General features: G+C 52.5%; 1 protein-coding gene across 4 annotated transcripts; it reads right to left on the bottom strand.

The window, feature by feature from the left end:
- Positions 1–999: 999 nt before the first annotated feature.
- Positions 1,000–178,294, bottom strand: SYT7 (synaptotagmin 7). 4 transcript variants are annotated; one of them, XM_050956176.1, is made up of 13 exons: positions 178,146–178,294; positions 87,703–87,806; positions 74,366–74,445; positions 67,712–67,843; positions 66,402–66,617; positions 59,194–59,559; positions 51,490–51,612; positions 39,935–40,070; positions 17,356–17,626; positions 15,685–15,854; positions 14,775–14,889; positions 14,100–14,299; positions 1,000–2,535 (listed from the first exon to the last, which is right to left on the bottom strand). In XM_050956176.1, the coding sequence occupies exons 1-13, from the start codon at positions 178,174–178,176 to the stop codon at positions 2,431–2,433; spliced, it is 2,049 nt and encodes a 682-aa protein (XP_050812133.1). In that variant the 5' UTR covers positions 178,177–178,294; the 3' UTR covers positions 1,000–2,430. The 4 variants fall into 4 exon arrangements, with proteins under 4 accessions (XP_050812133.1, XP_050812134.1, XP_050812135.1 ...); XM_050956177.1 differs by lacking the exon at positions 67,712–67,843 and having other exon boundaries at positions 1,919–2,535; positions 178,146–178,293; XM_050956178.1 differs by lacking the exons at positions 66,402–66,617; positions 67,712–67,843 and having other exon boundaries at positions 1,941–2,535; positions 178,146–178,291.
- Between the last annotated feature and the right edge of the window lie 85,846 nt (positions 178,295–264,140).

Consider the following 264,140-nt stretch of genomic DNA (forward strand, 5'->3'; position numbering starts at 1 on the left):
GGCTTAGGCCTGACGGGAATAGCGAGGAACAGTCCCTTCAAAGGGGCCGGGGAGGGACCGGGGCAGGTCAGAGTCCTGGGGCTGAGTGACATGCTGGGCAGCAGGCAGGGCCATAGGGGGAGTGCTGGCCAAGGGGTGCTCTTGGCTAGGCCAGTGCCAGCCGCTCCCTGCAGGTGGCGGTGTAGGCAGTGGTGTAGCAGCAGCACTGGCGCGCTCAGAGCTATGCCAGTCTGGCCCCCTGCTTGTGGGGAATGATGGGTGGGAGGTGGGGGGTGGGATGTGTCCGCAGCATTCCCCTGCCCCAACACCCAGGGCTCTGGCGTTCTTGGACACCTAGCAGGCTCCTCAAGGACTGATGGGTGACATTAGTTATTTTGTGCCCATTTGTGGGCGATGTGCAGCCCCTTTGCCCCAGTGTCACGCTGCCAGGAAATGAGCAGCAATGCCCAGAACTGTGGGGGTGGGGAAACAGAGCACCCCTGGGGCCCAGTCAGCCACTGCAGCGGACATGGCCCAGTGAGGCACCCGGAATGGGCTCAAATGGACCACCATGAAATAGCCGCCTGCTACCTCAGCCCACCCAGGAGAGCCCATCATGGGGCTGCATCACTACTGGATTGAGGAGAAGGGTGGGGGCATATCCAGCCCCACAGCAAGTGGGAGACCTTCACAGACAGCACCTTTGAGACCTAGGTCAGGTTGGGGGATGGGGTGCTGAAAAGGTGGGCTGTGTATGGGGAGGGTCTGGGGTCAGGTTGGGGGCTGGGTGCTGGAGGGATGGCCTGTGTATGGGGAGGGTATGGAGTGTCTGGGGTTAGGTTGGGGGATGGGTGCTGGAGGGGTGGGCTGTGTATGGGGAGGGTGTGGGGTGTCTCGGGTGAGGTTGGGGGTTGGGTGCTGGAGGAGTGGGCTGTGTATGGGGAGGGTGTGGAGTGTCTGGGGTCAGGTTGGGGGATGGGTGCTGAAGGGGTGGGCTGTGTATGGGGAGGGTGTGGGAAGTCTCGGGTGAGGTTGGGGGTTGGGTGCTGGAGGGGTGGGCTGTGTATTGGGAGGGTGTGGGGTGTCTGGGGTCAGGTTGGGGGATGGGTGCTAGAGGGGTGGGCTGTGTATGGGGAGGGTGTGGAGTGTCTGGGGTCAGGTTGGGGGATGGGTGCTGGAGGGGTGGGCTGTGTATGGGGAGGATGTGGGGTGTCTGGGGTCAGGTTGGGGGTTGGGTGCTGGAGGGGTGGGCTGTGTATTGGGAGGGTGTGGGGTGTCTGGGGTCAGGTTGGGGGATGGGTGCTGGAGGGGTGGGCTGTTTCGGGGTCCATATGCCTGGGAGTGTAGCAGTGTTTCAGAGCTGGTTTGGGAAACTCTCAGTTTGAGCAGGACGAGGCCCTCACCAGCCAGAGTGCGGTGACTACAATCAAGCTCTCATTAGCCCTAAAGCCGAGCCCAGTTTGGCTACCGATCCATCTGTTATGGCTTCCAATCCCATATGCTACAGAGTGGTCATGAGAGAAGACCCTGCCTGGTGGGCAGCTCCTTCCGCCTCTCTCCCTATCAAGCATGGACTGGCCCCACTCCCCATGTGGCATCAATTGCTTCAAACCCCATGCACCAGCCAATTAAAAAAAACCACATCCCGCACTGGGACCATCACTGTCTTGTGGGATCAGGGGTTGCTCCCAGGCAGGGCAGAGAGAGAGAGAGAGAGCGAGCGAGACGTGAGCAGCCCGCACGCAAACACGTGACACTTACAACACGCTTATACACACACACAGCAAACGCACAGGAGGCTGTTGGAGTGGCGCGGATTCCCCCAGCCCTGGCCGGGATGGGATTCTAGCTGCTATTACTTATATTATTCTTATTACTCTTACAAGTTTTATTGAATTAAAAATAAATGACCTCAAGGAGACAGAGGGCGTGTCCCCCTTGCCGGCCCCCCTCCTAGGCCCACGTGCCCCCTAGGAGATGCTGGCTTCCTCATGGGAGCACTCCCAACAGGCCTTGGGATGGAAGAACTCATAGGAAGTCTTGTGTGGCGGAGGTGTCTCCTCCTCTCATCACCTCACGGAGCCAGTTGCGCCAACACCACTTCCCCGCCCTCCAGGGCCAAAACAAACCAGCACCAAGGCTCCTTCCCACCTAGAGGGCTGGCATCTCTCTCTCGGCGTAACGAGTCAGGAGGAAAGGTTAAAGCAGGAAGTTGGGCACTAAAGGTGCTCCCGTTGGTGCTGGGTGCCCCGTGGACACAGCGGACGGCCAATGCTGCTTCCCAGAGTTTGGAAATGTCGCCAACTTCAGACCCTCAGCGCCTTGTCAGCCCCAAGCTTGTCACCTAGGGGGACCCCAGGTGCCTCTGTTGTGCATAAAGTAGTGAGAGCATGGCCAAGAAACATCTGCTTGGAGCGGTGAAAGCCAGATAGAATTCTCAGCTGCTGCCGCTCAGGCCTTCAACTGGTGCCACTGTGCCACGGCCTGCCGGGGATGGGCAATCATATCCTTCCAGTGCTTCACCTCACCGGGGCCACTCTTCCACGACAGGTAAATCTACAGGGAGAAAAACCCAAGAGTCACTCACTCCCCCTCCTTCTGTGCCTGGACCACAGCTCAGCTCTATACCACCCCCTGCCAACACTGCGGCTAGGGTCACCTTCCTCCCTGCTGCACTGACCCTTTTGGCCTCCCTTTAGCTTACTGGATTCCTGCTCAGAGACTTTAAAGGCCAGAAAGGAGCATCATGATCATCTAGTCTGACCTGCTGCACATTGCAGGCCACAGAACATCACGCACCCACTCCTGCAATAAACCCTGAACCTCTGGCTGAGTTACTGATGTCCTCAAATTTTGATTTAAAGACTTCAAGTTACAGAGACTCCACCATTTACACTAGTAATGTCCTGCTCTGGCTCCTCGTCCATACCCTTGTGGTCCTGCCCATGCCCGTATGTCTCCTCTCATTGTCCTCCTCCCTGTATGTTCCTTCTTATTCTAGTGCTGTCCTTCCTCTTTCCACACTAAATCCTATAGCCCCCACGCCTGGACCTGCCTCCCAATTCTTGTCCCCCAAGCAAGCCCCTGCCCTTGTGGGAGCTTGCAAAAGAGGCATGACCAGGCCAGTGAGGTGGTTGGCTGGTGTGTCTGGAGGAGAAGAGGACCAGCTGGCTACGCAGGCCCACTGGTGAACGGGAAGAGTTGCAGCTGCTGGGGAGGTGCCCTTGAAATGCTCTGGCTATCTGGAGATGACCCACGCTCTGAAGCTGACAGATATTCAGCAGGACGTGAGGCTGTGACACTAACACGACACCTCTACATTGCTAACCACTGGCAACACCGTTCAGAGAAAAGCACCAACGACCCGCTCATTCCTCAATTCCTGCAATCGGGCACAGGGCAGAGAAACTTTGCAATTAGGCACTAGGGTCCTCTTTGGGGCATGCATCTCTAGCCACTAAATTTCATCCTTCCCCCTCCTTGGGCCTCCCATCCACAGCCTTGTTCCACGGACCTCTTGTGATAACATTGGCTGATATCCTGCATCCCTCCTCTGCCAAGCAAATTTGATGGAGGTGTCAGAATTAGCTACAAGGCAATGCAAGTGAGTGAAAATCCCTCTGCACAGGCTGGGTTATTTTTATCTGCCGATTTTCTATACAGCCACGTTGAAAATGTGCGTGTCAACCCTCCTGCATGCTGACAGCTGAGACATGCACTAATGGAGCCTTGTGATTGTCACTCAAAGTAACAGATTTCATAGCTTGACTTAAGGTATGGTATATACTGGTAATTATTCAATCAGAAGTTATTATCATGTTGCCAGCAGCAGAGCTGTGGTTGAAGTTGTGGAGGGCAATCTATTCTCAATCTCGGGCTGCAGTTGCCTAGAACATACTTGACAATTTTCCTTTGCAAGTTTTTTTCAAGTTCTTTGCTCTGTTGCTTGGAACTTTCTCAATAAATTTCCTTTAGTAATGAAATGTCTCTCTCGCTCTTGCCCTGCCTACTGTACCGCACTTGATCTACCTACCTACCTTCTGACACAGACATGCCCAGGCACGTATATTACATCTGTGTCCAACCATCCTTCAGATATTTCAACCAAGGGGGCTTGTGGACTCTAAAAGCTAAGAACAAGCTAATTATCATGGCTATTGCAGGATGTTTGTACATAGGGTGGCCACTCATTCATTTCCTGGATACTGGATACTTCTGGGAATGGCATGGGCCTGATCCCGCTGGCGTGACCTCACACCAGCTGGTGTGAGGGTGCATGTGAGGTCACACCAGTGGGGCAGGAGTGGCGCACTCTTCAAAATGGTGTCCTCTGTCTGATAATGGACAAAGCCTTGTCTGGTTTTGTCTCAGTACCGGAAGTGGGACAAACCACCCAAAAAGAGAACTGTCTGGTTCAAAACTGGACAGCTGTCCTCCTATCTGTATGGGAAACAATTGTAGAGTTACATCACTTGTAGAATATTGGGTTCCAAATCTATGGGAGTTGAAACTTGTTGCCTGAGGCAGGATGAGTCTCCAGAGTGGACTCGATCAACACTGGGAACAACAGACATCCATCCACCCAGCCCAGCTCTGGGTTTGCAGCCTGTAGCAGATGCAGGCTTGAGCACTGATAAAGACAAAAGAACGCCAAGGAAAGACTGTGACTAGGGAACCATCAGGACTGAGCTGATGTTAATGATCCCCTCCACCCCTCGCTTTGTTCTCCAACATCTCTGGCTGGCTCTTGCAGAGGATGGGCCCTGGCAATCAGTTGCCAGGATACCAAGTGTTGGCCATTGTCTGAGCCCAGGCAGCCACACCTGCCCTCTGGGGGTCTCTGTAATGATTACACACCCTTGTCCCACCACCTAGAAGTAGACACTTGAGTAACACCTAGGGGAAACTGAGGCACACCAGAGTATTCAGAACATTAAGAACATTCCCACTTCATCCCAGATGGCCAAAAATTAGTGAAATTGGAAAAAGAATGAGAGCGCCAGAGGTGGATGGAGGAGAAAGGCTGCAAGAGAGAGAAGGCAGCCCAGGAAGCCGCCCATTGGAGACTGATGGAACTAGAAGACTGAAAGCATGAACACAGGTGAGCAGGAGCTCAGAGTGCTGGAATTACAAAATAAGAGCCCTCAATCCAGAGGTAGTGCCCAGCCCCCAGGGATCAACCAGCTATGATAAGCGATGCCCAAGCTGCAGGGACAGGCAATGCATAGATTACCTTTGAGAGGATACGCAGAGTACACCAGATTCCTGGTGCACGAAAATGACCATCTTGGTTCTCAAACTCTCTGCTAAAGCCTTACATGTGTTTAATTATACAGATCTGTGGGAGGCTCTGGTTTATGAGCGGTCCAAGGAAACTACTGAAAACGTTTCAAATCCCCGAGGTATATCGCCTACAGTTTAGAAACCTCAGCAAACATGATCAGATGATTCACAGGAAGGAACTATGTTTATAAAGTGTGTCATTACTGAACAAGTGGATAAGGGGTGAAGGGGCAGAGGATTGTGAAAAGCTGGTTGACACATTTACCCGTGAGCAGTTCTTTGATGCCTGCAGCACTGATGAAGGAAGGGCTGCAGTGTGGGATAAAACCCCAATGACTGTAAAAGACGCAGCTGAGCTATAGATGCAAGACCATTTGTGGAGCGCACACCACAGAGGGATGGACAACATCCCGGCATAAAGGAGGGTCCCTGATTTGTCTCAAGGAAGAAGGCAGGAGATGGTCCCCTCCTGGCAACACCAATAACAGGTTCCCAGCCCAGTGGGATGGTCCCAGAAGCTGTTATCTGTTTGAGTCTACTGAATGCATGAGGAAGCAATGCACTTCCTATGTGGAATCCAGACGCCAACCCTGAACTGGCCAGGTTAAGGAACCCCCACTCTGGAGCCCCCCAGGGTCCATGAGAGGGTCCCAGTCAATTTTGTCCAGATTGACCTACTGGAAGTGGACAAAGATGCCAAGGTAAACAGCAGAATGTGCTGAGACTGGAGGGACATGGGGGTCCATGACCCATTTGTCAAAGAGAATATGATTAAGGAGTCTGATGTGCTCCCAGGGGAGAGGGTAAAGCCCCTGGCCCTGGGAGAATCCAAAACCATGGGGCCTTTGGCTCACACTGAGCTCGAGGGGGAAGGTTTAAAAGGTACTTTAAGGCGGGGTTCTCCAGAATATACCTGTGGATGTGCAAGTGGGGAATGATGATATTTCACTGCCTAGGGCTGTTAATATTGTGACCTGCAGCAAGAGGGAATGTCCCCCACCGGATCCCAGACATTCACCCTGCAGAGGGGGAGGCAGCTGAAGGGGGAGGTGAGACCTCCATACCCTTAGCAGCAGAGAGCAGTGAGATGTCCACAGGGGAGGGGGACGAGGGATCAGCCCCCTGTCATAAGGCAGCCCTCAGTATAACCAAGGCCAGGAGGAGTTTGCTGCAAGACAGAATGCACGGCTTCCACAGCGGCAGTAGATTGGTGTACATTACAGGTGTCTGGAAGACCAGGGACTGGGCACGTGAGTGTAACAAGGTCATACAATTGTAGAGTTGAAGGCCAGAAGGTCCCACCAGGGCATCCAGTCTGATCTCCTCCATTCCACAAGCCTCTAATGCCACCCAGCACCTGCACGCTACACCCAGCAGATGGGGTGTGCTAACTGCTAGCCTGCAGAGGGGAAGAATAGCAGGCTTGTGGAGCCTGGAACAGAGCACTTGAGTTGCCTGTAGAGTTGGGAGACTTTCCTCTGGTGGGCACAGAAAAAGCTCTCTTATGCTGAATGCAGGTGGTAGTGATTCACCCCAGCCACCTGGGGTAACCCCCAGAAGTGTCAATCTACCTACCTACCGTGTGTGATCTATCTAATTTAATCTGTCTATCTACGTGCCTGTCACTGTAGCAAAGTCTGGGAAGCTTTTCTGAAAAGTTTGTGCACAATTAGTTCATCTATTTTTGAATTAGAAGAGAGGAGAAATCCCTCCCTTATCCTCCCTTTAAACAATCCTGGGTCAGACACTCAGCTGGTGTACATCAGTGTAGCCTGTGCTGAGCTCACCAAGGTGATGCTGATTTACACCAGCAGGGAATCCGGCCCCCTGTCTCTCAAGGATGGCAATGGTTAGAAAAACGGCTGAAAATAGCTTGTGTGAACTCAAGAGACCTTGCTCCCCAAGGCCCTGGAGAGCCTGCCTAGCTACAGGACAAAAAGTCAAAATCTCAAAAAAGTTTGTGAACTCAAAAATCATTTTTTCCCCCATTTCAGGTCAATCAAAACACCAGGTTTCCATTCTGACCTCCCCCCGACTTTTTAAAAACCTTTCTTTCAGTCTAGTATCAGAGGGGTAGCCGTGTTAGTCAGGATCTGTAAAAGCAGCAAAGAATCCTGTGGCACCTTATAGACTAACAGACGTTTTGGAGCATGAGCTTTCGTGGGTGAATACCCACTTCATCAGATGCATGTCTTTCAGTCTAGTTAGCTTACATTTCAAAAGGCGTTTCACACCACAACGCTGGAATTTGTTGTTTTGAAAATGTTGACATGAACCATTTCAACCATTTCAAAACTTTTCCCTTTGACATTTTTCCAGCTGGGAGAGGCATTGGCCCCAATCCTGATTTGTGAACAGCTTCAATTTCAACATATTGGCATTTTTGTGATGAAAAACTGAGTCACGGAAAAATCCCATCCTGCTCTTGTTCTGGCCTCCTGGTGTTTCTGGTTTGAGTATCATAACCAAACCTGATCCTGCCTGATTTTACAGGAAAGAGGCACCTGTCCCATAAAAGAGTGTCTATACTGAAGCTGGGAAGTGCAGTTCCCAGCTCAAGGAGTCATACCTACGCTAGTGCTGATCGACTAGCATGCTAAAAATAGACATGTAGTCACAGCAAGTACAAGTGGTGGGAAGGGCTAGCTGCCCCAGTAGGATCCTGTCTGAGATGCTAGGTATATACTTGCTGCGGCTAGCCCCGCCCACAGCTTGCACCTCCATGCTGATGATCTGTTTTTGGCATCCTAGCTCCATCAGAGCTAGAGCGGGCATATTTACTTGAGTAGGAATTACACTCCAGCTCAAACTGTGGACATACCCACAGACACGAAGCAGCCCTGCAGGGGGCTGGGAGAGTCTTGGGTGATTGGAGGCTAGTTGTTCAAATGGCTCCTAAGTCACATAGGTGCTTTGGAAAATCCTACCCATGATGACGCTGTATTTGCAACGTAGCTGAGTTAATGTTGCTGCAAACCTTGGAGCAGAATCCAGCCTTGGTTATGCATGTGTATCCTCACTGATGGTTGCCGGGTTGCATCGGTACAAAGGGGGACAGAGTTTGGGCTATCTACTTGTATCATTATCACGGTAGCACCTAGAGGCTCCGATCAAGCTGTGCTAGGTACTGCACACACACTTAATGAGAGGCAGCCCCTGCCCCACTGAGCTTACACCCTAAATAGACAAAGGATGGGAGAAGGGAAGGATCCTTCCCCCCGCCCCCTCAGACACATGGAGAACTAAGGGCCAGAGAGGTGAGGCCCAAGCCAACCCAGTCGTCCTCTCACTTTGTGGCCTGACTGTGCTTAAATTCTCAGCTTCTTAATGCCACCTTCACATTCCACTTTTAATGTAATAGACGTGTTTGTTTTATTGCAGCCTGGCATGAGGGAATAATTGACTCCCTGCAGCATGCAGTAATAATAATGAGATTACCATGTCAATGTATCATCATTACCCTAATGGGGGAAGAGTTATAGATACTTAGTGTAAATCAGATTTACAACAGTTTATTTTTTTAAGTACCGCCTGTAATTTTGTCTTTACAAATAAGGGGCCAGCTCCCCAACTGGTGTAAACTGGCTGTACCTCCATTGGAATCAATGGGTTAGCTCCTTCCCCAACTGGCATAAATCAGCATCATTCCACTTGAGTCAATGGGCCAGATCCCCAGCTGGTATAAATTGGCCATAGCTTCACTGAAGTCCATGGAGCTCATCTGATTTACAGCTGCTGAGGGTCTAACTCAAGGTTGTTAACTAGTTCTTTAGTTAGGACTCAGGGTGACTCAGCCTTGGAGTACATGTGCAGTGAGTCTTTGATGTAAGATCAGAAGGTGCTATATCCAAAGTATATATCCCATCTTACTGGGCCCGATCTTGCCTCCATTACTCACACAAGCAGCCCCATTAAAGCCAATGGAAGTAGTCTCCTGAGTAAAAGTCACGGGATCATTCCCCACAGCACGGGATATTTTTCCTCCATAGGACAGCTTCGTTGTAGGTGGAGATTACACTCTACCTAGAACTGCAGTGCACTGAGCCTTTCATTTTATCTCCCTATAAATAGAGTTTCATTAGATTCAAGTTCACCCTAAAGCAGGTTCTGCTGTACACTGGAGAGACAAGTGTAGCAGAAAAGCTTAGTCAGAGAGATCCATTAGACACAGTGGATGGCTCATTTCCTTGGTATCTCGGTTATTGGCTGGATTAGCAACTCTTGGATCATGTCAAGTTGGAAGCTAATACAAGGAGCTGAGACAGTGGCCGGACTGGTTGCAGAGTTTAGTGCCAGTTCCAAACCTTCCCAGAATTCAGGTGCCTTTTGGGACCTGGGGTTTCTCTTCCAGGATTGGCTGCAGTTCTTTGGGTGGCTCCCCCCATGCGTATCCAACAAATGACTAGTGTTCGTATTCCGTGGCCATTCCAGGGCCAGGAAGACATGTTGGAAGGTCACATGGCTTTTGGGATGGGCTTTCATCAGCATAGGGTGATGGGAGCAATAGGAGGCTGTGGGAAAGGTGAGGAGACTGAGACATTGAGGTGTGGCTGCTGCAGGCAAAGTTGTTTCGGCTTGTTTTTTTATTGACTGATGAACCTTTGTTTATGTTAATAGAGTTACCTGGAGGGATGGGGGGCTCAGTGGATGGGTACCAGGCTATGGGGATTTTTGCCTCCAGGGCACTGGTTTGAATTTAGGTAGGTAGGTTCCCATCTGACATCTGTTTGGTGGCTTGAGTGGGATGAATTCAGTGGTCTTGGTCCACTTCCCAGTGGATATCTATCTACATTGTGAAACCGATACCCTTTTGATGACAGTCTCAAAAGAGGCTGAGGCTTGAAGGGGGCAAGGACCATGAACTCCCACCCTTCCATAAAGGTGATCTTCCCAGGTCAGAGATGAGGGACAGCACTGTTTTTGTCAACTGTTCCATATCAAGTGGCATGACAAGGTCAGCAATGAGGCTATTCATAGCTGAACCCAGAAACTTCTTCCCATCAGCCCAGGTTTGGGTTCAGTAGTTTTCTGAGTACAGACGTATCATCAGGAGGGAAGCTCAATGAATTATGAAGTGTGTGTATCAAGGAATGCTGCTACACAGCTGGCAAGCCCGTGGATACCAAACACTTCAGTGGTGCAACAGGACTGCCGATGATGGACACGGACTAAATATCCAGCTTGACTGCCTTAAGGACCTAGCTAGAGATCAGTCTGGGCGGTGCCCAATCTGCAAGGAAGCGACATTCCTTTGGGATTTGCCTTGATGATGATGATAGTGATGGGGCTTGCTCATGCTGTGCATGCTGGGGATTAACAGAAGATGCCCCATGCCAGGGCTGTCAATCTAGCATCTTTCACCAGCACTAACCTCACATGAACATTTAAATAGTTAACTGGGAGGGAAAGGGAAGGTGGTCAGCCTCTTCTTGCTCAGGGAGAAGACTTTAGACAGACCATTTGACCTGAGTGCCCCTATGTGGTCACTTAATACTAGCGGTTGGCTTCTCAATTGCCTTGGCTTGCCCACAGGCTTTCGGGCCATCTTCACAGTTGGAGCTCTGCAGTGCGATATCTGGGCTCCGTGCTGCTAGCTGAAGGTTGATTCCTTGCCCAGCAGTGTTTCTTCTGGAGCATCGGGGAGTGGTGAGACTCGCTGTCCTCATTAGAGGCAGCTGTTCTTGAGTCAGTGTACAGGAAGTGGTGTCTCTTCTGCCAGTGAAATCCTAACTGCACAGGGAAGGACAGATTGGTGTCTAACAAGACACTTGTGGCCAAGATTCTGGACTCAGTAGTGGTAACAGAGCTGGAGGAACATCCAGACAGTCATGTTCAGTAATGAAATAGCTGCCCAGATTCAGTCGAGGACACAGCACCAAGAATCCCCTTGCTACTGTCAGGGAGGATTTACTCACTGCTTTGCAAACACAGAGCTGTCCTTGTTGGTGGTGTTAGATCTATGGGCAGATGTTGATACTGTGGATAGTTGATGCTACTGCCTCACCTAGATGATTAGTGGAACAAGGCTGGGAATGCACAGGACTGCTACCAGTCATGTTTTAGGGAGCTGTCTCAATTGGTGTTGTATCTCTGGGTGGATACTCACCAGACTGTACTGGGATAATGTGCCGTGTTCTCCACGTCTGTGGGTTGTCTCCAATGCTCTTCAGATACAGCTTCTTGGAAGGATATGTATCATCTATGGTCTGGGATTTCACTGCTATGCTGATAATACCCAGCTCTCTCTCTAGATACTTACTGATATTTGCCTCTCAAGACTCCGTGAGGAACATGCTATGAAATCCATGACTAGATAACGTGAAGGTGGCTAAGACTATACCCTGGCACAGCTGAAATAATGCAGACTGAGTCAGGCTGGAGATATGAGGAGAGCATATCCCCCTGGGCTGCTTGGCCTTCAATGGGCTGAATGAAGTTCACACACTGAATGGCTCCCTATCCCCACGTGCCCTGAAGATGGTCCTGGCCATGTTATAGCGATTCCCTGACTTATACGTAGTTTCTCACAGTAAATTGATTCCCCGATCCCTGTAGGCTTCACCTGATTCCAGGCTCTTCACAGTCCAGAATTCTCTAGGTGGCAATGGAGGCATTGGGCGCTTTCTGGCTTGAGCACCATGAGCTTGACACTCCAGACAGGGTATTGTTGGTGAGTTTTCTTCCCCTACAGCACCATCATTTCCACATTATGTCCTCTGTGTGATGGACTCCTCTGTGTGCTGAGAGATGAGTTCACGAATCTCTTATTTCTGTTTAAGGCACTTCCGGACTTCCCCGTTATAATCCCAAGACATGGTTTGCATTAACGTCCCTTCTTACAAATGGACAGTTGCCCTCTCTCCTTGCCTGGGGCTACGTTGCTTTGGTGGCACCAGTTCCAATGGTCTGGTAGAATTCCCTTTTCTTTGTCTCAAGCTAGTGCAGGGCAGAGGGGCTCTGAGTCGCCATGTTGCTGGGGCACAATATTTGGGGTGCTTGCAGTGAACTCTGCAGAGAGCTTTTGGGATTCCCCAATTGGCTCTGTTGGCTGAGGTGTTGTGCAACACCTTGATGTCTGTGGAAGGTGCAATATGGATCCCCAGACTCCAGAAATGCCTTGCACAGCCACCTAAAAGACCTGGGTGTTGGAAAGAAGCCCAGGAGATCAAATGATTGTTGCTTGTATTAGCAGCTGGCTGATGAACAGGGAGCAGAGAGTAACTGTTAAAGGGGAGAACTCTGAGCGGGGAGCAGTATCGAGGGAGGGAACCTCAGGAGTCAGTGCTAGGACTCCCATCACTTAATATTCTCCTTACAGGCTAGGGGAAGGTGAAATTCACCAGCTTTGCCTTTGCTGCCCAAATCAGCCATAGCAAATGCAGGGGACGGGGAAGCCAGCAGCAAAGGGAGATCAGTGCTGCGGGTGCCTGAGGTTCAGTACAGCCATATGAGGCCATCCGCCTTGGCAGAGGAAAAAGTGGCACAGAGACAAATGTGGGAAGAGACCAGCTATCTACAGAGCAAGGAGGCTGGGAAAGACGCAGGGAGGAACAGCAGCTGAGTGTGAGCTTGTAGAGCGGCCCCATTGTGAGAGTAGTCAGTGCTTATCTAGGATTGGGCGGATTGGGATCGTGTGACATTAAAGATAGGGAGGAAATAGCGCCGTCACTTGTTTGTCCCGGCTCTTCCTGCTAACACAGTCCAGCTGGGTCAAAGCCCTGAGGGGCACAATTGCCACTGCAAGCCTAATTTGAGCAGGCTATTACTACACTGGTGTGGGGTCAGAGTCAGGCAGCTGTATGTGTATGTGGAGGGGAGGGGGAATTGATGTACAACCAACGATTTGCACACACAGTCCTGATTAACTGCGCATACAGACTAGGCACGCAACTGCATATGCATTTTCATATGTACGCAATGGAGCACCTGGAATATCACGTCCTTCGGGACTGAGTCCCACTGCTGGCGCGTGTCCGGCTACTATCTTCTATAGCTCCTCATCTGTATCACAACAGCCAAGCCATTAGCCTCCCCTGCCCCTACCGTCCATGCAGCTCTTCTTACACCTCCCCGGACAGTTCCAGCCCCTTCCACGACCTAGCGGCTTTGTACTGAGGGGTGACTGAATGCGCTTGGCAAGAGCTAACTCGGGAGCAGTCGGGGGACAAAGCCCTCTCTGTGAAGCATTAGCATCCCAGTGTGGCCCAGCAGGTGTTAACAGTGTGCCCCAGGCTCCTGCGAGCCCTCTTTGCTTTGGCTGTGTCTCCCCTCCGATCTGAGTCCTTAGTGAAAACACTGGCCAGTGCTGGAGCCAGAACAGACCCCCGCAGGACCCCACCTGACACAGCCTCCTAATGTTGACAATGCCCATTATCTATACCTGTGACGTGTGCGGATCAGCTGCCATTATGGTCTCTGCTAGTGGTATGTGCCAGTGGCCTAAGCCCTTACTGCATATCCACGGCCTACGTGCATGTGTGTCACCTATGCATACAGCCTAGGGCAGTGCTGTGAGCCTGTGGCCTATGGCAACGGTGTGAGCCTGTGACCTGAGGCAATGCTGTGAGACTGTGGCCTAAGACAATGCTGTGTGCTGGAACAGGCATTTTAAATGGAAGCATTTCAAGGTTTAAAGCCCTCTCCCTGTCCCAGAGATGGGAATACAAAATATGCATAGTGTGCCCCTCTGAGCGCTGCGCTGGGACACTAGTGAAGGTCCAGCCTTGGCCTCCCATAGCCCCTCCTCTCTGTGCTGACAGAACCCACTTTCCCGCCATCCCTGTTACCTGCAGGCCCAGGAGACCTGTGGCCCTGGGACTGTCTGGCGGGGGACTCACCTTGCCAATGACGTCGTTCCGGCTCAGCCTGTCCTTGTCCATGACGGTGATGATGATGGTCGTCTCTCGCAGCTTCTCGGTGGGGATGTCGAAGATGAAGGACTCGTTGAAGACTGGGTTCAGGCACCGCTTCATTACCACTGTCTTCTTCTTCTCCACCCTCTTGTCCTTGTACATCAGCCACACCTTGACGTAAGGGTCTGCCACAGAGAGGAGAGAGCACAGTGCTCTTAGGCCAGGGCAGGGCTCCTCCTCTTTCTGTTCCTTAACTTGGCCTGTCCTCAGGTTTCCTGCCTCTCATGCCAGGGCCCTCTCTTTCAGCTGGTAGCCTACAGCCTACTGCTCAGTGCAGGAGAGAGGGGTCTGTGGGGTAGCTCCCCTTTTTGCTGCAGAATGTACTGGGGAGCTGAGACAGGTCAGGGGGACTCTTGAGTTCCTCCCAGTGTGGGACAGAAGAGACTCAGAGCTGACCGTTCCCTGTGGAAGACAAAGGAGGACTCTCTCCCTGCTGTGGGACAGAGGTACTCTGGACAAGTTCCTCCCTGAGGAGAGACAGAGGGGACCTAAGGTGAGAAAGAATAGATTGCAGTTACCCTGCATCTTAGTACGCTGGGGCTAATGGCCCCTTCCAGGACCCCTAGCTCGGTAAAGAAGAAGGGCCCTGATTGCCAGTACCTGATGTCCCCCCAATGTCCATGGCTTTCAGATTCCGTGCTTTGATGATATTCACAATGATGGAGTTACCAGAAGGGTTGTAGCAAAGGGACAGGAGGAGTTCTCCCCGACTTCCCTGCAGAGAGGAGAGGTTGTTATAGACTGGGAGAACTCCCCAGGACACCAGCTAGCCTAGCTCAACCAGAGCACCTCGGCAGCCTCGTCCCCACAGAAACCACCTTCAAATGTATTTATGGCTGTAACATGCTTTGCTTCTCCCCCACATCCGAAGAAGCTGGCTATCTAGGGGTGGGACGGAATCTGTAGCATGGCTTCAGCTAGCACCATTATTGGAAACAAATTCACATCCACATGGATCAATGAAAGTATCCCACAGCTGGTGCCAGCCCATGTGTTTGCAGTTGGCTCTAAGCATGGACGAGAACTCTTTTCTGTTAGCAGAGTGTCTCCTACAGGATGCATGAGGCCTTAAACCCCTTCTCAGCTGACAGTGGGTAAGACCCATAGGCCTTTGGATTCTGGATAAAGAGCGGATGCAGTCCCCAGGGCTGCCAATACTGCCCCTTTACCGGTACCAGATTCATGGGACGATCATAGATTCATAGATTTTAAGGTCAGAAGGAACCACTCTGCTCATTGAGTCTGACCTCCAGCATAGCACAGGCCAGAGACATGGCTCTCATCCTGGCCTCCAGGAGTGTTGCTGGGATAGTGGTAGATCCCTCTGGGAATCTCACAGAGGTGAGGGTTCGGGGATGTCTTCTCTGGGACCCTTTCTGCGGCAGCTCCAGGATGTCCCCTGGGAGCACTAGACTATTCTAGTCACTGAGGTCAGCTAATAGTTACGTACACTAAGCCAGGGCATTAGAATGCTGGCTAAGCCTCTCTGAACACAAAGCAAAGGCCTTACGCTCCCATCGCTGCAGGGTTTCAGCTCCTTCCAGAATGTCTGCATCTGGGTCAGGTCCAACTTGTTGAGTGGAATGGACACCTCTCCGATGGGGTCATTGCGACTGAAGCGGTCATAGTCCAGAACCTGGAGATACAGCACCCGCTGTACCACCTTCTCATATGGGAAACCTGCCAAGGAGACCAGAGCAGGAGGTGGCTACCCAGGAATGTGGCAACATGGCCAAGTCTTGCAGAGCCATTCGAGATCCATACAGATATGTAAACCCAGGTGGCATTCACACAAAAGAGACCATCACTGGCATGCGTCTCTCTAGCCAGTTCTGGCTGGTATATGTTGCTGGGATCAAACAGTGAGTGGAGAAGGGGCACTGGGTAGAAGGAGACACACTTTTCAGTAATTTTATGGCCTCTACTAATATCTGTGGTTACGAGTAATCATCCCTCATGCTTCATGCCACCAGCTGGCCACTGCTAGGGTCAGGAAGGAATCCCATCTTTCACGAACATCATTTCACAATTGCATCATAACTGTCTGTGGAGGTGTTTGTATCTTTCTGTGAGTGATCAGGTATTGACTGTTCACCTGAGGCTGGACCCTGATTGATGATGTGATCTGATACGGCAAGAGGCCAGATCCCAACGGTGTGATCTTATAGGGCAGGAGACAGGACGGTTTGATATGGTTTAGCAGAAGTGGAGACAGTGGACCAGGCAGGCCAGAGATGTGGCACACAAGGTGGGACACAGGACTAGTGTGACCAGTGGTTCAGTATGGGGAGGCAGGAGAGGGGATCACGGAGCTGATTGTCCATTGGGGGGCTGTGGGGGGTAGGTCACAGAATTCCACGCTGGAAGGACCAGGAGGCAGGACATTTGGCCAGACAGGGCAGTGGCTCAAGTTGGTGAGGTAGGAAAGGCTGTACTGTTGCTGACTGACCACGCTCTGATCCAGCATAGTGGGGAGAACAGCCGTGAGGAGAGATCAGCCTAGCAGGAGCTCACTTTGGGCTCCAGTCTGGCAAACCCTGCTTCCTACAGGGACTCGGACTCACCTTCTGTCTCTCTAGGTGTTCATATAGCCAGAGCCGTCCCTAACTATTCTGGGGCCCTATGCAGCCCCCCTGTGGGGTGTGTATGTGGGGTCCCAGGCCTCCATGGGGGGAGGGGGGCTGGCCTCAGGCCTCCGCATGGAGGGGGAGGGGCTGTCTTGGGGAACAGTGGGGAACCACCCCCCAGTACTCACCGGTGGCATGACTGAGGCTGGGCCGCTGCACTTCTTGCCACCAGTGAGTGCAGGCCCAGCTCTGCTCGCATTCCTCAGGGGAGTGGGGGTGGGGCTGGGGTGGAGCAGGGGCGGGGACCATGGGGAAGAGATGGAGCAGGGGCTGGAGCAGCATGCAGCTGCACAGGGCACCCAGAAATTTGGTGCCCCAAATTGCCGGGTGCCCTACACAGCTGCGTACTTTTTATATGGGTAAGGACAGCTCTGCATATGGCCCTCATCACCACAGTATCTGAGCGCTGGGAGGCACAAAGTGCTAACCCCATGCTAAAGCCGGGGCCCAGAGGCAGTGGAGAGGCGGTGACTTCCCAGGGTTAGCCAGGGGTCAGTGACTGAGCTAGGACTCGCTCCTGACCCATGCCCTGTCTGCCAGCCTCTGCCACCTACCTTCAAAGAGGAAGGTCTCGTTCCAGTGCGGATTCAAGTTCTTCCTCTTCACTTTGGTCTCCAGCTTGTTCTTTTTATCAGGCAGCAGGTAGATCTTGACGAAAGGGTCACTGGTGCCACTGAAGTCCTTGGCTGGCAGCTCCTGAGCCTTCATGATCTTGACAGTCAGGGTGGATTCCTGGAAGTTGTAGCCGACGCTGAATTGGATTCGGCCGAGGTTCTCCCTGCTGGAGCTGTCGTGTCCCTCGTCATCCTCAGAGCCTGGGGAGAGCTGAGAGGGGACAGAAAATGGAGAGTCAGCCTGGAGAGCTCAGCATGGGCTAAGCACCATCGCCAGGGAGAGACTCAGAGATCTATCTATCTACCTGTCACATCACCAGGGTATCTATGATTTATGTTCAGTCTTTGAGCACCTCCTCCTGTAGCTGTCCTTACCCCGCCCCCTCTGTCCCTCTCCCTCCCCAAGATGGGACCAGAGGGGGAGACTGGGCTGATTTCTCCCCATCAGGCAGTTCAGGCTCTGCAGACCCAAGAGGCATCTCTAGTCGGGGCAGAGCGTAAATCTGCAGTGAGGAAGGGGGGTTGAAGGCTCCTGGGGAGGGGAGATCACAACAGTGGGAGGGTAGCTCAGTCACTGGGTGGATGAGGCTGGTTTCCATCTGCCTCTGAGGAATGTTACGGTATTGCTTAAATAGCCTAGGCCAATCCTGCAGCCCTGATGTGAGTGTAACGCAAAACACAGCATGGGCTGGGTGCCCTTCTGGGGCTGTTCCCCATAAAGAGGTTTCTTAGGTGGTAGCTGCTGTTTCCACATGGCAGAGCTAGTCCTTTAGCTCAACCAGTAGAAGCTCATGCTTTTAGACCAGGTTCAATCAGCTGCTGCCCCAGCCAAGGGGAGAGTGAGAGGTGCAGTCGGTGAGAGGGAAGCATGCAGGGTCAAGCTCTCGGAGGCAAGGCTCTGCTGATTATCAACCTGCTTCCTGATCATCAGCAAAACTCCCTGGGCTTCAGTGGGGCCAGGTTCTGGTTTGGGAGTAGAGAAGGTGTCTATGGTCAGAAAGGGAGGTGAGTTTCTTCTGGAGCCCCCTGTGTGTCTGGACAGCTCTGCAAAGCTGGGCTAGCATTTCATGCCAGCGTCCAGCTCAGTGCCCTCCAAGAACAATGGACAAAATCCCACCCTTGCCTGAGAGAGGGCAAGTGCTGCCATGCAGGGCTGAGGCACAAGAGCTGGCTGAGATGGCCCCCTGCTGGGAGGTGCAGCCTGGAGACTGGTAGACCACACCCCCTGGAATGTGAGGCCAGCCCCCAGCTGGCACGGGAGCCCTGGGGATGCTATGCACAGGTCCCATCACGCTGCTTGCACCAGAGAAGGCGCTTCTGACAGCCAACTAGCTGCATAGCCTGTCTCCCTTGCTGTCACCACCCGATTGCCACTCTCAGCTTGGAAACCAGCACAGGCGTGTCAGCTGAAGCTGGGGAAGAACTAGCACAGAGCTGTGGGCAGGCAGGGCCTGCTGTGGACAGGTGCTGCAGCAACACAGGAAATGAGTCTCTTCAGGCCGCTAGTGGGTCTGAACCCAGGACTGTCTGTACAAAAAGCACAGGCTTCTACCATTTGAGCTGAAGGACTGGGCCTGCCAGCCACCTGGAGCAGCATATTTATAAGCTCTGTGATTTAGCCACCAGAGCACTTGGTTTCTCTGCTTCTTGTCAGTGACGTGTGGAGCCAACTCACTAGCCAGCAATTTACCCTGCTTGGCCTCAGCCCCCGGCTTGCCTGCCCTGGCAGTCAGCACTGCCTGTTTCTTCTCATGGGCCTCTCCAAAATGCCCTTGCTTCTCCGGTACCAATTGCTAGCAGGAACGGAGCTCACAGGCCACCACAACCCAGCTCAGCTCCCTCTGCTTGTCTCATCTAGGCTCTTTATGAGCATTTCCACTGATGGGACCTCCCCAACCTCAGTCCATTGTCAGAGCATCAGCAGGCACCTCATCTAAATGTGCTCTTCCCATGCTTAGGGCCCTTGCTTCTTGTTAAACTCCAATCATTCCCAGCTTCCTTTCTCTTATCTCTGCTCTGCTGCTGGCACAGAGGCCTATGCCACCCTGCTCCCTGCATTTCTTTAAGGCACGTATGCATAGCTCCTGTGACGGTCTCTTAGATGGGAGGCCTTCCAACTCTCCCAGCTCCCACGCTCTCCTTTGTACTCCCTGTTTTACTGCTCATAATAAGGAATCAGCTATTAATAATGACTATCTCAGTTGCACCACGGCTTCCCCCTGGTGGTGTGCAGGGGAATTATCACCACTCTGCTTTCACACAATACTGTATCACTCTCCAGATCTCTCCATATTCCATGACAAAAAGCTTCCTTATGTTGGAGTTAAGGTTGAAAATACACATCAATCATTTCCAGGGAAATGGTCTTAAAAGGATGTTGTGTTTTAAACAAAACAAAACAAATCCCTAGAATGCCAGGAAAATCAAAATCCAAACATCTGAAAGGTTGAAAATGTCAACAATCAACAAAACAGACTTTACATTGGCCTGTCCCTCCACACCCAGGGCATGTGCTGTACAAAACACATCTATTTTGCTGAGGACTTTAATACACATGCCGGCACAGGCTAGGAACATCTTTGATCCTGAGTGGCCCAGATTGTGGTTTGGATGATAGGGTTGTGGAGGGGAGCGACTTTCCTTGCATCTCTGCTTGTTACCCAGAGCTGGGGACTGGGCCGGCAGGAGTCAGCCGTTGCTGCGTACATGGAAAGGGTCTTCCTTCTATTTCCTGACCAGAGCAGCCAGTACATGGGGTGTTGTAATTTGCGGCTGGTCCGGGCCTGCAGTTAATCACTATCCTGCAGAGCAAGGGGGAAGCAGGGGAGGGACTGTAACACAGAGGGGTGTCTCTGAACTGTGATGCCCCCTGAGCATAGACACCAACTCTGTGAGTGCTCTGGGGCTCAAGCACCCATGGAAAAAAAACAGTGGGTGTTCAGCACCCACGAGCCACAGCTGTTCTGCAGCACCACCGACCAGCTGTTTGGCAGCTGTGGAGAGGAGCTTGGGGGAGAGTGGAGAGCAGCGAGCAATGGGCAGGTGGGGCCTCGGAGGAGGGGAGCAGAATGGGGGGCCTCAGGGCGAAGCAGGGGTGGAGCACCTACAGGGAAAAATAAAAGTCAGTGCCTCTGCCCCTGGAGCTTCTCAAGAGGTGGCGCAGTTGATACACGACCCCTTGCGTAGGGTGGTGCCTAGAGGCACAATGTAACCCTATAGTTGCCTGCTTGCATATGAGGGTTCAAAAAAAGAACTAGATAAGTCCATGGAGAAAAGGTACATCAATGGCTATTAGCCAGGGTGGTCAGGGACGCTACCCCATGCTCTGGGTGTCCTTATGTCACGGAGTGTGGGGGAGTCCGGCCCTGCACCCCTCTTCCTGGGACCCACAGTGACTCTCAGCCAGTCAGTAAAACAGAAGGTTTATTGGACAACAGGAACACAGGTTACAGCAGAGCTTGCAGGCACAGTCAGGACCCCTCCACCGAGTCCTTCTGGGCTTTCAGGGTGCTTGGATCCCAGCTAGGATACCCTGAATTCCGCCCATCCAGCCCCAAGCCCAAACTCCAACTGCTTCCCTCCTGCCACTCCCTTCCTTTGTCCCCTTCCCGGGCAAAGGTGTTGACCTTTCCCCTCCCTTACCTAGCTCAGGTTACAGGCTCTGGCATCGTCCATCTCCTAAAGTCCTCCCCTGCTCTCCCACTCCCCACACAGACAGTCCCTACTGCATCACATCTCTCCCCCCTTCGAGACTGAACTGAGCGGGGTCACTCTGCCCAGTGACCTGGGGAAGTTCAGGGTCCCCTCTCCGGGACAACGCATCCGCTGTCAGGTTGGCACTTCCCTTCACATGGACCACGTCCATGTCATAGTCCTGCAGGAGCAGGCTCCACCTCAGGAGCTTGGCGTTGGCTCCTTTCATCTGGTGCAGCCAGGTCAGGGGAGAGTGGTCGGTGTACACGGTGAAGTGTCGCCCAAAGAGATATGGCTCTAGCTTCTTAAGGGCCCACACCATGGCCAGGCATTCCTTCTCGATGGCCGCGTAGCTTTGTTCCCGGGGTAGCAGCTTCTTACTCAGGTACACGATGGGGTGTCTCTCCCCCTTTTCATCCTCCTGCATTAACACCGCCCCCAGTCCCGTGTCTGAGGCATCGGTGAACACCATAAAGGGTTTGTCAAAATCTGGGTTTGCCAGAACTGGGTCGCTAACCAGAGCCTCCTTCAGCGCCCGGAAAGCCTCCTGGCACTGCTCAGTCCAGATCACCTTGTCTGGCTTCCCCTTTTTGCACAGTTCAGTGATGGGGCCGGCTATGGCACTGAAGTGAGGCACGAACCTTCGATAGTACCCCGCCATCCCAATAAAGGCCTGGACCTGCTTTTTGGTTTGGGGAGCAGGCCAGTCTCTGATCACCTCCACCTTGGCTGGTTCCGGCTTCAGGCAGCCGCTCCCCACCCGATGGCCCAGGTAAGATACTTCAGCCATCCCCACCTTGCACTTCTCAGCCTTTACTGTTAACCCAGCCTTTCGGAGTCGGTCCAGGACTTGTTTAACCTGGGACACGTGGTCCTCCCAGGTCTGGCTGAAGACGCAGATGTCGTCAATATACGCCACGGCAAAACTCTCCATCCCCCTCAGTAGCTGATCCACCAGGCGCTGGAAGGTGGCCGGCGCTCCCTTGAGGCCGAAGGGCAGGGTCAAAAACTCATAGAGCCCCAGAGGGGTGATAAAGGCCGATTTCAGCCTGGCATCTGCGTCCAGCGGCACTTGCCAGTAGCCTTTGGTAAGATCCATAGTGGTGAGGTACCGTGCACCTCCCAGCTTGTCTAGGAGCTCGTCAGGCCTGGGCATAGGGTAGGCATCAGATACGGTGATGGCATTGAGCTTTCGATAGTCCACACAGAACCGGATTGACCCATCCTTCTTGGGAACCAGCACTACTGGCGAGGCCCAAGGGCTGGAAGACGGCTGGATCACCCCCAAAGCCAGCATGTCCCTGACCTCTCTTTCAAGATCCTGGGCAGTTTTACCAGTGACCCGAAAAGGGGAGCATCTTATAGGGGGGTGTGACCCGGTCTCCACCCGGTGGACAGTCAAATTAGTGCGTCCAGGCTGGTTGGAAAACAGCTGTCTGTACAGATGCAGCACCCCTCTGATCTCAGCGTGCTGGCCCGGGGTCAGCTGATCAGAGAGGGGAATCGCCTCCAGGGGGGAACCAGTTTTTGTCCCAGGGAATAGATCCACTAAGGGGTCATCTCCCTGCCCCTCCCAATGTCCACACACGGCCAACACCACATTCCCCCTGTCATAGTATGGTTTCATCATGTTCACATGGTACACCCGACGGTGATGTGCCCGGTTTGACAGCTCCACCACATAGTTTACCTCATTCAGTTGCTTGATAACCTTGAAGGGCCCTTCCCAGGCGGCCTGGAGTTTGTTTCTCCTCACGGGGATGAGAACCATCACCTGATCCCCGGTGGCGAAGGCACGGGCTCGGGCTGTGCGGTCATACCAGACCTTCTGCCTCCTCTGGGCTCGGGCCAGATTCTCCCTGGCCAGGCCCATGAGCTCGGCCAGTCTTTCCCGGAAGGTCAGGACATACTCCACCACTGACTCTCCCTCGGGAGAGGCCTTCCCCTCCCATTCGTCCCTCATCAGGTCTAGGGGCCCCCTCACCCGCCTTCCATACAACAGTTCGAAAGGTGAAAACCCAGTAGATTCCTGGGGTACCTCCCTGTACGCAAACAGCAGGTGAGGTAAGTACTTGTCCCAATCTTGCGGATGCTGGTTCATAAATGTTTTTAGCATCATCTTCAGCGTCCCGTTGAACCTTTCTACCAGCCCGTTGGACTGGGGGTGATACGCTGAGGCCCAGTTGTGCTGGACCCCACATTTCTGCCATAAGGACCGGAGCAGGGCCGACATGAAGTTGGACCCCTGGTCCGTTAAGACCTCCTTGGGGAACCCCACCCGGCTGAAAATTGTCAGCAGCGCATCTGCCACTGTGTCTGCTTCGATAGAGGACAAGGCCACCGCCTCGGGGTAGCGAGTGGCAAAATCCACCACCACCAGGATGTATTTCTTCCCTGACCGGGTCGTCTTGCTGAGAGGTCCCACTATGTCCATGGCCACCTTCTGGAAAGGTTCTTCTATGATGGGTAAAGGCCTCAAAGCTGCTTTCCCCTTGTCCCGGGCCTTCCCCACCCTCTGGCAGGGATCACAGGATTGGCAGTACTGTCGGACATGGGTAAAGACCCCAGGCCAGTAAAAGTTCTGTAGCAGCCTCTGCCTGGTGCGCCGGATTCCCTGGTGCCCTGCGAGAGGGATGTCATGGGCCAGGTACAACAGCTTGTGACGGAACTTCTGGGGAACCACCAACTGCCTCCTGATCCCCCATGACTCTACTTCCCCTGGGGGAGCCCATTCTCGGTACAGGAACCCCTTCTCCCACAGGAACCTCTCCTTGCAACCTCTCCTCATGGTCTGTACCGCACTAAGGTCAGCCCGGTCCCGGTGCTTCCGCAAGGAGGGATCTTTCTGCAACTCGGCCTGGAACTCAGCAGCTGGGACAGGAATGGGGACCGGCTCTCCCTTGCTGGCTGGGTCTGAGGCCGCAGCCTCTCTGCACCGTGCCCCTGGGCGTTCCCCGCTCCCTGAGTTAGGGTCCTGCACCTCAGGTCGAGTACCTTCCCCGTTTTCGGGGTGCAGTGCCATTTGCCGACTCTGACTACGAGTCACGACCAGGGCACTCTGGGTGTTAGTAGGCCAGTCCTCAAGGTCCCCTCCCATTAACACGTCAGTGGGCAAATATTGGTGTACCCCCACATCCTTGGGGCCCTCCTTGGCCCCCCATTTCAGGTGTACCCTTGCCACGGGTACCTTGAATGGGGTCCCGCCCACGCCCATCAGGGTCAGGTAGGTGTCGGGCACCATCTGATCTGAGGCCACCACCTCGGGCCGGGCCAGCGTCACCTCTGCGCCCGTGTCCCAGTACCCAGTGACCTTCCTCCCATCCACTTCCAGGGAAACAATGCACTCTTTCCGGAGGGGCAGCCCCGCGCCCACCCGGTAAACCAAAAACCCGGAACCGGGAGCATCCATAGGTGGTATGTTGCCAACCCCCCTTTCCTGGGAATGTAGCCCCTCCTCCGATTGGGTTTTTACCCAGTCCACCCTCTGCGGGTTGGGTCTGCTTGGTCTGTCCCTGAGCTTGGGGCACTGGGCCCGTATGTGACCTCGTTGGCCACAGCGATAGCAGCCCATATCTCGTGGGTCCCCTTGAGTGGGTCGGAGGGACCTGCCGCTGGATGTTCCCCTTTTGGGGGGGTTCTCCATAGGCCCCCTTTGGGAGGTCCCATGTTGACTCTCTCTCTGCGTTGAGGCAGGCCTGCTCCTTCGAGACTCCTCCCTGCCATCCCCTGCCCGACTGTCCACAAATTGGTCGGCCAGCTGGCCTGCATGCTGCGGGTTCTCCGGCTTCTGGTCCATCAACCACAGCCTCAGGTCGGACGGGCACTGCTCGTACAGGTGCTCCAGTATGAATAGGTCAAGCAGGTCCTCTTTAGTTTGGGCCCCAGCTGTCCACTTGCGGGCATACCCCTGCTGGCCGGGGGTGTCACGGTGCCCTCGGTATACACTGGGCTCCTCCCCGCCCTTCCTCTACGCCTAGGAAGGGGGGGTCTCGGGAAGCCCTTGTCCGCCGGCTGACCACTCCCAGCGGGGACAGACACTGGTGCCTGCGCTGCATCTGCTCGGCTGCTTCCCTCAGCGACAGGGCTCCGTTCATTCATGCGGTCTCCCTCCTCCAGCTGGGCAATCAGCTGGTCCTTGGTGCGTCTCCCTGGGTGCAGCCCCCTCTGCTTGCACAGCTCCACCAGGTCACACTTGCGCCGCTTGGCCTACATCTTCCTGCTGGCCACTCACAGGCCGGGGTGCTCGCCGCTCCCCACGGTTTCCAGGGGACCCCTAGTGCACCAGCCCTTCTTGAGGTCACCACCTCTCTGCCAGGGTCGAGCTGCAGACTCCTCCGCCCCTGGGACCGCTCGCTGCAATCCCCCGGGGGACCCTGTTACTGCAAAGTCCTTCTCACTGGGCACACACTCCCAGGGGTTAACCACCCCTTTGTTTTACTGCTCCCCAGTCACTTACTGCAGGAAGCGCCGTCCACGGGGTGCAGTATCTCCCGCCGCTGCCACCAGTTGTCACGGAGTGTGGGGGAGTCCGGCCCTGCACCCCTCTTCCTGGGACCCACAGTGACTCTCAGCCAGTCAGTAAAACAGAAGGTTTATTGGACAACAGGAACACAGGTTACAGCAGAGCTTGCAGGCACAGTCAGGACCCCTCCACCGAGTCCTTCTGGGCTTTCAGGGTGCTTGGATCCCAGCTAGGATACCCTGAATTCCGCCCATCCAGCCCCAAGCCCAAACTCCAACTGCTTCCCTCCTGCCACTCCCTTCCTTTGTCCCCTTCCCGGGCAAAGGTGTTGACCTTTCCCCTCCCTTACCTAGCTCAGGTTACAGGCTCTGGCATCGTCCATCTCCTAAAGTCCTCCCCTGCTCTCCCACTCCCCACACAGACAGTCCCTACTGCATCACACCTTACATTGGCACAGACTCTGTGAGTGCTCCACCCACCGGCAGCCCCCCTATCAGCTCCCCCCCACCCCCTCAGTGCCTCCCACCTGCCGGCAGGCCCTGCAGATCAGCATCTCCCGCTCCTGCCCCATGCCTCCCACCCGCCACAGTCAGCTGTTTCATGGTATTCAGGAGGCTCTGAGAGGGAGGGGGGAGGAGCGAGGACATGGCCTGCTCGGGGAAGGGGGCAGAACTGGGTGGGAAGAGATGGGGAGGGGGTGGAGTCTTGGGGGAAGGGGTGGAGTGGGGGCCTGGGGCAGAACTGGGGGTTGAGCACCTCCCGGCACTTTGGAAAATTGGCGCCTGTGTGTCCTTAGGCCTCTGACTGCCAGAAGCTGGGACTGGATGACATGGGATGGATCACTCGATAATTACCCTGTTCTGTTCATTCCCTCTGTAGCATCTGGCACTGGCCACTCTCAGAAGACAGGATACTGAGCTAGATGGGCCATCGGTCTGACACAGTCTGGCCGTTCTTATGTTCAAGTTCAAAGCATTTGCTAACCCTTATGCCCAATCTCAGCCAGTAGTGCTCTGGCATGAGGCCTTGGAACTGGAAACTCTTTAATAAGGACTTTAGGCAGGGTGAGTTTTACATTCTGAAATGCTGTGTGTGTTCAGAGTTTCCCTAAGCCCTTGATGAATGGTACGGTGGCTTCAGGAGATACAGATCCACAGTACTTACAAGATGCTAAATGTCTCTGCTGACTCCGATGGCAAGGTCAACACTTTCCAATTACAAATCTCCTGCCCCTCAGCACCTGGCCTCAAATCATATAAGTTCTTCTAAGGATTTTAAAGAAATTCTAGTTTGGTGGGCTCCAAACAGATATAACAAAGGGCCGAGCGCTCTTAAGCTGGGGGACTACAGTTTTAATGTTGGTTTCCTGAATGGTCCTAACCAGAGTATGCCAAAAAATGAATTTCTATCCCATTGAAAGTTCTGGGATTTTGAAATTTGGTTTCACCCCCAATTGGGACAAAGAATCAAAATCTTGGATTTTTGGCAAAACAAAATATTTTATCCCCTTTCAGTCTTGTCAAAACACATGATTTCAACTAGGTCGCGTTTCATTTTGACTAACAGAATGGAATTAATACAATATAAATGTAGAAATCTTTCGAAATCATCCATCTTTTTCAGGTTTCAAAAAATAAAATGAAATGAAAATTTCAATTAAAAATGAAACAAACATGTTATTTTTGTTTTGAAATGTCCTGTTGAAAAATTTAGACTAAAATAATATTTTCCTGCAAAAAATGTTTTCAGTTCATCCCTGGCAAGAAAAGTTTTGGTCAGAACATTTCGGCCAGCTATACATGTGGGTTTTAGATGCTTGGGTCTCCTGCCCCCCTCCCCCAACAGACACCCCGGTTTTGCTGCCCTCGCCCACCTGACCCTTCTCCACTGCCTCACACATAGAAGCACTGCAGTAGTCCAGCTTAAAACACTTGTGAACGGTGCATCTAATGACTCATCCCACCAGCCTCTCCTGGCTTAGCCAAAGTCCTCACTGAGGCCAACACAGACTAAAGCAAACAAGGAGTTTCCAGACTGAGCTCTCTTTGGCTGAGTCCACGCTCACAGAGCTGCTTCTAACTGAAGCCATAGGAGAGATCTGGTTTAAGCACAGTCGATTCAGTGTGTCCATGCTGGAGACCTGTTACAGTTTCCGCCATACCCACACTGCCCTCTAGGTATCTATCCCACAGTTCCCAGAAGCAGAGGCTTTTGGAAGATGTTGCAAGGCCAACGGTGCCATGAGGGACAGTCGTGGGAGGACTGTTTGAACCATGTGGGTTGTTACGCCAGCGACCTCTGTTCATGCTGCCATTATCATGCTGCAGACTGAGACATTTCTTAGCCTGTCCCATCCTAGTGCTCCATGGCAGGAATGGGCACTGTTTAGGACACTTTTGGGCGTTGATGGGAGGTATTTCACAAGTGAGGGGCTCAGGCTGCGCTCTGGTCAGCCCCAAAGCCCTCCCCAAGAAATGAGGAAGACGGTTGTTCTTAAACCCTCACATCTCCCAGACGCCTTGTGCATTTTGTGTCCAATGTCCCACAGCTTTCTACGTGAGCCTCGGAGCAACAGCCGGATACTGAGGAAGGAGAAGTTCAGGCTGAGATGTTAGAAGCAAGATTCTTAATGGGTACGGTAGAAACCACAGCAGGAACAGACCCACTAAATCACCTGCTGGCCAGGGCAGGAGCTTCCCTTCAGGGCATCTAATAGTGCTTTGCACTGGTTTCTAAAGGACTATCCGGTTTCTAGACAATTCAAGTGATAAGGCTTTCACCCCTACCCCGGGACCAGTATGGGGCAGCCTGGCCTGGTGGTCAGCATGGTGCTTAGGAACCAGAGGCCAAATGGCAGGTCGGAAGGCAGGAGCCAGGTGTCAGAAACGAAAATCGAAGCCAGGAGGGACAGGAAACAGAAGCTGAAGCCAAAGGCCAGTGTTGAGTCAGAAACCAAAGAGCCATAGCCTATGGTTGGAGCTGGAGCAGTCAGAAACCAGGGCAAGGGGGGCCAGGAACTGGAAGGAGGCTGAGGGCAGGAGCTGGGAACAGGACAGGGTTGGAGTCCGGAATTGGGGAGGAGGCTGGCACGGCAGGTAGAAGACGGCAGGGTCTGTAGCAGCAGCAAGCCAGGAGCCACCTTTTTGCACAGACAACTTTCTCTGTCTCTTTCTGGCTTAAATAGTGTACGTGACCCAATCAGGGACTTCAGAACTCCTCCAATCACATCTCTGGGGGCGATACCTTTAATGGAGCATATGCCTTTCAGGCTCCCAGTTCTCCAGTCACTAGCAGAGCTGTTGAGTGGTGCTGTGGAGGTGGCTGCAGCCTGAAGGCCTGGACTTAGGACCCGCGGATCCTCCCACTGACAGGCCTCATTGTTAGGAAGTATGAGCAACCATGTGGCTGACCAGGGAGGAGGTGGAGGTGCTGTGGCTATGCAGATGCAGGATGGAGAAGTCATTAGTGGGGATGAACCAGGGGGTAGGGGTAGGTGAGCTAGCCGGTCTGTAGTAGCCCTGTCTGGATTGCTCTGACTCCTGTCCTGGCTGGACTGGATGAACTGAGAGGCCTTGTGGGTGCTGGTGGCTCTGCACTTCTCCGTTAATGACAAAAGCCCCTTCTTGCCTCTGGCTTCTCTGGATCCACTGGGAGCCTGAGTCATTCAGACAGAGTAGATGGCTTGGTGCTGTGGCTTGCGGCCCAGGGACTGTTGGGAGGGCTGGCCGGGGCTTCTCTTGAGGAATGGGGAAAGAAATAAGAGATGTAGACATATAAGAAGGGCGGCACATGCCTCTGCTCCATTATGGGTAGTGACGCTGCCAGCTGCAAGCCACTCCATCAAAGGCAGCCTGGAGGAAGCTGGAGCCATTGGCCCAAAGCAGATGTGGAGGGCTTGCCTGGGAAGTCTCCGGGGACCGGGCAGAGGGAGGACTGCATTGGCACATAGCTGACAGATGTGCGTGCTCTTCATGCCATACTGTGCACCGAGGAGAAACCTTCCCGGCGTCTTGTCAGCAAGGGGAAATGTGGAGCACAGTCGGAGCACTGCCACCAGAAACAGGCATTGCAGGCCTCTTCAAGACCAGTACCTCTCCTTCCTCCAGAGCTCTCAGCTCAGCTAGTCACCTCAGCGAGAGGTAGAGGAGCTGCCAGTGAGAGGAGCACCAAGAAAATCTCAGGCCCTGGCTCTGACTGAAGCAGGTCAGGGGCAGCTCTGGTTAATTCATCAGCACGATGCCATGCATGGAGACCCCAGGCCCCGTCTCCTCAAGTGCTGATGCTGAGGTCCCTCCTCTGCATGTGGCCCTCATGTCTCTGTGGGTGTGCACATGGCCTTGGGACAGGGTATCCATGTCTAGTCACAGGCATGGGCTCCCAGATATCAGAGAACAAATCCCTTCATCCTACAGGCTTTGAGGGGTTTTAGGGGCTGGCCATTCACTCCTGGCTGGCTCTCCTGGATACACAGCGTGGAAGCAGGGGCACATCCACATCCGCGATGAAGGAGCAATCTCCTCTGGGCTTGCCAGGGCCTAGCTGAGCTCCTCAACCCAGAGCCCCCTGTGCTTGTTGCACTCTCTGGCAATCCTGTCTGTCCCCAGCAGAGATGCCTCTGCAGGGCATTGGGGAGCGGAACTCTTCCCACTACATTTAGACAACTAGATAATATCTTATGGATTCCTGGGTCTGTGGCTTCATTGCTGTCCAGGCAGCTGTCAGAGGGGATCAGTCTCTCTTTCTGTCACTGGCGTCTCCTCAGACGGCTCCTGGCTCTGCTCCGCGCACTCATTTCCCTAGGGTCGGGAGCTCCAGTTAGCCAAATTCTTCCTGACAGCCTGCCTGTCACATCACTGCAGCTATCTCCCCAGAACCAATCCAACGACCCAGGCTGCGTCTTGTCACGAGCAGCCCCGGGATATTTTGGCCTCCTCGACCCAACACAATGGAGACACTGGGCCCTGGCAGAGGACGGGACCCTCACGCACACAGTGGCTAATGGCGGGGGCGTATGGTGTGAGACAGAAGAGGGCTCAGCGGGGAGAGAAGTAATATACCCAGCTATCTGTGCAGGGGCGGCTCCAGGCACCAGCATGCCAAGCGCGTGCCTGGGGCGGCAAGCCATGGGGGGCGCGCTGCCGGTCGCCGCGAGGGCAGGCAGGTTGCCTTCGGTGGCATGCCTGTGGAGGGTCCGCTGTTCCCGCGGCTTCGGCGGACCTCCCAAAGCCTGCCTGCTGTGCTTGGGCGGCAAAATACCTAGAGCCGCCCCTGTATCTATGGGGAGGGATTTCCATGCAGTACCATATATCAGGGAGGTGGGAAGAGACACCTAAAGGCCCAAAACCAAGCTGGGATGATGCTCTTCAACATCCCTAAATAAAGGCTCAAGAGCAAATGATGGGGTGGTGGGAGAAGATAATGGCTGGTGCTAGTGGAGTTCCTCATATGTGAGAACTGTTGAGAGAAGGCAGAAGGGCCAGGCATCTCCTGTGCTCCACTCTCAGTCCCCACATGCTCCAAACATGAGACCTCCTGACATCCGCCAGGTCCTTGCGATGCAGCATTTGCCATGCACTTCTTGACAGCCCCATTCACTGTCTGTGTGACTCAGCTCCACATTTGTGGTTTCACTCAGTCATGTCAGCCCAGGGGGGCATACGCTGCATCCCCAGACACTCACCCGCTAGGACTGGATCTCAGCCCCTTCACTGCTGCCCTCCGCCGGTGCTCCTGTGGTACCATCGGCTGGGGCCGGTGTTCCTGCAGGGCAATGGCACTGCGTTTCAGCAGGGGCTTCAGGCAGCACAGGAGCTATCGAGGAGCCAGTCAGTTCAGATTTGTCACAGACTGATGCTGCCTTAGGAAGCTGTCCAACCATCTCCTCCATTGGATGACCCGTGCCCCCTCCGCCACCCACACCAGTGCTTAGAGAGCTGTTGGATGGATGGACACTCCCTGCCTCCAGTGCATTAGGGACCCACTAGTCCGCCGCTCCCTGCACCACACACTAGTGCATTAGAGAGACAAGGGTACACCCGCATTGCAACCAGAGTGTGATTGCAGCTCAAGCACACATACCCGAGCAAGGTTTAATCTAGGTAGCCTAGGTGCCAGAGCAGTGGAGCTGCAGAAGCATGTGCTTCAACCCGGGCTAGCCCTGTGTGTAATTACCCAGGGGTCTGGGCAGGCTGGTACTGCTACTGCTGCTTCACTGCTCCAAAACTCACGCTAGCTAGATCACCACTGCCCTGGTTAGGTCTACATGGGCCCCAACCAAGTGTAGACATACCCTCAGAAGCAGAGCTGGTCAAAACACAGCTCGTGGAACAGCTTTCCCTCAGAAAACATTGAGTCAGTGAAACCAAACACGGGGAGATTATCAAAGCTTTTCACTTTGATGGCATCATTTCAAATGTTACATTGTAATATTAAAGTCCTCGTGAAACCACTTTTCCATAAGTTCTTTCGGTGTGTCTCACATGAAAGATCTCTGACTCTTCGTTCTGTGGTGAATTCTGTCGCTCCGAGGTGAGAGGAAGGGAAATCTTGAGATGTCAGATGGAGCAGAAGTTCCCTTTCCTGACCAGCTCTGCTCAGAAGCAAAGAACACTGGACATGTCCCATTTCTTGCCACCTCCCAAGTATCACACTTTTCCAGGAGCCAGCGGGAGCTGGGCAGTGAGGCTGCTCTAGCTTTTTTGGGCATCACTCATGAGCACACTCAAAATACACCTCTGAGGACACATCATCAGATCCCTTGGGATACCTGGTTAGGTCATGGTGTTGGTCCCTCCCTGAGTCACTCAGAGGGCAGCTTGCCGGGTTGCTTGGAGACCTCCCAGGGTTGTTTGGAGGACACAGTGTCAGGTCATTAGCTCATGTTCCACCATCAGCCTTGGCAGCTAGTTGTGCAGGATAAGGAATCTAGCACAGACTCATTCAGGGGTCCCAGCAGCAGTTACCCTGATCTCCCTGAGATAAATCCACAGGGCCCCCTCTCTTTTTGCCCTTCCTCAAGCCAACCACTGAGGAGGGCACAGAAATACATACATCTAGCAGCAGGGAGGAGGAGAAACCCAGGCATTGCCTTGCAGGGTTTTGCTGCCCTGCCTATATGGAAGAATTGACCCTGAGCCTGCCCTTAAAAGTTATTGAGCCAAATTCTCAGCTGGTGCATATCAACGCCGATGGACACCAGCTGAGAATCTGTCCCCTCGCCTCCTGCATCCTTGGGACAAAGCAGGGATTTAAGTGGCAAAACAATTTTGTTTCCTTGTCCTTCTGCTGTTCTCTCTCTCTGCAATCATGTTATGTAGCTGGGTAATGTGTTTGGGGAAGGATAGAGCTTGTGTCAGATGCGGCACTGGATTGTTAGCTCCTGCCGGGGTAATTACATTCCGTCTCCCCCGCACGTGTCCCTTTCAGTGGTAGAGGGACACAACAGTCTAGGGGAACCTGAGGAACGTGAATTTCGAGTGGAGGAGGAGAGTGTTTAAAGAGGGGGGTAGGAGCAAGGGGCGACACTGACAAGCAATGATAGTCTCCTAATAGCAAGGGGTTAGGCTGTGGAAGAGTCTCCCCAAAGGCAGTGGTGGAAGCAGGGAATGAACATGTGCTGTCCAGGGAGGGGCAGGGGAAGGTGTATTTGAGCCAGGTCCTCACAAGCCTTGTTCATCTCTCATTTGTACAAAGCTTCCCACCAGTGGTGCCCTGTCTATGCCAGCATGGACTCCAGCGCTGTGAGCTTCCCCTCAGCGGTGCCCTGTCTATCCCAAAACGGACTCCAGCGCTTTGAGCTTCCCCTCAGCAGTGCCCTGTCTATCCCAGCATGGACTCCAGCACTGTGAGCTTCCCCTCAGCAGTGCCCTGTCTATCCCAGCACGGACTCCAGCACTGTGAGCTTCCCCTCAGTTGTGCCCTATCTATCCCAGCACGGACTCCAGCGCTGTGAGCTTCCCCTCAGCGGTACCCTGTCTATCCCAGCACGGACTCCAGCGCTGTGAGCTTCCCCTCAGCGGTGTCCTGTCTATCCCAGCACGGACGCCAGCGCTGTGAGCTTCCCCTCAGCGGTGCCCTGTCTATCCCAGCACGGACTCCAGCGCTGTGAGCTTCCCCTCAGCGGTGCCCTGTCTATGCCAGCACGGACTCCAGCGCTGTGAGCTTCCCCTCAGCGGTGCCCTGTCTATCCCAAAACGGACTCCAGCGCTGTGAGCTTCCCCTCAGCGGTGCCCTATGTCAGCACGGACTCCAGCGCTGTGAGCTTCACCCCCAGTACTGCCCTGTCTATTCCTGTGTGGTGCCAGCCATGTGAGCTTCCTCAAAGCAGTGCCTTTGTCAATGATGGCTCAGATCAGGCTCTTCTAGGTCTCTGGGAATCTGTTTGTTGTGGGTCTGGAAGGCCAAGTGGTGCTATGGTAACAGTGTCTTGCTCATGACCTGGAATGGACAAGGGGACCTCCAGAGCCAGGATGTGAGTCTCCACAGCTTGAGCTAAAGAGCCAAACTCCTCCCCTGTGTGGGCCAGGCACTGAGCAGTGGGCTTTAGGTAGGCAATGCTGCTGAGTGGGCCGGGCCCCCTGAGGAACAGCCTGAGGAAGGGTGCTGGAGAGCTGAGAGAGCAGGGTGCCACCATCCTAGAGAGCAGCTTCCCTCTTCATTACAGGACTGGCAGGCTCAGCCACCCAGAGGGATTCCTCCCCTCAGTCCAGAACGGCAAGGTCGGGGAGCAGTGAATGGAAGGGAGAGGGGCTGGCAGAGTAAGAGCCAGGGCCAGAGGGTCAGAGGGGTTAGTGAGCTGCCTGCTGGGGGAAAGGAGACTGCCTGAGAGGGAAGGGGAGGCAGACAGTAGAAGGGGAGGGGCAGCAGGGCAAGAGGAGATGGGGAGTGAAGGGAGAGGGGAGGGAGAAGAAGAGTGGAGGAGGAAGGGTAAGGGAAGGGGCAGGGTGAATAAGGAAGGGGGAGGGGGAAGGGAGGAAGAGGGGAGCAGGATGAGTAGAGGAGGGAAGTGGAGGAGAGGGCAGGAGGGCATGGAAGGGTGGGGAAGTAGGGGAGAGGAGTAGCCAGAGGAATAGAGGAGGGGAGGGGCATGGAGCTGGAGGAGTAGGGGAGTGGAGGGAAGGGGCAGAGGGCTGGAGGAGTAGGGGAGGGGCAGGAGGGCATGGAGGGGAGGGGCAGAGGGCTGGAGGGGGAGGGCAGGAAGCCACGGAGGGGAGGGGAGGGGCAGGGGCTGGAGGAGTATGGGAGGGGAGGGGCAGGAGGGCATAGAGGAGAGGGGAAGAGGGCTGGAGGGGGGGGAGGGCAGGAGGTCATGGAGGGAAGGGGCGGGGGCTGGAGGAGTAGGAGAGTGGAAGGGAAGAGGAGGTGGTCAAAGAGGGAAGGGGCAGAGGGCTGAAGGAGCAGGGGAGGGGGGGCAGGAGGGTGTGGAGGGGAGGGGAAGGGGGATAGAGGAGTAGGGGAGAGGAGGGGCAGGAGAGTGTGGAGGGGAGGGGCAGAGGCTGGAGGAGTAGGGGAGTGGAAGGGAGGGGCAGGAGGGCAAAGAGGGGAGGGGCAGGAGGAGTAGGGGAGGGGAGGGGCAGGAGGGCATGGAGAAGAGGGCTGGAGCAGGGGAGGTCAGGAGGTGTGGTGGGGAGAGGCAGGGGGCTGGAGTAGGGGAGTGGAGGGAGGCACAGGAGGAGTAGGGCGTGTGCAGTGAAGTGAGGCAGGGGAGGGCAGGGCATAGGGAGCACAGGAGGAGAGAGGCCACTGGTTGCTAAAGCAGGACGCATTGTCCAAGATGTCTCTGTGCCCAGGCAGAGGGCCCTGCCCTGTACCATGCACCAGGGGCTGGCCTGAGCATGGGGCCAGGGTAGAGGGTGGGAGATGCAGGCTGCCACTCAGGGCTCTGCCATAACCTGTGAGGTTTGGGTAGCTCGGTGGCAGCCTATGGCCTGGCTGTGCGTCTTCCTATGGGGCAAGTGTGCTTGGTGGTGGCCCAGCAGTTCATTAGCTCCGGCCTCGGACTCCACCAGTGTGTTTAACACGAGTGAGCCACTTCCTGCAGGGGGAGACACCAGGGGACCAAGTAGGGGCTCCTTGCTGGGCCCAGAGGCCTCCTCCAGGACTGGTGCACCCAGGCAGGCTGGTACTTAGGCAGCCAGAGTGTACGAGAGTGGGCGGGGCCACAGGTAAGGCACGTGTGACCCTGGGGGTATGTGTCCAGGCCAGGAGGCTCTGGGTGTGAATGTCCCTGCACTGGGTGTATATGCATTAGCCTGGCTCGGGGTGGAGGGGGGCTGTATGACTGGCTAGAGCATGGCTCTGTGCTGTGTGTATCTCTCTGGCTTTGTGTTGTGCGCATTGCTGCATGTTTGTGTGCTATGGCCATTTGTGTGTCTCTGCTGCATGTAGAGGTAATGCCCCCACACCCTGCGGGGTTCGGTCCCCACCACAGGGTCCCCAGCCCTTAGAGGGGAAGCATATCCATTTCCTAGACCACATGCTCTCTTCCCTGCCCTGCAGCCAGGCTCCTCCCCCTGCCCGAGCCTGCCATGGAAGCTGAGCTGCCAGTCCCGGAGCCTCGGGTGGGGTGGCTGGACTGGACTGCATGACCGAGGGCCCCGGCAGTGGCACTGGCCTGCGGGAGGTGCCCTCCCTAGTCCCTCCCACGTCCCTGGCTGCCTGCTGGAGCCTCTCCCCTGGCAGTAGGAGGCAACGTCCCATTCCCCACGGTGGGCCCAGCTACGTGACCCAGTCGAACAGAGTGCTCCATCTGCTTACAACTCAGCAGGGATATTTTAAAGGGCACATATAGCCCAGAGAAGGGTGCTGGATTAACCCCTGGCTCTGAGCTGGGCAGCTCCGGCCTCACTCCACGTACACACGGGACCTAGAGAAGGAGCAGGGTCTCAGCCCCACGGGTGGTGCGTTGATCCAGGAGAGTGGACGCTCCCAGCTCCTCCTCTCCCACTGCCTGGTCCAGGCCCAGGTGCTAGGGTCTCCTGGGCAGAGTGAAGGGCGCAGTTCTGGCTGCCTGGGCTCCCAATCCCTAGCCATGCAGCTGGGGGTGGGGAGCAGCCAGTCTGTCCTTAACCTTTCTCTGCAGGGGTGTGCTCGTCCCGTATCCCCTGGATGGGGCGTCCCAGCCCCCGGGGCATGTCACTCTCATGCTGCAGTGCAGAGGGGCGTGGGGATTGCTTTCTGTCTCACCCCTCTTATTTCTGCCCTGCACCCCAGTTCAGGGAGAGGTTGCTTGGTTACTGACACTGCTCTTCTCAGCTATGCCACAAGGGGGCACCACATGATGCCATAATGTCCATCAAGAGAAGCAGAGGCCATTCTTCTAGCCCTGGATATTGCAGTGAGACAAGACAGTTTGTGAGTTTGGGATGGCACTGGGGTGTGATGGGGGTAATGCTTCTGCCCTGCTGCCCCATCACTACAGCCCTGATCCTGAGCCATGTGATGCCCGTAGCCAAGCTCCCATTGGCATGAATGGTGCAGAATCAGGGCCCAGTGAGGATCACCCCCAAGGGCAGGTCCTGGGTTTGGGCCCATCTCTCTTTAGCCCCCAGCAAGAGGGTCACACAGGGGGAAAGAGCTAGCTGTGTATGAATTCCCCCCTGAGCAAGCTCCTAAAGCAGGTGTCCTGTCTGACCCCCCAGCCCCAGCCTCTCCCCAGGCTGCCCACCAGTGTTTCCTCTAATTTTTTCCATCCATGTGCGGAAGGAATTTTGTTATATGCACCATAGGGAGGTAATGTGTGGATGTGCGCCACCAGTAGAAACCAAAAACTAGCTATAATATATATTTTTTAAAAGTTACCATAGGGATAATTACTCCAGCCAGGACAGCTTAGGCATTTTAGAACTCGCTACTCAAAAAATTAAAGAATAAAAGAGAAATAAAATGATGACATGCACAGACCAGTCAAAACACTAAAACAACACACTCTGAAAGAAGTATCAAGTTACAACAACAACAATAATACAAGTATGTGTTAGGGGGTGAGTGTGAAAACTGTGTGTGTGTGTGTGTGAGAGAGAGAGAGAGAGAGAGACATGCTGTGTATATGTGACAGAGACACAGTGTGTGTGTGTGTGTGTGTGTGTGTGCGTGTGCCAGAGAAACACACAGTGTGTGTGTGACAAAGAGAGACACACCCTACCCCTTTAAGTAAGCTGCCCTTTAAGTAGCTCAGCAGTCTGAAGCCTGCTTGTTCAGACACAGCAACAGCTGCCAGCAAGCTCCCTCCGGAGCCCTGTCGTATCCCCCCCCAACTCTGTGGAGATGGGGTACAGTGGGGGGGGGAGAAGGGGACACCCTGACATCAGCACCCCTTTCCCCCGCCCCACTCTGCACAGCAAGCAAGAGGCTCCCGGGAGCAGCTGGCCAGGGGCTCCAAGGCAGAGGGTAGGAGCAGCGAGGCAGTAGGGGCACTTGATAGCCTGCTGGGCGGTCACCTGGCTGCACAGTTTAGAGGGAACTTCCCCACTGAACATCCCTGCTCCAGATTCTTTCCCTCCACAAATGGTTGGTATCTTCCCAAGAGGCATTATTTGCTGCTTGCATGTCTAAGGTCAGCACCTTTGTCTCTCTTCTCTGTCCGCATGGTTTGCTTGCAACTCCTCTAATCTCAAGGTTGCAAACTTTAGTGAGTTTCTTGGCATATTTCTCAAAGCCCCAGTTCCTGGAATTAGGGGCTTCTATGAGACTCTCATCTTTCATTTAAAAAAACAAAGCAAGTTTCCTGCCCTCCTGGCAGCACAGAAAAGATTGAAACTATGGCCCCTTGAATACTCCAAAGCCAGACAAGAAATGAAAAGAACCCCAAATACAGTATTTTTGAAATCTTGTGATTTCTTTAGCCAATCTCATGATTTGGGGGGATGATCTTTGAATGCATAGGCTGAATCGTGTGATTTTTGAATGCATGGGAAGGGCAATCCTGACACTGAGTGTTCTCAGCATGTCATTAGCTCCATCAATAGTGATGGCAAATAAAACCCCTCCCTAATAAATAGACATATCATCCTCCATCCAGAGTGGTGCCTCCCCCTTGGCTGGGCACCCTCTTCCCTTCTTGCCTGCTCTAGTGCAAAGCTCCCCCTGGCCTCCCTGAGATGCTTGAGAATCCTGGGCTTGGTGTCTCTCTCTTTCCCGTCCTGCCTCACTAAGGATTCAGCACAGAGCTCTGGAGAAGGTTTATTTACTCATTTCATCTACGCTGGGCATAGGCTGACCAGACAACAAGTGTGAAAAACCAGGACAGAGGGTGGGGGATAATAGGAACCTTTATAAGAAAAAGCTCCAAATATCGGGACTGTCCCTATAAAATCGGGACATCTGGTCACCCTAGCTGGGCAGGTGCCAGAACACACTCAGCCACTTCAGCTGCATCCCGGCCTCCGGTCAGCAAGGAGCCGAGTGAGAGCTTCACAGTTGCTGATCCAGCACACTGCCCAACTCTGTGACAAGGGGGTGCCCCTGGGGGCCATCTGGGGTTTTCTCAGCCCTCACAAAGGAACAGAGAGCTGTCCGCGAGATGAATGAGCCAGGCCAGCCCTGTCTCAGGTGCCTCTGCCACTATTGTGCATGTGGCAAGCTTCGTGCTGCCTGCTCCCTGAATGAAGGGCTTGTCAGGGCTGACTCCAGGGAAATGGATACACAGGGTTTGGGGAACAAAGTCTGGCTGAACCCCCACTTAGCCATGTCCCAGCACTGGCCCAGAAGGGAACGGTAGCTTGGCACATCCCAGTGGAGATCCCCCAACCAAGTGTGAGCCTGGAATGACCTACCCGTCACCCCAAAGAACCAGGAGCCTAGAACATCTCAGCAATGACCCTTGGATGAAGCATGAGTCTAGAACAATCTGCCCATTACCCACAAAGAAAATGTGAGTCTAGAACATTTCCATGATCCCTGAATGAAGCAGGAATATGGAACAACCTGCTCTTTGCCCCCAAAGAGAGTGCCAGTCTAGAACATGTTGGGAACAGCCCAGAACAAAGCAGGAGCCTAGAACAACCTGCCTATCACCCCTGTAGGGTTTGGTAGCCTTCAATGTCTTGGCAACAGTCCCTGAAACATGGGCCTAGAACAGCCTGGCAAACCCTGAGCCTTAAAGTTCCCAGAGTGCTCTTTGCAGTGTCACCCACTGAGCCCTGCAGCCAAGGGCACAACTGGACCCACAGTGATTGGTTTTCAGTGGAGATGTAGCCAGGCTGCAGAAATGGGGTAGCAGTGCCGGCTGTGGGGGAGCTCCTAGCTACTCCAGTCCCAGCAGGGGGCACTATAGGGAGTGGAGCAAGAGTATTGGGCATAGGGCAGTTCAGATAGAATCAGGGGTATCTCCAAGTGAGAGGCACAGAGGTTCTGGCCTGCACTCACCATTAGCATCTCACTGGTCAGGGAGTTCACCAGGTCCGAGACGGATGAGCGAGGCTCTGTTTTGCGGTCAGACTCATCATGCTGGGTCTGCCCGGGCATAGGGGCTGTGTTCACCATCTTCCCTCCAGATGGCAACCTTGGGAGAGAGGAGCAGTATGTAAGAGAAGGGGGCAGAGTGCCACGTCCGAGCTGTGGGTCAGGCCGCGCCAATGCAGCCTCAGCTGCTCTCCATCACGGCTGTATCCTGATGCCAAGATCCCCCTCAGCATCCCCTGAGACATTCCTGTGTATCCCTCACACCCCTGGGTGACTCCTCACCCACTTGGCTCTGAGAGAGTTCTCCTCATAACTCTCACACATTTGACTCATAACCATGGATCCAGGCATGCCCCTTAGATGGGCATCTGCCCATCTCATTCACTATTGCCTTCAGCCTGGTGCTGATCCCATTTGTCCTGGCCTCCGTCTTGCTCTGGCCCTACAGATAGAGGCCTTCATGTCTCCCCAGCCTCCAGTAATTCCCACCACTTGGATGCGGACCTGGGCACTCCAGGCTCTCCTGTCTTGTACTGGAAGAGATGGGGGAGTGGAGGCAGAGCCTAAGCTATTGCTTCTGCATCTTTCCACTGACACTCTCCCCTGCCTCTCATACCCATTAATCTCTGTGAACACACACGCTCCCTCTCACAAAGAGGCAGCTGCCTTTGTTTGCTTTCTCCGCCAGGCAGGCACTGGCCTGACAGATGAATTGTCTGCCAGCTCCGGCACATGCAGAGCACCTGGGGGAATCCGAGTGCCAGGTGCTACAGAACGTCAGCTCTGCAAGCCAGCGGCAATGGGACAAACTCCCCCAGTGCTCGCAGGCCAGCAACATGGCAGCCTTGCTGCAGCTGTGAGTCCATGCCAGCCCAGTCCTGGCAGCCCCACTATGGCCTGTAACCCACAGCCAGGTCCTGGCAGCCCCACTATGGCCTGTGACCCACAGCCAGGCTGTGGCAGCCCCACGCCCCCCCATGTGACATCCCATTGCAGTTCCTGGTGTGTTGGCGGTTCTCATTTATGGTGCTGGGGGAAGCTGCCTGGCTATGCCTCCTTTGCTCAGCACCCTGCCATGTGAGCTGCAGTAGCCTTGCCAGGACTCACCACCCCACTAGGAAAGTGACTGTAGGGTCTCCCACATGCAGATAGGCCTTGCTCAGTGTCTGTCAGCAGGGCCTCGCCCTCCTGTCCATGGCTCCCCTGCCCATGCCTGGGAAGGGTCTGATCCCAGTAGGTGCTGACTCCAGGAGCCTCTCTGTAAAGATGCTAGATCAGGGGTGACCAACCTGAGCCTTAGGAGGAGCCAGAATTTACCAATGAACATTGCCAAAGAGCCACAGTAATATGTCAGCAGCCCCCCATCCGCTACCCGCCTCCAGCCTCCAGCTCACCGGCAGCCCCAGCCCCTCCCTCCCCACGCCTTCTGCCCACCACAATCAGCTGTTTTGCAATGCACAGGAGGCTCTGGTGGGGAAAAGCGAGGGCATGGCAGGCTTGGCGGAAGGGGCAGGAGCCTTGGGGGAAGGGGCGGTGTGGTGGCAGGACCTGGGGCAGAGCAGCGGGTTGAGCAGTGATCACCCCACAGCACATTGGAAAGTTAGCATCTGTAGCTCCAGCCTCGGAGTCAGCGCCTATGCGAGGAGCCGCATATTAACCTCTGAAGAGACGCATGCCACCCCTCTGCTAGATTGCCAATATCTCCCCTACCCTACCTCTCCCGCTGGCTGCCCCCATTCCCATCTCTCCCTCTTTCTGCCTCTAGAAGCTGGACAAAGCACACAAGCTGGAGGCTCGTTCCTCCCTCCCAGGAGCTGTGGGTTCACTGGTCCTTCTTGTCCCTAATTGTGAGCTGGGCAGAACCATATAGCACAGGGAGCAGGGCTGGGTCAGCCCGGACATCTTCCCCAGACATCCAGGAAGCCAGATCCACCCCTGATACACTAGCAGGGATGAACCCATCCTGTAAAGACACTAAGGAGCAGCCTTCACTGGCTCCTCCATTTTCCTGACCATGGTGATGGTGCCGTCTCTCCGGCCCGGGACAGCCAGGACCCCAGTGGCCTGGTGTTCATTCACATACACACATGGGAGGTCCTGGCTATGCTTGTCCTGGCCTAGCAATTCAATGGCCTCTCTGTGACAGCAGCTGGATCGCTAGGTGCAGTGAACAGCAGTGCTGGGGAGTTTGACAGCAGCAGTCCCAGCGCAGATGCTGCAAGAGGAGATGATGCACATAGGATTGGGAGTAAGGAGAGATCCAAGGGATGAGGGCACAGGAGCAGAACACTGGAAAAGGCACAGAGGAGAGACGCACAAGCCCACATGCTGCTCAGTGTACATGGAAATAGAACAGCAATGGAGAGACAGGCAAACAGGGAGACACAGGCATACAGTGAGACGCACACGGGAGAAAAATGTAGACACACCAACATGCAGGGAAATACACACAGAGACACACATACACACAGACCCACATGCAGAGACACAAAACAAACGCATAAAAACTCCTCAAAGAAACACACAGAATCAGACACAGATACCTATTGACACACTCACAGACTGAGTGACACACACCTAAATCTTCTAGACAGTGGCATCCACACACAGTCTCTCTGACACACCTAGATCCAGGCACACTGATACGCTCACAGATAGATACACAGATCTAGACAAAGAGACACATACAGTGACACACATATACCTAGAGCCACTGACACACACAAAGATCCAGATGCACCAATACACTTGTAGACAGCATAAGACAGATCTAGATACACTGATCCACTCACAGGCAGACTGACACACACAGAGATCCAGACACGCCAATACACTCACAGACAGAATGACACACACACTGATAAAGAAAGAGACTGAAATAGCTGGAAAGGTAAAGTCAGGTTAAAAACAAAGAGAGAGAGAAAGTGTGTGATTGATAGCTGGAGGTGTGAACAATTGAGAGGTATTCTGTCAACCCCAGCGCATCGACGCAGCTGCAAAGCTATCTGGGAAATGGTTAGCACCTGCGGAGCTCACAGGACAGCAAGAGAGAGAGAGAGAGAGAGAGAGAGAGACAAGGGAAGAGCAGCAACTTCCACCACAGGGCCTGGCCTGCCTCCTGAGGGGAGGGAAAATGGGAAGAAAGAGTGAGGGGAGAGAAGGAGACACAGAGAGAAATTAGTAAACGAAAAGCAACCACCACACCGACAGTACTAGGCACTGGACTGGTGCCACCAGGGCTGACAGGGGGACAGGGCTGAGCAGCAGCAGCAGCAGCAGCAGCAGCAGGGCTGGAAGGAAGAAGCAGAGAGAAGGGAAAGGAGGACACATTACAATGTGATACACCACATGACCACTGTGAACAGAAGTGCTGGGATGGGGGGTAATGGGAGAGAGAGAGAGAAAGAGAAACAGGGCCTTCCGTGGACCCCAAGCCTCAGGAGACCTTAGCACCACACCGCCCCCCACAAGCTACATCCCCCTATATCCCACTGAGACTGGAGGGGCAGGGGAGCTTGTGGGGGGAGCAATAGATGGGCTGGGAGGATGTAGAGGAACAGGGAGGAAGGGAGAGTGTGAGGGGGAACAGGAAATAAAAGTGGGGGGAACAGGGAGAGAGGTGAGAGTGTGGGGGGAGCAGGAGCCTATCATTGTCATCAATTCCAAGGCCAGAAGAGACCAGTGTGATCACATAACTGCCCTAAAATAATTCCTAGAGCAGAGCTTTTAGAAAAACATCCAATCTTGCTTTAAAAATTGTCAGTGCTGGAGAATCCACTATGACCCCGGGTAAATTGTTCCAATGGTTAATTACCCTCACAGTTAAATATATACGCCTTAGTTCCAGTCTCAATTTGTCTAGCTTCAACTTCCAGCCATTGGATCATGTTATACCTTTCTCTGCTAGACTGGAGAGCCCATTATTAAACATTTGTTCCCCATATAGATATAGACCGTGATCAAATCACCCTTTACTCTTCTCTTTGTTAAGCTAAATAGACCTTACAGTGCTTGAGTATAGCACTATAAGGCACAGTTTCTAATCTTTTATTCATTCTCGTAGCTCTTCTCTGAACCCTCTCTAATTTATCAACATCCTTCTTGAATTGTGGCCACTAGAACTGGACACAGCATTCCAGCAGCAGCCACACCAGTGCCAAAAGTAGAGGTCAAATAACTTCTCTGCTCCTACTCAAGATTCCCCTGTTTATGCATACAAGGATTACATAAGCCCTTCTGGGCACAGCATTGGACTGGGAGCTCATGTTCAGCTGATTATCCACCATGACCCAAAATCTTTTTCAGAGTCACTGCTTCCCAGGATAGAGTCCAACAACCTGTAAGGGTGGCCTATGTCCTTTGTTCCTGGCTGTACACATTTACATTACACAGTAAAATGTGAATTGTTTGCTTGTTACTTACAATTACATTTTGAGACCTATCAGTGAGCCAGCTTTTAATCCATTGAATATATGCCATGTTAATTTCATATCATTCTAGTTTTTTAATGTCATGTGGTACCAAATCAAATGCCTTATAGAACTCTTAAGTCTATAACATCAACATTATTACCTTTATCAATCCAACTTGTAATCTCATCAAAAAAAAGATCGCAAGTTAGTTTGACAGGCTATATTTTCCATCAACCTGTGTTCACTGGAATTAATTATTAATTATCCCCCTTTAGTTCTTTATTAATCTAGTCCTGTATCAGCCGCTCCATTATCTTACTCAGGATCGATGTCAGGCTAATGGGGTATGAGGAGAACAGGAGTTAGGAGGACATGGAGGGGGGGCACGGAGGGGGGGGAATGGGGTAACTAGGAAGATGCAGAGGAAACAGGCTGGGAGATGAGGCCCAAGAGGCTGAGAATGGCAGGCGGTGCCTGGGCCTATCAGAGAGGGAATATGGAGAGGCAGTGAGGGGAAGGGAAGGAGTGGGTGATGAGCTCACTCATTGCAGAGAAAGAGGAGGAGGTTGCAGAGCACGGACAATTTGATCACCTCCCCAAGAAATCCAGCTCCCGAGGGACCCCCCATCCCCGCACTGCACAGGGGAGGTGAGACTGGTCCTGTCTGGTCAAGGTTCCAGGATGGCTAGACAGAGCCCATCTACCTCTCCCCAAAATCCCCTCTTGCAGCTCTTTGTTTTCATGAATGACAGGGTCTCTGTAAGGACAGGCTGATTCTTCCTAATAGAGACAGTGCCCTATTCCAGCTGGACCTAACAGCGCAACCTTCCCCCCTCGCACACAATTCCAGGAGCATGCCCGCTGCTTGCTAACTCCTACTGCAAAGCCAAGAGCAAATGCCTGTGGCTAGAGGAGCCTGCAGCAAAGGCCTAGGGCCACCAGAATGTGGTCAGTGTGGGTGTGTGTCTCAGAAGTGAGTCCCCTTTTCTAAGTATGGACACCCCAAATTCACTGGCCCTTGTGGCTTAGCAGCACTGAGAACTGGCCACTGAGGACGATCTGGGCAATTGAGTCGGGCACTGACTGGACCTCGTCATCTGTGATGAGATGTTGAGCTTTCAGGGTAGGCTGCTTAGGGTCAGGGCAAATCCTTGTTTTGAATAATGGGCACAAGGTCTCTGCTGGAGTTGTCCTTCTCCACCCCTCTTGTCTCAGGCTGGATGACTGCAAGCACCATCCCATGGACCAAGCTGTTGTGCACCAAGTGGAAGTCAAGTCCAGCAAAGACTTCCATTAAAGGCAATAGTTTAAGACCAGGAGCAAGATCTGCTACAGTGCTGAGGAGAACCTAAATACAACCACAGGCCTGGTCAGGGTAAGAGAGGAATTTTCTGTGGCGTTTAAACACACATCCACCAGTGGATCCTTCTGGGGCAAGAGAGGGACTGTCCCTGGGGTTACACACATACAAACACACATAGACTCATAGACTCTAGAACTGGAAGGGACCTCGAGAGGTCATCGAGTCCAGTCCCCTGCCCTCATGGCAGGACCAAATACTGTCTAGACCATCCCTAATAGACATTTATCTAACCTACTCTTAAATATCTCCAGAGATGGAGATTCCACAACCTCCCTAGGCAATTTATTCCAGTGTTTAACTACCCTGACAGTTAGGAACTTTTTCCTAATGTCCAACATAAATCTCCCTTGCTGCAGTTTAAGCCCATTGCTTCTTGTTCTATCATTGGAAGCTAAGGTGAACAAGTTTTCTCCCTCCTCCTGATGACACCCTTTTAGATACCTGAAAAGTGCTATCATGTCCACTCTCAGTCTTCTCTTTTCCAAACTAAACAAACCCAATTCCTTCAGCCTTCCTTCATAGGTCATGTTCTCAAGACCTTTAATCATTCTCGTTGCTCTTCTCTGGACCCTCTCCAGTTTCTCCACATCTTTCTTGAAATGCAGTGCCCAGAACTGGACACAATACTCCAGTTGAGGCCTAACCAGTGCAGAGTAAAGCAGAAGAATGACTTCTCGTGTCTTGTTTACAACACACCTGTTAATGCATCCCAGAATCACATTTGCTTTTTTTGCAACAGTATCACACTGTTGACTCATATTAAGCTTGTGGTCCACTATGACCCCTAGATCTCTTTCTGCCATGCTCCTTCCTAGACACTCTCCTCCCATTCTGTATGTGTGAAACTGATTGTTCCTTCCTAAGTGGAGCACTTTGCATTTATCTTTATTGAACTTCATCCTGTTTACCTCAGACCATTTCTCCAATTTGTCCAGATCGTTTTGAATTTTGACCCTGTCCTCCAAAGCAGTTGCAATCCCTCCCAGTTTGGTATCGTCCGCAAACTTAATAAGCGTACTTTCTATACCAACATCTAAATCGTTGATGAAGATATTGAACAGAGCCGGTCCCAAAACAGACCCCTGCGGAACCCCACTTGTTATACCTTTCCAGCAGGATTAGGAGCCATTAATAACTACTCTCTGAGTACGGTTATCCAGCCAGTTATGCACCCACCTTATAGTAGCCCCATCTAAATTGTACTTTTCTAGTTTATCTATAAGAATATCATGTGAGACCGTATCAAATGCCTTACTAAAGTCTAGGTATATCACATCCACCGCTTCTCCCTTATCCACAAGGCTCGTTATCCTATCAAAGAATGCTATCAGATTAGTTTGACACGATTTGTTCTTTACAAATCCATGTTGGCTATTCCCTATCACCTTACCACCTTCCAAGTGTTTGCAGAGGATTTCTTTAATTATCTGCTCCATTATCTTCCCTGGCACAGAAGTTAAACTAACTGGTCTGTAGTTTCCTGGGTTGTTTTTATTTCCCTTTTTATAGATGGGCACTATATTTGCCCCCTTCCAGTCTTCTGGAATCTCCCCCGTCTCCCATGATTTCCCAAAGATAATAGCTAGAGGCTCAGATACCTCCTCTATTAACTCCTTGAGTATTCTAGGATGCATTTCATCAGGCCCTGGTGACTTGCAGGCATCTAACTTTTCTAAGTGATTTTTTACTTGCTCTTTTTTTATTTTATCTTCTAAACCTACCCTCTTCCCGTAAGCATTCACTATATTAGACATTCCTTCAGACTTCTCAGTGAAGACCGAAACAAAGAAGTCATTAAGCATCTCTGCCATTTCCAAGTCTCCCGTTACTGTTTCCCCCTCCTCACTGAGCAGTGGACCTACCCTGTCCTTGGTCTTCCTCTTGCTTCTAATGTATTGATAAAAAGTCTTCTTGTTTCCCTTTATTCCCATAGCTAGTTTGAGCTCATTTTGTGCCTTTGCCTTTCTAATCTTGCCTCTGCATTCCTGTGTTATTTGCCTATATTCGTCCTTTGTAATCTGACCTAGTTTCCATTTTTTATATGATGCCTTTTTATTTTGTAGGTCACGCAAGATCTCGTGGTTAAGCCAACGTGGTCTTTTGCCACATTTTCTATCTTTCCTAACCATCGGAATAGCTTGCTTTTGGGCCCTTAATAGCGTCCCTTTGAAAAACTGCCAACTCTCCTCAGTTGTTTTTCCCCTCAGTCTTGATTCCCATGGGACCTTACCTATCAGCTCTCTGAGCTTACCAAAATCTGCCTTCCTGAAATCCATTGTCTCTATTTTGCTGTACTCCCTTCTACTCTTCCTTAGAATTGCAAACTCTATTATTTCATGATCACTTTCACCCAAGCTTCCTTCTACTTTCAAATTCTCATACACACTCCTTCCTGGGATGAGGGGAATTGTCCCCATGTTTGTTCACTGCAGTTTCTCCCATGTATGCCTCCCCACTGGCCCATCTCTGTCTGCTGGGGAAGACGAGGTATGTGTGGGCAACGTTTCCTTAAATTAATCCATAAACAGATTCATGAGGCCTCAGGTTGTGGAGAAGGGACTTGCCTCCCTAGCACTACAAGGGGTGCTCTCACCAAGTCAGAAGGAGAACGCGGGGTGGGAGGGAGGGCAGGCTATTCTCCTAAGACCAAGGTGGAAGGTACAGAATGGTATCAGCAGGGGGGCGCTCTCTCCAGATTGGAGCATGCTGAGCGCCCAGTGGGGGATCAGCCCCTAGGTCAGTGTGCACAGAATGCACACGTGCCAGCAGGGGATGCTCTCTCTGGGCTGTGGTGATCTGGGCGGGACATGCTCAGCCCACCCCCGCTAACAGCATCAGATAGGGACAGACTGTGCAATTAGATGATCATATTGGAAGTGCTAAAATATGTAGTGAAATATAACCTCAGCGAGGTATAAATAGTGTGCGGGTGAGAACGGTGCCAGCTAATTAACACACTGATCATGTGGAACCGGCTCCTTCCTTCTTCACACCTCCTCGCAGCTAGAGATGGAATTTAACACGCACTTGGAGCTGCTCGAGGCCTCTGCCTCCAGTCAGCCAGGTCCCCTCCCCTCCTAATCCCAGCAGGGGAATGAGATGGCACAAAACCACACAGGAGACGGGGTGGGGGCTCGTGGCTCTCACATCACTCCCCTCCCTCTCCCCCCGCGAGGACAGCAGGTAGCTAGCAGGGGAAGCAGTCCCTGCTGGGGAGCAGCAGAAAGGCAAAAGAATGCTGGCAGATTTCCTGGCCATGTGGCTTAGGCAATGGAAAGATCAGGGTATAACGTTCTGAGGGGTGTCTCCCCCCAGTTTCCTGACCAGGACTTTGGAACAGCCCCAAAAAGCATGACTCAACCCCCAGACTCAATGCTGAGCCTTGTGCCTCCCAGAGCAGGACTCAAGGAGTTTAGGCAGGGCTGTGCGGATGCCCCTGCAGCACAGGCATGATCCATAAAACTCACAGGGTATATTTACGCTGCAGTATGCATAGACACAGTGGAGCTAGCTGTGATCTAGCCAGCTGGGCTACCAATAGCAGTGAAGCCGCAGCAGCATGGGCTGGCCACCTGAAGGCCAGCCAGTGTGGGTACGTACTCAGGCGGCTAGCCAGTGCTGCAGTCCATGCTGCTGCAGCTTCGCTGCTATGCGCAACGAGCTAGCTAGAGCAGAGTTAGCGCGATTATGTCTACACAAGCGATAATCAGTCCCTGATGACAGTGTAAACATAGCTATGGTATGAAAGCTCCACACAGACCTAAGGCCTGTTTCCCATCCTTCCCTGGGGTGAATCTGGAGTGACTCCAGAATAGGTCAGGGGCTGCATTGGTAAAGAGTGAGAAGAGACTCAGCCTCCTGGAGCTCACTGCCCTGACACACTCAGTCACCCCACCATTGACTCATGGCTGCCAAGGTGGTTGCACATCTGCCCACATGGGATATTTCTTGCACTGATGTGAGGGGAGATGGGGCAGTGCCCCCGCACCTCAGAAGCTGAGCCTTGGGGGGCGGGGGGAACCAGGAGGGAGTCAGGGCTCACCTGGAGGAGGCTGGAGTGAAAGAGGTTGTAAGGAGAGAGCCTGGAGCGTTACTGGAGATTGGAGAGTGCTTGGAGCAGCCTGAGGAAAGGGGTGATAGGAAAGTGGGAGCCTGGAGTCTCCCAGGCTCCCCACAATCTGCCCTCTATTTTGTCCCATTGCAGCCCTGGCCCCCTCCTCCCTGGGGTCTCCATACTGCCCAGGAGCCAGCTGTGGGCCCAGGAGAGGAGAGGCTGCCAGAAGCCAGGGAGTGGCAGTCAGGAGCAGTGAAAGCAGCTGCTTGCCACCGGTCCCTGCAGCTGGCAGCAAGAGGAAGGGAAACCTTAGCCCCAGAGCTACTAGAAAATATCCTGCCATCCCTGTAGCCAGAAAGAAACCCTGGGATCCTGGGAAACAAAGTATCAGAGGGGTAGCCGTGTTAGTCTGGATCTGTAAAAGCAGCAAAGAATCCTGTGGCACCTTATAGACTAACAGACGTATTGGAGCATGAGCTTTCATGGGTGAATACCCACTTCATTGGATGCATGTGACGATGAAGTGGGTATTCACCCACGAAAGCTCATGCTCCATATGTCTGTTAGTCTATAAGGTGCCACAGGACTCTTTGCTGGGAAACAAAGGTACTTCTCAGATCACAGCTCAGCAGCCAGGACGGTGGCCCAGGGGCATGTGCTACCATAGGAGGTGTATTTGGCAACAGACAATGGGGTGGCTGTCACCTCTCTGGGTGTAATGTGCAAATACCAGTGACTGTGTCAGGTCTCTCGGGAGAATGGCATGAGAGCAGTAGATTCCTTCTTCACCGACTCTTCCCTCCCCTCCCTGCACTTCATTGTCTACCCCTGCCCCAGGCCAGCCAACACTGCGGAGTTACGTTAAATGCATGGGATGGAATGTTGACCCCACTGAAGTCAATGGCAAAATTCCCCTTAACTTATGGGGCTGGGATTCCAATCACGGAGGTCTTGGTTCTCCAGGATGTGGTGTACAGGGGATTGAATGAAGCCAGGAACTTCCTGGCAGGAGGTCATTCTCCAGCTCTTTGCTGAAGCACACAGCACCTCTGAGTGACCACAACCAATACCGCCTGATAATGCACCAAGGAACTGAGACTGGGGGACTTGCCATGTCCTTGACTAACGAGCCCAGTGGACCACAAATTGCCCTGAGGTCCTCCTCTCGTCCCTCTCCATTCTATCGGTCTTGTTCCCCTCTCTCTCCTAGATCTTTTCAACTCCTCTCCTTTCATGTCTTCGCTTCCCATCTTCCTTAGCTAAGCAGTGTGAGGATGCTAAAGGCGGGAATCGGTGTGGCCATCACCCTGCTCCCTGACACCCATCAGAAGAGAGAGGAGGGGATGACACATGGAGGTGAATGGAGCAGGGGAGGTGGCAGAAGGGAAGGGAAGAAGGAGGATGAGGACAATTCATTTCTGCCTGAGGGAGGTGTGATTCCCAAACCCCAGCGCTTCCCCAACAGGGATGCAAACACCATGACTAGGTACTAGGGAAAGACAAGGGAGCCTTCCACATGACTTTGAAACAGCACTGTGCCCAGCACCTGAGCTGCTTGGCGTTCCCTGCCTCCTGCTGTGCCAACCTTCCACTCTCACTGGCAGTGGGAGCTGCCACCAGCCTCCTCCGACCCTCGGTGGGGCCCTCTCTTCTCCTCCTGCTGCTGAAGCACCCTCTCCCTTACTCATACCTCTTGTCCCCCTGAGAGTTCTGCGCCTGCTGGTTCCCAGCGGTTTGCAGATCGGGAATATTGGCAAAGTCGTCCTGTTCCGAGAGTCCCAGAACCAGGGATAACACCACCATCCGGCCTTCCCTGCCCAGGTGGGAGCCGGCCGCAGAGAGGACGAGAGCAGGAAGCAGAAAGGGAAGAGAGAGAGAGAAGAACAAAGCATGAGAACCAAAACCGAGAGGAAAACAGCACCTTAGAGACAGAGTGTGAGGCAACTCAAGGCTGGGATAGATACCCACAGTACAGAGCCACAGGCTCCCCAGTTGGAGATAACATGGAATACAGAGTATATTGTTGGACAGAGAATCTCCATAAGGTGGCAAATGCACTTGGCACTTCTTTCTGGCCATGGAGACCAGGCCTAATTCAACCAACCATGGTGCCACTTTTCAGTAGGAAAGAGGAGCTTGCGTTATTCATGGGGAATACACCACGGGTGGACACTTGAGAATCAGCTCCAGAAAAGATTGTCAATCTAATGCACGGCGTCTCAGATCTCTCTCTAGTGTGGATTGCATCTTAACAGAGAGGCATCCCTCAAGGGCAGTTCCCCTCCCATTGGTGATGGCCTCTCCTCCAGGAGTTGTGATTGTGCAGGGGATGAAGGTTAGCAGAGAAGACAAGATGGAAGTGAAGGCAGGTGAACAGGGGCTGAAGGTTGGTGTGGAAGACAAGAGAGACTGGGTAACATGGCAAGGATGGGCATTAAACTAGGATTGCTATGGGTATGGGACGTGTCCTGGTTCTGAAAGAGAGGAGTAACGGTGTGCAGCGCACAGTGATCCTTGGTGGTTTGATAGCTGGGGCTTGTTGACAACCAAAGTTCAGCTGGTCTGCGGATAAAGGTGAGTTGGTATTTTACTGTTGCACTAGCAACCACTGCATAACTTGCCAAAATGCATCCTGGCCAACTCCAGAAAATCTCCCAGCAACTTCAGGAAGAGTTTCACCTGGATTTGGACCTTCCTCCAAAGCATCACGTATTGGCTGTAGCAGAGGGAGGATACCATGCTAAACAGCCCAATGGTTTGATCCAGGATGGCAAAGCCTATGGTTATATGCTTTCCAAAGCACATTCATTTCAGGTGATAGCTTTCTGTAAAATTACCCCATCCCGGGATGATATTTCTCTCTCACACTTCTCAGCCCAAACGAGAAGATTTATGTAATGAAAAGTTTGGGAAAATTCCCCTTGTCTGTATTTGAAATTATCCTCATCTAACTGTAATCTAATCTAATCTATTTCTGGCAGGTGTGTATTGGAGAGATGGTAGTGAGGAATGGATCCACAGCTCTGCATTGGAGAGCTGCCATGGGGGACAGTGGTATGCAGGGTGTTTGGATACAGGCATGTTGGTTCTAGCAGGGGAGGTCACAGAAATGTAGATTACTGAAGGCAGCTGGCTTTACTGCAGCTGGGTGAGCTGGTGCTGGAGATGGATGGAGTTGGAATAAGGTGGCTATTGAGCTGGTACTTGAGAATGATTATAGTAGGCTGCTGTCAAATCAGGGTGGGTATGGAGATTACCCACGATGCAAGCTGATCTGGATGCTTGGGATAGAAATTGGCCTGGTAGCGTTGGTAGGTTGGATCAGAGGGTGGGGATACTGGAGGTTCTTAGTCATATGCAGATTGCCATGGGAAGCAGTGAGTAGTAGGAGCTAGAATTGAAGAAGTGTTCGTACCGAACGAGGGAACCTCTGCACAGCTGATGTTAAAGGGCAGGTTTTCTCTGAGGGGAAAGGGCCTAGCTTAGCACATTGGGCCCAAGCCATCTCTGCTTTAGCTCTGCGGGGGGTCAAAGGCATTTCCCAGGGCTGGACTGATCTGTTGTTTCCCCAGCTCAAGCCATGTGGGCTAAGTGAATAGAGTGCCGGTCTCTCAGAAGCACGGACCTTTGGAATGAGTGTCAGCTCCAATTTAAACCTCACCCCTGCTGGGAGGCACAAGGGCTTTTCAATTCTGAGTGAGCAGGACTTTCTGACCTTTGTTGCTGGGCAGCGGTTCTGTGCGCCCCAGGCTCGTATGTGTTGTGGAGACAACGAATAGCGTCATGACCCCGGTTCAAGAGCAGTGCCTTTGCCGCTGAAGTGTGATGCAGCCACTCTAACACATACGTGCCACGACTTATTATGGCTGACGAGAGCATCTTGCAGATGCTTTCGCATCTCTGAACTCACTGCTCTCGGCTGGCTTAAAAAGGTACTTGGGCACTCTGGTCAGGGGCGCTGTGTAATTGGATTTGAAGCTGCTGCGTGGCTTGTGTCTGAGATCAGATGATCATTGTGCGAGGCAGGAAAGGCCAGGCATGGGAGCAGGAGAGGTCAGGACAAACAGCATGACACTCGGGAAGGAGCCAGGGTAGAAACAGCCTCCTCTTGCTCCTCGCAGTTCTAAATGCATCTGTGTTACAGATCAAGAGAGATGGTTCGCTATTCATCGGCGAGGGAGCATTGTGCTGCGATTAAGGCACGGAGTAGGAGTCAGGCCATCTGAAGTTCCAGGGTGGCCTTGGGCAAGTGCAACCCATGCGAGTTAGGCACCTAAACACCTTTGAGGATCTGGGACTCAGCTTCTGGGCACCTCAGTTTCCCACTCAAAAGGGGGCTCATCATACATTTCTGTCTCACACTGCAGCTGGGAGGACGATCTCATTCAGGTACAATGACCCAAACTAGGTGCCCTACACACCTGAATCCACCTTTAGGCCCCTCACTAAGCGGCCTGATTTTCAGACATGTCGACCACCTGTAAATCCCACCAGTTTTCAAGAGCAGCTGGCACCTCTGAGAATCAGGCTTTTTTGGCGCCTAGTTTTAGGAACCCACTTTTGATGACATTGTCCTGCTTGAATAAGGCTGGGCTTTTCAGAAAACCTAAAGATCCGAAAGCTGGTGGCTTAATTCCCTTCATTGCCTTTGACAACTCTGGCCCTTAATCCTTCCAGCAGCAAAGCGGGACAGAAATCCTTCCAGCATCCTGCTTCACAGAGCGGGACGTTGAGGCATGGAACAGTGCAGCCGTGTGCCCAAGGTCACACTGGGTATGTCTACACTGGAGCTGTAGGTGTAAATGCTGGCTTGCGGAGACCTACCCGCACTAGCCTTTGCGTGCTAAAAATAGAGTGTAGCTGTGGTGGGAGGGACTAGCCACCCAAGTGTGTGCCTAGCATCTCATCTGGGCTTGTACTTGTGGCAGGTAGCTCCTCCCACCACTATGCTTCCATTTTTAGTGCACTAGCTTGATCAGAGCTAGCAAGGACATGTCTCCTCGAGCGGCAACTGTCACCTCTTGCTCCATATTAAGTGTGAGTCAGTAGCAGACCTGGGGTTAGAACCCAGTCTGCCTGACTCCTGTGAACCCCTAGACTATGCTTGCTCACTGACTGATGCCATAGGTCTCCCCTCTGATCAGTGGAGGCCTGGTATCTGTAGAGCACTTTGAGAACGTGGGTTGGAAGATGCTAAGTGCATGGAGTTATTATTATTAATGTCCTGGGAGCACACCCTTCCTTGCCGAAATAGGGAGAAGAGAGAGTCTATGCAGGAACCTCTCCAAGGCTGGGACAATGTCCATTTGGTCCCCAGGGCAGTGTCAACTAGTTTGGACTAAAAGGAGCCCAGATACTCCTCCATCTCCATTTAGAACATTTCCCTCTCCAACTGCCCTCTGTCCCCCAGATTCAGTCTGACACTATCTGCTGGGATCAAGCCCAGGCAGGACTCTTTAAAGGGAACGTTTTGAAACTCTGGGGGAAGTTGAACTTCCAGATGAGGGAGGGACCATGGCCCAGGGATCACTGCTGTTACCCTACAGTCCCAGTCCTGCAAGGGGGGAGTGGGGTGCCCTAAGTGGCCTAAATTCCCCTCTCAAAGTCATTAGGCACTGAGGGTGTTCAGCTCCTGGCAGGACTGAGCCCCACATTGCTGGATTGTGTTCTAGCGCTACCACAGGTTATGGGGTGGGATGCTGGAATCACTGGGTGAGGTTCTCTGCCCTGTGCTATGCAGGAGATCAGATTAGATTATTAGAATGGGCTTAAAGTCTATCCAGCTGTGCAAAAGATGGCACACTGAGGTGCTGTGACTAGCCAGGGAGCCTACATCAGCCAAAGCAATGAGGACTAGAAAGAGTGAATGGGGTCTGATCCTGTTGGAGCTGCTGCCATCAGAAGCATGGGTGATTTTGCGTTGGCAGAGGCCTAGTGCCATCTGACTCCACTCCTAGGTAAAGCACTTCTTGGAAGTCAGGACCAGCCAACAGCATGGCAGCAGCTGTGGGGCAGGGCCCTGCAAAGATGCTTGTCTGTTATGGGAGGATTAGGAGACACCAAGTACAGAAAACAGTGGCAAAAAATACCCCTGGGCCCTGGTCCTGTTGTCTCACTCCCTGAGTGTCACTGCTGTGTTTTGTTTCTTAATGGAACTAGAAAGGTTTCCTTAGGTGAATGGGAGGCAGCTCAGATGGGGGAGAGAACTGAGAAAGGGTGAGACAAAGGCCAGACAGAGTGGGAAAGGCTATGGAAGGTCACATGGGGCCAGACCAAGTGGGAGGGGCTACGAATGGTTGCAGGGGATGAGACAGAGCTCAGACAGAGCTAGGGAATATCTGGATGGGCTTTTTCTACTGCATGATTTGTATCTCAGAACTGCACTGCAATTGACAGGAGAAAGGACGAGAGAGAGAGAGAAATTGGCTCCAGACATACACAAGAGAGAAAAGAAGGGGAGAGAGAATACATAGGTGCTAGAACTAAGGGTGCTGCCGCACCCTCTGGCACCATCATATCCAGGTTTACAGTTTTGTTCAATGGCTCTCAGCAACACTGCTATACAAATTGTTCCAGGCCAGCCCCTGTGAGAGGGAGTGAGGATCCCCCAGACCAAAATGGAGAGAAGAAGAAAGAGAAAGACCTTGACCAGATACCAACTAGGGCATGCACTCATCTCTGCATCTAGAGACAGGGAATGCAGGCTAGCCCGGTGTGGAATGTAGATTTGATCAGTGAGTCTGGGATGGCTGCATTGCACGTGGTGAGACAGGCACATCATCCCAACCAAGTTCCAGCTGAGCCTTTGAGTCTCCTACAGATACTGGACATTTTAGGAAAGCTTTAGAGATTTTTTAAGCTGTTTTATTGGGACTATATTTTGTATTCCTCCACCTGTCATGAGCCTGACTGCTCAGGGCTCAGAGAAAGCCATGAAAGAACCCAAACTAGCATGCATGTACCTGAACATGCCACAGATTTAAAGTCTGTTATTCTGGGCCCTTTGAGGGCTAGAAGTGCTGGGTCCCATTGGGAAGCAGTTGGAGATCGCCCCTTCCTGAAGGTATAAAGCCGGGGCTCTCCTAGTCTGGATCACATCTTCCTAGAGATTTACCAAGCTTCCATCCTCTCCCATTCCTGATCACACCAACCAGCTTCCCTCATGGGCAACTCATCCCCATGTCAACCACAGCAACTGCTTACATGGAAAAGCAATACTAGGCAGATATTTCTGTGCTCTGCATATCTACAGAATAGCCCACTCAGCTCCAGCCTACTGGTTATGCGGGGTGGGGGGGGGCACTGGCATGCCTGCCTTGCTATTTAAAGGCTCAGCTCCCTCTCTAGAAGAGCGAGCGTTTTCACCCACTTGAGATCCCAGGATGCTTTGCACGGATGACGCAGCCTCGTTAGTGTAGCCTCCTGTGGGCCTCCAGAGGTTAATAAATGCATGTGCATTAAAATGAGGAGGAGCGGGAGTTTGATGGTAAACAAGATGAAAAACAAAGTTAATGGTTTTTTGGAAGTAATGGAACTAAATGGCTGTGCTCCTTGAAGGGCAAAAGCAACAGAACTGCTCAGCTCATTCTCTTTCTGTGGGTACTTTTTTCAACCAATTAAGGCTGGAATAAGCAAATGAAGCTGTGCAAACAGAGAGGTCTATAATCCTCTGGAGGGCTAATGAGATTCATCTATAAATCAGGAAGCAGGCAAATGGAGCCTGCTATGAAAATCTTTAAGGCTAAGGCCAGGAGGCAAAAGGGCCTTGGTGCTGAGCAGGATGTGAACAGCCACGGAATTGGCTGAATTAATAGCAAATTAACCCCAAGGATTCTGATCACCATCATTGGTGTAGTGAGTCTGCATCTTCCATCCAAGGATCTGAAAGAGCTTTACATATGAATTACACCTGACGCGCCGTGCCCTCCATTAGGCAGGATGGATTCCCTGCCATGAGTGAAAGCCTCAACAGGCGTCAGTCAGCGTGGTTCCTTACCCATCGAAGTAGTTACCTGGCATCTGAGCACCTCCCACTCACTAATGGCTTTTAGTCTCAGAACACTGCTCTGAGGTCAGGAAGCATTATCCCATTTCACAGATGGGGAACTGAGGCACAGGGCAGAGTAAGTGCACAGCCCAGGTCTCTTGAAGCCCAGTCCAGAGTTCTAACCACCAGACCATCCTTCCCATCCACCACTGAGTCAAGGGAGCAATGCTGACTTACAGCAACTGGGGATCTGGCCCATTCACGCCAATGGCATTACATCAGTTTACGCCAGCTGAAGATCTGGCCCAACGTGTAATACACTCTATGGTTCCCACTGTATATGGGCCCCACTGGCTAAAGAGTGAATGGAAGAGCAGGGCGCTTGGGAGAGTATTGGCAGGGGAGGGGCACATGCTCAGAAGATAAGTGAGATTGTCATAAGCAGAGATATAGTGACAGCGAGGGACTCGGCTTAGTCCATGGCATTGGGAATGTAAAAGCCATCACTGATAGGAGACGCATTTACAACTGATGAGAGATCGCCCGCCTCCAGCTGCTCTGACACAGCTGCATTTAGGGATCACGGCTGTGAAGGATCTGTGGGCTAACATTCCCATGGATAAGCACAGACAATTGCCTCCTTCATGGTGGGAATGTCAGTTTCCAAGCAGTACACAGAGAGTCCAGCCCATGGCGGGAAGAGAATTCCTGTCCCTGAGCTGACAGGCTCTCGCCTCTGCTGAAGGCAAGACCATGTACTGTCTGCAGCTGCACCTGGGGATGGATCCAGGACCACACGGGCACTTTCTCCCGGGTCTGATCCAGGATTTTGGTTCAGCCCATTCTATAGACAGTGAGGCAGCTGCGGAGCGAGGAGTCAGACCTGCAGTTCCCCAAGTTTGTGGGGTTTGGAACCAGGATTCAGCAGCTCTGCTAAGACGGACTCGACAGGCCTGTTCTCCTGCTTTGGTAGAAGGAAGTGGATGGAACTTACTGGTTCCCTGAGGCAGGAGGGCTGGGCCCCAAAAGTTCCTCTCCAGCCAAATTCACAGAATGCTTTAGTCTGAGATTTTACTGGATATGTGGGGTAAAACAACTGGATTTGATGGGAGCAGAGAGGGAGGGAGGGAGAGAACTTTTCCCCAGACATATTTGGAGGGAAAGGAAGGAGAGAGAGCCCCTCTCTTTCTCAGTGTCTCATGGATTGGGGACAGAGATCCTCACAGGGTAACAGCTGCCTCTGCCACATGCAAATAAGGATTAGAGCAGTGAGAGGGCTGGTGGCACAGCCCACGAGAGAGGAAAATTCAGTGGCCGGCACGGCATTGGGTGCCTGCCACGGGCTAGCAAAGAAGGAGCAGATGAAACAAATGAGAGAGAGAGAGAGAGAAGAGAAAGAGAACTTACAGGAAGGACTTCACGTCCAAGCCTCGGTTGCGAATCTGCCCCACCACGTGGTCCCAGCTCCCGGGGTTGGAGCGGCTTCGGCCACCAGCCGTCCGGTGTTTGGAGCCAGCAGAGACCCCTTGCCGCGACTGGCCGCTCCGGCCCCGGGGGTTGCCGCCGCTGGAAGAGGAGCTGGTGTGAGACTGTAGGTGCCCCAGGCTCTGGCTGGTGGTGGGCTGGCTGTGGTTGCTTTTCTGGTGCTGGCTAAGTGGCTGCTGGAGGCTCTGCTGGCGCATCAGCGTGCGGGGACGCTGGCATTTCAGGTCTCCTGCTGAGGTGGGGATATACTCAAGGGTAGTGGCTGTGGACATGGTGGAGTCCTCGAAACTTAGGGAGAGGGAGGGCAAAGGAGAGGAAAGAAAGGAGAAGAAGGTGAAGGGGCAAAATTGGAGGAAGCAAAAGAAGAGAGTTAGAGAGAAGATGCCCCAGCGTGGTGCGCTCTCTGCTGGGGGCCTTCGGAACCAGCAAGCCGCCCCTCTAGGTCTTGGCCCTGTCTCTGCTTTCCCAGAGGCGCAAGCTTTCTGCCCCGTGTCCATCTCACTTGCCTGTCCGCCCCACTCCATGTCTCCTAGACTCTGTCCGATCCTTGAGGGCTTGGCGTGTCCGTGCCCGTGAGCCAACGCTGGGGATACTGCTGTCCCCGTTCCTTTTCCACTCAGCTCACAGGAAGCCTGCGCCTTCTCAGCACACCGGCCGACCTCCTTTCTGAACTAATTAGGCTGCTGCGTGAAGGCGAACCCCCCAGTGTCTGCGCTGCTTCCCATCATGTGGGAAACGCCCCTCTCCCCATTGGCTGCAGCTGGGCAGCCACTCAGTCTCTCAAAGGGACTGTGAGGTTGGGGGCTCTCCAAAGTCCTGGAACTGGGCTCCTCAGCAAAATTCAGGCCAAGCCGGTGTGAAAAAGGCGCATTCCCAGCCACTCAGGTTCCAAGGTCAAGCACCACAGAAGCCACTCAAGTGTACTGTGCACATTCCCTTGGGCACACCAGCAACGTCAGGCCTGGCGCATGCGTGGGGCAATGACTTCCCAGTATTCTCTCTCCTGACTGGCTGCCCCTTCCTCTGCCCCCACCACAAACATGCCGGTGATGGTGTAGTGCCAATTGGGAGGCAGTCCAAAGCCCAGCCATGAAGTGAAAGCCCCTGGACTCAAGCTTTCCTTTGCCCTGCAGAGAGGGGGAAGATGCCTGCTTGTCTCTTGCATCTGTGTTTTTTAGCTTTCAGGATGGCTCTGCATTTAAGGGCTAGATGCTCAGCCGGGGTAAATCAGGGCTGCATCACTGACTCCAAAGGGACAACGGCCAGGTCACGATCTGGCCTTTGCAGTGTTTGAACCCTGGTGGAAAGGGCGGGTGGCACTGCTGAAAAATACAGCCAGCTGCCCACATGGGGACAGGGGCTCATCTGGGCATGAGATACGGAGCGCATGAGCTGACCCAGGATAGAGCACATGGCAAGATAATGCAATGGTTCAACTAGCTCAGGGGTCGGCAACCTTTCAGAATTGCTGTGCCGAGTCTTCATTTATTCACTCTGATTTAAGGTTTCGTGTGCCAGTAATACATTTTAACGTTTTTAGAAGGTCTCTTTCTATAAGTCTATAATACATAACTAAACTCTTGTTGTATGTAAAGTAAATAAGGCTTTTAAAATGTTTAAGAAGATTCATTTAAAATTAAATTAAAATGCAGAGCCCCCGGACTGGTGGCCAGAACCTGGGCAGTGTGAGTGCCACTGAAAATCAGCTTGCGTGCAGCCTTCGGCACCCGTGCCATAGGTTGCCTACCCCTGAACTAGCTAACCATGCAGCCAGACCCATGGGTGATCACACGGCTAAACATGCAGCCAGGCACATGGCAGCGCACCCAGATAAACACACAGTCACATACATGGCAGAGCACCCTGATAAACACAGCCAGATACATGGCAGAGCACCCAGATAAACACACAGTCAGATATATGGTAGAGCACCCAGATAAATACAGCCAGATACATGGCAGAGTACCCAGATAAACACACAGTCAGATACACGGTAGAACACCCAGATAAACACAGCCAGATACATGGTAGCGCACCCAGATAAACACACAGTCACATACATGGCAGAGCACCCTTATAAGCACAGCCAGATACATGGCAGAGCACCCAGATAAACACACAGTCAGATACATGGTAGAGCACCCAGATAAACACAGCCAGATACATGGCAGAATACCCAGATAAACACACAGTCAGATACATGGCAGAGCACCCAGATAAACACACAGTCAGATACATGGTAGAGCACCCAGATAAACACAGCCAGATACATGGCAGAGCACCCAGATAAACACACAGTCAGATACATGGCAGAGCACCCAGATAAACACACAGTCAGATACATGGTAGAGCATACAGATAAACACAGCTAGATACATGGCAGAGCACCCAGATAAACACACAGTCAGATACATGGTAGAGCATACAGATAAACGCAGCTAGATACATGGCAGAGCACCCAGATAAACACACAGTCAGATACATGGTAGAGCATACAGATAAACACAGCTAGATACATGGCAGAGCACCCAGATAAACACACAGTCAGATACATGGTAGAGCATACAGATAAACACAGCCAGATACATGGCAGAGCACCCAGATAAACACACAGTCAGATACATGGTAGAGCATACAGATAAACACTGCCAGATACATGGCAGAGCACCCAGATAAACACACAGTCAGATACATGGTAGAGCATACAGATAAACACAGCTAGATACATGGCAGAGCACCCAGATAAACACACAGTCAGATACATGGTAGAGCATACAGATAAACGCAGCTAGATACATGGCAGAGCACCCAGATAAACACACAGCCAGATACATGGCAGAGCACCCAGATAAACACACAGCCAGATACATGGTAGAGCACTAAGATAAACACAGCCAGATACATGGCAGAGCACCCAGACAAATACACAGCCAGATACATGGCAGAATACCCAGATAAACACACAGTCAGATACAGGGTAGAGCAACCAGATAAACACACAGCCAGATAGAGCGTAGAGCACAGCCAGACAAAACTGAGCATGCAAAGTAGCACATAGCTGAGCACACGATGGAACACGTGGCTAGCGCCCCAACTGGGAATGCAATGGAGCACCTGGCTGAAGACATGATAGAGCCCACAGCTGAGCACACAGTTCCTGGATATTTGACAAAGCCCATTGCTGAGCACACAGCTGTCACATGAGAGCATGCACCTGGAGCACATGGCTGGGCGCAAGGCAGAGCACATGGCCGTGCACGCATACAGAGCACCCAGTTAGACACTCAGCTGGACAGTCAATGAAGCAGGTAGCTAAACGTGATTGAACAGAGGAGCATGTGGCCAGGACCCAACTAACCTCTTTGTCCCCCAGCTCTGCTGCTGCCATGAGGACATGCCTTCGGCTGAGACGTCCCTGTAGCAGCCGGCTGGCGTGAGGCCAGGGTATTCACCGTTCACCCTGATGGTCATTTCAAACCTAAGACCCTGCATGGTTCCCAAGAGTACAAAGGAAGAACAGCCCAGCCACGGTGGCAGCAGATGCCACCTCCGTGGCACATACCAGACGGGCCCCAGGGGAATAGCTTTCACCGTGGCAGCAGCAGGAAAACCTTGACTACTTTCTATGTAGGTTTGGGCTGTAATTATGGCTGAAACACAATGGTGAAGCTGCGCCTTCGTGCATCACGCAGAGAGCAGAAAGGAGAGAGGGAGAGAAAAAAGAAAGATTGAGAAAGAGAGAGATCAAGAAAGAATAAAAGGAAAGAGAAAAAGTGAAGTCCTGAATAAGCAGAGTCTGCCTCAAAGACCCAGGTGCCCTGGAGAGGTATGTCACCCAGCTGGCATTGCTCTGGCTTGGTGTATATTTTTGGGTTCCTTGGCAAACGTGATTCGGAAGGAGCAATGCCATCTGGGTGACGAGTCCCCAAGGGCAGCCCCTCTGCTGCCTGGTATGAAGCAGAGATGGGCCTTTCCCAGCCGCTGCCTTCGCTTCCATGCTCGGCGACCTCATTTCAGTTTTCTATCAAATCCTAAATTAGTCCAATTTACAATCTCTCAATCACAGGAAACTAAAATTGGCTAGTCTAGGCCCTGAGCCAGCAGAATATATAAATTTCTATCAGCAGTAACTGACGCATGGGAGCTGCTTCTGATGCAGAGGGGACAGTACGAACCTGGCATCAAGCACACCTGGCACTCTGGCATCTGCTAGTACCTACTCCTGCCCCCACGATATTGCTGTTCCTACGGCTCAAGTGAGTGAAGGTCAACCTCCTCCAGACACACAATGCAATGGAGAGTCCCATCACAGGTGTCAGCTACAGGAGCGGCTGTGTTACTCCCCAGCAAAAGGAACTTCATTAAAATACAGCCAGGCCTGTGAAGCAGATCAATTTCCTCTGCTAGAAACCTTCTTAAAACTGGGCACATTGTATTTAAAAAAGCAGTAAAGACAAAGTCAAGAGGAAATTCATGACAATGCAAAGGCATTACAGTCTAGAAATTCAGAGCTAAATTTTCTCAAACACCCTAACTCTGCCCCATTTCCCACTCTTAAATGCACTAACCACATGTCATAGATTGGTGCCTGTGCCAAGCGCTTCAAGTCATTTTCAAAAGTTTGTCAAATCTATCTAGCTAGCTAGTTACACCCCGCTATCTATCTATCTATCTATCTATCCATCCATCCTTATGCACACTCATCCATCCATCCCACCTTCGATCCATATATCCATTCTTCCATCTATCCATTCATCCATCACTACTCCCACCCCCATGATAGTTGAACACCTGAGCAAGTCCTCTCTGGAACAGGTAATGTGTCTGGGGACCATATATAGAAAGTGTGATGTGAGTGTTGTCCTGTCTTGCTCCAGTGAGCATTTGTGGGAAGGAGAGATCTTTACTCTGTATCAGATGGATGGGAGGCAGGTGCTCTGCTTGACACAGTCCACGAGCGTGGATTTGAGGAGGGATTGTAGTTGGGTATGTTGTTTCAATGAAGCGATAATGCAGTTTGCATATCTTAAGACAGAAAGGGGTCTCTATAATAGGGGCATGTAGCTCATATAGGAAATGTAGGGAAAGGGCCATTGGAAAAATGTCTAAGGGATACAGAAGGTTGTTCAGGGACAGAGTTAAGGTTATTTATGGAACCTTAACTCTGAATTTCCACAGTTTCTTTCTTTTTTCTCTTTTTTTGTAAATTGAATCTTAACTTACAATTTCCTGGCTTTCAAATTATTCTTTATAACAATAAGACTTTAACAAAATTTTAAATGACAAATTTGAATATGTTATTAAAACCTTACTGGCATCTTAACAAAGCATTTTGTCTTGGAATTTCCTTAGTTTTTTTTTAAATGAATATATTTCAACACAATTATATGTGAAAACACACCATACATCAATATATGTTCTTCTACTTTGCTGTATTTCTAGTTAGGGTGCAGAATTATACGTGATATTTAGTGAATTACAGCACAGCATAGTATCTGAGTTAAATACTGCATCACTGGAGTCTGTATCTTCCTGGATCTCGGGCAGTTTAACCAACAGAGATTAGAAATTTAAGGCCAGATCCTCAATCTGGTGCAAATACTGTAGCTTCATGTAAGTGAATAGAGCTACGCCAATTTACAGCAGCCGAGAATCTGGTCCAAAACCTTTAACCCAAACTGAGTTACGAGTGTCCTAAAGAAACTCTGTTTTTTTCTAACTCTGATAAACCTCAAACTTTTCCCCAAGTTCCCCTCTGACATCAGACTAAGGGAGCAAAATTTTGGGGCCCAAAAATTTAGTTTATTGCAAAAGTTAGGCCAAATCTGGACATAGAATGGACTCCAAGAAGTCAGTACTGCCATTAGCCCCGTCCATGGGGGTGGGACTAAGAATGCTCCTGCCTCCAAGGGTAGGAATGGGATGGCCCAAGAGTGGGGCAATCTACCAGCTGTTTCACTACACAAACCAATGACTCCATATTGGAGTGTTCATCCATTGGAGCAATCCACTAGTAAATTACCAGAGCATCATCTTTGCCTTGGCCCTTTCTGTAGGTCCTCACATCCAGGCTGGGTCTACACATTCTCCTGCACACCACCTCTAAGATCCGGCCTTCCTTTTCCATCCATACCTCTAATAGTTTCATCCAAGCGCACCCCGTCTTGACCAACCTCCTCCTCTCTGGCCTTGACAAAAGCAGCCCTGCCCCACTTATCTCCTGTTAAAAACATCATCATAAAGATCATTTTCCTGGCTCGTAGCTTTGACGTTCTCACCCCTCTCCTTCCACCGCTCTGCTGGCTTCTCCTCCACCACATCAAAGACAAATGACTTCTCACTTTCAAGGTCCTCTCCGGCCAAGCCCCATCCTACCCAATGTCTCTCCAATGTCGCCAAGAGGTCGGATCCCCTTCCGCTTTGCCAGGGCCTCCATCATCCACTTGTTAAATGTTCAGACAGGCTCCTTCATGCTCTCTCCCTCACGCACGGCAGAAGCTCCCCATGGACATCCACAAAGACACCTCGGTGTCCTCCTTCAAACTCTCCTGTCTAGACCCACCTGTGGTCTCTAGCCTTCTACTTTGATTGTAAACTCTTTGGGGCAGAGACTGTCTTTTCCTGTTTGCACAGCGCCTAGCACAATCACAGAAATAGAGGTCTGGAAAGGACCTCAAGAAGTCATCCAGTCCATCCCCCTGACCTAAGGCAGGACCACGTGTACCTAGACAAGTGCTGACAGGTGGTTGTCAAACCTGCTCTCCAATGACAGGTACACCACACTGGGGCCTTGGGTTCTGACTGGGGTCCCCCAGATGCTACCGCAATGGAGATAATGACAATGCTTTGCCAAGGATCAAGGGAATTCTCATCACACACGGGGTTAAATCCCCATCAGGTGAAGACGTGTTTCCTGCCATCTCAGACATTCCAGACTGCCCTGTCTGATCCCACTGGGGTGGGGTAATCCCCTCACACGACCCCACGTTCTCCTGGACCTTCTGCCTGACCCCAGCGTGGGGGATAAGCCACTCAAACAGCAGGATATTCACCCAACCCCATGCTCTACTGGACCCCATGCTGCAGTGCCTCATGGGGCCGGGCTGGGCCTGTGAAGCACTCTCACTCACTTGGATAGGCTGAGCTTCCCTGCTGCTAGGTGGCTCTGCACCGTGTGCCATCGGCCTCTCCCCGCCTTCCCATTGCTGGGCTCGCTGTGGGCAGACAGGCTGCTCTTCATGCCGTCCTCTCGGAGCTGCTGCTTCTCCCCCAGGCGTCCTTCTCGCTCCCCCGCCAACCCCGAAGCAGAAGAGGCGGCCAACTTAGCACCCGACAGCAGAGAGCCACTGGGGTGGGCCAGATCCACCAGGATGGGCGCGAGGGGGGGTGGCGGGGAGGAGACCACACGTGGGGGGAGAAAGAGAGAGAGAGAGAAAGAGAGAGACAGACAGACAAGAGACAGACAGAGAGAGAAAGAGAGACATCAGCACTGCAAAAGAAAGGGCTGAGGGGGAGCCTTTGGCAACAGGGAGAGGAGAGAAAAAACAACAGGCGGCCCCGGCTCGGTGGTGAGTGTGTGATGGCAGCAAAGTTACGTTATCCCATAGACAACGAGGGGTTAAACGATGGAGAAAACTGTTAGGAGAGGCACCAGTACAGGCAGAGGGAGAGAAAAGCCATGTTAGTGAGAGCTTACCAGCATCAGAGTCACCACCACACAGTGCAAATGCAGAGTACACGCTGAGGGGGGACCCAAACGCGCAACCCCATCCTGTGCTGCAGACAAGGGGGGCCGCGGGGATGGGGGAGGGAGAGCAGAAGGGACCTGGGGCAGCGGGAGGGGGGCGCTAGTCTCTCTCAGCGAGTCACCTAGGGCAGTGGTTCCCAATCCATTGGGGCAGCTGTTCCAGTCTAGCAGGCAAAGGGCCTGGGCTGAACTTTGGCCAAGTCAATGGCAAGCTTCTCACTGGCTGGCGTGAGCTTTGTATCAGGTCCTGAGGCCACCGCTGTGCCAGCCTGTGCCCACCACTGCTTCCCATTCAGTGGGCTGTGCTCTATCCCACCCTGGAGCTTGGGTCGAGCCTCAAAAGGGGGCAGCCCAATGCAGCGGTGCCTTGTGAAGGGCCACTGAAGTCCCTGGCAATGCTCTCTCTGACTTGGATTTGAGCCTAAGAGAGTGAGGGGCTGAGCCCAGGGAACTGGCCTGGCGTACCAGTACTGGCGCCCGTGCCAGTGGTTGGGAACCACTGAGATGGAGGGGGAAGGCAGGAGGGGTTGCTCGTCTCCATGGCTGTCTGCCCATGGGGGTGGAGTGTGTCGGGAGAAGAGGTGGAGCAAAGAGGAAGAGAAGGAAGGTGAAGGAGAGGAGAGGGTGGGAGGGTGGGTGGTGGGTTGCGCATATACTCACTACACATGATCAACCAGGTAACGAGAGACTCACTTGAGGGAAAGTCGTGGATCACCGTATGGGGCGTAAGGTGAAATGTTTAGTATAAACTCCTTGGGAGGGTAGGAGCTCCATTTCTGCTGCACTGTGTTGTCATTGTTATTCCAAAAGTCTCTGTCTAGATCACTACATCGGCCGGAGAAGAGGGGAGAAAGAAAAGGGAAATACAAGAGAGAGAATCTGAATTCCTGCGAGGGGAGGAAGGAGAAAAAAAATCAACCCCCTCCCCCTCAAAACCAGAAAGAAGCCAGGTTAGAAAGGAGAGCAGCTCCGTCTCCTCCTGTGAAAGAAAAGCCACAGCGGTAGCAGCATCGGCCTGCCACACACATACACACCCACGCACACACGGAGGCAGGATGGACTGGGGACAAACGGAGGAAGAGCATCAGAAAGACGGGAGCAGGTGCCTCCAGAAGCTGGTAGGAGAAAGAGAGAGAGATGGAGTGCAGGTTAAAGGAGAGTCCGCTGGACACAGCAACCTGGTAATGTCTCGCCAGGCTCCCTGCTCTGTTCCTGGGAACAGCTTCAAGGCAGTTCTCGCCACATCCCAATTATCCTGCCCCCTGGATGATGGCAGAACTGATGGCTCCAGGCATTCAGAAATCAGGAGGCACGCCCTCAAAAACATGAGATTGGCCTAAAAATGAGGCAGTTTGGAAGTATTAGGGAGTCATGCTCTCAAGCTTTCTTGGCAACCATTACTGGGCTGGAAATGCACTGTAGGTGTTACCACAGAAGCTGAGATTCTCACAGACTCACGAGTCCAAGAGCTGGGGTCATCAGGAAAACACCCAGTTGCTCGAGACTTACAATATAATCGCTAGAGCTGGCAATGGGGCAGTACAAAACGTAGCCCCCCAGCATTGAGACAGCGGCAGAATCCACTACAGTCTTGGAGAATGACTGACATCTTTCAAGAAACTGGAGGTCAGCATGGTGTGGGGAATGTCATCTTCAGACAAAGGGGCAATGAGCTGGCAGGACTCAACACCCAGGTCCCAAGGCATGGGAAGATGTGGGATTTGGGGAATGGAAAGATTCTAAGAACATTTGATAAAGTTGGGAGTCAAGCTAGGGTGATGGTCCATCAGGATCTCCCCAGACTGGCCTCTGAGAGACACTGAGCCAGGATCATAGTCAGATTTGCTCAGCCATCACTTCGAGATTTGCTAGAAACCCCAGCTGGAGAGAGGAGAGGGACCTGGGGAGCAATTCAAGAGACACACAGGACAAGTATTTGAAACTAGCCACTAAAAACCTGAGAGGGATGGCAAATCCACCAAGGGGTTCTTATTACCGTCTGTCTTCCACCTAGATAGGCATTGTCCATCACCAGGACTCATCTTAATACAGCAGAGGTGGAGAACCAAAGCTAATAGCACCCTGCTCCAGAGGTAGTGCCCCTCTCTAATCCAGAGCTACTGACACTGCTCCAGATGTGCAATTCCTCCCTGAAGGATCCAGGACAGATGAAACCCTGCTCCAGATGTGAGACCTCTCCCTGCAGGATCCACAGCTGACACCCTGCTCCAGATGTGTAATCCCTCCCTGCAGGATCCAGAACTAATGCCACTCTGCTCCAGATGTGAGACCCTCCTCTCCTAGAAAACCTGTACCAAGGGTAACCCTCTTGTCCCATCCTGCGGGACAAGGTCAGTCCCCACTTGGCGGTGCAGCGGGAGCCAGGGAGTGTGATTCAGCAGGGCGTGCACTGCGACTGCCTGGCTGTACATCTCCTCAGACTCTAAATAGGTCACTTCATGCCACGGACAGATCAGAGACAAGCCTTATCTACCCATCGCCTCCTGACTTCAGAAAGCCACCAATGGCTTCCTGGTGCTCGACCTGGAGTATGTGGGATCCGACAAGCAGCACCTTTGAAGTCAAGTGGTACTGCGGCAAATTCATCAGAGACTTCAAAGGTCCCCAGCAGGCTGCATGCCTGCACTCAGCCCCAGCTCCCCTCATTAATTCCTCCAGTCCTCCTGCGGTTCTGGCATGAAACGGCCTCTCCAAACACAGAGAGCGAGATGAAAGGCCGAGGAGAGGGGGTCGTGTGGGCCCCGGGGGCCACTGCCTTTAGCCTCCGACCACAAGGCTCGCTCACAACCCAGTGGAGGGAAGGGGGAAAGGGAGAAAGAAAGTGGAGGGGAGGCAGGGAAGGGAAAAGAGAGGGGTGGGGAGAGAAAGAGAGAAGAGAGGGTGGAGGAGAGTGGGAGAGACAAAGGGTTTCTGATTTGCAGCTTTCTCCCTCAGTCAGGGCCAGCTAGTTGGGCATCGGAGGCTGAGCTGTCTGGAGAGTCTCTTGTCACCAGTGCAGGGAGACCCTCGAGGCTTCTGGGAAGTGGCAGCTTTCAAGTCCCGAGAAGAGAGAGCAAAGAGTCTCGACTGGGCGGCGTACCCCTTGGGGAGTAGGCAGACCCTTCCAGAGAGAGAGAGTGGACTGTCTGAGGAGGATGGTGTGATGGAGTAGGGGCTGTCTGTGTGGGGAATGGGAGAGCAGGGGAGGACTTTAGGGGATGGATGATACCGGAGCCTGTAATCTGAGCTAGGTAAGGGAGGGGAAAGGTCAACACCTTTGACCAGGAAGGGGAAAAAAGGAAGGAAGTGGCAGGAGGGAAGCAGTTTTGAGTTTGGGCTTGGGGCTGTGTGGGCGGAATTCAGGGTATCCTAGCTAGAATCCAAGCACCCTGAAAGCCCAAAAGGACTCGATGGAGGGGTCCTGACTGTGCCTGCAAGCTCTGCTGTAACCTGTGTTCCTGTTGTCCAAGAAACCTTCTGTTTTACTGGCTGGCTGAGAGTCACTGTGGGTCCCAGGAAGAGGGGTGCAGGACTGGACTCCCCACACTCCATGACAGATGGGGTGAGTGTCTGCGGTGTAGGATGGCAGGTCTCAGGCTAGCTCTTTGTCCCCTGAGTGACTCCTCTCCTCAGGGGGCAGCCTGCACACCACTCCTCTGCGACTCATCACGGACCTCACCTCTCATTACTTCACTCATCAGCGGGGTCAGGGACATCAACCAGGTCTGGAGCACGCATTGGGGCCACCACGTGGGCACTGCATGAAGGGGCATGTTGCCCAAGGTCCCCTGGCCCACATGAGGACAGGCGCTGCCACCCTTGGACCTATGCTAGGGAAGATCCCATACACCCAAAGACCCTGGCGCACATACTTGATCCACCAGCCAGAGTGCCACAATAACTGCACCACTGGCAGGCCCATGGAGGGGCAGCTCTGGTCACAGCAGGTGAGAAGAGAGCTTGGCATGACGTAAGCTCTGCAAGGCACCACATAGGCTTGGTGGCAGGAGGAAGCAGCCACAGGCCCACTGGAAGTGGCCGCTCCTCAGGAAGGCAGTTGAAAGGCGACAGGCTCAGCCTGGAGGAGCAATAGACATGACGATGTCCCTGGCCAGGTTGAAGTGCATCAGTCATCCACCCATCCCTCTTCACAGGGCTGCCCCCTCCCCGGCGAGCTGCCCTCCCCCGAGTCGCACAATCCATGCCGAAGGGAATGCCAGGTTTCCAGGGCGGGTGAGGGGGGAGGAACAGGCAGAGGGCTGACCAATATCACCATCCTGGCGCGGGTGGGTAGGAACCACCTGGGGCCCAGTCATAATCACAGGGCCCAGTTCCTCTGAGGGCTCATCTTACTGCCCCGGTGGGCATTGCTCCATTGCATGATGTTACAGCACCCCAGGCCCATCACTAGCCCTTCACACCATTTCTCCACCCAAGTGAACACCTCCTACGAGCCCTCCTGCAGCACAGCCCAGTCATGCATTACAGCCCTTGGCCCCATGTCCTTTGCAGAGCGGGTGTGGGACTGCCCCATTGGCATCTCTGTCTTTGGATGCTGCCTTGGCCTCTGAACAAAGAGAAGCACCGAGAAAAGTCCTGGCTTTGGCCGATATTCCACCAGAGCGCACCATGGGAGTGCATGAGAATGGGGTGAGACATCCTGGAGACAGCCGAGTGAACAGCAGGGCCCTCGCTTGTTGTGAGACAGAGAGAACCTGAGGTGTCCCCTACCCCTGTAGGGCAGAGGAGACTCTGAGGCATCTCCCCTCCCTCTGTGGGGCAGAGGGGACCCTGAGACGTCTCCCCTCCCTCAGTGGGGCAGAGGGGACCCTGAGACATCTCCCTTCCCTCTGTGGGGCAGAGGGGACCTTGAGGCACCTCTCCCTCCCTCTATGGGGCAGAGGGGACCCTGAGATGTCTTCCTTCCCTCTATGGGGCAGAGGGGATCCTGAGACGTCTCCCTTCCCTCTATGGGGCAGAGAGGACCCTGAGACGTCTCCCCTCCCTCTGTGGGGCAGAGGGGACCCTGAGATGTCTCCCTTCCCTCTGTGGGGCAGAGGGGACCCTGAGACGTCTCCCTTTCCTCTGTGGGGCAGAGGGGACCCTGAGACATTTCCCTTCCCTCTGTGGGGCAGAGGGGACCCTGAGGCACCTACCCTTCCCTCTGTGGGGCAGAGGGGACCCTGAGGCACTTCCCCCTCCCTCTATGGGGCAGAGGGGACCCTGAGACATCTCCCCTCCCTCTGTGGGGCAGAGGGGACTCTGAGGCACCTCTCCCTCCCATATGGGGCAGAGGGGACTTCTGGGTGCTGAGATGTGAATAGAGGAGAATAAATCTCATTGTGGTTGTTTCAAGCCAAGCAGGCTTCTGCAGAAGGATGTGTCCAGCGGGGCTGGGATGGGGTAGGCATGTGAGCCCAGATTCAGTTGGTTACCTCAATGGCTGTCAATGTGGAGAGCAGCTAGGATCTCTGCCCCTCCATATGCCCTGGCTGCCCTTTGGGGAACATGGGCCATGCAGGAAGAAGGAAGAATCAGGGGAACTAGCTGTTGCAGGACCTGGTCTTTTATAGCAGACCCTGGCTGGCAATCAGCAGCCCCTCCAGGCATGATGCAGCATGATGGCCTAACAGCCTCACCAAGCCCTGCCACCATGGCTACAAGCCTGGCATGAGGGACCTGAGGCCCTGGCTTTGCCCACCCTGAGGAAACAGCTCTGAGCACTCACAGCCCTGGGGACAGTCCCCTGGGCTCCCAGGAGGTGGTTGCCTGCTGCCTGAAGGGGGCAGGGAGACATGAAGCCTGATCTGGCTTTGGTAGGCTCTGTTCTCACTCAAGGCTGGGGAACAGGGGCAGCACTAGAGTGTTTAGATGGGAGGGGGGGTGTTGGGGCAAGGGAGCACAGTTGTGGGTCGTGACTGGGTGCAAGTGGGGCAGTCTGGGGTTGGTGTCTGATCGGTGTGGGGGGCTGTGTGTGTCAGGGAGGTGTCTGAGCTAGGGGAGGAGATGGGGGTGTTTGGGGGGCAGGCAGCTGTGTGCCTTTGAAGAGGTGTGTGTGCTGGGAATGACGGGTGAGAGAGTTTGCGAGTGCAGTGGTGGGCGAGTTTGTTTGGGAGCACAAGGGTGTATTTGGGGGTGAGGCTAAAAAGCATTTTGGGGTGCAGAAGTGTGTGGAGTCTGATCATGGGAGTATTTGAGGGTGCAGGAGTGTGGGGGGAGGTGGAATGGGATAGTCTGGGGGCATAGGAGTGTGGGCAATACTCTGGGGAGTGTTGGGGTGCAGAGGCATGGGGCTGTTTGAAGGCATCACGGTGTGGGAATGTTCAGAGTTTCTGAGTCTATGGATGTGTTTGTGGACATTGAGGGAACATGGGGATGTGAGGGTGTTAGTGGTGTGTTAAGGCTGTGTGGGAGCAGGGTGAATGGGGAACAGTCTGTGGGGATGTGCGGGTATTGGTGGGGTGTGGAGGCTGTGGGGGGTGAGGTGTATGGGGCACAATGTGGGGGGATGTTTGGGTGTTGGTGGATTGTCTTGGCTGTGTGGGGGCAGGGTGTATGGGGGCACAATGTGTCGGGATGTGTAGGTGTTGGTGGATTGTCATGGCTGTGTGGGGGCAGGGTGTGGGGAAGTGTGGGTGTTGGTGGGGTGTGGAAGCTGTGTGGGGGTGGGGTGTATGAGGCACAGCGTGTGGGAAAGTGCGGGTGTTGGTGGTGTGTTAAGGCTAGGGGGGACAAGATGAATGGAGCTCAGTGTGTGGGGATGTGCAGGTGTTGAATTGTCAGGACTGTGTGTGGGCAGGTTGTATGGAGCATAGACTGTGGAGATATGTGGGTGCTGGTGGGGTGTTAAAGCTCTGTGGGGGCAGGGTATATGGGGCACAGTGTGTGGGGATGTGCAGGTGTTGGTGGATTGTCGTGGCTGTGTGGAGGCAGTGTGTACAGGGGCAAAGTGTGTAGGGATATGTGGGTGTTGGTGGACTGTCATGGCTCTGTGGGCACAAGCTGAATGGGGCTCAGTATGTGGGCATGTGTGAATGTTAGTGGGGTGCTAAGGCTGTGTGGGGGCAGGGTGAATGGGGCGCAGGTTCTGGGGATGTGTGGGTATAGGTGGAGTGTTGAGGCTGTGTGGGGGCAGGGTGAATGGGGCAGTGTGTCGCGATGTGTGAGTTGTTGGTGGATTGTCATGGTTGTGTGGGGGCAGGGTGTACATGGCGCAGTGTGTGGGGATGTGTTGGTGTTTGGGGTTCAGGAGTTCTCAGCTCCTGGGAAGCTGCCTGGAGCAGACGACACTCCCCAGGGCAACACCTGAGGCTTTCATCCCTTCCAGCGCTGTCCCATGGCACCTACTTGATGGTTTTCTTTTCACTGCGCCCTCGGCTGGAATCCGGGGTCCCCACCGTCTCCAGGGAATTTTTATAACGTTTACCCTGTGGGAAAAGAAGGGAGATAGGTTAGGGAGTAGGAGCCAAGAAGTTTCAGACTGAATTTTTGGACACAGGCTCACTTGTGCTAAAACCTGTGAATTGTCTGGGATTTGTTAATTTTTCTCAGGCCAGTCTGCCCACTGCAAGCCCCAGGTACACGAGGTAATCAAACTCACAGTTTTCATTTGCTGCAGATCAGTTTTCTCCCTATCCATCTGGCTCTGATAGTGATTATGATTGTCATAAACAGATAAGAAAAGTTAATAGCACAGAAGTACTTTATATCTCTTTGACTGTAAAGGGTTAACAAGTTCAGTGAGCCTGGCTGTCACCTGACCAGAGGACCAATCAGGAGACAGGATACTTTCAAATCTTGAGGGAGGGAAGTTTTTGTGCTGTGCTGTTAGTTTTGGTTGTTGTTCACTCCGGGGGCTCAGAGGGACCAGACGTGCAACCAGGTTTCTCTCCAACTTCTCCAATACAGGCTCTTATAGTTCAGACTAGTGAGTACTAGGTAGATAAAGCGAGTTAGGCTTCTGGTTGTTTTCTTTATTTGCGAACGTGTATTTGGTTGGAAGAAGTTCAAATGTGTATTTGGCTGGAAGGAGTTCAAATTGGTATTTTGCTGAAAAGATTTTAATTTGTAATTGTATACTTAGGCTGGGAGGGTGTTCCCAGTGTCCATAGCTGAAAGACCCTGTACCTATTCCATTTCTTTTAAATTTACAAAGATAATTTTTACTGTTTTTTTTCTTTCTTTAATTAAAAGCTTTTCTTGTTTAAGAACCTAATTGTTTTTTTTATTCTGGTGAGACCCCAGGGGACTGGGTCTGGATTCACCAGGGAATTGGTGGGGAGAAAGGAGGGAAGAGTGAGAGAGAGGCTGATTTCTCTCTGTGCCAGGATTACTTTCTCTCAGGAAGAGTCTGGGAGGGGGAAAGAGAAGGAGGGAGGAAGGTGAATTTTCCTCTCTGTTTTGTGATTCAAGGAGTTTGAATCACAGTGATCTTCCAGGGTAACCCAGAGAGGGGAAGGCTGGGAGAGGCAACGGTGGGGGAAAGGGTTTACTTTCCTTGTGTTGAGATCCAGAGGGTCTGGGTCTTGGGGGTCCCCGGGCAAGGTTTTGTGGGGACCAGAGTGTACCAGGCACTGGAATTCCTGGTTGGTGGCAGCGCTACAGGTTCTAAGCTGGTAATTGAGCTTAGAGGAATTCATGCTGGTACCCCATCTTTTGGACGCTAAGGTTCAGGTTGGGGAATTATACCATGACAATGATATAAACACTTTGCTGGCTAATGTGATGGTAGCCACATGAGTTTCTTAAGGTCCCATATGGAATCTGTGGCAGAGCCAATAATTGAATCCAGGGCCCCTGCATCCTAGTCAAGTCCCCTAAACACAAAGCAATCCTCTCCCCCACTGACAGATAGCTATTTTAAAACAGTCGTCTAATCAGGGAGACGAAACAAGACCATGTGACTTAAGTGCCCAGACTCCTCCACCCCACTCTGAATAATGTCTATTTAATGTGACTAACTCTTGAACCAACAGGTTGCCCATGAGGCCAACCAGAGCTTTCCCTGGTGCCATCTCTATCAGCCCACTGTCAGCAGGATGAGGGGAATGTGCAGTTGAAGATGGGTGCTGGATTTTGGGGGACGATCGTTGGATGAGGCCATGATTAAGTCTCATGTCACAAATTGTCAGGTGTGTTGTGATCTAGTTTTTGCTTCTTTGTGGCTTCCAGTTTGTTATTCACTTCAGCTGCCCACCTGGTTTTGCTTGGAAAAATCCTGAAATTCGTCAAACTCTCAATGTTTCCAGTGTGTTTCCCTAGACATCTGAAACAGGCAGAGAGCATCATGGGAAAGGCATGCCCCAGAATGCTCCTTGCTTGGCCATCACAATGGAGCTCTTCCAAGGAGTTAGTTTGGATGACCTGTGGCCCCCTACTGCTTCCGCTTAATGAACGCAAGAGAGAGAGCCAGTCTCCAAACCCGGCCTTCCTCCCTGCTGCCCGATCACATCCGCAGCAGGGGAGGAACAGCAATTTTAGGATTAATTGAACTTTAATTAATTAAGTTCACAGTAAAAAAAAATACCCATGTCACAAGATAATGAAATGTGCGTTTGTTCCTAATTGGGGCTTGATAATAAGGCCACTTGGTAGTGATTTCCGATGGCAGGTTCAACATGCTGTGCGATTCCAGGGCAGACAAGAGCACAATTAGCTCTGATTAGCAAACAATTAGTGGATGACACCATCCCACACAGGTGCAGGTAAAGGGGCCCCCCCTCACAGCTCTGTGGGGAACCCACCTAAGAAAAGTGAGAGGCTGCCAGGGGCTTTTTAAAGTCTCAGCTGCATGAAATATGCTGGGGGTGGGGGGAAGAGGACAAGAAAGCAGCAAAGTTAGGGGGTGCTCTGGATCCAACAGGAGCTCTGGATTGAGGGGTGGGAGAAAACAGGACAGCACTGGGGAAGGGGAGGGGAAGGGAGCTGTCTCCAGGCACACAGATAGAGCAGGATGGGGCAGGAGAGAATTTGGATCTAGGTCAAGGTGGGGATGAACAGCAGAAGAGAATACTGGATCTGGATCAGGGCGGGATGACAGAGAGCGGCACAGCAGCAGATGTGCATGTGAGGGAATCTGGGTCTGGACTGAGGACGGGGGTGACAGTGGGATAAGGCTGGTATGTTTGTGGGTGGGGGGGGGTCAGCAATTTGGATCTGGAAAGGACTGGACTGAGGGGACAATAGAGAGTTGGAGAATGACCAGTCTGATCAGGGTAGGGGAAGGGATTCCGTGGCCAGGGAGAGGTAGGCTAGCCATGTGAAATGTGGAGTCAGACTGACTGCTCTCTCCCACAGACTGACTGCTCTCTTTCACCCCACCCACACTGTCCCTATGAGCTCTCCAGGCAGCCACACACAAGAATGGCTCACTGCGGTTAGTTGGGGGTAATCTGCCCACAAATTAAGAAAAAGCCTGGGGAGGATCACAAACGGCCTGTTAATCACCATGAGAAATGCAGCCCACAGGAAAAAGGGGCTCATTTACAGAGCCAAGGCAGTGCAGCTACTCCATGGCTAGATTGAGATTTGCTTTTTCCATCCTAAGCCTCAGCCCCTCATCTCCCTCTGTGCCCCTCAGAAACACCTCCAGTCTGCTTCCACTTTCTCCTGTGTGGTCTCCTGGAAGAGGAGAGATTTCTGGCGGTCACTCAGACAGCCACAAGGGGTGCAAATGGAGATGTTTTCCTCCTGACGTGCTTTTGGGAAGGTACGTCCCCAGAAATGACTTGGCCTAGAAACTCCAAGTGCCCTCCACAAGAGCACGTCCTCGAACATGCCCCAGAAGGCCAGGTGGTTAACTTCGGAGCCAGTCACCACAAACGTCTGAACTTTGGAGAACTTTGCCAGGACCCAGTTGAGTTGATAACTTTTGCCAACATCAGGCTGAATTCAGCATCTCCAGAGCTCTATAGCTGCTGGCAGAGCATAAGATCCAGCAGGTGGGCTCCTGTCTTTGCTAGCAGCACAACTCAGAGACTTTGTCACTTTCATCAGCGAACCAGCTTCGGTTTAAGCTGCTCCCTAGCCAGCCACACTCCCTCAGCCCAGCCACTGCAGTTCAGCAAGGCTGCAGACACCCCCAGCCCAGCTCATGAGATCTCTGAGCTCCATTGTCCAAAAGGTCTGGGTTAGAGGAGGTTACAGACATGGCCAGAGCTGCCTGCAGCACGTGGAAACTCTGTCCTGGGAACCTCTCGTGTTCCAGGCACCTATAAGCTCTGTTGTTAAATGATGCAGGTTCCAGAACAGCACAGACTCCGCCAAGAGCAGGCTGCAGTGTCCGCAGGCTCCATTAGTGGAACTGCTCAGGTGTGAAGCAGGTAGGGGCTCTGCCAGCACGGTCTCCAGTGAACCCCATTCGTCAAAATGTTCCCATCCAAGGAGGTTTCAAGCTCAAGCCAGTGGAGTAGTTCTTTCCAGTGCAATGCTGAATACCAAGTACAGTGCCAGCTTGACACCACATTTAGGACTGTAGCAGAATATAGGGGCAGATCCCAGTCTGTGCCCCTGGCATGGTGTAAAGGGGAACAGAGCCATCAAGGAGCCTAATGACCATTCCAGCAGGATTAGAAGTGGGCACTTCAAGAGGTGTCTGGCTGTTGTTCATACTAGCTGGAGTGAAGCATGAGTTAGAGGCAAGTGATTTAGGGTGGACGGTACAAGGGATAACTGGTTGCCTTGGTTACAAAGGGATGGGTCTTTGGGGGAGGTCAAAGGACATGCAACTCACAGTGCAACTTCCCCCGAATTCAATGGGAGCTGGATCTGCTTCCAGCTGAATCTGGCCTACATGCCAAACTAGGACAGATGTGCACACTTCCTGAGCTGAGTGAGACACATGACATTGCTGCTGATGGGCGGGCTGAGAGGAGCTCTGTTATCTGACATGCCGGGACAGCCATTGCAGGCTGGCTTCCCTTTCCTCAGTACGCATCTAGCCACCTCTCTATCTTAACCCACTTTGTCCTTCACGATTTCCTCGCCCTGATCCCCCCTTTGCCCATCGCATCTGCTTTTAGATAAGACAGTGGGGACTAGGTGAGGAAACTGTTTAGCTGGGGACAATCATTAGTGGGCACCTCAGAGGCAAGGATATCGGGAAACTGAGTCAGAGTGGGATAATTGCATGGCCGTGGTGCCTTGTCAAGGGCAAAAAACTCCCGTCCACAGACACTGATGAGCAGGACGCTGGTGCAGACCAGCGTGGGAATGAGATCAACTTGAACTGCTGGCCAGCAGCTTCTGCACTGTCAGTGCTCCCAGTCAGAGAGCCCCCTGCTGGGCCCAGGGAAGGCTGCAGCTCACCAGCTGTGACTCCAGCTGGTTGGATCTTATGCATAAAGCACAGGATGGGGACGCAGAAGATCTGGATTAAATTCTTTACACTGTGTGACTGTGGGGCAGGTCACTTCATCTCCCATGGGAGTTAGAAGCCTAAACAGCTTTGAGAGTCTAGGCCTCAGTGCCCCACCTGTAAAAGGGGATTGTGGCGCTGTAAGCTTTTCAGGCCAGGCGCTGACTCTGACTCTGTGTCTGTGCAGTGCCTGGAAATGGGCCAGCAAGCTTGGTGGGGGGCCTCTAAGAGCTACTAGCACAGAGATAATAACAAATCCCAGAGCCTACTTGTTATCTCCCCAACCCCAGGTACATCACTGAGCTGAGCCAACCATTGCCCCAGGGCCAGGCTATGAGGTGTCTCCCCTTTGTCCAGTTCCCTGCCTCTTTCTTCTATGCCCTCCTCCTCCTTCTCAGCCCTTCAGTCATTTCAGGCCACGGCCCGGGCTATGAAAGACCTGGATCCTTGTACTGGAGGTGAAGCTGTGTCACTCCTCTCCGCCCTCCTCCTGCATTCTCCAAACTCTCTCTGTTCTCCGAGCCTTTCCTACTCTACCTCTCCCAGGTCAGCAGCATCAGGCCAGCCACGTGCTGAGGTAAGGGGGTTGGGGGAGAAGCGCACTCCTGCAATGCTTCAGTACAGGCTGGTCTGTGCAGCAGCAGCTTCACCCCTGCAGGAGCCAGGTGCTCACCTGTCAGTGCTGGCGAGTCACGTAGCTGGCTATGTTGGGAAACTAGTTGGGCAAGCCTGCTCCCTGTGCCAGGGAGACGGGGCCATACCCTCAGCTGGTGCGAACGTGTGCAGATCCAACAACTGCCATGCACCTGCTCGGGCTCTGGCTCATTGTGCTGTGGAGACACGGTGCCTGGCTGGCCAACCCCTGGCTCCCTCGGCCAAAGGGGTGACTGCTCCATCTGCCAAGGTCTCAGGGCAGCTGGGCATTGTGGAGTGGAGTGAGTGTCTCTGAGGGCAGGAGCCTGGGTCCCCAGGAACACAGGCTCAGCCACCCTAACGCCTCACCTCGGGGCAGCCTCGTGCAATGGCTCCCATTACCGGAGTGCACACCCAAACGCTGCAGATGGGGGACTGACTGGCGGGGGAGAGGGAGCTCACACTTCAGGCTCTCCCAAAGGGCATGCTCTGCTGCGACATCCAGCATCTCTCTGCACAGGGGACAGGAGGGATTGGGGTGCAGGAAACTGAAAGAGGACTCTGTGGGCAGGCTGCTGGATAGGGACAGAAGACAACCAGACAGGCAAGTCACACAAACCCTTGTGCCCAGCTGCAACAAGCCCAAAGGAGGAGTCAGCAACCTAATCAGTCATGAGGTGGAAGAGAGGTGGAGAGTTCTTTGCCAGGAGTGCAATGGAGACGCTCTGTGACAGCCGATTTCTGCCACTGCTCCCTGGCACCTGCCCCACCAAAGTCACAGGGCAAGATGGGAACTTGATTTCCCAAATTCGGCCAGCAGGATGGAAGAAGGGCTCTTCCCCCACCCACCCTGGGCCTCCTTCCTCCACTTCATCCCAACACTTTCCTCTGGGGCATGAAGGAGCCTGAAGGCACGCTGAATCAGAAGGGCAACCACATGCTAGCTGTCCTACCCTGGGATGTCTGCCAGGTGTGCTTGGACTGGCTCAGCAGCCCAGCTGCAGAGTACTGCCAGGCCAGCGTGACTCAGAGCAGCCACAGCGAACAATGGAAGACCTGGCACAAACCACTGGAGGACACAGCAACACTGGAGAACTGGCTGTGGTGGGAGCTCATGGGTACTTCAGGCCCAGCCTCTCCCAGCAGGGGGCATGGTAAGGGGTGCTGGCTGTGGGGGAGCTCACAGCTATTGCTGTGCTAGCCTCTCCCAGCTGGGGGAGCAGCAGGAAATGGAATAGGAGTCATACCAGAGGTTCCTAAATTGCGATCTGGGGAGCACTTGTGCATGGGCCATCAGGTAAAGCTGCTGCTCCTCGTCGTCCTTATTCAGTTGCATTAAATAAAGATAGAAACACATTCGTTTCCTCGGGTCCCTGCTCCATGGCGGGGGGGCTGGTGTTGCCCAGGGCTGTTGCACCTGGGAGGGCAGGTGTCCCTGAGACAAGCTCAGGATGAAAATATGGGCCATGCTATGAACCAGGAGGGTGATCCCCTGGCCTGGATGCTGTGATTAGAGTAGCCAGACAGCCAATGGCCAGGAGGCCCTCACAGCATCTCTGGTTCCAGCCTCCCTGACAAGCCAGCACTACAGGAGTGAATGAGCCGGCAGCTGGCTGAGGACAGGCTGGGCATGTTTCAGCTGCGTTTGGGGAGGAGGTGAGAGGCTTTCACCTTCTTGCTTTTGCTTCTAAATTTAGCCCGCTGGAAGAGCGGACTCACTTGTTAGCAGTCTGTGCTGCTTGCGCTCCCCGGCGCGTGCATACTGATGGACTGCGGCGGCTGTGACCTTCCCTCCTCATCAGCTGCTGCTCCTGGTCCCCATGGGAGACTCCTGACAGGTGGCACATGGCCGCAGTGTCTGCATTAACTCTCATTAGCCCCGGAGAAGGTAGTGGACTTGCCAGAGCTCTTTCCCTTTAGCCAGACAGGACTCGGAGTAGGCGAAGCAGGGGGAGGAGAGCCAGTGGTCAGGTGCTGCTGCTGCTGCTGCTATAACACAGAGATACTTCTGAGCTGGCCCAGCTCTTCCTCCATCTCCCTTGGATTGGATGGAGGGGAGGCACTGCCCTATTTGCTGCTGGCCAGGCAATGCTCTCTCAGCATAGCGGCTGGATGCCTGGGTGAGGGAGGAGGCCAGATGGCTGGCAGATGGCGGTAACTGTGGTTTAGGAGAGACAGGTAGATACATGGGCGGTTGGGGAGTGCCAGGAGACTCTCTTCACCATGGCATGGATCTTTGGCCTACCAAGGGGACCTGTTAGAGACTGTGGCTCTGTGACCTTGGGAGAGGATTCCTCCCTCTGTCCTCAGTGCCCAGCCCAGCTACTCTAGCTTGGCACTGGTTGGGCATGGATTTGGTCCTGCAGCGCTTACGCAGGCAGAACTCTATTACCTTCCAGGGCACTGGCCTGGGTACTGGGAACAGGATGCTTCTGAGGGAGGGAGGGTGTTGGGGGTGGGAACAGCGGCAGAGTCTTCAGGACGAGGAAGTCACCCTTCACTGTAGGCAGCTGATCACTCCACAGCTCCCCAACCCCACTGAGCCAGTCACCTAGCTCCCTATCCCTTCTCGTTACCCTAAGGCAGCCTGAAGAGCTGGCCCCAGGCAGCGGCCAGGGCCGTCCTTCCCCTCCCAGCGAGTCCTTGTTTCTCTTGTGCGGCTGGCTGAAGTGTTTTTGAACCTGGCCCCAGGCCCAGTTACCACTGAACAGGGAGCTCTTCAATTCATCTCACTTCCTCCCAGGCTGCCTGGTTTATTAATTTGGCTCCCGGCCGCAGGGCTTTACTTATTAATGTGGCAGTATCGCCGCTTAACTCTCTTGTTTGTGAATGTAAACATCCTCGGCCCTCCTCGACATTCCACACGCCAGCTTCCCCCGGCCATTAATCACGGGAAGCCAAACAGCCTGGATCCGGGCGGTGGGGTGACGGAGCCAGAGAGTTGGCAGATAGAAGCTGGGGTGGAGCTGCGCTGATACCTGCTGGAGGGCTGGGGACGGAGAGCTGCCTGTGTGTGTGAAGGTGCAGCAGGGAGATGATCCTAGGAACGTTCCTCTGGAAAGACAGATGCTGTCTCCTTTTAATGCCAGTTTTAAAAAGAAGGTGCTATGGCTTTTTAATTGCTCCTGGTGCCCTGCCTCTCCCTCTCAGGCCCAGGCAGGCGGAAAGGGGAAGTGACATTATTTCTAGCGTGGTGTTTGTTTGGAGAGTGAAAAAAACCTCAAAATAGCCGCCTTCGGAGCACTTGACCCATTTTCAAATCTCAGCCGTGCACAGAGAGGCTTCATGGCAGAAGGAAACAAAAGAGAATGTGCTACTGAATCCTGGACAGGCAGGCACTGTGGGGAATTGGGGTGGGTGGGGGCCGCAGGGCACTCTGGGAAATCTGGCCAGGCAGGGGCCACAGAGCATTGTGGGGAACTGTGGTGGGTGGGGGCCGCAGGGTAGTGGGGGCCTGCAGGTCCATTCATTAGGGAATAACGCAGCAATGCTGCGCAGCCTGCCTCCCCCTGTGCTGCTTATGCCAATGCAGAGCCAGAGCGGAGCAGGAGAGGGGCCAGCTCATTACCATGCATCACCAATATATATATTTATTTCGAAAACTTCCCTTTATGCTGTACAAACATTTTCACCCAAACATTTAATTATCACATCTTCGAAGGAGCAAAATAAAAGCTGCAGCCGCCACCACAGAGCCTCACTCAGCAAATGCCTCTCACGGCTGCACTGCTGTCACTGTGGGATGGGACTCCAGTGGCCCCGGACACCAGTTTGCCCACACATCCAGGGGTGGCACCTCTACTAACTCTCCCCTGTGAACTCCAACTGACTGCTCTTCTACCTGTTACTAACACCCCAAGTGGCTCCCCTTACCCCTCCCACTGTGCACCCCAAATTACCTCCTTTATGCCTCTCACTCCATACCTCAATGTGTCTCCATAGACATCTCATTGTGCACCCCTAATTAAACTCCTCTGCCCTGTACCCCAATTCCTCCTCTTATGCCTCATGCTGGGCCCTCAGCATCCGCCCCCCATTCAAATCATGTGCAGTGTTCTTTATACAGAAGAGGGAGCATCTTACCCCCCACTCTCATACCCCAGTTTGTTCCTGATTCCCAACATCCCAATTCGATTTATTTGGTTGTGGTTGATTTTCATAACAAGCAACTTTCTTTCTGCTGGGGAATGTGAGGGCTGCTGTTAGGAAAGTTACATTTTGTCACTCTGCTATTTAATTAACAATCTGAATGAATTAATAAGTTAAGGATCTTGCTGAGATTCCAAATTAATGAAACAACTGCTACCCCAATCAGAGGTGAATGGAAGAGCTGCTACTTCTCAGACAGGCAAGTGCATTCTTAGAAATGGTAAGGCGGAAAATCAAGCCTTGATCATTTCCAATTTCAAGAGGCATAAAGAGCAGCATCAGTGTGTGTCTAAATGAAACATCTTATTCCCTGAGATTAAGCTTTGTTAGACCAGAACTAAGTCTGAAAATAAAGTGCCCTGTAAAATAATATTAGGGGAAAGTTACAGGTGTTTTAAAAACTCTCCAAACTCAGGAACTGCATGGTTAAATTTCTGACAGTCACCTTAACTCTGCCCCAGGATCCCTACCCATCCTCCATCAGGGGAAGGCATACCTCAGTGGTTTGATCATTGGCCTGCTAAACCCAGGGTTGTGAGCTCAATCCTTGAGGAGGCCACTTAGGGATCTAGGGCAAAATCAGTACTTGGCCCTGCTAGTGAAGGCAGGAGGCTGGATTCAATGACCTTAAGGGTCCCTTCTGGTCCTAGGAGATAGGATATCTCCATTTAAAAAGAAAGGGAAAAAAAGCTGTCACATAGAATAAATTATCCAAACAGTGCTTCCTTCATGGTACAGGGGAAGGGGGCTCTGTGAGGTAATAGGTGAGTGCTAGGGTGAACTCAAGGCAGAGCCTTAAATTCTTCAGACCTGAGCCCTGATTCCATCAGCAGGCAGCACATGGCCAGCTGCTGATGCCATATGCCAGATTTTGCAGGACTCAGGAGGTGGCTGGGCATGACACCCCCTGCCCCGGGGGTATATGTGTGGGGAAAGGCATATGCTGGTTGAGGTGTGAGGAGGCTACAAAGCCAGGAATACCCGTCTCCTCCATGGGGAGAGGGGCAGAGGTACAGGCCCAGCTCAGATGGATGAGGCACCTGGGGATCTACAGCCAGCCTGGGGGAGGGCAGGCCTGGAATGTAGGGGGCAGCTGGAGACTCTGACCCCTCCAGGAAGGTGGGGAAACCACATGGGCCTCTCCTAGGGTTGCCAAATTTCTAGTCGCACAAAACCAAACACCCTAGCCCCAGCACTGTCCTGAGGCCCCACCCCTGCTCACTACATTCCCTCTCTCTTGGTGGCTTGCTCTCCCTCATTTTCACTGGGCTGGGGCAGGGGGTGTGGGCTCCAGGATGGGGCCAGAAATGAGGGGTTCAGAGTACAGGAGAGGACTCTGGGCTGCAGCATGGAGTTAGGGTGCAGGGTGGGTGAGGGCTCTGGGGTCTGGGGTCTGGGGTGGGGCCAGGGGTGAAGTGTTTGGGGTGCAGGAGGGGGGTCCAAATTTTGAGGGGGCTCAGGGCTGGGGTGTGGGCTTACCTTGGGTGGCTCCTGGTCAGCGGTGCAGCAGGGGTGCTGCGCACACCCAGGAAGTGGCCAGCAGGTCTGGATCCTTGGTGGGAGGCTCCATGCATTGCTCTCGCTCGCAGGCAGTGTCGCCCCTCCCCAGCTCCCATTGACCATGGTTCCTGGTCAATGGGAGTGCAGAGCTGGTGCTCACGCAGCATGTAGAGCCCTGTGGCCCCCCAGCCTAGGAGACGGACCTGCTGGTTGCTTCTGGGGCACAGTGCGGTGCCAGCCAGGACAGGTAGGGACTAGCCTGCCTTAGTGCTGCAGCATCACTGACTGGACTTTTAACAGCCCAGTTGGAGGTGCTGATCGGAGCCACCAGGGTCCCTTTTTGACCAGGTGTTCCAATCAAAAATCAGACACCTGGTCACCTTAACCTCTCCAGCCAGTGCAGGATGCGGCAGGTGTGAACAAAGCCTGTTTGCACTAAAGTGTAAGGCTGGGCTCTGCTGATCATAGAATATCAGGGCTGGAAGGGACCTCAGGAGGTCATCTAGTCCAACCCCCTGCTCAAAGCAGGACCAAATCCCAAACAGATTTTTACCCCACTTCCCTAAATAGCCCCCTCAAGGATTGAATTCACAACCCTGGGTTTAGCAGGCTAATGCTCAAGCCACTGAGATATCACTGCCCACCAGTATCTGGCCAATGTCTTCTGGTCAGCTGTGTGCCTGGACTCCCCATGCATGCTGGCCTTGTGCAGGCCATTAGTGTGGCGTGGGGCTCAGAGAAGCCTGACCTCCAGGCTCAGCCCTTTCCTTTCATCTCGATTGCTTTCTCTGTCTTCAAAGGAAAACCCAGCGGGGCAAAGTGGGGCCTGAGAGGGGGCCCAGGGCTGGACCCTGCTCAGCGCTGTGACCCTTCTGGCCTCTTCCAGGCAGGGGGACTGTAGATTTCCCTGCCGCTGGCCTATTCAGAGAGAGAGAGAGACAGTGTGTGTGTGTGTGTGTGTGTGTGAGAGAGAGAGAGAGAGAGAGAGAGTGTGTGTGAGAGAGAGAGAGAGAACATGATCACTCCCACCACTGGGAACATGTCTATACCAGCTGAGGCAGGGGACTACACTGTCACGTTTGAGAGCACACCATTGCACGGGCCAGGAAAGCATTCCTGCCCTGACTCCTCCATGCAGTCTGGGAAGGACTGGCCTTCCTCTGAAGAATTCAGGTACTGCTGGGAGAAGGATCTTGCTAGACCCATGGCTTGATCCAGGATGGGAAGAAGGACAGAGAGAGAGAAACGTAAAGAAAGGAAACTGCCAGGTGCTGTACGTGGTCGAGCCAGCCAACCATGTCAGCGACAGCACTGCACGGCACCTGGGCTTCTAACAGCGAGATCCCTCCCTTACTGACTGCTCTGAGTTTGGGGGTGCCCCATGTTCTGCAGGGAGCAGGGTCTGTCTGCTCTGAGTTTGGGGGTGCCTCACACTCTGTGGGGGGAGACGGATGACAGAGGGCCTGCTGGCTGTGCTATATTCTAGGCTGTGGTTCAGAGGTGAAGGAAGCTGCAGCAGCTGAGGTTGAGGGGGGAGCCACGTTGCCCTTTGGTCAGCATGAGTGGAGGGGGGGAGTCTCCGGGGTGCGAGGGTGGTGGTTCCACCCTTGTGCTCTGGTGAGGGGCTGGGTTGGGGTCCTCTCATTACAGGTGAGGCATTGCTGTGGACTGTGGAGTCTCTGCTCTGGGCCGTGACACTCCTCATTCAGGAGACGCTCCCCCAAACTCCCTCTCTGCTTTAAACCAGCGGCTCTCCCAGACCCTAGTCCTCTCTGGCCGAGCACTGGCCCTGGATGGCTGCTCCTCTCTTGGCTGCCCTGGTTTCCCTTCCCTGCGTCTCATGCTGCTCTTGTTCCCCACAGTCGTGGATGATGATGCTTCAGCACGGATTGCCCATGCCATGTCCCACGTGGTGTAATTAAATCCCTGCTGTTACCTGCCAGCCGGCAGCCCCACCCCCTGCCTGGGGCAGCCTCACCCTCCAGATGTTCCTAACCCAAACAACCCTCGGGCAGAAAGGCCCCCCATACCGAGTCATGGCACTTACCAGTTTGCGCTGGCACCACTGGCAGATCCCGCACAGGACGATGGTGACGCTAAGGCTGACGGTGATGATGGCTGACACCAGGAGGACATCGCGGGAGGGCACTCCTGGCAAGAGGAAACCACAGGGTCAGGCCCCTGGGCGAGGGGGAGAGCGGGCAGAACAGGGCTGGCAAGGGAGGGACACAAAGCTCCCACTGGCCTGGTCTGTCCTGAGCTGACTTCCCGGCACAGTCCCTGCAGGATGGTCCCAGGCACAGATGCTGGGGAAAGCTCAGCCTTCGGGGAGAAGGACAGGCAGCACAGGCAGAGCACTGAGGATGGCAGTGGCCATGTGGTTGGTCAGACAGAGTCTGGACAGGTCACCAGCCACACATGGTAGCACATGGACCCACTCCCACCTTGCAGCACTTGAACTCTGGCACCATGACTCATGTCCCAGTATGGTGCCCATTCCACTCTGACACCTGATGGTAATGTAGTCCCTCAAGGCCACCCCGCTGTGGCCTCAGAGGATGAGGTGTTACACCGAACACCTACCCAGGCATGCATCCAGACGCATAAGATGCCCGACAGCGAGATCCCCCCACCCTCACCCAGACGGAGGGAGCAGCGTGGGACAACCATCAGCGAGAGCCACCCAGACACGATGCTACACGGGATGCCCAGCAAAGAGAGTTGGTCCATTCCAACCAAGACAGAATGCAGTCTGTATATCAGAGCCATTGGCTCACAATTAGTTAGTGTATTAGGGCAGCCCCTGCATTCCAGTCCAGATCAGGCTCCCACACTCTAAAAACACTCCCTGAGAACAGCCCCTGCCCAGAGAGTTTATAATCTCGGTTACACACATCCAAATACAGCACAACAGACTGCGTCAAGTGTCAGGCCAAGCCATGGCCCTGCTTGTTCATGGATTTCACAAGACATTGTAGCCAGATATATCAAAGTTCCTCTCTAGGTACAGTCCACTGCACAGATCACATTGCAGTGGGATAGCCCATCTCCAAGCCAGACAACATGCATTGCATACAGGGCATGATAGTGAGGATTCACTATGTTATTTGATCTGTTTATTTTCTAAAATGTGCCAGTCTGCCGGGACATGGCTGTCAAAGTACGATGAGGCAGTTCATCCCTGGGCAGCTTGAATTACATACCTCTCCAATCTACTGGAATTCTCTGCAGGAGACAACTAACTAACACAGAGATTCTGGGCCTGACAATGTGTGTGTCATCAATAGGTAACAGAGTGTTGCAGTCAACCTGCCCTGCTCATATTTCTAAACAGCAGGAGGGGGCTGGCTAGACAGAAGGAGAGCGTGGAAAGGCTTGAGGACAACTGAACTAGTATATAAGGGAGGCATGGCTGATGGACTTTCAAAAGAGTTGTGACCAAGCACATCACAAGATGTTTTAAGGAAATTACTGGTAAGTCATCACAGGGTGAGAGGTAAACTGTCCTGGATTAGAAACTGGGTTAAAGATCAAAAGCAAAGGGCAGGCACAAATACTCCCTTTCTGACACGGCTAACGGTGTCGTGCTTCAATGTCCCCTCCACTGGTAGGACGCCTGGATGAAAAGTGAAGCAGCAAAGTTTGCAGCTGCCACGGCACTGATTTAATTGAGTGAATACTAGCAGAAGCTGCAAGGACGGGTTCAGTGAATCTAGGAGATTAGGGCAAGGCAACGGGCTATGAAATTCAGCGGAGATAAGTGCAGGATAATGCATGTCAGAAGGAACATTTTGAACTACTCCTACCCTGTGATGAGCTCTAAATACACCATAACCACTCAGGAAAAAGGCTGAGGCGCCATCGCAAACATTTCAATGGGAACCTCTCAGTGTGCAGGGGCAGGCAGGCAGAATTGCAAACAAGATGTTTAGGCAGGAAAGGGATAAAGGAAAAACAGAGTATAAAAGTGCAGCTATTCTAAAGCTGTTCTGTACATCAGTGATGTGCCGCCACCTGGAATACTGTGTGCTACTCTGGGTGATCTATCTACCCACCTCGTTCGTAGCCATCTATCACCAAACAATACAGCATTTAGACCAGGGGTAGGCAATCTATGGCATGTGTGCCGAAGGCGGCACGCAAATTGATTTTCAGTGGCACTCACACTGCCCGAGTCCTGGCCACTGGTCCAGGGGGCTCTGCATTTTAATTTAATTTTAAATGAAGCTTCTTAAACATTTTAAAATGTTATTTAGTTTACTTAAAACAATAGTTTAGTTATATATTATAGACTTATAGAAAGAGACCTTCTAAAAACGTTTAAATGTATTACTGGCACGCGGAACCTTAAATTAGAGGGAATAAATGAAGACTCGGCACACCCACTTCTGAAAGGTTGCCAACCGCTGACCAAGACCTTCCAAAAGGATATCGCAGAAATAGAAGCGATCCAGAGAAGGACAATGGAAATGATCTGATGCACAGAAAAACTTCCAAGTGCACAGAGATTACAAGGATTAGGATTGTTTGGTTTAGAGAGGAGGTGAATAAGAAAAGACGTGCCAGAGGTCTATAAAACGATGAATAATACAGACAGGATAAAGTTGGTGCTCTCACTCACCTTGACTAGGGCAGATCCAATTCAGTTAAAAGGCAAGACATCTAAAGGTAACGAAAGTAAATACCTTTCTATACAAAGTGTAATTAACCTGTGGAACTCCTTGCCACAAGCTGTCAGGACAGACAAGAGCTTAGTAGACTCTCAAAAGGATTAGACGTGTATATAAATATTAAGCATATCCACAGTTACACTAACTGTGATACAAATATATGGTGAGAGGTGTCACATTCTATCCTTGAACGATTCTCATGGGCACTTCCCCACCCAGTAAAGAGCATGCGAACCTGCTCCCGTCCCATTGGCCATCTCCTAGCTCCGGCTCCCCTTCCCTATTGATGATCATACAACTGTTGCCCTTATTCACATGGAAGAGTCCCATTCAGAAAGTATTTCATGTATTTTTAGCTTTTTAAATTGTAACTTAGCAGCTGGCAAACAAGGAGGAAGAGCCAGCTCCCCACAACAAGTGCTGGGAACCCAATCCCTCATGTTTCAAGACCCAGGCACTCCACTATCAGCTTGGGGCTAGGAAGAAACCTCCGCTACGGGCAACTTAGCGCGCAGCAGTCCATTCGGGGGGAAGCACGTGGAACTGAGCGCTGCTGACACAGCACAGCTGGCTAGAGGCACTGCTGGCCTGGTATTTGGCAGGCCCTGTGCTGCTAGGTGAGTCACCTCTAGTGCAATGGATTTACACCAGGCAGGGATCGGTCCTGTTAATTTCATTGTTGGTCACGGTGCATTCCCCTAAGTGACAATACATCCCGGGGGAGGCCTGCCACAGCATCTACGCTGCATCACTCCAATCTCATTGCAAATGGGCCTGATTACTCGGCTGCGCTGTCTGGGCTCTCCCTGAATGTTGGCTTTGGGGAATGAGTCACCTTTGTTTACTCAAGCCTGAAAGCCGGATTCTCCCTGTCTCCTGAACCCTTCCATTACCTCCCTTATTGATTCCCCTTTCGGAAACATCTGCGAGTGGAGGTGGGGCTGGGAGAAGAGGCTGGAAGGATGCCCAGGCCCAAAGTCAGACATTTCTCCCCTCACCAGGCAATGTCTATATAGCCTGGGCCACAGCAACGCAAGCGCCCCCGACTGCCCCACTTGCTAGCCTGGCCTCAGAGCAGGGATGGAGAGGGCAGAATGCCTGACCCATGTCAGAGGGCTGTCTCTGCCAACAGAGGTGCCAGTTGCCATGGTGCCCTTAGTGGAGCCCTGACCCTCTGCTATAAGCCTAGGCCTGACTGAACCTAGGGGTGGAGGCTCTGCACCCCATTCCACATCTTCTGAACTGTTCAGTCTCCCCAGACCTTGGGGCCCGTGAGAGCCAGCGACCTTACAGAAAAGGGCTTTGTACTCCAGGTCTCCTCTTGATGGTCCTCCCCCGTTGGGTGATTGACATTCCCATTGTAGGGGAAGGCTGCCTGGGCCCAGCAGGGTGCCAGCCCAGCACTGCAGGATCGATGCTGACAAGGGAGAGTGAGAAAGACCTGGGCAGCCCCGGCCATCGACACACTCCCTGGGAGCCCACGTCCTATGACAAGAAAACCAGGTGACAGCGCAAACAAATCCCAGTTGAGTGCCTGCTAGTGAGCTAGGCTGGGGCCACAGATCTCTGTGCATGCGGGTGTGTGAAATGGAGAGCTTTACACCTGTAGCCCCCCCGCCATAATACTGACCAACCATCCCAACCTCACAGGGCCGACTCGTGCAGTGCCGACGCAGGGAAAGCTCCTGTTGACGGGAGCTGGGCTTCTGGGTTGACTAGAGCCTACAGGATTTGGCACACAAGCACAGCCGGAGACACACCTGTCTCTCCCCCCTTGAGGGTTGCAACCTGCAGCCCCTTGCCCACACCTTGTCCTGTGTTCAGATCCCTGAGCGACAGAGGGATGGGGGGAGAGGTCACAGCACTTTCTCAGGGGAGGTCATTCTGCGGCCTAGTAACACACACTTCAGGCGCTGTCCAAATAATCATCAATGCTAATGAATAATTAATCGCTGTAAGAATAGTCTATTAATAATTCATGGTGCCATTCGCATGCCACTCTTAGGAGCTGGCTCCTGAGGTCCAGCCAAACATCAGCTCCACTCCGTGCTATCCCATGAGATCCACCTCAGAGCTCTGTCTCAGCTTTGTCATGCAGGGTGACCCTGGGCCTCCCACTGAGTGGAGGTGTCTATGGAGTTGGTCCCACATGCGCCATCGCAGAGTGGGAGGCTCCACCCTCACTCGCTCCCCATTCTCCCGGCTCCTGCTCCCACCTACCTGCCGACGCACACTGCAAACTACACGCCTCAGCCCCGAGAGGGAGCAGAGCTGATGGCAGCGCTGGTCTGCCAAGGCAGGGGCAAGGTGGGGAAGCCTGCGCTTGCTTAGTGTGCTCGGCAGGGGTCGAGGAGCCAGTCATTGGCACAGCCCCCTCTGCTCCTGTAGGGGACGATCAGCAGGAACACGAACAGAGATTCCTCCCAGCCTCAGATCAGGCACAGAGCCTAAGACTAGCCTCCTCCAACCCAATGGCGAGAACACGAAGGGGAATGATCTCAATAACACAGAGCCATGACCCCCTTTCCCCACCCCCTGTAAGTCGTCAGACTCTGGGATGCTGCAGGTTTCCTAGGGGCATGCCAGATTCCAGAGCTGCCCAGAGCTGAGCTGCATGATCAGATAGTCACATTCGTGGAGGAGGGACCAGGGGTAGGACACCAGTAGGGTGACCAGATAGCAAGTGTGAAAAATGGGGGGTAATAAGGGCCTATATAAGAAAAAGCCCCAAATATCAGGACTGTCCCTATAAAATTGGGACATCTGGTCACCCTAAACACCAGGCAGGTCTGCAAGGAGGATACAGAACAGTCGGGCTGCTCCTGCAATATCTCGGTGTGTTCTCTGCTTGCACAACCGCATATCCCTCTGGTGTTTACATACCCTCCCCATTTCTGTCTGCTGCATTGTGCCTCCATGGCCAGGAGAAAAGACAGCCTGGGGCTATGACGCCTTGCAGGAGGACCGGTTGGTTCTCCCAGGCACAGCCAGGATGAGGTGGGTCAATGATTGATCAGGAGACCTCAGACAGTCAGATGCCAGAATGTGGCTAGACAGGCCCCATGGAGCAGTGGCGGGCTGCCTGAGGCAGTGTGGCTGGCTGGTGACGCAGAACATGACACTTTTCTCTTGGAGTCTGTTGTGAGCTAAAGTCCCAGCACGGTGCTAGGGGAACCTGTGCAGCTGGAGATACTGGGCCAAACTAATCACTGATGTAGCTACAGGGACTTCTCAGGGGAGTTACCCCATGGTGAAATCGGATCAGCTGGAGGAGTAAAGGTCAGCATTCCGGCCTCTTGTGGTCACCAAAGCTCCTTTACAGAAACATGCCCAGAAGAGTCCTCAGGTCCTGGCCAAATTCCAAAGCCAAACAAACTCTCCCCAATCAGGGTAAAGTTCCTCTGTGCAGGAAACAGAGCTTTCCTGGGGGCCAGTCCCAGCCCAAGGAATGAACTCCTCCAGGAACGAAGGACCACCCCAAACCTCCCCCAGCTTCCGCTCCAAGTGCTAGGTGCGTTTCTTTGCATTTGCCTTCTCTGACATAAATACAGAGCAGCATGCACATGGAAAAACACCACCACACAGGACACTCCCCTGCACACACTCTTGCCCCCGGGGAGAGAACAAACATGAGACACGTTAGTCACACTGGGTAATGCACAATTGGAAGGCACTCGGACACTCCAATGAGCATGGTAGAGGAACCTCAAGGAAGAGAAAAGAACTCTGTTTCCTTGCAGTTACAACCCCAGAACAGAGATTCTCAATCTTTTCCATATCGTGACCCCAGCCTATAACATAAAAAATTTCAGGACTCTTCTCCCCTGCCTCCATCTAGCCATAAAGAAATGGAGGGTTATTTAGTGATCTCTTAAAACCTGTGGGGAGTCCAGATACCCAGGATAGAAGATTCTTTTCCACCTCCTGTCTCTCGCACTGTTATGCTGTGGAGAAACAGCTGCCTTTTCCCACCACTGAGGTGGCTGCATTTCAGCTGAGAGCAAGTGACCCCTATTATAATTCTACTTGCCCCATCTCCCTGAGGAGACTTCCCGTGCTTTGAAGTTCTTAGAGAAAAGTGCTGTGGAAGTGCACAATGAAACAGCGATAATCCCAGGTGAGACTTGGGAGCAAATGGCAGGGGGCCAACGGGCTGCACAGCTTTGCAAATGCTCCCAGCTTTCCTCCAAAAGAATCATTTCTTCTAATATGTCGAAGGTGAGGGGGAAGCTTTAGCTGAAGGAAATGTCTGACCAGTAACAGAGGTTGCATTCCTAGAACACTTCCAAAAGATCCCACGTGAGTGTCACAGCCCTGCAGGCGAGCATTATTCTCCCCATTTTATGGATGGGGAACCAGAGGCAGAGAGAGTGAAGTGACTTTCCCTGGCCCATACAACCAGCCGTCTTACAGCTGGATCTCTGTGCCTTTGCTCTGGGCCTTATTTGGTCATCGGAGACAGTGGACACAGAGGCTAAATTAAGTCACACTGGAAACTGGGTTAGGAACCATTGGCTCAGCTTTCTGAGAGAGGTGGGGGATTCTCCATCATTCAAAGTCTTTACATCAAAACAAGACATACTCCAGTTCAACCAGTGGTTATGAGCCAGACGTTGGAATCCCTGAGGGATGTTCTGTGGTCTGTGACTCACAGGAAGTCAGACTAGATGGTCTTTTCTGGCCGTAAAATCTATTAATCTACCTGCATTGACACCGATGGCGTCTCTAGGGTGCTTGACACTAGTGAAAGTCGAGTCAGTAGCTGCCTTCCTCCTGCAAGACTTGGCATTTTTAAATAAAGCTGAATTTTGAGTGATCTGAGCCCTAAAAAGAATCTGACAAGTATCTTCCCTAGTGACAACTTTGTCCCCACACATTTGGGTCTCTTAAAACAGCCTCAGGGGGTTTCACCAGGCGACACTTTAATGACTCACTGCTGCGCAGAGGGACAGCTGCACAAACTCCAGCCCACTCGGGTCACTCTTCCTGGCACTCAGAAGTGGAGCCTGCAAAGGGAAACGCCCCACAGCCATAAGCTGAGCGCCATTCATAAATCACTGGGGATGGCTGGCATTTGTTGCAGGGCTTGGAAGGAGCCGAGGAACAAAGTCACTGAACTGCTCACAAAAATGTGGAATTTATCATTCAAAACAGCCACTCTCCTGGTGCACTGGAGAGCAACCAGGCCCGGGTCCCTCTCAAAACAAGGATGTGAAGGGTGATGCTGGCATTGACCAACCGGAGACCTACACATCAGTGCTGGGAACAGAGGGGGGAAACTAGCACAGATGGGCCAGGGCTGATTTTCAAATGTGGCTTTGGATTCCCACAGCTGGGCATTGGCAGCATCCATCATCAGCATCTGTTAGGGGCTCAAATGCCTGGCTGAGTCGCCCGAATGTAAGCAGGAGCCAGGCTGGAGTCCTGCTGAGGTGCCTAGGTTTGGAAACTGCAGAGGGATAAATTCCTGCCCTTCACTACACCTGCCCCCCTACTGCAATCAATGCCCCGGTCCTGAGACTCACCATCCTGGAGTGCCCCCCTCACAGGAAGACCCAGCACTGTTGCACTCTGCCTCAGTTTCCCCACAGCTATCTTCAGCCACAGAGGTGACTTGCTACAGTGTCTTTGTTCTCTGAACAAAAGTCCAGCCCATCCAGGGCATCCCCGTCCCAAACACACACAACACAAAGTCTTTGCCTTAGCCTCCACCATAGCCCAGCCCCTGCTTCCCCAGGGGCCTGTCTTCTCTCCTCTGATTCAGGAACTCTTCTGCCCACCCTCTGGGCTCAGCTTTCACCCTGCCTGGGTCCTTTCTATCTCCCTCCTGGGCAACTCTGGGTTGTTATCTGCCCTCTCCTGAGCAGCCACTCCCAGATCCTGACCTGGAGTCTCCCACCCTCTGCCAGCCTCATCACAGGCCTCTGCTGTCCTCTCCAGCCAACTCTCTACCACTTCCTCCTGAGTCCGACACCCAACACAGGTGTAGCAGGGCAGGGCTAATTAACAGGGCTGTCTGGCCCAGGGCTTCCTGGCCCTTAAACGAGTGGGCTGCCTTGTTCCAGCCTCACATACCTGCCCTCCACTGCACCTGTGCACTCCCCGTGCATTGCAGAGCCCAGAGAGTTTCAGCGAATCCCACCTCAAGCCCATAGCTCCTGGCTGAACTAGAAAGACGCCCTCGTTTTGCTTTAAGGACTTTGAGCCCCGCGTCCCAAGGCAAGTTGTTCCCATGATTCATTACCCGCCTCCAGCACCCAGGGTTAAAAATCTGCACGTGTCTAACCTGAGTTTGTCGAGCTTTAGCTTCCAGAGGGACAGATTGGTCCCATTCTCTGCACAGGTGTGGCTGAGCCCTAGCAGATGCCCTCCCTTAGTGCTCAGTTGGTGGGGAGATATTTATTACTTTGGGGGCAGGGAGGTTATTATATTACAGGTCTGCAGGCCTTTCCTCAATGTCTGTGGTGAAATTCCTGGGGCCAGGAATATACTTTGTGCTGCCTAAGGACAACATGCAGGGATACCAGGAAGCATTGGTGATTACTTTAAAGGACCTAGTTGAGTGTGGTATGCTAATGACAAGCCAGCCTGGCTGCTGGCACCATAACATGCTGAGACCCTCCTAAAGGCTTAAGATGGTGACTGAGGGAGGAGCAGGCAGCAATATCATTCACACTCAGGAGATGGCTGGGAAGCTCAGGGACCCAGGGGTGAGAGTTTAAAGGCCTAGCATGGACTCAAAGTGGGCTGTCAGAAATAAGGACCTGATCCAAAGCTTGTTACATCAATGCAAAGATACCCACTGATGTCACTGAGCAGTGGATCAGGCCCCAAAGGAAAAATAAGTGGCCAGTTCTCATCAAGGAAGGCTTGTCTAGTGGTTAAGGTACCAGATAGGGCTCAGGAAACCAGCTTTCACTTCCCAGCTCTGCCACAGACTCCCTGTGGGACCTTGGTCAAGTCACCCAATCTCTCTGTGCCTAAGCTTCCCATCTGTACAATGGGAATAATCGCTATTCCTCTGTTCAGAGGGATGATCTCTCACTCTGTGTCTGTGCAGCACTTTTGTGTGGCACTTCTGTCCTCTTCTGGTAGTGGCTGTGACACAGAGTTTGATGAGCCCACTATAGGCTAAGCTGACTTAGGTAGGTGTTTTAGCTCAAGCAGTTGAGGCTCACGCCTTAAGATGGAGAGAGCCCAGGCACAATCCCCACTGCTAGTGACCCACCTAGGGCATGGCATTACCCTACCACCACACACACAATGCACTGCCACTACAGCCAGCAGGAATTCAGAGCAGGGTGCCTCACGGACTAGGATGAGGACCGGTGTCCAGGAGGTTTATTAATGATTTGGAATGGGAGTTGAATATTAAGGCAGCCAATCTTGCTGATGGCACAGAATGCTTTCGGTTAGCAGACTTTGGAGGGCAGCACGGCCATCCAAAGGGAATGAAGAGAACAATGTAATTGGACAACAACGCGGCAGGCCAAATTCCTGCTAGACAAGTACAAAGAAATGCCCCTTGGAAGGACTGATTTAAACTCCTCACACCCTGATTGGTTCTGAATTAGTTATAACCCCTGAGGACAGAGACCGAGGTGTCACCACAGACTGCTCTGTAAAGCCTGCTGCTGAATGCACAGAGGCGGTTGGGGGTAGGGGAGCAAATAATGTGCTAGGCGCAGTGTGTACGTGAGGCCAGGGCATGAGAGCAAATATAAAATAGGAGAATGCCATTATAACCAGCAGCCGCGCAACTCCGCTTCCTTCTGGGCACCTCAGCTCTGAAGCAGGGAGCAGGAACAGGGGAGAGCAGGAGACTGGCGGTGAGAGGGAGTGCAGGCACAAGGAGGGGTTCACAGGAACAGACAGCACCAATGCTAAGGATCTGATGCTTAGTGGGACAGGGCTGGGGAGGATGTAATGTAGCTTTAAGCCACTTGTGTGATGGGCCTAGGAGCGGCGCCAGGGTTTTTGGTGCCCTAGGCGCAGGGCCGGCTCGCCAGTCCCGCAGCTCCGGTGGACCTCCCGCAGGTGTGCCTGTGGACGGTCCGCTGGTCCCGCGGCTCCGGTGGACCTGCCGCCGGCGTGCCTGTGGATGATCCACTGGAGCCGCGGGACCAGCAGACCCTCTGCAGGCACACCTGCAGGAGGTCCACCAGAGCAGTCTGCTGCCCTCCCAAATCCTGGTGCCCTAGGCGACCGCCTAGGTCGCCTAAATGGAAGTGCCGGCCCTGGCTGGGCCAAGATCCTCAGCTGGTGTAAACCGGTGTAGCTCCACTGGAGTCCATAGAGCTATGGCAATGTACCCCAGCTGAGAACCTGGCTCCCTGTATTCTGGGGCTGTGCTGGCCCCTCGCCAATGCAAATTACAGCAACCTCAAGGATGCTTCAATGTATGAGGGCCGCTGGGAAACAGAGAACAGCCCTGCACCCTGGCCATGCCCCTATGCTGGGGCAGCGGGGCAGAGCTGGCAGCAGGGCTGGGGCAAAGCCCTCACACCAGCCTGGCAGGACAGATTCTCTAGGGCTATTTAGATGAGGAAGGAGAAGGGCGAGAGAGAGGGTTCTGCATACCAATGAGAAGGTCCCATGCACCATCTCCCTTTGGACGGGCAGGCTGTGAAACCGAGGGGGGAACAAACATGATTGGGATGGAAGGAAACACTGATGCTTTATACAGCTTGGAAACAGCCTGTGGAACTCGTCTGTCCACGTCAGAGCTGTGGAGCAGGGACAGGCTCTTCCTATGGGCAGCTGGATGAAGAGAGTTTCCAACCTTTTCCCTGCCATGGGCTGGATGCAGTTGTGTGGGGCACTTTTACGGGCCACATAGAGAAATATGTGCATTACACACTGGCATCCTCCATGTGGCGTGACCTCACGCGGACGGTGTGCGTGAGATCACATCATGTGCAGGACCCCCATGTTGTAGAGCATGTCTGCAGGGGGCTGAAGGGGCAGAGACATTCAGGGAATCGTCCCATGGGCTGGATCTGCCAGTTGCCACCCTGGCCTGGCTGACAGGGCACTGGGCTGGGAGTCAGGAGAGCTGAATTCCATTCCCAGCTCTGCCCTGGACCTGCTGTGTGATCGTGGATGAGTCCCTGTGCTTCAGTTTCTCTGTCCTCCCTTTTTTCCTATTGAGACTGTAGGCTCTGAGGGGCAGGGACTGTCTTTCACCAGGTGTTTGTACAGCACCTAGCATGACAAAGTCCCCATCTTGGTAGGGCTGCTTGGCATCACAATCATAGTGCTAGGTTTGTACAATGCCTGGCAAACAAGCCCCCCCCTCCCCGCCAGCTTCTAGGCTCTACTGCAATATAAATATTAAATAATAACTGATCATTCACTCACCAACCACCCTTGGTATCTAGGCAAATAGTTTAATGAAATTCACCCAGGGATCAGCCGTTTCTCTGTCTCAGGGCAGCTGTGGCAGTGACTGGGACTGTCCCTGCATGCCAACGACAAGTTAAGGGTTATCCGCCCTCATGTGCCAGAGCACAAGTGTGATCACCCGAACTGTGCCCCCTGCTATGATGTAGCACAACAGATACCCCCTGGGCTTTCACCTGCTTCCTTCTCCTGCAGCCTCACCAGCACCGCAGGGATGCCTCTGTGGAGCGAGATGCAGAGCATCAAGAAGCAGGGGCCTGGGATTGGGTCTTGTGGGGCAGCGCTGACAATAATCATTGCTCTTCTGCTTTACATGGCTACAGAGCTGCCACAAAGGACCTGGCCCGAAGCCCATGGAGACAAAGGAACGGCTCCTGGCAGCTCCAGGCCCGGTGGGTTTACAATGTTGACACCAACAGCGCTGGTGTACACACCCTCCTCCGCACAGAAAAGGAAGGCCTGCCCAGTGGTTAGAGCACCAGCCTTTCCTTTGGGAGACCTGGGATCAGTTTCCTGCCCTGCTGTAGGCTGCCTGCTTAACCATAGGCAAGTCATTGCCCCGCTGTGTACCTCAGTTTCCCAGTCATGAAATGAGGATGATAACATGGCCCTGCCTCACAGGGGAGGATCAATCCAGTGAATGTCATGAGATGCTCAGATCCTACAGCTAGAGAGAACTACCTGAAGAGGGGCTGGAGAGAGAGAGGCTTTCTCCAAGGACACTGGGGTGAGGCCCAACTCTTGCAAAATCAGGCTATGAGCTCTTCAGTGCAGAGCAGAAGCAACCTCAGGTGTCATTGGTTCATCTACCAGTGAAAAGCTGCATTACCCTGGCGGGGCTTAAACCTGTCACTCTAGGAAGTGGAGACATTGCCAAGCCCAGCTCTAGCTGGGAAGGCTGGGCAGCTATGCCAAGCACACTCAATCCCCTGGGGATAGGACTGGCAGGGCAGAAAGAGCTGGATCACTGTGTTTCCTGCTAGTTTAAGGTCTCCAGCAATGCGAGGCCTCAGATGCTTGGGCAACCATCTTTGTCCTAGAGACCAGCACCTACAGAGGCTGCAGATACAGTAAGGACGTGTCTGAGCACAGCTCAGTGGCTGTCTATTGGTGAACACATCTGGCCACCAACCCGTTTGCTCTCACCTGCAGCTTCTGCACCTGTACATCAGAGCACATGGTTCAGCAGAGACCATCCAGCCCCAGCTTCCAGCCTTGCTCCAGTGAGTCTGCCTCCAGCTACGCCTGCCACCTGCACCATGCTTAGAGACCCGGGGAGAGGGTCGCAAGACAATTTCCAAATGCTTTGGACCTTCAGCCAGAGCAGGACGAGAAAAGGCAGGGCACTAGTTCCAGACCTCTGCTCCCCACTGGGAAGCCACTGCACGGGCTATGTTGAGCACTCACCAAGCTAAGCAAATGCAGCAGTGTTCGCAGCAACGAATGCATGATGGTGCCCCAGTGAAACAAACAGCTGCTCCTGGGGAACTGGCAGGGTCCCAGCACCTGCCTGGATGGCTGCTCTGAGGGCTTGACACCCACCTAGGCAACTGCGATCACTTGGTGAGGCCTGGCCAGCATGGTCCTGCTACAGCACAGGTAACAGCTCCAGTTCTCCGTGTGGCCTTTCCATCCCCTCATATCCAAGCGCTCACCCACCCTGCAGCACTGCCAGATACCAGACGGGCTCATTCCCATCATTCTCATTCCTCAGTGGCGCCGACCCTGCCATCATAGTGGGAACACTGATCCACCTGGCTAGTTGCTTTTGAGACTGTGTGAGCTATCAAAGGCTCCAGGGGCCCAGGGGGAGGCTACAGCTCTGTCTGATTAATGATGCATCTCTTGCTCTCGTCACTCCTGGCTGCCAATTAGCACACATCTCTGTCCCACTTTCAGTGGGCGCCTGTGCCAGATCTCTGCCTGTCATCAGGTCCTGCAGCTACAGGCAGGGTACAGGGAACTCCCCCCGCCCCCAGCACATCCGTGGGTCAGCTGCCAGGCTATGGCCAGACTCCAACCCATGGTGCAGGAGGACCTCGGCTCCCAGTCCTGCCTGCCTTCCCCATGGAACGGGGCCGAACGGGTGGGTGCGGGAGCAGTGCTGGGGCAACCTGGACCCGTATGGCTGGGTGGCGGGAGCAGCACTGGGGTAGCCTGGGCCCGTACGACTGGATCGTGGAAGTGCATTCACTGTTGAATGCTGTCATGTTTCTCTTTGTAAATACTCTTCTGCTGGGAGCTGGCTGTCACCCTCCCAACGTTATCTCATTCTCACCGCCAAGATCCAAGAGCTCATTGGCTGTGACACATGGAGAGCTGCCCATGGCTTGTCGGCCTTCTCCCCGGAGCTTCCTGTAGTGTGTGCTGATCTTCAACCTGAGCCAATGTGTCACCACTTCTCCAGTGCTGGCTTGAGGGGGCAGCCTCTCGGGACCTCAGCGAATTACACTAACGACTCTGTCGCTGTGTCACCACAACAGAGGAGCTATTCCTAGACCACAGACGCAGCTTTTATTAATAACTTTCTGCAGAAGAGCAACCTCCCACACCCCTTCCATCATGTTCTGGGTGCTTCTTTCTCCTTCTGTCCTGTTAATCTCATCCTTTCTCTCTTCCTCTCCTCTAGACAGAGGCAGGAGATGGGAGGAGAAGTCATACTCACGTAAAGGACAACAGCCTCCCAACTGCAGATGATCTAGTGACAATCTGGACAGCAAACAGCCACTGAGATCCACTAACCTTTGCAAAGCTGTCTCAGGTCTTTGGGCGTGGATGGTCTCCAGCAGCATCGAGTATTATTCCCAACCCCAGTCCAGTCCAGTAATGCTCACATACATCCCGAGTGAGAAAAGGAGTGCAGGTAAAACATCTCATTCGGTGTGGACCCAGGGGCAGATCTGGTTTAAGCAGGTGTGACCCACGAAAGTGAACGCAATCTGCTCGATCAGGGCTGAATCTAGCCCATGGAGTACACTACCAGTAAAGGAGAGCCAAAATCAAGTTCAGAAGAGGTAATGTGTCTGGAGGAGGGGACCTGGGGCGTGGTGGGAAAGCAGGCTGTGGGCCTGAGAGGATACGGCAGGGCGATGGGGGGATCGCACTCTGAGCAGGGTATGCTGAAGGTGGGGGCCACAGAATGGTGCCAGACAGGCTATAATAGGCCAGTTGTACACAATGCGGTCTGGGAGGGAATGGGTATGGTTGCAGCTTGATGGTGCTGAAGGAGTTGGATGAAGACACCTGGGCCTTGGTCAGGTGTGTGGGGCTAGATGGGGTGACAGTTGGGCTTATACATTTATCCTAATTATGAGCTGAGCTCCACTGTAAAAAATGAGTGAAAGTTCATAAAATGTCACTATGACCTGTAACCACAAACACTGATGGGAAATGGCGCAAGGGCGGGAAAGACAGACGGGGTCCAAAGTGGCCCCTTGCCATAACAAGGACTGCGTGAAGATCATGCCTGGTAAACAAGAAAAATGTGTAACCAGAAATCAATGAAGCAACATGGGGGTGTCAGAAACGAGGCCTAAGTGGTGGACAAAATAATGAGAGGATGGATCACTCCACCCATCGCTCCCTGCAATTGAGACTTTGAGAGGGTAATTGCCTGACAGGAGCAAGCTGCACCATTCTGACGGCCACCTCCGCTGACTCCTAGGCTTTCATCATCGTGAGCCTGACGTGTCCTGACCAGCCCGGGCCACACAGAGCGACACAGAATACATCGCCACCTCCGCCAGCTCCGGCTGAATCCCAAACCGCACGTGGGATGAGACTTTGTTTCCCACCATGAGCCCTTTTCCTTCCCTGCTTATTTCTTCTTTCCTATCCCTCTCCTCCTTCCCTCTCTCTAATCAGTCTGGCTTAGCTGGCCATGACTGTACATTCTGCAATCACTGCTGTAAGCCTGTGACCAAGCTACATGGGACATGTGGGCCTCAAGCAGGGTGTGCAGGCCTTGGGCTGGGCGTGCGGGGCTGGATGGGGTGTGTGGGCCTCGGGCAGGGCATGGGAGCTGGATGGGGCGTGAGGGCTGCGGACATGGCATGGGGGGCTGGAAGGGATGTGTGGGCCTCAGGCAGGGGCTGTGGGCCTGGATGGGGCGCGTGGGGCTGGATGGGGTGTGCGGGACTGGATGGGGCGTGTGGGAGCCAAATGGGGCACTCGGGCCTAAGGCAGGGTGTGCGGGGCTGGATGGAGCATGTGGGCCTCGGGTAGGGCGTGCGGGGCTGGATGGGGCGTGAGGGCCTCGGGCATGGCATGGGGGGCTGGAAGGGATGTGTGGGCCTCGAGCAGGGGCTGAGGGGCTGGATGGGGCGTGAGGGCCTCAGGCATGGCATGGGGGGGTGGAAGGGATGTGTGGGCCTCGGGCAGGGGCTGCGGGGCTGGATGGGGCATGTGGGCCTCGGGCAGGGCATGCGGGGCTGGATGGGGTGTGCGGGACTCGAGCGGAGCATGAGGGGCTGGATGTCATTTCTTGCACTCTCAGAGACAGGCTCTGCTCCCTGGCCTGTCTGAAGAAGCAATCCTTGGGTGCGCTGGTGCACTGTGGAAGGCAGAAGGCGGGAGGGGAGGGATGGGGAAGTACAGCCCTTTCATACTACCACACGGGGAGCCTGAATCTTTAATGGGGTTTGGTAATGAACAGTAAATCACTGAGATAAACGAGCAGCCCACAAGCAGGGCTGAACTGTCAAAAGGAAAACAGCACTGCTTAGCGAGCAGGACTGTGCCCTGGGGGCAGCCTACAGCTGCCTCCCTCCTGGCTGCCCCTCTCAGCACTGCACTGCCTGCTAGGCCCAAAGCCCTCCCATTTCCCTGGCCTCTGATTCCCTCAAGGGTCCTAGGCCCAACTCCCCTTAGAGAGGACTTCAGGGTGTGCCCCAACTCCCCTGTGCCTCCCTCTCGGACGGGCTCTGAGCCCCGATGCCCCGAAGGCCTCAGAATTTGCAACCTTCTGCACTCTCAACCTGGGCTCACCACGAACCTGACTCCATGTTGTGCCTTGAGTCCTGGACCATCCCGAGTCTGGACCCCCACTGTTGCATGTGCTTAGCTAGCGAGGGCTGAGTTCCCCTCCCTGATGTGCCCTGAGCCGCCCACTGAACCCTCCCTGGGCCCGGCCCACACCCTGGTTCTGAACACCCTGACCCTGGCTCCAAATCCAGATCCCACTGAGCGAGCCCATCTCTAAGGGACAGATCCCAGAGGAGAAAGCAACCAAGTAGAGCGCCTGAGCCACCGCCAGCCCTGCGCCCTGGGTGGGGACGCTCCGAGGGGTTTCTGGTGATCCCTGACCATGCCCCACAGCAGTCTCAGCCTGCTGGTGGGGAGCAGAGACCTGTGCTCCCTTGTCTGGGGCTAGCAGTGCACTCCTGAATCCCTGGCACTGGGTGCAGCCCTGTTGCTGGCAGAGCTGATGGAACACAGTGTAACAAAGGCTGATGGCTTGACTGGAGCCCAAGGAATGGCTGCAGCAGACGCCGCTGGTTAATAGGGTACAGCAGGGACAGGGAGAGCCGCAAGCACAGCCCTTCAGTCCTGGGCTTCCCCCATGGAACTGAAACCCCTGCTCTGAGAGGGATAGCCCCTCCCCCTGCACACCCCTGCTGGGGGCTCCTGTCTCCAGGTGGTAGCTAGTGGAGAACAGCGGCTGCTTTCACAGTCTCTCTGGCCCCATTACGTTTTGCTAATGCAGCTCCCACTCTAGCCTCCTGGGAGCTGGTTAGCGCATCCAGCCCAATTAGAGTCAGTGGAGCTAGTTGACCCCATATTGGAGGCTTATCCCCCAGGGGCTCTCAGCACGGTGATACAGAAATTGTCTGGGCCAGTGTGGACACTAAAGGTATCTAACCGGAAGTGGGCAAGGGTTATGGACTGTCGGGGCAGACGCATCTGTATGGTTGATGGAGTTGGCCAACAAAAGCCTGGTGCCGGGTCAGCATTGCCCGAGGCTTCAAAACTCATGATCCGGGCCCACAAAAATCATGAGATGGGCTTAAAAACCATTTGAGCTTTAAACAGAAGAAGGTAGGGGTGGGGGATGCTCCTTAGTGGCATTCTGGCTTTGATGCCATGGGGTAGTCACATTTTCAAGGGCTCACACTGGGGACTGAGATTCATATGCAGGCACCTGACTCCGGTAGCTAGGGCTTGAAGTCTCTCTCTAGCACGAGCAGAACTGGACCCGATGTCCCCTTTGACGCCTGTTGTGCTCATGGACGGGCTGGCGAAGGATCTGCCATAGCCCCACTACTCACACTATTGCAGAAGAGGTTCAGCCCCGTGGGGGCTGGGGGAAGAGACAAGCACTGGATCCAAGGGGCCATTGGGGAAGGACACTGCAGGGCTCACAAGGGGTTGCTTTCGGAGTTGGGATTCTCAGAGGAGCTTAAGGAGTCAGATACCTGGATCCATTAGGTTCCTTTGACCATCCCAGCCTCAGGTGCCATGTCTGCCCCTTGAGCCAACGCCTTCAGGAAGCCACGGCAAGTGCTTCCCCCTGGAGCTGTTGCCCTCAAAGACTCCGCTCAGAGCTCTCAGCTGTCTCCCCGCCTCGTCACATGAGGACAGGGTCTGGCTGGGATTTCCTGCATCCTGGAGGCGACAGCCACCATGGCCCTTCCTGGGGTGCAGGACCTAGACACTGTGTTCCTTCCTTAACATCAGCCCGGCTCCCACGCAGCCACCAGCACCATTCTGTACTGAGCCCTCTCTCTCTGCTCCTGCTTCACACGAGGCTGCGGTTCTTTATTTCACCAGCCCAGCCCCCCCTACAGCTCCCCTCTGCAAAGCCTGTGCTAGACATGAAAGCTGAGGAGGAGGCAACCAGATGTTTACGGTGCTACTCACGAGGCACGGAACTGTTAAAAGGAGCTCCTCCAACACAGGCTGCATTTAGGCTACAAATGAGGGATCTGTCCCCGCTCTCATGAACCATGGGGTGAGGGGGAGGGATGAGCACAGGCCCCATGGGATAAAGAAGAGAAAGACGCTCGGCTGCTTTGATTAGAGGCTGCAGAGCTGTGAAGAAAGATTTCTCAGCCTGCATTTCCCCAGCAAGAGAATTTGTATCTACAGATGTCAAACTGCCTGCTAGGAAAGGCATTTTCTGCCCCAGGGACTTCTGGGCCTTGCTGTGCCCCCTCATTTCCATGACCCCAAGCAGCTGAGGGCACCCCCTGCTGGTGCCATGGAGACACTGCCATTCCTGACAGGTGGGCCAAGGGATGACTTCTCCTCAAGCAGCTGAGGTGGTAACCCAGTGCACAGTGTGTATTACAGGCCCCCACTGTGCCTGATCCACGAGGATACAAGTCTTCAGCAGCCACTGTTGGGAGTCCTTGCTGGTCCACTCCAGCTCATGCTTTTAGCTCTGGATGTCACTGGTTCAAACTCTGCTGTTGGCCACCACGGCAGCCATCTGATGTGTGGTTCTTCCCAACCCCAAGCCGCTGCGAGCATCCCCTGGTGGTACCAGAGACATGTTGTTATACCCCGGCCCCCATTCTGCATGGCTGCCTTGTCTATTTAGATTGTAAGCTTTTCAGGGTAGGGATCTTCTCCTACTCTGGGTTTGTGCAGCACCTAGCACAATGAGGCCACACTTTTGATTGGTCCTTAGATCCTACCATAATAAACATGAATAATTAATCCCCACGCTCAGTCCTGGAGAAATGCTTTCCCCTTTGCCCAGATTCACGGCCACCCCATGAGAGCGCCCCCTGCTGCTAACATGGCTCCAGACCTCAGCGTTTCAGGTGGAAGGGTCCTCTCCCCCAGAGCACTCCCAACTGGCACAAGAGGGAAGTTTCTCATCCTCTAGCCACTGTTGCAGCTCCCTGTCCCGCTGTACTGGCAGAGCAACCCAAGCCAACAGAAAGAGTGCCACCTGGTAGCACCAACCTAACATACCCCATCACATGTCCCAGGCCAGGGGATAGAATGGCATTTGTCCCTCAGGTGCCTGGTTGCTGTTGCAAAAGCCAAGTGGCGCAGAAATGGAGCCTGCAGTCTGTGTGCCAGATGCCACAGCCTGCCCAGTCGCAGGCTGTGTAAGGAGCTCTGGCAGAAAGAGCCAATTCTGACACCCTCTTCCCAGAGCAGCCCGGTGCTTGGCAGAGGCAGAATGCCCCCAAATTGATTCCTGATGTCTGTTCTGCCTGCATTTTAAGGGGAGGACAAAAGGAAGCAAAGAGACAGCAGAAAGAAGAGAAAAACCCAAGCCCATCTGTGACATTTTGAAACACGGCTCAGATTATGGTACCAAATGGAGACAATGGCTCCCGTCTGTTCCCCTACTGCCGCTGGCAGCTGCTGCACCGCCTCCCCTCCCTGCCATTGTCACACGGGCCGTGGTGACATTTGAAAAGAGACACATACTAAAAAAAAAGTCAAGAAGATTGGGGGAGAGGTTTTTTAAAAGAGGCTTCCAGGTGGAAGCACTGCCTCCCCTGATCCAGCAGGATGTGCGCTGTCCTCAGGAAACCTGTGCAGGGAGCATGCACTGACAGCACCACAGGGGACTGACTAGGAAGGAGAGCAAAGAAGATCAGTCTAGGGGGAAGTTCCAGGAGGAACACAGCTGAGAGCTCCAGGAGCTGTGCCCAGAGCTCTCTGCGACCCTAGGGGGCAGTTCTGCATGGCTCACATCCACACCACCTTGTGCCATGGGGACCCTGTCTTATAGGTGGGGGGATAGGCACAGAGGTTGAGGTAGCCGGTGGGGAAGTTTGCGATGAAACTTTTTGCATCGGAAAACACCCATTTGTCCAAACCCAAACTTGTCACAGAAATGGCCATATCTGATGATGCTTTCATTGGGAAGGGTTCTCAGACCCAGGATGGAATTACTGGTCAACACACATACACGCAGTTACACATACACACACACAGAACCCCAGAACACTCACTAGGCCAGAGTCCGGCCACTCAGCAGGGAAGTGGGAGTCCTATTTTCTCCTGCTCTGCCTGATTCAAAGGTGTCCCATGTCCCAGCTGCGTGCCCGAATGCCAGGCTCTTGGCTATTCTGGGTCTGTCTCTCTTGTTTTTTCCATGAAAAATTTGGAAAGTTCCCTGGTTTCACCCTGAGGGAGAATGAAGCCCTGACATTTTTCACAAACTGGAATTCCTGTTTTCCTGCCAGCCCTAAGGTGGAGGGATGTACTCGAGCCGTGAGTCTCAGAGCTGGGGGCCTGTAGCAGGGTGAACACCCACTCCAGCCCTGAAGAGTTTGGAAAAGCCTTGCAGAGGACTGGGGCTGCAGAAGGGAGCAAAACCCCAGCTGACCGGGGGAAGTGGCTGCAGCTGGGGTCACGCCTCAAACAGACTGACCAGGCCTTATAAGAAGGCCAGGGCAGACAGAAGCTGAGCTGTCTCACTCTGACTGGAGGGAGAGACAGGCCTGGCTGCTGGGGAACTCACCTGCGGACCTAGAGTGAGGCAGGGCTGGGGAAAGGCCTTAGAGGCTGGGAAGCCCTAGGTCAGCAACTCCACAGGCTGCAGGGCCTGGTCCTAGGCCCACATAGGTATTGGGGTTGCAGAGAGGCAGCCTGAGGGTGGGTAAAGGCAGCCAGTCCAAACCTCTTGTTGCCTGTGATGATTGGCTGATAGACTGCAGTCTGCTCCAGGGTGCAGGGGCTAGACAGTGACCAGCAGTAGCCATGACTGAGGTGACAAAGGGATAGGGGGTGGGGGTTCCCCTGGGTGGGGAGATCCAGAGGGGCAGCATCCATGGCAAGGGCACTGGGGTCCAGGAGGGACATGGGGGCCAATGACAGGCAGGACACCTGGCCTGGAGATGGTGCTCTGATGACTGGTGAGCTAATTCCTGAGATGACCAGCAGGAGGTGCTGCCAGGTGAGTCTGCACCTGATTACAGGGCCCCAGCCAGCCAGCATCATGGCAGCAATGACCGGCCTCTGGCTGACCAGCTGCAATCCGCGGGATCTTTAGAGAAGGAGTCGGTGTTTTCCCAGCAATGAGAGAATTGCACCTGGCCCCTGCCCTGTCATCCCATTGAGGCAATGGGGAGCATGCAAAAGACATACTCATCCTGAGGTTTAGCCAGCTCGCTTCCTGATGAGGCAATCTAGGGGGATAGGATCAGCCCCTTGGGCCTGAAGCTGCGGGAAGCCCATTCTCAGGCACCCAGAACAATAGAGACCAGCTTTTTGGGTCTGGCCTGGGGGAGACCCATTCCTCAGGGCCCAGGACAGATAGAGACAAGCTCCCTGGGTCTGAAGCTGGTGGAGACTGGTCCTTAGCCACCTGTTACGATAGGCCTCCAAGAACCAGTTTCTGATAGCTCCAGGCATGGGGAGCTGGTCTTCTGCTGTGCCAAGTCTGGAGGAACAGGTCTTCTGCTTTTCTGAGCTGGTCTCCTGTTGTTCTGGGTCTCTGACGCACAGGAGATGTGTTCCTCAGGACCCAGAGCAGCAGCAGGCCAGCTCTTTAGGCCCAAAGAAACAGGAAAGCAGTTCCATGGGACCCAGCTGTCACGGAGTCACCGGGCGATGCTGTGGAACTGCTCCCCACCAAGCCAGTCAGGACTTTGGGGAGCCTCCTCTCCCTTGGAGCAGACTTGTTCAGGGCAAGAAGCTCACACGGCTTCACCTCCTGGGTCTCTCCTTGGAGCATTCAGCATCCTCTGCCCCTCCGTGCACTTCCCACAGCGAGCCCACCTCAGTGGGGTCCTGGGGAAGCCACAGGGTCCTGCACCCCCACTTCGCAGTCAGACGTGACTCTCAGCCAGCCAGTAACACAGAGGTTTATTTGATGACAGGAACAGGGTCTAAAACAGAGCTTGTAGGTACAGCGAACTGGACCCCTCGGCTGGGTCCATTCTGGGGGGCAGTGAGCCAGACCCCCTACATCTGCAATTCACTCCTCATCCCCAGCCAGCTCCAGACTAACAACCTCTCCAGCCCCAACTCCTCTGCTCTGTTCCTTTCCAGGGCCAGGAGGTCACCTGATCTCTTTGTCTCCAACACCTTCAGCTGGAACCTTTGCAGAGGAGGGGCCCAGGCCATCAGTTGCTAGGAGACAGAGTGTCAGGCATTTAGGTGCACTGGCCCTTTGCTCTGCCAGATACTTAAGAAGTGCCATGGGGACACTGAGGCACCAACACAGTATTCAGAGAAACATTAAGAACATTCCTAGTTCATCACACCAGCACAGACAGAGACCAGCTCCCTACCACACAGGGAGCAGTACCTGGAGGCCTAGAACAGAGGGAGATTGACATCTAATGACCCTGAAAGGAAGATGATACACTGACGAAGACCCGGGACTAGGGAGCAGATCTTTGTTCTAGGCTTGTCTCTGCCACTGAGTCATTGTGTGGTCATGAGCGAGTCACTCCTTGAGCGCAGTGGGATTCAGCCCATCTCCCTTTGTCAGTGTCTGCTGAGTGTGGTGACATCCCAGCACTGCAGAGCACTGGGACCTCAGTCGGGTCAATTTGGCATCCCTCTCTGGGTTGGTATGTTTCAGATGAAAAACCAACGTGATCCAGTAAGGGAGGGACCAGAAAACGGGTGGGCATCTCTCTCTCTGCTTCACAATGCTCAACAGTCTTTGCTAGGATGGCGCCCTAGCCTCACATCCGGCCTTATAATCTAGTATTCTTCCCTTGTATTTTATTTGGCAAACGTGATTTATTTTTTAACAAAATCGAAGAGCCTTCGCCAAGCCCAGCGGCGCAGCACTGCTGGCAGGGAGCATCTGTCTTTCTGGGACAAGGCAGCATCGGTGCTGGCGCAGGCTGGAGCACGTGCTCTTCATCCCAACTGCCCCATGATAAAGAGGCTTTGCTTTCATGCATGTCGGTCGGGCTCTAGGAAGCGGAAGCTCAGGGGCTCGTCTTTCATTACCAATCTTTTAATCTCCCTCGGTAGATCCATATTCCAAGGCTCTGCTTTTTAATTGGTATGTCCAGAGAACTATATTAGGCCTTGCAGATAATCCCCCCTCCCTTTTCAAGTCAGGGTGACAGATATCAGTGGCTAATCTGCCCGACTGCTTTTCACTCCACTCTCTCAACCGCGCAGTCCCATAATTCATCTCCACATCACTAACTCCTCAATGGACAGGAAAACGACCACCTTGGAGAACCTGGCATAAATCAGAAGCCAAAATACGCTGCATATCATTGGGGGGGGGGGGAAGGAGAGGATTTTAATGGCACTAACGAGAGGCTGTCAATGAAACTGTCAGCCCCGTCAAGCTGGAGGGGAAGAGCTGGAAGAGCACAGTAATCGCTAATAGAAAAGCAGGGCTGAGACTTGAGGCAGGCAAGAGAGGTCAGTGCGGCGCAAGCCAAAAGAGCAGGCGTTTGCTGGTGCTTCTGGCTGGAATCAGTGGGTGCTTTTCATGGCCGCAGACAATCCCACAAGTCAGATGCAGGGCCTAATGGAAATCAAAACCCACCACAAAGCCAACCACCCCGTGGGATAAAGGAGGGTGGGGAGTAGGGTACGCAGCCATGTGTTCCCCTCGCCTGCCAGTGTGTGGGGTGTGCGCACAGCACCGACAAGTAGAAGATGTAATTGTCTGTAGGGGTGAGGGATAAGCTGTCAGAGAAGACAGGGAGGCAGGGTAGTGAAGAGAAACAAAGAATTTATTAAGCCTGTAGCTGCCGTGGCGACATGGTTTGGGTTGGGAGATGCAGCTGGACAGAAGTTTTCTTTTTCAAAGCAGCAGTGGGACACTATGGACACCCCCCACACCCGTGCACCAGGTAGGCTATTGGGCTCTTTAGGAGAGTGATGCACAAGGTCTGTGCCCCTCCTAGCCATCCTTCTCACCAGCACGTGCCAGGGAAAGAGCAAAAAGGGAAAACGCCTCGATTGCATCAGTAATAACGAGTCTTTGTGTAAAACACACTTAGCAACTGTTGCCTAGAAGGGAATTGGGAGCAGCCCTTAATTTCAAACATTTATAACCTGAAACCAGATAAGCTGCTGAGAGGGATGTTCAGCAAACTCAACCTGTCAGCACAGCCAATGAGAACAGCCCCCAAGGGGCTGGGGAAGAAAGCGGCCTCTCTCCATGGTGCTGATCTGAGGTTATGTCCCTCTGGGGCCCCGTACAATGGAGCTGAGCTCTGGGCCAAGGAGAAGCCAGCAGGCTCTGAGCTCTAGTCACTGCTCGGACTCAGAGCACACGTGGAGCATGCATGAGGCTGGCTGCTGAGCGGGAAGTGACTTTGGAGCGGGATGCCGAAGCTGAGGATTAGGCGAGTTGAGTGATTCCATTCACTGCAGCACTGGGCATAGCAACGTGCTGCCCATTTGATCAATAGATCATAAAGTCCAAGGCCAGAAGGGGCCATTGTGAACATCTAATCTGACCTCCTGTATAGCACAGGTGAGAGACTTGCCCCCACATCATTCCTAGAGCAGAGCTGTTGGAAAAACATCCAGTGTTGACTGAAACATTGCCAGTGAGGGAGAATCCACCTGACTCTTGGGCAACTGTTCCAATGGTTAATTACTCTCATCCTATTTCAAGTCTGAATTTGTCATTGTCCCTGCCCTGTTGCCCGGCCGCATCAGCGCTGTGTGGCGGTTGGATCCGCACTCGTGTCAGGAAATTCAATGCCTCAGTGGCCTCCTTCCACTACATGACTGCACGATGTATGTCAGCTAATACAGAGAGGAAAATCCCTACAGTAGCACCTAGAGGTCCCCTCTGAGATCAGGGACCCGGAGTGAGAAACAGTCCCCGCGCCAAAGAGCTCACAATCCAAAGAGTGGGAAACAGAGGCAAAGGGACTTGCCTCAGGTCAAAGGAAGAGGTGGGAACAGAACCTAGCTCTCCTAGGTCTCATTCCAGTGCTCTACCCACCAGATCATGGGGCAGCTGCACCAAAGAGCAGACCATGGTCCAGCTGATATACCTAGCCCCACTGGGAAGCAGCGCAGAATCCAAGACAGCAGGTCCTGTCCATAAAATTATACTGCATGGTTGGGAACTCCCTACCCTATTAATCCCTCCTTCAGACACCCTCTCCCAGGTAGCCTGATAGAGTTCATCCATGAGCCGGAGAAGTAGTTATGTCTGTACTAAGGGTAGTGCCTAGATGCCTCAATGGAGATCAGGCTCCCCATTGTGCTTGGTGCTGTACAAACACATAGTGAGGGACAGTCCTTGCCCTAAGGCAGATCAGGGCCCTGTTGCACCGAACACTGCAGAGACAATACAGTGAGACAAGCGCTGCCCCAGCTGAGATCAGGGCCCCGTTGTGCCAGGCGCTGCCCAGACACACACAGAGAGACAGGCCCTGCCCCTGCTGAGATCAGGGCCCTGTTGTGCCAGGGGCTGCACAGACACACAGTGAATGACAGCCCCTTCCCTTCAGCTTCTACCATCTGAATAGACAGGACACAGTGGGTGGGAGGAAGGATTATCATCCCCATGGTGCAGATGGGGAAATGCGGTCTTGTTGACATGGGAAAGTTGCACTTTAAAGTGATTTGTAATCAGGTCCAGGTAGGCTGGTGGAGATGCTTTATTTCAGTTTCAAGGTGTCCTATTGTGATTTAGCTTAAACCTGTCCCCAGTTGACTTCATCTAAAGTGAATAGAGCCACTTGAAGTGGACTCAGCACAGCCACACCGGTATCTGTGTTGGTTTCACTAAATGGGAATCTGAGCCCACCCTGCCTCCATCGCAGCCCAGGGCTCAAGCAAGAACCCGTCCTGCCCCTCAGTTGTGATTTATGCAACCAGAAGATTTTGACAAATTCAAACCATTATCCCACCCCCCGCCTCCCAAAGCAACTTGCCTGACTCCATATTCAATCTGTTCTCTGGCCACCCACTGAATTTTGTGGTTTGTGTGCATTGTCTGATCTTTCTTTGTCTACTTCGATTGACAGCTCCTTGGAGCAGGGACCATGTGACCATGTCATTCTGGGCACCCTTGAAGCTAAACAAATACATCAAATAACAGCAATAGAACTCAGTTTCTATAGCATCTGTCCTTCCCCCTTCCACAGGGCTCAGCCTGCCATACAAATACAATACAATAAATCCAGCCCCAAGCACAAAACAAAAGGAGACTGGATCCAAGGCGAAGAGTGGCCATTGTGTAGGAGGGAGATGAGAAATACAGTCACCAGTGCATTTAAAAAGGTAGAATAGTTGTGTGCCACATTTCTCAGCTCAGGGTTAATCAGAGAGTCACAGAGACACAGGGCTGGAAGGGACCTGAAGACAGTTGTGGGATGATGGGCTGAATGACCCTGCGACAAGAAAGAGGAAGTAAGGTTGCTCTGGGAAACTAGTGTGGGACTCTGCTCTGAAACGTGACTGTCAGCAGGGCTCCTTTGTGCTCTGCAGATGCGCACCCTGTCTGGATTCAGGGTCAGGGCTGACAATACGTCCTTACCTGCTTTGCTAACCCAGCTGAGCCCGTGCAGCCAAGAGAGAGGTAACTGGAGTCTATTATGCCTTGTGCAGAACTGATAACGAAGGCCCCGATTCTGCAGTGAACTTGGCGGGGATGGATCCCTGCAGCTGCATGGAGACCCACCGAATTCAAAGGGGCACCCCGTGGGTGCAGGGCTCTGTCCACATGGAGCTCACTGCAGGACCAGCCTAGTTCCCAGTCACTTACCCCTGAGTAAGTCCCTCGATGACAATGCACTGATGATAACTAAGTGCACTGGAGCTAGAAAGCACTGAGACACAGGGAGCCCGTGAGTCACTCTTCAGATCAGAACCAGAACCTAGCTAATCCCAGCCTCACCATATGCCACGCCTGCTCTCTGGGGACCAAATCCTGCCCTCACCCACAACCACGTGGATCAGGAGGTGTCCCACGGACTTCAGCAGAGTGTTTCCTCATTTACACCAGTGTAAGGGAGGGCAGAATTTATGCCTGGGCACGTCTCTTTACTGACACAAAGGAGCTTTTGCTACCTGACCTGCAGCCCATTGACAGCACTGGAGAGACTCCCATTGAGTTCAGTCAGTGCTAGATTAGTCCCTTTGGCGCTGAACCTGCAAACCTTTCTGCATATGCCATGGAAATCATCCCACTGTCTTCATGCTAAAGCATGCAGGACCGAGGGCCTCGGCTTGCAGGCGGCAGGGTCACGGAACAGCAAGCTGCAATCTGTTTTGCATTTGCCCAGCATCAACGCATCAGGCATTTGTCTGCGAAGTTCTGACTGCAGAGTCCTTCCGACTGATGTAAAAAACACAAAGATGCTCAGATGCCGGGCTGAGCTCTGCAGCGCTGGCAGGCAGAAAAAATCATCTTTTGACTCATCAATCGAGCGCACTCGATGCAGAATCCCCTAGAGATTAAAAAATATACAGGGACTGAATGTCATTTCAGGAGAGCCAACAGGCCAGATCCTTAGCCAGGGGAGATCAGCACCGAAGCCACGGGCTGTTTACACCGGCCAGTGATCTGGCCTCCATTTCCTCCCTTGAACTCCAACATCCCTCCGTCTTCTGCAATGGCAATCACAGCTTTGTTCAATGCAACGGCACTTGCTTGTATCAATTCGACCTGCTTTATATTTCAAGAGCAAGAGTGGGAGGAAAGATCCTGCATCTCGAGCAAGATCCTGACCCCAACATGAAAAGGGACTTGTGGGGACTAGAATGTCCCCTCCTTAAAAAGTCAGGCTGGGTATTTCTTCCAACTTTTCCACACAAAACATAACAATGTCACCTCTGGGTTGAAAAGGAAGAGGAGAGAAGTCGGGACGGAGAGGTAAAGGGTTTGGAAAGTTGTCAGCTTGCTTCTGAGCCTTTCTCCGTAGCAAAGAGCTGGATCAGCCAACAGCCATAACAATAAACTAATAATAAATGAGCACTACAAACCCAACTCAGCTAAGGAACAAAGGGGATGTTGAGCCCTGTGCATGGGGGTTTAAGCAGGATTTAAGTGATGTCTAGCCCTTGCATGGGCCAGTTTCATCCTAAGTACATTCTGGCAAGAGAAAAAAATAAATAAAAGGCAAGATCTGTTGACTGCAGAAAGGGATCCAAGCAGCAAAGCTCAAATGAAGGACTGTCTCTGCTTAGGAAGAAGCTGTTCCAAGAAGAAATCAAGCCAAGATCCTTTGCATCCAAAATCTCATGGGCTACCCACCAAAGTGAAGGAGTCTTGGCTTTTTCTATCAGCCAACTGCCCTCCCTGAGGTTTTCGGTGACACACTGCCATAGGTCACTCCTAGGTCCCCAACCACAACATGCTGATCGCTCCCAGCCTGCTAAGATCAGGCAGGCTCAGCACTGTGCTTTCAGGCAAGCAGTTATTGGCTCTTCTCTTGCATCAGGCACCACTGGTCTGCGGGGTTGCCGAGCAAGAGCCTTACCTTCTGTGCCACCGCACCACAAGATCAGACAAGGGAACCATCGTTAATACCCCACCACCAGAGGCTACACCCACCTACTCAGCGGGATCAGGTGACTAGGAGCAGACTGCTGATTGGACACCACTTAGTATAACGCTTCCAGTTCCTGCCTCACCCCTTGTATGAACAACTAGGCTTTTAGGCCTGTTGCCATGCAGACTCATTGAGAACAAGCTCCTGCTACCCAAGCCAGTCTTCCGACTTGCTTGGACCCCATCGTGCCAAGCCTGTTCCTGCCTGCTGCCTACGCTGACCCTGCACCTTGCCTATCCACCTATTGCCATCCTCTGGCGGACTGAGATCCCTGCTGCTGAACTTGTCTACACCCTGGACTATGAAAGCTGGCTTGCTCTTCAGACAACTACCCCTTCCTGATCTCCTGACAAAGCCCAGCTGCTTCCCGACCATGCGCATCGACAACGCCCACCAACTCCCTGACCTCAGCCCTGGTCTCAAACCCTATGGGCCTGATTGCTCCTAGCAGGCCGTGACAACCTGGGACTTTCTGTGAGTCCTGCGATTGATTCATGCCAAGATCTTCGGCATAACTATTTGTGTTACAGGGCCCCCAGAGGCTCCCAACCGAGAGCAGGGCCCCGTGGGGCAACAGCGCCTGGCACAAAAGGGTTTACAATCTAATGAGACAAGCATTATCCCTGTTTTACACCTGGGGAACTGAGGTCCAGAGAGATGAAGCAACATGCCTAGGGTGACCCAGGTAGTCAGTGGTAGAGCAGGGCATTAATTCAGATCTCCTGACTCCCAGTGCAGTGCCTTCCCTACAAGCCATACCATAAACTTTCACGTGGCACCAGTGTTATGGAGGTGACACATTAAGGAGAGTTACTGGTTGCAGTAAAAAGGTGCTGGAGAGGAGCTTGCTTGGGAGTCAAAGGTTCAAGCTCCTCAGCGTGGATACAGATTGGCAATGCAATTCCTTTTCCAAGCCTTAAAGTCTGCCACAGACAAGTCACTGGTGTCTCCTGGTTATCTCATGAGACCAGAGCAGCCTGGCAAGTCCGACATGCCTGTGGCAAGAGTTAATAGGGCTGTGGAGTGGAATTTTGCAGGTGACTTTTTTGTGCTGCTCACAGTTCAAGCGACCCACGAATCACAGGAGCTGGGCTGATGTCATGGGACAGAGCAGCTGGGTCTGACCCTGCATGCTTGGTTTGAGGGAGTGGAGTGCTCCCTTTCCCTGGAGAGTTCCCAGTGCAAAGGACAAACCAACCAACAAACAGAGCTAATTGGGAATCCAGCTCATGATTTTTATAGCAGTCTCATAATTTGGGCTGGCTGCATCTGCCTCCTTCAGTGACAGAGTAGGTCCTAGGAGTCCCAAACAAGATCAGGGCCCTTCTGCGCTAGGTGATGTACAGACACACAGTGAGCATCTGATCTCAACAGACAAGAGAGACAAAGGGTGGGGCTGAAGGGAAAGGTCACAATGCCCCTTTCACAGGCAGGATCAGAGGCACACATGGATTCAAGCTAAACCATGAGCCCTGCAGTAACCACTTTCTCCCCTTGGTGGGCTTCCGGCAGCGCTGAGCCTGCCTAGGGGCTAGTGGGGCAGAACAGGCACCACAGGACAACTACTCTCCTTCCCACTCAGGTGGGCAGGGAGGGGAGTGGGTGGAGCCACCCTCACCCAACCCACTAACCAGGACAGAGAGAAATCAGCTGAGGCAGCAGAGGGTCTAGCACACGTCCACGTTGGAGCAAGGGGATACAAGGCCCAGACTGTAGCTCAGAGTCTGTTGGATTCTTGCCCTGCCCCTTCATTGGTCTAAACACCCCGGTTACAGGCCAGCCCTCGGGGAGCGGCCCCAGCGTTTCTGGACTCAGCATTGGCCACACTGTTACCCTAAGGGCTGGCTCGTAGGTGTGTGCATAGGCCGGTCCATTTTCCTGCCAGTTTTGCAAGGCTGGACTAGAATTGCAACCTCAAACGCAACCTCGGCAGCTGTTCAGAGCGTCGCACTTGGGCTAGCGCTTAACCAGCAAGAGGGACAGCAAATGTGCATTATGAAAACGCTCAGGACTCAATTTGAAAACCAAATGTCTTCATGCGAGGAGGCAAAGCACGTCCCGGCTGACAGTCACGCTGCACTTGACGTCTGAAATCCAAACCGCCCAAGCACAGAAAAGATTCTGGGTGATTATTTGGAAGGGTTGAGAAGGGCTTGTTTTCTGCACGCTAACTCAGAGCTGTCTGAACAGATTTCCTTGAAATCTGCCAGAATCACTGATCTCCAGGCTCAGACCAAGCGTGACACATTTCAGCTACAAGATAATTTGAGGAGAACCTTATAAAATCCTGCTCCACAGACCCTTCCTCACGTAAGTAATCCTTGCTCGTGTGTGGAGCCACACTGAAGTCAATGGGCCTTCTTGTAATAGATGATAGTCTGAGCTAGATTTGCAGGACCATGCTTCAGAAATGGACCATACGCTGGTCCAGTGCCTAGGACAGTGGGGCCCCAGATGGCTAAGATCTGCAGTGAGTACCTCACTGTAAATGATATCACCACCAGGAGAGGTCCCCTGTGCACGCATCCACCCACATGCCCCTGCAGCCCCCCACACCCCTGCACTCCCCCAGCCACCCACACGCCCCTGCAGCCCAAACTGAAACTTGAACAAACTGTGACCACAACTTTTGCACCAAAACATCACAACTTTCTTACAGCCTTCTGGAGAGCCGCTCAGGACCTGACATCAGCGGAAAGGCTCCTATTGACCCCAGGGAACAGGATAACTCCCCCATGGGTTAGCAAGCAGGCCAGCGCTGCACGCCTGCAGCATCCCCTTAAACCCTGTGGGCCATCCAGCTCCATTCTCCTCCTCTCACCCCGGCCCCAGTTCACAAACCCTAGGCTACCAGCTCCCCAGCACGGGAACTGACCTGGGACAAGAGGCAGGAGTGACACAAAGACCACCTCCCTGCCCTTCCCTACTTCCCCCCAGTTACCCTCACCTGTCCAAACCCAACTCCCTGCCTCACTTTGACTGCAAGCTCTTCTGGGCAGGGACCTCCCTGAATTATTTGTCTATAAAGTGCCCCCAGCACTGTGGCCACGGTTAAATAACATCACTGCCCAGGAGAGCTCTCCATGGTTCTGAGGGCTGTTCAGTCTGCATGGCTCAGCGGGGGCCTGATCCTAAGCTCACTGAAGTCAAAGCGAGTCTTTCCACTGACTTTAATGATGGCTCAAGGCCTTGGCCCTGATCATGGTACTGAAATAAATGAAGTCCAGTCCCTGGATGGCTGGAGGGACAGTTACTGGCCAGTGGGGGAAGAATGACAGTGCCTGGCATTACCATTCCACACCGTAAACCTTTCCTACTCTGATTAGCACTTTACAAGGGAGGGATCCTTATGCTCATTTTATGAAGAGGGAAACTGAGGCACACAGCAGCAAAGTAGGTCAGCAGTGGATGTGCCTCAGCTGATGGAATTATCCCCTACCCCTCAGAACGAAGAGCGAACCAATCTAGCTGCTCATCAGCTGCGTACAGAGCAAGGCTGGCCTCACAGACGAGGCATTAGGGATCAGAAGCTGTGGGTTCAGGTCTTCACAAGTCACTTCTTGTCTCTGTTCTCCGTCTGTAAACAGGGGATAATTATGTTTCCTTTGGCTCTATTTAGTCTATAAGTCTCAGATCCTCAAAGGTATCTACTGCCTAACTCCCTGTGAGGATTTGGGCCTGAATTCTTGTGGGCAGGGGCTGAGTCTCAGTGTGTGTCCATACAGTGCCTAGCACAACGGGACATGATCTCAGGTGAGGTGCCACCAGCTCTTCCCATTGAGCGAGGGTCCACTCCTTCCCCTAGGCTGGAGACTGGAGAACTTGGAGCAGCAGCACCCATGTATTCCCAGCCTGTCGGAAGTCAGCCAGGGTAGTGATGCACGCATTGCCCAGGCAGTGAGAGCACTGACACTGGTTTCCTGATGAATGGGCAAAACAGAGCACAGGTGAGGTAGGGCTGGGAGAGGGAAAAATGGCTCTGTAACACTTTACAGGTGACACTCAGGCAACTGACCCCAGAGGCGAAAGCACCGTGACTTACATCCTAAGTGCTAAGTTATGATGCAAAGCAGCAAATTAATTCCTCTCCCGCCCCCCTCCTCAGCCAGCTGCAGCCAACAGCACACAAAGCATGGCTGGGACAGGGCCGCCGTGCTGAGGACACAGATTGGAATGAAGAGTTGCAGCACCCCTGAAATCAAGCTGTCAGGCAGGAAGAGTTATGTCAAGCCGTTTCGGAAAGCAGATCCTTCACTCGTCGGTGATGTGTTTAACAGTTCGGGCGGGGGGGATTAGCTTGGCATGATGGAACAGATTATTGCTGTTCTCGGCTTGTTAATTTCATGGCTCTTATACCCTAGTGACTAAGGAAGGGAATGTGTTCATCTTCTCTCTCTCTCTCTCCCTCTCACACATACACACACACCCCTTGACGTCTCCCCCACATTAACTCCCTCTCCCTTCCCACATTCATTCATGCTAACACAAGGCCTGCGCCCACACCCGATCGCTCACACTCTCACACTGGGAAACACAAACATTCCCTCTATGCCACACTTTTCAAATCAGTCTCTGACACCCCTGCCTTCGGCACAATGCACACGGCCGTGCTGATAAGGGGAGCATGGGCCCAGCCCCGCATGCTGGAGGGAGAAGGTACATGGGAGGTACATGGGGAGTGTTACTGGGGTGGGCAGAGTCATGTTTCTCCGTGGGCAGTATCCCTGGTGGGGGGGCACAGTAGGCTTGCTCCTGGACAGTATGGGGGGCACGTATGGTGACACCCCTGCAGCTCAGTATCACATTGGTGTGTGCTGAGTTCCCCTCTCCACATCAGGGCTCCTGCTCTCCCTGCCCAAGGAACCTGCTTCTGATCTTCTCCCAGCTCTGCTGTGTCACATCCCTTATCAGCCCGATTCGTTCCTGACTGAGAACTGAAGGGTACTTGGCCCAGACGCATCGCCTGCCTCTGATCCTGAAGCCCAGTGTTGCCTGGGAGATGGGCTGACCCTGCACTTGTTACCTTGGGGCCTCGAGCCCCAGCACATGTGACAGGGAAGGGGAGCTGCAGCTGGAGTCCCCTCCCAGCTAGTACTGGGATGATGGTGGCCTACTGTGGGCAGGGCCTTCTCCCCCGCAGGCTGCTTGGTGTTCTGCTAGCATTCACCATTAGCATCAGGAATGTGTGCCTCCCCCTCCAACTCCGCAGGAGCAGCAGGCTGCTCGCTGGTCCTGCTAACTGGTCCCAACCCAACCTTGCCCCCTGACCACACTGGCAGCTCCAGATGGGGTTAAGGAGGCTGCGGCAAGATGCTCATTAGCAGAGAAATGAAATCAGGCACAAAGAACACAAAGGTTCTAAAGCAAGGACCTTGCCGAGGGCTGCCCAGGACTGGAATGGGGCCAAGGGGTCATCAGAGCCAAGCGTGGGGGGAGGTCACTGTCTGCGATGGAGGAGGAGGAGACCTGGGTTCTGTCCACCCCAATGCAGGACCCACTCTTTCCAGGGTTGAATTCCCACAGGAGCAGGATCAGGCAACCTCTTTCTGCACATGAAGACCCTACCCGATCCAGGCAGAACACCACTCCCAGGGAGCAATACAGGAAGGGAAGATTGAAAGCCCTGACTTAAGCGTTCCATTGGTGGACTTTAGCCTCTCACTAACATCCCTACTTAGCACTTTACAGGCACCAGCCAAGGCAAGCACGAAGCAGGCGGGTGTCGTTGCCCTCAGGTGGGTGCAATTAGAGCTGCTCAAATTCATGTCATAGACTCTAGACTGCTGTCATCCAACAGGGATTCTCCTCCAACTTGTGTGGTTAAGAGCTGGATGGGCAGGGTTCTCCCCGTACGGTGCTCTCAGTGGGTTTGGTACGTGCTGCAGTGACCACTGTAAAGTCCACGATGTCTATGGGCTTGCTAAAGCATTACCACTCCCTTTCCCAGATGGGGAAACTGAGAAACTGAGTGAGGACGTGGCTCAGGCCCAAGGCCACATTGGGATAGCGGCAGGAAATGGAACCCAGGAGTGCCTTCTTCCTGTGCTGTAGTCCAGCCGCTAGCTCCCACCTCCCTTGGACAGCTGAGGGCCCTCAGACCACCCCCTCACCCCCAGAGGACGATTGTTTGGCAGGGCAAGTCAACAGAGTAGCCCAGTCTCAGGCATTTCCCTGGCCCTCATTACCCTGGTCGCTTAGCGCCTCACGGACAGTAAGGCCATGTCAGTGGGGAAGGGCAGGGCTAGTACCCCCACTGAGGAACAGAGCAGTGCAGCAGCTTGCACAGGGAGTCTGTGGCTGAGCTGGGAATTGAATCTAGGTTTCCCAAGTGCCAGCCAACTGCCTTATCCACTAGGCCATCCTGCCACCTAACCCTTGGGCCCCAATCTGGGCACATCTTGACCCCAGGCTGAGCCCAGCAGTTCTGCCCAGAGCCCAGCCCTGTTCAGCGCTGTCCTAGTTTCACACGTTCATCACACTCAACAGAGTGAAATTTCAGCTGCAGCTTTCAAGCTGGTTCTAAATGAATTTTTCCAGACAATTAGCACTTGTTAATTAGGCAGGGAGGCTGCTGGTGCCCAGCCCACGGGGCTGACCCCCAGTGGAACCCGGGAGAGATGTCCTGGTCTGTGGGGGAGGGGAGAAGCTGCGCAGGGAATGGAGAAAGGAGCAGCAGCACTGAGAGGCAGAATAAAAGTACATGGGGAAGAGGAGGGGACGGAGGACAAAGGAGTCCGTGGGGCAGGCAGCAGCCAGGTGGTCACGCTGCCCTAGGGGAACAGAACGGATCCCAGGGACAGGGGGAGGCTGAGAAGTGACAGGGACCGGCTTAGCCCTGCCTGGCACAGGTCAGGGGGAGGGTGAAGGGACATACTGGAGATAGATGGGCAGACAGGAGGGGGTCAAGGCAACATCTCATTGGAGAATCGTGCCTACCTTTGCCCCTGGGGAGGCCCCCGACCCTATAGACTCCGACGGCTCCCAGGCCTGCGTGGCATTGAGGCTGTAAAGGCCCATGTGGGACAGAGGCTGTGCTCATGGCTCCTGGCGCCACATCCCCTGTGTCGAGACTACATCCCTTGTAGCTGCAGTGACACCATTCCACTGAGCACCAACAGGAGCCATGGGGCTGGACTAGAGCATCATCCTATAGCATCCCCCCACCCTGCTCACCCCGGTGCAATTCCAGGGCTGCCCCCGCCCAATGCCCAGCCCATCACCAGCAGCTGGAGTGGGGGAGAGGGGCTGCCACAGAGAAAGAGGTCACACAGGAGACACAGAAAGAGGCTATGGAAAGACAAAGGGCGGTGCAGGGGAATGTAGGGGCAGGCTCAGAGGGAGGGACAGAGGGCAGGGTAGGTGAAAGGGAGAGACCCACACAAACTGGAGAAGGCTACAGGGCAACCTCTGCCCTGGCACAGCCCCGTCAGCTGCCATGGGATTAGCATCGCTTCACACTAGGACTGAATTCAGCCCTACAGCTTTTCAAGGTGAACCCCAGCTGGGCTGCCCCATTACTGTGACCACCCTGTGCCTTTCCCCAGGTGAGAGCTCCCCCCGGCCGATGGTGCTGGGAAGACATTCCCATCCTTCTTACTCCCAGTGCTGAACCCCATGCTGTCAGTGCCCCTTGCATCCCAGCCAGGTGAGTGCTCCCCCTGCTGGCCACAAAAAGAGCCACAGGCTGCAAATAGAGCAAAGCCCATGGTGGTGATTAGAGGTGGAGGTGCCATGACATGCCAGGTGCACTGGGAACAGCTGCACTGTAGCTAAAGAGACAGAGGTCCTTGGGTGATGCAGCCCTTATTAAAGGGCTGGCCAGGGAACAGGCATCGACTGGGACCCCTGACTGTCACCAAAGCCGTCGAGAGGGGGTGGCGCGAGTTGAGAGAGGGGAACATCTGGAAGAACGAGGGCCGAGGGTGACACGGAGTGGTGAGCCATAAGACGACTGTTAGCAGACAGAAGATGCCTCAGCTCTGCTGCTCACTCAGCCTTGTGACAAGACAAACTGTAACTACTGCAGCCTTAAGCACAGGGCCACAAAATGCCACAGCAGCGGGAGACAGAGAAGACAGCAAAGAGTGAGAGAGGCGGCGGGGGGTGGGGCTGAGTGAGGAGACCAAGACAGAATGCGAAGGGGAGAAGAGATGTGTATGTTGGACAAGCCCACTGGGAGAGGGAGATGGTAAAGGGACGCTGCCTGTAGTACTCTAGTCGACAGAGCCAGCAGCTACTTCATCCTCACAGCTGAAGAAGCTCTCCTCTAGTGGGCGAGGCCTGTGCTCGAGGCCAGCAGTGAAGCCCAGCCCGTGACTAGGGCATTCAGAGGTTAATGTCAATCCCAGCTGACGTCTACAGGTGCCTTAAGAGACCTGAGGCAGTGTGTTTGTTTGTTATACAGGGCTGTGCGTCTACATCTGAACCTTGAAGCTCAGGGTCAGCTGTAGTTCTTTATCATTTCTTTTAACCTGGATCAAACTAAGAGGGGAGGAAGGATGGCAAGGTAGTGGGAGTAAAGGACGTGTGGCAGGTCCGTGTGGCTCTCCTAGGAGGTGCGGTCCAGAGATGGGGGCAGGTCCGTGTGGCTCTCCCAGGAGGTGTGGTCCAGAGATGGGGGCAGGTCCATGTGGCTCTCCCAGGAGGTGCAGAGATGTGTCCATGTGGCTCTCCCATGGGGCACATATCAAGATGGCTCCCCTACGGCTTGCAGTCCCTGTTCCTTTGCCAGATCCCAGGGCTCCCTTGCCAAAGCCAGGTCTGTTAGCAGAGCAGGAGTTGTGGCTCTGACGGATGCCATGATTCATTTACCAAGCTGCTCCTCTCATCAGCCCGGGCTTTTTCTGGCAGCTGGCAATTGCTTCTGTCTGGAGGCAGCACGTGTGAGGACAGAGACAAGCGCACATGATATATACAGTGCTCGTTTGTTCTCCCTGCCCCTTCCTTCTCCAACATGCCATAAATCTCTTTTATCTGCTGGTGCAGACAGCGCTGAGTGCGTGTGAGAGAGACAGTGAGTCCTGCGGCCTGGAGAGACCCCACTTGCCTGGCTACCAGATTGCATGGCGGTCGTCTGATGTAATTTAGGTTAGTTGGCTCTGACAGGGCCCTGCAGCCAATCGATCGGGGAAATGAATCGTAATGTCAGCCCCTCTCTGGCTCCACACCCACCTTGACAGATGACAAGGGCAGTAGGGCTGAGGCCTCCGTCTCCTCCCATGGACAGCTTGAGCGGCTGGTCACTCACTGGGATGCTCGCACCATACACTGTCCGAATCTCCTTCCTACGCTGCCATCTCTGCCCCAGAAAACAGGAGGGTGGAACAGGGTAGTGAGGGGGTGCCAGCTACTATGTCACCCTTGCACTGCAACCTCTACAATGCATCAGGGAGCCGAGGGGGTCACTGAATTCACGAGAGCCCCGCCTGGCCCTGTAAGGAAAGTAGGCTTAACGTTTAGCCAAAAATGGCAGAGGTGCAGGGGGCAGCACCTGTCCCACTCGCAGACCTCCTGGTTCTCCCAAGGCCTGAGCTAACTGCTCCATCATCCAGGCTCCAGATCCTGTGGCTCCCCAGAAGCCTGCACTGGCTGCTCTCCCACAGGGTTACAAAGGACTCTAGCCCCTTTCAATGGGAAACCGGTATCTCTTCTTTGGGGTGGCCCGAGGAGATGCCTGAGCAGTGTAAGAGTGAAGGGGGAGCTGCCTCTGGCTGCTCAGCATGAAATGGACCTGGGGCTTCCTCTCTTCAACAAGGGGGAGCCAAAGGCATGAGGTGCCCACATGCCTCTGGAATTAAATCGGATTTAGGTGCCTCACTTCCAGCCGAGATCCTTGTGCCCTGGCCTCGTCCAGAGGCCCCCTTCTCCATGCACAGGTCCCTGTGGCACAGACTCCCAGGTAGCCTCCTGGAGCTCCCCTAACAGGCCCCACTTTCATCCCAAGAAGCAGGGAGAGGGAGCTAGCACTGAAGAGCGAGTGGAAGGCATGGAGGACGGAGGGTAGTGGCTGGGAGCTGAGCAGTGGGAGATGGAGCCATTATTGGTCGGTAGCTCTCTCGTCTGTATTCCACGTGATTTGGTTTTCTGATGGAATATAATTCCATTTTGACTGCTTGTTATTGATGACTGGATTACCTGCCTCGTTAGCACCGCAAAGGCCCAGCGCCAGCTTCACAAGGCACATCATAAGCTGGTGCCACCCAGCTGCCCTTTGGGATTCGCTCTGCCACCAGGGACTCCCTTGCATGCCCTCACAGCCCTGCGCACAGGGGTGGTGGAAGTAGGAGTGCTGGGGGTGCAGCAGCAGCCCCCAGCTTGAAGCAGTAATAACAACCAAATATTTGGTTTTTATCATACGCATGGTTTACAGTTTTGTTCAATGGCTTTATAAAAATTGGTCCAACACCCCTGTCTGCACACACTGGCATCATTGCACACCTCTTTGCATGCACACACGGAGGACACTGGAGTCTCCATTCATGTAAACCTCCCCATTCTCTCGAGGAGCAAAACACACAATCATGTGCATATGAACATGCACACAATCACGCGCTGCATCCCACACCTGCGCACACACACACACAAAGTCATACGTGTGCACAAACACACACACACACAATCCTGCGCTGCATCCCGTGCCTGCACACATGCAATCATACGTGCACAGAATCACGCACTGCTCTACAAGTGCTGGCGCACATGCTTTTCTGTGGGTGCATGGTGCAAATGCAGGGAAACATTACATGTATACACAAAGCACTCTTGCATCCCCCTCTCCAGGTACTCATACACATTTTTATATACATCTCCAGACACTCACCCTCCCCTTGCATGCCCTCTCTTGGCATTTCAGTGTTCCTTCACAGGTACTAGCATGTCTCCATTTGCATCTTCTTCTCAACACCTATGCTTCCATGGGTGTGCTCTGCAGAGGTGTGCACCAGGACACATTGCATAGGTGCACGAGCAGAAGCAAGGGCTCTGCACCTCTCAACTCCCCGTGGACCTACAAACCAACACGCCCACCAGCACAGGGCAGAGCAGCTGTTACAAAATCAAATTGCAGTAGACACCAATTCTGTCTGGACTGTATCCCCAGCGCAAAGGAAGGCAACCTCGCCATGCAGGCTGGGCAGATCTGGAGAGGGATTCAGGCTGGCAAACTTACTCGAGAACAAAACAACACGCTCAGAGAAAACAGCAATGCCATTCAAACCCCCAAAGAGCCCCATAACACTTCAGAGACCTTCAGAAACTCAGGCTGAATGAGAGAGGAGGCCTAGATCATGCAGCATTCCCTGTACTCACAATTTTGTAGAGTCTCACAGTATTTGATGTTTTTCTTAAAGCCCCAGCTCTTGGAGGCATGTGATTAGGTGAGAATCTCAGCTTCTGTTTAAAAATATAAGTAAGTTTCTAGCCTTGGTAATTGTGGAGAAAAGCTTGAAGATATGACCTGAGTGTGACCTAAAAGTTCAGAACCTAAAAGGCAAAGGAAAAAGGTCCTCATCTTTTTTTTTTTGAATTTCATGATTTTGGGGGAGCCGACTCATGATTGTTGAAGTTGGGGCTTGGCAACAGTGAGAGAACATATTCCATGTGCTGTTAAGACCCAACACCTAGAAAGCCCCATTCAAGTTGTTTCACCTAATGGTTTCCTGGGACATTTCCCTAAGTTCTGAGGCTTGAATGGTCTTGTATTAAAAAGCACTAGACCAGTCCTCGAGGCTCAGTTCCTGGCTGTGCCACAGACTCTCCGTGTCACCTGCAGCAATTCACTTCCAGGCTTCAGACCGCCATCTGTAAAATGGACAATAGACCTTGCTTTGTCTGTTTATACTCGGAACTCTCCAGGACAGGCCCTGCTTCTTACTCCATGCTTGTAGAACCCCTAGCATGGTGGGTTCCTCATCTCAGGTGGGGCCCCTGAGCATTACAATAATACATATAATAAAACACACAGCAGCAGAGATCCACAACCAAGGAGGTATCTGCGCTACCAGCAAGCTACTGTGTTGCTTCCTCAATAAAAGAATAACACAACGACTGAGCAATGATGGCTTAACACATGAGAGTCCAACCGGCACCCTGTCTGAAAAATGAGCCCTCTAACTCATCTTTGCCTCGCAGATGCTCATCAATCAATCATGGAAGGAAAATACAGAAGCAGAAAGACATTTGTCATCTGCTTTATGGGCTTTTGGTTCACTCTGGCACCCAGGATTGAACCATAAACTGCTACAAAATGAATGAGTGGAAAAAATGTATGCCTGAGTTCAATCTCTGCACCAGTCAACCTGCCGGAGGGGAAAAACAAACACATGGCGCCCCATTTGATTCCCCTCGCCCCGCACCATGTGTTGTCGCTGAGACCAGGGGAGAGAGTGTACGCAGAGCGGCCATAATGCGCTGCTAGACCGGAACAGGGGAATTTTGCGATGACTTTCCCAACTGCTCGGCATGTTGACCCCAGGGGAATCAGTGCTACAGACAGAGGCCTTCAACCAACAAAGACGAGCAAGGAATGGATGGAACCTCAGCCCTACTTTTCTCAAGATACGCATAGACGACCTACCAGGCTGAAGCAGTCCTCAGATTCTCACTAACTAACCCAGGGCCCAAGCCTCGGCTGGCATAAATCGTCATCGCTCCATTGACATCCGTTTCCTCCAGCTGTGGATCTGCCCTGACATGCCTGCTCTGTGCAGGTGACCTGGTCAAACTCTTCTCCTCCCCAGATGGCTTCCCAAAGAATCTCTTGCTTTGTACAAACCTGCCACAACACGTGGGCTCTCCTGGTCAACCAAGAAGATGGTCAAGCTCATGACTGTTCAGAGAAAGACCCAAAACAAGCTACAATTTAATCTGAGAACCATGGAAATGGAGCACATTCTAAATTATATATTCCTGAGCTTCATATTGAATGCATCAGGGAGCTTCGGTCTGGCTATAAAAGCTTTGCACTGTAAAGAAAACACTAGGTAAATACAACCCACTGATAAGACTACTTTGGAAAGTCTTTGGCAGTATATGTTAACTCATTCTGCCCTGCAGCGGCACAGGCTGAGTCCAGACTTTTCCTAACAGGGCAGAAAGCTGGAGGAAACCCAGCCCTTTGCAGTTTCACCAACCAGTGCTGAGCATACACAGGCACTCTCCCAACACCGGCACAGAGCAGAACTAGGGCAATCCTCTCAGCTGATTGGTATTCTGTTACCATCCCAATCCAAGCAACACACACTCCTACCATCACAAAGCACTAGACGACCAAATGCAGAATCTCAAGCAAACACACTCCACCACCTACGTAGCCTGCCTCCCGATCTGAAATAATACCAGCAGCAAGACTCACAAATAAAAACAATCCCAGGGAGAATTTAAAATGCGCAGAATGCTACATGTAGACTGTGTTCTGGGAAAGAAGTGATCAAAGCCTTCCCAAAGCTAAAATGTTAGACATCTATGCTCAGAAACTTCATTTCACGCCAACGAACTTTCTACAAAGAAATGGGCAAAATACAGGCTGGCCCTCGGTGGTTATAGAATCAGCAGTCCCAAAGTGGGACTAGAAACAAGGAGACCCATGAGTCACTGGAAACCAAGGGAAGAAATATGTAATTGCAGTGACAGAGAAGAGTGAAACTGCATGGCACTTTCTATTCCGCTTTTCCGAAGATCAAGAAATATCAGAAGGATTGTTGGACAAAGGGAGCAACCTCCCCCGAGGCCACAAGGACGAAAAATGGAGTCTAATTCTGGGGGACATCAAAGAGATGTCAGCAATAGACTGCCAATGTGTGGCAACCGGCCGCTGGCTTAGAAATGGACGACGATATCAAATGGACACATGACACAGGAGCCCTGCAGAGCTCTATTTTGAGCTGATATTGAACTCTGTTATGTAGAAATTTGGTGACTCTCAGATCCTTTGTCTTGCCAATAGCGTTTATTGACTTGAAAGGCAGTGCACCACATCCTGCTGCTTCACACTGTGGATGGATGGATGATCAGCCCCAGTGTTCCCAGTTCCCACTCGTTCCCAAAGACCATCAGGGCAGATACTTGCTTACTGACAAAGGCCTGCAGGGGAGGGATAGCTCAGTGGTTTGAGCACTGAACTGCTAAACGCAGAATTGTGAGTTCAATCCCTGAGGGGGCCACTTGGGGATTTAGTTGGGGATTGGCCCTGATTTGAGCAGGCAGGTTGGACTAGATGACCTCCTGAGGTCCCTTCCAACCTGGCTATTCTATGATTAGGAGTGTCTCACAAGTAAGCGCTTCTATGGATGATTACCACCACAGAGACCCATTGCAGAGGAAGGCAATGTATCTATCTCAGTGAAGCCAAGAGTCTGACACCTCCCAAGGCCGTGGTTCTCAACAGGGACGCAAGCAGGTTTCACAGGATCTGCCAAGCAGGGCTGGCATTAGACTCTCTAGGGCCCAGGACAACAGCCCAGGGCCCTGACCTCCAACAGCTGGGGCTGAAGCCTGAGCAACTCAGCTTTGTGGTGCCCCATGGGGCCCTGGGCAATTGCCCTGCTTTCCACCCCTTAATGCCAGCTCTGGCTTTTATATGGAGAAAAACAGTTGTTGTGACACAGGTGGGTCATGGAGCTTTTATAGCATGCTGAGAGGGGACCGAAAGAAAAAGGTTGAGAACCCCTGTCCCAAGGAACAACTGCATGGTCACTTCCAAGAGGGGGCCAGATCCTCAGCTGGTGAAGCCGTGGAACTAGGCTGACCTACAGCCACAAGCACATCTCTACCAGCCCCAGATGGCAGTGCTGATCAGCCTCTCTGCATTAATCCAGAGGCCTCTTCTCTTGTTGGGATGTAGGGAACATGGAGTCAATCACAGCCCATGGCATGCCCACAGTGTTACTGCATATGAGTTCCATCTTCAGCGAGGCAGACTGGGTCACTGTCTTCTCATCCCTGGGAGGAAACAGCACTGTATGCTCAGACCTTCGCCCCCGCGCCCCCCCACCCCCGGTACATGCATGCTCGTGTGAGATCCTGACTTCTCCACCCTCCCTGCATCCCCGCATGCAAACAGCAGCACATAACCAGAGAGACCCTAACAGCAACTGTGTGAAAAAGTGTAGTACAGCTTCCAATAGCGAAGCCAACCTCTCCTAGCAGAAGCCACAACAGGGGATGGAGCAGGAACCCAGAGTATGGAGAGAGACAATGTCGTCTGACTTGCAGCCCCGGGGGCTGGGATACAGCAGAAGGGGTGGGGATGGGTCTCAGTGCGGGGGTCCTGGGGGCTGGGATACAGAAGAGGGGATGGGGCCAGATCTCAGTGAGGGGGTCCCGGGGGATGGGATACAGCAGAGGGGATGGGGCTGGTTCTCAGCATGGGGGGTTCCCGGGGGCTGGGATACAGCAATGGAGATGCGGCCGGGTCTCAATGCGGGGGTGTGGGGGAGTTCACAGATGTTATTTGCCTGGCACTGGGCCCCTAATTCCTCCTCCTCATTTGCCAGCCATAGCTCCACTCTGATATTTTTAGGTTGTAGTTGAAAAGCTGTGAATGTGCAGCTTTCACACCTGTGCAAACTCGCGAGTAACAGAGTGTGTCGGCCAGACTCTGCCCACCACGGCTGGGACATGTGCAAAGCGCTGCCTCGGGCCTCCTTGCAGTTCCAGGGCTTCAGAAGCCACCCCGCCGAGTGCAAACCATCAATGGGGGATGGGCAGAAGAGGAGAGGAATCTCCCAGGCACAGGAGAGAAAGGGGTGGGCCAAGGACAGGGCCATCCACTACAGGATACTCCTAATGCTGCCCATGACAGACCCAGGAGAAAGGCCTGCTGCATAGACCGTCCTACGTTACCAAACTTCAGCCAGCACAGAGCAGGGGACACATCCCTGCCTGACACTAAAGAGCAGTCAGGGCTGTGGGCCCTTCAAGCCTGCACCTTGTTCTCTTCAAGAGACCGAACAAGTCCTAGACCATCCACCTAGACCGCCTTTCCGAAGAACAGTAAAGCAGGGAGATGTTCCTTGCAAGGGGCCTCAGCCTTGGCCAACCCTGAACTCTGTCGGTCCCCCTGGGAAGCTAGGGCCCTTCTCTAAGAATGCCCTGGCCCCCATAGGTTCAGCCTTGGGGGTCAGGAAACACGAGTCCCTCAGCTCCTGGTAGATGCTAGGGCAGCATAGCTGGGACAGAGCAGGGTGTAGGACTTGGGTAGGATCCCATCAAATAAATTGGGTCTCCCCGCCTTCTACTGTGGAAGCTGCAAGAACCTAACAGGTAGGGTTGCCAACTCTGACTGAAGCTATTCTGGGAGAATTCCCCCCCCCCTCAACATGATGTGATGTCATTTTTCTTAAAATATCCTATTAAAATCTCTAGGATTGCTTTCAACAGTCACTAGGAGATTGATGCCGATTCTGGGATACTCCAGGCCAATCCTGGGGGGTTGGCAACCCTACTAACAGTGCTGCGCAGCAGCTAGGGTGCCAGATTTGTGCACCATTGTGAGGGTGGCATTTGGAAATCAGCAGGATCTGCGTGGTTTCCCCACACTCGGAATGCTTTGTAAGACGCAATGATACAACATGATGTCTCCAAGAGAAACCAAGTTCTATGCCATTATCTATAGCTCATCATCAGCCCCTTCAATGGCACCTCCTGGAAGCTAATGCAGAGCACTGAATGCATTTGTGTAACTCCCCTGACAGAGTAAATGTGGAATAGGGGCCTAGCCCTTTTAGTTTACCCCGTATCACAGTATTTACTGTTCTCCTTCCTTTCCTTCCCTTGGGCACTCTTAAATGCAGTTTGGTGCACTACCCACCCTGCCTGCAGAGAGCTTGCCTGAGAAGGAACAAGTGCCCCTTTAAGAGTAGGGCATAATAGGAACCCGCTCCAAAGTATAAAGCAAAATGTCTGGAGAAGGCGCTCAGTATGGCAAACTCTCTGGCTGCAAGAACTAAAGGTACTGACTTAGGAGGCCTAAGCTCTGGTGTCTGTCCTTGGTTTTTGTTCTCCTTTACCATGTTTTCTGGGGTTGTTAATAATCAGGTGATAGGTTTCTTCCTCACACATGAAGTTCAATGCTGCAGGATCTTGCTGACTCCCTCCATCATGCCCCTTCTCTGTTTCAAGCCAGAAGCTACCTAGGACAATCACCCTAGTTGTCAGAGTTCTTAATATCCTGAGCCACCATCTCCATGGAAATGCAATTTGCCCAGAGCAAGAGATTAGGGGATGGCAACTCAAGGCTGGACAACTGAACTGGTGCAAGCGGGCACTGCAGGGAAGCCTGGGGTTCGCTGTATGACTTCAGGGGTCCTGAATGAATTTCACCCCTGGGTTGATGCACTCCTTGGGGATGAGACGCTTCATACACTTGAATTCGGGTGTGGAAAGCACAACTACACCCTCTGCCCCAGCCTTCCCTTGTGCATTGCTGGAGCTAGCACCCTGCTGGAGAAAGCCAGAGCTTCATCACTGCCTGTGATGAAGTGTCAACTACTTGCTACACCCAAAGCACAGTCTTCTCCTGCTAGTCTCCATGGTGACACACTAGGGGTGGAGAAATGTTCCATCCTCTCAACCCAGCTGGCCCCTGAGAGCCCTGCTCTCCCTTCCCAACCACAACAGCCAATGAGGGGGTCACAACTGCTGAAATCAGTGCCTGAGGAATCAGCCACTGGGTGGGGTGCGAAAGACACTGTAAAAGCTCTTCTGCTAATAAATCCCACCACACGAAAGCATTTGGAGCAGCCACAGCCCCCGCCCAGGCCCCTGGCCACACCTGGACCCAGCATGGAACTATCATTCACTGCTCTCCCACTCTGCACACCTCTCACCTAGTCATGTCCTGGGGAAGGGCTCTTCCTGGCCAGGCCCCTGCCACTGGGCTCAGACAGGCAGAGATCTAACTATGCGAGGGGAATCAAGAGACAATGAGGGACCCTCTACCCATCACCCATCAGTGCTTCCACAACCCCCAACTGTCCCCAGAGTCCCTCCTCTTCCTCACCCAGAGAGCGGTCTTTACTTACCCAGCATGCACCAGGTTAGAGAGTTGGAGGAATACAGAAACGTGTGTTGGGGGCCATGAGGAAACCAAAGTGATTTGGGTACTATATTACCCAGCACTAGGCTCAGGTGTGAGAGTGCCCGGGACAACACTGAAACAAGATGAATATACACATATGCCACCCTGGGTATAGCTAGGACTCTACCAAATTCACAGTCCATTTTGGTCAATTTCCTGGTTGTAAGATTTTTTAAAAATCATAAATTTCATGATTTCAGATATTTAAATCTGAAATTTCACGGTGTTCTAGCTGTAGGGGTCCTGACCCCAAAATGGGGTTGTGGGGGGGTGCGAGGTTATTAGGGGGGTGTCACGGTATTGCTACCCCTTACTTCTGCACTGCTGCAGGTGGGGTGCTGCCTTCAAAGCTGGGTGCCTGGCCAGCAGCTGCTGCTCTCTGGCCACTCAGCTCTGTAGTCAGTGCTGAAGTATGGGTGGCAGTACTGCGACTCCTCCTACAATAACCTTGCAACCCCCCCGCAACTGCCTTTTGCGTCGGGACCCCCTATTTGAGAAACACTGGTCTCCCCCGGGAAATCTGTATAGTATAAGGTTAAAGTACACATGTCATAAACAGATAAGAAAAGTTAATAGCACAGAAGTACTTTGTATCTCTTTGACTGTAAAGGATTAACAAGTTCAGTAAGCCTGGCTGTCACCTGACCAGAGGACCAATCAGGGGACAGGATACTTTCAAATCTTGAGGGAGGGAAGTTTTTGTGCTGTGCTGTTAGTTTTGGTTGTTGTTCACTCTGGGGGCTCAGAGGGACCAGACGTGCAACCAGGTTTCTCTCCAATCTCTCCAATACAGGCTCTTATAGTTCAGACTAGTGAGTACTAGGTAGATAAAGCGAGTTAGGCTTATGTTTGTTTTCTTTATTTGCAAATGTGTATTTGGCTGAAAGGAGTTCAAATCTGTATTTGTATACTTAGGCTAGGAGGGTGTTCCCAGTGTCTATAGCTGAAAGACCCTGTACCTATTCCATTTTTTTTAATTCACAAAGATAATTTTTACTGTTTTTCTTTCTTTAATTAAAAGCTTTTCTTGTTTAAGAACCTGATTGTTTTTTTATTCTGGTGTGACCCCAGGGGACTGGGTCTGGATTCACCAGGGAATTGGTGGGGGGAATTGGTGGGGAGAGAGAGGCTAATTTCTCTCTGTGCCAGGATTACTTTCTCTCAGGAAGAGTCTGGGAGGGGGAAAGAGAAGGATAGAGGAAGGTGAATTGTCCTCTCTGTTTTGTGATTCAAGGAGTTTGAATCACAGTGATCTTCCAGGGTAACCCAGGGAGGGGAAGCCTGGGAGAGGCAACGGTGAGGGAAAGGGTTTACTTTCCTTGTGTTGAGATCCAGAGGGTCTGGGTCTTGGGGGTCCCTGGGCAAGGTTTTATGGGGACCAGAGTGTTTTAGGCACTGGAATTCCTGGTTGGTGGCAGCACTACAGGTTCTAAGCTGGTAACTGAGTTTAGAGAAATTCATGCTGGTACCTCATCTTTTGGACGCTAAGGTTCAGAGTTGGGGGAATTATACCACGACATGGTGTGCAGCGTTTGGGATAGATAGATAGATAAGATAGAATCCAAAAGCCAGTGAGGTTTTTATTTCTCTCCCTGCTAGCTATCTGCAGGCAGACTGAGAGGTTTGGGTTTAAAAGCAAAAGCCAGTAGGATTTTTTCTCTCTCTTTTCCTGCTAGCTGTGTGTAAAGCAGGCTAGAGGAGATTGTTTTAAAAGCAAAGGTCTGCAAGTTTTTTTTGGTCTCTCCCTTCTGAGTACTCTGAAGGCATAGGCATTAAGTTTAAAAAGGGTCTTTTGTTAAAGAAAGGGACTCCAGTTGTGAGTCACCATACACCAGCAAAACACATTTGCAAATGAATGGGTTTTTTTCTTTCTAACTCTGTTGGGAATAGCTAGGTAGCAGGAGTTAAAAAAAAAGACTGTAGCTAAGCAACCTGAAGAAGGCAACAGAAAAGCAGCATTTCAAGCAGTAAACAGCAGAGGGCGCCCCAGCACAAGGAAGCCGGAAGTATGAGTTCTAAAGAATGGGCAAAACTGGGGGCAGAGGAACACATCAAAGACGCAGACCACAGGCGAGACATGGAAAAAAAACTACAAGAGATAGAGCTGAGAGAAAGAGAAAGAGAGGCTGCCCACAGGAGAGAGTTGGAACTCCTGAGAGAGGCCCACTGGCAGGCCCTGGAATTAGAACAGGCTAAGCAGAAGAACGCAGCCGATCCTAGCAACCCTTCGCCAGTTATTGTTCCACATCCCAAGAAATTTCCCACCTACAAGGCAGGTGATGACACTGAGGCCTTCCTAGAAAATTTTGAAAGGACCTGCCATGGGTACAGCATCTCTGAGGACCAGTACATGATAGAGCTGAGGCCACTGCTCAGTGGACCCTTAGCAGAGGTGGCGGCTGAAATGCCTAAGGAAAACATGAACGATTATAAACTTTTTCAAACCAAGGCCAGATACAGAATGGAGATAACACCTGAACATGCCTGTCGGCAGTTCAGAACCCTAAAATGGAAACCAGATGTGTCATTCCCCCGACACGCCTACCACATTGGAAAGAATTATAATGCCTGGATATCAGGAGCCAATGTTAAATCTCTGGACGACATGCACCTCTTAATACAATTGGAGCAGTTCTTAGATGGTGTTCCTGAGGAAATAGAAAGGTACATCCTAGATGGGAAGCCCAAAACTGTCACCGAGGTGGGCGAGATTGGAGCCAGATGGGTGGAAGTGGCAGAAAAGAAAAGAGCTACTATCAAGGGGAGCGAATATCACAGGGGTCACACCGACAATAAACCCTATATCCAAGTGCAACCCAAGACCCCACCTACAACCCAAGGAAAGCCGCCGACTCCCTATTCTCTCACCTCACCAATCTTCAGTAACCCACCACGACCCAGTGACCAGTCAGCTGGCAATGCTTCAAGTGTAATGAACTGGGACATATAAAGGCCAACTGCCCAAAGAACCCCAACCGAGTGCAGTTCATTATATCTCCATCACTCCAAAGATCCCCAGGCCCAGATGCCTCTCAAATACCCTCGGAGCAAAGGGAAATTTTGAGAGTGGGCGGAAAGAAGGTTATCGCGTGGAGAGACACGGGGGCACAAGTGTCAGCTATCCACCAATCCTTAGTGGACCCCAAATTCATCAACCCAAAAGCCCAAGTGACAATTTACCCCTTCATGTCACAAGCGGTAAACTTGCCTACAGCTAAACTGCCTGTCCAGTACAAAGGCTGGTCAGGAATGTGGACATTTGCAGTCTATGACAATTATCACATCCCCATGCTACTGGGGGAAGACATGGCCAACCAGGTAAAGTGGGCCAAGAGTGTGGGAATGGTTACACGCAGCCAAGCCAGACAAGCCTCCAGACCCATCCCTGTTCCTGAGCCATCCACAGAGGCCTCGTCTGTGTTAGCAGAGACCCAGACAGAGGTAGTGGACCCGGATTCCCTGCCAACGACTGCAATAGCCATAGTACTTCCAGTCCCAGACCCGGACCTGGAAACGCAACCAGCACCAGAACCATTGCCAGCACTGATGCCAGCGCTTGCAAATGCATCTTCAACCCCAACGCCAGAGAGCGCCAGCGAGCCTAAATTGGCAGAAGCAGCAGACAACCATACCCAAGAGGCTCAGCCAGAGCCTGAAATACCACCCGGTGCACCAGAGGAGAGCGGTTCACCAGCCACGAAAACAACTCCAGCACCTACATCGCTTCCCGAGGGACTACGCCCAAGTCCACAGTCTAAGGAAGAACTGGTGTCTCCAGCCTCCAGGAAACAGTTCCAGACTGAGCAGGAAGCAGATGACAGCCTTCAGAAAGCTTGGGCGGTGGCACGGAGCACCCCACCGCCTCTCAGCTCTTCTAACCGATCCCAGTTTGTTATAGAATAAGGGCTTTTATATAAGGAGACTCTTTCTGGTGGACACCGAGAAGACTGGTATCCACAAAAACAGTTGATGGTTCCAACTAAGTACCGGGGGAAGCTCTTAAGCTTGGCCCATGATTATCCCAGTGGCCATGCTGGGGTAAACAGAACCAAAGACAGGTTGGGGAAGTCCTTCCACTGGGAGGGGATGGGCAAGGATGTTGCCAAGTATGTCCGGTCTTGTGAGGTATGCCAAAGAGTGGGAAAGCCCCAAGACCAGGTCAAGGCCCCTCTCCAGCCACTCCCCATAATAGAGGTCCCATTTCAGCAAGTAGCTGTGGATATTCTGGGTCCTTTCCCAAAAAAGACCCCCAGAGGAAAGCAGTACATAATAACTTCATGGACTTTGCTACTCGATGGCCAGAAGCAGTAGCTCTAGGCAACACTAGGGCTAAAACTGTGTGCCAGACCCTAACAGACATTTTTGCCAGGGTAGGTTGGCCCTCCGACATCTTTATGGATTCAGGGACTAATTTCCTGGCAGGGACCATGAAAGAACTGTGGGAAGCTCATGGGGTGAATCACTTTGTTGCCACCCCTTACCACCATCAAACCAATGGCCTGGTGGAAAGGCTTAATGGAACTTTGGGGGCCATGATATGTAAATTCGTGAATGAACACTCCAATGACTGGGATCTAGTGTTGCAGCAGTTGCTCTTTGCTTACAGGGCTGTACCACATCCCAGTTTAGGGTTCTCACCGTTTGATCTTGTGTATGGCCACGAGGTTAAAGGGCCATTACAGTTGGTGAAGCAGCAATGGGAAGGGTTTACACCTTCTCCAGGGACTAATATTCTGGACTTTGTAAGCAACCTACAAAGCACCCTCTGACACTCTTTAGCCCTTGCTAAAGAGAATCTAAAGGATGCTCAGGAAGAGCAAAAGGCCTGGTATGATAGACATACCAGAGAGTGTTCCTTCAAGGTAGGAGACCAGGTTATGGTCTTGAAGGCACAACAGGCCCATAAAATGGAAGCATCATGGGAAGGGCCATTCACGGTCCAAGAGCGCCTAGGAGCTGTTAACTCCCTCATAGCGTTTCCCAATTCCTCCCTAAAGCCCCGAGTGTACCACATTAATTCTCTCAAGCCCCTTTATTACAGAGACTTACAGGTTTGTCAGTTCATAGCCCAGGGTGGAGATGACGCTTAGTGGCCTGACGGTGTCTACGATAAAGGGAAAAGTAACGGTGGCGTGGGAGAGGTGTCTCTCTCCACAACCGGGAAAGGTCTGCAGTGGCAACAGATCAAGAAGTTGATGCACTCTCCTGTGAAAGTTCCCTAAAATCAACTGGTTAAAAATTGTCCTTACAATGTGAAAAATCTTGTAGTTTTACTTAATTAGTGGCATATGTAAGGATGCATGTGTTTATTGATCTGTTTATTTTAAAGTTCTAGGGAGAAATCACTGCCAGTGTACTTCCACACTGTCAACGATTTGGGGGGCGTGTCATAAACAGATAAGAAAAGTTAATAGCACAGAAGTACTTTGTATCTCTTTGACTGTAAAGGGTTAACAAGTTCAGTAAGCCTGGCTGTCACCTGACCAGAGGACCAATCAGAGGACAGGATACTTTCAAATCTTGAGGGAGGGAAGTTTTTGTGTGTGCTGTTAGTTTTGGTTGTTGTTCACTCTGGGGGCTCAGAGGGACCAGACGTGCAACCAGGTTTCTCTCCAATCTCTCCCATACAGGCTCTTATAAGTTCAGACTAGTGAGTACTAGGTAGATAAAGTGAGTTAGGCTTCTGGTTGTTTTCTTTATTTGCAAATGTGTATTTGGTTGGAAGAAGTTCAAATGTGTATTTGGCTGGAAGGAGTTCAAATTGGTATTTTGCTGAAAAGATTTTAATTTGTACTTGTATACTTAGGCTGGGAGGGTGTTCCCAGTGTCTATAGCTGAAAGACCCTGTACCTATTCCATTTTTTTAAAATTTACAAAGATAATTTTTACTGTTTTTTCTTTCTTTAATTAAAAGATTTTCTTGTTTAAGAACCTAATTGTTTTTTTATTCTGGTGAGACCCCAGGGGACGGGGTCTGGATTCACCAGGGAATTGGTGGGGAGAAAGGAGGGAAGAGGGAGAGAAAGGCTGATTTCTCTCTGTGCCAGGATTACTTTCTCTCAGGAAGAGTCTGGGAGGGGGAAAGAGAAGGAGGGAGGAAGGTGAATTGTCCTCTCTGTTTAGGATTCAAGGAGTTTGAATCACAGTGATCTTCCAGGGTAACCCAGGGAGGGGAAGCCTGGGAGAGGCAACGGTGAGGCAAAGGGTTTACTTTCCTTGTGTTGAGATCCAGAGGGTCTGGGTCTTGGGGGTCCTCGGGCAAGGTTTTGTGGGGACCAGAGTGTACCAGGCACTGGAATTCCTGGTTGGTGGCAGCGCTACAGGTTCTAAGCTGGTAATTGAGCTTAGAGGAATTCATGCTGGTACCTCATCTTTTGGACGCTAAGGTTCAGAGTGGGGGGAATTATACCATGACAACACAAAAGACCAGATTTCCCGGGGGAGACCAGATCTCACAGTCCATGATGCATTTTTCACAGCTGTGAATTTGGTAGGGTCCTAGGTATAGAGGTGTGACTGTTTGTGTGGATGTGTGAATGCATGCCTAAGAACCTGGGTGGCTGCCTGTAATAACAATACCTATGCATGTGTGACTGTGCATGCGGGTGTGCGTGTGGACAGGTGGTTGTTTTTGCTGAATTAAACTCTACCCTTTACAAAGACTTTTTTAATGTATGTAGATACATTAAACAATACAAAATTAGTTGCCTAACGTCAAACTAAATCCAAAGAGATCCCACCCTGCAACATGCTCTAGGCAGCTACGCCCCACCGTCTTCCCTCTAGCAAAAACCTCTACAAACAGATGGTCTTTACACTGTGTCTTGAAGGTCAACAGACCTGAGCTCTGTCAGATCAACAGTGGAAGCAGATTTCAAAGTAGAAGACCCTTTGCTGATATTTAGATCTAGGGAGGGGAGAGGAGAGCTTATCTCAATTGCCACCCTGGTGCCAGGGGACAAGTGCTCAGGAAGCCAAGACTTTGATAGCCGGATGCATCTATGAGTCTGTGATGAAGTCTGGGTGAACACATACAAGTGCCTGTAGTTTTATTTTGAACGTGTGCACATATGTTCCTTTGGCAATTCCACTGGATGTCCGTGTTGTGCTGCAGGGACATGTACCCATGTGTGCATGCATTGCATGTCTACACATGCTGGTGATGCAAGCGGTGCAGGTGTGGATGTGTGTGTGCACTGCATGTGTACATGTGCTGGTGGTGCATGCAGGCATACCTAGCCAGTTGCTAGTGGGATCAGTTGTAGTCAGCAGTCTATTTGTTTCCTTAACAAGTCTCCCTACAACTAGGAACAGGGAACTTGCAAAGTGATGAGCAGCTGCCCAGAGCCCCTGGACCCTTGAGTCAGTCACAGCCCATGATGACGAGGGCTAGGTGTGGCAGGCTGCACTGGCACCACCTGCCTTGATCTGGTAACTTAGCCTGCCAATGTCTGATGCAACAGCAACGCAGCACCAGTGTCTGCAGACACTTATTGCATGAGTGATGAGCAACGGTCTGCTGCCGTCTCCAGCAGCCCATGCCCATCTGGGGGTCATTACCATGGACAGACACTGATGGCTTAGAGGCACCAGGGAGAGGAGAAGGAAGTGAGGTCACCTGGGAACTAATCTAACCAGTCACACCTGCCACTCAAGAGCAGCTTGTGGTCATCGGTGAGGTGCTACCTTCACTCCGCCAGGCTGCCCTGCAGGGAGCTCAGGAGCCAGCCATCATCCCTGCCTGCTGCTCAGGACCAGCGTTGTCTGGCACCTGGAAAGACCTCGGGGTCTGAAGGTGATTGGAATAAGTCTAGAGCAGGAGTTCTCAAATTTCATTACACCGCGACTCCCTTCTGACAACAAAAATTACTATACGATCCCAGAAAGGGGGACCAAAGCCTGAGCCCAAACAAGCCCCACCATCCTGGGGGGGGGGATCAAAGCTGAAGTCAGCCCCACCGCCCCAGGTGTGTGGGGGTGGAGGGGAGGGGACAAAGTCCAAGCCCTGCTGTCCCTGCTTGCCTCAGCAAGTCTAACGTCAACACTGGCAACCCCACTAATACGGGATTGCGACTCACTTTGGGGTCCTGACCCACAGTTTGAGAACTGCTGGTCTAGAGTCCTGGCTCAGCTAACCTGCGGTGCAGTCTGGTAGAATGGGGCCCAAGAACGCTCCTGGAAGTGTGATATAGCAGAGCAAGCGCACAGCAGGGAGTCAGGACTCCTGGGTTCTCATCTTCCCTTTGGCATTGCCTCACTCTGGGACCTTGGATGAGTTCCGTAGGTGTCATTTTTAAGCTCAAGTCAGGCACCTAAATCTGTGTTTAGTCTGCTAAAGCAGTGGTCTCCAAAGTGGGGTGCGTGGCAGGAGGAGCACCGCCGCAGCAGCGCCGCCTTTTTTTTTTTTCTCCTTTGGCAGTTTGTCCGGGAGTCCAAGCAGCTTATTTTTTTTTTTGTTGCTTTGACAGTTTGGCCAGGAGCAGGGAGTGAGTGCTCAAAATTTTTTTACTGATGGGGTGTGCGATCAAAAAACTGTGGAGACCAGGGACTGTGCTAGAGAAATGACCTGCTTTTCAGAAGCGCTGAAACCCTTGCAACACTGGTTTGAATGGAAGGTATTGGGAGCTCAATAATCTTTGGGCCACTTAGGGGCCTGGCTGTAGCCCAGCAAATAGGAACGCATGGGCTGTAACTCTGCATGCCTCAGGTTTCCCATCTGTGAGAGGAAGGTGCTAATTAGGGCTAGAGGCTTTTAGGATAAATGGAGGAGACAGAGAGTCATAAACCTAGAGCAAGAGTCCGGGGTTGCCTCCCTTCAATCCAAAAGCCCTGGATTTGGCAATAAAATCTGCTTTTAAAACCATGTAATAGCATTTAACTAAGGTGATTTAAGCCTATTTAACACAGCATGCAGGAGGAAGTGAGTGATCACTGGTGCCTCTTATCTATTCCCTCTCAGCCGCCGCAAAGCCAACAGGTGCAAACAGTGCCATACAGACACTACCAACTGTGCAGATCCGATCCACACGACCGACGACACCTCCTCCCCATGCCAAGGTGCTGGGCTACTTGTCCTCACGTACTCTCCTTTAGCTTCCCCCGCAGCTCCCTGCCCTAGCCCAGATTAGCACCCGCCGGCCAACCAGGCAGCTCTCAGTGAAACTGGTTCAGCTTTTACCACCACAGCTGCCCCCATACATCCCACCATGTCAGAAGGCAGAGGAGTTAATATAAAATGAAGGCTACAGAATCCATAGTGCCTGTGTCCAAAACGCAGCCTGCAGAATATTTAACAGCGCACTGAGAGCTGCGGAGGCAAAGTGCTACCAAGCACTAAGTGTTACAATGATTTATTCATTATTATGATCAGCTTGTCAAGCCTCATGCTAAGCAGGGCTTGGCCTGATGAGTGCTTGGATGGGAGACCTCCGACGAAAAGCCACGGGCTTAAGGCAATGTTGGCGTTTGATTCTGCAAGGGGTACTCTTCCGTACGAGTCTGATCTGAAGCAGGGCACCCGCCCGAGGATAGGGGGTGCTGTGCTGCTGTGAGTTATTTTTATTATGCTAGTGTCTAGGCTCCAACTGAGATCAGGGCCACATGGTTCTAGGTGCTGTATAAACACATAGTAAGAGACAGCCCCTACTGCGCAGAGCTTACAATCTAGGTAGACCAGATGCACAAACGGTAGGAGGGGAAACAGAGGCACAGAAGGGCCATGACTATCCATCCCTCTCTGCATCTGTCTGTCTGTCTGTCTGTCCATCCATCCCCCCCGATACATATCTATGCATTTCTCAGGCACCTAAAGGAGCAGAGAGAGGTGACTGCAGGGACAGCAGCGCTTAAGATCCATTTACAAGGGACAGCTGGCCTGTCCCTACCACTGCACAGGCTCTGCAGTTTGGTGGAAGCTATCTACAGATCAGTGAGCCATAGCAGGTCCCAGAGAAGGCAGCAGGTACAGCATGGGATGAGTGCTCGAGTGACAGGGACTTCAGGGCATGTGTCAGCTCATCAGCGTAAGGCCGTGTACAGCAGCGAGGGCTCAGGCCCGAAGTACTCCAGAGATCAGCCCGGGGCAAGCCAAAGCAGCTCTGCTCACATCTTCATTTTTCTCCAGCCTGCCTGATGTTTGAAAGCCCCGAAGGTGACAGAGGGAGAAAGCCAGAACAGTTTACGCTGTCTCAGTCAAACACCGGGCGAGGGAAGCCGGTGCTAGACGGAGCAACAGCCACTCGTGCTGCCTCCACCGGTGGGAGCTCGTTTGTCTCCCTTCTGCTGGGACTGACCACGCAGTAGGGGGCTGCACAGCAGGGTTAAGGCTTTCACTGGACACACTCATCACACACTCCTGCCCATGCCCCTCCATGGCCCAAGAGTCTCTACCCCGCCCCCACCCCAGTGACTTGCAGCCCGCCACTGAGGGGCATGAGGAAATCTCTTTCCCCCTATTTCTCCTTTGTACCCTCAGGCCTAGAACAGGCCAGCCCCCTTCATGTATCCCTGCCACCTGATCACCCTAGCTCGAGTCACCTCCCTGCATGAGTGTGACTGGCTTATAATGCCCTCTTCTCTAGGTGCTCTCCATACTGAATAATCTTATGACCCCCTCCCCTTGGCATTCCCCATATCTATATCAACAGCCCCACCACACCCACCAGGTGCCCAGTGTCTGTATGCTCAGCCAGTGCCCCGCGCCGTTTCTGAGCCCCGCATCCACAAACCAACGAGCTCTGCTTTGTAACTCTCAGTCCTGCTGCCCGGGTGCTCAGAGCTAGATGATCCTACCCCACTGCATTGCCAGACAGTGACTGTCAGCAAGGGCTGTGATACTCCCACTGCTCCTCAGACACCTCTTGGCAACAGATCCCCTTCCCCCACAAGGCACACACATGCACCCACTTTCTTTAGAGAGAATTTCTCCATCAAATACACTGAGTCCCATAGGGCGTACACAAACTTCCTATCCCTGCCTCCCACATGGCTCCCTTCTCCCTCTCTCCTCCGATTGCTGCTGGGCTCCCAACTCCCCCACCCTTTTCCTCCCCTATCCTGTCTATTCCCAGTGCTCGGATCCCTTCCTGTTACCAAGTCTGGCTCTGAAATATCAGTTCCACCTGCTGAGCAGGGAAGGAATGGTTAGCTGAGTGCTGAGATCCCATCAGTGCTGCTTGCATTCTGGGGACTCTCCCACTGGGCATTGCCCCCAGGCACCCCAAGTTCTGCCATGTGTCTGTTCAGAAGCATGCAGGCTGAGGGAGACAGGGATTGCACATCAGGATTGATCTCAGGCCCTGCTGTTTTTATCCCTGTGTGGGCAGAGTTACCAGCTGGAGGCTGCACCCAGGTTACTGTCTTGGGACTTTACCGAGGACTGATGGTTCCTGTCCTTTACCACCTGGGCATTGAATCTGGGCCCTGCAGTGATTTTCCCAGGGAATTCATCAATCAGAGATTGATCCCTGGCACCCTGGTGCCTGTCTATAGAAGCAGGTGACCCATCAGGGGCTTATCTCAACCACTAGTTCCTGGCTGCAGACTCCCCCAGCTAGGGACTGAGCCAGGTCCCCGGGTTCATGTTCGGTGGTGAACAGAGGCAGTTAGTAGGCAGGGATTGAATCCTGGCCCCTCCATTCCTTTCCCAGGGAACTGAATTTGAAGCCAAATGTTCTGGTTAGTATCTTAGGGGTCTCCCAGATCATTAATATCCCAACAGGCAGGGACTGACCTGCTCCTCCTCGGGGGCTCTTCCAGTTGGGTCGCCAAGAACTGCATCAGACCCTCAAATCCTTAGGCTGCCTCTGCCACTCTGTAGCCTAGACAGCCTCTGTTCTCTTGGGACTGGTCGTGTGCAGGGATGCCACAAAGGGATCCCATTCCTAGGCTTCCTTGTGCAGCAAATACTCCCACAGAGATGGGTTTTCAGTTCCCTCCACCTCAAATCTATCAAAGAGATGATTTGCAGAGCCACCCTGTCAAATTCCAGGTCCTTGTCGCTAATGAGCGATTCGTCCTAAGGAACAGAGCCTGGCTTCAGGAGGTGGGTGTGTGAAAACGATGCACAGAATCATGCAAAGAACTAAGCCTCCCTCTCTCACCCCAACTCACAAATCCCAGTTGCCTGCAGAGAAACAAGACAAAACAGCACAGAGGTGGCAGCATTTTCCCCGTCACCCTCTTATCCAGCTGTTTGTTGCTGAGGTGAAGAGAACAATCATCACCTGAGATCACCCAAAACATTTCACAGACCTTGCATCCGGGGTCATTCACAGCATGCAGCCACCTCCAGGGTGGAACACAATCGCATGAATCTGTCTTTCAGACAGAGAATGAAGAGCTTCCAGATCTGAAACTTCTGCAGGATTTGGCCCAGACACCAGAGTTAAACTACAGCAGGGCATGGACTCTTTAAAGACCACAAAGGATTAAGTCCTCAGCAGTACATCTTATTGGAAAGACCTCAGCACTGACTCCAGGGGAAGAATGCTACTGAAACACCAGCACCACTTCCTCAAGCATTTGTTTTTTCCCCTGGAGCTCTCTCATCCAAGCACTGACCGGGATTAGCCCTGTTTAACTTATGAGAGATGACAAGATCACAGCCCAGGGTGATGCAACTGCAGGCGCAAGCTAGCGTCAGGCAAGCTGAAATGGAGGTCACCCAAACTCTGGGCTTCTGGTCGGCAGTTCTGCAAATGGATTGAGTGCAGCTCAGCTCTGCTTGGGGACGGGCAGGCAGAGAGGCTTGTGGACGGCCTCCAGAGAAATCTCACTGAAAGCTCTGAGGGGAGCAGGTTTCCAACTAGCACACAGGAGGCCTGGGGTTTTGGTGAGGTCTCGCCAGTGAGGCTGGAGGAACAAGGCAGCACTGCAAAGAGTAAATATTGGAATGGCAGAGCTCAGGTGCATCAGCTCTTAGTACCCTAACCATATACTCAGCCACCATCCATTGCTGGTGTGCCCAAGAATCCTGCAGGCCTAGGTACCATGGTGAAAGGTGCCAGATAGCTATCTGCAGTGTTGGGTCCAGGGGCTGTGCGGAAGGTGCCCTAGGAATCAGTGCAGCGCAGGCTTATGGGGCACAGGGGGAAGGGGCTCTAAGAGAGATGGGATTACAAGTGACTAAGCAAATCACCAGAAGGCTGGAGACAGGAATCTGCCCCCCTCCCACTCTCTGCTGCTGACCCCCTGATTGAGAACCTAGAGGGCAAGCTGCTAACATGCTGGGATTGGTGCATCGCCATGTCTTTGCATCCTTACAGGCCACTAGGCCTGATTCTCCTACTGCAACACTGCTTAGCTCCAGTGACTCCAGGGCAGCGAATCCCAACTAGGATGACCAGATGTCCCGATTTTATAGGGACAGTCCCGATATTTGGGTCTTTTTCTTATATAGGCTCCTATTACCCCCCACCCCCATCCCAATTTTTCACACTTGCTGTCTGGTCACCCTAATCCCGACTGACTCGAGAAGAAGCCAGTCCCAGGGTCTCTCAGCATCCTGCTAGCAGCCTTGTCAGGACACGTCTCCTCACAACATCCCGAGGTGGCTGCAACAGTCCATGCCCTGGCAACACAGATGTCCTAGGCAAGGCATTTCTACCTTTGTGATCCCAGCGGTGCCCTGCACCCAAGGCCCTGCCAGACTTGCCGCCGTCTCAACCCATCGGTGCTAGGTTAGCTGCTGCTGGGTTCCAGCCAGCCTCAGGTCAGCAGCCTCCAAAGAGTTACCAGGGCAGGTGGGGAGGAGAAAGTGTGAGTGAGAGAAGTCAGCCATGAGGTGCTTTCCAGACATTCCCCTCCTGCAGTGCACCTGGTTTTGCAAAGATTATCAAAACCCTGTACACACACAGCGGCTGCCAGCAGGCTTCAGTCCCCACCTGCCATCCACAGCCATCCACCAGGGGAAATGGAAGCCAAGCCTCAGGTCGCTGTCTATTGACTTTACTGACACACCCAAAAAATAAATAAATAAATTGGAATACGGTGTTTGCAGATCCCATAGCTCCCCTGAGATCACAGCCACACCATGTTTACTTACAGCCAGTTTATAAACACCCCTACCCAATTCACACGTCCCCAAGCACAGCATACTCATTGCACAGCAACCCAACCCTATGCCTACTCAAAACACAGATACACTCATACACAGCAGAGTTATTACCCACTCTCATACAAGACACTCCCCCCACATGCAGCTACACAAAACAACCCATAAACAGCCACGTAACACAACCTATACCCCCCAGTATAGTACACCTATGCACAGATGGCACTCATTACGTACATACTTAAAACAACACAATTTTACACAATACAGACACACACACAGAGTACTCATATACAGCCTCACACACCTCTATGCGATACACATACATAGCTACACAACCTAACACTCTTCCATATTCCTATATAGGTATACACCCACTCAGAACAAACTCTCCTACAACTATACAAACACAACCCCACACCATGAACACACACAATCATGCAAGCTACACTATGTCCACCTGTCCAAAGCAACACTCACCTATACACACAGCTGGGCATAGTACACACAGACACCCATGCAGTGTTACTCCTAAGGGAATTCTGCGCAAAAAAAAAGGCATCAAAAAAATTAAAATTCTGTATATGACATTTTAAAATTCTGCAGATGTTATTTGTCAAATAAATGTGGAGGTTCAAGCATGGCACTGGGGAGCACAGGCCACTGGCTGCACAGAGGTGGGAGATCACTGTGTAGCTCCGCCCCAGGACACCGACTCACCCAACCCCGACACAGCACAAGGACAGGGCCTGCCCCAGAAACACCCCCTCCATGCTGGGTGCACCAGGTGTGGGTTGGCAGGCTCAGCAAGAGCAAACTAGATGGAAGGATAAACAAAAATAGATCTGGGACTAGGGTTTTTGATTTCAAAAGGGCTAACTTTAAAGACTTAAGGAAATTAGTTAGGGAAGTGGATTGGACTGAAGAACTTGTGGATCTAAATGCGGAGGAGGCCTGGAATTACTTTAAGTCACAGCTGCAGAAACTATCAGAAGCCTGCATCCCAAGAAAGGGGAAAAAAAACAGGCAGGAGTTGTAGACCAAGCTGGATGAGCAAGCATCTCAGAGCAGTGATTAAGAAAAAGCAGAAAGCCTACAAGGAGTGGAAGATGGGTGGGATTAGCAAGGAAAGCTACCTTAGAGAGATCAGAACATGTAGGGATAAAGTGAGAAAGGCTAAAAGCCAAGTAGAGTTGGACCTTGCAAAGGGAATTAAAACCAATAGTAAAAGGTTCTATAGCCATATAAATAAGAAGAAAACAAAGAAAGAAGAAGTGGGACCGCTAAACACTGAGGATGGAAAGGAGGTTAAGGATAACCTATGCATGGCCCAATATCTAAATAAGTACTTTGCCTCAGTCTTTAATAAGGCTAATGAGGAGCTTAGGGGTAATGGAAGGATGACAAATGGGAATGAGGATATGGAGGTGGATATTACCACATCTGAGGTCTTCTAGCCAAACTTGAACAGCTTAATGGGACAAAATCGGAGGGCCCAGACAATCTTCATCCAAGAATATTAAAGGAACTGGCGCATGAAATTGCAAGCCCGTTAGCGAGAATTTTTAATGAATTGGTAAACTCAGGGGTTGTACCGTACGACTGGAGAATTGCTAACATAGTTCCTATCTTTAAGAAATGGAAAAAAAGTGATCCAAGTAACTATAGGCCTGTTAGTTTGACATCTGTAGTATGTAAGGTCTTGGAAAAAATTTTGAAGGAGAAAGTAGTTAAGGACATTGAGGTTAATGGTAACTGGGACAAGTTACAACATGGTTTTACTAAAGGTAGATCGTGCCAAACCAACCTGATCTCCTTCTTTGAGAAAGTGACAGTTTATTTAGACAAAGGAAATGCAGTAGACCTAATTTACCTCAATTTCAGTAAGGCATTTGACACGGTTCCACATGCGGAATTATTAGTCAAATTGGAAAAGATGGGGATCAATATGAAAATTGAAAGGTGGATAAGGAACTGGTTAAAGGGGAGACTCCAACGGGTCGTACTGAAGGGTGAACTGTCAGGCTGGTAGGAGGTTACTAGTGGAGTTCTTCAAGGATCAGTTTTGGGACCAATCTTATTTAATCTTTTTATTACTGACCTTGGCACAAAAAGCGGGAATGTGCTAATAAAGTTTGCGGATGACACAAAGCTGGGGGGTATTGCTAACACGGAGAAGGACCGGGATATCATTCAGGAAGATCTGGATGACCTTGTAAACTGGAGTAATAGTAATAGGATGAAATTTAATAGTGAAAAGTCCAAGGTCATGCACTTAGGGATTAATAATAAGAATTTTAGATATACATTGGGGACGCATCAGTTGGAAGCAACAGAGGAGGAGAAGGACCTTGGGGTATTGGTTGACCACAGGATGACTATGAGCCGCCAATGTGATATGGCCGTTAAAAAAGCTAATGCGGTTTTAGGATGCATCAGGCAAGGTATTTCCAGCAAAGATAAGGAGGTGTTAGTACTGTTATTTAAGGCACTGGTGAGACCCCACCTGGAATACTGTGTGCAGTTCTGGTCTCCCATGTTTAAGAAGGATGAATTCAAACTGGAACAGGTTCAGAGACGGGCTACTAGGATGATCCGAGGAATGGAAAACCTGTCATATGAAAGGAGACTCAAAGAGCTTGGCTTGTTTAGTCTAGCCAAAAGAAGGCTGAGGGGGGATATGCTTGCTCTTTATAAATATATCAGAGGGATTAATATTAGGGAGGGAGAGGAATTATTTAAGCTTAGTACCAATGTAGACACAAGAACAAATGGGTATAAACTGGACACTAGGAAGTTTAGACTTGAAATTAGACGAAGGTTTCTAACCATTAGAGGAGTGAAGTTCTGGAACCGCCTTCCAAGGGGAGTAGTGGGGGCAAAAGACATATCTGGCTTTAAGAGTAAGCTTGATAAGTTTATGGAAGGGATGGTACGATGGGATAGCTTAATTTTGGCTATTGATCTTTGAGTATCAGCAGATAAGTATGCCAAGTGGTCGGTGATGGGATGTTGGATGGGGTGGGATCTGAGTTACTGCAGAGAATCCTTTTCTGAGTGCTGGCTGGTGAGTCTTGCTCACATGCTCAGGGTTTAGCTGATCATCATATTTGGGGTCAGGAAGGAATTTTCCTCCGGGGCAGATTGGCAGAGGCCCTGGACGTTTTTCGCCTTCCTCTGCAGCGTGGGGCATGGGTCACTTGCTGGTGGATTCTCTGCAGCTTGAGGTCTTCAAAACACAATTTGAAGACTTCAATAACTCAGACATAGGTTAGGGGTTTGTTATAGAAGTGGATGGGTGGGGTTCTGTGGCCTGCTTTGTGCAGGGGGTCGGACTAGATGATCACATTGGTCCCTTCCGACCCTGGAGTCTATGAGTCTATAAGGCAGGATCCAAATGTGGAGGTGCTTGGTGTGGGGAATCCAGGTGTGAGTTGAGAGGGTTCTGTGTCGGGCAATCTGGGTGTGAGTAGCTCAGTGGGAGATCCAGGAGCGGGGGGATCTGGATGCACAGGGGCCTGTTTGGGGGGGTTCTAGGTATTTGGGGGTGAGGCTCAGCAGGAGGGTCTGGATGCCCAGGGGTTGGGTAGATGGGGAAGCAGCTCCCTGTACACTGATCCCTCCCTCGCAGCTGAGGAGCGATGGGCGCAGGAAGCATTGTGGGGTGGGGGGAGAGTTTGCGAGCTTCCTACAGCCAGGGTAGAAATCTGGGGGTGGGTCTGACACGGCCCCAGACGCCATGCAGGGGAAGAGGAAGTCCTGTCCTCCCCAGCCCAGCTGGAACTAGCAGCTGAGCCTGGCGCAGGGTAGGGGCCACCAGCCAGGTCTTCCCCAGTCCTGCCCCTTGCCCCACAGTGATTTACCTCTCTGCTGGCTGCCCTGGGCACCCAAAACATACTGCTGGGGAGGGTCTCATGACCGCTTTTGTGGCTTCCCTTTGCTCCCCCATCAGAAAGTCATTTTTCTGTGTGGAAGCAAAGAAATCTGCGGGGGACATAAATTCCGCACGTGCGCAGTGGCAGAGAATTCCCTCAGGAGTAAGTGTGAACTCCTACACAAAGCAACACATATACACACACCTAACCCAGCCCTACACACAGCGTGCACACAATGTACACTGGAATACACCTCTGCAATAGTGTGGTCTAACACACACTCCTGTACACACACATGCCAAGCCAGATCAGGAGAGTATTTCTAACCAGCCACACCCAAAGCAATCATCACCCAGGACACAAGGTGGCCCCTCCCACCCCCTGGGCCATTTCTCCTACAGTGAGATCTTCCTGTTGGCAGTTGCAGCACATGCCATTCTGTTAACTAGCTGCCATTCACTGGCACTCCCTTGAGCCTGAACTGAAGGGAGGCTCACCCCAGGTCACTGCAATCCACGCCAGGCCGGGTGATGACCCCTGCAGGAGGCTGGCCCGGCCCAGCCCAGTCCCAGCAGGACTTTCCTCAGATTCTAGGCAGGGCAATGACCCCAAATGCAGGTTCTGGCCCCTGAAATGGATCTTTGCAGGGAACATATGCAACCCCCCAAGGCCTCTGTGCCTGCTGAGGAAGTAACAGGAAGAGAGGCAGGCTGACAAGGCAACTGGCAGGCCCCCAGGAAGCCCAGCTCCCACATGTCTCTTTGTGTCACTTTCAAACAGCCTGTCCTTACCGCTCAGGTAATTTCAAACACAGTTCTGCAGCCGAGGGGACACAGCAGCTATACCAGAGATGTGCCACATGTGCCTTAGTAGCAAATGGGTGTGCAGGGGGCTTGCAAAGGGACTGACTTCCCCTGGGGCTGCCCAGCAGGGGTGTTCTCCTGGGGCTGGAATGAGGCTCTCTCATTTACCCCGCAATGGAGAGGACTGGAGCGGGCAGGAGCACCAGAACGGGCCTTCCCTGGGGTGGGGGTGGAATCAACCCCCAGACAAACAGGCAGGAGGTGAAGACTGAATGACAGGGATCATGAGCAGGAGCAAGCGCAGGAGGAAGGACAGGCTTGAAAACTGAAGGGAAGAGAAAAAACAAACAAGGGAGGGACCAGTGTAGCGACATGGGAGAGCAGAGAGACGTGATCAACAGAGCCTGGGAAAACAGGGTCAGGACAGCAGTCAAGGGTGCTGGGAGAAAAGTGGGGGTGAGGGGAGGAAGAAGGAATAGCAACTGCCCTTTCAGTCTATCTCCTACACCCAGATGCCCAAAACCTCCAGGGCTCAGCTCCGTCACCAGGGCTTCCATCAACACTCACCCCTCTGCACCCTACTGTTCTGCAACAAGTGTCCTGCGTTGTCACCCTATCTGCCTGTCCCTCCACCCCATACACATCTGCCTATCCCTCCACGCACATCCATCTCTCTTTTCTCCCCCTCAGGTGTGTGCACCTCTGCCCCCCAAGTGATGCTAACAAGCCAGTCATGCATGTTAAACCAGCCCTGTGATCCCCACTCCACTCCCCCATGCAGAACTCTCTATGCTGCGCGGAGCACGGAGGTGCTCAGATAACGCAGGCCAGCTGCTTCAGCTGGGGGCAATGCTCCTTTGCTGCTTCCAGGGCACAGAGAGAATACTTGGCACAGCACAAGGACACCTTGTGATCCAGCCGCACTGCCCATCAGGAGAAAGCCTGACGTCACGATAACCAGCCCCCTTCCTCAGGTCTGTGGTGCCTTTTAGTTTTCACTTAAGCAAACCACAGAAGGGTTTTCAGAGTGTTGCTCTGGCTCAGGGGTCACTGCCAAGTCTCTAATCAGCCCTGGCCCCTTCGCTGCCAGCTAGCGGGATTGGGGAGCCCAGGCTGAGTCAGAGAAACAAACCCAGTGATCTTCGCTTGGAGGCATGGGTGGAAGCTTTCATGTCACTGGAATCAGGCAGGAATGGTGAGGAGCATCTAGCCCAGCAAAATCAGCACCCGGGGCCACTCCCACAGCTGGCACGGAGCTGGCACCACGCAGTAAGTGAGCTGCATGACAGCCACCCACAGCCACAGCTGAGAAAGCAGCCGGATCCCCCAGTTTGCTCCCTACCACTGCGCTCTCCTCATTCCTAGTGCACGGCACCATTGCAAGCGCTCAGTCAGATTCAGCCATGGACCTTGCGGGGACAGAGAGGTGAGAGCACCTGCCCCAGCGAGGGCCGGCTCCAGGTCACAACACACCAAGCACATGCTTGGGGCGGCACGCAGCAGGGGGTGCTCTGCCGGTTGCCGGGAGGGCGGCAGGTGGCTCCGGTGGACCTGCCGCAGGCGTCCCTGTGGAGGGTCCACTGGCTCCGCGGCTCCGATGGAGCATCGGCAGGCATGCCTGCGGCAGGTCCACCGGAGCTTCAGAACCAGCGGACCCTCCGCAGGGATGCCTGCGGCAGGTCCACCGGAGCTTCAGAACCAGCGGACCCTCCGCAGGGATGCCTGCGGCAGGTCCACCGGAGCTTTGGGACCAGCGGACCCTCCACAAGGATGCCTGTGGCAGGTCCACTGGAGCTGCGGGATCAGTGGACCCTCCGCAGGGATGCCTGCGGCAGGTCCACCGGAGCTGTGGAGGGTCCGCTGGTCCCGCAGGCATGCCTGCGGGAGGTCCACCGGAGCCGTGGGACCAGTGAGTGGCAGAGCGCCCCCCGCAGTGTGCCGCCGTGCTTGGGGCGCCGAAATTGCTAGAGCTGGCCCTGGCCCCAGCAATACCTTAGGGCTAAGCATCATAGAGGCCCACAGAGAATCAGAGACCAGCATGGTATTGTCTCCTATGCCCTGCAGTCCATGGCTTTGTCCAGAATGAATTCTTCAGGGTAGCAAGGCTCGGGATGGGGACAGCTGCCCTCAGCTTGACACTGTGGGTAGATCCCAAACACATGCTCACTGCACTCCCTTTATTAGTGTACAGCAACACTTTGCTAGCCTGTAGCAGCTTCCCACCAGGGATCTCTAAGCACATTGTGGATTAAGCCCCACAGCAACCCTTGGAAAGAGGCAAATGGGGTAATAAGCTGGCAGGCACAACTTCCCCCTACTGGATGGAAGTGGAATTGATTCCCCATGTGTTCAAGTCCCCATGCTGCTGCCAGAGAATGGAGATTCTCATTTGATGGGGTAGGTGCAGGTACCTGTGCTTTTAGAGCAGCACTGTATCCCTGTGGGCACAGGGAAGCCACACAATAGGTAGACATAAGGTGCAGCACAGGGACAACTGTGAAGCACTGGGTGACAGGAGTTCTGTTACGGTAGTAGCACCCCTCTTTGAACGGAGGCATGGGGAGGTCCTGGTCACACACTGCCTTAGTGACAAAGCAGGAGCAGAAGCCCACTCCTGTGCTCCAGCCAGGGACTCTCCTCACCCCCCCCCCCCGACATCCCGCAGGTGTTAGACTGGAGTGCTTGGAGAGGAGGGAGGGAACTAGCCTTAGGCACGAGTGTCCCTCTCTTCTGGGCCAAAGGGATCCCAGGATGCAGAGTGCTGCTGGCAGGGGCCTTGGCATAGACTCATGATTACCATAGCGACCCTCCCCAGGAGATGGGCTCAGCCAGTGTGGGAGGCCAGCAGCAGCTTCCACCTGTCAAGAATTGATCCCCTCACTCTCCACCCCTGCGGAGAAGCACCTGGGCATCGGGGCAGAGGAAATGAGGAAGGAGCCTGGTCCAGGAGCAAGTACCTTGCAGCAGGGGCAGACAGGCAGCCAAGCCCCAAGCTGGGCTGGCAGTGGCAGCTGGTGAGCAGGAGCAGCACTGATTGCAGGAGAGAGGCAGCAATTCTGCACTGCTGTGCTCGTTAAAGGGCAGCCAGAGGAGGCAGCGCGGCCCAAACACATGCTCCCGTTACATGCCCAGAGCCCTTCTTTGACACACGGACACCCCACCTCCCAGGGATCCCAGCCTGATTCCCACCCTTGTCTGCAATCAGCAGAGCACACTCTGTGCAGAGCTCCTGCCCCACTGTACTCTCAGACAGCCCATACCCACTCCCAGGTGTGGAACCGCCTCTGCTGACCGCACACAGCCCTCTGCCCTCCTCCCTGGATCACAGGCCAACTCCCTGTGCCCCCTCACTCTCAGATCCCAGTCCAGGTGGTCTTCTCCCCATTATGCCTTGCAGGGCAGTCACTCCCCCTCCCCTTTGATCATACAGTCCAGGGACCAGGCTTCCCTTTCCGCTGCCCCCTCCCTTACACACACTGGGGCAGCAGCATGCACAGAGTGGGAAGGAAGGTAACAGACTTTCTGGTAATAATGTCACCATTCCTAACACTCAGGAGTGCGAGGACAGTGAGAGGTGTGGCTTGGAAGCAGGAGACAATGGCGCCAGATTCACAAAAACTCAAGGCCAGATTTCAAGGGCTCAGCACCCACAAGCAGGGCCAGGGTTTCAAAACAGCTCAGCTCTCACTGAGGCACCTAAATCAGAGCCTGATTGATGCATCTGGTTCTGGATAACTGCACTGGGTCTGATACTGTCTGTGCAATACACCTGGGATATAAAGTGCAGGCAGTGTGTCCTAGAGCAGGGGTTCTCAGCCTCTTTCTTTCTGAGCCCCCCCACTCCCTATATGTTATAAAAAATTCCATGGCCAACCTGTGCCACAACTTTTTTCTGCATATAAAAGCCAAAGCCGGCATTAGGGAGTAGCAAGCAAGGCTATTGCCCAGGTCCCCACACTACAGTGGGACCGGCAAAGCTAAGCTGCTCAGGCTTCGACTTCGGCCCTAGGTGGCAGGGTTCAGGGCCCCAGCCTTCAGCCCCACATGGCAAGGCTTTGGCTTTCTGTCCTGGTTCCCAGCAAGTCTAACACTAGCCCTTCTTGGTGGACTCTCTGAAACCTGTTCGTGGCTCCCAGACCACTAGTTCAGAACATGCAGCACTGGACTGGGACTCAGGTGAGCTTAGATCTATCCCCAGCTCTGCCACTGGCCTGCTGGGTGACCTTGGGCATGCCATGTTCCCTGCCCTGTGCCTCAGTTTCCCCACCTGTAAAATGGGGATAATGATCCTGACCTTCCTTTGTAAAGTGCTTTGAGATCTACTGAAGAAATGTGCTAGTTAAGAGCTAGGTAATATTGTTACACACCCATTATGCTAGATACAGTCCTTTGTGCGGGTCAGTGCTGTGTCAGATGGGTTACACTGTCACCAAAGGCTGTAACAATATGGCCAAACTCAAGGGTTACACACACCATAGAGACTGTTATAAAAAAGCTGTGGCCAGCTAGTGTTTCACAGCTCTCACTAGGCCTCCATGGCGGCTTAGAATTGTACACACCAGGACAGCATGGCCAGAGCTCTGCCTCTCCTGCTCCCCAAGCCCCTCCCACTTGAGTTAAAGGAGTCTCTCCTATGGTTGTTAGCAGCATAACATAAGGGCTGAGTCACACACTGAGCAGTTCTGCTTCCATGCAGTAGGAGTCAGTGGAGCACATCCACAAGCTGACCACAGCTCTCGGTGCTCACCTAATTCATGACTGCACTGATATGAGCACTGGGCCCAAAGCAAGACGAACAAAAACAGGACTGTTCAGAGGAGGGAGCAAGTGGGGCAATTTACCCCAGGCCCTGCAGGGGCCCCCACGAGAGTTTTTCAGGGCCCCTGGAGCGGGGTCCTTCACTTGCTCCAGGGGCCCTGGAAAACTCTAGCGGGGCCCAGGCCCCTGAAGCTTCTTCCGCTCTGGGTCTTAGGTGGAGGGGGGCCTTCCGCCCTGGGGTGGAAGGCCCCCCCACTCCGGGTCTTCGGGGCACTTCAGCAGCAGGTCTCGGAGTGGAAGGACCCCCCACCTCCGAATTATTGCTGAAGCGGGGGCCCCCCGCTGCCGAAGACCCCAGGCCCCCTGAATTCTCTGGGCGGCCCTGAACAAAAATCCAATCCCACTAGAGTTTTGGGAGATCCGAACGCTGGATCCGGATCAGCTTGCTACAGTGCAAGAGTCTCTCTACTTGATGCGCTGCTCTTCTGAGGCCGGTCAGCTCTTCTAACCCTCCGTGCCGCAAAGTCTATGCAGCCCCGGCATTGATTTCCAATGCTGTACGATCCATCTGTTTGCAACAAGGAGTGCATGCAGTTCTATTAGCCATAACGGTGCCTGTAACAGCATATGCAGGGCCAAGGGGAAGGCACTCCAAATCCAGATTTAAACTGATGGTTGTTTCAATATTTTAGGGGCACCTTCCCTCTTGAGTTGTGAGCTATGGCCCTTTCCTACCTCCTGTAGGTCCAGGACTCATGCCTCCTCCCATTCCCCAAATACTGGTTTGACACCAGATTTTCCTTTCCAGATGAGTTATGCTCCACATAGGAATGGTGGGGGGGTCAAGCCTGCTTAGCTCTCTGCAAAAGCTAGAGCAGCATTGGGACTGCTCTAATTTACACCTGGCTACAACAGCCCACAAGGGGCCATTCTTGAAAGCGAGAATAATCAGAATTCAACAAACAGCCCAGCCATGGCCCCTCTTTCCCTGCCACACTCCCTGTGCTAGGATCTGTAATGTATGCGTGTGAAGGGCTATTCTGCTGGTTCTCTCACAGAATTCCCTGGCCACCAAGTCCTTCTACTTAACCTCTTCTTGGATAAACTAAATGCTTTAGTCCAATCCTAGCCAGAGTTTTGGCGTGGCTAATAAGATGGTGCATATTGGGTGCTTACTTGAGATTCTTCCAGCAGCTAAGCTATAAATGAGAAAGCCAGAAGCTGCATCATCTTTGCTGACTTTTCCTCTTACCCTGGGTGTTAGCTTGTTTGGTCTTAAATAGAAAGAGGATCAGACTTGGACAAAAACAGCTACCAGCACAAATGGATTCCACCGGCTTGCTCACACACATCTGTCCACTCACCCCCCTCCCTTCCCACTCCTTTTCTCACCCATCCACCAGCCTGGGAGTGCATGGGGGGGGGCACATGCAGCGGGGCTTTAAGGCCTCACCTAATCAATGTGACTCTTGAAGGCTCAGTGCCCTTTACTGCAGGGGTCTCAAACTGGGGGTCGGGACCCTTCAGGGGGTCACAAAGTTATTACATGGGGGGTTGCAGGCTATCAGCCTCCACCCCCTAACCGCCCTTCGCCTCCAGCATTTATAATAGTATTAACAATAAAAATGTGTTTTTAATTTATAAGTGTGTGGGTTGGTCACACTCAGAGGTTTCCTGTGTGAAAGGGGTCACCAGTACAAAAGTTTGAGAACCACTGCTCTATTGAAAGAGCACAAGGCGATCTGACCCTACAGCAAGCATGGGGCACCCCCATCCCGATGGCTAATGCAGGGGGGAGAGGACATGCCTGGGTCTGACAGCAGGGACTCTGTCTCCCTCTAAGCAGCAAGGGGTGCTTTCCCCAGGTTGGTGTGTCCCAGTAACAAAGGGGGAGGAATCCCTGAGGTCTGCCAGGGCATGGGATGGAATCTCTCCCTGGCTGCAGCATGTTATTACCGTCTCTGCATGCAGACGAGTGTGGAGGCTGGAAGCCAGCAGGGAAGCTTGTTTGGCTTGTACTGTCTCTGTCCCCTGCAGGCGCTGCATGTACCGCCCTGGCGGGGGAGCAGGATCCAGCACGGACATGGGGAGCAGTGTGTGGAACCAGTGACCCATGCAGTGAGGGCAGCCCCCACAGTCCCAGCTCCCCAGCTGGCTCGCCCAGGCTGCCGTTAAACATTGGGTGCAGCCTCCATCTGCCCTGGCTGGCAGCGGGGGCAGCACATTTATGCCACTGGGTGACATTATGGCTACACATACTGGCATTGCCATTTCAACACTGTTTCAGGGGCAGCCAGTGCCCTCCAGCAGCGGGACACCTCCCAGAGTTGTTTCCGTTTTAGAGCCATTTGAAAGGGGAGAGAGCCGCACCACCACCCGAAATCATTTCACTTCGGAGCCTTCCATTATTCACACACAGCTGGGGTGACTGAGTGACAGAGAAAGAGGGACAGAAAGTGACACACATCCAGCCTCTCACAGGAGAGATGAGGGGAGGGCCTCTCCCAGCAGGGGGCGCTATAGGGAATGGTTAGGCCATCGTATGGGGAGCTCATAGGTATCCTAGTCTCAGCCGCTCCCAACAGGAGGCAAAATAAGACCTGGTGAAGGGGAGCTAGTTCTGATGAGCTCACCCAGCCCCTCTTTCTCTTTCTCTACAGTGCCTGCTAAGTGTCCCAATCACCAAACTGGCGAGTCTCCCTCAAATTCAATGGCCCCCAGGCTTATACGCAAAGCAAGCAAGTCACCCTGTGCACCAGTAGTGACCCCTCACCAGCAACACCACACACTCCCCCCTCTCTTAGCCCCAGTGACCAGCCGGCTCTGTGCCCCCACGGCCCCACCTGTGGAAAGGGCCTAGTCCAGCTCCGATTCAGACCGAGGCCTGGCCTGTGTCTCCATCCAGATAAAAGCCAAAGTTTTCACCCTGATACCTCACTCCCTTCCTCAGGTCTCTGTCCCAGAAATAGGCTCCAACCATACCCCATTACCTCAGATAAAAGTCTAGCTCCTACTCCATGTTCCAATCCCAGAAAAAGGCACAGTCCCCACTTTGCAGCCCTGGCCAGGGAGTAAGTTGCACACCCTGGGCCTGTCTACACTGCACACTAAACCCAGGCTGTTACTCAGGTTTGAGCCCAAACTTCCCTTACATCCATCCACCCTGACACAGGTCAGCAAGCACTCAAGACCCAGGTACTAGGACCCTACTAGTCAGGGTCAGTCGGAGCTTGAGTCCCACTGTGACTCGGGTGCAAGCTCTGTCATTCTGCAGTGTGGACGCAGCTCGAGCCGCAGACCTGAGTCAGAAGGTCTGCACAGTGCAGTATGGATGTGTTAGCACAGTTATGAGACCCAGGGCCAGCAACTGTAAACCCAAGTTTACAGTGCAGTGCGCATGCTCAAGCACAGGCTTGGAAACACCGAGCCCACAAGCCTGGGTCCCACAGATGCAGCACAGATATACTCACCCCCCTTCCCCACAAGACCCCACCCCCAGGAAGGCATGATCCACAACAGACCCAAGACAAGGTGGCAGAATCTCTTAAAGCAAGACGGTCACTGAGACTCTAAGAGGTGCAGGTTGGGAGGACAACCAGGGCCTTTAAAAACCAACAGTAGCAGCTTCTAATCAATCCACCACTCTGAGCCAGCCCTTATCAAGAGTTTGTAGTGGGAGTAATAGACTCATAATAGCTCACAACCAAGAGGCTGCAGCAGGTGCTGGGGGAGCCTCGCTGAGGGCCCCGATAACAGGGAACTGCAGTCACCAGGGGCACATGCTGCAGCTGTGAGTCAATCATCAGGTACATAAAGGTGCTTGCTACCTGGCTTCCCACCACCAAACCAACCCCCTCCAGAGGTGGGTGCACAGAGGAGGAGTGAGCAGTGGGGCCAGAAGAAGGGGCGATGGTTAGATGGAGAGCGGCAGGGTTTGGGGAAAGCCTGGATGTGAGGACAGAAGGAAAAGGAGGAGTCAAGGATATTCCCGAGGGCGCAAGCTTGAGCGATGGGAGGCGTGGTAGTGCTGATGAAGACATGGGAGAGTTTAGGGATGTGTGGAGAGAGACAGAGAGATGTGCCATAGGCAGAGAGTACAGGGCTGCAGAGATAGATCTGAGAGTGGTCCGTGAGGTGACAAGAGAGGATGGCGTGCGAGTTGAGGGGGAAAAGGGTAGTGGATGAATGGCAGACTCTTGGGAAACAGTACCGAGAGGGAGGAGGAAGAGGATCCATTGATGGTAACATGGAAGAGAGGAACTAGGAAAAGACACATTCAGGAAACCCATAGAGGAGAGGGTCTGGTCAGTGGTGTACAAGGCAGTAGGGAGCTGGAGGTGCTGAATATGGTGGATAGACCCTTAGACTAGACAAGGAGGTGGGCACTGGTGAGTTTCAGTTCAAAAGCATTTTATTAGCCTACACACTATTTATATGGGTGATCTTCAGGAGGGCAGGAGTTAGCCCCAGTGGCTTCCAGGCCCAAGAAATAACCAGGATAGAGGGAGGAACCAAGGAGTCAAATGCCCCCGCACCCAGGGCTATCTATCCATCCCACTGTGAAGGGGATGAGGGTCAGGTCTACCCCAGCACCAGCAATGGGACCACAGAAACCTGTTGGACTCAGGAGTCTCCAAGATCATGGAGAAATAGACTAGATGTAGTGCTGGTGTAGATGTGGAACAGACCCTGCACTGGAATGGATGAGGGGATAGATGGACCACCCAACTCAGATGACCGGAGAATCTGAACTATCCAGAACTCACCCATACATGGCACCAACTTCCCCTCTTTCCTGTGGGTACTCAACCCCCCTCTGTCCCTCAACCCTGCCCCCACTCCACCCCTTTCATGAGGCCCTGCCCTGCCCCCATTCCAATCCCTTCCCCAAAGTCCCCACCCCAACTCCGCCCCCTCCCTGCTCCTATTCCAACTCCTTCCCCAAATCTCCGCCCTGGACCCGCCTCCTCCCCTGAGTGCACCACATTCCCGCTCCTCCTCCTCCCTCCTGGACCGTGCTAGCACTGCCAAAAAGCTGTTTGGCGGCAGCCAGGCAGGAAGCACTGGGAGGTAGGCGGAGGAGTGGGGACATGGCGCGCTCAAGGGAGGAGGAGGTGGGATGGGGGGTGAGGGGAACTTGGTTGCCGGTGGGTGCACAGCACCCACTAATTTTTCCCCATTGGCGCTCCAGCCCCAGAGCACCCACAGAGTCGGCACCTATGCATACATGGGAACAAGCTTATGGCTGGAGATAAAGGGGCTCTTCTAGACCCTAGAGTAAAGTCCAGAGAATCTATTGCTTCCAGGAAGGCATGTGCCAGCCCATCTGAGCTGATATGCAGATACTTATTGAAATCTCCAAAGACAATCATCTGAGAGTATCGAAGAGTAGCACCAATAGCAGAGAACTGAGCTGCTGTGTTCCAGTTTTAAGGATAACTGCACCTATATTTTCCCCCTCCCTCGTCCCTTGAGGGAATGCACGTAAAAGGTTTCTGGCTCCCAGCCGTCACCTCTCATGGGCAGAGACCCACGTTGCACTCCCTTCTGACCAGGAGCGTTAAGGCTGCACAGTTCCCTGCCTACATTGTGATGTCCACAACAAGGCAGACTGCTCAAGAGGCCAGCATCTGCACTTTGCTCTCTCCGCGAGCTATGGCCAGTGTATTGCCAGCAGTTACAAGTGACCACACAGCTCTTTCTAAGCAAACACATTTATTCTGAAAGTAAAAGCATTACAGAGAAAGCACATACAACCCACAAAAGAACCGACACACATGCTAAAAAGCTTACCAGTGGGCACCCCCAACCCAAGACTCTGGTGTTGGTCAGTTCTTCAAACTCCACAGCTGGGTTTTTCCTGTGGTTACACGTTTGGATCAGTCTGTAGATCAGGAACCAGAGTGAAGGCTCGAGTGAGTTCAAGCTTGTGCTATTTATCCAAAAGTCCTTTCTTTCTCTGTTGGCGTCTGGAGAGTTCAATTTGAACCAGCATATGCGAGGCTCCTCAGGTGGTGGTGCCTCTCCAGAGGTGTTATAACTTCAGGGCTAGTCTGCACAGGGAGCTTACACTGCCATAGCGACGTCTCTCAGGGGCATGAAAAATCCACACTCCTGAGAGCCGGGGCTATGCCAACCTCACCCTCGGGACAGACAGCAGAATTCTTCCATCGACCTAGCTACCACCGCTTGGTGAGCTGGAACAGCTACGGGAGAACCCTGCAGCTAATTCTTGGCCCAGGCCAGACGCTCGAATAAACTTTGCTCCTCAGTTGCCCATCTCACTCGTGATGAATGGGTCACAATGACGCTGCATGAGGTTCTAAATCCCCGAGGACCCAACGAGAAGGAAATGGATCGGCAGCAACATCCAAATGGGTCTCAGGGACTCCTCAGAGGCAGGTGACGCTCACCCACTGCACCATGAAAAGTGCTGGCTTTCTCCACAACAGGCTTGGCAGAGACTGACCAAAATCTCCCACAAGGGGAATCTCAGACCCTTGCACCACCTTGGCCAATGAGAAGCCAGGAGACCTACTAAAGGTGCCCAAAGGGAGCACCTGGTGCCATATTCAAGGCTTTCTTCCCCTAAGAAGTATCTTCCCCTAATGGGTATCTCCAAAACTGCCCCTGCTCATAGAATTGTAGGACTGGAAGAGATCTCTAGAGGTCATCTAGTCCAGTCACCTGCACTCATGGCAGGACTCAGAATTATCTAGACCAGGGGTCGGCAACCTATGGCATGTGTGCCAAAGGCAGCAAGTGAACTGATTTTCAGCGGCACTCACAATTCCTGGGTCCTGGCCACCAGTCTGGGGGGCTCTGCATTTTAATTTTATTTTAAATGACGCTTCTTAAACATTTTAAAAGCCTTATTTACTTTACATACAACAAGAGTTTAATTATATATTATAGACTTAGAGAAAGAGACCTTCTAAAAACGTTAAAATGTATTACTGGCATGCGAAACCTTAAATTAGAGTGAATAAATGAAGACTCGGCACACCACTGCTGAAAGGTTGCTGATCCCTGATCTAGACCATCCCAGATAGGTGTTTGTCCAACCTGATCTTAAACATCTCCAATGATGGAAATTCCACCACCTCCCTAGGCAATTTATTCTAGTGCTTAACTGCCCTGACAGGAATTTTTTCCTAATGTCCAGCTTAAACCTCCCTTGCTGCAATTTAAGCCCATTGTTTCTTGACGTATCCTCAGAGGTAAAGGAGAACAATTCTTCTTCCTCCTCCTTATAACAACCTTTTATGTACTTGAAAACTGCTATCATGTCCCCTCCCAGTCTCCTATTTTGCAGACTAAACAAACTCAGGTTTTTCAATCTTCCCTCATAGGTCATGTTTTCTAGACCTTTAATCATTTTTGTTGCTCTTTTCTGGACTTTCTCCCATTTTTTCCACACCTTTCCTGAAATGTGGCACCCAGAACTGGACACAGTGCTCCAGCTGAGGCCTAATCAGCATGGCGTAGAGTGGAAGAATTACTTCAAGGGTCTTTCTTACAACATTCCTGCTAATATATTACAGGGAGGGATAGCTCAGTGGTTTGAGCACTGGCTCACTAAACCTACAGTTGTGAGTTCAATCCTTAAGGGGGCCATTTAGGGATCTGGGGCAAAAATGAGTACTTGGTCCTGCTAGTGAAGGCAGGGGGCTGGACTCAATGACCTTTCGAAGTCCCTTCCAGCTCTATGAGATAGGTATATCTCCATATATTTATCCCAGAATGACGTTTGCTATTTTTGCTACAGTGTTGACTCATATTTAGCTTATGGTCCACTATGATCCCCAGATCCCTTTCTGCAGTGCTCCTTCCTAGACAATCATTTCCCATTTTGTATGTTTGCAACTGATTGTTCCTTCTAAGTGGAATACTTTGCATTTGTCCTTATTGAATTTCATTCTATTTACTTCAGACCATTTCTCCAGTTTGCCCAGATCATTTTGAATTTTAATCCTATCCTCCAAAGCACTTGCAACCCCTCTCAGCTTGGTATTGTCCATAAACTTTATAAGTGTACTCTCCAAGCCATTATCTAAATCACTGATGATTCCAATTCACTCCTCCCAGGACTAGCCCCCCTGGAGCGATCTTCCATCCACACCACTGACAGACAACATGTGACCAAACTGGCCATGCACAAGCGGACTTGAAAGAGGGGGACACTTGTCCCACACTGCCACCACTTGGTCACGCACGTCACCAAAATCTCCCAGACACAGGGACACAGAGGAGAAGGGAAATGCCCCCGGACAGCCAAATGGGAAACCGGGACTGCACTATGAATAAAAAACACATTCCAAGGTACGTGTGGAGGATCCAGAAAGGAACCCATTTCAGGCAGGGAAGGAAAAGTTGGACAAGGACAAAAGGAACAAAGCATTTGCCAAACCCAGCTACTAGCTTCTTGCTATCACCTGCTGGCAATGGTCAAAGAATTTAGGCATCAACTTCCAGCTGCAGTCTCTGGGCAGGAGGTTAATGGGACATCTAGGCCAGGCGTCGGCAATCTTTCAGAAGTGGTGTGCTGAGTCTTCATTTATTCACTCTAATTTAAGGTTTCGCATGCCAGTAATACATTTTAACCTTTTTAGAAGGTCTCTTTCTATAAGTCTGTGATATATAACTAAACTATTGTTGTATGTCAAGTAAATTAGGTTTTTAAAATATTTAAGAATCTTCATTTAAAATTACATTAAAATGCAGAGTCCCCTGAACCAGTGGCCACGACCCGGGCAGTGTGAGTGCCACTGAAAATCAACTCGCGTGCCGCCATAGTTTGTCTACCCCTGATTTAGGCAAACATCCCAGGGCCCAATCCCAGCTAAAAGGCATGGACAGTAACACATGGCCCACCCACAATGAAGTCTTGGTCTATGGAGCAGTAGCTACTGAAGTCAGTGGCTACTGACCCATATCACGTAAAATAAAGACTGGTCTATTACCAGCATCTCTCCTTTATTACAGTCCATATGGGCCTCCTGTTATTGGGCAGGCCACCTCTTGTGCATCCCCTCGTGGCGTCAGGGCAGCCCTGCAAGTGGCCCTGCCTCAATTTCCCCCTTCAAGGGGCTTCTTCAATAACTCACAAACCTCTTATGTCCATTCACAGCCTGTGGTTTCACTCCCCAAGTCCCAGGTTCCTGCGCCAGAGCCTAATTGCTCCCAGACACACCAGGTCACTCACCTCTGGCCTCCCTTCGCATCCCCCTTTGCAGCTTCCTGCTACTCTTTATAGGGAATGAGCTGATCTCTCCTGAGGTGTGCCTCCTTAGTAATTAGGGCTGGCTGGGCCCAGGCCTTCAGACCTTAAAGGGCAAGACACCTTGTTACACCTCCCCCAGCTTCAGAGCTTGTCTATATTCTCAGGTACAGATTCATCCATCCCTGAGGCAGAGGCAGGGCGATTTCAGTCCCCTAACCTTAGCCGCCCCCGCTTTCTCTCTTCTTGCGAGATTGGCCACTTCCCTTTTAAACCTCATTAACTCCACACAAGGTGACCTCCCTCCCTGCTCCTCCTGTCTCCCTCCTCCTTATCCTGCAGCATCAGTGGCCATCTCACCTGGGTGCCGGTCTGTCTGGCTTCCTGACGTCCCTAATGAGCCAACAGCACAGATGTCCCAGGAAAACAAGACAGATTGAACGGGGGGAGGGGGAGAAGGGGTAAACAAGAGACAGGGAGAGAGGTGCTCGGATACCATGGTGATGAGCCTGGTAGGAAGATGGATAGACCAGGGAGGAAGAAAGGTAGGAAGGGGAATACAGAAGGGATGGGGATGGGGGTGGTGAGAGACGCAAGGACCAAATCTCAGTGGGGAAAAGTGGATGAGACAGGATGGGAGGAAAGAAGAGAAAACACGGGAGACTGGTGGAGAGATGGATAAGGAGGACTGGGCAATGGGGGTGAAGAGAGAGGAACAACGGACTGATGAGAAGAGCTGAACATGGAGGGATGAGTTTGTATTATGGGAGATGTCAAGGAAGGAGTCAGTCAATACTCTCCCTGGCCCCCTTCACCTCACTGATCCCCTCCGCTGCTCTCAGCACATGGCCTCCTTTAGTCCCCAAGTCTGTTCAGCCCCTACCCAGAGCTCTCTTGGAGGAGGCAGGGGGTGAAGGTTCCAGGAAGTCCGTCTCTTCTCACTGTCTAACAAATCCTGCCTCATCTGCCTGCTGGGCGCAGCAGGGCATCGCCACAGACACAGAGCTCTGCAGCACACCCTTGAGCCCCACAGACTCAAGCCCACTCCATAGGCAGCAGCAGGGTGGGCTAGCAGGCGAACTGTGAAGCTGGATCCAGGAGAGAGAGTTCTCTGGCAGTAAAGGTGGGGAGCACAAATCAGGACGCCTGGGTTCTATCCTCACCTCGGTCATAGAAGTGAATGCCAGACATGTGGGTTATAGCCTTAGCTGTGACACCTGATTCACTATGATTCTGGAGGTAAGATTAGGGGATCATAATGGTCCCTTCTGGCCCTAAAATCTATGAAGCCAAGAGGGAACTGGGAAGGCTGGGTAGGGCAGGGACTATCTCTATGAGGAGTGTTGGAGAGTCCCATTGTTTGGAAGTGATGACCCCACCCCCAATCACAGAAGGGGCTTGCATCCACCTCATAGGTATCTCAGCACCTGCTCCCCCCAGGAACGGGCCATGCCCTGCTGAGCCATCTGGTGGCTTTTCAAGCCACCCCACTCTATGCTTTCCCTAGCTCTCTGCCTTTTGAACACAGTCCATTATTGCCAGCCCTGTTGTCTGCTCTTCAAAAGCCTTTCCCCTGCTGAATTCATCCATAATACATATTGTAGCTGAGCCCCTGGGGGGTTGGGGTGGCAGCGATATTATCTACATCTGTCTTCATTTCCTTCTCTCTCTCCCTGGCAGGCTGAAGGCTGCGAGATCAGGCCATGGAAATCAGCCCCAAGCTCCTTCCACACTCATCATTCCTGGCTGGGGAGGGGCACCCTCCTACCACCCTGCCCCATCTTTCATTGGAAACAAAACTGGGGCTGGCCTGTGCAGTTTCTGGGCCTGGCCAGAGCGTATTCCTGTCTGAGGATCCCTCACCTCCAACCCCACTTCCTGCAGCTGCAGCCAAGGCAAATTTAATTTTAGTAACCTGATCTCACCTGTCACCACTTGGTGGGTGAGGGTGGGGTGTGTGTGTCTTTCTCTCCCCACCCCTCCCTTGGCATGGGAGCTATTCTGGGAGGCACCAGCACCTGAGAGCAGGAGAGGAGAAATTTTACAGCTAGTAGGCGGGAAAGGGAGGGATGAAAAGAGAGAAAAACCAGCAGGAGGCCAGTGGGAGGAGGAGGGAGGGAGCTCGTGATGCAACAGTTTCACACAGCAGCCTTTCAGCCCAGCAGATCCAGGCTCAAATGTAACCTTGGTCCCAAAAAAAGTGAGACCATGGGTCTTGATTTAATTTGCCTGAAAACGACTGCTGCAGGAGCTGGCAACAGTTGGTACGGTCTCTGCTTTGGAGGGGCCCGGGGTGGCATGAAGAAGAAGCTGCAGGACAGGACAGAGGATCATTGGCAGAGCAGGGAGCCCAGTACTGAGTTAGCAGGATGGTAATGCAGGGCAGGATGGAGGGGCATTGGCAGGACAGGGGACCCAGAACTGAACTAGCAAGATGGTGCTGTAGGGCAGGATGGAGGGGCACTGGGAAACCAGGGGCCCCAGAACTGGACTAGCAGGGTGGTGCTGCAGGGCAGGATGGAGGGGCATTGGCAGGACAGGGGACCCAGAACTGAACTAGCAAGATAGTGCTGTAGGGCAGGATGGAGGGGCAGTGGCAGGACAGGGGCCCCAGAACTGGACTAGTGGGATGGTGCTGTAGGGCAGGATGGAGGGGCATTGGGAACCAGGGGCCCCAGAACTGGACTAGCAGGGTGGTGCTGTAGGGCAGGATGGAGGGGCATTGGCAGGACAGGAGGCCCAGAACTGAACTAGCAGGGTGGTGCCGCAGGGCAGGATGGAGGGGCATTGGGAAACCAGGGGCCCCAGAACTGGACTAGGAGGATGGCACTGCAGGGCAGGATGGAGGGGCATTGGCAGAGCTCTATGAGAGCCCAGGGCTGGCACAGCAGAGGGATAACACAGGGCAGGATTGAGGGGATTGGCAAACTGATGCAGGGACCTCAGGAGCGGAAGAGCAGAGGATGCTGTAGGTCTGGATTTTGGGGCCTTGGCAGAGGCGAATGCAGGTAAATGTATCAGCAGCACCAGACCCGACATAACAGAAGATGCCCTAGATCAGGGGTCCCCAATGCAGTGCCCGCAGGTGCCATGGCACCCACCAGGGCATCTAAGGTCACCCGTGTACTGGCCGGCAGACAAGCATCCACAGAAATGCCGCCAAGAAGCAGCGTCATCCAGAGGCGTCGCCACCAAAATGCCGCTGATTTACAGCGGCATTTTGGTGGCAACACCTCTGGATGATGCTGCTTGTTGGTGGCATTTTGGCGGCGACACCTATTGACGTTGTTGCTTGTCAGCAGCATTTGGGCGGATGCTCATCCACCACCACGGTCCTCCGTGGCTCGTCGTCTGAAAAAGGTTGGGGACCACTGCCCTAGATCAAGAGGACTGAGGTGAAAGCTGGGGCAGAAATAGCAGGGTGGTGCTGTGGCGCAGGATGGAAGGGCACTAGCACAGCCAGAGAGGCAAACCTGGAGTAGTGGGGGGGTCAGACACAAGTCAGCAGAGCTGCACAGGGAGGCCCAGGGGAAGCGAACGTGGCTTGTTCATGGAAATGGCTCTTTGGCCTCTCCAGCCACCCAGCCCAAGGAGAGGATGGAGAGCGTCGTGCAGAATGGCTGGTAGCCTGGTTGAGCTCCTCACTCTGTGTCTGCTTCTCTGCTGGTGATTTTCCCCGGTACATAAACCCTGCTCCCCAGTACATGAACGCTGCTCCCCTCCCGGCTGTTCTGCTCATGTAAGTTCAGGGCCATTGTGCTATCTGTACTAGGGCCCCAAAAAAAAACAATCTTTTTGATGTTATTTCATCTTATTTTTAACCAACCCATCTTTTGTCTCTGCACCACAAGCCCTCGGGAGTCACCTTCCCTTCTACTCCCCTGCTCTGCCATCCCGACACCTGCTGCTCAAACACGCAAACCTTTTCATCTCAGATCCAGGAGCTCCCCCCTCCCCTGAGAAAACAGCAGGCACTTGGTTATTTATTCACCACATTGTGAGGGGCCATCACTCAGGCTGCTCAGCTCTGTTAGTGCAGCTGGTGATCAGAGGAGAGGAGGCACCAAAGGAGCAGTGGAAAGGGCTGCCCCAGGGACACAAGAGGCTCTTCCATGTGGGGTGCTGATCCCCTGCCCCCCAAGCCTTACTCACACAGTCATGGGGGACAGCCTCTATTAAACTGCTCCCACACCTGCCCTCCCAGAAGTGCTGGGGGCATCAGAAATTCTCACACTGCCAGACAGCAGAAGGGCATGACAGGGGTGGGCAGTCTCACTCCACGGGCTGAGATGGAAAGAGACAGAGCCTTATTACATGGTGATGGAAGAGACGGGACGGGAGGACATGGATGCGGGGGGCAAATATCTCACTCAGAGAGTCATGGGGGAGAAATTTCGCTTTGACATTAAGGCTGATCTGCTTTTCCCAAGAGATCAAGCCCTCAGATGTGCCATAGGAAGTGTAACTCCCCTGGGAAGCTGGGTATCATGCGTGGCATCACCCATTCCCCAAACCTCCCTGCTCCCTCCTCGCAATCCCTTGCCACAATCAGTCAGAGAAAAAGCCTTCTCTGCCACTCTTGGCCTCTGGAAAATCACCTCAGTTTGTTCTTGGTTTGAATTACACATGTAATGTCTCTTTTCACCCTAGACTATTTCCCTTAATAATGGCTTCAAACTCCTCCCATTGTTTAACTGGATTGTGGATTGTTTACAGTTAGGTAATAATTAATACCACCACCGCCTTCGGCTATAAAGCACCTTTCCTCCAAAAGTCCCGAAGTATTTTACAAGTCATAATGAATTATATTTCACAAATCTCTCAAGGCTGGTTACTTCCTGCACCACTGAAATGCAGCCACCTCTGGAGAGAGATGCAACTGCTGTTTAACCACACACAGCAACATTACACAAATTTGCACCAGGAAATGAAGGGTGATACTCTTTCCAACTGAACATAGAACAGGAATTCATTTTTGCAAGATGTAAGCACATGCAGGGAAGTTTGACCAGGATAGAGGGGTCTTGTCAGGGGATCTTTAATGACCACAAATGATCAGCACCTTGGTTTTATCATACTTCAGCCAGAAGATGATGCCGCCTGCAGCAAAGTGCCCCCTAGCACCAGGTACAGACAGAGGAGAAAGTGGCATCTACTGAGTCACCAACAGTATTTCCTGCAGCACCTCTATGTTTCCTGGAAATCTCCCGTACAAGTACTCACACCCAGTGTCCAGGGAGGTGCCCATCCACATACCAATCCAGTCTCATCTTGAATAATGCGTGAGCTCTAACGAGATCTGAGGCCACAGTTCTGTGCAGGCATTGGTATTTATTTCTCTGCTGCTGCTCCTGTTTTTGCTGTTGTAGCTATTGTCCCTGTCTCAGGACACACTCCTCCAAAGGCTGCTCATGGCATCTCCTTGTGATTGCTTTCAGACTAGAGATTTCAGCACAGGAACTAAACCAGGTCCCCCACCAACCCACTGCTGCTCACGCTGGTCTCCCCACACAGCAAGGCCTGTGCAGAGCTAGGTTTCTTGGCACGCTGGCTGAACTTGCGTCTGAGGAAGCCACACCTGCCGTCATAGCTTCTATATCTGGCTGGCCTGCTTCCAGGCCACACAATAGAGAGAGACATCATACAGAGCTGGATCCTGCAAGGGGCTGGGTGCCCTCAATTCCCACAGACTTCAGTGTAATCTCAGGGGAAGCTGAGCGGGCTTGGCATCCCCAGGAGTTGCTCCTAGCAGGATCAAGCCCACTCAAAATAACCCATATTTGTCTAGGGCCTGAGAGGGAAAATCTGTGCTGCCTTATCGTTGCCCCTACCTGGCTCCCTCTCCCTCCCCCTGTTTTAAGACAGACATTCAATTCCATTCCATGTGGCATCTTTACATCCCAGAAATCTACCCTTCCGCATGAGAGCCCGAGGACCGGAGGAGAGAAGGACCAAGGTGGGGCTGTCCCTATGACAGGGAGAGGCAGGTACGGGTGAGCACATTGGGATGACCTGGGGCTCAGGCAGAGTCTTTAGCCCAGCAGTGGGGCATGGGACAGTCACACATAAATCATGGGGGAACTGTGGTCAGGACAGGATCTTTAGTGCAGTGGAAGGCAGTGGGATAGGATCATGGTGACAGCGGGTCTCAGGGTGGGGTTGAGGCAGGCACAGGGGCTTTGCCCATTCGGAATGTTGGGAGGAGGGGCTCAGAGCAAGGGTGTGCTGGGACTAGGGGGCGCTAGTGCATGGACACCCAAATGCCACAGGGTAGGGGAGGGAGCCTCATTAGTGCAGCTAGGGGGCGTTGGACTAGGGTCACACACTTTTTGTGGTGCAGGGAGGAGCCCAGGGAGCGTTACCCACATAATGTGGTGAGGGCAGCTCAGCGCAGGGGCTGGGAGAGAGCTGCCCACACAGAAAGGCATATGCCAAACCTAGAGCAGTTCAGACTGAAGCTGCCTAATCTGGGGACAAGCAGCGGGATTCCTCAGTGGGGTAGAGGCAGGCAGAGTGATAGATTTGGGGCTCAGTCTCCCGGTAAGGGGCCAGGACAGAACAGGAGGCTGCAGTAATGAAGTGGTCTACAGCAAGAACTACTCACACACATTGCTGAGCTCGACTTTAATTATCAGCTCGGGAGAAAGACATGGGCCCCATTGTAGATAGTGCAATGGAGACCTCTGCTCAGTATGCAGGAGTGGAAAAAGCAAACAGCACACTATTGTCCACAAGGAAGGTGATGGAGAGTTACACGGAGACTATTATAACGCCAGTGTGTAAAACAATGGCATATGGAATCCTCATATGGAATACTGTGTGCCATGCTAGGGACCCTGTCTCCAAAGGGATCGAACAGAAACATAGGGATTCAGAGCCAGGACTGATTAGAGACATAGGAAACTTCCATATGAAGAGAGATTGCGAAGACTGGGACTGTTTAGTTTGGTGAGGAGCTGAATAAGAAGGGGAATGATCAAGGTATAGAAAATACTGATTGGCACAGAAGAGGTAGATCAGGTAATCTCATTTACCCTTGAACAGGATGAGAACTGGGGGCCAGCCAATGAAACAGAAGGGCAGCAAATTTTAAAACGATAAACAGAAATGTTGTTTCACACAACACATGATTAACCAATGGAACACCTTGCCACATTGTATCATTATGGTCAGTGATTAGCATGATTCACAAAAGGACTGCATGTTTGCACAGCTAATGAGAACATTAGATAGGGTTATAAAAAACAATATCAGAATTTGGAAGGGATATAAACTCTCCTGCTCAGGACAAAGTCAGATCAACTGAGGGTTTTAGGAAGGATGGTCCAGAGGTTAGGGCACTAGCCAGGCTTCTGGAGACCTGGGTACAACTGCCTGCTTTGACACAGACTTCCTGTGTGACCTTGGGCAAGTCACTTGTCCTCCGTGCCTCAGCGCCACATCTATCTCCCAGTGTGGTGGGAGCACAAATACATTAAAGACTAAGAGGTGCTCAGATACTATAGTGGTGGGGGCCAAGTAAGTATCTAAGGCAGCTGGGATGACACTTTGGAGATCAGGTTATTCCAGAATTGCTCACTTCAGGTATCATCTGGTAGTAGCCGTGGTCACATAAAGCAGGGGTTCTCAATCACTTTCTTTCCGAGCCCCATCCCCCACCCCTCAACATGCTATAAAAACTCCACAGCCCACCTGTACCACAACAACTATTTTCTTCATATAAAAGCCAGGGCTGGCATTAAGGGGTAGAAAGCAGGGCAATTGCCTGGGGCCTCACGAAGCTAAGTTGCTCAGGCTTCGGCTTTATTCCTGGGTGCTGGAGCTCAGGGCCCCGGTCTGCAGTTCTGCACAGTGGGGCTTCATCTTTCTGCCCTGGGTTCTGGACAGTCTAATGCCAGCCCTGCTTGATGGACACCCTGAAACCTGCTCACGGTCACCCAGGGGGCCCTGACCCCTGGTTGAGAACCACTGACATACAGAATACTGGGCTAGATGGACCCATGTTCTGGGTCTGCCAGCTCCTACAGGCCCAATTAGCTGAAGCCTGAGCATCTCCTTCAAATAGAATCGTGATTACTTGGAAAATTTGACTACATTCCAAAGAATCCCCTGAAGAAAAATCCACCCCCCAACTCCACTCATCTCTTGGATCTCCCCAAATCTCAAGAAAACAGCCTGTTCTGCTGCCCCTGGGAGTCCATCATTACTAGCCACCTTTGCAACCAAACCCTGCAGGTAACACCAGACCCCAGCCAGCCACACTGCGTTTGACAATGCCCCTTCCCTCTTCTTTTGCACTGGCAATAGACCCTTCTGCTGAGAGCCATAAATCCTAGCCCCCAACACCAGCGTGTTCCGGATTCCTAGGTAGTGGGCCAACTGCTCCCTGTGAGCATGAGATCAGCAAAGAGCACCAGCCAACGTGCCTCCCAAAATCCTTGTCCTCAGAGGGCAAGGGTAGGGAGCAGGTGAGGCCAGGAAGCTGTGCCTGAGCAGGACCCCCAGAGCCAGTCAGATGGAGAGGTTCTCCTCCCCCTCACTCTGGGCTGACTGCTCTCAAACTGGCTTAGTGACTCGGGAATGTTTTGCTTGTGTTGCGTTTATTTCTTCCAGGAATAGCAGGTGCCACTGCTCAGGCAGCTCTGCAGGGTGGTGACTCATTTGAAATGAGTGGCGGTGACTTCCCCCACCAAACTACTGTAACTCCTGTCTGGGAAACTCCAGAAAGCCCACAACCCAGGGAAGGAGAGGAGAGGAAAGGAATGGAGAAAGGAGGAGAAGTAGGTGGCTCCGTGGGTGGAAGAGAGGGAAAAGCAGAATAAGGAGAGGAAAAGAAAAGGGATATGGGGAAAGAGAAGAACAGGAGCAGAGATCTGACAGAGTAAATTGTGAGCCGAGAACAGGAAGGAGGTAATGGGAGCAGAACGTCAAAGAGACGAAAGAAATGGAAAGGAGGAATGGGGCGGGGAGGAAAGGGGAAGATGGGAGCAAAAAGGGGATGGAGATGGGATGGAGGAGGGAAGGAGAGATGGGGCAGAGGAGCAAAGGGAATGGGAAAGCAATGGGGCAAAGAGGAGAAGGAGAGATGGGGCAGAGGGGGAATGGGAAGAAGAGAGAGGGCCAGATAGGAGCAGAGGAGGAAGGAGAGATATCATGGGGCAGAGAGGGAAGAAGGAGGAGGAGGAATGGGGGGCAGAGGAGGAAGGAGAGATGAGGCAGAAGGGGAACAGGAAGGAGGAATGGGGCAGAGAGGAAGGAGAGATGGGGCAGAGGGACGAATGGGAGCAGAGGCAGAAGGAGAGATGGGGCAGAGGGCGAATGAGGAGGAAGGAGAGATGGGGCAGAGGGGGAACGGGAAAGAGGCGGAATAAGGGCAGAGAGGGAACGGCAAGGAGGAATAGGGGCAGAGGAGGAGAAGGCACGGGAACAGAGGTGAAAGGATAGATGGGGCAGAGAAGGAATGGGGGGAGGAGGAGGAGAGATGGGACAGAGGGGTTATGGGAAAGAGGCGGAATGGGGCAGAGAGGGAATGGGGAGGAGTAACAGGGACAGAGGCAGAAGGAGAGATGGGGCAGAGAGGGGATGAGGAGGAGGAATGGGAACAGAAGCAGAAGGAGAGATGGGGATGAGGGGGAATGGGGAGGAGAGATGGGGCAGAGGGGCAAGGGGAAGGAGGCAGAATAGGGGCAGAGACGAGAAGAAATGAAGCAAGTGAAGAAGAGAAGGCATGAGAGAGGGGAGCTCGAGCCCCATTCTGTAGCCGTGCCCTGCCCCCGCTCCCCATACCGGGGCACAGAGAAGTTCCACTAAGCAGCCGAGCCCTGCGCTCCCAAGCCGGCAGGCTCCCGCAGCCTCGCCGTCCCCATGCACCCAAGCCCCGGAAGGCAGCACCAGCAGCGCCAAGCCTGCAGCACCTGGGCGAGTGCAGCAGGTGCGCGTCAAGCGCGGCTGAGGGGGGAAAGCAGCTGCCTGCCAAAGGGCTACCCCGAGGGATGATGGGGGGCATCCCCTGGCCAAGCCCAGTCTGGAGAGAGGGGGACGCCGCCGCTGTCGCCCCCGTTCGGGCGGCTGGAGCAGCAGAGATCGAATCGCGCCGCTGCCCCGGTGTTCGGCGCTGTACAGCACCCAGCGGCTCAAGCAGAGCGCGGGCGGGCCCCGGAGACGCCCGATGGCCGCGACAGTCCCAGACGCGCTGGGGGGGGGGGCTGGCTCCTACCTTTGCCGCCAGCCTCCGGGTCTACGTACATGGTCCCTTCCTGGTAGCCGCGGGCTCTTCCCGGGCAATGCAGTCCCCGGACAGCGGTGCGGGCTGCTGGCTTTGTACGGTCCACACGGGCTCGCTCGGGGCAGCTGGGGGACAGCGAGCATCAGCCGCAGGCGGCGGGGAGCCGGGCAGGCGGGGCGGGCAGCCGAGCCCCGGAGCGGCCGGGAGCCGGCATGTGGGGGGAGCCTGGCTGGCGGCAGCTGCTGCTGCGAGGGGCTCCGCGGAGTGACTCACGTCCACACTGGGGCATGCCAGGCTCCGGCGCGCTCCCCACGCCCCGCCGCGCGCGCCTGTGTATGTGCGCAGCCCGGCCCGCTGCTGCTCGCTGCTGGCGTCCGAAGGAATTGCAGTCGCCTGCCGGAGCCGGACGTGGATGGGCCGGCGCCCGCCCAACCGGACTGCGGGCACTCGGTGTGAACCGGGCACCAGCCCTTCACCCAGGGGCACCTAGAGCCCACCCCGTGGGGAAAGAACTCCAGCACCAGTTCTTCTCCCCAGGGGGCACCCAGAGCCCACCCCATGGGCACAGAAATCCAGCACCAGTTCTTCTCCCCAGGGGGCACCCAGAGCCCACCCCATGGGCACAGAAATCCAGCACCAGTTCTTCTCCCCAGGGGGCACCCAGAGCCCACCCCATGGGCACAGAAATCCAGCACCAGTTCTTCTCCCCAGGGGTACCCAGAGCCCACCCCGTGAGCACAGAAATCCAGCACCGGTTCTTCTCCCCAGGGGTACCCAGAGCCCACCCCGTGAGCCCAGAAATCCAGCTCCGGTTCTTCTCCCCAGGGGTACCCAGAGCCCACCCCGTGAGCCCAGAAATCCAGCACCGGTTCTTCTCCCCAGGGGTACCCAGAGCCCACCCCGTGAGCCCAGAAATCCAGCACCGGTTCTTCTCCCCAGGGGTACCCAGAGCCCACCCCGTGAGCACAGAAATCCAGCACCGGTTCTTCTCCCCAGGGGTACCCAGAGCCCACCCCGTGAGCCCAGAAATCCAGCACCGGTTCTTCTCCCCAGGGGTACCCAGAGCCCACCCCGTGAGCACAGAAATCCAACTCCGGTTCTTCTCCCCAGGGGGCACCCAGAGCCCACCCCGTGAGCCCAGAAATCCAGCTCCGGTTCTTCTCCCCAGGGGTACCCAGAGCCCACCCCGTGAGCACAGAAATCCAACTCCGGTTCTTCTCCCCAGGGGGCACCCAGAGCCCACCCCGTGAGCCCAGAAATCCAGCTCCGGTTCTTCTCCCCAGGGGTACCCAGAGCCCACCCCATGGGCACAGAAATCCAGCACCAGTTCTTCTCCCCAGGGGGCACCCAGAGCCCACCCCATGGGCACAGAAATCCAGCACCAGTTCTTCTCCCCAGGGGTACCCAGAGCCCACCCCGTGAGCACAGAAATCCAGCACCGGTTCTTCTCCCCAAGGGTACCCAGAGCCCACCCCGTGAGCCCAGAAATCCAGCTCCGGTTCTTCTCCCCAGGGGTACCCAGAGCCCACCCCGTGAGCCCAGAAATCCAGCACCGGTTCTTCTCCCCAGGGGTACCCAGAGCCCACCCCGTGAGCCCAGAAATCCAGCACCGGTTCTTCTCCCCAGGGGTACCCAGAGCCCACCCCGTGAGCCCAGAAATCCAGCTCCGGTTCTTCTCCCCAGGGGTACCCAGAGCCCACCCCGTGAGCCCAGAAATCCAGCACCGGTTCTTCTCCCCAGGGGTACCCAGAGCCCACCCCGTGAGCACAGAAATCCAACTCCGGTTCTTCTCCCCAGGGGGCACCCAGAGCCCACCCCGTGAGCCCAGAAATCCAGCTCCGGTTCTTCTCCCCAGGGGTACCCAGAGCCCACCCCGTGAGCCCAGAAATCCAGCTCCGGTTCTTCTCCCCAGGGGTACCCAGAGCCCACCCCGTGAGCACAGAAATCCAACTCCGGTTCTTCTCCCCAGGGGGCACCCAGAGCCCACCCCGTGAGCCCAGAAATCCAACTCCGGTTCTTCTCCCCAGGGGTACCCAGAGCCCACCCCGTGAGCACAGAAATCCAGCACCGGTTCTTCTCCCCAGGGGTACCCAGAGCCCACCCCGTGAGCACAGAAATCCAACTCCGGTTCTTCTCCCCAGGGGTACCCAGAGCCCACCCCGTGAGCACAGAAATCCAACTCCAGTTCTTCTCCCCAGGGGTACCCAGAGCCCACCCCGTGAGCACAGAAATCCAACTCCGGTTCTTCTCCCCAGGGGGCACCCAGAGCCCACCCCGTGAGCACAGAAATCCAACTCCGGTTCTTCTCCCGAGGGGGGCACTCAGAGCCCACCCCATGAGCACAGAAAACCCACTCCAGTTCTTCTCCCCTGGGGCACCCAGAGCCCACCCCATGGGCACAGGAATCCAGCACCGGTTCTTCTCCCCAGGGGTACCCAGAGCCCACCCCGTGAGCCCAGAAATCCAACTCCGGTTCTTCTCCCGAGGGGGGCACTCAGAGCCCACCCCATGGGCACAGAATTCCAACTCCAGTTCTTCTCCCCGGGGCAACCGGAGCCCACCCCATGGGTACAGAAATCCAACTCCGGTTCTTCTCCCCTGGGGCACCCAGAGCCCATTCTGTGGGCACAGAAAACCATGTCTGGTTCTTTTCCCCTGGGGCACCCAGAGCCCACCCCGTGGGCACAGAAAACCAACTCCGGTTCTTCTCTCCAGGAGCACCCAGCGTCAAATGCAGGGGGCATAGAAACCATACTCTGGTTCTTCTCGCCTGAGGTACCCGGAGCCCAGCCCTTGGGCACAAAAATCCAACTCTGGTTCTTCTCACCGGGGGCACCTGGAGCCCACTCCAGGCAGCTCAGAAATCCAGTTCAGTTTTTTTCCTGATGATAAATTCACAGAGGGCATCATTTTATAGTCTTGACACTAGCACAGACTTTCTTAATCCACATGGTCACTGGTAAAGCCAGGGTTGGATTTCTGTGCGCTGCTGGAATGAGTTTTGGAGCCATCTGCAAGGGGGCAAAGGAAGATCTCCATATCATTTCCACTTCACCGGAGCAGGTAAACACAATTCACGTCCCCTGCTTTTATTGCACATTTAACATTTGCTAAACGCATCCAATGGAAAAACACATATGGCAAATTAAAGGAAATACGTTTGGCAAATTGGCTCTGCAATGTGTTGATAAATAGGTACGGAAGGGGGTTTCAGGGAGGGGAGCTCTGGCTAAACTGACGTCAACAGGAAACAGCCCCTGAGAGCCAAGAACCCCCACCCCATCCCCATTCACACAAGTCTATGTGAGAACTCCAAGACACTTCTTGTCCCTAGGAAGTGATCTAACCTTTCCTCCCAGGTGGGGAAATGAGCCTGGCCCATCATTCTCCTTAACCCATGTCCCTGCCAGGGAGGGCCAAGAGAATTTGGGCAGGAGCAAAGGTAGAGAAGTTGCCCACTTTGATCATTCAATATTACACACTCTCCTACATAAACACTTTCTCCAGCCTACTGTAGAAGCCTGCTCTACTGACCCTCCCTCATCCTTCCACACACACTATAGTCAGCTCTCATACCCCACTCCCCAGACCAATGATGGCTGCCAGAGGTCTTTCATGACGGGAGGGTTGGGGTGGTTGCCTGCCTCTGCTGGAGCTCACCCCTGCTCTGCTCCAGCCCTGCCAGACAAGCCTCATCCTTGTGGCTTGTGCGGTTCTCTCTCAAAATAGCATCTTTGCCTTTGGAATGCATCAGAAGTGGCACCAAGTTCAATAAAAACGTTCTTAGGGGAAGATGCCCTAATGGGGCCCACATACACAGGCACATGCACATATCAACCCACATGTACCCACCAGTACACACGTGTCCCAGCCACTCAGCATGTCGCTCCATCCTTCTCTAGCATTGACTGGGACCAAGGCTGGTGAACCTATTCCAACCTTGACTTGAGCTGGGTCTCTTAGCTCAAGTAGTGAAGGCTCACGCTTTTAGAACCAGAAGTCTCAGGTGCGCCCCCCCCCCAACAACAACACACCTGGAGACACAAACGTGTACAAGCATAGGTGCACACATGCATGTCATATGCACGGTGTACGTTCCTTTCAGGACCCAAAATGGTCTCAGTTCCCCTGCTTCTCAAACAAAATAAGGCAACACCCTCCTGGAGGTTAGTAGCTGGTACTTGGAGGAGTGCTCTCTGGATCGTCAGGGAAGGAGGTGGAACCTTTGCAGTAGCTGATACAGAGAGAGCAGTAGCAGCTGCTGTGTAGAGGAAACTACTCTCCATTCCCTTATTGCTTTGTTTCCTTATTTGTGCTGCACGCCTGGCTTGGATTAAAGCACCAAGAGATTTCTCGTTCTGAAGAGATCTGACTTCATGTTGGCTCTTAACTAAGGCCTTGTCTCCATAAAAGAGCTGTAGTGCTTGAACCATCCCAGTATAGCGATATCAGTACAGAGCCCCTTGTGTGGACAGCTATAGCTGTATACAGGAGCCTAGTATCAGTGTAGTTTATTCCTATAGAGCAGGGGCAGGCAACCTATGGCACGTGTGCCGAAGGCGGCACGCGAGCAGATTTTCAGTGGCACTCACACTGCCCGGGTCCTGGCCAACGGTCCAGGGGCTCTGCATTTTAATTTAATTTTAAATGAAGTTTCTTAAACATTTTTAAAACCTCATTTACTTTACATACAACAAGAGTTTAGTTATATATTATAGACTTAGAGAAAGAGACCTTCTAAAAATGTTAACATGTATTACTGGCACTCAGAACCTTAAATTAGAGTGAATAAAGGAAGACTCGGCACAGCACTGCTGAAAGGTTGCCAACTCCTGCTATAGAGGAAGGGGAATAAACTATATCAGGATCAGACACCCTTATACCAGTAGAACTGGCCACACTGTATATCTGTAACAAAAATCACTCCATTAACTGAAATAGTTATAGTGGGACAAAAACTGTGTTGAGACCAGGGCTAAATAACCAGCTCTCTTTCTCCTGTGTTGGAAAAGGATAATAGGAAAGACCACGGAACTGGGCTGTTCTATACACCTCCACGAAGCCCTGGCTGGGATGATTTAGTTGGTGATGGTCCTGCTTTGAACAGGGGGTTGGACTAGATGACCTCCTGAGGTCTCTTCCAACCGTAATCTTCTGTGATATGATCCCCATATGCACACCATCTCCGATAAGAAGTTAAACACTGGGCTGGAGTCTCAGTAAACAGCCCACTTTTCAGGACCCAAATATAAACATTTCCAGTAAGTGCACTCTGTGAAGTTTGTTTGCCAACTGATCATACCCACTTCCCTGGGGCTATGAGAGAGTGGTTTGTTTTAAAAGGGGAAAGCAAACAAGGCCCTCGCCCTCTCCTCTGAGAGCTCACACGCCCCTAGCACGTGGGGTTGATTGAAGACAAGGAGGGGAACCTTTCTGTGAGAGCCTCTAATTAAATTTTTGGCAGCAAATCGCTGCTCCACTCCACTTTCTAAACATACTTCCCACATGCTCTTCGGCAGACTAGAAAATGCCACTCCCCTCATGCACAGAAGCTCCTGTCAGCTCCATAGCCCCGCACTCCCACACAAATGCACTGCAATGCTTTGCACCCTGCCCAGGCATTTTCACCGGTGCAAAGTGAGTGTAAAACACTGCTGACTCAGAACAATGTCATGCACTCACTATGCCCAGGTTACGACGATGCTGCAAGGTAGAGATTTGGGTCTATAGGTGTGCTCAGTGCTGCACACGCATGGTAAGAGACAGCCCCTGTCCTGAACACTTTGCAAGCTAAACAAAGGAAATACATTTGTGCTCCCCTTTCACAGATGGGGACCTGAGACCCTGCAAGTTTTTCTCCCATTTATGCACCAAATGAAGCAGCCAGATTTTCCAGAGACAATCTGCCCAGGAGTGTCTCTACAGGAGCTGCTGGGTGCTGAGCACTTTGGATAATCTGGCCGATGGTTCAAAGCCTAAAGTGGAGCTGGGTATTTATGGAAATCCAGCTTCAGGTCACTTGGCCAAGGTCACACAGAGCATCTGTGTCAGAGATGGGGTGGGGGATTGAACCCAGAGCACCTGAGTTCCACTCAAGCACATTAACCATTGTTCCTCTTTCACGGGAGAGTGCATCAGCTACTTTGTTAGAAGCTTTTGTGATGTGTTGAATCTCAAAATTAAAATTTTGGAGAGCTAAACTTCAACGAAGAAGTTTCTTGTTGTTCCCCTTGGCAGTATGAAGCCACTTTAGTGCAGCATGGTCAGTTTGTAGTTGGAACCGCCGTCCCCAAACATATGGGCGTAGCTTTTCCAGGGCGTACACAATGGCATAGCATTCCTTTTTACTGACTGACCAGTGACTTTCCCTCTCAGACAGTTTCTTGCTGAGAAACACGACAGGATGGAAGTTGTGATCTGTTGCTTTCTGCATGAGCACCGCTCCTATACCACGCTCAGATGCATCTGTGGTTACTAGGAATGGCTTGTCAAAATCCGGGGCCCTGAGCACAGGGTCAGACATGAGCGTTGCCTTAAGTTGGGTAAAGGCCTTTTGACACTCATCAGTCCACTTAACTGCATTTGGCTGGGTCTTTTTGGTCAGGTCGGTCAGTGGGGCAGCGATTTGGCTGTAGTGTGGTACAAATCGCCTGTAGTATCCGGCCAAGCCTAAGAAGGATTGGACCTGCTTCTTGGACCGTGGGACAGGCCACTTTTGGATAGCATCCACCTTGGCCTGTAGGGGGTTTATGGTTCCTCGACCCACCTGGTGCCCCAGGTAAGTCACTCTGTTTTGGCCTATTTGACACTTTTTGGCCTTAACAGTTAGTCCTGCCTGCCTGATGCGCTTAAAGACCTTTTCCAGGTGTAGTAGGTGTTCGGGCCAGGACTCTGAAAAAATGGCCACATCATCGAGGTAGGCAACTGCAAATTTTCCCAGTCCAGCTAGTAGACCATCTACCAGCCTCTGGAAGGTGGCGGGTGCATTTCGAAGGCCGAAAGGAAGGACATTGAATTCATACACCCCCGCATGGGTGACGAATGCTGACCTCTCCTTGGCAGGTTCATCTAGTGGTACTTGCCAGTACCCCTTGGTTAAGTCTATTGTAGAGATGAACTGGGCACGTCCCAACTTTTCCAATAGCTCATCGGTACGTGGCATTGGATAGTTGTCCGGACGAGTTACAGCATTTAGCTTACGGTAGTCCACGCAAAAGCGTATTTCCCCATCTGGTTTGGGTACCAGAACCACTGGAGATGCCCATGCACTGGTAGATGAGCGGATTATACCCATCTGTAGCATGTTCTGGATTTCCCGTTCTATAGCAGCTTGGGCATGAGGAGACACCCGGTAGGGTGGGGTTCTGATTGGGTGAGCATTACCTGTATCAATGGAGTGGTATGCCCGTTCAGTCCGTCCTGGGGTGGCTGAGAACAATGGGGCGAAGCTAGTGCACAGCTCCTTGATTTGTTGCCGCTGCAGACATTCCAGGGTGGTTGAGAGGTTCACCTTTTCCACGCCACCGTCTTTTTTCCCGTCGTAGTAGACACCGTCAGGCCACTCAGCATCCTCTCCCTGGACTGTAAACTGACAAACCTGTAAGTCTCTGGAATAGAAAGGCTTGAGAGAATTAACATGGTACACTTTAGGCTTTAGTGAGGAATTGGGAAATGCTATGAGGTAGTTTACAGCTCCCAGGCGCTCTTGGACCGTGAATGGCCCTTCCCATGATGCTTCCATCTTATGGGCCTGTTGCGCCTTCAAGACCATAACCTGGTCTCCTACCTTGAAAGAACGTTCTCTGGCATGTCTGTTATACCAGGCCTTTTGCTCTTCTTGAGCATCCTTTAGGTTTTCTCTAGCAAGGGCTAAAGAGTGACGGAGGGTGCTTTGTAGGTTGCTTACAAAGTCCAGAATGTTAGTTCCTGGAGAAGGCGTAAACCCCTCCCATTGCTGCTTCACCAACTGTAATGGCCCCTTAACCTCGTGACCATACACAAGTTCAAACGGTGAAAACCCTAAACTGGGATGTGGTACAGCCCTGTAGGCAAACAGCAACTGCTGCAACACTAGGTCCCAATTATTGGAGAATTCGTTGATGAATTTTCGTATCATGGCCCCCAAAGTTCCATTGAACCTTTTCACCAGGCCATTGGTTTGATGGTGGTACGGGGTGGCAACCAAGTGATTCACCCCATGAGTTTCCCACAGTTTTTCCATGGTCCCTGCCAGGAAATTAGACCCTGAATCTGTAAGGATGTCGGAGGGCCAACCTACCCTGGCAAAGATGTCTGTTAAGGCCAGGCACACAGTGTTAGCCCTGGTGTTGCCTAGAGCTACTGCTTCCGGCCATCGGGTAGCAAAGTCCACTGAAGTCAGTACGTACTGCTTTCCTCTGGTCGTCTTTTTTGGGAAAGGGCCCAGAATATCCACAGCTACTTGCTGAAATGGGACCTCAATTATGGGGAGTGGCTGGAGAGGGGCCTTGACCTGGTCTTGAGGCTTTCCCACTCTTTGGCATACCTCACAAGACCAGACATACTTGGCAACGTCCTTGCCCATCCCCTCCCAGTGGAAGGACTTCCCCAACCGGTCCTTGGTTCTGTTCACCCCAGCATGGCCACTGGGATGATCATGGGCTAAGCTTAAGAGCTTCCCCCGGTACTTAGTTGGAACCACCAACTGTTTTTGCGGCTGCCATTCTTCCCGGTGTCCACCAGAAAGAATTTCCTTGTATAAAAGTCCTTGGTCTATAACAAACTGGGATCGATTAGAAGAGCTGAGAGGCGGTGGGGTGCTCCGTGCCGCCGCCCAAGCTTTTTGAAGGCTGTCATCCGCTTCCTGCTCAGCCTGGAACTGTTCCCTTGAGGCTGGGGTCACCAGTTCTTCCTCAGACTGTGGACTTGGGCTTGGTCCCTCTGGAAGCGATGTAGGTGATGGGGTTGTTTCCGTTGCTGGTGAACCGCTCTCCGCTGGTGCACCTGAGGGTATTTCAGGCTCTGGCTGAGCCTTTTGGGTATGGCTGTCTGTTGCTTCTGCCAGTTTTGGCTCGCTGGCGCCCTCTGGTGTTGAGTTTGAAGATGTAGTTGCACTTGCTGGTGCTGGTTGCTGTTCCAGTTCCGGGCCTGGGACTGGAGATGCTGTGGCTGTTTCAGTGGTAGGCATGGAATTCGGGTCCACTACCTCTGTCTGGGTCTCTGGTAACACAGACAGGGCCTCTGTGGACGGCTCAGGAACAGGAATGGGTCTGGAAGCTTGCCTGGTTTGGCTACGTGTAACCATTCCCACTCTCTTGGCCTGCTTCACCTGGTTGGCCAAGTCTTCCCCCAGTAGCATGGGGATAGGATAATTGTCATAGACTGCAAAAGTCCACATTCCTGACCAGCCTTTGTACTGGACAGGCAGTTGAGCTGTAGGCAAGTCTACAGCTTGTGACATGAAGGGGTAAATTGTAACTTTGGCCTTTGGGTTGATGAATTTGGGGTCAACGAAGGATTGGTGGATAGCTGACACTTGTGCCCCCGTGTCTCTCCACGCAGTAACCTTCTTACCGCCCACTCTCAAATTTTCCCTTCGCTCCAAGGGTATTTGAGAGGCATCCGGGCCTGGGGATCTTTGGGGTGATGGTGGTGTAATGAATTGCACTCGCATGGTGTTCTTGGGACAGTTGGCCTTGATATGTCCCAGTTCATTACACTTAAAGCATCTTCCATCTGATGGGTCACTGGGCTGAGGTGAGTTACTGGAGACTGGTGAGGTTGAAGGGTAGGGTATCTGTGGCTTTACTTGGGTGGTATGTGGGGTCTTTGGCTGTCCTCGGTTGTAGGGTTTATGGTCTGTGTGCCCCCTGGGGTAATCGTTCCCCTTGACAGTAGCTTTCTTGCTTTCTGCCAGTTCCATCCATTTGGCTCCAATTTCCCCCGCCTCAGCGATATCTTTGGGATTTCCATCTTGTATGTACCGTGTGATGTCTTCAGGAACACCATCCAAGAACTGCTCCATTTGTATGAGGAGGTGCAGTTCTTCCAAGGTTTGAATGTTGTTTCCTGTTATCCAGGCCTCATAGTTTTTTGCAATGTAGTAGGCGTGTTTGGGAAATGACACCTCTGGTTTCCACTTTTGGGTTCTGAAACGCCGACGGGCATGATCTGGGGTTATCCCCATTCTGTATCTGGCCTTGGTTTGAAAAAGTTTATAGTCATTCATTTGCTGCTTAGGCATTTCAGCTGCCACCTCTGCTAAAGGTCCACTGAGCTGTGACCTCAATTCTACCATGTACTGGTCTTCGGGAATGCTGTACCCAAGACAGGCTCTTTCAAAATTTTCCAAGAAGGCCTCGGTGTCATCACCTGCCTTGTAGGTGGGAAATTTCCTGTGCTGTGGAGCAATAATGGGCGCCAGGTTGTTAGGGTTGGCTGGCACATGCAGCCCAGCTTTTGCCAACTCCAGTTCATGTTTTCTCTGTTTTTCCTTCTCTTCATTCTCTTTTTGTTGTTTTTCCATTTCTTTTTGTTGCTTTTCCATTTCTCGGCGGTGGGCCAACTCTTCTTCTTCTTGTTTCCTTCGGTGGGCGAACTCTTCTTCCTCTAGTTTTCTTTTGTGTGCTGCCTGTTTGATTTGTTCTTCTCTTTCTTTCATCTCCATTTCTTTTTGTTTTATTTCCAGTTGTCGCCTGTGTTCAGCTTCTCTGAATTGTTCTTCGGCCTCAATTTTTGCCTTAGAAGTTATGGTTCCTGTTTTCTTGTGTTGGGGTGCCCTCCGGTGTTTATCTTCTGCACTGCAGGCTCTGTTGCCTCCTGAAGTCTGCCTAGCAACAGTGCCTTTAGCTAATCTTCAATGTTAAGTAAACCTGAAAAACCACTTTATTTGCATGCATATAGTGCTGGAACTTGCCTCCTAATGGGAGGGCTATTGCATGACAAAAGACCCTTAACAGTCTGGTAATGGCTTCTTGCTTAACATGCAAGCCACAAACTGCCAGAGAGAGCAGAAAAAAAAATTCTCTCTGGTTCCCTTTTAAAACCAAACTGTTTCTCTTTGCTAAAAAGCCCTTAGCAGAGAAAAGAAAAATATAATATTCCTACTGGCTTCTGGATTCTGTCTAGATCCCACCGCTGCCACCATATCATAACCTTAGTCCCAGATTTGGACCTTAGCATCCAAAATATGGGGGTTAGCATGAAAACCTCCAAGCTTAGTTACCAGCTTGGACCTGGTACCTGCTGCCACCACCCAAAAAATTAGAGTGTTTTGGGGCACTCTGGTCCCCCTGAAAAACCTTCCCTGGGGACCCCAAGACCCAAATCCCTTGAGTCTCACAACAAAGGGAAATAATCCTTTTTCCCTTCCCCCCTCCCTGTTCCCAGTCCTGGAAACAAAAGTACTTTCCTATTCCCCCAGAGGGAATGCAAAATCAGGCTAGCAATCCAACACACAGATCTCCCCTTGATTTCTTCCTCCCACCAATTCCCTGGTGAGTACAGACTCAATTTCCCTGAAGTAAAGAAAAACTCCAACAGGTCTTAAAAGAAAGCTTTATATAAAAAAGAAAGAAAAATACATACCAATGGTCTCTCTGTATTAAGATGATACAATACAGGGTCAATTGCTTAAAAGAATATTGAATAAACAGCCTTATTCAAAAAGAATACAAATCAAAGCACTCCAGCACTTATATTCATGCAAATACCAAAGAAAAGAAACCATATAACTTACTATCTGATCTCTTTGTCCTTACACTTAGAAACAGAAGACTAGAAAGTAGAAACTGCTTCTCCAAAGCTCAGAGAAAGCAGGCAGACAGACAAAAGACTCAGACACAAACTTCCCTCCACCCAAAGTTGAAAAAATCCGGTTTCCTGATTGGTCCTCTGGTCAGGTGCTTCAGGTGAAAGAGACATTAACCCTTAGCTATCTGTTTATGACACTCTCCACCTCAATTGTGCAACCCCACTCTCATCCCAGAGACCCTCCTGCTCTCCAGCTGATGATATACCACCACCTTGCAACTCCACTTTATAGTTATCTCATCCCCTCCCTTCTCCCTCTCCCCTCCACAACCCCCCATTGTCTACATAACCCTCATACCCTCCCCACCACCATCCAACATGTTCCCTGGACCAGCTCTGAAACCTGCAATACACATCACACATGTTGCCCCCAAGCCCTACACAGGCTTCAGTCACCCAAAACTTCATTTTTCAGCCAACTGTTTCTGAATGCAGCAAAGTCACCTTCCTGCCTGGGACTATGCGCAGGCCATGTTTAAGGTCTTAAATCCAGATTGTTTCCTTGTGTTTGCAAATTTTAATGGCGGGAGAGGGGGACATGCTCAGATGACTCTGAAGTACTGTAGCTGCCCTAGTCACCTTCAAATGGCCTCAAAGTCCTCCCTACCTATGGGCGACCAAGCAGAGGAATTTCCAAGTCAGGTAATTAAGCAGGGGAAGTTGGAAGTAGATCTGTGCAATGTATTTCGAGCTACCCTGAAAGTAGGTGGAGCTGGCCTGGGTTTGCCTCAAACAATGCTGCTGATTCTGTTTTCCACATACAAAGGAAAACCTGGGCCTCTGTACCCCACTGGAGAGTGTGTTCCTGGTCCCCACTGTGCCCAAGCTGCAGAGGCTGGTACAGCCCCGACTGGAGAGCCTTTCTTCCAGCACAGCAACTTGTGCGTTTCGCTCCAGAGGTTCCCCAGCTGCAGGTTCACTCCCCACAGTGTCAGCCAAGATGGTGGCCCTCACACCTTCTCTCTCGAAAGAGCTTTAGATTTGATCAAAGGAAAAACAACAAGAAAGAAGCAGAGTGAGAGTGTTTTGTGGGTGTCTCCTTTGCACCAGGCTGAGATTGCTGTAGCTGCTGTCCCTGCCCACAGGAAGAGTGCATAGCATGGGGAAAATCGAGGCATAGTTGTATACGTCATGCCACTGACCATGCAAGCCTTGGAGGGGGCTGGACCATGGGTGTCCGCACCACGTGGAAATGCCTGTATGGTCTTTACCGCTTATGCTTTGTGGTAGGGAGGCCGAGCAGCTTGGGTCTGGTTGAATCAAGATATCTCACCTAGGCAGGATCTTTCCATCCCCTATTACCCTAACTCCCTACCCAAAGCGAGAGTCGGTCTAGTCTAGTGGCTATGGCCTAGTAGGAAGGAGCACTGGGTTTGAATTCGCAGCTCTACCACTAACCTACTGTCTGACCTTGGACAAGAGTCTCGGGGGCTCTATTGCCCCTCTCACCCTGTGTCTGTCTTGCCCATTTAGAGTGCAAATTCTTTGTGACAGAGTTACTATGGGCTTACCCACCACCTAGCACCATGGGGCCTCTTGAGTCTATTGTCCAATAACTAATAAGCCAAAACACACGTCTGCTTTTCCAATCTCCCCCAGAAGGATCTTCTCTCTGTTAGTCCAAACAGAACATCCTCACCCTCACTTCTTATGACTGGCTGGACAGCAATAGACATTTGATAGTCTAATCATCCCTTACCACAACAGCTCATCTTTTCTTTGTTGTGCCTTTAATGAGTCTAGTCAAAAAACTCTACTGTGAAAGCTCAATATGTGATTTTCATACATCCAGAAGCTGACCAAATCAAAATGAATTTCTTCCAGGAGGCAGCTGTGCACTGCTCTTTAATAAAGTCTACTTCCCAGCCAAATTGCAGTTCACAATCCCCAGCCATTTTGGCTCTAGTACTGTTCAAAAAATGGTCATTAAACTTTTGCACCGTTGGGGGGAAAGTGAATTTGTTTCATTCTCCTTACACTCAAAAGTAGTGGAATTTATTTATTTATTTATTTATTTTTGCTCAAACTTTGGATAAAAATTAATCTTTGGGCTCAAAGAATCTTAATCCAAAAAAAAAAATGAAATTTTCAGAGCATAAGTGACTAAAATAGGGGGTTAAAATGAAAACTATTTTGCAACTTTAATAAGAGCAGGTTGTAACCAGGCATTTGCTAGGATGGACTAATTAAAATATTAATAAACTAAAGATAACAGCATGACTCCTAGGTTTCTTCATTTCGATTAAGTCTATTTGAGAATCTGAGTTCCTCCCTTTCAAACATCTTAACTTCCCAATCTCTCTTTCTGTTCTCATAAGTTCATGGATTTTAAGGCTGGAATGGACTGACCTGCATTACACAGACCACAGAATTTCACCTAGTATCAAGGTCAATAACTTGTGGTTCAGTTACGTCACATCATGTAAAGAGCTATCCAACCTTGATTCAAAGATTTCAAGTGATGAAGCATCTGCCATATTCCTTTGCAATCTGTCCCAGAGGTTGATTACCCTCACTTTTTAAAAATGTGCACCTTATTTGCAGCCTGAATTTATCAAGCTCCAACTTCCATCCATTGGATCTTTGTTCCAGATATGGGCTCTCTCTTGGACTGTGCAAATACAAAGCTGCCACAATTGCTCTCTAGCCTCCACTGGTTTATCATGAGACCCCCAAAGTCAGGGAGTAGCAGGGGGCAAAATATCGGGTCTTTCATTATACGTTGCCTGACTGGCTAAAGGACAAGACCATCACAGCCTCCAAGTCATCTGGACTCACCCAAGACAGTCAATAAAGGGTAAATACATGAACTACGACAATAAACACCCACTGGCTGCTGAAAAGTAGCTCATAACTCTTACGTTGTATACCTAATGTTTGTACAGTGATTTTGAGATGAAAAGTGCTGCATGAGTGATAAGTCCTATTAATTATAGTTATTAAGTACACTGTTAGGAGGAGGCAAAGTGCCGTAAGGAAAAAGGAACCAAAACTGTAAATAAAGGGAGCATTACTGCTGGTTAGTGCAAGGGACTGGGGGCGTCATAGATTGACTGTGAAGTTCTGGATAAGTCTCTTCACCTCTTTGTCTGTAAACCCGGGATAGTACTTAGCACTGAATTCTTTGATGTTTGTGAAGCATTTTGACATCCTCCAACTGAAGGCGCTCCAGGGGTGCACAGAAATATAGTGCATAGTAGTAGCAGTATTTACTTATATTATACTAGTGCCTAGGCATCTGTGGTACACCCCAGTTTTTAAACAGTCTCTTGGTAGTACTCCTTCAAGGGTCCCACTCTTCTTTCAGGTTAGGAGGCCAACACCTCCGAGACTGAGCCTCTGGGCTTCAGCACACCAAGCAGCTTTTTCACAACCGAGTAGGGTGTATTAGTCAACTGGAACCCAGCATCGGGAAGTCCTATGTGAGCACAGAGAAGCAAAGGGTAAGACAGAGTTCAGACTGGCCACCAGAGACAGGACTTCACCCTACCAAGCTGCTATAGAATCCATTTTGGCTCTGTCGCTCTGTGTCAGTCCCAGGTGAGAGCGGCTGTATCTCTGTCAAGGCCGGTGCTTATCCTAGCCCCCTGTCACCTTCTGCTCTACTGTCTCCCTCCTGCAGACCCATGCTGAGTTCACATGTGCCTGCGGGAATTTCCCATTGATAGGTGTCAGTTGTTCAGTCCTTGGGGTTCTCTCTGTCTTTCTGGATCCTTCATTGATATGTATCAGAGGGGTAGCCGTGTTAGTCTGGATCTGTAAAAGCAGCAAAGAATCCTGTGGCACCTTATAGACTAACAGACGTTTTGGAGCATGAGCTTTCGTGGGTGAATACCCACTTCTTCAGATGCATCTGAAGAAGTGGGTATTCACCCACGAAAGCTCATGCTCCAAAACGTCTGTTAGTCTATAAGGTGCCACAGGATTCTTTGCTGCTTTCATTGATATGGGTTGGTTTCAGCCAGTCTTTAACATCCCGTTCATACCATCCCAGACACAAGCCCCTCATGTCTCCTGGTCTGCCCCAGAGCAGCATTTGAACCCTTCAGTACTGACAGGGTAGCAATCCTAAGTCACGTCAGTCACTTCCAGGCATATCAGTCATAAAAATATTGCAGAAAATTCCCACGTTCATCACCGAGATGCCACCTGAGATCAGAGCCCTAGCACATTGGGTGCTGTACATGCACATAGTGCTCCCTGTCCTGAAGAGTTAGACTGGAAAGAAGCAAAGGGAACATTATTATCCCCCTTGCACAGAGCGGTGTGAGACAGAGAGATGAAGTGACCCGCCCAGGATAAACACAGAGAGTCTGTGGCAGGGCTAAACCCAGCTTTCCAAAGGCCTGCACCAGTACTTTAATCACAAGACTCTCCCACAGGCTGCGTTAGAGCCACAGTGTTACAGGTCTGATGGCTCAATGAGCTGTTCTGATGAGGGAGTTCCCAGCTCCCTGTCCTCATCCCTGCCTTGTCTTGGGGACATCCTGTCCAGTGTAATGGAACATTTCCCAGGATGTAAGCAGTGTGAGATTAGCTAGGTTACACCTCTTACAGCAGCATCTCTGCCCTGCAGCAGAGCTCTCATCTGCTGACAGGAGTGGAATTGTAGCCCCGCCACACATCTTGTTTGTCCTTCCGTGTAAACATTATGCTGAGGATAGAGCCAGTCAAGCGACTAAATGGAATTAAGAGTTATTTAACTTGTATGAGCAGCAGTTGTGCGTGTGTCTTCTGGGCGGGTGCAGCCGAGGCTGTCCCCGTTCTGCGATTCTGTGTTGGAGATTATGTGGGCTGTGTATCTCAGGATATATCATGCTTGTGCAGGAAAATGAACAGGCCAGGTGTGTTACCCTCCAGCTCATCCGGGAACACACATCTGTGACGAACTGGGAATGTTCTTGATGTTTCCTCTGAATACTGTGTTGGTGCCTCAGTGTCCCCTATGCAGTTCTTAAGTATCTAGGTGGTGGCATAAGGGCATGTGATTGCTGAAGAGCAAAGGGCCAGTGCACCTAAATGCCTGGCACTCTGTCTCCTAGCAACTGATGACCTGGGCCCCCCCTCTGCAAAGATGCCAGTTGAAAGTGTTGGAGACAAAGGGATCAGGTGACCTCCTGGCCCGGGAAAGGAGCTGAGGAGAGAGGAGGGGCTGAGAGGGGTTGTTAGTCTGGAGCTGGCTGGGGTCAAGGAGTGAAGTGCAGACGTGGGGGGTCTGGTTCACTGTCCCCCAGAATGGACCCAGCCGAGGGGTCTGGTTCGCTGTATCTACAAGCTCTGTTTTAGACCCTGTTCCTGTCATTGAATAAACCTCTGTTTTACTGGCTGGCTAAGAGTCACATCTGACTGCAAAGTGGGGGTGCAGGACCCAGTGGCTTCCCCAGGACCCCACTGAGGCGGGCTCGCTGTGGGAAGCGCACGGAGGGGCAGAGGATGCTGAATGCTCCAAGGAGAGACCCAGGAGGTGAAGACGTGTGAGCTTCTTGCCCTGAACAAGTCTGCTCCAAGGGACAGGAGGCTCCCCAAAGTCCTGACTGGCTTTGTGGGGAGCAGTTCCAGAGCATCGCCCGGAGACTCCGTGACAACATCCATCTAATTCAGGGTATAAAATTCTGCAATCAGCAAATCCCTCAACCTACGTGTAATTAAAACCTCATCACTTCACTAGCATATACCTGCTACCCTAGTCCCAGTAAGCAACCTCTAACAACCTAGCTGACAAAGAAGGGCAGCTGGAAACTCACCCACGCATCCCTGCAAGCAAGAGCTTCTACCTATACCCTGGATGAGCCCTGCAGATCATTAGATCCTGGCTTTGTTAGGCTAAACCAGAAAGAGCAAGTTACAGAGCCCAGGGCTGGGCACTGAAAACACCCTGCCACCAGCCCATAGCTATCTGGTCCTGGGAGGGCTGTTAGCTGGAGGATATTGGCTAATCTCAAATGCCATGGGATCACATGACAGACAGGCTCTGAAGTAACCAGGACCCAAAGTTATACTGATTATCACACACTGTATGTGACAACTGCCAGCTTGGTGGTGACCAGGGACTGTGAACCAGAACCCTCAAGCACTAAGGCGCAAGCCTGTACCCCTTGAATTGAAGCACTTGTAGCTAGGAGATGTAACAGATTCCTATCCTGTGTGGATCTGGCACAGAGGAGCACAGAGGGGCACTTTCCAGACATGGACACTGGCAGAATTACCCTCAGAGCCATACTCTTGTGCAGAGACAGTCACCCATGCAAGCACCAAGACCCAGAGCCAAAGCCCATTAAAGTCAACGGACAGACTCCTGCAGTCTCTCATGAGATTTGGATCAGGCCCTGTGCACAGACCTCCTTGAGCATTTCCCAGGGATGGGAACAAAATAATGCCTGTCCTTCAAAAGAGCAGAGGTCTGGCCAGGACACAAAGGGGATCGGCCATTGGGGAATGGGGTCAGACTGGAGCTGATACACTGGCCTATTGCTTCTCACATGAACCCAATGCTTCCAGCAATTTTAAGCTTTCATCGGCAAAACACACACACATTCTAGCCTTTATGGATGCAAATAAATCCTCAGCACTAGGATAGGATGCTGTGCTGCCTGCTAACCAATGGCCACCCTCCTCACTGCCCCAGCATGCACTGGGCTTAGCATAAAGCCTGAGGGAACAGCGCACTGGCTGTAGCTCGAAAGTGCTGGACAGGAACATGGCGGGGATAACATCCTCCAGTCTCAACCCATTAATGAGGGGCTTTGCCTTCACTACAGCATCCCACATAGGAGTGATTGGAGTGGGGGTGATTGAACGCGCTGTATGTATTTTCATTACAGAGGGAGTGTCAATCATGCTTTCCATGGCACAATTCTTGTGGCACAAGTCGTTCTGTCACTATATTTACCTGAATATATCTAACGTTTTAGCTTAGATTTGGACCAAATGTTTCCTTCCAGCTCACAGTGTTTGCATGGGCTGTTTGCTTTGCATGGTTTGTGCCATAACCCTATACCCTTTACATAAGAGTTACCCGTTCCCTCCTGCGTCAGCTTTGCTGCAGAGCAGATTCCCGTTACGCTAGCCACGCCTTCCTGTGAGCTCGCCTTGAGCAAAGAGACCGTGCCCTGCTTTATGGGACCATTTGCCGGGGCCTTCACCTCTGACAATAGAGCTCACATGGGACTGGCAGGGAGATTTTGAGGACCAAGGAGTGGAGTGTTGCAAGGTGCAGTGACTCCATTAGAAGATGGGTCTCTGATGAGAGGATCCCACAGAGCGAAGTGTCAGGAAAGCCCTAGGTTGGACATTTGAAGCTGTGCCCTGGAGTAGGAAGCCCCACTCTGCTATTATTATTTATATTATTGTACCTCCTGGGCACCCCAGTCATGGACCAGAACTCTGCTGTGCTAAGTGCTGTTTAGATGCAGGATAAAGCTGCACTCCTGACAGGTCACTGTTCCATTGCTAGCCACCTATTTGATTGGACTGTTTTCATCCCTGAGCTGAATTCTGTGAAAAGTCCCCCTGTGATGGCTTTGGGCTTTGGATCAGGCACCTAGGTTTTTCATTATATCCTGTATAGTGAGTGCCTTCTGGCTGCCAGGAAACACCTGCTACCTGCCATGTTGCCTGTGTTTATTTTACTGCACTGGCTCACCACTACAGTACTTTGACCCTACACTAATTGTAGTAAATGAGTCCCTGGCCTCATATAGGCACCAAGATCCCCAGCCATACCATGCATATGCAGCATGGGGGACATAACTCAAGGCTATCAACCCCCTTCCCCCATGGGAAGTCTTGTGTCTGCCACTGGAGTTGAAGGAACCTCTCCCTTGCTTGTCACCGGTAGTAGGACTGATACCCTTACTGCAGGCCTCCGGAAGGCAAGAACATGTCAGTCCAGTTCCCTGCCAGATCTAGGCTGACAGAGTGACTGAAAGGCCCCAGCAATCAGACTGCTCAACAATGCTGCTCTCTCTCCTCCAGATTACTGGGGAAATGGGAATAATTTCTACTCCGAGCCTCTCGGCTGTTGGCTTTAATCACATCTTCCAGGCCAGAGTTTGCACAAGGCATTCTGCTTTCAGGTCTCTTCGCTCTTGTGAACATGGCTGGAACAAGGTGGAAAAGAGAACAGGTCAGTATAAATGTAGAGGCTGCATGACGCTGGTTTATAGCAGTATGCTGTGAAGCCAGAGCTAGTGCATAGCCGGCTATTGAGAACCAAAGCATAGCAGGCTCCTCAGAGAGGAAGGGTGATCCAGTGGTTAGGGCATTAGCTTAGGCTTTAGGAGAGCTAAGTTCAAGTTCTTGCTCTACCATATGCTTCCTTGGTGATCTTGGGCAAGTCACTTAGTCTCTTTGTTCCTCAACTGTAAAATGAGGTTAAGAGCAATTTCCTACCTCAGAGGGGATAAAAACATTGCAAGGTGCTTAAATACCCCAGTGATGGGGGGGCCATGTAAGTACCCAGGATGGAGCTGGGCCATGACAGCATTCAGTAGTGCTGCCCCTCTAGGGAGCACCTTTATCTGTTTCTGCAGAATATGTTTGCATGTAAAAGTAATTACATTTCTAGCCCTTAGTGTTTCAAAGCAAACCTCTGTCCTGAACTGACACAGGACTTTCTTAATGAGACTGAAACCATGGACCCGCGAAGATGTACACCGCCCTGTTTCTCAATGGGATGTTGACTCTGAAGGCTAATGGTGACCATTTAAATCTCACTGTTGCTAGCTAGTTCTCTAGTGATAATTTTGGCAGAAATACCCAGCTGCTCAGAGGCTGCGGGTAGGTTTGGGGATCATCGGCAGAGATTTGAGTCCTGCCACTTCCCCATCCGCACTCCCCGGCTACAGCCCTAGTCTAACCTTGGTGTAAATAGCACAAAAGAGACAGGCACCAGAAAGGAGCTGAAGGAAACAGACTGGGGGAAGACGTCAGCCCGGCTCTGTGCAGCGCCGTTCCCATGCTCGGGTCAGGAACCAGGGAGAGGGAGGGGACAAAGGTAGCTTTAAGCCTCCTTAGCACCTCCTATATCTGGGGCGAGCTGGAGGCTTGCCTGGCCCTGGGTATAAAGTAGTGTAGCCCCAGGTCTGTTCCAACTTACTCTCTTCTTCCCATAGCCCCCTGTGAGCTGTGGCAAGCAGGGAATAGATAGAGCACAATGCATCCCAGCCAGCCCTGGCTTGGCCTCTGTATCAGCGCAGCCCAGAGTCATGCCACTGCAGGCGAGGGAGTCCCCTTATATAAGTGTATTCCCCAGTGGCCGTTTCCATCCCGTTTATGTCCATAAAGGGGCCACAGCATAACAGATTCAGGCCATTACATACCAGGCCACTGGAATGGTAAGGAGCAGAGGCAGTGTGAAAGGGGATGACTGGGCCACTCTGCCCATCTCCGAACCCCCTTCTCTCTCTTCGCTCAGTGGCCTGCTTCTCCTCCTGGGGGCCTATGAGCTCACACTGCTGTCAGTGAGAGCAGACTCAGGCCCCGTATGTTTATCAAGCTGTGGAATTACAGTGCCCCACACTAAGGGAACCTCCAAGATGGGTCAGTTACCACTAAAGGGAAAAGCAAGTTGTGGCCTTTAAGTGGCCCTGTGTCAGGGTGGCTGTGAGGCATGACTTCTAAGGGAACCTATAGGCCAAGAAACAATCCCCTGGAGAGATTCAGCTTGTAGCTTTTCTGGACCCCCAGGCAGGCCAGGACAGGGAGAGCAGGGAACTCCAGTGTCTGTATTATTCCTGAGCTCTGGCTTTGGCTGGAACATGGAATAAAGCACTGAGATAGGATTGTGCAGTTCTGTTCAGGGAGTAGTGTTATCTGTGCAAACCTGCTCAGGTCAGCAGCAAATACCAGAGTTCAGCTCAAGAGGATTTCCTCTGGCAGCTGACTTGTATGCTCTCAAAATCTAGTCTCTCTCCTTTCCTCTTGCCTCAGCAGGTTGCCACCTGTTTGGAATTTAGTAGGATCATCCCAAATTTAGCTCATTGACCCATACATAAAATGAGTGAGCTTGCACGGCATGTCAGCACTGTAATGCGACGTTGTGCTGGGACATGATGCGATGGCTTTTCTCATGATATTGCAGTGAGCCAGCTGCCAACTGTGTAAGTGTGCACACCTGTGCATGCATGCACACCACTGCCGAATGCTGGACAGAATCAGAACTGCTCCTTGGTGTGCCCTACATGCTATACCTCTAAACACCGAAAGAAGATGCCCCTTTAACTCTAGTGATAGGAGCTTGGGGAACAGGAGGATTTGAGTCCTACCCTTGCTGTCATTGTGACGTTCTGAATAGACACAAGGGACAGTAGGGCAACTAACAGGAAGCCCTGGGATTTGTTACAATATGAACCACGCAAATGTCCATGCACCTCTGTCCAGCAGGAAACAGGACGTAAAGTGTGAAAGTCTCCAGCTTGGCTCAAGCACTGAGACATGGATGATCACTCCCTGTCTCTCACTGTGGCCTCAGTCCTATGAGGGCCCAACTGCCACACAGCGTCCCATTGGGAACAAGGATCTGTGCATGCAGACCCCCTTGTAGGATTTTTGCCTTAGTCCTCTGGCTGAGATTTAGCAGCAGAACAGCAGCTTCTGTAGGGCTGGGCTCTCACAAGCTCCTCCATGTGAAGGGAACCACATCCTCTATCTCTTCCACCCTTGGTCTCTCTATGAAAATCCAGCATCTCCTCAGGCTACAGAGAAGGAAGGAACTCAGCATGCTCCTCAGCTGTCAGCCAGGGTTCCCATGGAAACCAGGCCTAGGAAAGATTTGGAGAACAGGCGCCACCACCAGAATGGAACCCAATGGCTCCTGGTCCTGCCAGGGAATATGTGTATGAGGGGTGAGGTAGGGAGTGTGGGGAGGAACGACACACATACCCGTCTACTGTGAAAAATAGTACCGTAAAAGGAGAAATTTGGAATAAGCCTCAGGAGGCCTGTACTGTACTGTCTTTATCTCCACATATTTTAGCTCCCACTGCCATCTCCACTCCCCACCCGCCACACTCTCTTATTTCACATGTGGGTGCAGCCATCCTCTGACGAGATCCCAGCTGTACATTATTGGGAGATGGCACGCAGCTGTGACATCGTCAAAAAATATGGTGATCAGATGTCCCAATTTTATACGGACAGTCCCGATTTTTGGGTCTTTTTCTTATTACCCCCCCATTACACCCCCCCCACCCCTTGTCCCGATTTTTCACACTTGCTGTCTGGTCACCCTATCATAAAAGGTCCAACCAGCCAATTAGAATGTGGCTTTGGACAATTCCAACCATATTAAAACAAAACCATAAACCACATCACTGTGGGTTGCTTATGCTCCTCATACTGTCTGGTGGTTTTGTGGAAAGCTGAGCTTTATTAATTAAAAAAAGTAAGCTTCCAGCCTTGGTCATTGCATTTTTGAACACTGGGATTGACTGCATCAGGGCATTATGTAATTGGTGCCATGCAAGTAGGGAGACTGAGTGGCAGGGAATATTCCTGATGTGGGGACCCATCCCAGAGTTCCTGCTGGTTTTACAAAACATACAGATTTGCCTCAGTTTTTTAAGTTGCAACAAGATGGCCACCTGAAGGCATCACTGGCTGGCTGAGCTGCTGGACTTGATGGTAGGCTGGCTGATAGGATCGCCAATTCTGATTGGATAAATTCTTGAAGGTTTCATTACATAACATGGAGACTCCAGGACAATCCTTGAGGATTGGCAACCCCACTGGCTGAGAGTGCTACCAGGCCTGCACCCTCCCAGACCTATCCTATTGCTACCTATTTCCTATGAGACCAGGCTTCTTGGGCAGGAATCCTTGAGCTACATTTCCCTTTCACAGAGCAATGTGAGGTGGGAGAGCGTAAGAGAAGATGAAAAGCCAGAGAAAGGTGTAAGAGCAAGTGGAGGATGGCATGGCAGACAAGAACAGAGAAGAGCAAGAAATAAGGTAGGATCCAGCCCATGGGAGGTAGAGGAGAAAGGAGCTGGGGCTTGCAAGTATGTGGAATGTGCTGACTGGTGCAGTGGAGACACCAGATGGGTAAGTGCTGTTTGCTCCCACATCACTCTTTATTGTAACGAATCCCAGATGTTAAATCCCCTTTGTGCTGTCAAGGATGACTGAAGATTCCTCCAGGGAGTTGTCCACCCCCATCCAGCTCCCTGATGTCAGGGTATTACTAGGATAGGAGGGGGTCTGACTGGAGTTCAGTCAGCATGGTGGCCCCTAGGGAGCCATTTGAAGCTCTGGGGCTGCTCTAGCTTGTGTGATTGGGTGCAGGATGAGGGGAAGGAAGGGATGTGTTCCCGTTCCCCCATTACAAGTGTCATGGTATAATTCCCCACTCTGAACCTTAGTGTCCAAAAGATGGGGTACCGGCATGAATTCCTCTAAGCACAATTACCAGCTTAGAACTTGTAGTGCTGCCACCAACCAGGAATTCCAGTGCCTGGTACACTCTGGTCCCCCCAAAACCTTGCCCGGGGACCCCCAAGACCTAGACCCTCTGGATCTTAACACAAGGAAAGTAAACCCTTTCCCCCACCGTTGCCTCTCCCAGGCTTCCCCTCCCTGGGTTACCCTGGAAGATCACTGTGATTCAAACTCCTTGAATCTTAAAACAGAGAGGAAAATTCACCTTCCCCCCTCCTTCTCTCTTCCCCTCCCAGAATCTCCCTGAGAGAGAAAGCAGTCCTAACACAGAGAGAAAATTAACCTTTCTCCTCACCAATTCTCTGGTAGATCCAGACCCATTCCCCTGGGGTCTCACCAGAATAAAAAAACAATCAGGTTCTTAAACAAGAAAAGCTTTTAATTAAAGAAAGAAAAAACAGTAAAAATTATCTTTGTAAATTTAAGATGGAATATGTTACAGGGTCTTTCAGCTATAGACACTGGGAATACTCTCCCAGCCTAAGTATACAAGTACAAATAAAAATCCTTTCAGCAAAATACAAATTTGAACTCCTTCCAGCCAAATACACATTTGCAAATAAAGAAAACAAACATAAGCCTAACTCGCTTTATCACCTAGTACTTACTATTCTGGACATATAAGAGCCTGTATTGGAGAGATTGGAGAGAAACCTGGTTGCACGTCTGGTCCCTCTGAGCTCCAGAGTGAACAACAACCAAAAACTAACAGCACACACAAAAACTTCCCTCCCTCAAGATTTGAAAGTATCCTGTCCCCTGATTGGTCCTCTGGTCAGATGACAGCCAGGCTCACTGAACTTGTTAACCCTTTACAGGCAAAAGAGACATGAAGTATTCCTGTTCTATTAACCCTTAACTATCTGTTTATGACAATGAGGAACAAGGAGAGCTCTGGGGTTCAGCTGAGGTTTCAGGCCCTGGTTTTCTTCTGAAAGCCAAGGGAGGGGCTGTTGCTTGGCTGAGGATGGGCACCCTTTGCTCTCTCCCTTCCTGGAACCCCAACCTTCCGGTGCCCACAGCCAGGAATCCTGCCAAAACCAACCGCTTCCCCTCACCCTGTGATAGGGATCCTGGTTTTGTCACCTAGCTGAGGTAACTGTGACATGGAGGTTCCTGGCTGGGGTGACGTTATTGATATAACCTGGGACCTTATAGAACATGGGTTGCAACCAAGGTCCTGTAGTGGCACCAAATCCTATGTAAAGGGGGTCATATAAGGTGTCTAAGACCAAGTTATGAGTTACTGGTTATGATTATGCTGTCTGTATGTCTGTATCATTTTGTAGTTGAAGTTATAAGTATTGGCTGTGTACTGTCTGTATTTCAAATTGGTGCTGCAGTTCTGGGAAACACCCCAGACAAGTTGGTGTTAGCTCTGCTTAGCCTGCTTGATGGCCCATTAAGGACCATCAGCTACACAATTGACCCATTGAGAGGAGGCAGATATGCCTTGTAACTCAGCAGGGTGTGCAGGGACTTGCCCATGTGACTCCAAACTCCATTTTGCTGTAATTTTCCACAGTAAGAACAAAGAAGTGTTCTTATACATGGAAGTGCCTATATAAGGCGGATGCCTCATCTCCATCTTGTCTTCAATCCTGCTACCTACCTCTGGAGGGACTTTGCTACAAGCTGAAGCTCTACACAAGGGACTGATGACCCATCCCAGAGGGGGATGTTCTCCAGAGACTTGATTTGAACCTGCAGTTTACTCCATCACTGCTACAAGTCTGAACTAAGAACTTTGCCATTACTGTATGTAATTAATTCCATTTAACCAATTCTAGCTTTCATCTCTATCTTTTTCCCTTTATGAATAAACCTTTAGATTTTAGATTCTAAAGGATTGGCAACACCGTGATTTGTGGGTAAGATCTGATGTGTATATTGACCTGGGTCTGGGGCTTGGTCCTTTGGGATTGAGAGAACCTTTTTCTTTTACTGGGGTGTTGGTTTTCATAACCATTCATCCCCAGGACGGATGGCACTGGTGGTGATACTGGGAGACTGGAGTGTCTAAGGAAATTGGTTGCGTGACTTGTGGTTAGCCAGTGGTGTGAAACCAAAGTCATTTGTGTCTGGCTGGTTTGGTTTGCCTTAGAGGTGGAAAAACCCCAGCCTAGGGCTGTGACTGCCCTGTTTGAGCGATTGGTCCTGAATTGGCGCTCTCAGTTGGGTCCCGCCAGAACTGCTTCATCACACTGTGACATGGAGGTTCCTGGCTGGGGTGACTGTGACCTGGAGATTCCCTAAATTTCAGTGATTTGGGGGATGTTTAACCTCCAAATCACCCAGCCCTGTCCCCACGCTCTCCTGCACATGCTCCCACCACTGTCCCTCACATCTCATGCAGGCCCACAGGGCTGGCTGAATGCACCTCTCCATGCTAGATCCAGCTGAGCCCACACACCTTCCCTCTGCTCGAGTACCACTGCAAGACTGGGGCCACTTTTGGAGGGGGTTCCCCATATAAATTGTTTCCAGGCTGAACTCATCTCAACAGGGCAGGCTCTAACTTTTTTGCCGCCCCAAGCAAAAAAAGAAAAGAGTGCTGCCTGCCGTAACATGCCCCCGAGCGCCACGCCGCTGAAACACCCCCCTGAGCACCGCCCCACCGTAACACCTCCCCGAGCACCACACTGTGCCATTGAAACACCCCCCGAGCACCGCACCACGCCCCCGTAACACCCGCTGAGCGCCGCATCGCGCTACCGTAACCCCCGAATGCTGCACCGCCGTAACACCTCCCCAAGCACCGCGCCACCGTAACATCCCCGAGCGCTGCACCACGCCGCCTTAAGACCACCCCAAGTGCTGCGCTGCCGAAACACTCCCCGAGCGCCATGCCACGAAAACAAAAACAACAAAAAAACCCCTCGAGCGCTGCCCCGCCGAACCAAAAAAAAACAACAACAACAAAACCCGAGTGCCCCCCACCACTGCAAGATTGGCCGCCCCTTACAAGATGCTGCCCCAAGCACATGCTTGGTCGGCTGGTGCCTGGAGCTGGCCCTGCATCTCAAAGTCAGAAAGGTTTTTTTTGCTATTTAACCTAAATGTTCCCAGCTGGCCCTTGAGCTGGTTACTTCTTGTTCCACCCTCAGCTGGCAACAATCATTCCTTTCATGAGTTTGTAGCCAGCTCTTATATCTCTGCTCTGCCTCATTTCTTGCTGGCTCAGTGTGCCACTTTCTCTTAGCCTTGCCCCAGGGGACCTATTTCCTACACACTTCTCTGACTTTTCCTACTCTCCTCTGATCTGCTTCCAGTTCCTCAATCATGGAGCTTAACATTGAACGCAGGTTCCTGACAGCAGCCAGCCCAGGCGCTAAGTGGAATGAGCATCTCTTCAGTGTGACACCCCAACATCCTGGCCTCTTCTGCCAGAGCATCACATTGTTGACTTTTCCATTTGTCATCCTGTCTGTTTTCTGCCAGCCCAGCTGACTCACCACTAAGTCCCCTGTTCTATGTGTGCATTTGTTTACTCCTCCCTACATAAAGCCTGTCGTGTTTGTTCTCACTGCATCTCCTGTAATTGATTTTGGCCTCTTGCTCTAATTTTTCAGCATTGTGGCGCATCCTCATCAGAAGCCTTCCACTTCCCATCATTTCCATGGCTGGGCCTCATCTTCATCACCACAATCACAATCATCCACATCAAAGGGCCCTAATTATTATTAATTGTCTGTATTGGAGCAGCACCAAGGAGCCCCAGTTATGGGCCTGGACCCCTTTCTGCCAGACATTGTATAAACACAGAACATGGAGACAGTCCCTGCCCCTAAAAGATTACAATCAGAGTTTATTACAAGAGATGACAGATGGATACAGGCAGCTAGGGGAGCACAAGGAACCAATAAAACAACGTCGGTCAGCATGACAGGCAGTGGTCTCAGCACGCCAGCAGCCTAACTGTTGTCAGGTTTTTTTGTAGGTATCACAGCAAAGCAAAGTTATGAGGGATTTGAAGGAGGGCAGCGAGGTGGCTTTGTGGATGGTTACAGGGAGCTGCCCCCAAGCGTGAGGGGCAGCCTGTGAGAAAGCATGAAGGTGGTTGTTTGAAAATGTAACGAGTGGGCAGTGAAGGCTGGCCCCACTGGCAGAGCAGAGGCAAGAGCTGATATCTTGCTAGCATATGAGAGATGTTATCGCTGCTTGTCACAATCTTCATCAAAATGCCCTGATATTGTACTTCCACCCTCATCTCCATCTCACCTTGTGAGTCACCCCTGCCTCCATCCAGAGGGAAGCCTTGTTTGTGCTTAACTGGGTGTCAGCTCCCTGACACCGCCAGCCTCTTAGCCGCCCACACTATCTCCGCTGGGCTAGGCCAGTCCTCACTTTGCCTTGCAGGTTAACAATCAGTGCATCCCAGTCCCCAGGCCCCTTCAAAGCTTCTCTTGTGATATCCAGCCTCTTCTCCACTGAACACCCACAGTAATACCAGCTCTGCTGTCCTCATGGACCAGTGCTCACACCAGCTTGAGTGATTCAGCTCCTGGTCTAATACCACAACACTGAGCTATATTTATAGTGGAAACAATGATAAGTTTATTATCAGAGATTCAAGAGATAGTGAGTAAAGATAATGGGAACAAGAGGGTTATATATAAAACAAAATCATAGTACATTTTCTAGAGACTGAACTGAACAGGCTAACCTTCTATCTAAAGAAATTTATCTAATCCCACATGTCCTTTGCAATGTTTCAACCAGGGCAGGTTGTCATCTCACACTGCCCCATCACTTCTTAGGTGCAAGATAAAAGATCCTTGTATTCCCTAAAGTTCATTTTTTGTACCCAGAGATAGGATAGCCCTCTGTGGCTTATTCTCTGGTGTGCTGCCTTTCTATTGATTTCACTCCTACTCTCACCCTCCAGTTGACTTTGATGTTGTGAAGGACAAGACAATAACAGGGTTCAAAAATGAACTAGGTAAATTCATGGAGGATAGGTCCATCAATGGCTATTAGCCAGGATGGGTAGGAATAGTGTCCCTAGCCTGTTTGCCAGAAGCTGGGAATGGGCGACAGGTGATGGATCACTTGATGATTATCTTTTCTGTTCATTCCCTCTGAAGCACCTGGCATTGGCCACTGTAGCAAGACAGGATAGTGGGCTAGATGAGGCTTTGGTCTGACCTAATATGGCCGTTCTTATATAAAATGGGACTTCCATTGTGTTGGCTTACAAATCTTGATTTACATGTCAACAAAGAAACAGGTGAATATACATCTTTTTGTTAACTTTGCCTGGATACAGATTTTAGGAACATATTTTCAGTATGTGTACATAGCTCCTGACTTATCTGTACATACACTTCACAGTGCTATTACTGAGCAGCACGAACCCGGCTTTCATTTAAGACCTCACATGATATTCTTTGGTCAACTAGAAGGTCCATACTAGGATGAGGATATTTTTGTAACCCCCTGCCAGTTGGCACTGAGCGGTTCTTAGGGTCACATCCAGGTTACTGGGCCATTCCTTAAATCAAGATACCAGGACTCAGGAGGGAGATATGTAAGTAGAAGTGCTTTGATCATGTCCACACTGCATGCATAGCCACACAGCACTGACTAACCTCCCAGAGTCCTATCTGGCCAGTGCTCTGTGTAAAATCTGTGATGGAGTCTCGGGTGTGGCACTATCCTGTGGTTCTGCTCAGGAATCAGGATGGGGTTGTCCACACAGCATCACAATATTGTCCTCTGTAATATTCACAGGCATCTTAATACTTAACTTTCTCATCACTATAACCACTTTGTGACAGATCCAAACCAGTAGGGTACAGGAGTCTGGTCCTATTGGTATCCAGGAGGTGGGCGGGCAAAGCCCGCCCACTTCTAAAGGACCTCCCCCCAGCCTAAGGGGAGGATCCATAGGTCTGACACCAACTAATTCCATGGGACAACTAATGAAAAAAACAGGATCGGGAGTAAGGTCACAGGGCTAAATGAAGGGAACCTGATGGGGACACCGAGCAGAGAACCCCGGACAACGCCCACTGCTTCTCGAAGGCATCAAGGGAGCCAGTGGACGCCGCCCAGAGGAACTCTGCCCGGATGCGTGAACGGACGGAGGTGTAGAAATAGGCCCCATAGTCGCAGGAGAACCCGTTGGCCAACCTCCTCTCCCTGGTTTTGTAGATGGCTAGTTTGGCCAGGGCCAAGAGGAGGTTGACAAGGAGATCCCGCGACTTGGTGCAGTGAAGGTGAACGTTGAGACGTCGTCCGGATGGTGGTCGCGTCAGATGTCCATCAGGGAGTGGCGATCGACAATCTCCTGGAGGACGTCTGCGGCAGCTGGGCACTGCTCGGTCCCCGAGCGGTCTCGTTCCTCGAGGGTGGTGTTAAAGTCCCCGCCCAGGACCAGGCACTCACAAGGATCCAGGGAGCCGAGGAAGGTGGACGACTGCTGATAAAAACGCAACCTCTCCGGGCCCGATGTCGGGGCGTAAACGTTGACAAGATTAACCACAAGCCCCTCCACACAGACCCAGAGGTGCAGCAGGCGGCCCGCCACAGCCGCGGCGACCCCCAGCACCTCGGATCATAGGTCGGGGGAGAACAGGGTCGCCACTCCAGCCGTGCGGACCGAGAGGTGGCTAAAGTAGACCCTGTCCCCCCACTCCAGCCGCCAGCTAGCTTCAGGCCGGATCCATATGGGTCTCCTGCAGGAAAACCACAGAGTACCCGCCTCCTGAAGGAAGGAGAGCACCTGGCTCCTGTGGAGACCCATCCTACAGCCCCGGGTGTTTAATGTGGCAAAGATGATTGGTGCCATGAGGAGGGCTGGGGGGGGATCCTCGCCGGCAGACATGCCCACGGCCTCCGTCGTGCTGAGCAGCAATCCGTGACCTACCCCGTAGGTGTGTAAAGAGTCGCGGAAGAGGCGGACCCGCTGGTAGGCAGGGGGGGCCTGCTTCCCGGTCCTCTTACCCTCCCCCATGAGGGCCCTCGCGGCCCGAAGGACCTGACGGAAATCCCCCCACCGCTGGAACGCAAGCGGGACTTTGTTACGGGAGCCACGGACGTCCTCAAGGAACTCCCGTAGCTCCTCCTTCAGCGCATGGGGGGGCGGGGCCACTGATCTACAACTGTCCCCCAGTGGGGCCCCGTCACAGCCCCGTGGCCCACGGAGGCGGGCAGGCAGGGGACAGACCCCCAACGTGGCGTCCGATGGGCTGATGCCAAGCCACCTGCCCCACTCCCCGGTTCAACAGGAGGCGGCGTAAGGAAAACAGCAGCCCCCGACCCATCGGGATGGGGAAAAACAACTAAAACTGCTTCCTGGGGAGTATCCTCAGGGGCGACACTGGCAGCATGGGAGGTGGAGGGGACAAGGACAGGGCTGGCATCAGGAATAGGGTAGGGGACAGGAATAGGGCGGGGATCAGGAAGGAAACCGGGGAAAGGGGCAGACATAGGATCCTGAGCCTCAATAGTTGGGCGGCTGGAAGGTGGCCCCTCCTGGTTAGGCTCAGAGATCTGGGGAGTGGGAAGGAGACCCCCAACGATGCCGGGCTCAGCCACTATGGTTTGGGCAGTAGCCCTGGCATCAGGAGATGGATGGTCATCAACGGGGTCCCTGCCCGGGAAGGAGGTCAGGTGCTCCACACACAAGAGGGATACCCCCTGGGAACCGGGTCCCAGCAGCGGGGCACCGGCCGTTGCCTCAATGGGCTCGGTGGCCGTCAGCAGGGTGCCACCTGCAGCCGGGCTGATGGAAGATTCCAGGGGACCCTCAGAGGCAGGAGCAGAAGCAGCAGTAAAGGGAAGGGAACATGGGGACAAGGGTGAGGTCGCCCAGATCGAGGCCTGTCGGCAGAGGGTCGTCCTCCCCCTGTGTGACTGGGGTCAGACCCAGGGCCTCAATCTCCTTGTAGATGGAAGGGAGATCACCATCCAACACTCCAGGGCCCTCCCCGCCAGAACCCAAGGCAACGCTTACCTTGGCGCTCGCAGGGGCTTCGGGTGGGAAGGGGGCGAGAGAGGCTCCCTCGAGGGCTTCCACGGGAAGGGACCCTGGAGGACGGGCAGTGTCACCTTCCAGTGCTGCCACAGTGTCCCCAGCTGGCACCACAGAACAAAAGTAATCAGGAGGCAAGGCAGAAAACTCGTCATCGGTGCCCCCCTTCCTGCTCTTCCGGGGGGTCTCCGAATCTAAAGGATGTAACAGGGCCCAAGCCTTCCGCTTGCCCCACTTCCCCTGCACTAAGGACCAGCCCTCCATGGCATCATCCGGGGGCTGGCTAACAGGGGTAGGGTTGGGGGGCAAGGGCAATGGCTCAGGGACTCCAAGAGGCAATGGTGGGGTAGCAGGAATGAGGGAGGATTCCCCCTGGGGCGAGCCCTCTCTCACGCCTGGTGGTATCTCCGCCGCACCCTCCTCCACAGTAGTGGACCGAGAAGAAGGAGGGGCAGCTTCGGGTCCCAGGTGGCCAGGATCATCGGGGATGACAGGGCAAGCGCCTTGCCGGGCTCAGGGTTCCCGGATGCTCCTCCGTGCCGGGCCAAGGGGCAGTCCCTCCGGACGTGCCTCATCGCCCAGCAGAGGTAACACCGGGCCTCCCCCATCGAATAATGCACCCGGTAGTGGGATCCCTGGTAGGGGACCAGAAAGGACCCCTCGAGTGCCTCTCCGCCACGGCCGCCGGCAGCTGTTGAAGCTGCACTTGCTGGCGGAACGAGAGGACGTGACGGAGGGCGGGGTTCTTGCAGCCCTACGGGAGAGGGCTGATGACAGAGATGGGGCACCCCAGGGCAGAAAGGGCAGGCAGCAGGGTGGCATTGGGCAGGAAGGGAGGGATGGAGGTCAGGATCAAGCAGACCCCCAGGTCTTCCAACGGCTTCAGGGGGACGAACACACCCCCCACTGCCAGGCCCGACTGTACCGCCTCCTGGGCAGCGGCCTCCGATGCCAGGAAGACCACCCTCCCATACATTTTGGAGGCTGCCACGATGGCCGTGGGTCCCACCACCCTCGCCAATGCCCGCACGTAAGTCTCCACGTGGGGCGAGGCGGGCAGCAGGAGGCAACGGACGCCATGCTTCCTGGTCAAGGTGGGGAAAGGGCACCGTCTGCTATAGATGGTAGCGGAAGCGGCGGTCAGAGGAGCAGCAGCAGGCGGGGGGGCCGCCGCCACCTGGGTGTATGCCTTGGGGGCCAGGGGAGGGACACCCGCGGAGCTGGTGGAGGGAGCAGCAGGGAGGGATGCCGTGGCCGGTAGCAGGGCTGTGGCAGCGGGGGCAGTCTCTGCCATGGAGGGCCTGGCCTTTTTAGCGGGGCCCTTACCCTTCTTCCCAAATTGGAAGGGGCGAGGGACGTGGGAGCAGTGGAGGTCTCCTCGGTACTCGCCGCCACCGGTGCCCCAGCAGGGGCGGTGGTAGGTGGATCGGCAGCGGCAGTCGAGGTAGAGGCTTGGGAAATGGACACGGGGGCAGGTGGAGGAGGGGCGGTGAGAGCATCGCGAGGGGCCTCCCCCGCTACGTCCTCCTCCATAACGAGAGCGGGGAGGGGGACAAACAGCGAGGGGAGGGGAAGGAGAGGAGGCAACCACCCCTCCCTGCTAGGCTGCAGGCAGGGGAGGAAGGTGCCAGAAAGGGAAGGCTAAAGGGGCGTGGGGAGCAACTAAGGACTTAGGGGCAGGAGGGTGTCAGGTCACCCACTCAGAGGGGAATTCCGGCTCCCCTAGCTGCACTTGGCGATCAGGGGGGATAACGGCATAAGGGGCTGCAGTGAACAAGGGCAAACTCAAACGGGAGAAGGGCACAAGCGCATGGGAGGGGGCGTGGGTGCACGAGGGGAGGGACCAATCAGGGCAGGGGGATCACTGGGTGGGCGGGGGAAAGGGTGAGCTAGGAACGGGGCAGAGGGACCACGGGGCTAGCTGCAGGACTGGGGCAGGACAATGAGGGCCACAGAAGGAAACAGGTGGGGCAGACAAATATGGCATAGAAAAGGGGGTCAGCCCAGGGGGCGGAGGGGGGTGCGCCCACGGGCACTTATGCAAAAAAGTCAATGCTTGGCTGCTGTTGCTGTGGGCTCAAATGGTGGAAGTGGGTGTGGTGAGCCAGGCGAGCAGCTCAGTCCCAAAGCCAGGAGGTCAAAGTAGAAGGAAAGCAGCCAGCAGGGGTGGTGGAGGGGGCAACAATGGTGGTGGGGGCAAAGGAGGACATGGATGGACCGGGGGCAGGCTCCACACCACATCTCCGGTGTCCCAACAGACACAGTCCAAACCCCCACCACAAGAGCATAGTTTGAAAAAGACTCAGTCCAGTAAAGCCCCCTCCACAACAGTCCTCACGTGGTCTTCCAGCAGCGGGTGGTCCTCTTCTCCTCCTTCTCCCCGGGGCTCCAACAGCTTCCCAGCAACAGCCACAGTAGTCCCAGCGGCTCCAGGTGGTGGTGGTCTGGTGTTCAGGCATGAGGGACCCCGGTCAGATAGTGTCCTCAGCAACAAGAGCTAGGGTCCCTCACTCCCCTCCTTCTCTGGAAAGCAGGCCTTCAGCAGCCTTCCCCTCCCCCGCAGGGCTGTAGGTGGAGTAACAGCAGCAATTAAGGGTGAGGGGATCAGCAGCCAGCCAACTAGAGGGTAGCAGAGAAGAGGGGAGGTGAGGATGGATGTGGTGGTGTCTGGCCCAGCCAAGGGAGCAGCAGGAAGAGCAGTAGCAGCAGCAAGGGCCCAATGCTCAGCAGGAGCAGGAACAGCAGCAGCAGCAGCCCTCTCTGTCCTCCCCTCTATAGCAGAGGAATAGAAGGAAGATCTACCGGCCACAGGAGAAGCAGGTTTCTGTTCCCTGAGTGACCAGAGCAGGGGCTGTACTAGAGTAATCAGGAACCTGCTAGAACCAATTAAGGCAGACAGGCTGATTAGAACACCTGCAGCCAATCAAGGCAGGCTAATCAGGGCACCTGGGTTTAAAAAGGAGCTCACTCCACTCAGATGAGGGGGAGCTAGAGAAGAAGATGTGTGTGTGAGGAGATGGGAGCAAGAGGTGCAAGGAGCTGAGAGGGAGAGGGAGAGGGAGAGGGAGAGGGTGAGGGTGCACTGTACTGCACTGCACTGCACTGCAGAAGGACTAAGGAGTACAAGCATTATCAGACACCAGGAGGAAGGTCCTGTGGTGAGGATAAAGAAGGTATTTGGAGGAGGCCATGGGGAAGTAGCCCAGGGAGTTGTAGCTGTCATGCAGCTGTTACAGGAGGCATTATAGACAGCTGCAATCTGCTGGAACCTGGAGTAGAGGGTGGGCTTGGGTTCCCCCCAAACCTCCCAACTCCTGATCAGATGCAGGAGAAGTTGACACAGACTGTGGGAAAGATCACTGAGGTGAGCAAATCTGCCAGATAAGTGCAGGACCCACCAAGGAAGAGGAGGAACTTTGTCACACACTTTCATCAGGACAGTCTGACTTGCACTCTTCACAGTGTGCTAGTGATGTCTATCAGCAGTAGTGCCCTCATCTTGTGTGACTTTCACCAGAGCAGTAGAAATCATATCATTGTAACCTTCCCAAGCATTTTGGCCCTCTTTGGTCACCACATTCGCTTACAAGGCCTTCTACGGTAATGACCCCATTGCCAGCACCTCCACCATCCCCAATAGGACAATCGCCTCCATTGCAGCTGGACAGCACTTCACTGTCCTCATCCCCCACGCTGTTGTCCTCCTCATCTGCCAGCCTCTGCATTGAACTCAGGACTAAACATTCAGCTACCCATCTCTCCATTCTAAGAGCTGATCTTCAGGGGACAAGAGGGAGAGATAGGAGTGGAGGGAAGATGAGAAAGAGAGTCCTTTGAGAGGGCAAACAAGAGCAGATGTAGTGAGGGCAACTTACCCTCTGGAGAAGGAGAAGGGTGGAGGACTGAGAGTGGGGAATATTAGAGGCCTTGTCTTATACCAATCAACAATAATAGTAATGCCCTCCATGCCACTCCTCCTCCAGACAGTAGATTGCTCTCACTGAGTCTGCTCCATAGTGACAGATGATCAGCTACTTCCAATCCAGCAATGCCCTCCTTTGTCCCTTGACAACTGCCCTGGGACCAGGACAGCGGCTGTGGAGCGATGGTCAGTGTGGAGAATTAAGGGCACTGTAGAGTGTGCTGCTCAGAAATGACCAGGAGAAAATTCAACCAATCAGAAGCAGCCTCTGGTATCATCTGAGGGGATTCCCCTGGCTCCAGAAATTAGAGGAGCCACCCAGTTCCAGGAAGCTTTTAGGCATTGGAGAAACCCCCAGGGTCCATACTAGGGTCTAACTGGGTGTGGGTCCATCTCAGATTCCTCAGAAGCTGACAGCCATCTGCAAAGCCAAGCAAGCCTGAGCCGGAGGAGGAAGGTTTTGATATTCCTCCCATGTAGTTGATAACCTTCCCACAAACACCCCTCCCCTGTATCTTGAAGAACCCAGCCCCTCCACTGCTAGTTGGAGGCTCTGCTCAGCCAGGCTGAGTGGGGCATTAAGCTAGTGTAAGAGCTCCAGGGCCTTTCAACTGGGTTCTCACTCAGCCCCTTTCTGTGTTTCATAAAAATTCATTATTTCTCCTCTCCCGGGCAGCCAATGTTATTAAACAAAAGAAACCGAACCAGAAACATAAAATTATAATTAACATGAAAACAGGAGATGGAGAGCGGAAGCAGAGAGATGAATTATGGTCAATCAAAGATCCATTTTCCCACTGCCAGACATGCGCCCACCCGAAACCAAGCCAGCCGAGAGGGAAATGGGGGTCGGGATCAGAGCTGTGTCTTGCTACTGCCTCCATGGGCAGAATCCAGGTTGTTCCCCCCCCCCCTGCCCCAGGCATCCAGACTAGTCCCTTCTGATCCAGCAAGGCTTCCCTCTCTCAGCAACATGCCTTCATGTGCACCAAATGTAGCCTGATGGTTCTTCCCCATGGAGACGGTCAGTCGTTTGAATGATGACTGTGCTGGAAGTGCTGAGCCATAAAGCTGCTCTGCTCTCAGCCTGTCTGCACCATTGGTGCCCTTTCCCCTGCCCACTCACTAGCCTGCCTAGGAGCCACAGCCCCCTCTAAACCCAGGAGCCCAGAGGCAGATATTTGTTAGCAGAGGGCTCGAGCCAGCAGATGACTGTGAGCCCTACGCAGCTGCTGCCATTTAAGTGAGTGAGGTGTCTGAAATAATTTCTGCTCCTGAATATGGACAGAGAATGGCTCTCTCCTGGGCTTGATCCTGTGAGCTCAGCACCCTCAATGTCCACTGATACCACTCAGGTGCTCAGCAGCTCCTAGGATGGAGACTTTGGTCTGTTTCATTCCTAGGCTTCCATTCTCCTCCCTGTCTCTCTTTCCTTCTGCCTTATTTATCTGCTGTCTCCTCCTCTATGTCTTCTCCTCTTCACTCACTGCCTGTTCTAAGTGTTTATACACTTTTGCTCCCAAGCCAACAAACATTCTAGTCCCTCTGGGAGTAATTTTAGCTAAAAATATTTATTGTTGAGATCTCAGCTTTCCCAGAGATGGCAGCCTTACCCAGATGTCAGCAGCTGGTCTAAAGAAGATTGAAATGTGAAACAATTTCTGCCTCCCACTCATATCTGTCCCCTCACTTGGTACCACCTGCAGGACCCTCTTCCCTCCATTCACACACTCCTGCTCTCCTACCTTAGACTTCTCTGTCAATCTCAGAGGCAGATCTCATTACCCAGATAGGGAAACTGAGGCACGGGCCAGTGTCTTCAAACACAGGTGCCTAAAATAAGGCACCAAAATCCATATTTGGGCACCTGAATCAAATGTCAGCTCCACTTGGATTCAGTTGCCCACAGGGGAGTGCACAGGAATAAAAATTTGGCTGCTTTTGGAGGAACACTTTCTGTGCCCCCTGTGGCTGGAGGAACTGGCTTTCCTGCTGTGGCCCCAGGGCTGGTGGAGCAGGGTCTCTCCCAGTTGCTGGAGGAGTTCTCTGCCCCCGATGATTGGGGGGCACCCATGCCCCTGCTTGCCCCCCCTACCCCAGCACACACACCTGATTGCTCAAGTACAGATTTTAGTGCCTTATTTTAGGCACCTACATTTGAAAATGCTGGCCTTAGCGGGTCCTCTTCTCACTCCTTGCCTTCATATGGAATTAGGTCTTGCTGTGACTTTATATAGTTGCCTTTAAAAAACAACTGGGATAGGTTGTGCCTTTGGACACAGCCTCAAACAAGGGGTGGTGCATAAAATGCCCTGCCCAGGATGCTGAGATGCCCCTGGGAGGCACTAATTCCTCCTCTATTTCCTCCTTGCTTGGGGGGACCTATATCACAATAAATCATTACCCCTGAATGCTGTCTCACCTGCTCTGTCCAGCATGTAAGGAGGCATGGAGCCAAGGCCTGGCCCATCTGCTCTAGGTGCAAAAGGATGAGTTGGTCCCACTTGCCCCAATGATCCTGGGCCCAAGATCCAGTTAATCTGCATCAGGGCCTTAGGAGAGTCTTATTCTCTTGTGCAGCTGCATTATCCAAATGGTAGTCTAGCCTGCTGCCTCGTGTACCCAAGTGGGGCATTCTGATTCTCTGGCTGAGCAGTCTCAAGCTTCTCTAAGATGAGTAGCAATTGGAGATTATTGGCATATGCCATTTTCCCTACAATCCCAATCAGGTCTCCGATTTGGACTCACGTGCTGGATGAGTGCAGGCAACTGGTATCCGTGGATGGATAATGGAGTGGACAGATGGCAAACGGTTTGTGCACACTATTTCTTGCCTCGGTCACTAAAACAACATTCGTCTCATGCTGGGTGTGGGTGTCCCCTGGGGCGAGGAGCTCCACCACTGAACATCATGGGCTGGAATGCCAGAACTTCCTTTCCTATTCAGCTTCCTAAAAGAGCAGCATGTGGTTTGCAAATCTCCCTGCACATCCATGCCTTGGCAGCACCTATCATCTTTCTCTGGGTTTGTGGATCGCCCCCATGAAACTGCCTCCAGTGACTACAGCATCAGAGCAGATAGCCTCAGGAAACACACTCCCTACATGTACTAGAGCTGGGAGGTAGCAGGGCAGTTGCTTTCCACTGCACCCAGAATTAGAGACATTGGGAATGTTCCTTTCCCGTGTCCCCCAGTTTCCCCTCCAGCTCCATCAGTGCTGTGTCTGGAGACAGGATATGGAGAGTGAAAACAAGGAAACATTGGGGTACAGTTAAAGTAGAACAAAGGCTCTGGAAAAGGCATGAAATTGTCATGCTAGCTTCCAGCCAGGGCCGGTGCAACCATTTAGGCAAACTAGGCGGCCGCCTAGGGCGCCTAGTGATTGGGGGAGCCTAAAAGTCCCCTCAGGCGAGGAGGTGGAGTGGAGGTGAGCTGGGTGAGGGGGCGTGTGGGGAGGCTGCCCACAGTAACAGAGGAGGGGGCGCACAGGGGAACAGCTCCCTGCCCCAGCTTACCTCCACTCTGCCTCCTCCGCTGAGCACACAGCCCAGCTCTAAGTCTCCTCCAATCCGGTGTGCTCAGTGGAGGAGGCGGAGCCCAGGTGAGCTGGGGTGGGCTACCCAGGCAGGGTTAGCTGCTGTGGTGGAGGCGGGGGAGAGGGGGAAAGTCTCCCCAGGCAGGGTTAGCTGCCGTGGCGGGGGAGGGGAAGAGGGGGGAAGTCTCCCCAGGCAGGGTTAGTTGCCATGGTGGTGGGGAGAGAGGGGGGAAGTCTTCCCAGGCAGGGTTAGCTGCCGTAGTGGGGCGGGGGGGGAAGTCTCCCTGGATAGGGTTAGTTGCCGTGGGGTGACAGGGGGAGAGGGGTTAGCTGTCGAGGTGGGAGGGGGTAGCTGCTGTGGGTGGGCTCCCCGGGTCGGGGGCTGAGTTAGCTGCCGTGGGCGGGGTGGGGGCAGGGTTAGCTGGGTGGGGGGTGCAAGGTGGAAGCTTGACTGGGCTGGAAGCTTGACTTCAGGCCCTGTCTATACCATAAGGGCTGTTGTGGTTTTATAACAATTCGTAACACTCTCCCCTGTCCCAGCTAAACATCATTGGGTTGTGTCCACACAGCAGCTTCTTTTTCACAGTCCAGCCATGTGCTGGATGAGTTAGTGCATCCACACCTCTTCTTCTGCCTTTGTGTCAGTGCACTGTGGGAAAATCTGCGCTACTTTTCCATCCTGCCCCAACAAGGCACACAGTGCCCAGAGAACATGCCCACAGGGCCTGAGCCATCTCCCATCGATCAAGCCCAGAGAATGGCACCGACAGCCCACGCAGCTGCACAGTCTGGGATGTCTCACTGCACAGAGAGCTGGGAACAAGTAAGACCAGCCAAAGCGTCTCCAATCTCAGTTACAAGTTCTGGTATGGTGGACAGGGTCCGAGGGACTATTATGTTTTAGACTCTCACACCTGAGACCCTTGGCTGGTGTGAATCGGCACAGCTTCATTGCCTTCAGTGGAGTTATGCTGATTGACGTTAGCAGCGGAGCTGGCTTAATTTTTTCTTGGATCTGCAGCTATGGCTGTGAGGAAATAAACACTGCATTTAATGGATCCATCATCCCCCCACCCCGCAGCTTGGGTTCTGTTTGAAATGGATGCTAATATGCTCATTGAGCATTCAATTGCTGTTCAGATCTTCCGGAGCAGGGCCGTGGAGGAAAGCTGAAAGGCAGTGCAGTAAAGCTCCCATGGCAGCATAGTCCAGTATGTAGAAAACAAAGGCTCACGGACAATGTCTAGGCAGCAACAGAAGAAATGAACTTCTCAGGTGATCTTTCCAATGAGCCTACCTGTAGCAAGGGCTAGTGAAGAAGGAAGAGGGATGATCCTCGTGGTTAAAATGGTGTTTTAGGAGCCGGCATGGAGGTGGGAGGGTTTGGATTCATGCAGCATTGGTTTTCATACTCTACTGATAGATTCTCCACTTTCAATTCTCCATGCGGGAGCAGGGTTTAGCAAGGCTGGTTGGAAGGACTTTAAGCTCAGCAGTAGAAGGGAATGCAATTATGGTGGTATATAATGCATAGAACTAGGTCTCTAAGTGAAAGGGAAGAGCAGCCCCATGACTAATAAAGGAAATGCTGAGCCAGGATTAAGAAAGAAGGGGGTGAAAGCTGTCTGAGATGTGACGTCGCTGATGCTAAAATCAAAGGAAATAAGAAGGAGGAAGTCGAGTTTCTCATGCATGAAGACAATTACTACCTAGCTGGTATTGCAGGGACCTGGTGGGGTAAGACACATGACCAGAATGCTAATAGAGAAGAATCCAATATACAATTTAATCAGGATATTCTTAGGGAAGACTGGAAGAGGTTGTAAGTCACTAGTGGTATCAAAAACATTGTTAACCCTTTTGAGCCCAAGTGGTTAGCTGTGTTCGGGGGCCTTGCTGGGTTCTTTCCATTAGGAGGAGAAATGGATGAGATGAGATGAGTCAAGCATTTTGTTGGTGTAATCCTGTTTATTTGCAACGAATGTACCCAAAGTCCTGTTCCCCTGAACACAGTAGACACAAACAGGAGGCAGTTTCCTTGCTCTGAAATCCAAGCCTGCCTTCTCAGTTAGTTCTCTGCCCTAAAGAAGATCTCTCTTGGCTCCCTGCCAGGGCTATTCTCACTCTGCCTCTCTGCTCACTTTCTCCCTGCTTTTTGTTCCTTCCACAGACAGACAGATAGCTGCAACTAAACCAATAGCCCAGCGCCTGAATTTGTAGTCAGTCTCCAGGAAAATCCCATAGGCCACATGGCTTCACTTCTTAGTTAGGCCTTGCTGGTCCATGCCATGAGTGGTGGCTTCTGTGGTTTAAACTATCACTAAACAAAGGGCACTCAATTGCACCCTCATTTAGCCTGAAATGAAGGATGCTTAGTACACCCATCAACTTTTACCAGATTGGTGGCCACCGTTAACACATCCCAGCATAACAATATCAATTTAAGCAGTGAAGGGCAGAGGTATGTTGGGGGAAAAGAGAGGCTAGAATACAGGATGAAACAAGTATAAGGATATATGATGAGGAGGGCTATGTTGTTGTAGGCTTAGTGGTTTAGATTCTCTGGAATCTTTGAAATTCAAATCCTTGAAGAATTGACTGAATCAGAAGGGAGAAGGTGGTCAGAGAGGTCCAATAGATAGAGATCTGGACTGGGAGTCAGGAGACCTTTGTGTGTCCTGATCTGTTGAGTGACCTTGGGCAAGTCACGTCATCTCAGTGCCTCAGTTTTCCCATCTGTAAAATGGAGCTAATGAGACTGACTTCCTTCATAAAGTTCTTTGAGACTTATGGATGAAAAAGTGCTGCATAACTGCTTAGTAATAATATCTCTAGGCATAATTCTTTGTTCAGGTTGAGAGCACGCATCAGTGACTAAAAGGTTAAGGGTGTTAAGACAATGTTATAGTTCTATAAAAAAATACCCTGCACATTAGAAATTCAAAGCTGAGGTTACATTGGAGAGCATCTAACATTTGGAAGCATGAAACTGCATAGTGAATGCTCCCAGATAGCCTTAACTCTGCTTTTGAATGGCACAAGAGGATGAGGGTATGTCTACACAGCAGCTAAAACCCATGGCTGGCCCATGCTAGCTGACTCAGGCTTGCAGGGCTTGGGCTGCAGGGCTGTTTCATTGCTGTGTAGACCCTAGCCTGGAATTCTACACAGCAATGAAACAGCCCTGCAAGTCTGATTTGACTGGCATGGGCCACTCACAGGTTTTTCTTTGCTGTGTAGACATACCCTGGTTCTACAAACCTTTACTCACACAAATATGGCTGGGTAGTCTCAAGCGTCTGTGGCATCAGACTGCTATTTCTGGATCAAGGATATTTTCTGAGAGCTTCACCTTGTTGCTCAGCTGAAGTCAATGGGTCTGTGATGTTCTACACCAGTGGGTGCATGTAGTTTGGAAAAGTGGGTATATTGGGCTAGTGACTGTACTCCTGGCAACCTCCCATCTTCCCTTTGGAGCTCATCCAAAGCCTGTTGAAATCACTGAATGCTTTTCCATTGATTTCAGTTTATTTTGGATCTGGTCCCAAGTCATCTTTTTTCCTAAGGGCATTAAGAAGTTTGTGGTTGACGGCTGCAGAAATACTCAGTTTGAAGTGAATGCTGCCCTTGTGAAGAACTGCCATATAGCATCACCTGTAAGTGTGGTGCTTCGTAGCCACGCTAACCTTTGCTCTTTTTCTGTAAGGGCTATAGCTATTGTGATCTGGGTCTAGGAGCTTAGTATCCGTAGAAAAAATAGCTTAGTTTCTTGATGCTTGTATAATGTGTAGTACTTGAAGTCTTAATGAATGATGACCTCCAGTATGCTATTAGTTTCAGTGGGAATTTGTATACTACATCTTTTTTTCTTCTTTTATCTTTGTGGACATAAAGGCAGTCGGGTTTTGCAGAGCTACTGTACAATTAAGAGTAGATCATTCCAGTGGCTGGAGTCACTGATTACTTTAAACTGTTTATTATGGATGGATAAGGGTGACTCAGAATGTCCTTCTGTTCTCTTTAATCAGGGTAATACTGCAAGGGCAGAATTAAGGTTGTTTGCATGCTTAAATGTGCCTTTTCATCCTTTAAAAGTGAAGCTTTCTTTTAAGTTTAACTTTCACTCTGAACTTCCTGCATTTCTATTGCCTGGGTTTGATTGGGGGATGCTGGATTTTGTTCTGGGTTTTTATGACCTCATTGTAAGTATTTTTTTTTTTTACCCTTCAGTTACTGATACATGCACAGCAAAGTTTTTTGGATGGGATTTTCCTTATTTTTTTTTTTATAGCTTGAAACCTTTGATGTACATAAGAAGCAAGGTAGGCAAGGAAGAGGTGGCATGTGATGCCCCTATATTCTGCAGGGTAATGAGACCGGGTGAGACCAGAAACAGGGAACTGCAGGGGCAATCCCCAGTTCCCTACCCAGTGAGTCAGCTTCCCACAGTTACACATTATCCCCCACTTCACATCTTAATTCCTGCTGCCTCTTCTCAGCTTTGCACCCTGTGGACTTTCTGAAGTGCACAGGACCTACTGCAGACCTTAAGCACCAGCTGAAACCATAAGCTGAATGTGGGCTCTGTGGGAAGCTGGGAAGTTGCCTGCAGATATTCAGAGATCTGCCAACATGCTAAGCTACGGGTAGGGAGGAGCCCTGGAAGTACAGGACAGCTGTAGATTTACAGCAGTCCCTGGGAGCAGAGGAAGCCTCTGCTGGACTCTGTTGAGGCGGCAGGCTGCCTCAGTTTACCCACACAGACGGTAACACGTTATGATAGTGCTCAGACAAATCCTGGACTCCATGATCCTCCATCTTTTTATCTAGCATTATTTTAGCCTTCTCCTCCCTGCCACCCCTAATTGCAGCAGAGTTCTGTTACCGTGGAAGAAGATATTCTCTGTAGATATGTTAGTTCTGTTGCATGTCCCTACTTACTGCAGGTGCTGTCGATGGGATCCGGGTGTGTGTGTAAGGTTTGGAACACAGGGGGCACCATACACACTTTTCTATCAGATGTTTTCTTTCTTTCCCAGACCTGGCAACCACAACCAAGCTTGATAATGAGGAAAAGCATGCTGAGGTTCTGGGAAAATCATACCCAAGATGCCTGCGCCTGCTCTACAGAGGCCTCTGGAGGGCAGGAAAGAGCAGCCACAGGGCAGCTTGAGAAAGAAGAGGATGCTAAAGAATGAGTTCTTCCTTGAGTTGCAGCGGGAGATGAAGAGGGGCTCTGAGTGCCAGTGTTTCCATGGATGTGTGGAAACTGGAGAAGCAATACACACTTGGGGGTGAGGAAGGTTGGCAGGAGGAGGCTGAGAGGCTGAGGTTACAAATGGAGAAGGAAAACCAACCCCTTAGGATATTATATTTAACACAAGAAGCCCCTGAGGCAAATGAAGATAATAAAGCATGCGGTGTTCTGGGCCTGCTGCATGAGGCAATCCTGGCATGGAACTTCCCATGAGGAGTGCTGCTAGCTTCTGCAGCCTGGCATTGACTCCCACCAGCTTTGCTCAGGGCCAGCTCCAAAGCCCACTGAAGTCAATGGAAAGACTCCCACAGCCTCTAATGACTCCTCCAATCACATTCTGTGTCCCCCTCACAGTTGTCTTCCTTCCTGCCATCTCCTCCATAGCTTCCATCCCCTACTCTTATGCCAAGATCACCAGTGTTGTCCTACTGCCAGGAATGCCCTATGCGCTTAGACCCTGATGGTCCCTCTCTGGAAGCCGCTCTCCCTCTGGAGTCAGTTTTGGTTTAGTAGGAGCATGGCAGGGACGCTGTGTTTATTGACTGAGCAGAGAACATGGCACCGCTTTAGCAAACATTTTATTGGGTGCTTAAGAGATGCAGAAAATCTAATAGAGAATAAAACAGAACCGGAGATAAAAATCTCTATTATACTTAATACTTGAACTAGCAAAGAGCTTTCCCATCTCTCTCACACACAGGGATGAAACGTACACACATTTTAAATGTTAAGGTCCTTAATCATTATTATGGGACCTGACAACGGATGAAGCAATCAAAACAAGTAGGCTGTCAATTATCATTGGCCTCCCCTCCCATGCATGGAGCTGGCAAAGAGTTGGCAGAGGGCAACTTGAGTCAGATTATCCTGCCTGCTATTCACAGCAATGCCGGACGCTGGCACCTCCCAGCAGTGCAAACCTGGGGAGTGGCATCATCCTTTTGTGCTGCTTCGGCTGCCCACTGCAAGCAGAACCTCATTCCCTTGGCTATCACCAATGCTGTGCCATACCGTGCCCACGGGAATAGCATGAGAGCAGAAGGACATTGCATGGTGCTGTCACTGCTCTGTAGCATGCATCCACAGGACAGCCAACCTCTGCAGAGCAAACTCTTCCCGCGTTTGGGAGTCCGGATGGAGCCAAGCCCCTTGTTGAGCAGCCTATTGAAAATTCATGCAGTGTTTCCTTTGCCCAGCCAGCCTATATAAACATCCAGCACATTTCAGCGCAGATTCGGTCCCCTGCTCCGGTCCCTGTGCATTATCACAGCGGCATATTGGGAGCATTAATGCACCGTGAAGACCTGGGGAAGAATTTGTCCTGGGATAAGTGCAGCATAAAGATGATGGAAGCTGCATTATCTATTATGCTACTTGACAGATCATTTTCAGAGACATATAGAGAGATCTATTTTTATGGCATTAGCAGCATGGACCTGAGCTAATCTTGAGCTTTCAACCTTAACTTTGCATTTCCTAACATTTGAGCACTTGATTTCTTATCTGCAACAGTGCATTAATGCTTAGATTTTGCGTGGGATATTATATTACTATTCCAAATCCCTTAGCAGGGAATAGGGGAGGCTTGTGCAGTTATGAAGCAAATATCAAGAATGTCAAAAAAATGAAAGAATAATAGGTGACTTCAATCATTGTAGGTAGAGTTCTGCTAGAAAACACAAATGGCAATCTTACACTGAAGAAACACTTATGGTATGTCTCTACTGCACTAAAAACCTGGGACTGTGGGACCTGTGCTTGTGGACTGCGTTCCTAAACCTGGGCTTGAGCCTCCATACTGCATTGTAAACCTAGGTTTAAAATTGCTGGACCCGGGTCTCACAGCTGTGTTAATGTGTCCATACTGCATTACGCAGATCTGCTGACTTGGGTCTGGAGCTTGCGTTGCATCCACGCTGCAAAATGACAGGGCTTGGACCTCAAGTCTCAGCAGGACTTGGTTGCAGATCCATATCCGTGGGTGTGTCCTAGGACCTGGGCCCTGAGTGCTTGCTTTCCTGAGTCAGACAGATTAGTGTCTGAATGGTGGTGGGAGAAGGTTGGGTTCAAACCTGAATCTGAGTCTGGGTTTACAATGCAACGTAGACATACCTTTAGGCCTGGTGGTAGACAGTTTCTTCATGCAAATAGTGGGGGAAACAACAAGGAAAAGTGTTACCCTGGAGTTAATGTGAATTGAAAAAGAGCGAATGGTGGGAGGAAATTTACTGAATAAACACACATTATTCACCCCCCATTTGTGTCACAAGGAAGAGTGTTAGAAATGAGGAGTCATGTTAGGACTCAAGCCAGCAGTTGGTTTGTATAAAACAAGAGCCAGCCCTGACCTTTACCCAACAGCTTGTCTACATTTGAATTTTTAGTCACATGTTAACTAACCAGATTGTAAATTCTAGTGTAGCAGCTACACAAGTAATTATTACATGACACACACATTTTGCTGTGGTCTAGGGTTAAATAGCACTAGGAATAAACTGTCAAGCCCAGTCTACATTAGAGGTCATAATGGACTTCACACCTGTTAAAGCATGACTAACAATTCAAGTATAGCCATAAGCCCTACCCTGTGTGGAACTGAATCAAAGCGTCCATTCACTTTACCAACATTAGGTAACATGTTCCTCTTTCCCCATCTATTTTCATCTGTGCCCTCCTCCAGGCTTTAGCCAAGACCAGCTATGGGAAGGTGAATCTACCAAGAAAAGGGGTTTTCCAAGCAGAAGCACAAAGTACCAGAAAGTTCCAAGGGGCTGTTGTTGTCCTTAGATTTCCTGCTTCAGACTCGGGATTTTCAGAAGAAGCTTCTGCTCTTCCAGAGACTCCTGTGATTTGGGCCAGCCTTGGCAATTTTGGTTCACCAGGGTAGAAGGATGTCAAATATTTGTTTTAAGTTGGGCTGGGGATGTGGCACCTCCCAACGACCCAAACCTCAATGCAAAACTCTATTGGAACCACTAAACTTTGCCTGAGTTAGAGTCAAATCCCTAATTTCACACCAGCCTATCAGCAATGGGCCCGACCTTAGCCCCACCCCACCCCATAAGTTTCAGCCAAGTTTGGATCCTGGACCAGACTTTAGCTCAAGGTCTTCTCTAAACCTCCTCCCCGCTGAAGCTGTGGGGAGCGCTTTGCTCAGAACTCAGCACGAGTTCCCTCCAAAGAGTCACTAATTCTCAACAAACCTGGCCTGAGTTTGATGTTTTGCTCAAAACCCTGGAAGCTGGTAAATTTTGCTTGTTTGGTAACAGGATTTTCTCCACTGTGGTGCTAAATAGTTCTAATCTGAGTTTCACCCTCCCCTGGGGATGGATTACATCTGAATGGAGCCTGGATTCAGTGACAAATAAGACTCTTCCTCCCACCTTGTCCCCTGCCCCGGGCTTTCCTCCAAGCTGCCTCACATGGACTTTGTCATTGTCCCACTTCTGAATCCTAGAACTGTCACATATACCGTGCACATGGTAGGTTGCAGGCCAGGCTTCTGTGCCAAATATGGAGCTTTCTTCTCAGATAGAGACTCTAAAGGATACTATTGAAGTGACAAGAGGTAACTTTGCTGTATGCGGACAATTAAAGGCAATTCCAAACAAAATGCGAGGAGAAATCCTAAACTTTGTCCATTTAGACAGACCATTAAAGGGTCTTATAGAAGACACATCTGGTGCATCTTTCTTGAGAAGGAAGCTCTGGGGCCAGTCCATGTTTGGTACAGAAGCCTACCCTGCTAGTAGCAGCTCTGCAACCTCCTGTGTACAAGGTGTATGTGACAAGACATTTCTATGAGGCCAGGGGTGGAACCGAATGGGGGCTATGGACTGCCTGGCTCATCGACTTTTCAGGACAAGCCTCAGCCCCTTGCTCCTCCTCTGCCTGAGGCCACACACCCTGACCAGGCCAGAAGCCTGAGCCAGGCTGAGGTAAAAACTGCCTAGGGAACCTGGGCAGCTGTGGGGAGTCCCAGAGGGGGGCCAGGGACATGGGCTTCTTTTAGATCCCCTATCCCAGGCAGGTGGAGGGTCAAGTGCTCTCCACAGCAGCCTAGGCAGCTGTTACCCCGGCCAGGCTACGGCTTCTGGCCTGGCCAGGGGGCAGGGCCTCAGGGGCAAGAGGAGAAGCAGGGGTGGGACCATGGAGGGGGGTGGGGCCTTGCCCCCTCCACCCGCTTTTAAGAAGGATCTGGCGCCCCTGTCTGAGGCACCAACTCTGCCCCAACAAGCAGCAACCAGTAACTCACAGCAGTGTTACTAAGCACCTTGCCCTCTGAAAGAGAAGCCAGCCAGGATCCCAAGGACCTGGCCTTCAGGTCGAAGCTTGCTGTCATGACTTTGGGCAAGATGGAGAGAAAGGGATAATTACAGAGTCACAGAGTTTAAGGCCAGAAGGGACCACCAGATAATCTCGTATGACCACCTGTATGTCACAGGCCACCAACACTCCCCAGTTACCTCTGTATTAGGCCCTTTAACCTGGTTTAGACTAAAGTACTGTGTGCCCCAGGCAGAGAACGGGGGTGGGTGGGCAAGGGGGGTAAGAGGGGAGGAGGCAAGGTGCACCAATGCAATGGCAGGAAATTGATTGGGTAAGTGTAGTGAGACAGAGTGGCCTCCTCCGCCCTGACCCAAGAGGGAGGACCCATGACACAGCCTTGGTGCGTGCAGCTAACCCACCCGACCCCCTTGCAGGAAGTGCAGGGGTGGGGCAGGAGGCATAAGAGCCAGGCCTTGCGGCTCAGTTCAGTTGGAGGCAGACCAGGGAAGGAGGCAGACCTCTGTACCAGAGACCTGAGTCCCCTTCAAGGTCCAGGAATGGCTGTGGAGCAGACTGGTGCTACTGACCCAGCAGATGGAAGGGAGATACTGAAGGAAGCACTGCCCAACTGCGAGCCAGAGCCTGGCACCGACGGCACAACACCAGTAGTTCAGGTAGGAAGTAGCCCAGTGAAGCCAGATGTTGGTCTGGTTGTGCTGCCAGGATGCAAGGCAGTGATTTTACGTTTCCCTGCTGACCTAGTGGTAGGATTGCCTGCCACTGCTAGGGCCCTGGGCTGGGAACTGGTGGAGTAGGGTGGGCCTGGGTCCCCCGGCTACTGCCCCACACCTGGGGCTGGTTGCATATACACCCTAGGCCAAAGGCCTGCAACAGACTGTTGTTGCTTGCCCCAGCTGGGAGGTTGAGGACTGTAGACTATTTGCTTGCTCTGCCTCGTCCAGAGGGCTGGAGCCACAGATTACTGTTGTTTGCCCAGCCAGGAGGCTGTAGGTCAAGACTGTGCCATTACTGGCCTAAAACCCCAGACATTTGGTGGGTACTCCAACTAGGGGCCTGAGTCACCAGCTGACAGGCCTTGTGCAGGCTCCTCCACTGGAGACTAGAAGCGTGGCATGGGCAGTTCTGCGACCACAAGTCAAGCTTCCCCGACTACATCTAGCCTCCCTCTCGACCTGAGCAAACTTTGTTATCAGGGAGAAAAGCAGAGGCAGCATGAAATAAGCCAAAGTGCCAGGAGGAGAATGTTTCCGTGAAGACAATACAGGAATCCTAAAGATTAAGTACAAGTTACATACAAGGGAGATTAAAAAACCCACGTGCCTGCAAGGAAGCACAGCGAATGAGCTGAAACCCAGGAAAGGACTGTGCTGGAAACAGGCACGGGGTGGGTGGGTGGAGGATGGAAAGGAATAGCAAGACACTGCCATCCAAAGGTGCAGACAAAAATCAGGGGGAGGCAAATGAGACAATGCTGGGGCAGTGAGACAAAGAGAACAAAGGAAGCTGGATACACACATTCTGCAGGGGGGAGAGGGAGGAGGTGGCAGATGGGAGAGGAGGAGGGCTGCAGTGGGCAGGGAGCCTTGTAGACAGTGGATTCCCTTGTCAGCTCAAAAGGCTAACCAGGGAGGTCAGATAACCATGAGGAGGAGGCAGGGCATGGAGATTCTCCAGGCAGAGAAAAAGTTACTGACAAGTTACTATGTGACTCACACCCCTAAGGGGAGATGGGATCAGAACTCTGCTCCAGTAACACAGACCCCTGTGATTTGACCTAAAGGAGAACACCTACTATCCGCGATACAGCCTATATTCACTCTATATGCCAACAGTTCACAGGGCACTATTGCTACCACATGTCATTCACCGAGGTATTCGTGTGGTCCCCATCACTACGGTATCTGAGCACATGTTGCAAAAAGACAATAGAGTCACTGCCACACCAGCAGGAGACGGGGTACAGCTGGATGGAGCATGGTACATGTGAATCTGGAGGCCCAGTTGGAAGTGGGTTCCTGAGAGATTTTAAAGAATGTAGTGGAGGAAATCTCCAGCCTCTGGAATAGAAATGAAAATAATGTGCAGTAAATCAGGGGAGCATGTGGGCAGGAGGTATTGAATGGGGTGGGAGTGGTAGAGGGAAGAGATCAATGTAATTTCCAGGCCAGAAGGCAGCCATATTAGGAAATTAACTGGGCCAATTAGCCCAACATCTAGCCCAAGCCAAAAACCCATAGTCAATAATGCAAATGTTTGGGAGAAAGGTTTCTTATAGCCACTGAGCAATCTGGGTTTATTAGAAAGAGATCATGCCAAACCAGCTAATAGCTTCCTTAAATGTAATCACTGATGGAGCAGATAAAGGGAATGCAGGGCAGAGAGTCTATGTGCACTTCAGCCAGGCAGTCACTCTAGTGACACATCATAAACATTAGGAAATTGGACCTATACCAAGCAGATAAAAATGCCATTGAATGCACTGGCAACTGGCTGAAGGACAGGGAGCTGAGTGACCATTAAGGGGATCTTTTGAGGGGAAGCAGTGCTGGGTGGGGTAATCTCAGGGAGGGGTGCTACGACCCCCTTCTCTTAATATGTTCCTTGACGGGCCAGGAGGAGGTGAAATGCAACCACACACAGATTTGCAGAGGATGCCCAAGCTGGGAATATCAGACACAGGAGATGGGGGAGCTGATGGCCAAGGGAGCTGGAGAGATCAGAACAGGAAATTTGAGGCCATCAGCTGGGGATCAACACACAGATAAACTGGGAGGAGGTGGAAGCAGTAGGTGGAGGAAACGGTGGGGGTGGAGCACCTAGTCTGGGAGGTTGGTGCAGGGGTTTGTTTCTTCCCCTTGTCCTGTAGCTCTGCGGATCTTGTGCTTGGGAACTGCGCCTGGCTGGCTCAGCCCGGGAGTTATTCCGTGAGGCTCAGGACAGCTGTTTGCCAGCAGCAGGAGGGAGGACACAACCCTGGGCACTGGCAATGAGTAGCTAGTGAGCAGAGATAACTGGTAATGAGGGGATTAGTGGTTATTAAATGGTAATGTCTTTGCACTCAGAGCAATAATGGGAAATGGGACACTTCAGAGAGCTTTAAAAACCTGTTATCACTCGGCTGCTCTGACTGCTGGACTGTGCAGATCAGGAGCACGTAGTCCTGGAAGGTCGTGCGGGAGGAAGGGCCTGTGAGACACCTTCTTAAAGGAGGGCTTGGAACTGGGGTCACTGAACCCTCACTCAAACCATCCTGCCTTCTGCAGCACGGGCCTCTCCGGATTGCAGGAAACTCACTGAAAGGAAAAGGTGTGAAAGAAAAATGCAGCTCATACCATGTGACAGCACTCTCCAGCCCTGCCACACCCGCAGGGAATGGGTACAGCTCCCCAGCACTGCGCCTCTAGCACTGCAGCCCTGCCACACCCGCAGGGGATGGGTACAGCTCCCCAGCACTGCGCCTCTAGCAATGCAGCCCTGCCACACCCACAGGGGATGGGTACAGCTCCCCAGCACTACGTCTCTAGCACTGCAGCCCTGCCACACCCACAGGGGATGGGTACAGTTCCCCAGCACTGCGCCTCTAGCACTGCAGCCCTGCCTCACCCGCAGGGGACGGGTACAGCTCCCCAGCACTGCGTCTCTAGCACTGCAGCCCTGCCACACCCGCAGGGGACGGGTACAGCTCCCCAGCACTGCGCCTCTAGCACTGCAGCCCTGCCACACACTGGGGACGGGTACAGCACCCCACGAAGCAGCCCTTGACACCTCCCCAGCACACAGCACTGTCCTGTTGTGCTCTGGTCTCCTCCCTGGCAACCTGCCTTGGGAATTCTCCCCTCTCCAGCGCTGAGTCGGGGATGGCTGTGTCTCCAGGAAGGCCGCTCTCCCCCAGCATTAACTAGGGAGTGGGGAGGGAGCTGCCAGAGCGAGACAGAAGCTCGTCTCCCCGGATCTGGGGGCGTCTGATTTCTGACACTGTCACTAACGCCATTCTAAATCTGGCTCCTGGCTCTTGGGGGGTGGGAGGATTTGCGTCAATGGGCGTCTATTATAGCTGGGAGAGCGACAAGGGGGGACTCCTGGAATGGGAATCAGCTGCAGCTTAAGTCACACATGGAGAAGGCTCCCGCTCAGGCTGGCCAGGTGGGTTTGCAGTCAGTGCTGCCTAGGGCATGATGGGAAGGGCAAGGGGACCTGTCACTCAGAGTAGTAGGGCATCATGCCTTGTGCTGCTGAGTTCCCCCGGTCTCCAGAAGTGACTGTCATTGAAGCCAAGAGTGGGCCGGAGGGAGCAGGTTCCCTTCCGCATCACTCTTCTCACTCCCCTCCTTCCTCAGGCTCTTTGTGCCTCTCCTGCTTCCTTCTCACCACTGAGTCATCCCCTCTTTCTCCACTGCCTGACCCTTTCATCTGCCTCCTGGTGCTGAGAAGGACCCAGGGCTGGAGCAAGGGAAGAAGATGGGTCTACAGTCCACCCACGCAGGGGTAAAGGCTAATTTCTCAGGCTGGGAAATGGCAGTCACACAGTCTCCCTGCTGCTGGAGCTCCGAGGCCCTGCAGACAGAGAAAGGGCTCAGCGCTCTGGAACAGCAAGAGATGGGGCAGGCTGCCAGCTGGAAACGACAGCCCAGCCAGGGACAAGGGACAGGCACAAGTGTGGGGAGCTGAAAGAAGTGCCTTGGAACCCAGCCCTCCTCTCCCCGGGACTCTGCAATGGGCTATCCCAGACAGATGTCCACAGACTCCTAGGCACAGAGAAGGCCTCTCAACCCATCCTGCCCATTTCCTCCACTACCCTGAGTCCTGTACCCCTGAAAACATTCCCCTTGTAAGGTGAGGGCGGTAGAGCCCTTTTCTCTGTCCTGACATTTTTTTTTCTAGCTCTGCCAGGGAGTGGGGCTGGGGGTGATATTTACCCATGACACTACTGAGCTCCTCCATCTTGGTTTCCTAAGGGAGAAGGACTCGCTGCCTGGTATGTGTGTGGGTGTTAGCCCCCCTCCAACTGCATTTGGGGGTAGGAGATCAATCTGGGGAGGTCCATCTGCCTCCCTGTCCTTGAGCCCTCAGATTTGCGCTAGTCCCTGCTACTCCCAGGTGGCCCCTCTCTGTTTCAGGAGCACTGCTCCAGCTGGGAGCAGGCCACCTGAGGTTTCTCTAGTGTGGCTGGGAGTGTGAGACATTAGAGGGGACTGTGCACTGATGCGTTGTTCCAGCCACTGTAGTGTGGAGGACAAGGCAGGTGAAACAGAAAGCACTGGGGACACACTGCCAGGCAGAGAAAGGAGAATACAGTGCCACAGAGCCAGGAGAGTTCCCTGTTTGGGGCATTACAAACTAACTTTCCTTTTACAATGGGCTTCTTTACTGTGTCAGTGACTGGGGACCCTGCTAAGGATGCTAGGCTAAGTCACTCTGTTTTGTATGGCAGACACAGATCTGTCTTGCTGATTGTAAACGTGTGTTGGGTGAAAACTGGACAATGCCCCTTTAAAATCCCAAGGAGTTCTGGGAATTCTGTCTGCCATATAAGACCACGTAGAAAGGGAGCAAAAGTTCCTTGGGTTTCAGCTTTGGACTCTAGGCTCAGACCTGCTCTGTTACAATGAGCAGTTTGGTGATTGAGCTGTGAAAAGATTTTGCTGAGCAACTGGGAAAGCAAAGCAGCCACCTAATCCTCTCACACGGGGGGGGGGTGGGGGGGTTGGGGGAAGGGCTTTGATGGGACAATGCCACTTCTGCTTCCTGTTGTTCAGTACAAGCCGTGTCCCCTGGTGACCTTCCTCTCTGCTGATAGCCCTTCTCTAGGCACCATTCGGCATTGCTCTGTGGCCACAACCCCCTCATGAGGGGTACCCCAGAGTAAGGGATCTCTGGGCACAAGTGCACAGCTGCCTTTGTCCCCTATGGCTGGGGGTGATGCCTGAAGAGGGGGAGTTTTGGAGGCGGCAGGTCGGGGGTGTGGTCAGGGTGTTCCTGTGCCCCACAATTCTGCAAAACTCCCCAAGGGCTCCATGAAGCAGGGATGCAGAGCAGCCCCTGCCACAGGGGAGACTCAAGCTACCTTGTCTGTCCTGGTGTGGTGTGAAGGCCGTGTGGCTCTGGTTCAGTAGTGGCATCCACCTCCCAAGAGATGTCCCAGCAGGAATGAACTCCGCTCCCTATGGGGAGCTAAGCTTAGGCATGCAATTACTTGTGGCCACCTTTAAGGGACCAGTGTCCCACATTCATGGAGTCTGACTGACACCTCTTCCTGTGATGTCCTGCTCGCTTAATTCCCTTGAGTTATAGTGCCTTCCAAGTAAACACATCCTTTTGCTCTGATGTACGGTGTGAACTTGTTGTATGGCAGAGGGGCCTTTAACTGCAATTGTTAGAGCTGAGAGGTTCTCCCCATCTTCCACCAGCCCATCCAGGAGGGATGCTCTTCTGTCAGAGCCTCTTGCCAGATCACAAAGTTGTCCTCTTTGTAAGATAAGGACCCGCACGAGGCATGATTGGCTGCCCATGTTACCCAACAGATACCTGGCTGGTTAAAATCCTGCTTGAGTTCTTTGTACACTGATTTCAAGTATCTTGAGAGCTACATCTGGACACTGTAGGGCCAGTAGCAGATGCCTAATAATTTTTCCCCATTGGTTTTAATTCTTCCTACCTTTCCCCGAGCAATCTCTGTTGTCTCGCTGCTTATCACATGTGGAGCGCCATATGGCCATCAGCTCTCAGGCTTGACAGAGGCTCTTAGAAAGCAGAGAAAAACAATTCCCTCCACTGCTGGAATGGCTGGGTGACATTGTATGGGTTGTGTTACACAGGAGGTCAGACCTAATGATCTAATGGTCCCTTCTGGCCTTCAACTCCGTCAACCAATTAATCATCACAACACACAATGTCTTACTTAGGAAGGTGTCAGCCCATGTTTCCGTAACTGGCTGCCTGAAACTAGCTGGGTGCATCCATGTTCAGGCATCCGACATTCTGGGGTGTTGAGCTCCTGCTGGCCTCAACTGGAATTGAGTTCTCAGCATGTCTGAACACCGGCCTTGTGTTTAGATGAGTTTCCCAGATCTAAACTGTTAGCTCTTGAAAATACTTCTGATCCCCGCCCTGTAACTCTGCTTCTGTTTTCTCTTCTACACCGACTCGCCCTTGCCTTCCCAGACAGAAGACCCTGATAGGCACTAGCTGCTCAGATGAGCTGGTCATACCTTTCCATTTTATTAAAGTATCTGACTTCCTTCAGATAAGTTCTCCTGAGCTGGGATGAAACCGTTCACATGGGATTTGGATCCGAGTCCCTTCAGGAACTGTTGCCTTGGGGAATCTGGAGTAAGTAACTCACGAAAGATGGAGCCATCTCCAATCTCCTCAGCTGCTGCCTTTCCTCCTTCAAAGCAGCCAAGCTTTCCTTGGAGCTGCGGCACCCTGGGCTCTGAATGAGGCAGGGGATCCTGTACGAAAACTAGTAAGTGACCATGCAATTAAATACTGTATCATAATGCATAAGGGAGGCTGAACTAAGATGACATGGGCAATAGTATATTCTGGCATTTCCAGGCCTTTCAGTGCTTGACTTTCCATCCTAAATAACGCCCTATAAATGTTTGTGTCCATAGTTAGTTACAGTACGGTAATGCCAAACCTCAATCAGTGCCCTATGGCACTGGATGCTGTACACACTCATAATTCAGTCCCTGCTCCAGAGAGTTTACAATCTAAATAGACAAGATAGATTTATTATCCTCAGATGGGGAACCAAAGTCCAGGGAGGCCAAGTGACTTTGGCAAAGTCACACAGGGTGCATGTGATACAGATTGGATTTGAACCCAAGTCTCCTAAATTCTAAGCTAGTGGTTCAACCACTCAGCATCCTGCCTTTTGAGTAGTTTAGAGGAGCTGTGGGAGCAGATTTGCTCCTCCCTCCTTTCTCTAGCAGAGCACGAGGCAAAATAGCATGAGGAAAAACACAGTAGAAAATTGCCAAATTGGACTCATTTAAAGTGCACCTCACTCTCTGCCGGGTGTTCATTATCACCTTCCCTGCTAGGTGCAGGGGCTCCAGCTGAGCCCTGTTAGACAGGGAAAGGAGGCTGCTAGCCAGGTTAAGATAGGCTCCCTCCTATTTCTGCAAGCACTCTGTTCTGGCCAAATGCTCCCATCCTGCTGGAAAACAAAGTTAAGACCATGTCCAGTAAAATTAATGAGGCAGACAAGCATGTGACAGCTCCTGAGGAAGGACTTGGTGGCTCTGAAGAGCTTACACAGCTTTTCAGGAAAACATATGCCAAGACTCCCAACCACTTTGATTGTTAACCCCTTCACTAGAGGGGAAGGGTGGCCTGGTGGTTAAAATGGCTGAGTAGGACTCAGGCAGGAGTTCATTGCCTGGCTCTCTCACCAACTCCTTGCGTGACCTTGGGGAAGTGACTGATTCTCTTTAGGCCTCAGTTCTCCCTCTGGGGACACTAATCCTCCCTTTCTCTAATTAGAGTGCAAGCTTTTTGGGATAGGGACTTAATCTCTCTGGAAAAGAGGGGGGGGTGTCCATATGGATGAGAACATAAACTTTAGGAGGCAGGGGTTGTCTCTTGCTATGTGTTTGTGCAGCACAATGCAACCCTGATCTTGTCTGAGACCTCCACTTGCCTTAGTAATATCAATAATAAATTCTTCTTTATTGAAAATGGAATAAACAGTATATATAGTGTGACAAAGTTCCTCCTCTACGTTGGTGAGTCCTGCGCTTATTGGCAGATTTGCTCACCTCAGTGATCTTCCCCAGAGTCTGGGTCAACTTCTCCTGTGTCTGATCAGGAGTTGAGAGGTTTGGGGGGAACCCAGGCCCACCCTCTACTCTGGGTTCCAGCCCAGGGCCCTGTGGATTGCAGCTGTCTATAGTGCCTCCTGTAACAGCTGCATGATAGCTACAACTCCCTGAGCTCCTTCCCCATGGCCTCCTACAAACACCTTCTTTATCCTCACCACAGAACCTTTCTCCTGGTGTCTGATAACGCTTGTACTCCTTAGTCCTCCAGCAGCACACCCTCTAACTCTCAGCTCCTTGTGCCTCTAGCTCCCAGCTCCTCCTCACCTGACTGGAGTGAGCTCCTTTTTAAACCCAGGTGCCGTGATTAGCCTGCCTTGATTGGCTGCAGGTGATCTAATCAGCCTGTCTGCCTTAATTGGTTTTAGCAGGTTCCTGATTATTCTAGTGCAGCCCCTACTCTGGTCACGCAGGGAACAGAAAACTACTCATCCAGTGACCAGTATATTTGCCCTCTGCCAGACTTCTGTACCCCACTGGTCTGGGTCTGTCACAATAGTTTATTGGGAAAATAATATGGTGTCAACATCTTCTGTGTGCAAGAATGTGCCATTGCACATATTTGCCCCTAAGATAGGTTGCAGTTTGTGGATAGATTCATAACTGCTACAAGTTGGCTTTCTGTTCTGCACCGTTACACTTCTGACAAGGCTGCAGAGGTAGCTGCTGTTCTGCGAGACAGCTGATGCGACATGTTACATGCACACCCACACACCTGCCCCAGCATTTTTACTTGTGTTTAGTTGTTTCCCTTAATGTAAAACTAAGTTGATTCTGAAGGGCTTGGTCTTTAGAGAGAAGTAGTTAGGGTGCTAGCCTACAACTTAGGAGACCTCAGTTCTTCCTGTCTCTGCTATAGGATCCCTGCAGTATCTTGATTTCCCTGTCTGTGGAATGCAGATAGTCGTGCGTCCCTGCCACATAAGGGCATTGTGAGGCTAAATATGTTGAAGATTGTGAGGTGAGGGGCATATACCACTGATAGATTGGTAGTGTTTTTCATACACCAACTCTACAGGGCATGACCCATTTCAGAATGTTTGCGCCTCTTTTAGATTGTAAAATATTTGGGTCAGGGACTGTCACTTATGATGGTACAGCACCTAGCACAATCAGGCCATGCCTGACTGAGGCCTCTTGGCACCAGCCCAATACAACTAATGACAATAGTGCAGGATATGTCTGTTAGTAACTTACCTTTCCAGGCAAAAGGTATTAGATGAGGGAGGGTTCCACTGACACGTGTACATATGCCAAGGAGACTCTGCTTATTCCATTGTGAGTTAGCTGGACTCTGATATGAAGGATTAGCTCTCACTAGCACTTCACGAAGGTGAGTATGAATCACTGTCCCTGTTGTACAGGTGGGGAACTGGAGGCACAGAGAGATTAAGTTACTTGGCCAAGTTCACAGAGTCAGTGGTAGAATCCGGGCATTCCAACTCCTAGACCAGTGTGTATATCTCTGTGTGGATTCGCTTCGGGAGCAACTGGATGGAGTCGGGTGCAGGACACCTGTCTGAAACTCCCAGCAGAGTGTGTTCCAAGCTAAGGTGATCTGGATTTCTGGACACCAAGCTTCTCAATGTGGGTTAAGCTATATGTGATCAAGGCTAACTTGATCTAGAGAGGGCTGAGCCAGCCTGCATCCTGGCACATGTCTCAGCCTAGGCTAGAATGTGGATTTTAAACAGTTAGGCCCCATATCCAATGACCAGTCAAATGGCGTTTAGTGAGCCTGCGCCTTGTTAAAATAGACACTAAGCCAAGCCCCAGACCTTCCCCAGTGCCAATGCTGTTCTTCTCCAAGCCCATCTCATCTTTAGAACCATGGTTTGAACCAGCTCAGCAGAGATGGTGCCTCACCTTGAATCTTGCAGAATGGGCCCTGCTGGGTCCTGAACTTTCTGTGCATTTGTGTGTGCATGGGGAGCTCTTCGGGAAGCAGGGGGCCGGGCTGACTTGAGTTCGTGGATACCTGGCTGCAATTGCAGTAGATGAGATACTAAGGGGACCCCCAGCTGAGGTGTGATGGGAGAGTGGTGGGAGTCTGAAGTGTCCACATGGAACTGAAGGCAATGCCCAGCGAAGTAAGATGAATTCATGGACAGTCCCCTGAAGAGGCTTCCTGGGACAGATCTAGGCTCAGGTGAGCTGGATCCCCAAAAGCTTTTGTAAGGGACCATTTTGGGAGCTCTCGGTGCTGTTTCTAATGAATTCCCTTCCTCCTGAATCATATGACAGTCCCTAAGAGCAGTGAGCATGAGCTCTGCAATCAGAGGGATTCCGATGGACATGGGTGAAATCTCTACCCAGGATGATGCTTCTCTAAGGCAGCTCTGGACTTCCAGAAGCTGGATCCTCAAATTCCTGCCTGAGATCCAGCTGAGCAGGAGGAGAGGGACACAGGAGTCAGCTGGGAAGCAGAGTCTGCAGCATTTCCCATTCTTGCCTGGCAACCTCCCTTCGAGAATGAGGAGCTAACTCAGGCCTTGTGGGGGATGGAGGAAACCTGCTGGGGTGAGTGGGAATGGAGCCCCCGCATCCTTCCCATCATGCTGCAGGCAGCACTGACCGCATACACCCCTGGCCGGCCTGAGCGGGAGCCTTCTCCATGTGTGACTCAAGCTGCAGCTGGTTCCCATTCCAGGAGTCCCCCCTTGTCGCTCTCCCAGCTATAATAGTCACCCACTGACGCAAATCCTCCCACCCCCCAAGAGCCGGATTTAGAATGGCGTTAGTGACGGTGTCAGAAATCAGACGCCCCCAGATGCAGGGAGATGGGCTGCTGTCTTGCTCCGAGAGCTCCCTCCCCACTCCCTAGTTAACGCTGGGGGAGAGTGGCCTTCCCGGAGACACAGCTGTCCCGGACCCAGCGCTAGAGAGGGGAGAATTTCCAAGGCAGGCTGCCAGGGAGGAGACCAGAACACAACAGGACAGTGCTGTGTGCTGGGCGGTGCCAGGGGGTACTTTGTGGGGTGTGAGACTGCTCCATAAGGCTCCCTAGGTGACGGTACTGAGGCATTGTAACCCTGATCCCCTGAGTGTGCCATAGTGATGCAGTGCCAGGGATCCCTTGGCAGGAGAGGTGTTGAGGAGAGACAAGACAGTGTTTGATGATTACACAGTGCTGCATAATACTCTGTAGGAGACAGCATTGGGAGTCATAACACGTTTCGTCTACAGGTGTTTTCCCCTGCCATCTTTTTATCTAGCTGCTACGAGGGTAGGTATCTGAGGCCCTTGGGGCAGGTGTCTGAGCATCTTTTGTGAGGAGGAAGAAACCATCTATGCATCCCTCTTGGCTAGAAGGGTCTTGGAATAGGCAAGCAATGACACCTGGTTGCAGCTAATATTCAAGACTGCATCTCTGATCAATAAAGGAGTGCAGAGACAGCACAGGTTTTCACAAGGGTGGGACAGCTGATGAGTAGTGCAAAGAGCTGGGGGGATACTGGCTAGATAGGTTTCTGAGGAGTAGGAGAGATCAAAAGACCTTTCTCTGTGCTGTCAGGGGCTCCTGCCAGGTGCCCTTATGTGCAGGCCTGGATCCTTGGGTGCTGAACCAGCGCGCAGGGGAGGTCCCTGTGTACACACCCTGCATGGGCTGGTGCTGCAGGGAGCCAGTTGCTCTTTATCAGTCCTGCCTTACAGATGCCAGTTACCCCTATGAATCACAGTGCCCCGTCCTACTCTAATCCACTTTTCCCTTCCTTGCCTGGCATACTATTTGTTGTCAGCGAGTGGCATTTGGCACTGACAGCCCAGGGAATAGATGCGTGTGGGGGTGCGGGGAGACGGGCTTCTCACCCCACACAGGCTCCTGTCTGACAAGGCAGATTATACGCTGCTTGCTCACTTTAGGTAGCGAGAGAAGCTGGTGACAAAGGTAATTAGCCCCATTCCCTCTGCCTGCCAAGCCATGCGGTAGAGCTGGAAAGCACCACTGTGCAATGGGGTTCCCACGCAGCAGAGAGCAGACAACAGACATGTGGCCCCAGGCTGTCCCACACTGCGCTCTCACTCCCACCCCCCACTGCGGGGACAAAAGCAAGTGGCAGAGCTGAGCTAGCTCCTTGGATTAGCAGCCAGAGGGCCCCTCCCCACAGAGTCACACTGCACCCATAGGAGAGGGGGAGGAAAGTGACAGTTCTCCCTGCCCCGGCCTGCTGAAATTTAGAAACTAGCATGAATCCCAAAGCAGGACTGAGTTGGGATTGAGGCCTGGCTTATTTGACCCTTGTCTTTTGCACAATTGCCCTGTGTCTTTTCCCCCATTGTCCCCCTGTGCATGTTATGATGCCTCCCCCAGCTCATTTGGGAGACCCTTACATTCTTCCCTTTGAAATCCCACTAATAGAGCCCCTTCTGCTCTGTTGCCTCTAGTGAATTAAGTAGACCTCAATAGAAAATCCCTCTGGCTGTTCCTTTCCCCTGCCCTCTGTCTGTCTGTCCCTGGACTGAGAGCACCTCAGGGCTGGGGCCATCCCTTCTCCTGTGTCCTGAGTGTGCCCCATATGTGCATCACTGTAAATCCCAGGGAAATTAGCACAGTGCAATGAAACCACCTATAAAACTCCATGTGCCCCCACTGCCCTGCTCTCTCTATGTGAAGCGCAGACACTGCTTGCTTATGTGATGCTCCTTCCTGCCTCATTAGGTCAGCTGCAGGGATCCAAGCCAGGACCTCCAAAACGAAAAGAATGAACTTCCAGCGCTTCAGCTAAGGATAGGCTTCATCACCCGGGAAACAACAGGCAATTCATAAACCAGCCATGAGAGGAAGACACAGAGCCATGCTCTGCCAGCAGGGGTTACACTCAGGGCATGTCTACGCTTACAGGGATCAAAGCTGCGGCCATTGATGCACTGGGCGTCGACCCACTAAACTGACTGCAGATCACTCTTCTGTCGACTCTGGTACTCTACTACAACAAGAAGTGTAAGGTAAGTCGATGGGAGAGTGTCTCCCATCGACCCAGCGCAGTTTAGACACTGCAGTAAATCGACCTAAGCTATGTTATTCACGTAGCTGGAGTTGCCTAACTTAGGTCAATTTACCCCCATAGTGTAGACAAGGCCTTAATCTCCTTCCTTCTCTGTTCATGAGATCAACCCATCCCTGTCCAGTCAGATCTCCACTACCGGTCTGATCCAAAGCCCATGGAAGTGCATAGTTTTCGGATCCTGCCCTATCCTCCCACCCATTGTACAGATTCTAGCTGCAGACCACAGAGGCTGCACCACCTTCTCCAAAACACACACATCACCTTATCTGTCCCACACAGCAGACGTGCTCGGAGCCCATGGTGATGGCCGCTGGTAAGAAGCTAGGCAGATAGAGTGCACATGCATTTGTAACACGTGACATAGGCACTGGTCTTCATCATGTGGGCAGCACATCCTAAAGGGGCGCATAGAGCACAGCAGGGGCCAGGGCAAGTTAAGGGTATTTGTGAAAACTTAGTTCTCAATTTCGAGACTTTTCAAGCTTTGTTTCAGCAATTTTATGCAGTGACCCTTAGCTGGATATTTCTTGGCTTTTCAGGCATTTGGGTTTTCTAATAAGCCCAAGGTTCTACTGAGGCTTTTAGCAGAAGCAATTACCATGTGTAAGCAGAGTCAGGATAAGCTCTACCCTGACATCTGGTGGAAAGAATGTCAGAGAGCGTATTTGCATAGGCACGCCTACCCTATCCCAGACTGCTGAGCTGTGGGACTGCTTGGTGACAAATGACTCACCCTCAGTTGGGTGGTACTTGCTAGACAAGGGACATGGGTTCCAAAACCCAGTGAATTGAGAGAGGCTGGGGACAGGTATTTGTGCCTGGTGGTGCAGTCTCCTTGTGGAGCCAGAAGCACCAGTTCCACCCCCTCCTCTCTCCACTGTGGAATGTCAGAGTTGATTTTTTTATTCCCTCAAGAATCTAAATACAGGTTACTGAGCTGAACTCACTTTGGGCTAATGGTGCACTAGCACTGGGGCTCCCCCACTAAGAGCTGAGATCACTAAGAGTTGAAATCACTAAAGAGCTGAAATGACTGAGCTGAGAGCACTGAGGACTGTGCTAACTAGTGGGGGAGCCTGAAGCTATACTGTGGAACAGAGCAGCTGGTGGAGTGGAGCAGTTGCGGGGACGGCTGGAGCAGATCATGGGACGGCTGGTGGCAGCAGAGCGGCTGGGAGAGCCGAGTAGCTGTGGGACGGGTGGAGCGGCCCACAGAGCGAGCGGAGCCGAGCAGTTTGCAGAGAGAACTGGAGCAGCTCATGGAGCAGAGCAGCTGGTGGAGTGGAGCAGTTTCTGAGGACGGCTGGAGGAGCAGAGTGGAGCAGCTGGTAAAGCGGAACAGTTCGTGGAGAAGGCAGAAGCAGAACCCACGGAGAGGCAGGACAGTTGGCCCCGGACCATGTAAGGTGCCCCTTTCTACCCAGGCTGGGGGGAGGGACCTCTACAGATAAACTCTTGAACTCTGGGGTGGCATTGACCAGAGACTTTTGGGTTGTTGGACTTTGGGGTGATTGGACTTAAAACCCTAAGGGGAAAAAGGACAATGCCAAACGTACTTGGAGGTGGGTTTTTTTTTTATGGTTTGTGTTATATCCCTGTTTGTGGTGTTTCTCCAATGGGATGCCGCATTGATTCCTTCCTTTATTAAAAAGATTTTGCTACACTCAGACTCTGTGCTTGCGAGAGGGGAAGTATTGCCTCCTAGAGGCGCCCAGGGGGGTGTGGTATGTGAGGTCCCAGGTCACTGGGTGGGGGCTCGAGCCGGTTATGCACTGGTTACTGAAACGGAACCCCTGGATACTGAACCCGGCCCTTGTTGCTGCCAACTCAGAGGGGCAGAAGGGTTACACATGTCTTTACAGTCTTTGCTGTTTCTTAAGGCAGTTTGTGTCTGGAACAATCCAATGGGTCTCAGTGTTTCAACACAGACTGAGCCATGTGTTCTGTGCAGAAATGGGTATTTCACGGCTGTGAGCGCAATCTGTTGCTAATGAGACTGAAGAGCTACCAAGAGCAGCTGTGCCACTTGAAATGGTGGGAAATCCAGCCAAGGCCTCCCCTATTAACCAGGACAGCAAGACCAGCAAAGAGTTTACAACAGGGAGGAGAGTCCTCCCATGCGGACAGGGGAGCAAGCAGCTAGCTAGCAAGGGAAGGGCAGTGGTCAGGAAACCATTGACCAGCCAGAAGGTGAAGAGAGGCAATAGGGCTGTGTGTGCCAAAAGGGGGTTAGCTTGGTAGGATGGATGAGGAGGAGGCTAAGACTGGCTTTCCCAAGCCTAAGTGCAAGGATCTGAGACATGACTGGTCATGCAAACAGTGGCACACTCATGTTTTTGGTCCCCAAGAAGCCCTGTCGCCCTCTTTCACTAGCCATGCATGGCACATCAGGTGGCTTTGTTTGAACTGGAGCGTTCACTCACAGGCTGTGAGGCCAGGGCTCTGTGCTGAGAATCTGCTGTTGGCCTGCCAGCCCCGGCCCTATATTGTTGAGTGACTCTTTTGCCAGGTACACTCACCACACTACAGGCCCAGAACCGCAGGCCTTCCACCTCCAGGGGCCAAGGCCATGCTAAGAAGGAGGCCTGTGGGAGGTGTGCCTGCCAAGGCAGGGGTATAGAGTGCTATCAGGAATGGGAGCTGTGAGAGGAAAGGTTCAGTCTTGATGCTGGGCACAGACTCTTGTCCCAAGAGAACCTGTTACGTGAGCCACAGGAGCAGAGCTATGGGGAAAATGACCCAGGTGATAAGAATAAACACTAGCTGGGTCTCTCCTGCGTGTTCACCACGCAGAGGGATCTGCTGAAGGGGGATGGCAAGGGTAAGTGAGCTGGCTGGGGGAGGGAGGTGCAGGGGGGAGCTAGATGGACATGCTGGGTAGAAGCAAGAATGTGGGGTTGGATGGACTGGCTGTAGGTAGGGACCGGCTGTGTGTCTGTGGATGGGCACTAGAACTGGCCATTAATTCTGTATATCCATAGTGCGTTTTCATTCCTGACAGGCTTGGTCCCTGTGACCCGGGTTCACTGCTGTAGCGTATAGGAATTGGGTACTATCTCTGTAAATGGTCTGTGAGGTGTCTAGTGATCCTCACTGTCTTCTTTGTTCCAGAAGTCCCCAGGAGCCCTGCAGTCCTGCACTGTACACATGTAGCTAGGCCTTGTGTGTCCTCTCTGCTCAGTAAAGACAGTGACTTGGCCCCTATGGTGCCTACCTGGTTCCTTCATGTTATGTACGTTGTGTAAAGAGCAAAAGCCATAACAACCAACTTCCTGGTGCCAGGCTTGGCGCTGAGCTGCGATCTCCCGGGCGTCACTGGGAAGCAGCATGAGAGGCCGGCTGCCCCTCGGTGGCTGTGCCACCCGTGCATGCCCCTGATTGCCATGGCAATGACTCATCTCTTGCCCAGGCCTGCCAGACCTCAGCCATGGCCCAAAAGCCAGGGGTGCATATGACTTCTTCCCCTTTCGGCCTGCTGGCAGAGAGAGACTAATGCCATTTTCACACCTTGAGGGTGACAGGAAACAACTTTATCTCCAAGCCCATGTGTCCTTCAGTGCCCACCTGAGGAAGGGGCAGGGTTGTGTTGGCCTTCCCATGTCTTCTGGGGCCCCTCAGTACAGGGAGTGAAGTTGAGGGGCTTCTCAACCTTGCAGAGGCCCATCAGGGTGTGCAGTGGAGCCCCCCAGGCCTCATGCCTTGCAAGGACCCATTGGGATGGAAAGCAACATCCTGGAGACTTGAGGGGCCACTGGTAGAATGGGACCCAGGACCTCTTGGGATGGGGTGAGGGAAATGGGGTCCCTCCTGAGGCAGTGATAGGTGTCTCTGTCCTGCCGCCTTCTCCCTCAGTGCATCACATGCTCCTCTCCTCCTGGGCAGTGCCTGATGGCACTTCAGAGATGAGAGGCAGCAAGAAACTCAACCAACAGCACTTCATTAGCCTGCTTCCTCATTAACGCTCCTAATGTTAGACAGCTGGGTGGCAGTCATGCTGCCTGGTGGGATTTAGGGTGCACCATGAAGCAGTAAGTGGGGAGGGTGGGGACCGGGAGAAAGGGGAACAGGCCCATGGGATACTCCTTCCCAGCCCTGAATCTCCACTCCTTGTGCAGGAACAGAGGAGAGAGCGGGGTTTCTCTGGAGATTGGGGGGTGTAGCCCTTCAAAGCACTTCAGCAGGATCAGCTACCTCCCCTTCCCAGCCCCAGCCAGGGAGGTGAGTCTCACTGTCCCCATTGTACAAAGGAAACCGAGGCACACAGCTGCTATGAGTTGGCCACAGAGGTGCTGGGAGCTAGAACACCTGACTCCCAGCCCTGTGTTCAGGCCACTAGCCTTTCCCGCTTCCAGTACCTTAATGATTCAGAGAGAGTGGGGAGTAAGGTGGGGAGGATGGCAATAACTATGTGGGGAGGGGAGCAGGGGGGGCGGGGAGATTCAGCAGACCGAAATGCAGCAGAGCAGGATGCATGGAAATAACTCCTCAGTCTCTATATACTCTACTTCCCCTTCAGTCCTGCAACCACCCTACACTAGCTCTAGCAGTGGCTGTGTCCCCTTCTCCATGCCTCTCCCCTTCTCTCACTCCCTCAGGGCTGACTGAGCGGGGTCTGTAAATCCCAAGTGGGGCTGATCACACCATTGAATGGTGGGTTTGGGAGCCACAAGGGACTGAGCCTGGGAGCTCTCTTGCATGCAGCTTCTGTTAGCGCAGTCCAAGGGACCCAACCAACCTCTGCTTAACCTGAAAAATTCTATAGACACTCCTATCACAACTCCCAGCTTCAGCCATGTTTCATTATCTTGGGCTACCAATGTCCTTTTAAACCAGTGGTTATCAACCAGGGGTACCTGTGCCCCTGGGAATACACGGAGATCTTCCAGGGGGTACATCAACTCATCTAGATATTTGCTTAGTTTTACAACAGGCTACATAAAAAGCACTAGCAAAGTCAGTACAAACTAAAATTTCATACAAAGACTTGTTTATACTGCTCTATCTACTACAGTGGTCTCCAAAGTGGGGTGCGCAAGAGGATCCTTCGGGGCATGCGGCAAGAGGAGCGCCGCTAGAGCAGTGCCGCTTTGACAGTTTGGGCAGCTTTTGCTTAGACAATTCAGGCAGGAATGACTTTTTTTTGCTTGGGGCAACAAAAATGGTAGAGCTGAAAATTTTTTTGCTGATAGGGGTGCGCAATCAAAAAAGTTTGGAGACCACTGATCTACTATATACTGAAATGTAAGTATAATTTTTATGTTCCAATTGATTTATTTTATAATTATATGGTAAAAATAAGAAGGTCAGCAATTTTTCAGTAATAGTGTGCTGTGACACTTTTGTATTTTCATGTCTGATGTTGTAAGCAAGTAGTGTAAGTGAGGTGAAACTTGGGGGTACGCAAGACAAATCCCATTCCTGAAAGGGGTACAGTAGTCTGGAAAGGTTGAGAGCTATTGGTTTAAACTATCAGTCTATATATATCCTGCTTTGAGCAGCAGGTTGGACTAGATGACCTCCTGAGGTCCCTTCCAACCCTGATATTCTATGATTACTTAGTATCGCCTCAGTGCAGGGGACTGGACTAGATGACCTATTGAGGTCTCCTCCAGTCCTACATTTCCATGGTTCTATTCCTCCACTGGGAGCACGTGGGCCTCCCTAGCCCAGTGTTGCTCTGTACTTTGCCCTGGTTCAGGGTGTATGTGTTTGTCTGTAAACCCCTATCACAGGGAGGGAGGCTGATCTTGTGGCTGAAGAAGTAGGCTGGGATTTAGAAACTGTGATTTCAATTTCCAGCTGTATCACAGCCTCACTCTGTGAGCATGGGCAAGTTCCTTTCAAAAGTGCCTAGGATGGTGGGTGCCGCACATGAGTCTCTCAGTGAAAGCTGGGCTACATCTAGGTACCTACATAGGTGCTGAGCTATTTTGTGACAGGATCTGAGCCCTTGAAAATTGAGCCCCTAATCCCTCTGGCCCTCAGTGCCTCATCTGTAAAATGGGGATAAGAATCCTTCCGTTTTCACACTTCTTGTCTATTTGGCTTGTGGGCGTTGTGGGGCAGGGAGCGTCTCTCACTCTGGGTTTGCCCAGCCCCACGTGGCCCTGACCTCTGTTAATGCTGGTGGGCACTATGGCAATGTAAGTAATAGTGCTGGTTGGGAGATCTCAAGGGGGCCTGTGTGTGATGATTGTACGTGGAAATTTGCTGGCCAAGTGAGAGGTTTTTAGAGCGAGCAACTGGAAATAGGGCTGAGACTGAAGTGCCCTCTTGCCCAGAGCTCTAGGTAGTGCAGGTCTGTCACACGCCCGTTGCTAGGAGTAACCCCCTCTGCTCCTGGAAACCCTGCTTTCTCCTTCTCTGCATCTGAAGGGAACTAAAGAGGCCCTGTGTTCATTAGGCAGTCCAGGCACAGTGCACAGCCTGCGCCCCCCTGGAAATGGAGTGGGCGAGAGAGCACTACCAGCCACCCGGGCACATCTGCTCCTAAACCAAACGGTAGGAACAGTCTGAAAGCTCCCCCTGCTGGGCAAGTTAGGGAACTTCTGGCTTCCACCTGCGGGAACCAAGGCCGATTTGGGCAGGATCCTTGGATCAGGACCTAGCAGCCAGAGAGGCCAGCAGGGCAGCGTAGCAGGTGAGGGTACAATTCACAGCTGCCTGAGGGCTGGTCCAGACAGTCTCACTTGTGAGGGAGCTCACTGCCCCGCTGGGGAGTGGAAGGAAGACCCAGGGACTTGGCAGGATAGCGAGGGGGCTTCTCCGCTAGCTTAACAGCTGTCAAGGGAAGTGCAGAATGTGGGAGGATCCAGATCCAGGTTCGTTATCCCAGCTAGTGAGGCTGAGCCCTTGGGCAAAGAAAGAGCCTTCTGGGAGACTGGACGAGGGACTGACAGATTCAGGCTCCTTGCCCAGCCCTGCCCTGTCACGCTGCTTCCCCTCCATGTCCATTCAGGCCCAGGTGCTTGTTTGTTTGCTCTCTGTTCTGCCCAAGCCCTGCCCTGGAGGAGTCTGTCTGCTGGCGTGATGGGGGGATCCACTCTCCAGGCTCATTCCAGCCTGGGATGCCCTGGCCCCAGCATGGACTGTGAATGTCTCTGAGATACCTGGGATTTGATGTTGTTATCCCCTGTCACGTCCTATCGAGCTGCCCCTGGCCCTCTTGGTGGGTTGTCTCTCTGTCTGCCCCTCCCTTCCTGGCCCAGTAGCTCCAGCTCTGCCTGGCTTGGCCGAGCTCGTCGTCCGGCGCTGAGGCCCAGAACAGAGGCACCAGAGCCACTGCAGGCCACAGAGGGCCTGTGTTTTGAAGGGCGATTCCCGCACTGTGTGGCATGGTGGATAATCCCATGCGACGTGAGGCACATGGAGTGTGACTGAATGAGGTCAGGGCACGGTGATGACAAAAGCGCCTGATTAAAGCAGCCCTCACCCACAGCTGCCTTGCGCCATTGTTTGGCCCAGCTCTGGAACTGCCCACACCTGCCTGCTCAGGGTGTGTGTGTGTGTGGCGGGGCATTAGTGCTGTCAAGGGGTTGGGACTTGGGCGAGGGTGATAACAACGGGTGTTTAGACAAATGGGGCATCGAGGGGGCTGGGTGAGGGAAGGGTGTGTGTGAATGAGCACCCAGTGCATGAGGGCTGGGGAGGACATGAGAGCTGACCAGTGCGACGTACTGACCCAACTGCAAGGGATCCACTGTTTCAATACAGAGCTCTAAGGGCTGGATCCCAGCTAGCACCAGTCAGCTTAGCTCTATTGACTCCTGTGGAGCTATGCCGATTTACACCACCACTGGCCCTCCCTGTTGCCACCCTGACCTTCTCCCTAATTCCTTGGGACCTCACTGGTGCCCCATTAGCAAAGGAGGCAGGTACTCAGCTATCTCTCTCCAATGGAGGAGCATTGCCCAGTATCCAGCTGTCACTTGTGCAAGGCACTGCTGTGCTGGAGGTGTGCTGTTGCCAATGGTCCCCTGGCGGTCCCCCCACTAGTCTGGCTGTGAAGGAACGAATGGACGACTAGACTCGAAACGGGATGGGAAGAGCCAACAAGAAATTACAAGAACAACAAATATCTCACACCCAACTGAGAACAGCCTCAGAAATCTTCCTGAGCAGGAGCCCAGCCCCCAGAGCTCTCCTTCACAGCCTGGTGCCACTGGAAAAGCGGCAGGAGATGACAGGCTCAGTCTGTTAATCCTTGTGGGCTGCACTGGTAAACCTAGCTGTGTAGCACCCAGGAGTCATTGCCACCTGGCTGGCGTCTGGCCTGTGGGGAAGGTAAATACCCAAACCAACCTCTGGGAAAAGAATGTTACTGGTTGCAAAGTCAAGCACTCAGACATTAGTAAATGCCCAAAGTTAGGTTGCTCGTGCCGCCATTAATCCAGTCCCCTTGTGTGGCTGCATTATGAGACAGCTTTTAATTACATGCTCACATCCTGCCACGCTGGGTAATCTTGCCCTGCTCTTACAGTTCGGCATAGAACCAGCAGGCAGGACTCTAGGGGACAGAGTGAGAAGCTGAGACCCATCTCTTGCCCACTCCCATTGCTCCTCTAAGAGCTGACCTTGTAGTCTCCCTGGGATACCCACAGCTCACCTGAACTGCCATCAGGGACTCTGGGGGACTGGTGTCAGTTAGCAGTAGGGATGGGAGGCAGCCTAGGAGCCAGCACAGTGAGGTCCCAGGAAGCAGTGGTGATTTGAGGCAGCTGGAGGGATCAGGTGATCCAAGGAGCTGCATCAGCTGGGACCAGGCAGCGGGGAGACATCAGAGCAATGGTGCCACCATGGACACCAGCTGGACCCTTTTACTGGGCAGGCTCAGCAGAGAGGCCAAGGACAGAATATGCCATAGAGACCGGGCTCTCCAGCCAGACCTAGAGATGGCCCCTGAATGGAGTGCGGAGGCCCATTGGGCTGAATTCATCATCGCAGCTGGGCTGAACTCCACGGGGTGCATAGGGAGAGCATTGGGTTTTTGCTTCCAAAGCATCTCCTCTATTTTCAGGCTGCCAGGCACCTATATGGCCCTCAGCCCTGATCACAGCAGTCTATGGGCTACCCCAACTGGCATCTGGCTGCCAACAGCCCGTAGAATAATTCACCAGGGATCAGATCTGGCTGGGTGACCAGGGGTCAGCCTATTGCAGAGCTCTGTGGGAGGAAGCCATCTCTGTGCTAAGGGTAGGGGCTGTCAGTCTCCGTGGCTGTCAGATGCCGCTTGTTGGCACTAAATGCACTTCAAGTGAAACAAGAAATGGAAAACGCTCCATTGTGAGCATCTCACGGCTTCAGCGGCCAAGGGTGGAAAGGCACATGGTTGCAAGCCAAAACAGCACCCTCCTGTTTCAGGTGTCAGACAGCAGCAGCCCAGAGAGACTCTGATCAGCCAGCAGGATCTTACACAGCAAAAAGAGATTTAGTCTCTCCCCAGCCCGCGCTGCCACCACGTGGGCAAAACCAAAACTTTACAGATGGCTTTACTGCTTGTGAAACTCCGGTTGTGGTGCTGGGGTGCTTGCTGTGACTGTGAACATGCTGTTTATCGCATAATGCATCAAGGCACCTGCCTCCAGCACTGTATATAGAACCAGCCAGCGAGCGCTGATAATAGCGAAGGTAGCGGCCGGCCTATGAGTGCAGTGTCTCACAGTTCCAATTGCCCTGCTTCTCGGGATCTGATCGAGGACATGTCTAGAGCTACAGGTTCATTTCCTGCGACTGCCCTGCCAGGACAGACCGTTTTATAAGCAAACCAATATCGGCCCCAAAATAACCCTCCGTGTGTTGCGTCATCAGGGTAAGATTTCTGGTTGCTTCCAGTAAGACATTAACTTAATGCATGAAATATGATTTCAGGCTGCAGTCGCTGGTTGGATGTGGGGAGTGTGTGTGTGAGACAGGAGCTGTGAGTGGAAAATCACTTCTGCTGGTGGCAGCACTTCTCACTGGCGAAAGCTTATTAAAAAAGCGAGGAGAAATCTGAAATTGGACAATTAGCGCCCCAAGGGCCGAGCTCTGTTACATATCAGAACCATCCTGCCTCCCCCACAAGCACACACCAGAGCAGTGAACCACTCAGTACAGGCTGTGCTGAATGTTGCACTCTGCGTTAGGAGATCTGTCCAGATTCCCACCCAGTGCCTTGTCCAGCAGCCTGCCCACTGATCCGCCGTCGCCAAAGACACCAATTGCTGCTCATTTAATGCTTTAAACACAGGAGCTGGGGCTGGAATAGTCAGATGATCAATCTCTTTTTCTCCTGCTACAGTTGGGAGACAGGACTACCTTCCCAGCCAGGCCAAGGACCAGAAAGTGGGTGGTCAGCCCCTGCAGGAATGCCCCTGGGGAGGGGAGGGTGCACTATACCCTCTTGCAAGCTGCCCCAAAAGTGCAGGAGGGAGGTGGGGCCCAAGCCCTCCCCTTCCTGGAAGAGCACACGGCACTGCCTATGAGATGGCACTGTGAGCATGCTCCCCTTCCACACTGCTCCAGCACTGGCCTGGCTCTGCAAGAGCATCCAACCCTGGAGAGCCACTGATTGCCCAACGCCACATTGCGATTACTTGCTTAGACCTGTCTGATGAGGTCACCAGATCCCAGGGGCAGGGGGCACAGTGGGGAGCTTGCCGCTCAGCCATGCACCCGAGACCCCTACGTCCATTATGTTCCGTGAGAGGGAACCTGAAAGTGACAGGGAGAAGGTGGTGCGGCAGAGTGGGATGGGTAGAAGGAGGACACACGGCAGCTTAAACTAGCCCCTCCCCAAGGGGACCTTTCAGCTCCATTCTGGGGCCTCCTCAACCCTGTGGAGTGTAAAAGCTGACTGGGGACTGGGGAGCTGCTATTAAGGAAGTGAATTGAAGGGGGCTGTTAGGTCCCAAGCTCCTGCCGTAAGAAGGCTTAGCTTTTGGGGAGCAAGCGAGGGGTTAATTAGTCCAGGGAACGTGTAGCAAAGTGGTCTGGTTCCCCACTGCCCCGGAGGGGGATGAGCCTCTCTGGATGCCAAAGTGGGCGGAGACAGCAAACCCTGCACCCGCCCCTCAGAGGTCAAGGTGTAGGGCAGGAAGCGGGGCCGGCTCCAGGTCCCAGCACGCCAAGTGCGTGCTTGGGGTGGCATGCCGCGGGGGGCACTCTGCCTGTTGCCGGGAGGGTGGCAGGCAGCTCCAGTGGACCTCCCACAGGCATGCCTGCGGAGGGTCTGCTGGTCCTGTGGCTCTGGTGCAGCATCCGCAGGCATGCCTGCGGGAGGTGCACCGGAGCCGTGGGACTGGCGAGCAGTAGAGCACCCCCTGCGCGGTGTGCCGCCCTGCTTGAGGTGGCAAAATCGCTAGAGCCGGCCCTGGCAGGAAGTATAAAAGCCCAACCCCAGAGTTCACTTGAAACACAGCCACTGGAGAGGCCAGATGCCTGTGGCGTAGCTCCCAGTTGGGAGACCATGGCAGTTGGCCCGAGGACTAGCCAGACCAGCCAATGCCTGATGCCAGCCTGAGCCCAGAGACACTGCCAAGTTTGCCGCTCGCCAGTTACCCCGAGGCGCTGCCAAGCCAACCGTGCGCCAGTTACCCTGAGGAGCCTATGGTGTGTAACACCTTGGAGGATGCTGTCCAGACCCAGGTACCTCTAGAAGGGGAATTAGAAAGTAGCTTGGGGGAAGACGGCCTTAGTCAGGTTGCAACACTGCCAGAGCCAACGTCAGTGTGTTGTGGCCAGGATCCCCACTGACAGAGCAGCGGGTCTTCTGCCGCTGCTAGCGCCCTGGGCTGGGATGCAGTGGAGTAGGCGGGCCTGTGTCCCCTCCCGCCACCCACCTTATGGATGTCAGTCTCCCCCTCTCCCTGGCTGCTCAGAGCCAGGAGCCTGGGGTTTGCTATTGAACTGTTTGCTTAGCCCCTGCCCGAGGGCCTGAGCTACTGACTGTTTGTTGCCCACCGCAGGGCTGGGGCTTGCTCATATTAGACTGTTTGCTCAGCCCTGCCTGAGGGCCGGAGCTGCTGACTATTTGCCGCACAGCCAGGCTAGTTCCCTGACACATCTGACCAAAGTAGTGAGGCGGTCTGGCTCCCCACCACCCTGGAAGGGGACGAGCCCCAGCCGAACCTCCCTACAGGACCTTAAAAGCGAGAGATGAACAATGAACTTACTCAGAGCAGCGGCGCGAGGGGATCTATGGGCCAGAGCCTCCAAAGTGTTCAGGTATTTGCTGATTTCAGTGGGAGTTAGGCCCTTGCGAAGAGCTGGGCCTCAGAGCCTTTTCCCTGTTGTTTTCTCTTAGCCTTTTCGCAGGGATTGCTTTTTGGAGTGGAAGGATACTTGCTGCACTGCTTTCAGTATATTTTTTTAATTGAAGGTGACGTGGCAAATGAGCCAGTTTCCAGTCCTGCTACACACCCCCCCCCCGGGCGGGTGCATTAATGAGCCATCGCTGGACTTCTCAGTGCCCCAAGGCTGATTGAGTGCTGTATCGGTGCTCATTGAATGACACATTGAAAGCGCAATGAATCTGGCCACCCACCTTGCTTATTTCTGCATGCTCAGACCCGCTTCGAGGGGGCCAGCGCGGGATGAAGGAAGGGGCCCTGCGCGGCCAAGATAGTCTAGCGTCCCAGAACGGCCTAGGCATTTACAAACCTAATGCAATGCCCTGGGACGGGTCTGTGTATCTCTGGCTTTCCAGCCAAGAATCCTTACTGCGGCCTGAGCTAAAAGACCCAGCTGCGTTATCACAAAGCCAGTAACAGGCTTCTAAACCGCAACCACATCCAGCCACCAGGGGTAGGGGTGGGACAGGGATCCACATGTGTAAGTATGGGTTGTACAAGCATAGAACAAGAGCGTCTCATCCCCCCAGTGAAAAGCTTATCATCTAAATGGGCCAACACACGGACAAAGGAGTATCAGGGGTGTGTGGCCAGGAAGGGAAACAACACCCCTTAGTTGTTATTTCAGTTATTCCAAGCTCATTTTCCTTTCTCTGCCAATTGGAGGTAGTGGGGTCTAGTGGGTAGTGCAGTGGGGCAGGACTCAGAAGACCTAGGTTCTGTTGCTGGCTCTGCCACTGGCCCGCTGAGTGACCCTGGGCAAGTCACTTTACCACTCTGTGCCTCAGTTTCCTCATATGTAAAATAGGGGATAATGATGCTGCCCTCCTTTGTAGACCCCTTTGAGATCTGGTGGTAAAATGTGCTAGGGATTATTATTGAATATCTGCCATGGGCCATTTTACCTATCATCCTTTCAGTATGCTAGCCCTCTGCAATACCCTTCCTTGCTTCAGTCTGCCTATCACTCACCTCCATTTTCCTTGCCCTGCCTCTCCACCCTGTGACCCCCTTACAAGCTATAAATGAGGCCTGCAACTGACACCTGATGAACGACATTGCTCGATGGCAAAGGATGTAAAAATACCAAGTGTTATCCCAAAATACAGAGCAAAGACAAGCACTGCCTTGGGCTTGGCTCCAGAACGTCTAGAAGACACTGACCTTTGAGGCAAGGTTGGTGTTACAGGGTGAGCTGGCCTTTTAAGTGGGTTGGGGCTCAGCTGCCCTATGCCAGGCTTAGCCCACCCACCAGGTAGAGGAGACCAAGATAGGGGACAAGTATCAGAGGGGTAGCTGTGTTAGTCTGGATCTGTAAAAGCAGCAAAGAGTCCTGTGGCACCTTATAGACTAACAGATGTTTTGGTGCATGAGCTTTTGTGGGTGAATACAAGATAGGGGAGGTGACTAAGACCTGGACTGCTGGGGAAATATGAGCAGCCCATAGCCTAGAGGGAGCATGTAGGAAACTCTAAGGAGAGCAGATCTTGGAGTTAGTGCCCTCTCAAGAGCAGCAGGGCTGGGAGTATAGGGGCAGAGACCCTGAGGAGAAGCCCTGGTGATTTTGTATTATGAGGGCTGACTGCCTGGTTGCCCCTTGCTGGGTACCACTATGGGTGGGTGTGGGCTCCCCTATCTTGCCCCTTAGTGGGTGGGTGCTATAGAATCATAGAAGATTAGGGTTGGAAGGGACCTCAGAAGGTCATCTAATCCAACCCCTGCTCAAAGGGGGACCAATGCCCAGACAGATTTTTACCCCAGTTCCCTAAATGGTCCCCTTAAGGATTGAACTCACAGCCCTGGGTTTAGCAGGCCAATGCTCAACCCATTGAGCTATCCTTCCCCCAGATAATCTGTGGGGAACATGGTGAGGCTGAAGGGACTGCCTAGAGCGCAGGGAAAAGACTGTGTTAGAAACCTTGTGTGTGTCTGGACTCCATGGTTTATGTCTCCAAAGGATATGTGCCAGCAATGCCCCTCTGCTATGTATATTGGCCAAACTGGACAATTCCTATGTAAAAGGATAAATGGACACACGTCAGATATTAGGAATGTCAATATATAAAAACCTGTAGAACACTTCAACCTCCCTGGCCACACAATAGCAGATTTAAAGGTAGCCATCCTGCAGCAAAAAAACTTCAGGACCAGACTTCGAAGAGAAACTGCTGAACTTCAGTTCATTTGCAAATTTGACACCATCAGCTCAGGATTAAACAAAGACTGTGAATGGCTTGCCAGCTACAAAAGCAGTTTCTCCTCCCTTGGTGTTCACACCTCAACTGCTAGAAGAGGGCTTCATCCTCACTGATTGAACTAACCTCGTTATATCTAGCATATTTATACCTGCCTCTGGAAATTTCCACTGCATGAGTCTGACGAAGTGGGTATTCACCCGTGAAAGCTTATGCTCCAATACGTCTGTTAGTTCATAAGGTGCCACAGGACTCTTTGTTGCTTTTTACATCCTCAAAGGAGTGGATTTAGCCAGGGCGGGTGCAAGGATGTTTTGCACCCTAGGCGAAACTTCCACCTTGCGACCCCTCAAGCCCTGTGGCAGCTCCCTCCCTCCACCTTGAGGTACTCCCCCCGCAGCAGCTCCCCCCAGCCCAGGGAGCCGTGTAGCAGCTCCCCACCCCAGCTCACCTCTGCTCCACCTCCTCCCAGAGGACGCCATCGCCGCTCCACTTCTCCCGCCTCCCAGGCTTGCGGCGCCAATCAGCTGTTTGGCACCGCAAGCCTGGGAGGGAGAGAAGAAGAGCGGGGCAGCATGCTCAGGGGAGGAGGTGGAGCAGAGGTGAGCTGGGGTGGGGAGCGATTCCCCTGCATGCCACGCCTCCCCTTACTTGTTGCAGGCGGCCCTCTCTGTGCCCCCCTGCCCCAGGTTCCTCCGCCTAAATGCCGATGACACCTGGGGCAGATGAAGATCTGGCCGCCGCGGTCGCTGCCAAAGGAATCAAAATGCTGCCCCTCAACTGCTAGTGCCCTAGGCGACTGCCTAGGTCGCCTAATGGGTGGCACTGGCCCTGGATTTAGCTGGCGAGGTGGGTGACTGCAGTGACCTGACCATGCTGGGTGCTTGGAGTAGGAGAATGACTGAAACTGAGGGGAAACCGAGGCAGAGGCAGCATCTGATGCTGAGTATGGAGGGGCCTTGCTACAGTCTGCCTTCACCTTCCATGCACAGCTCTCCTCCCAGCCAGTCTGAATGAGGGTGTGCTCAGCTGATTAGTAAAATCCTAGTCGTCACTAGCTAGCGTAATGCAGGTGATGCAAAGGCTGGTGTGATGTGTTTCAGGAGCAGGGGCAGTGCTGGTGATACCTCCCATCCCCCCTCGTCTCATACTGCACGGAACCGGTACAGATACACAAGGGAAAATCGATACGGAATTACAAAAAAGCAGCAGCGAGGATCTTTTTATAGAACATTGTCCCAATTGCATCCTTCCTCCGCCCTGACCCAGAGAGGCTGACCTCTGGTTAAATTAGCTGTGCCATCCCAGAGGAAGCAGGCTTTAAAAAGCAGCAGCGAAAGACTGGCCGGCAAGGCTGCTGTGGGAATGCTGGAATATTTCACCTCAATTCTCTTCCCATTCCCCCACCGCTCCCAGGGGGCTCTGGCTGCCTTTCCCACTCTAGCCCCACTCCTGCATTCCTTACACACGGCAAAGCCCTGCTGCTGAAATCCATGGGGAGCCCAAGCCTGGCCCAAATGGTCTTTACTGCCCCCAGGAGCAGGAGGCATGGGAGCTGTGAGGATGCCGGACTGGGCCTCTATCCTGTAACAGAAAATCATCCAGGAAGCTCCGTGAAGGGAACCTAGTGGGTTCTAGTCGCCTGTGTAGGGCAACTGGGGCCTCTGCTGTCAGGCGAACGCTGAAGTCAGTTTGGCTCCACCCAGGTGCCCTATCCCAGAGCCGGGTGCTGCTCACCACACCTCTCCTGAGCACCATCCTATCAGGGTGATGGGGGTAAAGTGAGAGGAGCTCAGAGGAGAGCAATGGCAGTGAGCCGAGGGGCTGGAAACACGGAGCTTCCCCGAGGGCTGGTAAAGGGAGGCCCGAGGCTGTAAACATCTGACAAAGCTGGGCCCCAGGACGGTGGGGGAATTAGTGAGGTCTGAAGCCTGTGGCTTTTGGGGAGAGGCTGGGATGGAGCAAGGGCTGGCGTGAGCTCCCTCCTCGCTGACTCCAATGCTGAGTTGCAACCCCCATCTGTCACCACAAGGGGGAGCACAGCAGAGGAGCTGGTTGAGATGCAGGAGAATGCCAAAAGGAGAGGGGGCAAAAGAGGGGACCCAGCCCCTCCCACCACCATGCCAATTAGAAGCCCTGTGATGGAGGGAAATGTGAGGGAGGAAGGTCCCGGACCCCTCTGCCACTGGGGAGGGTGCAGGGGAGCAAGTGGGATTCTGTGTTGTTTACAAACTTAAATCCCCCTGGGGAGTATCTTGCAGTGCTGAGTCTGAATCATTTCCATGGAAAGCTAATGTACTTACCCAGTGTCCTACAGATTTAATAGACAGAGCGAGAGCAAAAATGTGCTGGCAGATCTAGGTCACCCAAGTTAGCAACTAAATTAGCTACACGGTTAACTGCCTTGTCCCCATCATTGCACCTAAGCAAGGATGCTGGGATGTGAACATGTAAATTAGCCTGATAGTTAACTGGTGCATCCCTTTCGCTGCCCATTAGAGCAGCTCCGCCATTTGTGCAGCACCTAACACAATGGGGCTCTGATCTTGATCAGAGCCTCTGAATGCTACTGAATATAAGTGTTAATTTGGTCACCATCCATTACTGAAATATAGTCCTTACAGGGAGAGAACTTATCATATAAAACCTTTATCCAAAAGAGACAAACTGGGCCATTATGACAATGACATTAGAGCATGCCTAGAAGAGGAAAATAACCACTACAACACACCATGCTCCCCTCAGGGGTCGCAGGAAGAATTTGGGAAAAAATGTGACCATGTTAATTACAGGCTATATCATAAGGATGGGCACAAATGAGCAGTGTTTAAATTGTGTAGTTCATGCATTTCCTGATGTTTGAATGCTTAGCTTTGTGACCTCAGTGCTCTCTTTATGTAGACTTTTTGCAATGGGCCAGTATATGTTAAATAAATTAGTATCATATCTGGCAATGATGGTGTGAACTGTGCTTCCAAAGCTGGACATGTACTTAGGTACTGTGAGAAGGTGATAAGTTAATCACAATTAAAATGTATTTCCCTGTTTGGTCTGACAGCAAAGCTTTCCTTTGTAGCTGGGCACTGGGTTTCACTGGGCTGCTGATATTAAGGATGGGAGAGGACACCTTTATCTTATAACCTCCAGTTAGTCTTGATACTGAGGGCCAGATCCCCAGCTGGTGTAAATCAGCATAGCTCCATCAGCGGAACTGCACTGGCTTACCTAGTTGAGGATCCAGCCCTGTGCTGACTGGCACTTCACCCAGACCTACGAGAACTGCTTTTCCTACCATTGGATCTGAGCACATTGCACTCTTCAATGGAGTGATCCTCAACGCACCCCGGGGAAGTAGGGTAGTGCTAGTATGCCCATTTTCCAGATGGGGAACTGAGGCACAGAGGCTAAGGTTCAGATCCTCAAAGGTGGCTAATTCTCATTGGAGAATCTGGGCCTAAGTGACTTGCCCAAGGTCACACAGCCAGTCTGTGGCGAAGCAGGGAATTGAAGCTGGCAATTGCTCCCAAGCAAATGCTCTAACCCCTGGACCGTCCTGCCTCTCCTTTGCTGTGCCCTACACCCCTTCAGGATCATTGCATTGGGACTTCCCAACTACAGTACTGCTATGATGGTACAGCCGGCTGTCTCCCAACTGTCACAGTCCTGTTTGGTTTTGCCCTTGTAGACAGGATCCAGCTGTCACCCCGGTGTTTAGGGACCCACGTCATGCCCTTGAAACTACCAAGGCTACAGCAGTTTCCTTTGCATGACTTGATTCTGTCTATAGGACCAAATCAGATCAATGCTGTTGGGGAGGCTTAATCAATCCCAGCTGAGAGGGACTTCTAGCCGTAGCGGTATTTAGCGGAGTGGAAACATCCCTGTGATGGGAAGGGTCATCACACTGTGCCATTCACTGGGCAGGGGGGCATGCAGCACTTACTGCCCCTGGGATGAGTCTCTGTTGTCCACTGGGTGACTAACTCCTCAGGAAAGGGCACCCCTTGATGATCCTGACATTGCTAGCTCCAGACATGTGAAAGGCCAGGAGGAGCGGGGGTGCAGGGACAGAAGGAAAGTAGGCAGGAGATAGAATCACATTACTGGCATCTAGGATCTGGAGTGGAACTGGCAGAGAGAGCATTCTGTAGAATAACTCAGCGTCACTGATAATGAACCCAGTGTCCAGAACAGAGCAATTTCAAGGAGACTCTGTTATCAGCTCCAGTTTCCACTCAATAATGCAAGATGCGACAGTGCAAGCAATCCCGTGGAGTGGGCCAGGGGAGGCACGTATACTCGCTGTCTCTGACAATTTTAGTCATACCAGCACAGACCACAAGACTCCTCCTCCATCAAAGAGGGACAGAGGCCAAGGGGAAATCTTCCAGGGGAATAATGTGAGCGAGCGTGACGTCTATGTCACGACCACTTGCCATTGCAGCATCACGATGTCTGTGTCATGATGCAGGGTCATTGTATCATGATGCAGCAGCAGGATTGGTTGTCACAAGACACTAAGGCACCAAGCAACATCGCAATGTTGTGACCATGCGGCATCCTACCCTGCTAACGATGAGCCAGAGCTGAAAGGGAACCAGGAACATATTAGGGCCTGGCGATCAAAGTGAGGTGCACACAGCTACTCGTGCAATTGCTCCAGCTTTTCGTATGCAGGTGTGCAAGTGGCCAGGCAGCTGTGTAACTGGCCAAGCGCATACAGATTGGGCTGGGTAACGGCGGGAATTCTGCACACCGGTTAGACAGGCAGGGTAGGATGAGTAATTACATGCACCTAATCTTGAAAATCAGGCCTGTAATGTCTTGCCTGCCTAATTTGCTGGATGGCCTCATCAAAATCACAACTGCTGGGCCAAAATCCAGACTGCTGGCAGCCCCAGTGCTGAGCTCCACGCAAACTGATGAGGGTGGTGGGCGACACCTATCATAGACGTGACAGTGTGTAATTGATTGCCCATCACTCCAAAGAAGGGATATATCTTCCAGCTGCAGTTTCCTGGGCAGGCTGGGAATTAGGGAGGTCTTCTAGTGTTCCCAGGCTGCTGGTACAGTCAAACAGCACTGTGTTAGAGGAGCTAGCTAAGCAGTGTTCACCCAGGAGAGGTGGCGCCCTCCTTGGTAAAGGGAGCTGGGTTCAAACACCACCAAGGGTGGAGTTCATCATACAGAATATAGTAGGAAGCAAAACATCTGCTGAGACCCAGGGGTTGTGAGGAGCTGAAGCTTACCCTTGCCTTCCTCCCCTGCATTCGTTTCTCTGCTGGCTGGCCCTTACACAGGGAGTTCCCATTCTCAGCTGTCTCTCATTAATCTGAATCGTAGCAGATGGGAACTACAGGGAAGATTCAAGCCACTCTGGGCTTGAGTGAGCAGCCGTGGTAGTGTCTGCATAGCCGGCAGAGACCATGCTGCTCTGCACTTGGAAAATATTGATCGTCTGCTGATTTTTAAAGTCAATTTAAAATAAATGGTGGTGAAAGGTGCCGGCTGAACAGCCCTGGAGACAAGAGCTCTTCGTCTGTCTCCAGATGCAGCGCTGACTGCTCCCATGCTGCAGTGCTCCACCCCATCTCAGAAGGACCACTGCTGTGGGGGTCAGGGGCACGTTGTCTCCAGGCCTATTTGATCCTTGGCTGTCAACAAGGGAGCCAGCTGGGCCAGTGGGTTGGATGCCCATTATGAATTAGGCCAAGACCATCCACGTTTCCTGTAGGCTGTTGAAGAGCCAGCAGATGTCAGTGAATTTTGGCCTTACCAATCTGGGCTAGGTGAAGGCTCTGTGCCCTATTATCAATCCCCTGAGTCATCCCATATGTGGGGGTGTGCTTGTGAAACATGAAGCATTCGCTTGCCCTATACTTGGTACACCATTTTATCTGATCAGCCATCCATCTTTCAAGACAAAACCGTCCCTTGCCATGAAAACACCTTAAGAAAGCCCCAGTAGGGGCAAAGGATCTAAAAAAGGGGGCGGGCTTCTGGAAAACAAGCCTGACCTTTTGATGCCCAGAGGGCCTGTGCAGGATATCCGTAAAGATCAACGGGGAAAAGCATGATCAGTCGCTAACGTTGTGGCTCCGGAGGAAGCTGGTGGCCACAGTAGCCTGGCTTGTCTGCTGCTCTGAGCCCGGAGGGAAGCATGTCGCTCTGTGTCTCCTCCTGGATCTCTGTCAAAACATCAGTCTCCAGTTAAGGCCCTTGTTCTCTGCTGAGCTCCTTGTAGCGGCCTCTGTGTTTGGGAGGCATCCGGGATTCCTTGGCAACCAAGTGGCCCCTTGCCAGGTGCCCATTGCCAGGCCAGTACTTGGTGTGTATGAATGTGCTGAATTGTGGAAAAATAAGTCTCTGAGCCACATTCTTTCTGCAGAAAGTAGATGTCAAAGATGTGTGTCTCCACCACTGCTGTTGGGGAGGGTGTCTGAGTAGGGGGAGGCTAGACACACACAAGCGGGAGGGCATGAGCTTCCTCTGGCAGGTATTATGCCTGTGCCATGCTGAAAGTCAGAGCTCTGCAGCAAGAACAGGAGTAGCTGGCGCTTGGGGAGGTCAGGCCAGATTCATTGCGGCTGGTGCAGGAAGATGTAAATTACACCTCTCCTCAGCCAGTCTGACCCCACTTGCCACTGGGGGACTCATCCCATGGAGGAGCAGGAAGCACTACCCCCATCTGACCTGGGGGATCTCCACTGGTGGGTAGATGAACAATTGTGGGACAGTTTCTCAGCTGGTGTTAATCATTCTAGCTCCATTGCAGTCATTGGCTCTTTGATTTACACCAGTTAAGGATCTGGCTGTACAGCTGTCCTGAAAGCCCTGAAGAGGGTTGGTTGCAGCCTTTGTCTGAGGCAGAAATCTCTTTGCCGACTTTCCAGCATGCGGAATCTGTGCCTGGTTTCACGCTGGCACATGAGCCTGAGCTGGATCTGCTCTGTTGGCTAAATACAAAAGAAAGGGAAAGTGAGAGTTTAAAGGAAAGTCTCACATCCTCCATAGCTGCAAGGGCTTGGTGGGAAGTTTGCCCCTGCCTGGCAGTATCAGGACAAGACTTGTTAATGATTTCTACTCGTCTTGGTGATCCACCAAGGTGTCTCCAGAGTGTGGCCAGCACATGGGCAGCTTACGTGATGGTAAGGGCCCTCTGTGACAGTTTTGTTTGCTTGTGTGCATATATCTTGTAAGCAGGAGCTGGGCACCTAAGAGAGAGTTCTTCTGGTGATACTCACAGCTGGTGAAAAGAAGTACACCAAACAATAAGTATTTCTCCAAGAGCTAGTTGCCTACCTAGTCCGTCAAACAGACCTTGTAAGACTAGCTGTTACAGGGCCACCGGGTGTTGCCCAGTAATGTTACAACTATCACCTAATACACATCGTCTCAAAAGATGACAAGTCCCATTCCCCAGCTCTAGCTCATCCAACTTGGCCTGAGAGACAGTGAATCTCTCCAGCCACCTGCCAGATATGACAGAGCCTGCTGTGATGCCTGACCTGGGCTAACTGTGGCATCTTCCACAACCAGCTGCAGTAGAAAAAACTTCACACATATCCGCCATGATGCTTTATCCCTTTATTGAGCAACAGGGGACCGGTGCCTGTAAAGCTGCTGAGATGGTCCCCATAGCCACTTGCTGGCTGGTGTTCCTGATGAAGGAGAACTCTTCATAGCAGTGTCTCCTGACATAAGCCTAGACCTGTGCACAAGGGAGCAGGAGTGTGTGAGTGCAATGCAGTGTTATCCCTGGAGCACTCAGATGACAAGAGCAAATGCTCTCTGTTGCTTGGTGGACATGTGGGAGAGAAATCTGGCCAATTGGCCAGTTCTATGATTGCTATGCAGTGTTCTCCCTGGTGTGTGTGTGTGTGTGTGTGTGTGGGAACCTTCTACAAGGATCTTATGTCAAGGGCATCTTAAAAGTGGTCTGAAAGAAGGAGACAGTCATTGCCTCCAAGGACCCCTACAAACCTGAGCTTAGATTTTCTAGATCCCTTGAGTTTGGAGAGCTCTCTTACTGGTGATACGTTATAATCTAAATAGACATTACAGACAAAGGATGGGGTGGGAAACGGAGGCAAAGTGGATTGTTCAGGATCACGTGGTAGGTCAGTGGTGGATCTGGGAATAGAATGCAGGTTTCCCAACACCCCGTCCCATGCTCTGTCCACGAGACCATGCTTCAAAAAAATCCCAGTCCAAAGATGATCTTGAATATACACTGCTGATGTGTATCTTGCTTTGTGAACTCTGCCTTCCTTGCTGGCAAAGTTTTTCAGCTCCCTCCTTCAGAGACTGTATTGCTGTCAGTAGACTTGACAATTTTTGGTAGGTGTCCCAAACCAGCAAATTGCAGCATCTCCTGCCCTCTCTCACATCCCCTTTGCTCTGCGACAAAGATTTCAGGG

The sequence above is a fragment of the Gopherus flavomarginatus genome, chromosome 5 (assembly GCF_025201925.1).
Source record: "Gopherus flavomarginatus isolate rGopFla2 chromosome 5, rGopFla2.mat.asm, whole genome shotgun sequence".
Classification (NCBI taxonomy): domain Eukaryota; kingdom Metazoa; phylum Chordata; order Testudines; family Testudinidae; genus Gopherus; species Gopherus flavomarginatus.

Bases quoted from the DNA above. Each gene is read 5' to 3' on its own strand.
- SYT7 (XM_050956176.1), bottom strand. From the start codon at position 178,176: ATGTACGTAGACCCGGAGGCTGGCGGCAAAG. The intron at 59,560-66,401 runs GTGAGTGAGAGT...CCTCTCCCTAAG, and splicing joins GGGAAGCTCAGCCTATCCAA to TTTCGAGGACTCCACCATGT. The intron at 17,627-39,934 runs GTGAGTGCAGGC...GTCCCCTCTCAG, and splicing joins TGACCAGTGAGATGCTAATG to CTCTCCCCAGGCTCTGAGGA.